Here is a 286,114-nt window from a genome sequence, read left to right as displayed (position 1 = left end):
TGATGCTAGGGATCAAACCCAAGGTCTTGTGCAAGCTAGACAAGCACTCTATTACTGAGCCACACCCCCTGCCTGAACAGTGAATTATTTAGAAGTGTGTTTAGATTCGTGGTACATAGAGGCATTCCTGTTATTATTTTCTAGGTTGTGTTGTGATTGGAGAACACAATCTATATGATTTCAAGAATACACTCTATATGATTTCAGCATTTAAAAAGCTTGTTGAAGTTTTCCTAGGATATAGTCTATATTAATATGTATTCCTTGGGCACTTGGAAAGAATGGGCATTCTGTTATTGGGTCCTATGCCTTTTTGATTCTACTTGTTGATGGTGTTGTTGAGTTATTTTTTATTTTAGCTGACTTTCTTTCTAGTTATTGTTGTAAAAAATAACAGAGGTTAGGTCTGAGGAGATGTCTCAGCTAGTAAAGTTTTTGCTTCACAAGCCTGAGGACCTGAGTTTAATTCTCAGAACCTATTTAAAAAGCTGGACATAGTGGAATGAATTTCTAATTCTAGTACTGGGGAGGCATAAGCAAGAGTATTCTGGGGGCTCACTGGCCAGCCAGCCTTGCCTACTTGTTGATTTTCAGGTTAGTGAGATACCCTGTCTCAATAAACAGGACACATACACCAAGCACTCGAGAGGTAGAGGCAGGCAGATCTCTGTGAATTAGAGGCCAGCATGGTCTACAAAGTGAGTTCCAGGTCAGTCAGGACTGTTATACAGAGAAACCCTGTCTCGAAAAACAACAAAACAACCCCCCCTAAACAAACAAAAAGAGAAATAACAACAACAACAAAAAACAAGGCACATAATTCCTGAGACACAACTTTGAAAGTTGTCCTCTGGCTTCCACTTTTGTGAGGGCATGTGCGTATGTAATGAATACATGCTCACACTTACATGGACATACATACACACACACACACACACACACACACACACACAGAATTTGTCAGAGGCTTTTTGAAATCTTCATCCACAGTTTTGGATGGATTCGTCCTTTTTAAATATTTTATTTGTGGTGGCATATGACTCCTTTTTATTTTTTGAGACAAGTTCTCATTATGAAGTCCTGGCTGTCCTGGAACTCACTATGTAGACCAAACTGGCCTTGGACTTACAGAAATCTACCTGTTTCAGCTTCCCAAGTGCTGGAATTAAACTAAAGGTGTATGCCACCAACCCTGGCTGGCACATGCCTTTAATCCCATCACTCCAGAGGCAGAGGCTGGTGGATATCTATGAGCTCATAGCCAGCCTCGTACACAGAGCAAGTTCCAGATCAGCCAGGGCTATTTAGTGCGTTCCATGTCCAAACAAAAGGAAACACCCTCCCAAATATGTCTCCTTTCTCTGTGTATAGCATATGCATTTGAGTGTAAGTTCTCTCAGAGGCCATAAAAATGCAGTTGATCTCTTGGAGTTGGAGTTACAGGTAGTTGTGAGCAGCTCAAAGTGGGTACTAGGAACTGAACTTAAGTCCTCTATAAGAGTAATAAGTGTTCTTTACTGCTGAGACATTGCTCTATCAACTGGATTTGTTTTTGCAAACTTCTATTAGTTTTTGTTTCAGACATTTTGCAGCTTTATTGTTTGGTGAATACGAATTTAAGATTACTATATCCTGTTGGTGGAATGGCCCTTTGTTGTACATTATTAGGTTTAAATGAAAAATTTGAGATGTTAATAAAGATTATTATTGTTTTACCAATTATAGTTGTCATGCTGCTTGAAGTCCAGAAACAGGGAAAGATCTCAAGGAGGTAGTGGAGGTTCAGAGGAAGAAGTTTTGTTTCTTTGGATGTTCTAGGTGCAGACTCAGAAAAAGGAAGGATACAAAGTCTCTAACTTCATGAGGATGTGGCCACTGAATTGTTTATCCTGCCTGTAAGACAGAACTACATTTAAAAACAGCAGACACTCATCATCAACGTCAGAACAAGACTTTACAACTTTCCTAAATATGTATCTAGTGTAATAATTGATTGTTTGTTGTGTTCCTTAGGGAGGAAGTACAGTACGATGCTTGGAGGATGGATGAGTGCACCCGGTTCATTAGCTTTCAGAGTCAATCTAAGTCTGGATGTAGTTCCTGGGTAGTTAGAAGGAAGAAACTGACCAATTTCAACAAGTGGCTTGCAACATCCCCCTACGAGGCAGGACTAAGGAAAGTTGCCCCAGAAAGTGGTCCACCCGGTTTCCTGCTGAAGCAGGAGTTCACTAAGTGCCTCAGGGAAGAAAGTCGTATCAGGCAGGAAGACCATGCCTGGTAAGAGTATGGAGCTATCAAAATGTTTCTACTCAGATAGCAGATATCTGGCATATGTCTATGGCTGCAGTGCACTGTGCCACAGGTCTTTTGTGTATTGTGCAAGTGTGTGGGAAGGAGTCAACAGATGGGCCCCTTTTGTTCAAGGCCTGAAGATGCTTCCCAAATACCAACTCAGCTCCTGGAGTCCCTAGGACACAATATACTTGCTCCCTGGCTTGTGCCCTTGTGTACATATGTGTATAGGCAGACAGACACACACAGATCTTGTACTTCCCTGACTTGTGGTGGCCTTTTGTGTTCTCCTGCCTTCTGCAATGCAGCCACAGTTTCTTCTGCATTCAGATTGTGTACTTAACACATGCTACCTTGCCGGGCATTGGTGGCACAGCCTCCAAAGCAATACAGAGAAACCCTGTCTCGAAAAACAAACAAACAAACAAACAAACAAAAAGAAAACAAAAAACCCACATGCTACCTTGCCTGTCTGCTGCTGCCACTCATGCATGTGTACACATGGACATACTCACCCACCCACACAACCCACACCACCCACACATACAGAGCTCTGGGTCTGGGCTGAGTGAAAGGCAGGTATGACAGCCTTTGGTGGTACTCCCTTTCTTTTGTTCTTTTCATTCTTTCTTTTTTGTTTGCTTTGTTTTTGTTTTTTTGAGACAGGGTTTCTCTCTGTAGCTCTATCTGTCCTGGAACTCGCTCTGTAGACCAGTTTGGACTCAAATTTACGGAGATCCTCCTGCCTCTGCTTCCCGAATGCTGGGATTTAATGTGTGAGCCACCATGCCCGATGGTGGTGTCTCCTTTCATTGTTTCTCCTCTTTGTTGACTGGCTTCCAAGTGGTGACATGGGGCAGGGCCTAGAAGGCCTGACTCTGGTAGAGTAAAGGAAAGAGACCTGTACTACTTACTCACAGCCAAGCCACAAGTCAGCTGGGAGCATTCCCATCCTTGAGAGGTTGGCCTTTTGTATCTGGGCCTAGCTGGGAGCCAGGCTGGGTAGGGAGTAGGCAGACAGAGGGAACAGCATCTCAGGCTCAGGGGGCAGGACTTCCTTCCTGGCAGCCCATTGCATGAACCTTTCTCCCGCCACGTGAAGCTCCTCCACCTGCAGAGCCTGACCTTCATACTGTGTTCACACATTCCGTTTTTTTCACCTACCACCTGACCTTGCTTTCTCTTGACTCTGCACTAATCCTTAATGTGAGGGCAAATGCCTGGGGCAAACACTGTCTGGGACCCTGCATGGCCATTGCAAGTACTGCCTGTCAACACTGGCTCAGAGTTGACCCTAGGATGCGGACATCAGGGCCTGATTTAGGGAGCTTGGGGCACCCTTGCTGAGTGGGCCTGCCTCCAGCTCTGGAGAAAAGAGGTAGAGACCTGGAGGTCTGAATCTGGCTTTGTAGATGGGATGGTCCTGTCTCTGGCTACATAGATGAAGGTTGCGTGTGTGAAGAATGTCTTGGCCTTGTGGCCACAGTGAGGGAAGAGACAAGGGAAGTGATCCTCAGGTTCAGGTGCTGATGGGCAGGTTCAAGGGGTGCTCCTTTTTTTCCTTCACGCAGATGTGACTCAAATTATTCCTACTGCATCACAGAAAAAAGTCTAGAACAGGACTCATCTGATATAATGGGACTTATCAGTACCTACTTGGCTTTGTTTCCAGAGGGTGTGTGCTTTGACAAATGGCAAGAGTGACTCTTACCACCAAGGGTCTCCCCAAGTGTCCTCTTGTCTAAGTTAGTGTCAAGTGGGTATCTAGGGTAGTATCAGGTGGGCAAGCTCAGTGTAACAGGTCATTTCTCTCAAAGTGTATGCAGATGCACACCCAGAAGCCCCAGCTTCTGTGAAAGTTACGTTTTAGGCTCTTTGGAGTGGCCAAGGTCAAAGAGAAGGAGCCTTGACAAAGTGGCCCCCATACCAGCTTAGTGACCTGATAATGTGGACATAAAGAGCCTCCCCTAGCAAGGTGGCTCAGCATGTTAAGGTGTTTTCTGACAAACCTGCTGACCTGAGTTCGATCCCTGGAATGTACCTGGTAAGAAAGAACCAACTCACAAATTTCAAGGGCTATAGCTTAATTCTGCCCTCTGGTTTGGGGGCTGGACTTCATGACTCACTGGTAACAGAATAGACAAGAACGGTGCCCAGGCTCCTTGGAATAGCCAGGGACAAAGGGAGGGGCATTGCCAAGGTGGTCTCCATACCAGTTTAGTGACCCCCCAGGTCTAACCATCCCTAAAACACTATTTTTTGGGGTGGGGGAATAATAAGGCAGGTTTTCTCTGTGTAGCCTTGGTTATCCTGGAACTCCCTCTGTAGACCAGGCTGACCTCGAACTCACAGAGACCCACCTGCCTCTGCCTCTGAGTGCTGGGATTAAAGGTGTATGCAACCATGCCAGTCTCTTAAAACACTTTAATTTCCCCCAGTTGCCTCAGGAATAAGTGTCCTGGGGTGGCCACAACAAATGAGCAGAGCCTGGAAGGACTTGTCTCCCACAGCTCTAGAGACCTGAGTCTAAAGTTAGTGTGCACCCCTTGAGAGGACCCTTCCTAGCTCTCTTAGCAGCTCCAGGTGTCGCTTGTCTGTGGCCAAACACCCCTACCTCTGTGTTCTTTACCTTGCCTTTTCCTTCTGTGAGTCTCTGCTCTGCATCTTACCAGGACCTCTGCCACGGTAAGGCCAGGGTGATCTCATCTCTCCTTCATTAATGGGGTAACATCCACAAAGATGTCTCTTATGTGCGGCCACACTCATGGGCCCAGGAGTCAGGAGGTGTACACATGACTCTGGGAGGCCTGCCTGTCCTGCAGCCGATGTGAGCAGGCATCTCTTAATGAAACCCACAGCTGAGGGTCCCTGGGGGCCTCCCAACCTGTTCCAGGAAAGGAGCTCCAAAGCTGTATTTGATTTTGCCCTCCCCTCCCCATACTGACCAGATGCCAGAAGCATTTTCCTGGGGTTTCCTAGCTTTCCCCTAAGCCTGGGACATATGACAGTAAGATCACAGACTTGCAGAGGGCTCCTTTGCTCTAGGCTTGACCTGGCCCCAGGGCCACCTAAAGACAAGAGATCCTGGTCAGCTTTACAAGGGAAGGTACAGCTCTGTTCCCAGCAGGCAGCGTTTGATGGCGATGCTGGGACAGGCACACTCTGAGATCTTGCAGGTGTGAATACCAGTACCGGTGAATGTCATGCCCAATGATTCTGGCCTAACACTGAAACTTCTCCTCTTAACACCTCCTTTCCAAGTAGATGCATGTGTGAGACTGCCTGTGTCCTCCAAGCACCATGACTAGCCTAGCCTGTGGAACAAGATGAGACACAGGACTGTCCTATGTGCCCCAGTCCACGTGGCTTCCATAGCTGTCCCAGGACAGCACCAGTTCCTTGCAGTGCAGTGTTTTCCAGCTTGTCTGAGGCCAGCCTTGAAAAGTGAGGAACTGATTCAGGGAGTAGCAGACAAGCTGAGCAGCAATCGGAAGCAAGAGGCAGCATAAGGCAACAAGGAGCAGACTGCTGTCCTTCTAGGCCTCCCTTCCCAGCCATCCAGAGGCAACCTCAGTCTTTGCATGCAGACTCCATTCACAGGGAGGTCTAGAGCAGGCCCTGTGCCTTATGGGGCCCATGGAGTATGACCCCAGGGCAACTCAGGCTTCAGAATACCTGGCTTTGAGTGGGTGGCCCCTTGTTCTCATAGTGCCATCAGCCATGCCCCTGGCCCTTAGGCTACCCTTCAAAGGGGGCGAGGCACAACATACTTCAATGGCAGTGCTGCATTGCTGGGGCTAACTGCCTGCTCTTACAGCTGGCTGACTGCCTGCTCTTACAGTGAGTATACACTTTCCCTCTCCTTCAGTTAGCAAATGCAGAGGGACTTGATGTGCTCCATACTACACTAGTTGCTCTAATAGAAACCCAAGCAAAATCAAGGGCCTGTTGCCATACCATTGACACCTAAGTGCAGGAGCCAGACTGTGCAGAAGACAAGCTATCTAGAATCCATGTACAGTTGGGCCCAGGTAGCATGGGGGTGGTAGGTTCCTGATTTGCCAACCTCCCATCATTTGGCATCCAACAGGCCCTAGATGGCAGTGGTGGCACACCTGGAGGCCATCCCTGGACTAGAAGTTCTGACTTCTCTGTATACTATCTTTTCAGGCACTAGAGGGGAACCTTTACTGTCTCCGTCAGCTCCTGGGGGCTCTAGACAGCCCTTGGCTTGTGAGCCCATCACCCAATCCCTGTCCCCCCTTTCCTTCGGTCTTTTTCTTCTGCCTTCTGTTTCTTAGGAGGGTGCCTATCATCACCTGGAGATCACCTCAACTCACGTTGTTTAATCATATTTGCAAAGACTCCCCTCCTTTTATTTTTGAGGCAGGGTCTCACTGTATGGTCCTGGCTGTCCTGGAACTCACTCTGTAGATGAGGCTGGCTTCGAACTCACAGAGACCTGCCTGCCTCTGCCTCCTGAGTCTTGGAATTAAAGGTGTATGACACTGTGCCCTGCTACCACCTCCCTTTCAAAGATCTCTGCATATGTGTTTTGTCTAAATTTGTCTGTATACCACATGTTTGCCCAGTGCCTGAAGATGCCAGAAAAGGGTGTTGAATTCCATACAACTAGAATTTTAGCTGGTTATGTGAGTGCTAAGAATGGAACTGGGTCCTCTACAAAAGCGACTTTATCCACACAATCTGAGAAGTCTAGTATAGTTTCTCTATGCCAGCTAGCCTCTGAGAGCAAAGGCTGAACAAGAGTCCCCATCTCAGAGTAGATGGGTTGTGTTTGTGGTTGGGCATATATGTGTGTTGGTGTCTGAGGTCTGTAATGTTCCTCGGGGTGACAGAAGGGCCAGGTGCTGGAAGAGCCAATCTAAAATGTGAGTGGGATACAGGCAGGAGTGCTGGTGCCTTTTCTGAGGGAGGAAGCTGGTAAATCTGGGGTCCGAGGGGTGGGTAGAAGTGCGTGCAGAGTGATGGGCCCAGTCATGTGATGTGGGTCTCCTCCTGGTTCCTGTTCATTTCCATCACGGTTTCCTTGTGCTTACCCCTCAGTCTGGACCCTAACTTTTGCTCACAATGGTCCCACCTTGGAGGTGGGGTGCACCCACACACACCCAAGATTCTTTTTCATGAAAAAACTTCTGCTCTCCCTTCCTTGAAAATTATTCAGCCCTATAAACGCCATTCACAGGTGAGCCATGTAGACCAGGCTCTTTTTCTTTCTGAACAGCATTCTGTTTTCCCAGGAGTTAATCATTGGCATTTGGGCTGCTGTTTGCTTAGCTTCCCACGCACTTATCGCTAATTCAACCCTATAGTCTCCTCTGGGTGTGTAAATGTTCTTAAGACGTTCAAACACACCAGGCATTCTAGCGATTTCACCCTGGAGTAAATCTCTAACAGTGCAGACTCTGACCTGCCACAAGTGGCCTGTCTGCCCCAACCCGGAGTGCAGCTCACATCCTGGGTCTCTCCCTTCTTCTCTTGGGGAGACCCACTCCTCTCCTATTTTAGAACCCTTCAGTTAATGATCAATTTCTATTTTTTCAAAAAATATACCACATGTGTAAAGTCAAAGACCTATATTTTAGAAGATCTACAGTGGCTATCTGGAACCTCGAGTATTCCATGTGACCTTAAGCAGTCCCTCCCCTCTAGATCCTTCCATTATCTATAGAAGGACAGGTTTGGACTGCGGTTATTCATTAATACTTCACTTATTCATTCAACAGACATTTGTTTAGCAGTGACTCTTAAGAAAACAGTTTATCATGGAAAAGGTCAATCATAAACAAAAGTAAAGAATAGTTAATGAAGGTCCATGGATCAATCAACTAGAGTCAGCACTTCTCAATGATTTGCTCACATTTTTCAAATATTGTATTCTCCCTGGAATATTTTCTCAAAAATATTTTTGAAGCAGAGTCTCCATAGGTAGCTCTGGCTGGCCTAAAACTCACTGTGCTAGCTTGGAATTTGCAGTAATCTTCCTGCCTCTGCCTCCTGAGTTCTAGGATTCCAGATTTGAATTCATTAGAGAAACATCCAGAACACTGGTACTCCACCCTGAAGTTTACAAGCCTGGGCATCTGGCCTGCCAGCAGCACAGTATTAGAACCGTTGGCGATCACTTCAAGAGTCTCCTGTCATTCAGGCACTCCCTTGGGAGTGCTCTACGTATTTTTATCATTTGCATAGATTCATGAAACCAACACAGCATTCAAAATGTTTAACTGTTCATCACCTCAAGGCCCTTGGACTACTTCTTCACAGCTGTCTGTTTTCTTTTATGCATATAGTGCTGGGGAAAGAACCCAGGGCTTTGTGTATACTTGCTGACTCTCTGACACTGAGCCAAATTCCAGCTAGGGATGTCATGTCTGTTTCTATAAGAAACTTTTTGCCAATCTTTCTAAGACAGGCTGCCCCATTTTCCATGTCTACTAGCAGTAAACAGAAGACCAGTGTCTCCACATTTCTTCCCACATTTACTACTGTCACTGATTTTTCTGTTAGCCATTCTGATAGGTGTGTCTTGAGCCTGCATTTTGATTTGCATTTCCCTAATGGCTAATGATATTGAGTTTTGTTTTATGCACATCGTGCATATTTCTTATTTGCAGAATCATTTGGTGAAGTGTCTTATGTCTTTTTTTCCTTTTTTTGGTTTTTCAAGACAGGGTTTCTCTGTGTATCAGCCCTGGCTGTCTTCAAACTTGCTGTGTACATCAGGCTGGCCTTGAATTAATAGAGATCTGTCTGTCTCTGCCCCCCCCCAGTGATGGGATTAAAGGCATGGCCATTGCTAGGCTCTTAAGTCTTTTTTAATTGTCCTGATTTCCCCACCCTTCTTATTTATCCTCTCCCTGATCCCTGGAGTATTTTAAAATAATGAATGTTTTAGTTTGATAGAGAAGACACAAAGATAGCACAATGAGCTCCCATAGGCCCCCACCCTCTCTCCCTCATTGTTAACCTCTGACAGCACCATGCTGCATTTGTCACAACTGTGAAATGAAGATTGAGACAATGCCAGTGTTATGGTTGGAATCTGCAGTGACCCTTTGGAGGCTCATGTGTTGAAAGTTTGGTCTCCAGGTGATGTATCAAATCATTAAAATGATCGGATGAGCCGGGTGGTAGTGGCGCACACCTTTAATCCCAGCGCTTGGGAAGCAGAGGCAGGAGAATCTCTGTGAGTTCAAGGCCAGCCTGGTCTACAGAGTGACAGACACAAAAAACCTGTCTCAAAGAAGAAGAAAGGAAGAAGAAGAAGCAGTATTAGTGGCAATCAGATTCTGAAAGCTCTGACACATAAATCCCAGTAATTGAACTCAGGTCATCATCATGGTAACAAATGGCATAAGCAATGAATGTATTTATTGATGAATTCATAATTGAATGGGAGTACTGAGAGGTGGTAGAAACTGTGGAAGGTGGAGGCTGTTTGGAGGTTGTGGATGTGACTTTCAAGGACATCAGTCTCTTGTTCTTCTTGCCTCCCTCTCTGTTCTAGATTCAAAAAGCACCTTTTGTCCAGACATCAAGTCATTTTCCATCACAAATACATAACTATAGATTTCAAACAATAGCTAAGGACTAGTAAAAAAATGACCCTAAATGCCAGGCAGTAGTGGCGCATGCCTTTAATCCCAGCACTCAGGAGGCAGAGGCAGATGACTGCTTCACATGTCAATCCCAGCTCCCTCTCTCACCCCTCCTAGTCCGTCCACCAGCCCCCCAGCCCCCCACTCAATCCCCACATCATTCCCCATGGAGGGTGAGGCCCTCCTTGGGGAGATCTCCAAAGTCTGTCATTTCATCCAGGGCAGGACCTAGGCCCTTCCCCATGTGTCCAGGCTGAGAGAGCATCCCTCTATTTGGAATGGGCTCCCAAAGATCATTCATACACCATGGTAAACACTCATCTACTACCCAAGGCCCCAGTGATTTCTGTGGCCTCTGCACTGAGACTACGTTCATGGAGTCTGGATCAGTCCCCTGTTGACCTCTTAGCCGTCAGTCCGGGATTCAAGAGCTCCCCCTTATCCAGTCAGCTGTCTTTGTGGGTTTCACCATCATGGTCTTGAGCCCTTTGCTCATCACTCCTCCATCTCTGTCACTAGGTTCCAGGAGTTTAGTTCAGTGTTTAGCTGTGGGTATCTGTCTCTGCTTCCATCAGTCCCTGGATGAAGGTTCTAAGATGGCATATAGGTAGTCATCAACCTTATCATCAGGGAGGGGCTATTAATGTAGTCTCTCCACTATTGCTTAGTTTGCCAGTTGGTGTCATCCTTGTAGATCTCTGGAGATCTCACTAGTGTCAGCTCTCTCCTCAGGCCTATAATGACTCCATCTATTATGGTATCTCTCATCATGCTCTCCTCTATTCTTACCTCGACTCAACCTTCCTGCTCCCCCATGCCTTCTTCTCCCCTTTTCTTCTCCCCCTCTCTTTTCCCTGGTTCCCTCTCCCCTCCCCTGATGTTCCATATCTGCTCAGGAGATCTTGCCTCATTCCACTTCTCTGGGGTGTCATGCATCTCTCTTGGGAACCTCCCTGTTTCCCAGACTCACTGGCACTGGGATTGTAGGCCGACACTCCCCTGATCCATGTCTAAAATCCATATATGAGAGAGTACATACCATGTTTGTCTTTTTGTGTCTGGGTTACCTCACTCAGGATGGTTTCTTCTAGTGCCTTCCATTTGCCTGTGAATTTCAGGATTCCATTGTTCTTTTCCTCTGAGTAGTACTCCATTGTGTAAATGTACCACATAAAATTTTAAATTAAATTTTATTTGTTTATTTTTGGGAGGGCACATGTCATAATGCGTAGGAATTGCTTTTCTCTGTTCACCATATGAAACCCAGGTATTGAACTCAGGTCATTAGTGTGCAAACAAGTGCCTACATACTGGGCCATCTTTCTGGTCTCCATTTTATTTATTTATTTTATTATTTTATTGTATGAGTGTTTTGCTTTAATGTATGTCTGTGAACCATGTACATACAATGCCCATGAAGCCAGAAGAGGTCACCAAATCTCTTGGAACCCAAGTTACAGACAGTTGTTAGTTGCCATGTGGGTGATGGGAATTGAACCTGAGTCATTTGGAAGAGCAGCCATTGCTCTTAACTGCTGAGCTATCTCTCTAGCTCCTGGTTCCCCATTCTAAAGTTATTTTATCCATGCCTGGCTTTTTATGTGAGTGCTGAGATTTCAAAAATGACTTCCATAAGTTGCCCTCTGACTTCCACATATACACCACGGTATGTGTCCCCTGCCACAAATGAGGGCTGTGCTCATTATTCATGCCTTGTGTTCACCAGAACTCTTTTATTCCCATTTAGTTGGTGGACACTTTTGTAGCATACGGTTACAATTAGAAACTCACTCTCTGTGTGAACAATGACAAAGGATTTTTCGTGTGTTCTTTTGAGACAAGGTTTCTCTGTGTAGCCTGAGCTGTCATGGAACTCACTCTGTAGACCAGGCTGGCTTCAAACTCTAATATCAACCTACCTCCGCCTCCCAAGAACTGGGATTAAATGCATGTGCCACCATTGCCATGCTGATAAAAGAGTATCTTAAGTTGCTTTCTTTGCCCATTTAGCAACTCAAAAGTTAATTTTTTGCTGGGCGTTGGTGGCACATTCCTTTAATCCCAGCACTTGGGAAGCAGAGGCAGGCGGATCTCTGTGAGTTCGAGGCCAGCCTGGTCTACAGAGCGAGTCCCAGGACAGGCTCCAAAACAATACAGAGAAACCCTGTCTCGAAAAACCAAAAAAAAAGTTAATTTTTTAAGACAAAGACTAATGTATTCCAGGCTGGCCTAGAACTTGCTATGTTGCCAAGGATGACCTTGATTTCCCAATCTTCCTAAAAGTCTTGGCATTGTTTGAGATGTCTTTCCTACTGAATGTGGCCATGTGACTGGTGAGATTTAACTAGAACTTAGGTTAATATCTTTTGGGAAACTCCTTCAACAAATGGAGGTAGTGTTCTTAACCCTTTACTTTTCTCCTTTCTCTATTCTTTTCCTCAGCTCTATTCTGATGCAATATCTGGAGTTCCAGTTGCCATTTTGAACCAAGAGAATGAAGGCCACAGTTCAGGGATTATGGTGCAGTGAAATTCACTGAATCCCGATCCCTCATGAATTTGTGGAGCCTCTAAACGAGTCTTAATGTTTCTTCCTCAGGACTTCATTAATGCATAACACATATAAATGTCTATCTTGGTCAAAACCAACATTTTGTCAATATATTTTTCTAAATCTAGTCCTAACTGACACAGGAGAGGACAGCCATTTAATAACACATCTAATTAGTAAATGCCTAGTTGCTTTTTTTTGAAGACAGACTTTCACTTTGTATCCCTAACTGATCTGGAACTCAGTATATAGATCATTAGGCTGGATGCCAACTCATAGAGATCCACCTACCTTTGCCTCTGGAGTGCTGGGAGTAAAGCTGTGCATCACCATATCAGGCAGAATGTCTAGTTACTTTTGCAAAAGTATCTGTGAGGGCTGGAGAGATGACTCAGTAGTTAAGAACACTTCCAGTGGTCCCAAGTTCAATTCCCAGCATCCACATAGTGGCTCACAACCATCTATAGTGAGATCAGATGCTCTCTTCTCACATAAAGTTGTACATGCAGATAGAGTACTCATATACATAAAATAAATAAATAAATGAACAAACAAATAAATAAATCTTTAAAAAGTATCTGTGCAGGAAAAATGCAAGGCCACTGTCTGAACAAAAAATTGAGATTCATCTTGGCTTAATGTAATGAGAAAGCCAAGAGTGAAGCTGGGTTTTATGTATGTAAAATGTAAAATAAAGTATTTTAAAACCAACTTTTCAAATACAAAAATGAGATGGCAAAAAGGAAGGAATTCCTAGTCTTCAAATGAAATGAAAGCAGGAACCCACAGAGACATCTAACCTTCTCCTTGTGGGCATTTGCAGACATTGGTGACCTTGGCTTTTATTTTTGTGGCCTCATGGCTATGGGGACATATGACAAACCCAAGGCTTGCAAAATCAGAGAGGCTGCATTTGTTAGTTTCCTTGTTGCTGTGACAAAATATCTGAAAGAAAAACAACTTAAGGAAGGATTTGTTTTGGCTCATGTTTTAAAAAGAGATACAGACATGGTGCTAGGTGCCGTGACAAGCTGTTCACACAATCAGGAAGCAGAGGAAAATGAATGTTGTTGCTTATCTCTCTTTCCCCATTTTATTCATCCTGGCTCCTGCCCATGAGACTGGCTACCTACATTCAGGGTGGGTCTTCCCTCCACAGTTAAACCTCTCCAAAAACATGCCCAAACACATGCTCTCAGATGTGTATAGTAGGTGACTCTCAGTCCAGTCCAGTTGATAAGACCAACCATACAAAAGTCTATCAGGAAATACCCTCTCCTATGATCTGCATAAAGATGATGTTATTGTCATGATAAACCAGAAAGAACTACTGAGCACATCTTCTTCATGTACCAGGCCTCAAGGTTTTAGTGGGGATTATTGTAGCCTACAAATGCCCCAGACTGAGAATTTAACTCTCATTGGTTCTGAAAATTATCAGGAGGCAAATTTCCTCTTAGAAGGGACTTTCTTTCCATTAGATCTCAAGCATTCCCACTATAACATTCTCAGAAAGAAAGAGATCCAATCAAAGAATCCAAACGCTCAACCAAAAAAGGAGAAAGCCACATAAGAGAGCACAAACAAAACGAGACACCCACCAATTCAAGTGGTGGGTTGATCAGACTGGAAGCAGAAACTCAGCATGTTAATTGGCTAAGGGAAATCAGAGAGAACTGAAAACATCATTCTGTAAAATCAAGCAGGTCTATTTGAAAATGCATCAAATACTTCTCAAAGTGAAAAAACCCAGATAATTGATTTTAAAAATTCAATGAACTTCCACATCTGGTATTGATATACCAGTTCATTCATGCTTGTCTCCTAATGAGGACGATTAAGAAATCTGATGAAAATTAAATCAATCATCTGCTTGAAGGTATCAGAAAAAACAGGATGAGTTTTCAGACCATGATCCTGAAAAAAGCAGGAGCCTGGGGTGGCAAAGTCATTGGTGGTGGTAGCAACAGGTAGATTCTGACAGTAGAGTCTTGCAGTACTTTAGTTAGCTTTTTATCTTCTTGATACCTGGAACTAGATTAGGAGGACCCTGGATTGCAAGTATTATCAGAAGCTGGTAATACCAAATGGAATCACCTCTGGATAATATTATAGTCTTCTTTGCCTTAAAGTGATTATTACAATTTTTTGGGTAATTACAATGTTTAGCAAACAATATAAGTAATTAGATGTCTGAAGAGAATAGGAGATATAAATAAAAGGCACTAGTAGACAAATCAGCACCAGAACAGAACCACCAGTGCATCCAAATGTCAAAATTATTGAAAAGCTTTGAAATAATAAAGCAAAAATGCAAGGATAAAATAACAGTATTGATATCATTGATGAAGAGTTGAAGTCATGAAAAAAAAGTCACTGGAAATCCTAGTACTGTAAAATGGCAGTGACCATAATTCATAAACTATTGGATAGTTATACAAGCTGAAGAGTATGCCAAGGAACCAACTGGAATATAAATCAGAAGAAACTATCCAAATTGAAGCACAGAGAGACAAAGTGTTGAAAAATTTAAAGGGAGAAAGATGGTGATATGGTTCAAAAGATGAAAGCATTTGTCACCAGCTTAAATCCTAGGAACCTTGTAAAAAGCTGGGTGTGGTTATATGATGCAATTGTAATTCCAGCACTAGAGTTTACAACCTAGCCAAGGGGGGGGGGCGGGAAGGCAAGGAAGTGAACCTGTCTGAAGGGAATAAAGCAGGGAGTGATAGAACAGGGTATTAACATAGTCCTATGGTCTCTACACATGTACCTACAGGTGTGGACATCCATATATGTTCGAACTTGCATGCATGTGCGCGCGCGCAGAAAAATGGCTGAGTCTTTCCAAAGTTGAGAGAAAACGTCAAACTGCAGAGTAAAGGTTTCAGAACTCCATTCAGAATAAACAAAGAGAAATACTCACTTAGTGACACCAGAGTGAAGTCAGCAGAAGCAAACCATTTAATGGAGGGTCATTCAATGTTTTCCTTTTGAGACCAGGTACAATTGAGTTACTGTTCAATGCCAATTCTATGTGCTATTTTGCTTGAGCTTATAAACAGTGTCATAAGGCAAAACAAATAAAGATAAATTATTTGCAGAACATAAACTGCTCTATAAGAAAACCAGAAGAATGTACATATAAATTATTCAAAGTAACAAAATTTAGCAGGATTTGTAGATATAGAATTGGTATACAAAGTCAAAAGAAGCAGAATTTGTTAAAAAAAGAAAAAGGAAAACAACATTTACAATATTCAAACTATATGATGATCTAGGGATGAATATAATAAAGATATACAAGACTATTTTATTAAAAATGTGGCTGGATGTTGGTGGCACACACCTTTAATCCTAGCACTCAGGAGGCAGAAGCAGGATAATCTCTGTGAGTTTGAGATGAGCATGATCTATGGAGAGAGTTCTAGGACAGCCCACAAAGCTACATAGAGAAACTCTGTTTCCAAAACCCAAAAATAAAAAGTAACAATTTAAAAGATTTTACAAACTTAAAAATATAATATAGGAGCTGGACAGATGGCTCAGCAGTTGACTGCTCTTTCAGAGGACGGTTCCTAGCACCCACATGATGGCTCATGACCATCTGTAACACCAGTTCCAGGGAATCTGTTGTCCTATTCTGACCTCCAAAGGCTTATATGGGCATGTGGTGCATAGATATACACTAAGGCATACATAAAGTTACTTAAAAAACAGAGGAACCCAAACTAGTATAATCTATTATGGTCAATAAGTAGAGACAATATCTTTAAAAAACTTTTTTCTAAAGCATAGTTTTATTTTATTTTTGACACAGATTTTCTCTGTGTAACAGCCCTGGATGTCCTGCAACTCACTGTGTAGACCAGGCTGGCCTCCAATTCACAGAGATCTATCTGCCTCTGCCTTCTGCCCCCTGAGTGCTGGAATTAAAGGCATGCGCCAACACTGCCTGGTTTAAAACATAATTTCAAATTCACATAAAGGGTAGGAAACAATTTTAATTTAGTAAATAGCATATATTAAAAATCTCATGGTTAATATCGTACTTAATAGTAAAAGGCTGAATGCTCTGTCCCTGAGATAAAAAGTTAATCACTTCCAATCAACATCATACTAGAGATTAAAGTAACACCACCACCACCAACAACCCCAAGTAACAAGAAAACAAAATAAAAGGCAGACATTGGAAAACAGGAAATGAAACTATCTCTATACAAAGGTGACATGATCTAATATGTAGGAAAGCCTAATGAATAAACTTTTTTTGAGACAGATTCTCACTGATCTGGAACTTGTTATATAGCCCTGAAGTCTCAAAAATTTGCCTGCCTCTGCCTCTCTAGTACTGACATTAAAGGAGCCATCACATCCAACTATACAAATTTCTAACCTTGCTTTAACTTTTTAACTTTTATTTGAAATTTCACCTCACTCCAGTCAAAATGGTTATCATCAAGAAAGCAGAGCCAGGTGGTGGTGGCACACTCCTCTAATCCCAGAGCTCAGGAGGCAGAGACAGTGTGAGTTTGAGAATTTGAGGACAGCCTGGGATACACAGAGAAATCCTGGTGGGGGGCGGGGAGTGGAAGAGGGAGGCAGGGAAGGACAGAGAGAGAGAGAGAGAGGGAGGGAGGGAGGGAGGGAGGGAGGGAGGGAGGGGAGACGGAGACAGAGACAGACAGAGAGACAGAGACAGAGAGAACAAGCAGCTAGATGTGGTGGTACACATTTTAATCCCACATAATGGCTAAACTAATCTGAAAAGAGAAAAAAGTTTGAAGACACACTCTTCCTTGTTTAAAAACTTGCTATAAAACTATAGTAATCAAAATTCTAAACCAGGTGTGGTGGCATACTACCTGGAAGGCAGAGGCAAGAAGATCTGTGTGACTTTGAGTCCATATTGGTCTATATAGTGAGTTTCATGGCAGCCAAGGCTACATAGTGAGACTCTGCCTCAAAAAAATATTTTTTTATTGCACTAACATTGGGATAGACCAGCTGGAATACAGTTGAGGTACTCGAAATAAAGAAGTACCAGACATAGCCAATTCAATGAAAGATATAATGTTTTTTGACAATGAGGATAGTAACAATGGGCTATCAACTTTTCAATGAATGAAATTGAGCCTCACATCCTACAAAAACTGACACAAAGAGAAACAAAGGCTGAAATATAAGCTTTAAAATTATAAAACTCAGAATAAAATGTAGGTGTAAATCTCTCCGGCTTTGGTTTAAACAATGGTTTCTTAGATAATGCACCAAGGTCACATGACCAAAGAAAACCCAAGTATTTGGGCTCCATCAAATTTATGTGGTTCAGTGCTACAAATGTTACTATCAAAAAATGAAAAGAAACCCAAAGAAAGAGATAAAATATTTCCAAATCGCATATCAAAAAAAGACCGTGTCTAGAATACAAAGAGTCCTCACAACCTCACAACAAAAAGACAAACAATAATATTTTTAAATTGGAAAAAAGTTTTACACAATAATATTTCTAGATAAGACATCCAAATAGTTGAGCATAAAGAGGATCAACACTATTACTTGTTAGGGGAAGGCAAATTGAAACTACAGGAGGTACCATTTCACACCAACTAAGACAGCTGTATTTAAACTGACAATAATGAGGATTGATGAGGATGAGGGAAAACTGAAGCTCTCATATGTTGATGGTATCAATGTGATGTGGTATAGCTGTTAGGGTTTCTCTTTTCTGGTGTCCAACATGGAACCTAAATTTCTATATAAGACCGGAAAATGTTGATAAAAGGAGAGAGAGAGAGAGAGAGAGAGAGAGAGAGAGAGAGAGAGAGAGAGAGAGAGAGAGAGAGAGAGAAACCAAACACACAAAAAAGAGATACAGCTCCTTTATTTTATAGTATTGAGGATTGAACCCAGGACCTTGTACATGTCATGCAAGCTCTCTACCATTAAGCTAAGTAAAAGTGCCTGCCAAAGTGCGGGTACCAACTTCCTAGAGCTGGGGTGGCTGAATGCAACTGTCTTTAAGCACAACTCTCAGTTAAACTAAGCTCTCCGCCAGGCATTCAGGCTTAAGCCTTTGCTCTTATGGACTGAGAAGGGGGCAAAGCCAACTGCTACAGCCTCACAGTAGAGGGCCACTTTAGGTCACTTGGTCAGAGAGGGCTACAGGTGCACAGTAAAACAGATCCAGACCTGAAAAAACCTTCAAATAGGTTACAATGTATATAGGTGCTTAAGAAAGAAAGAAAGGAAAATGGGTATAGACAGTCATAGGAAAAAATAGTTTTAAAATAATTAAGTAAAACCAGGCAGTGGTGGCGCACGCCTTTAATCCCAGCACTCAGGAGGCAGAGGCAGGAGGATCAATGTGTGTTCAAGGCCAGTCTGGTCTACATAGTGAGTTCCAGGACAGCCAAGGCTATACACAGAGAAACCCTTTTTTGAAAAACCAAAAAAAATAAGGTCTTTGAAGAAGGAATAAAGTAATATAAAAAGAATAAGCCACATAATGATGGGAAATATACAAGGCGTCTGGATCCTGTACAGTGCTTTGTTGACTTTGAGTTTTTAAAATGCTAGTGAGCAAAAAAGAAAACGACAGCTGCTGAGAGACATGGGATTGTAAAAGGAACTGCTGAATCAAACCTGTCTAGGTACTTTAGGGATGTCTTTAAAATGGAATTCAGGGTCTGGAGAAATGGCTCAGCAGTTAAGAGCACTGGCTGCTCTTCCAGAGGACCTGAGTTCAATCCCAGAACCCACATGGGAGCTCACCACTGTCTATAACTCAATCTCCAGGAGTTCTGACCCTGTCACACACATACACAAATGCAGGCAAAAAACCTATGCACATAAAAAATTTTAAAAATAGAATTTACAAAGTGTATTGTGTTGGGGGAGAGGTTATGCTTTTGTTTCCACAGGAAATGAAAGGCTGCAGATTCCTTCAAAATTAATATAGACCAGATTTGATTGGGGGATGCTCCCTGAAAATCTTGGCTACAGACATAAAGAAATAAACCTAGAAAAATTACAAGACAGGTAACATATATGCTGATTTCTTGACATGGGAACAGCTCTGAGACTGGATGAGACATGATAAATCTTGTTGGCTACTCATGACTTACTATTACATGTCATCCTTTCATATGGCATGGATAGAGGTTTGTTTATGCAGTTCAAATAAACTTATAAAGTTAACAGATGTCTTTACTTGCTCAAACATAAAAGAAAAAATCATCTTTAACTGACTTGTGCATACCACACATTCCATGCTTGTATTAATGCCTTTAAAAGCTTGTTTTCAGAAAAAAAGAACCAGGAACCAATGAAAATAGGTGACCTAGGTGATCCCACCTCTCAAAATGCCTGTGTTGCAGTTTCTTCAGAGTTTTGTATCCAGAACAACTTCAAGGCTGCTGGCTGAGATGGTCCAGCCTCACAGACAATTCTAGCCAAGACTTTGGATAAGCATGACACTTTCCCATTACACAGAGACTGGACAACAACTGTTATAGCTAGTTTTCTTAGGACTTTATCATTATCCCAATTTTCTCAGGGTCCTCTGGGGATGCTGTTACTCTCAGACAACAAGAAGTAGTCTTTGAAACATGATGCCCATATTCTCAAGAGGTGGGATGGGTGGGTTTTGGTCATTTGGTAGGTTAGGAATATTTGTCATTTAGTGGGGATATATGAGTATAGGATAAAAAACAGCTATTCATCTAGAATATTTTACGTTGGTATGGATTTTTACATATTGATACAAATTTAAGATTATTTTTGTTACTGACTATATGTTTGTATTCTTGTTTAACATATTATATATATGCAGCTCATTTAAAAATACAATGTATAATTAAGAAATACAGTTTAGTAGTTAGTCATCTACAGTAATGAAACTTATAGTTACATTAGGTATGTTTTCAAGGTCGAACAGAAATATATTTTAAATAAACAGTCTTGCAACACTTCTGAGATTTACAGAATATGGCATTTAAGATATTTTAATAATATAAGGCTTTTCGTGACAATGAGACACATCTGCTCCTGGCAGCAACAATTACCTTCAAAAAAAGATGATGGCATGGAAGAACCTCCATTTAGAGTTTCCATGGAGACTGTATCCTCTCAAACCTTGAACCAAAGCAAACTCTTCCCCCTTAAGTTGCCTTTTGGCAGGTCAGAAGATAACTAATTTAAACCAAGTTAAAAGAATATGGACAAAATATTTCTGGTCAAACGAAGTTAAAAACAGGTAACATACAAATATATTTTTGAGGATGAATGAAATTATAAAGATAAACAGAGGGGCAGTGGAGGGGACAAGCGGGCAGGAGAATCAAAAGTTCTATGACAGCAAGGGATCTCTCTCCCTGTCTTTCTCTCTCTCTCTCTCCCTGTCTTTCTCCCTCTCCCTGTCTTTCTCTCTCTCTCTCTCTCCCTCTCCCTGTCTTTCTCTCTCTCTCTCTCCCTCTCCCTGTCTCTCTCTCTCCCTGTTTCTCTCTCCCTGTCTCTCTCTCTCCCTGTCTTTCTCTCTCCCTCTCCCTGTCTTTCTCTCTCTCTCTCCCTCTCTCTCCCTGTCTTTCTCTCTCTCTCCCTGTCTTTCTCTCTCTCTCTCCCTGTCTTTCTCTCTCTGTCTCTCTCTCTCCCTGTCTCTCTCCCTCTCCCTGTCTTTCTCTCTCTCCCTCTCCCTGTCTTTCTCTCTCTCTCCCTGTCTTTCTCTCTCTCTCCCTCTCCCTGTCTTTCTCTCTCTCTCTCCCTCTCCTTCTCTCTCTCCCTTTCTTTCTCTCTCTCTTCCTATCCCTGTCTTTCTCTCTCTCTCTTCCTCTCCCTGTCTTTCTCTCTCCCTGTCTCTCTCTCTCCCCCTGTCTCTCTCTCTCCCTCTCTCTCTCCCTGTCTTTCTCTCTCTCCCTCTCCCTGTCTTTCTCTCTCTCTCCCTCTCTCTCTCTCTCTCCCTGTCTTTCTCTCTCCCTCTCCCTGTCTTTCTCTCTCTCTTTCTCCCTGTCTTTCTCTCTCTCTCTTCCTCTCCCTGTCTTTCTCTCTCTCTCTCCCTGTCTTTCTCTCTCTCTCTCTCTCCCTGTCTTTCTCTCCCTCTCCCTGTCTTTCTCTCTCTCTCTTTCCCTGTCTCTCTCTCTCTTCCTCTTCCTGTCTTTCTCTCTTCCTCTCCCTGTCTTTCTCTCTCTCTCTCTCCCTGTCTCTCTCTCTCTCCCTGTCTCTCTCTCTCTCCCTGTCTTTCTCTCTCTCCCTCTCCCTGTCTTTCTCTCTCTCCCTCTCCCTGTCTTTCTCTCTCCCTCTCCCTGTCTTTCTCTCTCCTTCTCTCTTCCTCTCCCTGTCTCTCTCTCTCTCTCCCTGTCTTTCTCTCTCTCCCTCTCCCTGTCTTTCTCTCTCTCTCTCTCTCTCTCTCTCTCTCTCTCTCTCTCTCTCCCTGTCTTTCTCTCTCTCTCCCTCTCCCTGTCTTTCTCTCTCTCTTTCTCCCTGTCTTTCTCTCTCTCTCTTCCTCTCCCTGTCTTTCTCTCTCTCTCCTTCTCCCTGTCTTTCTCTCTCTCTCCCTGTCTTTCTCTCTCTCTCTCTCCCTGTCTTTCTCTCCCTCTCCCTGTCTTTTTCTCTCTCTTTCCCTGTCTCTCTCTCTTCCTCTTCCTGTCTTTCTCTCTTCCTCTCCCTGTCTTTCTCTCTCTCTCTCTCTCCCTGTCTCTCTCTCTCTCCCTGTCTCTCTCTCTCTCCCTGTCTTTCTCTCTCTCCCTCTCCCTGTCTTTCTCTCTCTCCCTCTCCCTGTCTTTCTCTCTCCCTCTCCCTGTCTTTCTCTCTCCCTCTCTCTTCCTCTCCCTGTCTCTCTCTCTCTCTCTCTCTCTCTCTCTCTCTCTCTCTCTCTCTCTCTCTCTCTCTCCCTGTCTCTCTCTCCCTGTCTTTCTATCTCTCTCCCTGTCCCTGTCCCTGTCCCTGTCCCTGTCTCTCTCTCTCTCTCTCTCTCTCTCTCTCTCTCTCTCTCTCTCTCTCTATCAAACAAATAACAACTTCACAAAACATGGGTTCACTGTAGTTTTTTTATACACCCACTCACTCAGAGCAGAGAAGAGCAAGGTTACAGCTACCTACCGGGTTCATGTGCTGTCCTGGCCACCCTCAGCCAGTTTGCCTAATGACCAGTTCACCTCATTACCAGGTCACCTCTACTGAATTTGAAATTCAAATGAAGGAGTTTATTTTCACCTTTTATTCTAACAGCAGCTCTTGCTCGATCAGTTCTCTAATGATCAGTTTGCCTGATCGGAAAAACAACCTTATTTTAAAATAATTCACTAAAGGCCTTCTGTCTGTCATCTTTGCATCACAGCTGTAACAAGGATCTTTTTTTCCTGTTCCTTTTAAAAGTGGATGTGTCTAGCTGCAACCATGTTTTCTGTATCTCCACACCACAGCCCTTGCAACAGAGCTGTCTGTTTGGCCCCAGGGCTTCTCATGGCCACGCCCTGGCTAGGGCCACCTGGACAGTTACCTCCATGCTGTGTTCTGTCAAGGTGACAAGAATACCATTTCTAGCTCAAAACTAAATGACTCAACATACAATATCTTCACATAATGAATGTACTTATTCACAGGACAAAGGTTTTTTTATTTTTTATGTGAAAGGCAGAAGGAAAGCTCTTAAACATTCCAGCACAAAAGACAGAAAAGGCAAAGGTTGGATGTGTCAGAGGTGGCCTCTGGACTACTGTTGACCAGTGGATGGAGAAGGGACTGAGCTACAACTGTTTGAAAGCTGCTGAGCAGTGCTAGATTAAACAGAACAGAAGCACAGATGAGAGCCCACTGCCCTCACAGTATTGCTTTGTTGAAGTATGCCTTGTAGTCTGGAAAATGACAAAAAGTTGGGAGAAAATTAGGAGTTGTTGCAGGAACGACCACAGCCTGCTCACACCTAAGCCTCCCTGTCCAGCATCGTAGCCTTGCCACTGCCTCCCCTAAGACTCTGCCACCCACAGACAAATAAGAAGGATCCCTAGTTCTGTCCTCCACTCCAAGTGACATTGTGTTAATGGTTTTACCCCCAAACTCAATGAGTGGTTAGTTCAGAGTGCCACTAGAGGAGGACTATCCCTTCCCTCACCCCTGACCCCAGCCAGGGACCACTCACTCGGGCTAAGATTTTGAAGAGCTGGGCCTGGAGGCGAGGGTACTTGTTGGACTTGGATCGCAGCCTTTACCAGCCAGCTAGTTTGTGAAGGCAGAAGGGCTAGCTGGGAAAAATTAATGATGGGTGCTGGGAAAGAAAAGCAGGAATCCTTACCAGCCCTTTTCTGCTTTTGTAGCACAAATCATGGGCCTAGAGCCTGAGAGTGGGCCAAGAGGGGCAGGAATTCTTGTCTGGGCACTGGGCTACAGGAACTGGGGAGGCCTAGAAAAGAAGGGTCCCAAGGGAGGGGCAGATAGGTATTATCAAGCCCTGACAAAGATGAGCACCTCTCACCTCAACTTTGGCACAAAAGGAGCTTTCCTGTCTCAGCTAAGGAGGGGGTGGGGCGGAGCAGTGATGGGAGGTCAGGCCACCGCCCTCTCCATTCCAGTCCTTTCCAGTTCTAAGGATGTGGGGAGGGGGGAGGCTTCCAAGGGGATTTGAGTCTGGGCTGAATTTTAACACTGAAAAAGACCAGAAAAGTTAATCGGCAGGAGTGGGGGAGGTGCAGTGAGAGGCATAAACAAACTCCTGGTGAACTGCACCAACAGGAAAGGTCTGGAATGGCCGGCAGAAAGTCCGGAAGTGCTGGAGGGCTGCGGGCCCAGGTGTAACCAGCCCCCTCCCTCTCTCGGGCTCTGGTGACCAGCCTGGAGCCTGGCTGCTACCGTGGGCAGCCACTCTTTCTCCTTCTGCTCCAGGACAGTTCCCAAACCAGCCCCAACTCCTTGAAAGGATAGCTGGCTCTCTTTTTTCAAAATAGATGTATTGACTTCTGGCCTTCTGACTCAAGGAGACATTTCCAATGAGCAACGGGAGGTTAGGAGGTGGGGTGGGAACAGATCATAGTGCACTGAAAGCACCAGCAGAGTGAGTTCTTCACTTGGCAAGGCCCTGCTCCCATTTTCCTAGGAGGGTATCAGGGGAGGGCCTGCTGCTCTGGGTCCAAAGGGAAGCCCCAGCAGGCTGAACTCACACCTATTTGCAAATTTCTAGTTCCTCTGTGTCTATTGTACTCAGCTAGCTTGGACCTCTCTGGAAGATAGCCCTCTTTACTCCTTTTTCACCTGAAGAGAAGATGGGTCTCATAGTTCTGAAAAAATATGGCCAATGCCCAAACTAATAGCATGTTCTGTTTGTACATTTTGTTGGCTTTAGCCTATTTAATCTCTAACTGTCTCTCAAGTCGTTTGATCTATGTGCTCAAGATTATGTGATGGCTCCTATTTCCTTTATGGACCAGGGAGTTTGCCACCCTCTGCCTCTTAAGCAGCTCCCAGCTGCACACAGGGCCATCAGCAGCATCCCATCACGCAAATGGCTTCCACACAACAGGCTGCCTGGTAGCAGAGTGGAAACCATGGCAACAGGAAGCAGAGAGGATATTCCCATCACCTCTTAGAAAGGGCAGCCTATTTCTGGGACCTGAGCCCATTTATTCACTAGTTGTGTACTTTGCTGTGCATTTCAATTTTGGAGAGATGGCATTGAGAGTGCTGGCCCTGGGGGGGGGGAGGGGCAATCAAAAGTAAGTGGCATGTGTTCCCTTTTCTCCGAAGGACATTAAACTACTGTCTCCAACCTCCAAGGCCATTTTTGAGCTCATACCTATCTTTAGAGCACAACTAGATCCCTGTTTCAGATAGATTGGGAAAATGCATTAGGGGTGACTGGGGACATTTTTCACTTCTTGAACTCTTCTAAAGACCCTTGTCTCCTGTTTTTAGCTGAGGGGTCCTTTTTGAGCTTCCAGGGAGGGGCTGCTTGGGACTTTCTGGAGAGAGAGAGAGAGAGAGAGAGAGAGAGAGAGAGAGAGAGAGAGAGAGAGAGAGAGAGAGAGAGAGAGAGAGAGAGAGAGAGAGATTGAGAGAGAGAGAGAGAGAGAGAGATTGAGAGAGATCCCATGGCTCAGCACACTTCTCCAGTTTGTGCCTAATACACCCTACACGAATGCACACATGCATATGCACACGCACTCAGCTGGGTGGCTTTTGGCATAGACAACTCTGCCCCCTAGTGACAGGATATAATCAGCATGCAGGGCAGGGATTCGGGAATAGGCTGCCCCAGCAGCTAGAACCCACTGGGATTCCCTAGCGTGTCTTTGGAAATGAGCCATATGGAGGAACAGACTGGGGTTCTCATCCTCTTGCTGCTGGGTACAAGGAGAAGCCATAGGCCAAGTTAAAGGTTGAAGATTCCTGGAGGAACTTGGAGTTGTGTGCTGCCATGGCAGCTTTTCTTTTCAGTTGTGATTCTCTGCTTGGTGGAAATCATGGCTACTAAATCCCAAGGATGGGGATAACCCAGGGGAGACACTGGCTCCTCCTCAAAATAGGCGTCAACATGAAACTCACGTTCTCTTTCCTGCAGCTACTCCCTTGTATCAGACATTGCCTCTTTAGCTCACTCAGTTGCTGGAAGGTCAGGGAGGGCTGTATGCCCAGAAATTGGAAACCTTGATCTTATGGCTGTCTGCCAGCACTTACTTATCTGCATGAGCTCTTGGGGCCTCCCCAGATGCAACCTGGTCCAGGCAACATATTTCTTGTTTATTTTTTTATTTTTAAATTATATGACATGGGATGTTACTAACATAGTGTAGGCAGCTGTGTACCGTACCCTTGTCTTTGGGTTTCTATTGTTGTGAAGAGACACTCTATAAAGGAAACATTTTATTGTGGTGGCTCACTTACAGTTGATAGGTTCAGTCCATCATTACAGGGACCATGGCAGCATGCAGCCAGATGTGTGCTGGAGCTGAGAGTCCTTGTATCTTGACTCAGAGACAACAGGACCTGACATACTGGGGGGTATCCTGAACATATGAAACCTCAAAACCTGCCTGTAAGGTGCCTCCAACAAGGCTACACCCACTCCAACAAAGCCACACCTCCTAATAGTGTCAGTTCCTGTAAGATTATAGGATTATGAGGGCCAATTACATTCAAACTATCAGATCTTTTTTGTTGCTGCTTTCTTGACATGGGTGTTCTATAACTCACTAGACTGACCTCTCTACCTCCCAAGTGCTAGGATTAAAGGTCTGTGTCACCACTCCTAGTAGCAACATTTTACAGAACAATGTACAAATCAGGTTCCAGAGATCATTGTTCTAGGTCTTCATACAGTGCCACTGAAGTTTGTGCATGGTCTTCATTCAAGGTAACCTTCTGGGATAGAGCTGCCACAGGGCAGTAACAATGAGGGGTCTCCACTGAGCTCTTCATTTAAAAACTAAATTCTTGGCTGGGTGTGGTGGTGAACACCTTTAATCTCAGAATTTGGGAGGCGGAGGCAGGCAGATCTTTGTTAGTTTGAGGCCATTCAGAAAAATATTTATAAGTAAGTAAAATGAAATAAAAACAAATTTACATACTATACCTAATTCACCCAAAACATACAATTCCATCATTCTTGGAATATTCAGGGTTGTACATCCATAAATACTGTCTTATTCTAGAATATTTTCATCACCCTTAGGAGAAGCCCTGTACACATTAAGCTCTTATTCCCCTTACCTGCTCCTCCAAACCCTGGCATCAGTTCCCCATTTTCTGCCTCTGAGGATTTACTTACTATTCTCCCACTCAAGTACTAATCAGGATGGATCAGTAAATAGGATTTACTTATTTGGATTCTTCATATGAATTGGATCATGTATTATATGTCATTTTCTACCTGTTGACTGTATGAAAGATCCAAATAAGTAAATCTTATGTATAACCATAGCATCCTGACCACATTTTGCATCCCAAAACTTTTCCTGGGAACACAAAACATACATGCCCACTAACCCTAGTTAGGGAACCCAGGACAGACTAAAGTAAAGATACCACCAAAGGCAACTTTGTGAACCAATGAGTTTTCTTGGTGTTACTTAAGGAATTTGGGTGAAGGGTCACTTACAGGAGCAGAAATGACTCAAAGACAGCTGCATCACCAGAGCCCATCCCTGCATAGGCGACAACTCACAAAGGTGGCAGCCTGGAGCTCACTTCACAGCCTGATGGCAGACCAACAAGTAGGAGAGTGTCCTTTGCAGGTGCCTCAGATGGTCTAAAACTTCTCCCAGATGGGTCAGTTGATTTTTGTTTCATACAGTCTGGTCTCAGAGTCTTCTCTGAAGTTCAATTCCTCTGAGGATCTTCTGTACAGCTCAACTTCCTTCCATCTGAGGGGGACTCTTTACCTTTTATTGTTTATTCTGGAAGGGAGGGAGGAACTATTTAAGGAGCCTCCTGCTGGGATAGAATGTTTCACTCTCAAAAGAAACTCTTATACATCACATCATCTGAAGCTAAGCATGGTTCAGCCTTTTATGTTAATGCATGCTTTGCTTGCTTGTATGTCTGTGCACCATATGCATACAGTGTCCACAAAGGCCAAAAGAGGGAGGTGGATCCCCTGAGACCAAAGTTGCATACTGTTATAGCTGCTGTGTGGGTGCATGGAATTCATCTGGAAGAACATCCAGTATTAACCAATGAACTATGTCTCCAGGGTCCTTTCCACTTTAATTTTTGAAATAAAGTCGCTCCCTGAACCTGGAGCTCACTCATTGGCTAGACTGGCTGGCCAGCAAGATTTTGTGATATACTTATCTCTGTTATTCCCCATCCAACCCCAGAATTGGGATTGCAGCTGAACACTGCCTACTCAGCTTTTTATGTAGTTACTAGGGATCCAAATTCAGGTCTTCATGCTTGAGTGCAAGCACTTTACTGACTGAGCCATCACAGTATTTTTAAAGGTTCTCTTTTTACTTTATTGGATATATATATTGGCTGTGCTGGAACTCACTATGTGAGTTGACTTGAGCTCACAGAGATCCACCTGCTTCTACCTTCCAAGTACTGAGATTGAAGGTGTGCACCACCACATCTGAATGGTAATGTCTTTTTAAATTAGTATTTTCAATTAGTACCTTAAATAATAGACGACTGAATTTTTTATTATTATTATTTTGGTTTTTTCAAGACAGGGTTTCTCTGTATTGTTTTGGAGGCTGTCCTGGAACTTGCTCTGTAGATCAGGCTGGCCTCGAACTCACAGAGATTTGCCTGCCTCTGCCTCCCAAGTGCTGGGATTAAAGGCGTGCGCCACCAATGCCTGGCGACTGACTGAATTTTTTTTACCTGCCAATTACTAAATAGTCTTGATCACTATAGCTTTGTCATAAAACTTGAAATTAGGAAATGTGAGTCTTCTAAATATATTTCACCAAGATTATTTTTAATTATCTTGGGTTTTTGGCCCAGAATTAATGTCTTGCCCATAAGAACTTTAGGAATCGGCTTGTTAATTTCTGCAAAATGCCAGGCAAATTTTGATAGGGAGTGCATTGTATTTGTAGATCAGTTTAGCGCATTGGACCTCAACCTGTGGGTCATGACCTCTTGGGAGTCAAATGACGCTTTCGTAGTGGTCTCCTAAGACCATCAGAAAACACAGATATTTGCATTAAGATTCATAGCTGCAGCAAAATTCTAGTTGTGAAATAGCAACCTGAGGAACTGTATTAAGGGGTTGCAGTGTTAGGAAGATTGAGAACCACTTCGGTAGAGAGAGTATTGCCATCCCAACAGTAGTAAGTCTTAATCTATGAGTTTGGATGTTTTAACACTTAGATTTTTTAAATGCCTTTTAATAACATTTTGTACAACTTTGTACTCTTGTTTGGGGTATTGTGCTTATACAGCTCATTTAAAACTATAATGAACAATTAAAAAGTACAGGTTAGTAGTTAATCTATAATCAAACTTGTAATCATATTAGGTATGTTTACAAGGTCAAACAGATATAGTTTAGATAGACAGGTCATCTTCAAACACTTTAGAGATCTACAGAATGACATTTAAAATGTTTTATTGACATAGGTATCTTTTCTATGACAATGAGACATGTCTGCTCCTGGCAGCGCCAATCTACTTCAGAGAAAGTAATAGGCATTGAGAAAAAAGTCTTCATTGCTTTATTAATATCATAATTAAGCCCCTGGGTAAGAAAGTGCCATTACCTTGATTGCTGACAGTATGCTGTCCAAAATGGACAAACTTGATACAGAAGAAAGTAACTGCAAAACCTTGCCAAGACAAGGTGAGACAGCTCTCCAAAAACCCTGCTTTACAGAAAAGTCTGTCAGATATTCTAGTCCTATAGGTTAAAGATGGATGTCCCAAAGTTACAGAGGAACCATGGATGACTGTTCAAGCAGCCAGACGTTTTTGTCATTTCTTTTAGTTTTGGAAGTTGCTTGCTCTGTACTTCCCATTTACTCAGGTAATATATCTTTCTGGAGTCTTTGGTGGAGTTAAAGACTAGATAATCATAATTAAAGTTTTTCTTAGCTATAATGAAAGGTAAATTAGCTATAACTTTAGACTCACAAAGATAAGATTTTTTTCCTCTAAATTTGCCAAATACAAATGGACTGGAATTTGTAACTGTAATTCTTAATTGATGACTGTTTTTGTTGTATATACTTTTCCTATGTTAAAGTTAAAAGTCCTCCTTTTTAGACAAAAAGGGAAAATAGAGAATATTCATTTACAGTGTGTAAATTATGCTGTGATTGGCTTAATAAGGAAACTGACTTGCCAATAACTGAACAGGATAAGGTCAGGTAGGAAAATCAGAGGTGTCATCAGCCAGACACAAAGAGGAAACAGGAGGTGTAAGATGAAAGGGAGGTAATGCCACATGGCAGATGGTGGATTAGTAGAAATGGGTTACTTTAAGCTACAAGAGCTAGTTAGCAATAAGCCTGAGCTATTGGCTTGATATTAAGTCTCCATGTAAGTCATTTGGAAACTAGCAGGTGGGAAAGAAAAGTCTGCCTACAAGCCACTCTCTCTTAGTTAATAGCTGTCACAGTGGGAGGCCTGTGGTGGGAAGAAAGTTCTTCTGCCAGGGACTGCACAGTCTGCCTTTGATGAGCATCTTCACTCCACTGGGACTGGACAGGAGATTCAGGTCTATGCCCTCAGGGAGTTCCCCAACTAAGCAAGGAGTGAGGGGACCAAGATGATATGAGAGGGATGTAGTACTTGAGGACATTGATGATAGGTGGCATGTAAGTGAGGGATTTCTGTGGTGCTGGATATGACTTGCCAGAGGGAGAGCCCTTCTTAGAGGTTTGCTAGTTCTGATTGGTCACTTGTGAATTATTCATTTATCAACCACTGTGCTGAAGCTGCCTGTCAGTTAGAGTGCCCTGTGACCCAGGGCTTTAAAAATTAATATGTTCATTGAGTCATTCCCTTGACTCACATTCACAGGTACCTATTACTTGTTGAGCCTAGACTCATCACAGCACAAAAGACTCAAGGGACAAACAGGCATCCACATAACACTGTTTAGCTGCAGGGCTATAGGCTGACTCTGAGAGGCTAAGTAGGCTGGCTTCTGGGGGAGGGAGAAACATTACATGTTTTGAAGTATGTGAGATGTGTGTGTGTGTGTGTGTGCATTTGGGGGTGTCATATGCTTGAATGTGTGGTGGAGGTAGGGTAAGAAACAGTGGCAGCACCTTGATCCCCCAAGGTTTATGTCACCTTAGGGAGTGTGAACTTCAAGCTGCTAGTTTTCAGAGCAGGTCTAGCTCCGGCACTATGCTGTATAAGGAAGGTCATGACCAGTCAGGATGAGGGAGACTTTTGAGCTTTAGGCAGAGGAGGAAGTGGGGCTGCTCACAGCCTGAGGATAGACACCTAAGACAGGACTCAGAGCATGACCAATATCAACAACACAGAGGCCTAGGGGTCTGATCCAATTCTAATACAGCTATGATGATAGAGACCAGAACAAGCTGGATAGAAGGATGTGTGGCAGGAATCCTTACACCAGACCAAGTTGCCAAGCTGAGAGACCACCATCTTCAGGGGAGCTGCTTGAGGTCCATGCCATGAGAAGCATAGCCCTGGGGCTAGCCAGTCAATGGAGTGACTGGGCAGGGACTGGCACCCCAGGTCCTAGTTACTGGCTTTTTCTGAAGTACATGGCTCCCAGCATATGTTAGGCAGGGCAGGACCTGTTCACCTTACTGTTTTAGGAAGCTCATTTTGGTAGTTGCTGTCATGGATGAATGACAATCTTCCAAAATGTTTCCCTGTTCTAATCCCCAGACCCTTTGAAATGAACCTTATCTGTTAAAAGGGTCTTTGCAGATGAGGATAGGGATGTTGATATGAGGTGTTTTGGATTACTTGGGATGGGTCCTAAATCTACATTACAGACAGAAGGAGACATACAGGGGAGAAGGCAGTGTAGACACAGAAGCAGAGACCAAGAGAGATGTAGTCACAAATCAAAGGACAGATGAGGGCTACTAAAAGCTAGAGAGGATCCCATTTGTCTCAGGATTTTATTGCTGTGATGAAACACCATGACTGAAAGTAACTCCGAGAGGAAAGAGTTTATTTCATTGTATAGTTTATAATCTATCATGTAGGGCAGGAACTCAAGGTAGGAATCTGGAGGCAGGAATTAGTTCAGAAGCCATGGAGGAGGCTTGCTCAGTCTGAGTTGTTTTTTTTTTTTTTGTTGTTGTTGTTTTGTTTTGTTTGTTTCTGTTTTTCGAGACATGTTTTCTCCGTGTAGTCCTGGCTGTCATACTCACTTTGTAGACCAGGCTGCCCTGAAACTCAGAGATCTAACTGCCTCTGCCTCCTGAATACTGGGATTAAAGGTGTTCGCCACTGCAGGGCTCATCAGGACCACCTGTCCAGGATGTCACCACCTACAGTAAACTGGGCCCTCCCACATCAAACACTAATTAGGAAAGTGTACCACAGACTTAACTACAGGCAAATCTTAGGGAGGCATTTTTCTCTTTTAAGAGTCCTTCTTCCCAATTATACTGTTGTAGAGCTTTCTGAGACAGTCTACTCCCTCATACCTGATTCTATGTTAGGACACCAGTTGTGGGGCTTTGAGATGGCAGCTCTAGAACACCGCTGTGTCTGCCCTTCCCCTCCCTTTCATGTCCCTTCAGTTAAAACCAGCTCTGGGCCAGCTCCATCTGTCACCACAACTCCACATGGGCTTCCTGGGTGCCAGCAGGGCAGGCATGGGCACGGCTGAAGGAGGAGGATCTTGAGGATAGAGAAAGGGCCTTAGGAAATGCTAATATTGGTAATATCTTGGAACAACAGGTGTTGACAGTGAGGGAGCTAGCCTGATGACTCACATGAGAATAGACGCACACCACTGACCCCCTCCTCCCCACAGACACACATTCAGTTCTTCTGCAACCTCTCTGTGGCATCTCAGCTCCACACACAACTCTTTGGCACACAGCAGGGTGAGAAGGCCAGGTAAGGATAATAAGGGCTGGTGTGATGGTACCAAAAGGCCAGGAACAACTCAGGTTATAAGAAGCTGATATAGCAAGGAGGATCAGAGTCTCTAGAGATGAAGCCCAACCCATTGGCCGTGATTACCTTTGGCCATCAGAGTGGTGAAAGAATACATTTTTTGTTGCTTTTGCCACTTGATTTGTGGTCATTTTTATAGCAGTCCGAGCACACAACCCTAGCAGGCATGCCGGGAACACTAAGAGCTTGGTGGAGGCAGACCATGTCCAGGAAGGAAAATGAGGCTGACCAGGTTGTGGGGATTTCTACATTCTCATGACATCAGACCAGTCACACATAAGGGCTTAGGGAGAAGTAACTGTTTCCACATTCCTGGTGATCAGGAATCAGAACACTGAGATGAGCAGCTCCGCCAGCTTGGAGGGCCTTTTGCAGCACACTGTTAGGGAGGTCCCATTGATGACTAAGGGTGCACTCAGTTCTGAACTTTGCTGTGGTGACCACAGTACTGGTTTGCAGCTGTTTACTGGGTGAGACACTAGGATTCTATAGAAACATTTTAACTCTGTTTGCTTGTGGCAGTTAGCTAATCCCTTATAGTTTGCACTTTGGGGAGAATGTTAGAGGGTCCAAGGGAATGTTTCAAGATTGCTAATGTCAGTGATCTGTAAATTTAACTTAAAAGAAGAATTGCAAGGTATATCACAAATGGACAGCAGTGTCCTCTGCTCAGAGGGTCAGGCCAGCAGGACCACCTTATTTGTCATCTCCTAGATGATTTAATAAAGCTTTCCTGGAGATCAGAATGTAAATCCAGCCACAACCGCAGTGGCCAAGCAGTGGTGGTACATACCTTTAATCCCAGTAGCCATACTAGTTAGCCATACAAACTGGGCAGTGGTGGTGCATGCCTTTAGTTTCAGTGGTGGTGCATGCCTTTAGTTCCAGCACTAGAGAGGAATATAAGACAGGAGCAGGGTCTGAGAGCCGGCAATTAGTCTCCAGCCACGATGAGGACAGGATCACTCCAGCCTTGGCAGAGGTAAGAACTCTCTAGTGGCTTGGCTGCTTTGGTTTTCTGATGGTCAGCTTGAACCCCAGTATCTGTCCATGGGTTTTTATTATTCATGTTACAAATGAGGGATCCCATGTAGGAACACTCCATATAACTGATGCTTAGGCCTTGAAATGTTAAAAGTTCTTTATGATGTTTGAATGGATTCTTTATGAAGTAGTGTATATTGTAAGTGCCTTGCTTACTTACTGGGCCAAGGTCACCTGATGTGGCCAGGAGGAATGAAAGGAGGCCAGGTTGCAGGGGCTACAGCACAACTGAGGCTGTGACCATTTTATTGAGAGCAATCAGACTTTTTATACCTGTATCAGAAACAGTCTATAATGGCAATTATCAGTATCAGTACAGTTGTAGTTGCCAGAATACAATGTAGTTTGCAAGCTGTACAGGGTATACAAGGTTAATGCCTAAGCCCAATTGTCCTGTCAACCTTCCATGCTTCCTTGACTACTAAGGGAACATTTAGAGAAACACAAAGTAGCCTTCACTGCCTGGGAGGTACATCAGTCTCTCAGGACATGGAAGGCACATTGTACCCCAGGAGGCATGAACTTTAACCTGAAAAACCTATGGCACATCTCATGCCTCTCAAAACAGCTAGAACAGGTGAGCTCCATGGTTCCCTGAAGTATATATCATTGCTATTTGTAAGAGTTACATCCTTTTCCTCTGAAAATGCTATAATCCCTGGAATCTGTGAATGTCATCTTATGTAGCAAAGGAGATTTTGCAGGTATGGTACCTTGAGATAATGAGATCACCAGCCCATTTTCACTATATCTGTCTGTGAGAGAGACAAGAGTCTAGGAATCTGGCTTGATAACACCTTGACTTGGCTCCCTAAGGTTCATCTTGAATTTCTGACCCCTCCAAGGCTGTAAGAATATAAATGTGTGTTTTTTTAAGTCACTGAGTTTACTACTATTTATTATTTCTTACAATAGCCATAGAAGACCAATCCAATTTCTTAGACAAAGGATATATATTGTGGTCTGTTTAATGTCATTTTATCTTCTGCTGTTCTTCTCCCACCGCCCCCCCAGACAGGGTTTCTCTGTATTGTTTTGGAGGCTGTCCTAGAACTCACTCTGTAGACCAGGCTGCTCTCAAACTCACAGAGATCCACCTGCCTCTGCCTCCCAAGTGCTGGGATTAAGGATGTATACCACTACATTTGACAAATTAGAACCTGAGTGTAATCTTTAACTGTAACACTAGGACTTTTGGCATCTATTGTCCATTCTTTTTCCTGTGTTGTCTTGGCAGGATTTAAGTTAGGTGAGCTGTTGGGTGACCTCTAGGTAAGTGCCTGCTCTGGGGTAAACAGACACAGGGTAGTGTATTGTCCCTCCTAAGGTTCTGTCTAGCCCTTGATGTGGCAGCTGGTAACTGAACAATAGTCTGAACTCTTATTCATGAACAGGGTTTTGTACATCACATCATAGGCAGAAGCTTGGGGCTTCTTAGAAGTATAGAATCTCAAAGCTCCAGGAGGCCTCACGAAGAATTTCTGCATTCAAACTCCAACCTCAAGAGTTTTGCTAGACCATTGACATTTGAGAAGCCTGTAGATCTAGCAAGAGATCCAGTAGTTGGGAAGCCAAAAGGTCTTAGTAGGTCATGCAGCATTAGAACCTAGTCCAGTGAGTAGTGAGCATTGAACTGAAGGACTCTTTATCTGCTTTTTTCTTCTGTAGGGGTCAATCCAGACATGCAGCCCATTTTCATTGCTACTGCTTATACAATTTACCACAAGTTCTTCTGCCAGATCAACCCGGGAACCTATGACCCTTTCCTGGTTGCCATGTCTTCCACTTACTTGGCTAGCAAAATAGAGGAATAACACCTGAGTACTTGTGACATCATTAATGTGTCTAACAGGTATTGGCATCCTGGGTGAGGCATGTAGGAAAGTATCCCACTGTCCACCCTGGCAAGGAGGGCAGAAAAATTGTATGTGCTTTGCCCTCCAGGCACCAACAGACAGGTTTGGAAGGAAGCAGCTGGGTCGCGGTGGCCCAGGTCCCAAAACACTAGCTACAAAATCAAAAAGGAACTTAATCAGGGGTCTTTATAGGAGGGAAGCTTTGAAGCCCCCATTCCCCAGACACCCCAGCTTGATATAAGGCTTGAGAAGACAGAGCTTGGAGAAGTATGTCAGAGAAGAATCATGTGGAGTCTTGAATAGGAGAGAGGAACCAAGGATGGATGGAGGCAGAAGATCATGGGAGAGAAACTCTCCCAGTTACATTGTGGGATTGGGTAGACTTACAATGCCCATAGGACCTTGGCTACAAAGAGTTAGGCAATAGTCATACTTGGATCATGAGGTAAATTGAGTCTCAGTAGCTGAGAAACCTGTCTCTCCCTGATGTGGGTAGTAGACTGCGTAGCTGAAAATTACTGACTAGTTGTGTGTTAAGGGCCTTTCCCAGAATTCAAATCATTAAGAAGCCAACTATTTTATTCTGCTGCTTTTTCAATAAACAAGTAACAACAACAACAACAAAACCACTTCTCGCCCACTAAAGCCTGGCGGGTTCATAGTAGACAGGGTAAGGTGAAGATACAAACAGGAGCAGAGCTGAAAAAGGGTGCCTAGAGTCTATCTGTAATTGCCTGGTCCCCAGCAGGGAGGAGTAGCAGAAGGGAAATTGTGTAGAGCCATAATTAGATGTGGACATGGGAGGGAGATGGTGTTCTGCAGCTCAGAAGGATGAGTCATGGCACAGAGTTCTGAGCACTTGGTGTGAATCCTGTTTGTATCCTTCTTGGAGTTCTTTCTCAGGAGATTGTAGGTGTGAAGAGTGTAAGTAAGAACAAAAATTTCTGAAAGAAAGGAAAGGCGATATAAGAACTAGTAAACCAAAATACAAACATTAACCTTTCAGAATATATACATACATGGTTGTGTTTCTATATATTCTTTGGGCCCAGAGTGAGAATCTTGGGTATTGCACTCCAGATATAAAGAGCTACCCTTTTGCCCCACTTACTGTGATTGGGAACATAACTGGCTTGAGTACCTGCGCCTCTGGTTCCTCTGGAGCTACTGTAAGGGGCCAGTCTTTTTGTTCAGCATCTCACTGACAATGGACAGCCTCTTGGGTTAAAACATTAGTAGCTACTACTCTGCTAGTGCCTGTGACTTCCCTAGGAATCAAATCCAATGAGAAAACAGTTGGTTGCCCCCTAACATACTTGCCAGTAGTGCACCAGTGGACATCTGTTTCCTGCCTGGTTGGTAGTATAGCATGCAGGATCCATAACTAAGACTGTTGATGACCATTCTTCCACAGAAGCCTGCGTAGTACCTTCTGATACTATAAAAGCAAGCCGGTGGGGAAGAAGCTTCCTGGTTAATTGCAGCTTGCTTTCTCTATGTCCTTTGACCAGAGCATGTGGAATCTTCAGCTTTAGGGCCATATCATCTTATTCTTTTGGATAGCCAACAATATCACAAGACACTTTAAGTTGCAACTGTAAATCATTTGCCTTAAGGACTTGCTTTCTGGAGCCATCTCATTTCTTGGGAATAGGAAGCTACCATTGGCTATTGTAAGCATTGCAGTTTTATGAAGATACTTTAACCGGAGCAGCAACCTTTTGGAACTGGACTAAGACTTCTGGAAGCTCTGAGGTAGCATTGTGCAGTGTGAGCTCCTCAAGCTGAGAGTTTTGTGCTTTCAGGTCTCCTTCCAGCATCTATACAAGGTATCTGTGTTCTGGATGCTGGGAACTATTTCTAGTGGCTCTAACCAGGTTTTTGTTCCATAGTCTAGAAACAAATCCCCTCCAGTGTACAAGAGCACAACATGTGAGGAGGAACAGGGACACAGGAAGCTGGGAACTGGGGCTCCTGATTCCACATCTCATGATGGGTCATTTGACTTCCTGTGTCCTATCTGGAGCTGTTCTTAGTCAGTTTTCATTTGACACCCGCCTTTCTGTGAACTTCTCTATGGCCACATCTGGAGCTCCTTCTACTCTCTGAAGCCATTGCAGCGCCTGAAGCCTGTCTAGATTAGTGTTCACTGAGTCTCAGAGAAGCAGGACTGGCTTTGTGACCAGATGAAGTACCTGTCCTCATGAGTTGCTATTGTATTTGACTGTGCTGTGCTTAGAAATCTATGGGAAGAGCTAGTTATTAAGTTGTATTCTTTTAACTTCCATGGTCACAGAATTCTCAGCAGAACACCATTTGAAAAAGCATCACAGGAGAAGGCCTACTTGGGAGAACTTGGATGTGCCACTTTGGCACCTTAGGTCCATGCACAGGAGGAAGCTTGGCCTTGGGGCAGAGCTAGGACTTCTGGTATTTTTAGATGGAGCTTTTATGGAGGTAATTATACATTGTCATACAGCTGTGAGAAATGTTCAAGAATGGTTTTGTGCTCTTTGTCTAGGCGCCTCCAGCGAGAAAACTGTCAGATTACAATACAGTGTCATGACCAAGATGTTGACAGCAACACAGCCTACTGGTTTTGTGTATATTTAGTTCTGTATGATTTTACTGTGTAGCTACATTCATGTGTCCACCACCAGAGCACAGGTGTGAAACGATGCCATTCATGCAAGTGTCCTTTTGGTTCCCCTTCATAATATCACCTAAATTCCTCATAACCACAGAAACCTCTGGTCTTGGGCTACTACACAGTAGATTTTAGTGGATATACTGTCTGATCAGCATCCAAGAAGATGGGAATTGTATGCTGATGGAGGTTGTCCAGACAACAAGACTTAGAAAGGAACAGCATTCTGTTCTTGGAAGCTCTTTGATCTGGGCCCAAATCAGTGTTTCTGGCAGGTGTTGCTAGGAGCCTGTGCCTCCCTCTGTTTGTTGCAGACTTAAGTAACAGGTGTTACTCATCTTAGCATACCAGGATCACAAGCATATCAGAGACTCTTGCTGGTATCTTTCTCAGGCCAAGCTTCTGCCCTGTGAGAGCAGGAACTGACCTCTAATCTGAGAAACCATGGAGATATAGCTGAGGTTGCCATTACTTTGGGTTCTTGTTATGACCTAGAAAAACAAGACACCAGTTTCTGGTCATCCTGAAAGTAGTACCCTCGTGGCAGAAACACCACACAAGAGAGTGATGTCTTCTATTCTGCAGATAAAGGTGCAAATGATTTCCTGTCAAGCCAGGAAGGGTGTTGTATATCTGTAATCCCAACACTCAGGAGGCTTAGCAGGAGCTCACAAATTCAAGGCCTGCTTGGGCCATAGAGTGAATTTCAGGTGGTGGTGGTGCACACCTTTAATCCCATTTCATCCCAGCACTGGGAGGCAAAGGCAGGTGGATCTCTGTGAGTTTGAGGCCAGCCTAGTCTACACAGAGAGTTCCAGGATGGTCTGGACTGTTACATGGAGAAGACCCTGTCTCAAAAAATATGAGCAAGTTACTCTGAAGAAGCAACCAGGTATATATATGGACTTGGGTTAGGTTAGATCATTAGAGTGGAACATGTCTGTCATATCTAAACCCAGGAGGAGGGTGGTTTCAAGGCACCAGGAGATGAGACCAGAGAAGAAAGCCAACAGATGGCTTTGGAGGTACCATTGGAGGATTTGAGCAGGGAGGTAACATGACTGGCAGTCTGTGGTGATGTTGACTGCTGTAGAGAATGCAGTCAAGCAGTGGGGAGGCAGGACTTGTACCTGGAGGTTGATGTGTATGTATGTCTTCCAATTTTCTGTTCCAGGACCTGATTTCTGTCAAGAACTAACTGCATTGTTAGATGTGGCAGGGAACTCCCATCTCTGTCACAGCCTAGGCCTTGTTGCATGATAGCTACCACGGGGGGGGGGGCTGTGCTTCTACCTCCAGGCTTAGAGCCTAACTGTGGCAGTATAATACCTGGCTGTGCAGGTCTTTGGAGTTGAGGCTCCTGCTGAGGCTGAGGCTGAGGCCAAGAAGTAGGTGAGGTGGCTGCTCAGGACATTGTATTGTACTTTTTTTCCTTTTTGGAGTTCCTCCACCTGGATGCTCACCCATTTCTTTCTGGTAGTTACCTATGAATAAGGCTGTAAGACACTTGGGAACATTGAAGTTTGAAAATTGTGCAAGCAGTCTTCAGCTGGCTTCCCCTGTTGATACTGTTGTCATTTGGGGCCAGGTTATTCTTTTGTGGTAGAGGCTATCAGATGTCGATCAGCAGCCCTGGCTTCCATCTAGGCATTGCCAAATGTCCTGGTGATGGAGTTACTCTGGTCAAGAACAACTGATAAACCAAGAACATGAGACACATACTGACTTAAGTAGGATCTTGGCATTGATCGAGATGAATAGATCTAGTTTCACCTCAGAATCCTTGAAGTTCTTATTAGCAAAGATGAATTGGTGAACAATAGGGAGGTTATAGGTCAGATGGAGTGATGGATAGGTAGACACTAAGGAAGACAGATGATAGACTCAGGGGTAGCTAAGACTAGTAAATGGATTGTATATCTGGATAGATGCACGGATAGCTGGATGATATGCTTAAAGTGCCATCGGTAGGCAGCATGCTGATGTCTGCATTACAGAAGCTGTGTGGATGATAAGCAGAAAGACCCTGGTCTCTTATACACATTTCTCTGGCCTGTGGGACCTCTATGGGAGAGCTGATCTTCAGCTTTTACTCTCTACTTAATCCTGTATAAGTTAGGCATATTGTTGGTGCTCAGGGTCCTTGAGTAAATGTATTTATAGTCACAGTATCAAGCCAGGAGTTCTTCTTATGTCATGTGGGATGAAGAGGGGACTTGTTTAGACCTGTGTTCTATTCTATGCTTTGTCAGTCAGTCAGGGACTTTGAGAAAAGAGAACAACAGTGGCCTTGCTTCTTTGGAATCAGGTGGTAGAAGAGACTGTTACTCCCTGGCTCTGCTCTCTGAGGACATCTGGTGGGCATGATGGCCCTGTCTCCCATCTGCTTGGATCTGTAATGTTGCTTGCTCACTTGTGCTGGCTTTTCTCCATTTTGTTTCTTTACCTTTTCTTCAGTAGCATATAAACTTCAGTTGGTACACCAGTACTACCTCCATCCCAATGCTCAGACCTCTCAAGAGGAATGTTAGCTACACTTATCCAGCACTGCCAGAGGAGGTTGTTTCTGGGCAGTACGGATCTACCTAACAATTACTCAGCCTGGGAAGGAGTTGCCTTCTCTGTGGTAATAGACACATGTTCACACATCTTTTCTTCTTAAAAATATTTTAGATTTTTATTTTTATGCATATGAGTGTTTTTCCTGCATGTATGTGTACCACATGTGTGTGCCTGGTGCCCTCAGAAGTCAGTAAAAGGTATCAGATCTCCTGGAACTGGAATTACACAGAGTTGTGAGCTGCTATGCAGGAACTGGGAATATAACCTGGGTGTTATTCAAGAACAAATGTCCTTAAGCCCGGAGTCATCTCTCTGGTCCAATTCCACAACCCCAATTCTTAAAGCCTGTCAAATTTAGTTGAGTGTTTCTGGCTCATTAGAAACCACATGTGCTGGCCAGTTGTAGGTACAGAGATCTTACAGCCAGAGCCACCTGTACCTTTCCCCTGAAAGTAGGGATGACTTATTTATTTCAGGCTACTGCTGCTCTTTGTCCTACAAGTACATAGGAAGTCAATATCTTAGCCAGGCAGAATCAGGTCATGAGGGCTTTTTGGTCAATGATTCTGGCCATGTCTTCTCACTAGACTTATAATGTGTCCTCTTTGCTTTGGACATTTTTCTTAAGTTATAAAGTTAAAATTTGCAATATTCACCATTTTAACTATATAGTTAACTGGCATTGAGTACATTGATGTTGGTGTATAGCCTTCACCAATATACTTTTCCAGAACTTTCACACTAAGCTCCCATTCTCTCTCAGCCCTTGGCCCTGACCCACCTACTGTATGTTTCAGAATTTGGCTACCCTAGTAAGTACCTGATCAAAATGAAATCATACAGAATTCATTGTCTGGTGACCTGCTCATTTCCCTAAGCATGTACTTCCATGCTTGTACCATATGTTGGAATTCCCTGCCCTTTTAAGGCTAAATAATATCTGAGTGTATGGATGAGCCATACAGTCTTTATCCACTCATTCATCCGTGGACACTTGGGTAGCTGCAATTGTTTGATCCTGCATACTAACTAATGGTCCACAATCAGTATGGGTGCTCTAGGGCCTGAAGAGTAAGCCTGAATGCTTAAGGATATCCTAGAGTGTGTCAGATGTACTTCCTGAGCCAAGCCTGGATGATTTTCAGGTCATTATCTTCTACCTGAGATTATAGCAGGCAGTGAAGGCATGCATCTACCTTCCTTTGTGGAGCTTGGAGAGAGCGGGTTTAGGTTCAGTTCTTGTCTTGGTTTAGCCCAGGGCCTTGACTTCATTGGCTCCTTATTCCCCTAGGCAGCAACCTTCCTGGTGTAATATGAGTATGCTACCCACAAAGGCTTCTTTTAGAGTCCTTACAGCCCCTTCAGGCTTGATTGCTGGGAGGACTCTCAGAACCAAGAGAAGCCATCATAGCACAGCTAATTTATTAGAATGAATGGGTCCAGAGGAAAATCTGCTAAGGTACAAGATACATAGTACAGGGGTCAGGAGAGGTCAAGTGGGAACTTCCAGGTGGCCTTTTGGGGCCGGGTTCTTTTATCATCAGTTTGTGTGCATGTATGTGTTGAGGGGGTCAGTGTGTACAGAGCACTGTCATTTGGTGATGTGGAAGATTACCATACACAGGGTAGGGAGTCGTATGTTATTTTATTAGGGAGAAATCACTTACATGAGAAGCCGAGAACTGAGGCCAGCCCTCTGCTGGTCTCCGACCTTGACTGAGACTGCTTTCCTTCTCTTTTCTAGGTGTTTAGTGATGGCCTTGCCAAACCAGTCATTGATAATACTGTATCCGATCTCATTCAGATTTATATCATGGACACAGAAGTTCTCTAAGGCCCTGGTCCTGGACTCTCTATAGAAATCCAGGATGGTTGACTTCCTGGGGATGGTGCCACCACATCACTGTGGCAGTCAGTCCCCAGAGGACCAACTGAGAAGACTAGGTGTACTGATGGAGATGGGCTGGTGAAGGTGATGACATGCTGCTGCTATGACTGTCCCCAGCAGCCCTGGTCTAGATGATGTCTGGAGTTGCCTCTGGAGCTCACAAGAAGGTGACTGCCTTGGGGCTCTGGTTTAACCTGTTGGGAAGACTTAACTGCAATTGAAGTGTGATGTCATTGACAGGAATATCAAAGAGCAGATGGGACTGCATTCATAGTGATTTAAAAATTATCTATTTATTTTACATCCTAACAGGCTCCCTGGTGGTTGGTTCAGTTTCTGTGAGCTCCCGTGAGCCCAGGATAATTGATTGTGTGAGCCTTTCCAAGGTGTTCTTGACCTTTCTGAGTCCTTTCTCCACTTCTTCAGGATTCCCATACTCTGCCTAATGTTTGACTGTGGATCTCTGCATTTGCCCTTATCAGTTGGTGGATGATGCCTCTCTGATGACAATTGGGCCCATGGGGATTTTTAAAAGTCATATTTATAGAAAGTATGAATGTGCAACATAGGTGGAATTTTATTTTGGTTAATAAAAATGATGTGAATCAACAGAGGCCCCTATCTTTGCACTGCAGTTTGCACTACCCTTGGGTTTTTTTGTGTCAAGACAATGTAGAACAAGAGTCCATGGACATTCTACCCTATGGCACCCTTCTGACTCTTACTCTTTCAGAAAGTCTGGCTCTGAATATAGGGGCAATGGCAGCCTGCTGTGGGCTCCTTGGATTTCATGTTGGTCTTGATGTGCATTCAGCATATGGCAGCCCCTTCCCCTCATGTGGTAAGTTGTTACCACTGGAAAGGACTCTGGTACCTACAGCATGCAGATTGGGGGTAATGCCAGCAGTTGCTCATGGAGCTTCAAGCAAGAGGTTCCCAACACTTGGGCCTCACTTGTTCCTGGTAGGCAAAGAGACTAGTCACATACTAGGCACAGTTTGGCAAGGATTGCTTGACTTTACAAAACGACTTTACAAGAACTCATTATGGGTTTCCATTTGAGGTATTCTCACTGTAAACATTTTGAGACAAGCAGTCATGAAAATGACATTTGCTGAGCAGCTGTTGTATATCAATCCTTTGTCAGTTGGGGAGCATAGCCACACAGCAACTTGACAAAACTTGGCTCACTTCTGAGAGGAAGGCCCATGGGATGGCATTCAAAGGCACAAAAGAGAAATAAGGTGGCTGTCCTGGGATGGGATTGGCTTCAATGCCGCACAGGTCCTTTATATGCCTGGCTTGATGAACACACAGGTAGCAGCTTCAATTATCTTTTCACTGAACGCCTGGATGGGAGTGGGCCCTGGCAGGAGGAAGTTCAGGTCTCAGAAATGACAAATGACAAATGACCAGCACAGGCAGGCAAGTGGAACTGGATACTCCTAGACACTTTGTGACTCTGAGCTCCTTTTAGTAACTTCCTGAGTGTCTTGTTCATCACACAGCTGGTCATGTGACCTCTGGATTCTTCTGAACACAAAAGTGCCCTCTTGGCATTATATCTTGTGTGCCAAGAGGCATGTGGAAGAGGGTCAAGTCTCTAATATTCCTTCTAGGAGGGCTCACAGTGGTGGATCTGACAAAAATATCCTAAGTCTTCTTGCCACATACTCTGAGACACCATTGACTGGCTTTGGGAAGTACAGGCCACCCTTCCAAGCAAGCCAGGAAATGGAAGGGAGGAGTGTACAGCCATCTCTATAGGCTTCCCTGCACCTCTGTCCACTCCTTGCAGGCCTCTGCTCCTTACAGCTGTTGGAAGGATACTTGCTCTGTCACCCACTATGCATCTCATACTTCCTTATCTTTTCCTTCTTAGCCTTTAACCTGAATGAATGGTTGCAACAAACTGTACAAATGGATTTGCCTCAGAGTCCCACTGTCCCAAGAGTGCTCCCTTTCCACTGTACCCACCCAGTGTGGTTGAGATGCCTGGAGGAGACCTGTGGCCCACCCAGGGCCTAGAGAAAAGGCTCTGAGCATATAGTGAAGGCTGAAGTCCAGTCTGTCCTACTGTCTATTGTTTCCAAGGGAATTGTGTCTCTCACTTTTAGCATTGACTGCCTTGGTCTCTGTGCTAACCACACTTGAAAAGGCTTTCAAGATGGATGTTCCACTCTTGGCTTCTTTTATTTTCCTCAATAGGCTTTTGAGGCCTCCAACCCCAGGCTTCAATGTTAAATGAAGCTTCCTGGGCTCTCACATTTACTTGTTTCTTGGTGTGCTTAGGCAGGAAGCCAGGGCAATTGCTCTATCACTGAGTTGCACCTCAGCCCTATACCCATCTCAATCCTTTGAATTCATCTGACCTATAAAAAGGTGTTCTCTCAGATCTCAGAAGACAGAACCCTCCCTTTGGACTAGCATTGGTGGGTGATAGAGCTGTTCAAACCCTAAAGAGGGCTCTGTCTGTCCACATTTATTTCACTTTGCTCCACTTCCCTTCTCAGGGCCTCTGCAGACCATAGCATAGGAGACATATTTGATAAAGCTCCCTGGGGGTTAGGACAGGCAACTCTCCTCCTAACAGTGACCACACACAGTACATAGCACCTAGAAACCTAATATTTCCTTTCCCGCTGATTATCAGCAGTTCCTCACTCTTCGTGGGACTCAGTTTCCACTTTGTAAATTGAGCTGGTTGTACCAGATAACATGACTGTGACTGCTATTTTAGAATTCCCCCATGTGCTGTGTGTCTGTCACACTGCCCAGGAGACTTACTGACCTCACTTGGTGTTATTTGTGTGCTGTCCTCTGGGCCTATTAGCTCGGTGCTTGTCACTTGGCCCATGGGACAGTGAAGATAAGGCCTCATTTTTAGGCATCATAAAAGTAAAGACATTGTTATACTCTGGGTTATTTTTTACTTCCTGTGTCCAAGGCTTTTATAAACAAAGTGATGGAGGTTAAAGAATTGCAGTCTTCCATCTCCTTTATTCTAGGTCTAAAAGGCCAGAAATGACAGACTGAGATAAGATATTCTAGAGCCTGAAGCTTCCAGGATCTTGTGGTACAGAACATATCTTACAGTATAGTGATAACTGGCTGAGTCTTATTTAGCCCATGAATCCAATGGAATGAGGAGGAGAGCAATCAGGTCCTGGGAATTGCTTGGCCCCTTTCTTCCTGACTATGGTGCATTGAGTTATGTTTCTCAAAAAATCTGTCCATGTCCTCACCCTGAAATCTGTAAGGGTGGCTTTGTTTAGAAAGGTCTTTTCACATTTGTAATCAAGCTAAGTGAGACCACGATGGTGGGCTCTGATCCACAAACTACTGTCCTTGTAAGAGAAGAAACGTAGGTAGATATACACATATGACAAGGCCACATGAAAACAGGCAGAGGTAAAGAGAAGTGTCTACCAGTCAAGTAATATCTAGATGGGTAATGCCAGAAAATAAAAGAAAGGTCTGGAACACATTCTCACAGACACTCGAGGGAGTTTGGCCTTGGTAATGTCTTGATTTTAGACTTTAGGCATCTAGAACTGTGAGAGGATACATTTTTCTCTTGTTTTTTTTTTTCCTGGCCAGTGTGGGGATGACCGCAAAAATAGCTCCCAGACATACAGACCTTCCTCTAATTCCCCAGGTTCCACTGTCATGTTGTGTTCTTGCTCCCAGTCATTTGACTAAGGACAAATTCATGCTTTATGGGCAGTATCATGTCTTGTTTATTCATGCGGAACCACTTGTGTTGATAGGGAATCTGTCTTGTCTAGACTCCTCAGTTCTTACAATTCAAGCTGTGCTGCTTGCCTTTTTGCTGTAGAAACAGAGACATAAGGGATTTTTGGAACCATGCTACTTCTTTTTGGCTCTTGCCCTGGAAAACTGTCCTCTGGTGCTAACAAATCGAAAAGGATACTGTATGTACCAGATAAATAGAAATACCATGAAGAGCCGGGTGGTGATGGTGCATGCCTTTAATCCCAGCACTCGGGAGGCAGAGGCAGGCGGATCTCTGTGAGTTCGAGGCCGGGCTGGACCGATAGCCTCCAAAACAATACAGAGAAACCCTGTCTCATAAATACCAAAAAAAGAGAAAGAAATACCATGAAGAGGGCCTGAGAGGTGGTTCAGAGGTTGGGAGAACTTGCTGCTCATCCAGGGGACCAGAGTGAGATTCCCAACTGACCATAACCTCAATCCCGGGGGATCTGATACCCTCTTCTGGCTTCCACAGGCATTTCACATGCATATGCACATATACATATCCACTTCAATAGAAACAAATCTTAAAGAAAACAAAAGAAATATCAAGAAAAGTTGAGGACCATATGCAGAGTGCCGTAGAGGGGACTCAGTGCTGTGACCACAGAACTATCTATGGGGCTCTTCCTGTCCCAAAGGGGGATGCCACAGAGCATGAATGTCTATACACAGGCATTCAGAGGGATCTGGAGAGGGTAGGAAAAAGGCACTAAGAGTAAGTGAATGTGAAATGATAGGCTTTGTTTTTGTGGCTTTAGGTCAAAGAGGAATTCAATGATCAGAACAGAAACCAGGTACATTAGTGATAAGGTTGTAAAATTCATAGATGCTGTAGAAAAACAGTGTGACAGAGCCTTAAAAAGTTAAACACAGGCTGATGAAGTGGCTCAGTTGGTAAAGTTCTTGCCTTGCAATAATGGGGACCTGAGTTTGATCTTCAGAGTTCCTGTAAAAAAAAAAGCCAGGTGCTTATAATCCCAGTACTAAGAAAGCAGAGATAGGATGATCCCTGGGGTTAGTCGGCCAGCTGGACTAGCCTAATTGCTGAGCTCTAGGCCAATGAGAGACCCTGTCTCAAAAAACAGGATGAATAGTACGTGAGGAATGATACTGGAGATTCTCCTTTAGTCTCCACCTTACACACAGACACACAGAAACACACACATACACACACTTGTTCATGTGACCATTCATAACTTACATACATGCACATACATGTGCACATATATTCACACATTAAAAACAATTACCATGAGACCCAGAAATTTTGTAGCTGGGTATATATCAATTCCCAAAGGAAAACAGGATCTCAAAGAGCAATTTTTGTACCCAGGTTCATAGTAGCATTATTCTCAATGTCTAAAAGGTGGGAGTAGTCCAAGCATTTGTGATTGAGTGGATAAACACCGCATGTCTGTGCAAGCAATGGAATATTATTCTGCTTTAAAAGGTAACAGAAAGTTGACACCTGCTACAGCATGGATGACCTTTCAGGACATGATATTCAGTGAAATGAGCCAATCACAAAAGGACAAATACTTCTCTCATCCTACTTCTAAGAGAGTCTTATATGAGAATGCTGCAGTCAGATTTGCTGACAAAAAATAGAATAAAGACCTGGGGAGGCATAGTGGGAAGTTGGTGGGAAATGGCATGGAGTTTAAGTTTGGAACAGCTAAAAGGTTGTGAAGACAGAAGTGCCACAATGCTGTCATTGACCCATTCCAAGGACATTGGCTTGGATATTCACAGAAGGCTTTACCTGGTCAAATCAGACAGAGCCATTGTTCCTTCTTGCCGTAGAACCCACCAGGGCAGCAGTCCACAGGGGAGGCCATGCCTGTGGCTTTTCTCTCTTTGGCTCAGTGGCATGCAAGTATCTTTGTTTGGTTCCACATGGAAAGTTACCAAATAATAAATTACACATGTGACCCAGACCAAGATTGTAGGAGCCTTTTTTTTTTTCATTTTTTAATACACAGAAATTTTGGTTTATTCTTTAAATTAAGAAATTCAACTACAGACTTTAATTTATTATACATCTGTGGTCTTTCTCATTAAGATATTTTGTTCATCTTTATAACAGGCAGATAAAAATGTAAAACATATTTATGAACTGAACACAGTTGACCAAGCCATTCCGAATAGCAAGATGCTTTATAAAGAGAAGCTTCCGATGAGACAGGTCTCTTGGCCTGAAGACTGTACAAGAACCAGAACAGATGGTGCAGGTTCCCATGGCCTTTTCTGAACCCCACAGTTCAGTACAAAGGCAACCTGGGTATCACACAGTCGACACTGACATCAGGCAACTTTACACAGCAGCATTGAGGGTTGGCTCTTTAATATATAGTGGCCATTTGCTCTATCTGTGTGTCTACAACAGAAGATGACAAGAAGCCCATGAACTTAGCTGGACACAGCTGACCTACTTCAGCTGCAATACTCCACATTTTGATTTCTTGTTGAATAACACAAAGACCCTCAGCAAGCCAAGTTGCCCTTTTGTTGTGGTGTTTTAAACAAGGACATCAGGGAACAATTTACAAATGGGAAACATTCTCAATATGCCCTTTAGAAAAAAGGATGGCTTTAAATGATCTGTAGCTGGCATTTTAAAGTGGAGTTTCTCTTGTAACCATAATTCTTTTGCCCGAGATATGACTACTCCTGCTCAGGGGTGACATGGCATTGGTGTGACCAGTGAGGACAAAGCACATCTCCACTTGATTTTGTGCAGATGCCAGGGAGATGAGACAAGCTTTCTGTGGGAGTGGTGTGGAATGAGAGTGGGGGCAAATGCAGCTCCCTCCATCCTTAGCTCACATCTGTCTCCTGGCATAAAACCTCAGGCCCAGGTGACAGGCACTCTCGTTGGATGGAGTTAATATTCTAGACATCTTCCTGTAAAGTGTGACACCCATAAGTTCAGAAGGTGAAGGAACCTCAAGGGCAGGATGCTGTCCCTTTCACTTGTGTCATTGTGGTTGTCCAGATTCAGGACCTAGGAGCACAGGGGAGGGTCAGCTTTCCAGTAGGAAGATACTCATTAACTTGGGTTTCCCTACAGGGCAGCAGACATTAGACCTCTCTCTGCTTTCTTCCCTCAGGTTATCACTCAGGCTTGGCACAGTGGGTGCCCACACTGCTAGAATAGGCTCCTGGTGCCTAGACCTAGTTTTCCTAGCCTCACCTGTCTAGGTGGACCCAAGCCCTGCGGATCCTGTGCTCAGTCCCCACAGGCCCAGAAGAGCCACCAGCAAGAACAGAGCAATGGCAACAGTGATGAAGGCCATTTTCCCAAGAGGTTGCTTCCATAGTGTTGCCTTCTGGGTTGTATTTGCCCTGTAGGCAAGAAGATCTGGGTTGGAAGCATGCTTTGGTGGGTGTCACGCCCATGCCCTGTCAGACACAGAGGTGGTCTAGTAAGTACTCTCTGTTATTTGCCAAAACACAAAGTGCAAATCTAGAGGAATGACAGAGATGAACCTGGACTGTCCTTGCAGTTGGGGTTTTGGTTCTGATGACCCCTCTTCCTCAGGTGGTCTCTGTAGAAGTTAGGCCTGGCATCTGTCTCTGCTCTATTGCAGCTGTTCCTAGAGTTCGTCATGCTTTCAAAGCTGGAAAAAGAAAGCCACCAGGCAAAATGAAGGTGTTGGAAATGAAGTGGAAGGAAGCCAAAACCAAAACTTGCTTTGCTTCACATTAGAGGAGACCACTGTCATCAATACTTTGGTATTTTCCTTTTAAATAAAAATGCTATTGAAAAGTCTTTTTCCTCTACAGGTAGAGGTTGTAAAGGGCTTCCAGGCCTTGCACAACTCCCCAGACTGCCTCCTCTGGAATCTCAGCAGGGTCAGGCATGGAGATTCTCTGGTCAGGGGCTTGGGGAGGGAAGTACGGTACCAAGAGGATGTTCTTGCAACCTTGTTCCCTGGAAAGAACCTTGCTACATTAAAAAATGAAACTTTGAAAGGAAAAATGCCTTGTGAGAGGAATGGAAATATCATGCCGATAAATAATTCCTTATTCTTGAAATATGCATTTTGCCATATGTATGTATATGCATATAAACACACATACATATAGACACACGTACACACATGCGGTCTGCAGATGGGTTTAGTGTACTTTGCAGTAGAAGGTACCTTTGCAGGTGGCTCCCTCCAGTGGCCTCTAGGCTCAGCTAGCTCCTACCACGCTGCACACCTCAAATAGTGAACACATGGTGGAACTAGTATTTGTTAAACAAGAAGCATCACTAGGAAAAAAAAAGGTGGAAAGCACATCCTGTTTCATGCTCCCTTTTTTTTCTTCACATTGGGTGAAGAACTTCCTCTCCTTCCTTTTCCTTCTTCCTCCTTCCTCCACCTCCTGAGTGCCTGGTGAGAAGCCTAGTGGTCTGTGCCATTATTAAATGCAATTTGCTTCTTGCAAATACCACATAAGAAAAGTCTTTAATCTCTTTAGCAGATTTTTCCTCTTTGGCAGGTGCACAGTTTCCCTCTCTGTGTGTACATGCACATATCTGTGCATGTGTCATTACGTGTATGTGTGTGTATGTGTATGTGCGTGTGCACATGTATGTGTATGTGTGTGCTGAAAGAAGTTCTGGTTAGAGGGATGTCTCCATGCTGTGGAGTGGGCTCCCGGGCCTAGAAGAGAATGCTGAAGAGGTAGCTGACTTGGTGGCATGCGTGGTCAGGTAGATGCCGCTGTCTATGGCATTGTTGTTCTGGTTAGGGGGTGAGGGAGGCGGGGCCCTCAGTCGCTCTTCATTCTCATCCACATCCGTGTCATCGATGAGTGGGATGTTGTGGGTGTAGTCATTGATCAGAAACTCGGGCGTTGCCATGAAGTTATGGATGCAGCTCTTGGATTCTGGTTTCTCAAGGCCTTCATAAAGCGAGCTACGGAATGCTTTCACCACCCGGATCTGAAGTGGAGGGGGAGGGACAGACCCCACATGAGAAAAGGGAAGGGCAAGGAAGGGAAGCAAAGGGAGAAGAAAGGGGAGAGGAGAGGGGTGAGGAGAAGGGAGGGAGGGGAAAGGAGAGGAGACAGTCAGTGGGTAGCTGGTACAGAAAGTTGTGCCCACATCAGAGGCTGGCACACTGCATAATGAATGTTTACACACTGGGGAACTTGTAAGGAATGGGGTAGCTTTGCTGGACTGTGGTAAGGTTTTACAGGTATGGGCCTTGATGTTGAAAACATCCTGACCTGGGTAGATAACTTGGAACAATAGGCTGCTGCCTGTTACCTTCTTGGTTCTTTAGCTGGGAACAGGAATGGCTTAGGTGGCACCCAAGGTTTTTGCTCAATTTTAATTCCAGTTTGGTAGAAGACATACTGAGATTCTCTAAAGGGTGTACCAGTGCCCACTTCTGAACCTGCATCTTAGTCCTTCCTTCAGGGACACACCACACACTTGAACTCCCATTTATGGAAACTTCTCAAGCCTCCCTGACACTGTTGTTACTGCCTGGCCCTCTTTCACTTTACCAGCTGCTCTGAAATCACTTCCTCTACTTCTCCTTTGTCTTTGGATGTCTCAAAGCTCTGGACTGTCCGTGTTATTCTTCCTGTCTGTCCACATCTCTTTCTAGTATATGGGTATGGCCTTTTCCTAAGAGGTCTGGGCCTAAGAATCCCCTGGCCCTAACCTGGAGGCCACGACTGAAAATGGCCACACTTGAATTTTCATGTACCAAGCCTGCTCCTATCCAGCTGTCTTGGTCTACCAGTTATCTGCATGGTCTTTTTATAGCTCTGGGTCATAACTACATGTGTCTCATTGGGTCTGATTAAATACTTGGTGCTCTTAGCAGCTCTTCAAAATCTACCTTTCTGCCCTTTCCTCTCCAAATTACCTTCCTCCTCATTAAGCTTCTGTTCAGACATCTCTGTGCTTTGCCACATGCTCCTTGTCCATTCCACTCTTGTTTTCAAGTCACGACAGTATTACATTCTGCAAGGAAGAGCTTCCTACAATACTTGAACCCCCCCACCACTTTCGACACATGCTCTGAACCAAGCTTGCATCCCCTTCAGCCACCTGCATATCCTGCAGGACAATGTTTTAGAATTTGCCTGGTAATCAGCCTCTCTCTTCTCTGGCTTTTCCATGGTCACTCACAGACTGACTCCAGTCTCATTATCTTTTCAAGTCACAGAACAGCTGCCTCTCTGATGTCTCCCTGGCCCCACATGCTGGGTTCCTTCCTGCTTCGAGAACAAGAGGCCAATGGATAGTCCTCTACTAGATCTCACACAAATCAGTGCCTGCGCTGTTACCCATATCAACTGGCCCTATTACAAACACAAAGCCAGCCCTGATGACCTCCAGGTAGAGTGGAGGACAGTGGAAGGAAGGCCAATTCTCTGGGAGGATAACTGGGTTCCCCAGCTCAAGTTAGTCTCTCCCTATGTGAGTCATTCTAAGTAATCTCAAGGAGCTAGGATTTGGTTTTCATGGTTTAGGTAACATATCTATAAACTCTGGCCAAAAGATGAATGAACCCTGAACCTCTTCTTGTTTTGTAAGTAAAGTTTATTGGCAAGCTGCCATGCCCATTCACCCGCATACTGTTCATGGCTGCTTTCACACTACAAGGGCAGGGTTGTGCAGTTACAACAGAGACCTGGCCTGAAAAGCTAAATATGTTTACTTGTTGGCCCTTTATAGGAACAGTTCACAATTAATCACCTGGGCTACAATGAGTCCTTTTCAGCCCTCCAGTCAAGACCTTAGGGCTGACAACTCAGCCAGGTCAAGCACAGTGCTCCTAAATCACTTTAAATGAGGCAAACCTCACAGCCTTTGGAATGCAAAGAAGTGAGCCAAAAGGCTTTAGAAAATTGGGGTTTCCTAAATCCACATCTGAGGTCCAGTTAGGTTTTTTTTCTGTCAGATTGTTGATGGCTAGCTGTTCTTCAAGTCATTATTTATAGATTGGTTGCTTAAATAGGGTTAATATAGGAATTGAAAACCATTGCCAATTTTAATTAGAAGAAGATAATTGTATCTAATGCCAATGATTAATGGCATTAATTAAGTTTTTAGGGCAAGACTGGAATGTTAGTGCTGGGGACATCACCTAACTCCAGCTGTCAGCCATACCATTATGTCACAAAAAAAGAGAATGAGTTGTACATTGTTGCCCTTGGCTCTGGGGGAATCTGTTAAGTCTTCCAGCAATGCCCAGGTGACTGACCACAACATTCTCCTCAATTGGACCTCACATGGTGATGTCAGACACATGTTCAAATGTATCCATGGTCTCAACTGCACCTGGCTCAACTCCAAAGTCTTTCCCTGAGAAGCCTCAGTCACAAGGCAATCATCATATGCTGTCCTTGCCTCTTAGCTACTGGCCTGTTCCTTTTTCTTCCTCCTTCTGCCAGATCCAGGTACAGAGTGCCCAATCTACCAACACCTGGGGATCACATGCATGCCATGTGTGAATGAGTGCTGTGCGTCTTGTTCAGAGGACCACCCACTCCACTGTTTTGAATTGTCTTGAGGGTAGTATCTGGGAGTGAGTCAGCTTTTTCTCCAGCTTCTTTCTTCCCTGCATTGAAATCTGGGACTAGAACGAACTGGTATGTGGTTGATCTTATGATTGGGGTGTTTTCAGACACCCAAAAGGTGTGAGGGTACAGGCATCTCCTGGGAGACTGGTCTAGGCAAAGCAGCAACTGCCTGGAAGAGTGGCCTGTTTTGGAAGGCAGGGTTTGTGTCAGGTGCCTGCAATTTTCTCTAAGACCCTGGGATTCCTTCTTTCAGACCTGGAGTTCAGTGTTTTTGGCTAAGCTGCAGCCAAGGCTGAGTTGAGCCCATGCCATGTCCCAGTTCACAGCCTGCTGTGGCCTCTCTACTGCCTCCTGCCTGGGTTTTTCAGTGTGCTATGCTTCCCCAGGGCCTTTAACACCCTCAAGGCCCATCAGACCACCTAGATGCCATTAATGCTTGGAGTGCATATCCAGACAGGCACCTTTTCACATGCCACTCCTACTGCTCCTAGGTGTCTCCCTTGGAGACCCACTGGAATTTGTACTCTCCCATCCTCATCAGCACCTAGTCCATCGTCTCTACATACTTCACTGTCAGGTTGTCCAATAGAACCAACCCCCAAACATTTCACCTGAGTTCCTCTACTACTCCATTACAGCTTCCATGTGCTAACTGAAGGTTGATGGCCTTGTTAGCCTGGGGCATCCATCCTGCCTCTGTGCCTGACACACAACTTCTGACTAAGGGTCTGATGACCCTACGGTGGCCTGCAATGTCTCATGTCCAGATGATGTTTCCAGGCTTTCTGGTCACTGAGTCAGACCCTGTCACTTCCCTACCTGACAACAAATATTCTTGTAAGTGATAGAACTAGCCTGGGTGCTGACTGGGGGTGGGGAATAATTGAACTTTAATTTACAGCCCATTTACCTGTAGGATAAAGGAATTTTTGTTTGTTTGAGACAGGGTTTCACCACACAGATCAGGCTGGTTTCAAACTCCAGACCCCCTGTTTCAACACTGGCCCCTTACCCAGTACTGCAATGACAGGCATGTATCATCAGATTTGGTTCTGAAGGATAATTTTACATGAGAGTTGTCTCTCTAGGAAAGATAAATCCTAGATTATGGCTGAGACTTCTGAGAAAAACAAGGGACTTAGGCTGGTCTGGAAGGGGGTGTCTCCAATTGCTTCCTATCACCAAACTGAGGTGCTGTGACTCACCAACCCCCATTCATCACCATTTGCTTGTTCCCTACCCCAGTTCCACTTCTGCAACCCATCATGGCTAATGTCCCAAGAAGACTTCTGATACTTTATTTTTTTTCTATGCAGTTCCTAACCAAGCAAAGTATTTGATGCTCCATCAATTTCCCCTGAACTCCTTCCAAGCCAATTTCCCCTTGACCCTTCCCTAATATCCAGGGGCTGCTGCTCTCAGCCTAGGGACTCCTGCCTATCAACAGCTTCCATTGCACCTGCTTTCCATTTGCTCTCACAGCTCCAGATGTGGGTGTCTGAGTTATATCTTATTCCATTACATATCCTCAGCCTGCAACAATCCCACCACTCCTTCCCTTCAAATGACATCAGAATCTCCTACTTCATACCTACCCACCCACCACCACCATTGCCACAACACCAGGTTCAAGCTGGCTGCTGCAGGAACATTTTTTGCAGTCTCCCTGCTACCCTTACATTACCTCACAGTCTATCCTCCACATGGCAGCTGGTCAATCTTTTACAATGCAAGGTAATTACAAGTTGCATCTCCCACAGATCTGTAGCCCCAACCAAGGGTCTGCCTTGGTCTCTCACATTCCATCTTTTTTTTAATTACCTCTAGTCCATGACATGTTTCATTCACAGGGCATTGTTTGTTCTACCACAAAGATTCTTCCTCAGTAAGCCTCAGGATTCCTTCACCACCTTTTCAGTAAGCTCTGCCCTCTTCCCCCAGCACCCCATCAGTAACAATAGTTACTTTCTCTTCTGTCTCCTCTTGGTGGAAGCTAACCACTCCCCCCAAGATATTACTTTTTCTGTAAGGGTTCAATGGTGGCCCTAACATCCAGTGAGCTGCTCATACTCAGCAGGCGGTGAGTGGGTATAAAATATCTGGTCCTTCCTTGCCTTTGTCTCCCATGGTAGCATCACCCATTCAAAGCGCTCTACCCACTTGGGTGTAGCCAGCCAGCTGGAGCTGTCTGAAACACCTAAGGCTCCTAACTCCAACACCTGCTGGGCCGTGACCAACTCCCAAACCCTAGATCCAACATACTTTCTCCAAGATCCACCATACCTGTCCTTTCTCTTTCCACACAAAACTCAGAGAGTCTGTCCTGAGTAACCTGGAACCTAGAATGGTACTCCTAATGTTTTGAACAGTCCCTCCGCTTCTCCTAGGAGGCCTACGACCATCCACACCCACTCTCTTTGCTGATCACCAATTGCTACCCAGAGGACACTCATATTGTCTCCTCTTCATTTTTGCCCAGACAGTAGGGCATGCAGAGTAAAGGCCTCTAACTCAGCACAGAGCTGGTGGAGATGCTGTAGACAAAGCTGTAGTAGGAAGGAATCGAGGATACTCTAAGGGATGAGAGCCTCAAGCCCTCTTGGGTTACACATGTTCTTGCCTAAGCCTTCAGGGGTGTGTGTGTGTGTGTGTGTGTGTGTGTGTATTGTGTGTCTCTGTGTCTCTGTGTGTCTGTCTCTATGTGGGGGCTTTCCATATGGAGGTTAGGCTGTGGGTGTAGGGTGGAGCAAGGGTGTAGAGGCTGGGTACTAAGTGAGGGGCTTGAGGAAAGGTTCATCCCAGTAAAAAGAATGAAGAAGAGAGACAGAGAGAGAGAGAGACAGACAGACAGAGAGAGACAGAGAGACAGACACACACAGAGAGACAGAGAGACAGAGACAGAGAGACAGAGACAGAGAGACAGAGAGAACAAAGGCTCTTGAATCACAATGGTGAAAGCAACAGTAAAAAAATGCCCAACACCTTCTCCTCTCCTTTCTAATTTCTTGGCCAGAGAGAAATTCAACTTGGTCACTGCTGCCAGAGGCTCTAGGCCCGGCACAGGGCTTTCCCATGCTCTCTGCTCTGTCTCGGCTACTAAGGCTCATGAGCTCACGCGCTTCTGACTGACTCCTTCTTCACCTTTCTATTACTCTTCACAACCACCAGTCCAGAACCTTCTTGAGAAAAGGGACCTGTCAGGTGCCTTGGCGTTCTGGCCCAGTAAGTGTGGAAACTGAGGAGAGGCCGGCTCGTTTTGTAAGTTGCACCAAATGCCCATAACATGAGAAGTCGACTGGCCACACAGAACACAGGACGAAGCCCTACTGATATCAGTAGCCTAGTGCAGCTTTGTTGGTGGGGTGGAGTGGGGGTGAGCAGGGAAGGTGGGGGTAGGGAGAACTTGAATAAATTCTCTAACCTGTCAGCTTCTGGCCATGTGGCAGTACTCACAGCACCTACCTGCAGGGCTTCAGACCAGGGCTTCCTGGGCCAGGCCTGTACTTAGGCTGCATTTTGTTGTGTACTTTAGTAACTGGAAGCTTGGTCTCCTGAGGTTTAACCTGTAGTTCTGGAAAGTGCAGGACAGGGCCCCAACTAGAGGGCTGATTGATGCCTTTCCTAGTGTGGAGCTAGTGTGCACACTGTCAAATAGCTACAATGCCAATATACTCCCCCCAAGAAAACCAAGTTGGGTGTTTTCCAGATCCTTCCTTCTTGGGTGTGTGAGAGTATGATAAGAATGCCTTCCTGGGATCTGGAAGTTTATGTCCAAGCAAAACTGTAGGGGCTTACCTGGCTGGGTTTAGCTCCCTTTCCCAATGGGTGAAAGTTTTCCATGTTGCAAAAACCCTTTAAAATGAAGCAACTGCTGTGATCAGTTTCCAGATTTTTCATCAGAACCTGAAAGAAGCCCCTCTGGTCATATGGTGCTTAAATCTTTGCTATCCTGTGTCATAAGGTATCTTATCTCCAACTACTGAGACAGTAAACATTCGAGTATAGAGGCCCAGTACTGCTACTCGAAGGATGGGCTGGACTTCACTGTTGGTTGGAATGAGAGGGTCCTTCAGGGTGAGATGATGGGGAATACACTTTGCTGCTTGGATGGAGAGGGTCAAGGGTATGTCTGTGTGTTCCCATGGGAAAGAGACGCAAAAGAACTCTTGGGCACTGGAGACCACAGAGAGGCTTCAGTGATGCCAGGATCCAGACTTGCATTTCCAAAGATCATGCTCCTTCTTATCCCACTAGGAGGGTGATACTTAGTGCCCTGTTTTTGTTTCTTGTTAGCAAACCTGGATGACTACCTAAACCCCTCTCCAGCTACCCTTCTGAGGTTCTTGGTATTCACTAGGAAAATGAAGTCCTTCAGCCTTAGCATGTTTGTATGTCTGTGGACATCCAACAAATAGGATTTCACAGGTCCATTTTTTTCTGAGCCATCCAGGCAGGCTGGCCTCCAGGTAATGGTCCAGGTCACAAGAAACGAGGTGCTAGCTATGAGAGGGAAGACAACATACCCTGGACCCAGAGGATTATGAATGAAATGGCTGTGATTGGGACAACCTTGAGGCCAAGCAAGGGAGGAAAAATGGCTGAGTATGGTAAGGCTGCACAGACCATTCTGGAGCTGGGAGTGAGAAGGTCATGGCTAGCTCAGACTCTGCGAGGGGAATGTGGGATGTGGAGGGACTCTTGTGTCCAAAAGTGAAGCAGGAGAGAGAGAGAGAGACAGACAGACAGACAGAGATACACAGAGACAGAGATACACAGAGAGAGAGACAGAGAGACAGAGACAGAGAGAGACAGAGAGACAGAGACAGAGAGAATGCACACACAGTGTGGGACATTAGAAAGGATGAGAAGAGCATATTGAGTCCAAAGGATCCTGGTTACCTCTCCCTCTGGCCCTAGTGCAGAGGATGAGTGGCTTTTATCCCTAGAGATCCTGAGGCTCTTAGTCGGAATACCTTTCAACAGGAAGCTTATGCAGTACCCAAGAGCTACAGTCATAGTCCTCTGGACTCTGAGGGGTGAAAGGCAATCTGGCCTGAAGGAAGTGAAGAGGATGGAAAATTTCTCATATATGGGGCTATGGCTTATCCTTTGGAAACCTTGTGACCTTTAGGGCCAGTCAGTACAGCTGTGGTCAAAACACCTTGCACAATATTGCATATTGTCCAGGGGAACTCCATCATGGCCTTCACTGTGCTTTACTTTCAAGCAGCTCTAGTCCTCTGAAGAGTTTCAAGGAGATGGGTAGAGTGAACTAGTGGCCACTCTGCCAGACCTGCCTGCCTATCAGGTCCTAAGTAGGTCCTTGCCCTTGCATGCACTTGTCTTCTTCTGGGTTATGAGGGTGCTGGGTGTAGCGATTTTTGAGAGCCCTGAGTATTCAGTAGTTAGGCTCTGAGCTCTGGCTGAAACTGCTGTGTGGCAAAGCATGTCCCACTTGGATTTGCCAGGTGACCCAATCTGTTTGTTCCTCCACAGTGAGTCTTTCTTCAGCTGCCTGCCTTGGTTAGTTGGAACAACATAACAACTCCCTCCTCAGAATACCCTGCCACCAGCTTCTCAAATCTGCTTAGGTTCCCCTGGAATGACTCATAAACAGCAGGAGGGTCGTGTCTCTCCCACTGTACTTACCAGGCACTGTTGGGATCCGAAGGTGGGAAGGAGGGGGAGGGGAACAGAGGACCATGGAAGGAAGGAGGGAGAGAAACAAGGTACTATGGGCCAAGGAAGAAAATAAAGGCCATGTTTAGGGAGGAAGTAGGAGAAATGGGGACTGAAGAGTAAGTAGGCCTCCCCCTAGGTAGTGGCTGATTGACTCCCTGAGGCTAAGAGCAGAGCTGTGGAAGAGGCTTGGTGGGTGGCATATAGAGAAGAAGCTTGCCAACTTCCCTCCCCCAAGACAATAGGTAGACAGGTAGATGAATGGACAGACAGACAGGCAGGTAGACAGACAGATGGGAAGTACAGAAAGATGACAGTGAAAAATGTGTTGGAAGTCAATGGAGAGAAAAGGGCAGAGCAGATCTATGTGTGTCCTATATCCACTCTTCATACTGTTTACAGGAAGGAAGATGCTTCTGCTCACCTGGGCATGGCCAAGGTCATTCTATCCTTAACTGATTTGGTAGAGCCTCCTGCTTCCATCTATAGTAGCCCTGAGATCTTTCTTGGCTCTATTTAGGTATGCCAAGAGCACTGATTGCTTTCCATACCAACAGTGACATCAGTGACATGTGTCAGTACATATCTGTGGCTTAGGTGAGAGGTCCAGGGGGTATATAAGATGGAGGTGCATGTGGCCAGTGGTTTGGAGAAGGGCTATATGTGCACACACATCTGTGCTGTTCCTGAGGGGCCCTTATCCTTTCCCTAAAAGGCAGAAAGGACCAAAAGAAGAGCTTAAGGAAGAGGAAGGGCACCTCCCACTGGGGGCCTCTCACCAGTTCCTAAAAAATAAATAAATAAATAAATAAATAAAAGAAAGAAAGAAAAGAACAGAAAGAAATCAAGCAAAAAGAAACCCGAAGAGTCTGTGATGGGAAAAAGGTGAAGCAGTTAAGGCCTTCCGGTCTGCGTGGGAGTGGCATGTTCACGAAGGGTGCTGCAGGGGACTCACTGGAAGGAAAGGAAAGACTTAGCATTGAACAGTCTCAGTAGGGGTCTTGGACTCATACTCGAAGGTTTACTGTTGACTTTTTGAAACCTCCCAAATTTGTTGCCAAAAGTAGGCAAGCCCCATAGGAGTGACCCTGCCTCCATGTGGTTGCCTGCATTCTCTCCTGTTGGGGACACTGAAGGGTGACAGGTTCAGCAGTCTAGTGGCCTCTTCTTAGTCTTTGCAAAAAGATGTGAGCAATTATGGAAGCTTCTGTCTAGTCAGGCCAACCCCAGGGTTCTCTTCAAAATGTGAAATGTCGTGGCTTCTCTGAGGAAGGAGCAGAGAGGATCGGACAAGATTGGATTCAGATCCTCCAGTACTGAGGCCTGTTGGAAAGAGCAAGATGCTTGGGGACACACAAAACAGCACCTGCCTGGCCTCTGAGCTCCTGTTATCAGGGTGCCTCTACCAGATCCTGGTTCAGGGCAGGGCCTACAGGGCAGGCACCAGCTTCTCAGGAGAGGCATTCTTGGTCACCACTGATCCCACCTGGGGACTGGAGACAGGGGCATCCTTTGGAAGCCACCTCAAGGACAATGCTGGAAGTTGTCACTTTCTTCTCCGAGGAGATTGACTGGATTCTTCTGCTGCAAATGATACCACACTGTGGGCCTTTGCCTCCTCCAGAAGGGTAGCCCTGGGCCACATGCTTTCCTGACACTCACCCCAGAACATGGAGCAAGTCCCCAGTCTGATACCAGACACCACTGGAAGAAGTTTGAGTTCATGAAGAACCATGGGTACATGCAGACAAATTCAAGAAAAGAAAACCAATGGCAGCAGGGGTACTAAACGCAAACCAAAACCCAAAACAAAGCAAAGGATGAAAGGCCCGGCAGTGCTGTGGGGTCATTTCTTAAGAGAATATGGCTTTGGAGAGACACCGTCTGGCAGGAAGGACTGGACAGGGCAGTAAAGAAGGAACAGAAAAGCCACGGTGAGCAGAAATGCAAGACTGGAAAAGAGAAGGCAGAGTCGGGGAGGCTTTATCTTCCCCCAGGTGCCATTTATGAGAGAAAAGGGAAGTCAAGACTCACTGCCAGCAGTGCTGGTGGGCTTGGCGGCAGAGAGAGTTACGTGAGTAGGGGTAGAAAGATTGGTTACGTCATGGAGCTGGCTGAGGACCGAAGACCGCCGGCGCACAGCACCCTGAAATGACCCGCTTCTCTTGAAGGTACTCACTACCTCCATCTGTGGGAGAGAAAATGAGATAAAGGTTGGCTTTCATGGAGGTCCAGGCTACCACACAGGATGGGGCTGGGTGAGGGCAGGGGCCACACTAGGGACACATGGGGCCAGCAAAGCCTCAGTTAGGTCAGCCCCATCCCTGGAAGCTGACAATGCTTTTGACAAAGCCATGATTGAGAAAGGATTTGCTGGGCAAATGGTTAGTGGTCAGGAGTGTGGGAGGGAAAAGGTCACCCGTGGAAACACACTGCAAACATTTTGTAGGTAGTCACTTGCGTTCACGATATGCTCATCGAGAGCCACTGGTGAGTAAGTACCTGTGTCTGGCAACACTTCCTTATCCTACTTCGGTAGTTCTCAACATTTTTTTTCTGCCCCAACACACCTGAGGGATATGACATGCTCTTATTAGAAAATGGAAGCATTCTCCAGTTGTGTGTGGGCTGGAGGCTCTTGCCTGGATCCCTGGGAAATCACTGTCCTTGTTCATGGTCCTCTTAGCAGAGGGTCTCTTGCTCTGTCCTGCTCCACTGGTGGGCGGGTAGATAATCACCCAGATTTCTGCAGCTCATTGAAGTAAGTGGGGGGCCTCAGCAGAAGATAGTTTTAGGCAGAAGAGGGGTTTCCAAAGACAGACTTTGTCTTGTCAGAAACTACTCACAGCCCCCAGGCATGGAGGCTGGGAGGACTGTGGGACAACTGTGCCCTCTGCCTTGTCCCCACCCTTTGAACTTCCTAGAAGATGAAGGGGGAAGTACATATGTAGAAAATGAGACCCATGGGAGAACCTTGTGGATAAATCCTGCTAGAAGCCTCTTGACCATTGTCTTTGCATTTTCTGACCCTGCCTTTGACTAGCACTATGCAGGAAGTAGGGTTTGAATGAACTGTACCTGAGCGACTATATCCAGTGTCATAGCACAGGGAGACCACATGCCTAGACTCTGGGAGGCCAGAGGCAAGGCACACTGGCAGCCTCCTCTCAGAAAATAGCTTAAGTGGGAAGAGAATGCTTGAGGGTGACTCCAACTTCTGGAAAGTACCATGTAGGTCACTGAATAATAGAAGCAGACAAGCCAACATGCATTTCTGGAGTCCAAAGACCCTTTACTGCCAGGCCCACCCCAAGCCCTGCAGTGGGAACTCAGTGACCTTCAGTCTCCTCTGGCTTTCTGACAGGGCTTCTTCAAAAGAAGCAGCTTCATTGTTGACACCTTCCTCCAAAATAATGACTTTCAACTTCAGACCCACTGTGGAAAGACTTGTCATCCTTTTATTCAACCTGCCCAATGCTGCTTTTCATCTAGCATGACCCACTTTCTCACTCCTTTCCTCAAGAGAAGGCAGGCTCTGAGGCTGTGACTGCATCTGTGAGGAATATGTTTTACACATGGTTGGGTATTTCATGGAAGGGAGATGTTTGATGCAGTGGTGCTGCAGACTCTGTGGTGTGGGGTTGCTTCCTTAAATTTCAGTGTTGCTAGTCTATAGAAAAGACAAGGGATGGGAAACCTGCCCTTGCTGCCTCAGTTTTGCATCAGTCTCCATGATGTTTTCTGTGATGTCCCTGTGGGATAACCATATCTATCACAATATCACCATTACCACCGTACCCTCACCAGAGGTTCCAGAACTGGCCAGGAACAAGGGCTCAGTCATTGGTAAAGAGTCTCATTAATTAATAATGGAATGCAAAAAAAACAGACCACATCATGAACATTCAAAAAGGTACATGCTCTAGGTTTGAGGCACGTTCTTTTATTGTAGAACAGCACTCTAGCATCTGGTGCATTGATACATTAGCATAGAACAGTGGTGAGAGCAGGCATCAAGTTACTTTGCAACAGAAAATGTTGTGCAGGCCTCCAAAATCCGGGGAGCAATTTTATGGTTCACAAGATCCATAAATCTGGGGGCAGTTGCCTAGAAAACACATACAACCTGAAGAGCCTTCCACAGGCTTTCGTTTTGTGTTTCTATTTGAATCAAATAGAATAAGTTGAGCTAAAGTGACTGGTTCAGTAGTCTTGAGAGGCATGGGGAATCTGACATGATAAAGCCACCTTGAAAATCCATGGGAGTTGGGGAATCAGTGTGGCTTTACTAGCCCTGGATCTTACTGACTGATTTTGGGCCACTCCCTCTTTCCCTGGGATTCCATCTCCTTGCTTGCAAAGCATCTACACGGGCATGTAACAGTTAGAATGACATGGAACACCAAGACTCCAAATGGTGGGACCCACTTCTAGCTGGGCAGCAGTGACATGCCCAGGACCTTACAGACACACAAAGATGCAATATACATTGGTGTCTAGGCTACCACTGACACCTTAGGTTTGGGTAGAGTTGCTGTCTCAGAAGGTAAAAATACTAACTCTATCTTGAATTACATGACAGAAGGAAAATAGGTTGATGTGGGGTGGGGTCACTGCTGTATTCTATTCCTGTGCTTTGCATCAGAACTAGAACATGAGAGATAAAATCCGTCCTGAATCAGATCAGGATGGGGTACTGGGGATGGTCACATTCATAGTCTTCTGGAAGGCACAGTTAGGTGGCCACATGCACACTGGGAGGATATGAGGGCTGTTTTCTGACATTTGCCATGCATTTATGCTAGTGAGTAAACATTTATTGCAGGAAACAAGTCAAAGCTACTTATGCTGCAGCCATGCCTGTCCTAGACACTGTATTGAAGGTACTGACTCACACCATGGGGAGAGGAGTCTTGGGCTAGGGATCTAAGGGTGGCTCTCATCTTCCCAGGCTCCATATGAATCATAGTTAGGGTAACATGACTCAGATGTGGACCCAGTATAGCTCTCCCTGAACATACTGGAGTAAGTTCTCAGGATGCTTAGTCCTTGAGGAAATGCCTTGAACTTTGACTTCTTTGGTGCCACCTCACTCAGTCCTGAAGTATCCTGCTCTCTAAATAGTTCCCCCATGCTCGAATTCAGTGTCCTGGCCTCAGTTACATAGATGTCCCATAGTGGTAGGAGGAGGTAGTATGTGAGAAGGCATAGACTTGGCGACCTTTAACTAGGCTTTTATAGCATGGAAAAAAGCCCTGAGGGTACACAGCAGCAAGCAGTATGGGTGGTCAGGGCACACACCTGAAAAAGCAGTAAGTGTCATAGTGGGGTGATGCCAAGAAGTGGGAGCTTAAAGACCACTGTCAGAAGCTGAAACTTCAGCCTAGGGATAATGGAGATGAGCTCCACAGGCTCCAGGGTGGCAGGCATGACCAAAGACAGATGGAAGGTAAGAAATGATCCCAGTGCCCTGCCAGTGGCAGGCATACCCTCAGAGCCTAAAAGGGAGAAGAGGGGCTCTCTCAGGATGGATACCATTAGATCTCTAGGGGTTGTACTGGAGTAGCTATGTGTACCTTGGATCCCTGAGGATAGCCCGAGGATGAGTTCTGGCAAGACTGCTAGAAGAAGAATATATGGGGAGGGGTGTGGGATGAAGTCCTGTCCTAGTGAGTGAGTTGTCAAACATACTCAAGGAGAATCTATACATCTGATTCTACTTTACCTGATAAGTTCCCAGAGAGGAAAAGTGATTGTGCCTACAGCAGAGGTAGTGAGACTAGCATCAGAGAGAAGATAGCCAAGACTTTGGATGAGAATAAAGCAATGAGTACAAGTGCCAAGGTCATGTAGAGTACATCAGCTAGGCCTTGGAGGAATTGCTTAGGCTACAGGTCAGTCCAGGATGCTGCAATGTGAGGAGGTCTGGTGACCTGATGGGCTGTTTGGACCCAGGTAGTTCCCTAGCAGGATTTTCCAGGGATTTTCAGCATGAGAAATCAGGGTTGGAGTGGAAGGTGGCGATACAATGAAAATAAAGACAGAGAGAAGATGGAAACTCAGAAGCTGTCAGGATAAGCAGGGCCAACAACACTTTCAGAAGGCAATTGGGAAGCATGGAGTGGAAGAAGGCCTTGCAGATAGTGGTGAGAGCCATTAGTGGGAGTGGTGGGCAGTACAATCATGAGAGGCTATGAGGGGGAAGATGAAAATGGGCAGCAAGTATGGAACATTCTAGTAAGAAAGCTGGCCAAGAAGAAATTGAGGCAGAGAGCAGGGTAGTTTGGCACATGGTAGTTTGAAACCTTCACTACTGCCTTGTGTTGGCAGTCTGATGTTTTCGGGAACTATAGCTGATGGCTTTGGCCTTGACTAGCCTAGCCTATGGAGATTTGGACCAACTTGGTGCCAGAGTCACTTCCTAGAGAGGCACTTGCACAGTCATTACAGCAGACTCTAGTGAACAGAGAGCTAGATGAAGACTCCTTGAAATGGACATTTTTTCCCCACACACCCAAAGACATTTTGCCTATTACCGGAACAGCCTTTGTCAAGTAAAGCAGACAGTGCTGTTTTGTGCCCCTGCTTGTGCCCATAGAGAGCCACTACCTGCTGGCACATGTTCTTATCCAGTTATGAGAGAAACTACATGGGCACCGAGGGAAGTGTCAAGGAGAGGTGATCTAAGTGGCCAGCCAGTGGTGGGCACTTCTATGTTGTCGGAGGGGAACTAACCACTGCCTCTGCATACTTGGGGGCCAGATCCGGGGAGTTCCCTGCTGGCTTTGGTGTCTGTATGTCCAGTTTCTGCTTCTTGTTTGCTTTTTAAGGCAGCAAAATGGGAGTCATGTGAAGAGCAGCTTACCTGTGTCTGGATCCGGTTGAGGCCCCGGAACCAGAGGATCTGGCCCCTGCGGAGCTCTCGCTCAGCATGGTCGATTTCCTCCTCCCCTTCGGCCAGCTCCTCATCAGTCATCTCGTCTTTCCCAGGCCCATGCCCTGCTTCCTTCAGGCACTTGAGCTGGCTGGTGGGGATGGTGGCAATGACCTGGGAAAGCCACAGTCAAAGAGCAGCAAACACAGGTGGCCATCAGAGCAGGCTCTATTGTAGCCAGGAACAAACCAGAGGTCCCATCTCTCAGAGATAAAACCCACATCCAGGGCTTGGCAGACCCTAAACAGCCCCTTCCTTGTAGGAGACTCAAGTCTCATCCAGGGCCAAGGACCAGAGAAACCAATGTACATAATACCATGTGAGAAAGAATGCTGGATTTTGGACACTCCTGAAAAGTACCTTGAAGTGCCTAGGGCATCCTTCCTGAGAAGAGTGGACTCAGTTGGGGCCTTGGGCCACCTGCTAGTGTATGAATTTCTTATGGGACACAGAGGGGATGGATACTGAGACCAGTCATCTGACTACTGTATAGTATACTCACTATACCCATGTGATTGACCTAAAAGAAAAACTGCACACCAGGACTCAGCTAAGCTTCCTAGCTAATAGCATTCCACATCTACTAGCCTTCATGGTTGCTGAAAGAAAAGCTGTCTGCCATGTTCTGTGAGATTGAGCCCCATGGAAGCTTATGCCTGACATTTCTTGGAGAAAGAAGTGCTTAGAAAAGGACTTGTGATCAGAGGCTTCTGGGGAGGAAGAGGTGGCAAGAAGGGAAGGCTATGACATACCGTTCACTGTCTGAGTGGAGGATGGTAGGTCACCCTGTCCCTCTTAGGTTCCTGTCAGCATGACAGGAGTAGCTTTAAGGTTCTTTAGAAGAGATTCCTTATTTTTAGAGTTTTGCCACTTTTGCATGTGTATTATTTTTATAATTAAAAATATCCTGAGCTAGAGGCAGGCAGCATGTACCCAGGGGAGAATTTCAGCGGCTACTACATCAGGGAGTTCAAAGGTTAACTAGACGCTGACATGGTCAGGGCAGAGTGGAGTATATGGAGTCTAGGCTATAGAACATGAAGGGACTCCATTGGACTGCTGGGCCTAAGTGTGACAGGAGGGAGGCACAGTGACGGAAAGGAAGAGGTTTTTTTTTTGAAAATGCGATGGAAAACCTGTGTGAGTTGTCTCTGATGATTAATGCCAGAGGCCAACAGAGGCTAGCATCTGCCATAGTCAAAGTAGTCTCTGTGGCCAGCTTGGTAGGGAATACACACCAGTGGATAAAGAAACAAAATTCATAGTGTTATAACCTAAATGATACCTCCTTACCCCCTAGTGGTAAGGCCTAATCATCAGTTTGGAAGTATAAATGAAGTCTTTTGGTTGGAGCCTTGGTCCTACCAGATTTGTGCCCTTATGAGAGGACATACCAGAGAACTCCCTAGGAACACACAATGAGAAAGTAGTTAGCCAGAATCCAAGAAGGGACCCCTGTCAGACACTGAATTTACTGCCCTTGATCTTAGACTTCAAGCTTTTAGAGCTATGAGAAAATGCATGCCTACCATGGAAACTACCATCTCTAATAGTTTGCCGTGGAAGCCTTGGCTGATCAAGACCCAAAGAGAAGTAGATCCTGGATATGCCTTCCCATAGCAGTGTTCCTGAACTCTGGAAAAATACTTTCAGTGCAGATGGAGGGGGCTGGCTTGGTGCTTAAGATTGTACTGGCTGCTAACACCCAAGATGTTGCTTTCTGATCTTATCACTAGGTGCTGCAAATTGCTGCTTCTGGGTGACTGTAACTTTCAGGTCTGCAAGTGTTGTCCTGCTACTTCCCATTAACTCAAAACACCTCATTTTTCTCAAGTTCTCTTTGCCCCACAGATTTCATAGCAGGGTGTTGTCTAATTTCAAATATATTGGGACATTCCAAGACCCACAGGCTGGCCCTCCTTCCATCTTGTTTTTTGTACTGCTGGGGATAGAACCCAGGACTTTATGAAAGCTAAGCTAGTGCTCTACACTCAGATACACTGCAGTCCTTCAAATATTCAGGGTTAGGGGGGCAATTTTTAGCTTCTGCTATGGAGAAGGAAACTGGATGATTTCCCAGGACAGTGTGACATTTCTGCTCTATGTTCTCATTCCTGAGTTTGTCACTTGTGACCTTGCCTCTAGGTTATAGTATGTCATAGGCCTGAGCCTGACCACACATCACACACTTTCTAAGTCATAGGCTTCAAGACTGGGGGGCAGGGAGTGGAAATAATGGGAGGTATAGGTAGGACAGGATGCCTGACTTCTTACCTACTCTGAGGGCCTTGAACAGAAGCAACCAGAATAAAAGCACTGGTGAGAAAGTTGATGAGGTAGACACTCACCTGTCCCCAGACCAGCTCCCCAACACCAACAAATAGGCACCAGAGCCACTGTTCTGTGGACAACGGGGAACAGCTGAATGGCTTCCCACCAAACTGGACGATGACAATCTGGGGAAAGGAATGGAAAGTAGTGGGCATAGGAGCAGTTTATTACCAGGGTAGCTCCTGAATTCTTTGTGTCCTGCTCAGACCAACTTTGTGGAGCCAGATTAACCTGGCCATAGACAAATGTTTTCTGGCTTCATGTCTTTGGATAGACCCTGGAAAATGTGTTGGCATTCCTTCTCAGCTTATTCCCTTCTTTTGTCCTTTAACAAGTGCCTAAAGATAGCTCCATAGACTAGCTGGCCACAGGCCAAGGGTACCGGGATGGGTCAGTGTGTAGCTTCACATGCTAACACCAACACCCACCTATCTTCTGGTGCCTCCAGCCTCCAAGTGAGACTAAGCTGGAGTCATCTTTCTAGCTTCAGCAAAGCTGTTTTCATATTTGCCTGCTCTGCTTGACCCTATAGTATGAGGGTCACCATGAGTTGGCCTCTTGCCTTCCTCACTGTCTACTTTAAGAAAAGTCCTACTCCCAAGGGCAATATTTTTAAATGCTAACCAACCAATCCATAGTGTATAACCCAACGTATCTCAGAGCTAGTTTCCAGGCATCCAGGACCAGTCTATACTCCATGGTGGGCTGAAATGATTTCATGCTTAGCCAAAATGAAATCCGTTGACCCCCTTAATCATTTGATCCTGGGAACCACAGTAAAATTCCCTTCTCACTCGTTCCTTACTGGCGTTTGGGGATGGCTATCAAGGTCTAACATGTGTCTCCTCTTGGAATCTGTGAAAAGTGAACTGCAATTGTATGGCAGTCATTTTCTGATTTGTGGAACTTACTGTAAATGAAGTTTTGTTTGAAGACAGTATACTTCAGAGCATTCAGCCTCTCCTGTGGAGCTGAGCTTGCCAACCTGTCCACAGTGTTGTGGCAGCCAAAGTTTAACATGTCAACTGTGTGTACAACAAGAATCTCCTAAAGAATCTCTATAGTTATAGAAAACCAAGGGGTTAGGTGGTAGAAATGGAGATGGTTGACCCAGATAGAGCCAGGGAAGAATATTTCTAGCAACCATGTGAGCATGATGGGGGGATAAAGGCCTTCCATAACCCCCTGGAAGCTAGCAGATTAGACCAAAATTATCCTGCAATGTTTGGAAGATGAAGAACACCTGCCTTACAATGAAGAAGAGATTTGGGGACAGGGAGGCCAATATCAGTGCTCCTACAACTTCGTGTCCTACCTGAATTCCAAAGGTGCCCAGGACAATAGTGCAGAAGATGGGGTTGCTGAAGATGCCATCAAAGACATTCCTCTCACCATGGATCTTGCGAGCATTGATTTCATTGAAAAGCTGCATCATGACGAAGGTGTTGAAAATGATGGTATAGTGCTCTGAGGGTGGCGAGTGCAGGGGTGCGTTCCTTCCACTGTCAATATCAAAGAAGAGCTCTCCTGAAGGAAAGAGAGAGGCAGGGGCTGAGGAGGGCGATCTGTCAGTACTAGTGGCCACTTTCCTTTATCATATCTGCCCTTAGAGATGTGCAGTAGGGTCCATGGTGAAGCAGGGAGGTATGGATCAAAGGTATAGAGCAGGCTTGTTCTTTTCAGTCTGTAAGTTCTATATCCTGTCCTGTGCCAGACTGAGGATACAGACAGGGCCAAAACATGAGGCCACATCAACAGTGCCCTGAAAGTCTTGTATATGGGCTGAAGTGTGTGCCTCTGGTTCAACTTACCAACAAAGAGCAAGGTAAAGATGATAGTGAGCTGGTAGACAGCATGGCCAAGGATGTTCTTCATCATGGTACGTGAGATGAGGGGCTTGTCCCGGCCATACGGCTTCCGCAGCAGCAGTGACTCATTTGGGGGCTCTGTCGCCAGGGCAAGTGAGGCAAATGTGTCCATGATCAAGTTCACCCACAGCATCTGCACAGCTTTGAGAGGAGAGTCCTGCAGAGAGGGGGCAGTTACTTTTCTGTGGGCTGGCCATGAAGGACCACACAGAGTAACCTTGGAATGGTAGAATATGAAAGCATGCCACTAGTGAGGAGAAACCCAGTTTTGCCAATGCCATGGAAATCTCATTCACAGAAGCCTATCACACAAGTTTCCTCAGGTTTGCAGATGTTTTTCTCCCAGGCTTTCTAATTCCTGCCTACCATGGAGCATTTCCAAGGCTGTGGAGGCAATGGAGAGTGGATGCTAATGGGTATGAAGTATTCTCTAACCATGAGAATATTCTGAGAGTAAATTGAAGTGATGGTTGTACAACACTGAATATGGCAAGGCATACAATTCTGCACTTTCAAATGGTTGGGAGGGTTATTGAGATGTCATTCATACTTGATGTAGATATCAAGAAAAAGTCCCTGAGGGGTTGGGGAGTTATCTCAGTAAAGTGTTTGCTTTACAAGCATGAAAACCTAAGCTCAACCTCTAAAATTTGTATCAAAAATACCTTGCATGGTGGTGTGAATTTGTAATATCAGTGATTGGAAGATGAAGGTATGAGGATCTCTAAGGCTTGCAGCCTAACTAGCCCTACCTAATTAGTGAGGCTTGGGTCCTATTGAAAGTCTGTCTCTCAAAAAGCAAGGTGAAAAGCTTTCAAGGAACACTAGAGGCTGACCTCTGACCTCTACATGAATATGAGTGCATGTGTTATGTACACCTTGCACACACACACACACACATACACACACACACACACACACACGAGAGAGAGAGAGAGAGAGAGAGAGAGAGAGAGAGAGAGAGAGAGAGAGAGAGAGAGCCTTGAAAGGACCAAACTAATCACCAAAAATAGTTAGCTACTTTTTGCCAATAATGTCAACCATCCCTAACAAGGAATCAACAAACTCTGGCCTCCAAACAATGGGGATGATGAAAACATCGAGAAAGCAGAAATATGGAGTTTGTTTGTGACTCAGTCATTCTACTCCCAGATGTATACCCAAGAAAGTGGAAGATATATGCATATTGAAACTTGGACACGAGTGTTCCTAGCAGCACTACTCACAATGTAATGAAGTGGAAGTGACCTGAAGTTTGGTCAATTGACAAATGACAAACAAAATGGGACCCATTTGACTATTATGCAGATATGAAAATGAATAAAGCACTATCCCAAGGTGCAACATGAAAGAATCCTGAAAACATGCTGAATGAGATGTGGGGTGCAAAGGCCTTATGTCAAATCTTCAAATTGGCATAGTGAATAAAGGCACAAACATAATGGCCTGAGTTCAATTCCCTGGGGCCCATGTGGTGGAAAGAGAGAACTTATTCATACAAGTTGTCCTCTGGCCTCCACATGTGCACTGTAGCACATACATGTACCCCTTCCCCTTTGAAAAAATGTAAAAAACAAGCCCCCCAAAGGCCATATGTCATTTCATTCTACTGATACAATTTATGTACAACAGACAAATAGAGGCAGGAAAAAGTGACAGTTGTCAGGAGCTTGGAGGGGGATGGGGAATGACTGTTAGTTGGTGAAAGGTTTCCTTTGGAATGGATGAATGTGTTTTAGAAGTAGATAGAAGTGATGACTGACACTGAATATGCTAAAAGAAAATCTACTAAACAGCTACCATGAACAGATAAGAATTTTGGTATGTGAATTTGATTTCAATAAAAACAATTGGCAGCAAACAAAACATTTGCTCTCAATATGGTCCTCTTTAGCCCGCACTGCTGCCCTTAGAAACCAAGTGCCTCCTGTAGGTCCCTGGTGCCCACCTGAGTGATGCAGGCACCCGTGAAGGCTACAATCACAGCTACCACATTGACTGTCAACTGAAACTGCAGGAATTTGGAAATACTGTCGTAGACGTTGCGGCCCCACATGACTGCCTTGACAATGCTGGTGAAGTTGTCATCAGTCAGGATGATGTCAGAGGCCTCCTTGGCCACGTCAGTGCCTGCAATACCCTGGGGAATGATACACAAGCACAGTGCTCATTTCTCAGTCCTTCCTTGGCCACCCAGCCCAAATAAGGCCTTAATTGAACAGCACTTGTTTTAATCTAACACATTCTATGCTGCAAACTGCATGTTGTCACATGTGCCTGTGAGGGTGCCTTTGCTGCTAAACAACATGGTTGCTAACAGTGTGGCCATTTGTACAGCCTTCCATAAGGCCCAGCTACCAATGGGTGGCTACTCACCAGTCCTTTATATGGCTACCAGAAGAAGCCCTGAGAGATGGGCTGGTGAGTAGCTTGTTCTCTATTCCAGGTTGTGAGGTCCAGGAATGTTGTGCTTCACTACCCCACCACTGAACCAAATATGGACTGAGTGAAAGGTCCTTCTTTCTGATAGGGTGGGGAAAGGTGATACCAGGCTGCTACCCACTGTGAGTTGGGGGCAGGGATCACCATGTAGAAAGCCACAGTGCTCAGTAAGAAGAGATAGATCTGTATTAACAGAAAGAGAGAGACCAGAGGAAGAACCCACTGTGGTCTCTTCTCATCACTCTTGGGGCCAGGGGCTACTTGGAATGGACTGAGAATAGGTAATAGTAGGAAGATGCCGTTGTTGACAAGCCACTGTTCAATGCTTCTCCCTTTCTTCAGTGATGCAGTTGGACTCTACTGTCATCTCTGGTGTCTTCATACCAAATGTCTTTAAACAAATCACATATACATTTGTTAATAGTCAGAGCCCATACGGCCCCCCAAGAGCTCAAGATATGAGAAAAGAAAGCTTCTGGCATTCTGTCACCTGCCCTGACACTGGCTCTCCACTTACTGGTGCAAAGTTAAGTCCAGGAGAAACAGGAGTTCATCTGTGTGATGAACTGGTCTTGTATCAGGTGGCTTACCATGGCAAAGCCAACATCTGCCTTTTTGAGAGCTGGCCCATCGTTGGTGCCATCCCCAGTTACAGCCACCACCTGCCGCTGCTCACCAGTTGTGCTGTCGATAATGCCTGGAACACAAAGCAGGTTAGGGTTGGGTTGAAGTTATCTGCCAAAGGTTGCTATGGGCTGCTTCTGTGTTCCTCGTCCCTTATGGCATCTAGTCCTCAGGCTTTAATGGGATAACTTCATCCCCCTATTTTCACCAAGGTCCTTTACTCAGTAACATAGGCTGGCATGATTTGGTAGAAGGGAAGGTCCCACATTGTCTGAATTCAATGATTGTCTCCATGTCCCAGCTTTAGTTTCCCAGTAAAGTGAATAAATTAAACACCCAAAGACTGATATTGTGATTCAAGCTTCAAGTTTAAGATTAGAGAAGCAAAGCAGTTGGTCACTAGCTCTTACCTCTATCTCAGACCAGAATGACAATCCTGTCTCCATGAATCCTCAGAGGCAAAAGCTCTCAATTCCTGTTTCCTCTTCCCTTATATTCCTCTCTCCACCCAGGCATATCACTCCTGTCTCCACCTCCCTGGTGCTGGGATTAAAGGCATGTGATCCCAGGTGCTGAGATCACCTTTGTGTGACATGTTTCTCTTTAAGATTGGATCAATCTCTTGTGGCCTTGAATGAGCAGATATCTATCTGCCTGTCTCCTGAGTCCTGGGATTAAAGGTGTGTGTCACCACCGCCTAGTTGTTCGGATAACTACTATGGCTGCTTGGATTAAAGATGTGTATCACCATTGTCTGACCTCTATGGCTTGTGGCTAGCATTGCTTTCTGTATTCTCAGACAAACTTTAATAAGTCATAAATAATATATCACATTTCCCCATTTGTTTCAACAAGGGAGAAGCTTCTATGAAACATTATTAGATTGATGTTTTCTAGTCATTGGTCTTCAGAATTTTCCACTCAAGAGTCCAAGAACAGATGACAACATGCATGGATGACAGAGGGAACCACATGTTGAGGAGGGTGAACACATTTGGTTACCTTTGACCAGAGTGTGTTTGTCAGTGGGAGATGACCGGGCGAGCACCCGCAGCTTGGGCCACACCTTGTCCAGCCGCTCCTGTTCTATCTGGAGGAAATAATGGAGGCATCAGAGTCTAGGCTGCAGACAGGCACTGTGGCAATGAGGGATGGGAAGATAACAGAGGGATGGGGGAAGCAACAGCCCAGGACAGAGATGCAGGGAACTACCTCGCCTTTCTCGTTTCGAATCCTTCTGTTGAATTCCTTCCCCTCCAAGCACAGGAAATCTTCACCTGGCTGAATGATGCCACACTTAGCTGCAATTGCCCGGGCAGTGTTGATGTTGTCTCCAGTCACCATACGGACTGTTATGCCAGCACGCTGGCATTTGCGAATGGCTTCAGGGACCTGAGAGATATAAGGATGGTAGGTGGGACTGGCAAGACAAGCTCATATTTTGTATCTGGTATAGATCTGCAGGATCCTAAGTCCCAGCAAATCTGGAAGTATAGTGAAACCTATGGATCCAGTGAAGGGTCTCTGGAGTATGGTTTGAAAGAGTTCAGAGGATGGCCTGAGGTGGGCAGGTACTCTCCCTAGACCCCAACCCACTGTCCCTGGCATCTTCTTTACTGTGCCTGGCCACAGAAATGAGCAGTGACTTAGACTCAGCTATGCTGAGCTTCTCCCTCTCCTGTGTAGTTAGTTTTTGCTTTTCAGCATAGAACTCAAACATTTTCCTCATTAGTTAATGTTTGTCTCAGCTGTAGTTTTCACATAATGTACTCACTAGAGGATGTGGGGCATTACTTGGGATTGCAATGCATGCATTTCTTTTTCAAATGACATAGTAGGTTCTAGAACTAAGGAAGAAGAAAGAAAACCTCCAAGCATGAAGAACGAAACAGGACAAGAGGGTAGGAAGCCATAAGACCAGCCTGGACATTGTAGCATTATCCCAGTAGTGGGCAAATGGAAAGGACAGTTTCCAAACACGTGATATGTGTGTCCCTTCAGGTCCTGGGGCCGCAGAAGGAACGAAACAAGCAGGTTGGAGTAGCACATGCACTGGGGAGGAGGAAGGCCAGCTCAGAATCTGAAAAGTTGAATGAGGAGAGGCCTATGTCTTTGAATTCCTTTGTGGGTATCCTGTGAACAACAGTGGGCTGACTGCTGCACCTGAAGGGGAAAAATGTAGGAGGTATCTAGATTTGGCATAGTCCCTAAACATGGGAGGCTAGAGCAGGCAGGGTGGGCACAGAGGGACAGAGAAGATTGGGGATAGTCAGAAAGGAAGTAGAAGGTGGCAAGCAAGAACAGAGTGGTCCATACTTAAGATGTTAATAGTGATCTGATAATCAAAGCCAGAACTGTTAAGTGACAGGGAAAGACAAACCTTGAGCAGAGTCTAGCTGTGATAGCTCACTTACCTGACCCCTCCCGAATGTGTGTGTGTGTGTGTGTGTGTGTGTGTGTGTATGTGTGTGTGTGTCCTTATGCTCAGTGTCAAGGACACATTCTCTTAGGGTCTTAAGGTGCTGCATAAGACCTTGGGAACAGAGAACTTCCTTTCAAGCATGTGGGTGAGGCGATTCTGCAATTTCATTTCCCATACTGGCTTGAACCCTTCTCTGCTGCTTCCAAGTGGCCATAATGAATCTGAAAGCTAGGAGATTTGGACAGAGTCACCCAGGGTCCAGGTGCAGCCACTACTTCAAGGTCCACCCATATACGCAGTTTCTGAGCTCTCAGCCTCCTACCCAGGTGGCAGAAACAACCACCTCCAGAGGATACCCTCCCTTGCAGGGCACACTGTTCTCTCTTTGTCTGCTTTGACCTGTTCCCTGTTTCCTTCTCAAAGCCTCAATATCACAGCAGGGAGCAGATGTCTGTAGAAGTTCCCAGGTCCACTTGAGCAGTCATCAGCTGAACTTCTTGTGTATACAGTTCTCTGCCTCCCCCTGGTGGCCATCTTATGCTTTCTGGTGCCCTACAAGTTTGAGTAAGACACATGGAGGCTTTGCTGATCCCCAGAGCCAAGACCCGATGTCTGGTCTTCCCGATAACTTTATTGCTGAACGCCTTCTCAATCACTTTAAGCCACAAAGGAGCTATTCCTGGTCCCTGGGCCCTTTGTTATCACCCAAACTGAGATACATTCTTCCTGGCCTGAGCTTCTACCCCAGGCCCTACATGGTACCCACTGAGGATGGGTCTCTTAATACTTATATACATCTTAACACTTCTCTGTGTTTCACATTACCTGAAGTGAAAACTTTCAAAGATATTACTGTAAAGCTGGCCCTGGGGCTCACTCTGCTGCCAGCCAGGCCTAGGCCTGTTGTGCTCACTACATTTCTCACTCCATTCCCAGTTGAGTACAGGGGTAGTCAGTGGACAGTGACCCATGTCATTCGTTAGAAGTAGGGAGTATTCAATTTAGAACCAAGCAATTTTGCTTTGTGATCCTGTATGCAAAGCTTCTTCCCTGTCATACCCAAAGCTCCAGAACAGTTCCCACAGATATGTGCTTTCAGGCTAATGAGCAAGATCAAGGTAGTCTAACATGAGGTGGATTGGAACATAGAGGGCTCTTTCACACTCTTTTCTTGAGGATCCACTCACAAGAATCCCCAATCTTTAAAGATCAACAAACATAACCATCACATGAAATGTGTGCAGGCCAAAGGCTTCAGTGATCTCTCAATGTCAAGGCCATCAAAGGGTAGACTTATTCTTTTTCATTCTGTGCTTGCTTCACTCATATGACTATGGAGATCCATCCCCTCCCCAAAAATCTGGCCTCTATTGTTGGAAGCTACCCTCAGAGATATCACTATGCATAAGAAGATGATTCTGGGTTTCTTTCTAGTCAGAACCTATGCTCTAAGCTCTCCATTTCTACAGCTACATACCTACTTGACATCTCCATGGGTGTGCCCTGAATCTCATTCAGATGCAATCAAGCCCTTGACTGACAGCTGCCCACCATGTCCTCAAACCAATATCTACTTAATTCAGCTGTTTCCAGCTCCTCAGTTTTCCTCATCTCCTCCTTCAGTCCACTGCTCATGCAAACACTCAGGCTCTCCTTTTGCACCTGATAGAAGTGGAGTGTGAGCCTTGACCAGGGGCCAGGCAGGTCCACAGAACTCCTATATATCAAGGACAAGAGAGCTTGGCAAGGGGATTAAAAACTTTGAGGAAGGTCCTATTGTCCTGAGTGACTCTAAGTCTCTGTTTTCCCGGCTGCTCTATCTATAAATAGAGCGGAAGAGGTACATGTTTGTGTCAATCTATAGTGTGGAAATCCAGTGTGGAAAAAGACACCCTGCCACCTATTGGACACCCTTGAACCTGGGAATAGTTAATAGAGCAGCTTCCAGAAAGGGGGCAGCTACCTCAGGTCGCACAGGATCCTCGATGCCCACGACAGCTATGCAGGTAAGGTCACCCACCACCTCATTCTCGTTTTCCCAGTTGGGCTCCTGGATCGCAGAGAAGTCCCTGTACGCAATGCAGATAGTACGGAGGCCATCACAAGCCATAGGCTCAATGATCTTCTTCACCATGTCATCCCGGTCCCGAGGACGGAATCCTCGGAGTTCACCGTTGCTGTTTAAGATGTTGGTACACCTGTCAGGGGAGGGATGGTAGGGCGAGGTAGAGATAGGGAGTGATTAAGAGGAAACAGTGCCAGTCACACTGGATTATGATAGTACATTAACCAATCACATTATAAAGAACAGAAGATGCAGATGTGCACAGACAGTGGAGAAGGTCATGTGACCATATGCAAGAAATTGGAGTGATACAGCTGCCTGATAGCATCAGAATTTGTGAAAGGCAAGCAAAAATCCTCCCTTCCCACTCTCAGGGAGAGCACAGCTTGGCCCACACCTCAACTTTGGATTTCTGGCCACCAGAAATGTGAGATAATAAATTTATGTTGCTGTGCAGGTGTGTGTGTGTGTGTGTGTGTGTGTGTACGTCAAAAGTCATAACTAGGGTTCCCCTGTCACTGTCCACCCTGTTGTTATTTGTTTGTTTTAAAGACAGGGTCTCTGGTGCTGGTGGCACACACCTTTAATCCCAGCACTCAGGAGGCAGAGGCAGGTGGATCTCTGTGAGTTTGAGACCAGCCTGTTCTACAAGAGCTAGTTCCAGGACAGCCTCCAAAGCCACAGAAAAACCCTGTCTCAAAAAAACAAAAAACAAAACAAAACAAAGACAGGGTCTCTTAATGGCCTAGAGCTTGCCAAGAGAGCCCCAAGGATCAGCCTATCTCTGCTCTGCCTCCCCAGGTTTGGAATTACTATTACCTCATCCAGTTTTTTACATGGATTCTGGGGATCAGACTCAGGCCCTTGTGTTTTTGAGACAAGAATTTTATCAACTCAGTTATCTCATCAACCTAAGATTGCTGTTATCTTCAGTCATCAGGTTTGGGGCCATTTGTTACAGCAACCTGTGAAAACTCACATACTGATTGGCTAAGAGACCCAGGTGAGAGGTGGCAGCCTGAGGCTTATTGTATTTTTCCTACAGACACTATAGGACAAGGGTGGGTGTGGAATGTAGGTGAGATCCAAACAATGGCAGCCCTCTGGAACAATGGAGCAAAAACAACACATGGCAGCATCAGCTTCAGTCCTAGCTCTGTCAGGCTGGAAGCTTCACAAGGGATAGGCCTAGGAAAGTCAGCTACAGAAAAGTTGTGTTTGAACTGAATGGGGCCTCATCTATCAGGTCCCACAAGGAGACTGATAAAGCTGACTGTTGAGGTTGGGGGTTGATTTTTTTCCAAGGCCCTTGAGGATAGATGGCAAGAGCCATGTGGGTGAGGCAGAGGAGTTTAGGAAAAGAAAAGGCCAAGACCAAGGGGAAGTCCAGGATGAGAAGGGATAGGGGGAGCAGAGATGCTCAGGGGCAAGGCTTCATGGTCCTTCCCTCCTTTAGGTTTTGTATAGCTTAATTGAGATACAATTCACAAACCATATAATTCACCAATTTAACCTGTACAATTCGACAATTTTTAGTATATCTTTAGATACATACAACTATCTCCACAGTCAGTGTTAGAATATTTTCATCACCTCTGAAAGAAACCCCACTTCAGATATAGTGGCACACACCTGTTGTCCCTGAACTTGAGAAGCTAAGGCAGGAGGACTGCAAATTCCAAGCTAGCTTGGGATACAGAGTGGAGAGTTTGTTTCAAAAAACAAACCAAATGGGGACTGGTGAGATGGCTCAGAGGATCAAGGTGCTTGATGCCTGCCTGATGACCTGAGTTCAATCCTGGGGACCCACATAATAGAGGAAAAGAACAGTCTCCTACGGGTTGTCCCTTAACTTCCACTTGTGTGTACATATGCATGTTTGTGTGACATATACATGAATTCACACAAACAATAAAAATAAAATAGAAGCTAGAGAGATAGTTCGGCAGTTAAGAGCACTGGGTACTCTTCTAGAGGACAAAGGTTTGATTCCCAGCAACCACATAATTACCTGTAACTCAAGTTCTAGGGTAATCTAATGCCTCCCTCTGGCGGTCACTGCATGCATGTGGTACACAGCCACACATACAGGCAAAAACTCACACACATTACAAAAACTCAGGACTGGAAAGATGGCTCAGTTGTTAAGAATAGTAGCTGTTCTTCCAGAGGACCCTAGATGGATTTCCAGCTCTCACATGGTTGCTCTTAGCGGTTGTAACCCCAGTTTCAGGGGATCCAATGCCCTCTTCTGGTCTCTATGGGAACAGCACACACTTGGTACATGGACATACATTCAGGCAAACCATCCATACACATGATTCAACAATAATTTAAGAGTGTAAGAACCAATGATAACCAAGTAAACCCAAAGCAACCACACATAAACATCAACAGCAGAAGCAGACACATTGGATTTCATCATGATTCAAAAAATATCTGTGCATCCACAGATACTATCAGGAGAGTGAAAACAGCAAATTACACGTCTCATGAGGATTTAGTAGTAGTCAGTATATATTTAAAATACGTAACAAAAGAGAGCCAAACTCTCTAGTATGTTCTTCTGAATGTTTTCGATATACCAAGGAATACAACATTTGGGTCACATGTCACTGTCATGTTTAACTTCTTGAGAAACTGCAAAAAACAAAAGTATTTTCCAAAATGAAATCATGTGTGTGTGTGTGTGTGTGTGTGTGTATGAATGTGTTTGTGTCAGTATGTGCATGTGGAAGCCAAAGATCACTTTGTATTTCTTCCTCAATTACTTTCCACCTTATTTCTTTGGACAGGGTTTTTCACTGAACCTGGAGCTCATTCATTTGGCTAGAATGGCTGGAAAATGAAATCCAGTTATGTGTGTGTCTTTCTCCCCCCACTACCACTTCCCCTTCCCTTCTCTTCATGGACCAAGGTACAAATCCAACTTTTACAAGAATACTGATTTTCTTAGCTTTCGCTTTTTTCAGGACAGGGTTTCTCTGTGTAACAGCCTGGGCTGTCTTGGCACTCGCTTTGTAGACCATACTGGCTTCATAACTCAGAAATCCAACTGCCCCTACCTCCCAAGTGCTGGGATTAAAGGCGTGCTCCACCACCACCTTGATGGAATGTTGGTTTTTTTGTTTGATGAGGCAGGCACTCTAAGTCACCTTCCCAGCAATGACAGTAATACCGTTTTACATTGCCACCAGCAACATAGAAATATTCTAATACCTTCTCATTCTTACTGGTATTTAAAAAATGTAAATTGAAATTACTAGGGGATCCTATTTTCTACCCAAGAGACCCTATTTTCCAACCAGTAGAATGGCAACAGCAACAACAATAGAGAAAACCTAGAATGTTGTAAGCAGAGATTAACAGGTAATTTTGGTTCGAACTCAGAGAACTAGAATGCTGATAGGGATGCAAACAGTAGAGCCCATGCTTGTGAAGTTTCAGATGAGAACAAGGACAATATTGAGAATTGGACTAGAGACCATTTTTACTATGCTTTGGAAAAGATCTTGTCTACATTTTGACCATGCACTCACACTCATTGTGAGATTGAATGTACAGGTGATAGACTAATTAATCTGGCAGAGGAAATTTCAAGCATCCTAGCATTCAGTCTGTGACATACGTATTATTGGCTGTTTTTAACATAATTTAATGTGATCAGAGCAAGAAGGAAGAGAGGACTGGTGAGACAGTTCAGCAGGCAAAAGCATTTGCCTTCAAGTGTGATGAGCTAACTCTAGGACCCACATTATGGGAGGAGAGAACCAACTCCCACATTTGTCTCCACACATGTGTGCACGCGCGCGCGCACACACACACACACACACGCACACACAGAGTAAACAAACAAATAAATGTAAATAGATGTAAATTTAAAAGTTTCTTTTTAAAGAAGACTTGCAGTTTTGGCCAGAGAAGATGTGCTATGAAGGTCCAGCCAAGGAGGATGTTGTTGAAGTGATAGTGTCATTTTAAAAGGTCAAGCATTGCACTGATACTATAAGAATGATGTCTGGAGAGACTCTCAGAAATTAGCAAGGCCACAGCCACTACAGTTCAGGCATGTATAAATACAAGTTGATTTTAAAGATTTTTCTAGAGCAGAGTATTTTGAGAGGACAGCTCCAGGATGCCCTGCTTGTCCTAATCGGTGCGATGAACTGTGAATTGTTTCCCTGGGATTGTCCCTACTTATTCATCCAGAAGGGACTCAGAAGTCACTACAGCCATGGCTCAAGTGGGCCCAAATGTAGCTCAAGCTAGTGGGTGGCCTTGGTGTCCTCCATGTGGTGATTTGCAGATGTTCAGAATGCTTCCACCTAGATTTTAAAGGGAAACTTGGGTAGCCAGGAAATAGATGTATCATTGTATCAGGATTCCTCTAGGTAGTGCACACAGCTGTGAGGGTGAAACTGAAGCTACAGTATAGATTGTAGGAAGTTAGAGATGCTCAGCCTATGTAACTCCTGATGAGGAACACTACAGGAAGCCAGCTCAAGGGACAGAGGCAAGACCAGAAAGGTAGGACTGTCTAAGCCCTTTGTAGCTCACATCATGTCACCTCATGGCTCAGATGCCATTGAACATGGAACTACATGATTTAATGTTATGCTGGTTTTCTGACTTGCTCTGGTTCAATCAGCACTCACTGTGCTTCCATTCCTGCCTTTTGGAATGGGAATATTTACTCTCTGCCTTTATATGTTAAAAATACATAACTTGTTTTTGAATTTTATAGGGACTCAGTACTAAGTGTGACCAAGACTTTGAACTTGTACTTTTGGAACAGTTAAGACACTGAGGAATCTTGGGAGTGGACTTAGTGCATTTTGCATTGTGAGATGGGCATGAGCCTTTGGGGGACAGGGATAGAATGTTACAATGAATCTATAATGTCCTCCAAAAGGCCTATATGTTAAATGTTTGGTCTCCACTTTCATGCTGTTGTGAGGTGGTACAACCTTTAAGAGGGGGCATTTTAGGGAAATTTTAGGTTAAGGGGGACATGCTGTCATAGGTCTATAGGCAGTGGGGGCAACTGACCTGTGACTGAAACATTTAAAATTATAAGTCTAAATAAATCTTTTATGAGTTGATTTTTCTCCTTTTTTGGTGGTGGTGGTGGGTGGAAGAACCTCCCGGTGTTGCTCAGGTTGGCCTCAAACTCCTAGATTCAAGACATCCTTCTGTCTCATCATTTACTGCAGTTAGGACAAGAGGTGTGTATCATTGTGCTCATCTCAAGTATTCTAGTAACAGAAAGATGACTGACACAGTGTATACCTCAAAGGGTTGAGAATGTGTACTCAAACTCATACCTGCACTTGAATGACCATAGCATTATTGACAAGAGTCCAAATGTAGAAACAATCTGGGTTGTTCAGCCATCAAATGGGAGTGGAGTTCTGATAAAGGAACTTTGAGGACATTATGAACTATGATGGAAACTAGACACAAATACTACAAAGTACAGAATTCCATTTTTATGAAATCTCCAGAATAGTTCAAGGACAGGCCAAAAGTTGCCAGAGGTAGAAAGGGGGTAGGAAAATCCCCTTATTGGGACATGGGGTTTCTTTTGTGGGTGATGAAAATCTTTTGGAGTTCCATAGTGGTGATGGCTGCAAACATTAGGAATATACTTAATGCAACTGAACTGTATACTTTAAAGTGGCTAACATGGTCAATTTTATGTTAGGTCTACTTTATCACAAAAATAAAACAAAAATTGCTGTGTACTTTAGCTAGCCTTCAGCCACCCGGTCCCTGGCTCCTTCTTGTTATCCACTCACTTTTTGAGCAGGATCTCTGAGGCTCCCTTGCTGAAGAGGCGGAAGCCACCATCAGGCATGCGGATAACTGTGCTCATGGACTTGCGGACAGAGTTGAAGGTGTACACTTTGTAAAGTTTATCTTCTGGAATCTGCTCCCGTACAGATTGGAAGTCTTGTTTCAGGTCCAGGATAAAGCCCAACAGAGCACACTCCGTTTTGTTGCCCACTTGGCGTGGGAGAGCGCCTTCCTTCTCTGGAGGCTGTAAGCAAGGACAGTCAGCTTGGCATCAGGGCCCAGAGTACCCTCTGTTCCATCCCCAATGCCAAGGTTCCCATTTGGCTTTGGCTTTGGTCATCATGTAGCTAGGGGGAAGTGGCATGGAGCAGAGTGAGGACACCTATGTTGACTACACAGGTCACGCCATGCCTGCAAAGTGACCCTTTACAGGTAGTTTCCCATACTTGGAAAAGGTTTCTAGAACCTGCTTATCCCACCCAGCAGCAAGACTACTCTGTCATGCCAGTGACAGGGAGAAAGACAACCAGCATTCTAAGGGTTCCTCTCAAAAGTTCTTTGGTTTTCTTGTTTTATTGAGATGGTATCTGTCACTGGCCTGAAGCCCCTGATATCTGCCTGTCTCTGTTTCCCCAGTGCCGGAAGTACAAGGAGGCTGCTTCCCAGTTTTTTTTACATGGGTTCTGATGAGTGAACTCAAGACTTCATGTTTGTAAGGCAAGCCCTTTATTGACTGTGCTATCTCTTTAACCATTGTTTTTGATTTTCCGTTGTGGAATAATCTTTTTGTACACTGTGAAAATGTGTTACTCTGATTGGTTTAATAAAAAGCTGAATGGCCAATAGCTAGGCAGGATTTTTGAGACAGAGAGAATGCTGGGAAGAAGAAGGCAGAGATGCCATGAGACACAGTGCAAGCAGGATGGGCAGTATGGAGATGAGGTAATAAAGCCACAAGGCAAAAAGTAAATTAATAGAAATTGGTTAATTTAAGTTATTAGAACCAGTTAGAAACAAGCCTAAGCTATCGGCCAAACTTTCATAATTAATAAAAAGTCTCTATGTCATTATTGGGGAGCTGACAGTCCCTACAAAAAGGTCCATCTACACCTTTACCCCTGCTCTGTGTTTCTTTTTATAGTACAATGGGGAAACCATTTTTGGGCAAACCTCATGTATACTAGACAAATTCATTACCAATGTCAATCAGTTACTTTCTCATCAGTCCAAAATTTGTAAGTGAGCCTAGTGTGCTCCTCAGGGCAATCCATGCCATGCCACCAGCCGTAACCCCTTCTCTCAATTGCCCTCTTAGCCCTACTCACTAGTATTTTGGTGGTGTAGGCACTGTTGATGGAGATGGCATGGACCAGAAGGTCAAGGTTCTTGGGGGTCAGGGCACTGGGAGCTGGAATTTCTTTGTAGTGGGTGTCTCCTAGGTAGGACTGGACCACGGTCATGCGGTTGGTGGTGAGTGTGCCGGTCTTGTCAGAACAGATGGCCGTAGCATTGCCCATGGTCTCACAGGCATCCAGGTGGCGTACTAGGTTGTTGTCCTTCATCATTTTCTGTAAAGGGCAAAGATGGAGTCGGGGGTGCTTAGCTCATAAGGATAAAGGCAATGTGAGTGACACTAACCATACATTTGGTGACTTTGGTCATCTTTGGGCTGGGTGGCAATCAAACTGAGTGAGTATGTATGTAAGATGCAAGGGCTGCTATCAGATGGAGAATGGCTGAGCTTCCAAGAAGCTACTCTCTGCATGGCTGACTTGGAAACTATCTGCCAGAGCTCCCTCGTCAATTGCTTGCTAGCTCCTTTTACTGTGTCCAAGGGATGGGCGGGCTCAGTGGGATTCTCTGTTAGGATGTATTAGCAAAGCTCACCTTAGCTAGTACCCTTCTCTCTTAGCATCTACAGCCTTCCTTAGTCCCCACTACACCTAAGGTGCTTGATGACATCCCACTCTAGTTTTATGGTCTGTGTGATGGAATTAATTGCAAGTGGTAGTATTATTACCTTGACAGAGTAAGCCAAGGAGATAGTGACAGCAAGAGGCAGGCCCTCAGGGACAGCTACAACCAACACAGTGACTCCGATAATGAAGAACTTCACAAAGTACTGCACATAGACAGGTGTGCATTCTGCCAGCCACACCCGGCCATCCACGACGAAGGTCTCAATCACAAAGTAGAGGACCAGGATGATAACAGTGATGGCAGACATCACTAATCCTGTTAGGCCACGATGGAGACGGGGCCACAAGAGGTGAGAGGAGAAAAGAAAGGAAGAAAAGTTGAGGACAATGTAGCCATTGCTGGCCTGAGCCCAGCCAGGGCCTTTGCAAGGGGTTGATGGATTTGGGTCATCTTTGGGGATAAACAGCTTAAGGGATGACTCCATGGAGTGAGAGGTCCTAGGGTAGCCTTTGCTCCAGTTTCTCAGGACAATGTGGGGTAAAGACCAGAAAGTTAAGGGCAAGAAACACACTTCTATGAGAGACTAATTATCCTCATATTTTGGGGATCTGATCAGCAGGCTCTCAGTAAAGGCTGCCTCTTGACTATGGTGTGGCCACAAACCTTGCATCACAGGTCTACTAGGTAATATATGACTGTGTGGCTTAGGCCTTATTGGGGTGGAGGGTGCTAAGTCAGGACTTGACAGTCATGCTTGGCTCTGGCCTGCACCTTTGGCTCTACAGTATATGCCACATACTTCTAGAATACTATCCATCTGTCTGTACATGAATTTGCCTACGGCCAGGACAATATTTTGTCCTTTGCATTCACAGCATCTGGAACTGATACTATTTCCAGGAGCCCAGCGTATTCCAGGCTCCTGGCCTGTTGTCTCTGGCTGAACATACCTGCTTTCCCAATCTGCACAGCCAGTTTTGTGAGCTTCCCTTGCAGAACTGACTTCTCCTTCTTGGGTATGTTGGCTTTCTTCTTTTCTCGCTCCTCCATTTCCCCACCCTCAGCACTCTTCAGGGGTTGCATTTCCATAGCAACAGCCCCATCTTGCTTCTTAGCTGTACACAGAGGAAACCCTTGGATGAAGTTAGGGCCTAGCAGAGGTAAAGGGGCTACAGAAGGCTCATAAGGAAAGACATGTCTCATCATATAGGGTTCAATGGAGCACTTTCAATTTCAAGTTTAATTTTTTTGAGACAGGGTTTCTCTGTATTACTTTGGAGGCTGTCCTGGAACTCACTCTGTAGACCAGGCTGGCCTCGAACTCACAGAGATCCACCTGCCTCTGCCTCCCAAGAGTTGGGATTAAAGGCATGCGCCACCAACACCTGCCTCAAATTTAATTTCAAGGGAATCTGTAGGCTTCTGTTGCATCCTAAGCCCAGGCCCTGAGGTAGGCAGGCAGTTGCAGCATTGTCCTAGGTGGGACACAGAGATGGTTCTTTTGTGGGAAGGGTGGATACACACTAGCACAAGGAACTTGTGCACAGACAAGGTGACCAGGCCAGTAATGCCCTAAATCTCAGTACCTGAGAGAAGTCCTGTGGTTGGTCCAAGGAACGTTCTGGAACCAAGATCTGACTCATTTGCCCATAGATATCCAAGTCACCTCTACTTTCTCCTCAAGGACACTAAGGAGCCCTAGTGTATGCTCCTCTCAGCCCAGACATCCATGCTCAGCTTGCACCCTTCCACAGGCTCTGTGAACAAGCCTGTTCTGTCCCTCCTACTAATTCCCTATCTCCTTCTTGGATCAGGTGGCTCCCCTCACTCCTTCTTTTTAGGCCCCTCAGTTTTCATTCTTGCTGCCTTTGTGGTGGTGCCATGGATGCCTCATCTCCATCTTTGCTAAGCTTTGCAAAGTCCTTGGGCTTGGGGATCTCCAGCTACACTGTCAAAAGTAATCATGCCCACCTGCTTCCTCCACCCTTCCTAAGAAAGGGGCTGCCTAACATAGCAGTTGTGGGGGTGTCCCCCAGTTTGTCTTTTTCTTTTCTGCATCCCTTCATCTCACCTGGCAGTCCAAAGCCACTTACCATAGTTCCTTTCTCCTAGCAACCTTGAGGACATGCCAGACCCTATCTAGCTGGGTCATTCTAGCTTTGAGTCCCTACTTACTGTTATCCCATCAAGCAAGGGCTCTAGCCAACAGGATTCCTCCTGTCCCCAAATCCATAGAAACCTCAGTTATCTTCCAGGTTCTAGCTGACTCCACTTACCTGGGAAATTCACAGGGCTGGCACATAGGGAATTTGGTAAGTTACCCTCTCTATGCCTCAGTTTCCTTCAGGGTGTCCATGGGTAATTCTCATACATGGACAAGTTCAAGCCAGGCTGATGGCTTTGGCACTGTCCAGCTATTTTCCAGGTGGCTTGTCTGGGCTTCAGAAAACCAGTGTCTGGTGGAAACTGGAGCATCCTCCAATGGTGTCCCCCTTTACTGCTGAGCTAGGCTGGGACATTGGGGCCCACTTACCTGTCTCTAGGTGCTGCTTCTTCCCTGGCAGCAGGTGGTCCCTCCCCATTCCTCCCTCTCCCTCCTCCCCACAAGCTCCTCAGCTGCCCTGAGCCATGCACACACATTACCTCTGGTTTGGTTACTGTCCATCGCCCCATCCTGCTGCTTGCCTACAATGGAAGAGGAATGACAGACACGGAGAGACTTGAGAACACCCATGTGGTCATGACATACATAGACACACAGGAGAGTAGGAAGAGCTTGGGCACATATAGAGGTTTGTAGTTATATGGGATAGAAGAGGGAAAGGAGGGGCCTGATTGCTGGTAGCCATGGCCATACCTATGGAGGGGTCGTCTTGATGTCTTATACTTTCCAGGAGCAAGCTGCCAGTACCTCCCAGCACATGTTCACTACATACACTCTGGGCTTCCTGAGCCAAGCCCCTACTCAGTGTTTCCCACAGGGCCTTGACCTCAGCTCTACAGTGAGTCTCTAAAGCCAGTCCTGAATCAAGTGAAGTAGCTGTTGACAGTTTTTGGAAGGCCTTATGCCTTAAGGAATGCCCTTTCCTTACATGTCCCAAAAGGAGGTAACTCGTAAGCCATGAACCAAACCAACCCCTTTCTCTGAGGCCACTACTAGGAGGTGTGTGTCCTTCAAAGGGTTAAGGGCTCTGTTTCATGGACCCATTGGGCACATTGAAACTGTGGGTTCAGAGGAAGTCTAAGTGTTAGGTCCCTAGCATCACTAGGGAGAAGGTGCAAAGACTGGACTCCAGGTAGTCCTGTCTGAAACCTCAGGTTGGGTACAGCCCACAGGTGAAAGTTAGAGGAGTTTAACTGGGGGCCACATCTTTACTGGTCCTCATTTAGGGAGAATCTGCCAGCTCAGAATTAGTTTCCACCTAGTAGCTCATGTCACTGGGGCATCAAAGGATAGACAGGGTGTTAGATAGCTTCTAGGCAATAGGACCACAGTCTGGGGTTCCAAGAATGAGAGAGACACCTCCAGCCATAAGTACAGCATGTATTGGACCCTCTCTTCTCAGGGCTCCTGTGTGGGTTGGTGGTAGTTTAGAGGTGAAAGAGATTTCTCTTTCTTTTTAGTATGTATGTATGTATGTATGTATGTATGTATGTATGTATGTATGTATGCATGTATTTGTGTGTGTGTGTGTGTGTCTGTGTCTGTGTCTCTTTTATTTTTGTGCATGTTTCCAGGTCGATGGAGGCCAGGAAAGGACATTAGGGCCTCTGGAGCTGGACTTATAGGGGGCTGTGAGCTTCCCAATATGGGGATTGGGAAGCAGAGTGAGCAACACTAGAAGAGGTAGCCTGGAATAAAGCAAAGCACAGGAGGGGAGGGAGTGACTCTGGAAGAAAAGGGTATATAGGAGTCATGATAAGAGGCAGGAATAGAAGGTAAGGGTGGCAGGTGGACATGGAGCAGCTTCAGAGCATGCTCAATGGGTTGACAGAACCACAGGAGTAAGTGAGACAGTAGAAGATGACCCCCACACTGGACAGGATAGATGCTGTTCCCCGGAGCCTCTCAGGATACTTCTCCAGGAAGTAGGCACACTCTAATTCTCTAAATCTCACAACCTAGCGGTTTTGGAGAAGTTCAAGCAGTCTGTCTGGGAAGGTTTGGATGAAGAATGTCAAATTCAATGAGGAGGGAGGGTCCTAGAGCCAATATGTGAAGAATATCTAAGGGATAGAGTAGGAGGCCAGGATCTTGGAAAGGAGCTACCAGGAACACCAGGAAAGTGCAGGTGATGGCAGTTCAAGAGAGAGACCATTGGCTTCAAGGGGAGGTAGTGGGATTTCCTAGAGGTCCTTATGTGGAAAGGGCTTTCTGTGAACCAAGCAGAACCAAGAGGGCACTAGGCAAGGCCATCTAGCCTGGGAATTCAAGTTAAGCTCATCTGAGGTCCAGAGCCTACTTATCGTTTGTCTGTGTATTCCTGGAGCATACATTAAAGTTGTGGGCTAACACTGGGAGGAGTTCAGTGGAGATTGGGGACTTGGTGCAGGTGGTGACAGAAGGCCTGCCAACAGCAGGAAGGTGCCCATACAAGGAAGCACAGGACCAGACTGCCAGGGAACAACGATAATGGAAGCTTCTCAGTTTATCATAGTCTTGCCAGCTCATGTCTCTAGGTCCCCAGGGACAGGGGACCTAAAGGTCAGGGCAACTAACTTGTCCTTCCTCATGCTGGTCTGTCCCTGTATAGTATAAAACTGATTGTTTTGCTTCTAGGTCTTCTAAGATGGATAGACATGCAGGTCTTCTAAGATGGATAGACATGCATCTGGAAATGTCTTCTCCCTACTCACCTGGGGCTGTGGAAAATAACTGATTGCTCACCAGAGCTATGGTCTGTGCCTGAGTCACAGAGGAGCAGGGCCTGGTAAATAGAAGCTCTATAACTCACAGTTTTGAGTGCCATGGCTGGAGGGGGCAGTGTAGTAGCTTTCTGCTAGGGACCCAGGGCCATAAGGAAGCTGGACTCTCTAAAATCCTCTGGTTCTATGCATTACTGTCCCAAGGGACAGGGCTACACTTGCTAGAGAGCCTACCTGGCTCCACCCCATCCAGAATCCTCTGTCCCTGGCTGTCATTTTGAGTCCTATCCCTATCTGCTCAGGAGACTTCCACTTTGGACTTTGTGGATGCCCCCCCCCCGCAATTTTCCCTGTGGAAGTCCAGGATTGGTCGGTAGGCAGATGAAGAAGCAAGAACAGTAACATAGAAGGAAACTTTTCCATCATCTCTGGACACTGGAATCATGACTGCTGTACCTTTTTTGTCTTTCTTCTCCTCCTCCTCTCCACCAGCTCCAAGCAATGTAAAGATGATGCCTGTCTGGGAGTTCACACCAACAGCTGTTACCACCATTCTTCCAGAACCTTCCATGACATGAGTGCCTGGCATAGAAACAGAGTCTATATGTGGAGGGAGCACAATATTGACCCCAGAAAGCCCTTCTCTTGGGGTGTCCCATCCACGATATCAAAGGTCCTCTTGAGCAGGTTAAGGCCCATTTCTTTGTCCTGTGGCTGGAGCCACACCACCAGGTCTCCAGTGACTTGTTCTGGTGTGGCAATGGGTAGAATTCTCAGACTCCCCAAAAAGAGGGACTATTTAGGGAGACCCTCGTTAAGGTAAGTCCAGCAGGATGGCTTGGCTGGGGATTCTGAGCCAGGCTTTCAAGGTGAACTTACATTGGGCTGGTTGAGAAGATGATCCTTACCTGAGAGCAACATAGGATCTTTGTCTGCTGATTTGCGCACATGGTCCGACTCGCCAGTCAGGGAGCTTTCGTCAATCTTGAGGTCATTGCCTTGGATGAGCACACCATCAGCAGGCAGAAGGTCTCCTATATGCCATCCCAGGCGAGAACCAGAGGCTGTGGGTTCATGGGACCTCCCCACCCTGACCTCCTCCCGCCTTTCCCAGAGAAGGTTCTGTTTTTCAGCTTCTTCCTTTGAGGGGGATAATCCACATCTAACCATGTTGTCCAATTCTCCAAGAACAGGGGCATCACTTGTATCTTACAGTAGTAGAAGACCATTTCATAGGCTGAGGTCAGCCTGCTTCCTGTGGGCACTGTTGTGTCTCAAACTACTTTTCTGACCCTAATCACAACCCCTGTGCTCCAATCTCAGGCCCCTGTGGGTGAAAACACAAACAACTGGGGAAACAGTCTGAGCTGGGGAGGTTCCTCTGGCTCAACCTTCTCAAAAATGGTATTCAGAGTTTTTCTTGGTAGGGTAGATGAAGATGGGCACACTTACCGTATTTGACCTGGGCAATGTCCCCCACCACCAGTGCTGCCACTGGGACCTGGAGGAGCTGCCCATTTCGGATGACAGTAAACTTCTGCTCCTGTTCAATACGGCTCTGAAGACCTCGGAACTGCTTTTCCTTGCTCCAGTCATTGAAGGCTGTGACCAGCACGACACAGATGACAGAGAGTAGGATGGCAGCCCCCTCGATCCAGCCAGCTTCGGCCTCTCCCTCATCCTCTGCCCCACCAGACACATTCCCGCAGGCTGTGTCCAAGGATGAAGGAGAACATAAAGGAAGGAGAGGTGAAGTTATGGGAGCCAAGAGCTGGGACCCCTCCTTCTAACCCAGATCTTCGCCCCTCACCTTCACTTTCCTCTCCAGGTGGTGCATAGAAGGAGAGGCCCAGGGAGACAATGGCAGCCACCTCAAGGATGATGAGAGTCACGTCCTGCAGGGCTTCCCACACCAGCTGCAGGAAGGTCTTGGGCTGCTTGGGGGGGATGAAGTTCTGCCCATAGATCTGCCTGCGTTTCTCCAAGTCATTGGTGTTGTCTGCCAGGCCTACACAGCGTCACAGAAAAGTGGCAGAAGCACAAAAGAAGGTGGTACAGGTTAACCCTTGGTACCATAAGTATCCCTGACTAAGCTGCTGTTGCTGCTGCAAGAATGGTCCTTGTGGCTCTCTGACTAAAGCTTACCTCTCTGGAACTCTGGAGTGGCTGCTTAGAGAAGGTAGAGTGGTACATGCCTTTGTGCAGACCCAGAACTAAGCATAGGGGACCAAGCACAGCCCTTACAGGGAGTACCCGGTCTGAGGAAGGAATGGTAGCCCAGGAAAGGGGGTTATCAATTTCCTGATGCACTTATAAGACACTAGTTCTAGGGAAGGAGGCCTTGGAACTGAGGATGTCTCAATTGCTGAAACACTAGCCCACACCATGCACCTTCCATGTTTGCTGTCACTTTCATGTCCAAGCTGCCTTCGAGGGATTCTTGCAGGGAATTGATAACACCAAACACAAGAAAGTATATCAAGGACACTGTGTGGCCAAGTGTAGCTGAGGCAGGAGCAGATCAGAGCACCCAATGGCTCCCTAGGTTGTGGGTGGGTAGGGAGGTGAACCAATATCTAAGTGGCTTCAGTGGATTTGTGGGGAGGTTACCAATCAAGGGAATTCAGGTAATATTAGCCAAGTTTCACTCAAGCGACAAATAATTGGCTAGGGTCCTCATCAAAGGGATCAGACAAATGGTGTGTCTCCTAACACCTAGATTCCATGTTTCTCTCAGAGTTCTGGTCACTAGGCTCCACACAGACCTGAAAGATGTATTCAGGATACTGGCACCTTGAAAGTGAGGCAGCCTCCGGACCTTGGTCACCCCACCATATGGCCTACTGTATCCAAAGACATGCAGGATTACCCAGCGTAACCTATACAAGGGGCAAGGTACAGGAGAATCAGACTAGGGATATGAGTGTGTCCAGAAGCATAGCTGATGAGGAAGATAGAGCAATGCCTTCTGAAGATGGATGGAGGCCTACTTTCTCATGTCCAGATACCTACATAAGGAGACTGTTTTATGAAGAGAAGGCAGGGGGAGGGGCCTCAGGAAGTCCTGCAGGGAAGCAAAGGCAGAGGTCTGTGGTGTCTCACAGCTAGATGTAGCTTGGGAAGTGATCCTCTAGGTTGTGCAGGGAGGCTATTCCACAGTGAGGAAGGAGGAACTCTGTTTACCAGCTCCAGAGGAGGCTGCTGAGTCTGGAGTTTAAAAGGACCAGCACCAAGAAAGGACAACAGAGTTCCACAGAGGCTGAGCTACCATGACACAGAGTTGAAGAGAGAATGACCCAAGGTCTGGTGCCCATAGTGCCCAGGAAGTGTCCAGACAGATGGGTCCCCTATACCTAACACTTCTTAGAGCTTGGCTTTGGGGCCAAACATAAGCTGTGGGCTGGGGACTGCATGAACATGGTGGCTTCTACCCAGAGCTACTCTGCAAAACTCAGTGGTCAGCCTCGTCAGGAGCCCCATGGTCTGCTTTGGTCTCACAATGACTCCTCATTCAATTCAATTCTGTCACTTGTCATCTCTGAGGATGAGAAATAGGGATGGCTGAGGCTAAGGAGACTGTCCATGGTTCATGCACAGAACAAGGAGAGGGAAGGGAATTTCCAGCACAGGCCCCCTCAGTCCTAACACGAGACCCTTCAAGCAGTGCAGGGTCCAGGGGCAGGGAAGGCCTTAACTCATGACTGCAGAAACCTGGAGGTAACCTCCATATAGATCTCAGGCAAGTGAGAAATCGCCACACCTTTATCCTTGGCTGGCAAACTTCTCTGCAGGCTGATCCTCCTCAGGTTCACCCAGGACTCCAGCGCTATACCCCAAATGGACCAGCTCCATGCTGACACCCAGTGGATGGAGGGCAGCTAGAAGCTCCCACCAGAATCATTGGCATGTCTTCTACCACCTGCTGAAGGAGCTGAGTAGTGAGCAAAAGGGCCATCCAGTCCATGGAGCATGCACAACAGGCAGGATTTAGAAAGGCTTGTAAGACTAAGCCTCAGATTGTTCACCAATAAGGAAGTACTGACAGTGGGCCTTCTGCAGAGGAGCAGGGTGGAGCTCGAATGAAGCGGAAGGACTGACAACAGCAAAAGTTGCAAGCAGCACAGCCTTGGCACGTCCACACCACCTAGCCACATGGTGTCCTTCCCACCCAGAAGGGATGCAGCTGTCCCTGCCTTTCTCTCCCTGGCCTCATTGAGCCTGGGCTGGGCTGGCAGCTCAGATTTCTGCTGGGGCCAAAGACCTCTTTCTGAAGGCTCACAGCTTTCCCAGTAGGGTGTCTGGGAGACCTCAGCCTCTGTGGTAGCAGTGGTGGGGGTAGGGACCAAGCCGAGGAGGCCCAGGTTTTCTTCTAGATTGAGCCTTTCCTCCTTAAACTTCAGGAGCTATGAGAGATGCAACATTTCAATGGGTGAAGCAGAACTCTGAGCTCCTAGACACTTGGAGTCCACATTGCCCTTGGGGAAGTGACCCATTCTAGCTTCTAGAAAGTTTGAGTTCCATGGCACCATGTGATTCTGCTTCCTGACTATCCCACTTCACATGCCCAGATTGTTCCCAAGGTCAGTGAGGCCCTTAGTCCCTTTCCTCCAGGATCTCACTCCCTTCTCCTCCTCTGCCTCGCCCTTGGCCTTGGATCGTCCTTGCTACTGCAGCAATGCTCCCCCATATCCTTTCCCTGACACTGGAAGTTGCCTTTAGATTGACACTGAAGCTTTGGCCTTTCTGTAGGGTTGGGGGTCCCAACAGTTGCTACAATTGCTATGGTACCATTGTTTGTGTGTGTGGTAGAGAAGGCAGCTGTGGCCCCTCTAGTTCTAAGCATGTCTAACCTAGCAGGTTTAAGACATGGGGACAGAGGCTGGGTGGTTGGCATGGACACAGATGGGCTGTTTGCCCAGAGCAGAGGCCAGATGCCATCATAATTGGATTAGGACCACATTGTGTTGGCTCTCAGCTAATCTGCCTCCTTCTTTTGCCTGCCTGTGGAGAGCAGACAAGATGGGCAGGGTGCAGAGCCCCCTAACCAGTCTACCCTGATGTTCCTCACCAGCAGGTAGGCCCTTCTCCAGGATGGGTTCTGGAATCCTTCTGGATCTCTAAAGAGGCTGGGAGATTAGTGAATTGGTGCAGTAACTACATAAGTCCTACCCACCATATCACATACCTACCTGGCCCCCTTGTCCTCTGTCAATCCCTTCTGGATACCAGAGGATTAGCATGGGGCCAGAAGCACAGTTAAGTCTGCCCCTTCCACTAAGAAGGCCTGCTGAGGAGCCTGCCTGCTCAAGGCTTGCTGCACTGAGTAACTGGGGGAGTGAGAAACACCTGCTCCTGGCCCCAGACAAGTGGACCTTAAGAGTCTAGGGGAAGGGCTGGTCCCTGGGCTGCCATGGGGACCTAGGGTCTCAAGGGCCTGTCAGAGGTTGAGCCACCCACCTGGACACTTGCCCTTCTCCATGTCCACCCCATTTACAGGAACCAGATGAGCTTTGAAGCTCTGTGGCAGAATCGGGCAGGTTCCCAGGGGCCTTGACATTTTAAATATTTAACAAGGCCTGACAGGCAGAGGGAAGAGCTGCCAGCCGAAGCCCATCTGCTTCCTTTGATCTGGGAGACGCCAGAGCCCTTGTGGCTAAATGGCCCTCTACCCCAGCCTTCTCAGAGGCCCCAAGTCCTCAGGGGGCTGGGTGGACAAGGAGGAGGACGGAAAGAGATCCTTTGGCATGAAGCCCAGCCATCTGCCCTGACAGAATGCTGCTTCAGGCTGGTTACGTGTATGTTGTAGGCAGGCTGAATAGGCTATCCATGGGTTCAACAGCTCTATAGCTCAGTTCAGGAAGATCTAGATGACCCAGGGAGGACACCATACCTGGAGTTCTTAACCTGGCCCATGGACCTGCCTTCTTCTATTTCTAATGTTCCCTTGGGCCCATGCACCACTTCCAATGAACAGATGATGCTTTCTTCAACCCACTTGGGGCAAGGCTAGAGTAAGAGCATCTGGTGTGCCCTAGAGGCTCTGAATGGGGGAGAGGGCAGAACAAGGAGGCTTGAGGCGATGAACACAAGTGTTGCAACCAAAGGACTAAATTAGAAAGAAGAATGGGCAAGACCTGGTGATGAGTGGAATGGGGAGCCAGGGATCAGGAGGAACCCAGGTGGTGGCTGGGACTTGCAGGACTGGGTGGGCCAAAAATGCCACCACTGAGATGGGCAGTTGATAAAATCAATCATCACTGGCTGGGAAGGAGGCCTGGCATCAGGTTGGGATAGTTCCAGCAATCCTGCCATGCCAGTGTCAGATGAGCCAGAAAAGGTTCCAGCTCTTGAAATCTGGGGATAGATTTGGCTCGTTGGTGATCCAGTCTCACAGCAGACCCCAGCATCAGGGAGTTGAGGACCCAAGATGGTAGTCAGACCTCTAGTCTAGATCTTCTAGAGGATTCTTGCCATGTTTCTTCTCTACAGGCTGACTTGCACTTTCTCGAGCTTTATCTCCCTGAGACAGCCTGTGGCTGCTGCCACTTATTTGTGTGTGTGTGTGTGTTCATATGTTCAAGACCAAAGGTCAGTGTCATGTCTTTCTCAGTTGCTCTCCACACCTAATTGTTTGTGACAGAGTCACTGAAATTAGAGTTCACTGATTGGCTAGACTGGTTGATATACAAGCCTCACGGATTCTCCTATCTTTGCTTCCTTGGTGCTGCAATTACAGAAACACACTCCATGATCAGCTTTTTACATGGGTGCTGCAAAGTCAAATGCATGCCCTCATGTTTGCACAGCAAGCACTCAGCAATCGCCTCAGTCCCAATCATTGCCACTGGTTCAATGTGACTATTGGGCCCTACTTTTTGTCTGCTGTTCTCACAAGACTCAAATATCTCTGTGCCATCCTTATGTGACTCCTCCCTTCCCATAGAGAGGACTCCTGCACACTGCACGCCCCCCTTTTTCTGATTCCTCTTAACTGAGCCCAGGTTTATGCACATGAAGTCCAAATATATAGCCAGAGACAGTAGGAGACAGTCGACACTGCTCTGTTTCTTGAAAAGAAGTTCAGGATTTCCATTTGGACCCCCACCTTCAGTGGTTCTCATCTGCCCTTCCTTCTCTTTTCCTCTTTTACAGTGGAAAGTGACTGATCACAGGTGTGGAGGAGGGCTCAACTCACGCCCTCAGAATTTAGTTGCCCAGAGAATGACAATCTCCCCCTGCACAAAGTACCTTCTAGTCAACACCAAGTGACTGAGCAGAGGGTAACAATCAAAATCTGTTTCTGTGTCCTCCAAGGGTCAACTGGTCTTACCTCCACATTCAAGGCAGTTATAGTAGCAGCACCACAGAACCCCAAGTGTGTCCCAGGGGTAAGGCAGACCCTGAGTTCCTAGGATATCCCTTTCCCTGTCCAACCCGGTGGACTTACCCTCAGTAGGAGAGGTCTTCAGCCTCCTGCACAGCCCACTGACGTCTCCATAGGCTTCCTGAATCTTCTGCAGTGCCTCGGCACCTCGGAGCTCCATGAGGCTGCGTAGCTCTGCTAGTGTGCACCCAAAGCCACCCACATGGGGCACTTCCCGCTGTTGCTGGGGCTTGGGGTGGAACTCGATGGAACTGTTCGCCATGTCACCCATCTTGTCTGTCAGGCCTTCTCACAGGTGCAGCTTTGACTCAGTTGCAGCTAGGGACAGGTGGCCACCTACGATCCCAGTGCTGAGGTGAGGCAAGGTGGTGGTGGGAAAGAGGCTAAGTGTGAACACCTGGGGAGAAGGAGGCACGAAGAGGCCAAGGGACTGGTTCAGACAAAATGAAGGTCCATGGTTCTGGGAGTATTGTACCCATCTTCATTCAGTATACTCCATGACTAACAAATGCCAAATTGACCTCCCAGGTTTCACCTGCTAGACCAGCCCCACTAGTCATGAGCCCAGAGCTAGAGGGTTTGTTAGGTGGGGTAGCAGGGAGTGGTGAGACCCCTTCTGCCACCAGCACCAGCCAGCTCTCACTGCCTCTTCTCTAAATCACTTGAAACCCCATATCGAAGTAAGGCAATACATTTGGGGTCACCAGTAGCTGCTCTTGTTTCATATGCACAAGAGTCAGTGCCCACAACCAGCTTCTTGCTTGACCCTCACACCTTATTTCCTATTCTTGCCCGAGCAAGACTTGCCCAGTGCCACTGCCATGTTTTACATCCCCAGAAGTCCTCAGTGGCTCAGGCCTGGGCAGTGAAGGGCTCTAGGGGATAGACTGAGACATGGAAAGGGACAGCTGCACTACTTGTCAAGATTGAGTGTGCAGAGTGTTTCTACAACCATCAGGGTACTTGGGGTGGGAGGAGGCCTAGTGGCAGAAAAAAGAGGATGAGGGAGGGAAGGAGGTAAAGAGGACTGGACAGGTAAGAGAGGGTAAGGATAAGGGGAGTCAAAACAGAGGTACTGGGATAGTACACACAGGGAAAGTCCAAAGCAACCACAAGTTACTAGTGAGTCTGATGACAATTGAACTAAGATGTTCCTCTCTGAAAACATCCAGCCTGGTGTGGTGGCACATGACTTTAATCCTAGCACTCGGGAGGCAGAGGCAGGTGGATCTCTGTGAGTTGGAGGCCAGCCTGGTCTACAGAGCTAGTTCCAGGAGAGCCAGAACTATTACACAGAGAACCCTGTCTTGAAAAAAACCCCAAACCCCAAACAAACAAACAAAACCCATCCAGATCACTACCAGGTCATAGCACCTTCCCCTTTCATAGGGCGTCTTGAGTCTATCACCTTTCCATCCTTTGCACAAGTCTATTATCTTTCTATCCTCACCTAAGGAACTATTGCCTCTTGTAATTGACATCTGCAGCCTTCGTGGGGTCTGACAATGGGGTCATTCTCCTATTGGACCTGTCCTTCTCCTGCATTTGTCCTCCTAAAACTGAATTATTCTCAGAGTACAAGGCTTTGGCCTTTGTATCAGCAAACAACCCTCCTGGAAACATGCTTGTCTGGACCGGACCTTTTATTTTTGGGCAAAAATCTCCTGGCTCAGCTCCTGGCTCAGAACAGTCCTCTCAAAAATCAGAACTCAGGCATCCAACTACGTTTCTGATCTAGACCCACCCATGCAAAATCAATAACTTACAGCCTAGAAAAAGGAAAAAAAGCCCTCATGTAGCTAAAATAGTGGTCATCTCCATGGCTTTTACTCTCAGGAGGGTCCAGTGGGTTAGATTCTTTGAACCCTATGGGGTGCCATGAGGTGAGAATATCATGTCTGGAGGAAGAGCAGAGGCATTGGATGAGGGGTGGGGCAATGAAATATTCCCACACATGCTCCAAACATAGAGGCTTCAGCTGTCAAGAAAAAGTATGTGTGCCTATCTGTAAGGTCTGATGGACAGGATTGGGGGCACTTATAAAATACCCATCCCAATTGGTCACCATTTCACAATTTGGGTACCAGAGTGTTAACTGTTTCTTCACTCTCTACATGGACCAGCTTTCACTTCTGGAACTTCCCCATCTTCTCTCAATCCTGTGTACCAGTTTTCCCAGTTGGTTATCTAAAAAACATTTCTTGGGCATCTATTACATGGTAGGTACTGACTTTTTGTGCTAGAGGTTGACAAAACTAAACCACTAGCTTTTCTCTGTGTGGCTAAGCTATAGAAACAAGGTTTGGTTCAGAGACCCAAAGTCCTGGGATTTCAGGAAGGACAAAGGGAAGAAAAGACTGGGGGAGGGGCAAGGGACTGTGGCCCTTCTGCTTAATAGAGCAGCAGCATCTGGAAGCACGGGTTGGGGATGGCAGGGGCAAGCAGTAGGCCCACAGGAAACTGGTTAGAATGTACTCCTTCCACTGGTGCTCTGTGAATTCGCCATTCCAACCACCTAGAAGGGTGTGACAAATATCACTCTCTTGTCACTGCAAGAAGTCAAGGCTTGATTAAGAGAAATGACAGAGTCAGAGGAACTTGAGACTGCTACCTCAAGATACCCATGTTAGTTTTCCACTGATAACTGCCTTCCCCAATCCCTATCCCAAGTGACCTTGGCTTAGGATGTTGTCCTGACTACTTGAGGGTGTCCCTCCTCCCCTTTTCTCTCTGACCACAGCTCCATTGCTCCCAGAAGTCCCAGTGCATAAGCAGTTGGATTTGTTGTCAGGTTTGAGTTCTGTTCTCTACTTCTGCCACCCCCAGACTGCTGGCTGCTGGAGAAGATGAATAGGTCTGGTTTGTCAGGGTAGACACTGTCTTCAGTAGGCACCTCCCCCACCCATGAGTAAGCTTCTTGGGCCCTAGTCAGGCAAGGCTTTTAGGAAAGACCAGATCAACAGGGCTATACGTACCCAGGTATTGGCAAGTGACATGGGAGGGTCCTCATTGGCTCTCAGGCTCTTTTAGCCCTTGTGGAACGGTGGGCAGTACTTGTCTCAGGCTCTGGTGATCTCATAGACAAGGACTCAGTACTACATTCATTCACCCCATGCTTGAAGCCCCAGGGCTTCAGCCAAGAACCTGAATGTCCCAAACTGAGTTGCCTAAGGACTCCATAGGGACTCTCTGGGAAAGGGAAGCCAGATGAAGGATTTTATTCCTTGGAAGCCCATTAATCTTTTCAGCCATTCTGCCCACCTGGAAATAAGACGTCTCTTATGCTTGGGGTGAGCTCTGAGATGGATGCATGTTCTTTAGAATAGGTGCTTGTAGGTCACTACTACAGTCACCCAGACACAGGAGTCCTGGAGGAGATCAGGGCTTCCCTAATATTACCGAAGCATTTTTGTCACCCCCCTCCACCTCCCTGTCCATAACCTGTAGTGTAGAGCTACTCCTGGTTTTGCAATGCTGTCATCGCTGAAGATGGCTGAACCTTTGGTGCCTCATAGTTATGACCCTGAGTAGGTGGGTAAAGTGATTGGTTTGATGAGGTTATGCCGTGTTACCTCCCTGTACCCCAAGGGACTGCTGGAGCTCATAGCACCCCTGCTCCTGTGTGACTGTCTTGGAGTCAAGTTGCCCCCTCCACCTCAGTATCACCCAACACTCTGACTGCCAGTTGCGGCTAGCTCCCTTTCCCCCATTTCCCACTAAGTAAAGCTGACACCCTGTCTGTCAACAGAGAGATCTTCCCTACAGGCTAACAACTAGTGGCCATGCTGCCCTGAAATCCCCTTTCCTTGGTTTAGGCACCACCACTCCAGGAAACTCTTCCTATCATGATTGGTTCTGCCATACACTGTTTCAATCTCCAGGCCCAATTAAAGCACTTTCCAGCCCTTGGCCTGTTCCCCATGCCCCACACCAGTGGCCATCACTCACTCTACCAGAGACCATCTCTGAACTCCAACAACACATCCTTCTTTCTCATCACCACCTGCTGGCATCCAGTGGCTTCCATTAGTCACGGTTCCTGTGAAACATTCTCTAGAATGTATCTATGAGTTAGTTTTATAGTCATAATTAATTGCTGCTGAGCCCAAGATCCTGTGATCTATTCCTGCTTCCCAGAGCTGGGCACAGCCATGAACAGAAGTACCTTTACGTGTATCCCTAATTTTTGAGACACATTGTTGACCACTGACTTTCCAAAGTGCACTGAGTGATCTATCCCAGGGGGTGATGGGGCTGGAGAAATTAGTGAGTGGGGCTCTGGTCCACAGAGAAGGAACTTAGAGCTCTGGAAGGTATCAGCACTATCCTGGACAACATGAAGCCAATAGGGGTGAATACTCATACTTTCCTCGCCTTCATTCACTCCACAGGCCACAGTTGAGATAGAAGGCACCAGTTAATGGGAGATCCCCGAGTGACTCTTGCCTATTGTAGAGAGAAGAAGGGTTCATCCCCGGGTTGTCTGTAAACCTGGATGATGGCCTCCTCCAGTTTTAATCAGGACATCAGCCATCGCTGAAATGGCAAAGAACAGAAGTGACCAGCCCTATCAGTTGTGTAGGCCTGAAAGAATTTCCGGCCTGGGCTGACTGCCGAGAACAGCCTGTAGACATCAAAAGGGCAGGGAATGTACCATTTCTGTGCTCTTTCATCTTTCAGACCTTAATTGCCTTAATTGAATTGAGAACCTCCTCAGAGGGGCACTTGGACCTTCTGGTATTTGCTCCATCCTGGCACAAATTGGCCAACATTGTGAGGTAGAGAGAGCAGAAACCTGCATGAGTTCCCTGGCTTAGCTCACTCTCACTGTGTGACTATCAACAGGTTGCTACCTTAGGAGATAGTGAGGATGTTTATAGCACAAGTCCAGACCCATCACCCAGATGCCTTCTAGACTGTTCCCTCTAGTGAGGCCTGGACACTTCAATCCCATCAGATCCAAGTGGAGCACTTACTCTTCTATTGATTCAAATCTGCTTGACCAGAATACAGGCTCTTCCTTCCTGGTGTCCTCCCCCCATCTCCCTTTCCCTCTCCTTTTTCCTCCCTCTCCCCCATCTCCCCTCCTTCTCCTTCTCTCTCTCTCTCACCGCCTTGAATGGGTTCTCTGCCAACTCCTTCAATTTAATATATGCGTGCTTTCCCTGACCCTAGACAGCCCTTGCCCTTCAGAAAGCTGTGCAGTTCTTGAGGGAAGGACCCTCTGCTTCTAGGCTTCCTCTAGTGACACCACTCTTAATACTGAACTTTGAGTTTTCAATGTCCATGGGATAACAATACCTACAATATCCACCAAGCCTTGTTGCAGTTCACTGTGCACAATACCTCTTTCATAAAGGGGGAATTAGGGTTCAGATGGGACCAGAGACTTCAGGCATCAAGTACATGTTTGATGGCCAGAGGTGAGCATCCCTAGCAGGTTCAGATGGAACCCTTTTGTCTTTTTGCTCTGTGGGGCTGCCCAGCCTTATGTTCAGAAGGGTCTAGGAAAATAGAGCAAATTCCACTGCCATCTCCCATGTCAGAACTAAAAAAAGGCATTAAAATCCATTAAACTCTCAAGTTGGAAACAGTCCAGGACTCCTCTCACCCAGCACCAATCAACTCTGTGGGGACACATGTCCCATACTAGTGGTGGCGCATCTGGCCACCAAGAGCTGCCACTGTTCCAGGGTAGATACAGATGGATACCAGCACCAGCTGCAGGCCAAAAAATCCCAGTCTCAAGTTGTTTCCTTGTTTCTGGGCCCTGGGAGACAAGAATAGTCCCCCTGCACAAATCCAGTGTATGGCGCCTGGGCTTGCCAATGTCCTGGTTCTACAGCCAGGTCCAGGACCTAAAGCAACAGTTCATCTGGATGGGTAGGGAGACAGAAGCCTGGGCTGATCTAGCACACTCTTCTACCTTGAGCCCCTTCACCACCCACTAATATCTCCCTATGGACTCACCAAGTTAGGACTCTCCTTCCAGATATGACTAGGGCTCAGCAGTATGACTCACTGGGAGTTCCTTGAATTAATAGGTCCTGGCAGCTCTATCTCCAGGCACTTGAAAACACCAGCTTGCCCATGTACTGGAGAAGAGAAATCCAGGAGCAGGAGCAGAGGCCTAACCCTTGCCTTATAGTCAGACATCCCAACCACATTTGCACACTGGGTGGGGCCTGGGGCCCAGCTAGGGAACAGGTGGGGAGAAGGTCTGGGAGGAGAGTATCTTGCAGGGCAGCTGGCTGTCCACTCCTGGGTCTAACATGATGGGGCAGATATAGGCTTGGCTTGGGGCCCTGGGGGTGGTATGTTAACCCTTGATTTCTCACATTTTCCCTCTCAGCACAGGACTCTTGTCTTCTTGTCTACTTCAGCACTTCCCCTCTGCTTGATGCACCTTGGTGACCACCTAAGGACAAGACATGCATGCAGCCAGAGAGGGGGAGGGAAGGAGCCAGGCAGAGAACAGCCTCATTAATATTTCAGAGACACTGTCACTGCAGCTCTTGGGCCCTCACAGCCTCACAGCCCCACCACTTTTGCTAGTAGAGAGAGGAGGATGGGAAAAGAGAAGGAAATAAAACCGAGAAAACAGATTTAAAGGGAGACTCCCCCCCCCACTCCATTATGTCCTCCTCCTGTTCCTGGTACAATCTGTTGTTGCTGCCTTGTTGTTGTTGTTGTTTCTGCTGCTGCTGCTGCAGAATAGTTCTAAGCCCACAAAAGTTTTGGACAAAAACAATAACAACAAAAGAGGCTCAATTGTCACCATGGTACCCCCTCCCTGCTCACTTACCCACCTGCCTGAAGTCATGCCTTTGCAGGCAGGTCTACCAAGGCCACCTGGAGAATTGTTGGTGGCTGTTAGCATGGTCACGGGGACTCTGCTTATTCTGCAGAAAGACAGATGCACATAAGAAATGCAGAAGTCCTCACTGAGGCTACAGTTAAGGAGTATGGATCTCAGAAAAACCCATATCCAGAATCATGGGGTTGGTAGGGAAACAGATGTGGCTTAATTTTACCCTTGCTTGTGGGTAGGTCAACATCAAACTGATGGCCAGCCACTTTAGTCTCACCTAGGGCAGCCTAGGCCAGCCCTGTGTAGCGGCCCTCCTTACCTGGAGAACTGCCCACTCCAAAAGGAGGTTTGGGACTTCCACCCAATCTAACAACCCTCAAGAGCATCCCATGTCCAGCCAAGTTTGTAACTACATATTTTTTGCTTTCAGAGGCTCTGGGAGGGCCCCAAGCTTTCCAGTCAAAAGAGGCCTTAGGACAGAATGATAGATACCGCAACCACAATGCAACACACCATGCAGTTTCTTAAAACAATTCAGCAACATATTAGAGCATCTCCTCATCTCCTAAAAGTAGGAAGTAGGGACCCACAGAAACTTGTATAGCCATGTTCACAAAAACATTACTCACTATAGTCAAAATGTGGAAGCAGCCCAATGTCTATAGATGGACAACTGAAGAAACAGATTGGTGTCCCTGCATTTGCATATAATGGAACATCAGTCAGCCTTTAAAAGGCAGGGAATTCCCACATATGCCATAATGTGGTTGACATATATGGACAGCTTGTCTGGCTGCACCTCTGGGATGTCCTAAGAGTCACCAGCCTTATAAAGACAGGCAGTAGGATGACAGGTGCTGAGGCCTGGGGAGAGGATGAGGAGCTAGTGTTTAGTGGGGTTGAGCTGAAGTTCTGGAGATTGATGGTGCTGACCGTGGTACAACAGTGAGGATGTGGGGCATTCTTTCAAGTCTTTTGGCTCTAATTGTGGATATGCCCTGTTTTGTGGTGTATGTGTGTGTGTGTGTGTGTGTGTGCATGTGTGTGTGTGTTCTATAATGTCAAAAGGAAATTAGACCAACCAGCCACTTTTCTCATTTGTGTTCAAAGTGGTAGACAGAGAGTCTGAGTGGTCTCCTGTGGTGTCTTAAGTCATATTGTGTCACCCCCTGGGCAGGTCAAAGCAGTGGTCTATTCTGTTCATGTGGAAATGAGCTTTTAGGGAGACTGCCCTCAAGGAAATGTCAACCTGAGCATCCCTTTTCCCATGTGCCCTACTCACATCCCACAGCTTCTATGTCCTCATCCCTGCTACTTGCCACCTACTTCTACCATTATTGCCCACCTACTTGAACCACTTTGTTTCTATCTTGTGGTGCTAGGGGCAGACCCCTGGTCCAAACATTCTAAACAAGTGGTCTGTCATTGTCATACCCCACATTGCTCTCTGGCTACTGGCAGAATGGTTGTAGCTACTGGCAGAACTTCCTCAGAAGGGATGTTCTAATCCCTTGGGGGAAAGCCTGGCCTCAATATTGGTGAATTCTGTATACAAAATGTGACTTTGGAAGCAGATCCTGGTGGTCAAGGCCTGTAATTCCAGATATATAGCAGGCTGAGATGGGAGGATTTAAAGTTCAAGGCCTGATTAGGCAGTAGACTGAATTAATGGCCAGTTTTGCTAATGGGACTCTGTCTCAAAATAAAAAGAAAATAAAATAAAGGAGGGCTGGCATGGTGGTTTGAAAATGGCCCTCAACGAGAGTGGCACTATTAGGAGGTGTGGTTTTGTTGGAGTAGATATGGCCTTCTGGGGGGGAAGTGTGTCACCGTGGAGGTGAGCTTTAAGGTCTGATATATGCTCAAGATATGCCCAACATCTCAGTTCACTTCCTGTTGCCTTTGGATCAAGATATAGGACCCTCAGCTCCTTCTCCAGCATTATGTCTGCCTGCATGCTACCATGTCACACCATGCTGATAATGGACTAAACCTCTGAAAATATAAGTTACCTCAATTAAATGTTTTTCCTTTATAAGAGTTGGTCATGGTGTCTCTTCACAGCAATAGAAAACCTAACTAAGACAGCTGGGGACACAGCTTCATGGCAAAGCTCTTACTTATACATCCTGAGGCCCCAAGTTCAACCCCTAGTGCCAAAATAGCTTTGGGAAGCGCTAAGGAACCCCTAGAATGTTCTAGAAGAGACTATATAATATTTTGCTAGGTAGATGTTTTGCTGTCCAGTCAGTGACTGTATTTTTATTCCCTTGCAGCTACATATGACATGTAACTACACTTTGGCCAATTGGATATAAACAGAAGTGACAGGGACAACTTCAAGGTTTAAGATGAAGCATGAAAGAGAAGGGACATGTTTTTCTCCACTCTTCTTCCTGATGACTGAAATGCTGGTATGAGGATCAGATGGTAACAGTTATCTCATGCCATATTGTACATGAATCTATGTGTATCATATAGGAGTCCACATCCTTATATATTAAGAAGCCATCGCAGCCGCCACAGGTTATACAGCTAGACTTCCCTATGGTCCAGGAACTAACTTCTTTGTTGACAAAGCTGCCATTATTCCTGATCTTCACTAAAGAGGATAGCTCCATAACCTGAAGAAATTAGATATGCAGAGGGAATAACTAGAGCGTCCACCTTAACTATGTGCCCAATTTAGGCCTGGTTACGGGCAGTTAGGCTTTCCAAACTTTCCAGGATCTGCCAAATCTCATACTTCCATGGGTTTCCTGTAGCATGTGACTATCTGTAGCCTGTATTATTTGATGCTGTCCTAGATGTTTTAGTCAAAGCACACGGGAAAAAACAGGACCATAAGAGACAGAAGGTCTGTCCTATCACATGCAAGGCAAGCCAATGGACTGCGCTGAGTACTTTGTATTGTGGGAATGATTATGATTGCTCTGCACAGTGAGACTCTATGCCAAGGGATGAAGATGCCTATTGTGGAGTAGAGGCATCTAAGGAATAGAGATTGAGGTGCTTACTTGGGGTCATATTGCCAGCAAGGAGTAGAGGCTGATGTAAACTTGGGTAATTTGGCTTCAGAGGATTCTGTATGACTCTTCCGCTAAGTGACTGCCCAGAACATCCAAGAAAGCAATGGACACCTGATTAGAATCAATTGAAAGAGTTAATAAAGTGCCTGGATAGGCTCAAGCACTGGCTGCAGAGTCACTCAGCCTATCTGGAAACAGGACTTCATTTTTCCTTGCTGAGTTGGTATGCACCCACTGCAGCTCTTTAGGGGACTTGATCCATTTTTTTTTCTGGAGACTTCCTCCTGCCCATTAGACCAGAGAAAATAAAGCGGGACAAGCAAGGCTCTTTGTTCAGTATGTCAGTTCTGCTTCATATGTCTTTCTCAAACCTTCCACCTCTGTCTATTCTGAAGCTGACATTAGCCAGATCCCAGAGATCAAAGGTTAGGACTAGGCTCCACTGCTGAAGCCAGAACATCCTGCTTGGCCTCAGGTGGGGCCTCCCAGGATGTTTTCCATTTTAGGGGCCATCCCTATGCCTGCTTGTATCCCACATTGCTCTGGGGTCCCTAGAATATTTTTGTAGAATGAGTCAAGTGGTTCTTACAGAGCTGCATGGCCCTGGGTTACAAAGGGAAGTTAAAAACTCCCTTCTGGCTGGGGCCATGAAGTATGGTCACTGGGGTCATGATTACATGGAGAAAGGGGACACTCATTTGTTTTCTGCCAGAGAAGGCAGAAGCTGAAAAAGGAGAAAGCTAGGGATCAGGAGCTGGAGAAGCCGATGGGCAGGAAGCATAATGACACTAATTATCCAATTAAGGCGAGCTGTGCAGGCAGAGAGCTGCATTGCAGCAGGAGCCAAGCCAGGCCTGTGCCCCACCCCCGCATGCCTCTCACACAAGCAGGTTCCCACTTCCCTCCTGTCCTGAAGCAAAGACATCTGGGCTGCCCTGTGGTCTTTAGAGGTGCAAGGAGACCCAAAACCACCACGCTGGCCTCTGTGAAAGCCTCCTGACTAGGAGGCAGCAGGTTCTAATCCTCCAGCCCTTCATATCCTGAAAGCTTCTTGCTGGAAGGAGGGACACCCAAGTCTCCCAGCTCTGCTGGCTACTGTGGTGTCACTCCAATCCCAGAGTCAGTTTAACAACCGGAAATAGCCAAGGCCTAAACAGGTAATTAAGGAAATTATAGACAGCTGGAAGCCACTGGGGCCACAGGCCATGCTAAGTCCTTCCAGCCAGGACAAGCAGGGACTAGATAAGAAAACTACCAGGACATGCACGTGCCTTTTTGGGGAAACAAGCCCCATGTGTAGGGGTTTGTTTCTGGAAGTAGGTTAAAGTCTTTGGGCCAACAGGCATTGGCAGGGGTAGGAGGAATTCACTGGTGTCAAGGTCAGGAACTGGAGGTGTAGGGGTCCTAAATGCTCATAAAGTAGTCTCTTTGGACCCTTTTGTTGCTTAGCTTACTCACCCTGAGGACCAATCCCAGGTGGGAAAGGAGCTGTAAAGAAATGGGCTTGTCACTGTGTGGAATTCTGAGGCCATTTCTTCCCTTTGAAAAACCCATGTTATTCTTAGCAGAGAAGAAGGCAAAAGTTCTAGGGATAGAAAAGACTAGAGATGAGAATCAACTGTCACTGTTACCTCTCTAACCCAGAGGCAAAGACTCAGCATACTTAGGTCTCAGCACCCCCCTGCCCCCCCCGTCATAAACTGCCAAACTGCCGCCTGATGTCAAATGTAACAAAGGAAGAAAAGTCCAGTGACCCATAGTGGCCCTGAGAAAGGATGCCTCAGAAATTGCAGCACAGCTCCAACCCCAACTGGCTGTGACAGCAGGACCTGAAGGTCGCCCAGGGCCTGGCTGCCACTGCCACTAGGAGCTTTGTACCACAAAGGTCACACAGCATCCATGGGGTGACCTGGGAGGGGCTGTATCCCGAAGAAGCCCCTTTCACATCAGGGCACACAAACACTACTAGGTCAGGGGTCCAAGTGCACCCCCCATCAGTTCACAGAGCCCATCAGGTGCCCAACCCAGGCCCTCCTCTAGGTTCTCCTTGTGAGACTGAGAGCTGGGAGAGGCAGTTATAGATAGTAAAACTACAAAAGGCTTCTCCCTGGGTAGACATGTAGAGTTTCTTTCACTAGTCCCCTAATGACTCCAATGATGCTATGGTTCTGCTTCGTGTATGGAATGGTGGCAGAGAACACAGGGCCATGCCTGGACTCATATGCCTAGACAGCCCAATGGACCTCCCAAGGGCCATCAGTCCAAGGATCCTAAGCAGCCAACCCTGGGCCAGCCCCGTCTCCTCCCTGGATTCCCCCCTCCCAAATAGAACGTGGTGGCTATTCTTGCTCTGCTCCCTAGAATAAGTAGGGCCTTTTCCAAACGAAGGTCCAGTCAATGTTCATTGAGCTGGGCATGGGCTACAAGGGAGACTAGATTATGTGGGAGAAGTGCTTAGGACAGAGTTGTTCTGTTCCTGTGCCATATATACCCCCTTTCTCTTGTTTTCTGCACTAGGTTCCAGCCCTACTCCTGAAAGTCCCCAGGAATCCGGGACCCTGGACTAGCTGTTCCTGGGTCACAGTTATCCCTTCCACTGTGGCTCCAAGCCAAGATGTAGTGTGTCTGGGAGAAATGGAGTTGAAGCCAATGGGGATAGGAAAGAACCCTTGTACTGAACAGGCAGTCAGTTTGAGGTCTGAGATGTGACACAGAACCCTAGCTCTGCCATGGAAACAGAACTGTGCTCTGAAAACACCAAATGGTTTCAGCAGGGCTGGCCTAAGCGGGAGCATGAACCGTTTCCTTCTCTGTCATGTCCCATGCCACCATCATGGCCCTGGCCATCCATTCATGAAAACTTTGGTCTAGTAGTATTGAATCAATCTCAACATATAACCTGAGTCTGGCTTACGTCAAAATACCAGAGTGCGAGTAATTCTGAGTTCTGGGATAGTCCAGGAACTAACAAGGTTCAGAAAGAGAAATCGGAATGGCTCATTCTCAAGAGAATGTTTCTCATTCAGAGAAACAAACAGGCCAGTGGCCACCATTCATCAGCTGGAAAGGCATGATCTCAGAGCCTTCTCCTCTCATTTTCCTTGATTCCCTCCTTGCTTTACTATTTGTTTATTCAGGAAGCTCTGTTTGTGCTTTTGTTGTCCAGGAACTCCAATGATACTAGTGGGTATATCAAGGGGGGTTATTTTGAGGGGAAGATGATCCAATATAAATTCTCCAAGGAACAAGTGACTTGATAAAGGAAATGGGGACCTGTGGCTAGCAACCTGGCTGAGGGGACATATTGCTTTCTCACCTCATAGTCCTGAAAGTGCATTTCTTTTGGATTAAATGAGGTTCAGTAACTACAGCTCAAGGGCCAAATCCAGCAAAATGTGCTTGTGAATTAAGTTTTATTAGCACATTGTCATACCCATTCATTTTTATATTGTCTGTGTCTGTATTTGTGCCTCCATAAAGAGCACGGTAGCTGGGATAGAGACCATGTATTCTGAAAAGTGGAAAATATTTACCATCGGACACTTTACCAAAGAAGATGCTGACCCCTGGATTAGAAACTTAAATATTTTTCTAGCTGTGGGATCACATACTTGTAATTCCAGCTATTGGAAAGGCTGAGGCCAAAAGGACTGTAAGTTCAAGGCCAGCCTGGGAAAAAATTAAAACCCTAAATTAAAAAGAATAAGGAAAGATATGGGTGTAGCTCAGTGGGAGCATGCCCAAGGCCCTGGCATTAATCCCTAGTATAGAAAGAAAAAAATTAAATATCTTAAGAAATGTAACTACAAAAGAGGACAGTGAGAACAAATCTAGAATTTACAGTTCTTAAAATTTTTTAAAGAGATCATATATTGGGACTGGAGAGATGGCTCAGCAGTTAAAAGCACTGGCTGCTCTTTGCTGCTCTTACAGAGGACCTGGTTCAGTTCCCAGCACTCACATAGAGGCTAGCAACTATCTGTAACTCCATTTCCAGGGGATTTGATACCATCTCTGGCTTCCTTCAGCACCAGGTGCAGACATATATGTAAGCAAAACACATACACGTAAAATAAAAAATGCTAATTAAAAGGAAGAGATTCTGTAATCCTAGTATCCATGTAAACATCAACAAAGTGTTTATCTTATGTGCTGAAAAAAAAACAAAAGGCAAAGAATCAAGAGGTTAATATGTTTTGCAGCAAATATATCACACCATTATTTCCCTTGTATAAATTAATTCTCTTGATTCAAACACATAGGAAAAACATAGAAAACCCCAGTAAACAAAAATTCAGACCGGGTATTTTACTAAAAAACAAAATAGATCCAATTTAGAAACTTGTAGAAATGTTCACCCTCAATGGCAATTAACTGAGGACAAAACAAAATAGATGTTTTCTGACCTAGATACCTATGGCAGCTTATTTGACTGGAATACCTAAAGCTTGCAAGGCCATAGCAAGTGAGCCCTTCTGGCACATTCAGAAGCCCTTTTGGAGAGCCACTTGGCAGGCTGCACTGTTGTCTGGGTCCTCTCCTCAGGACAGGGTGAATGTTCTGCCCCAAGATGCTCATCAGAGTCTCATGCAAAAGAGTGAAACAAATCCGGCTGCCTACATTTCCCAAAATAGCCAAATAATTAAGTGAATTACAATCTCTAGAGAGAATAATATTTAATCATTAAAAATTGTAATTACTGAGGACTGCCCTGATACATCATTGTGCCTGATAAATAACTGTCAGATGGGTGAATGATCATTTGCAGTTTCTTTGTGGCACAGTTCAAGTTGACTTTTTTGTGGTAAGTACTTTAACAAAGTAAACTATGTCCATCTTGGAAAAAAGTTAATTTAGGAAGGGATTATATTAATAAAGAAAATGCTGTGTGAAGTAAAAAAAAGATCACACAATTGAGCTCACGGTTTAATTACAGTAATGTGAAAATAGTTTATGCAAACAAAAGAGAAGAAATAAGTCCAATAGAATGGAAAACTGCCTTGCATTTTGGTGATAGGATGAGGTGGAGAGGAGTTTCCTACATCTTAGATTCTTCTGTGTTTTACTTTTTAAATAAATGTTGTTTAAAAAACCCAGACAACACCTTAGCCATTTACACAGAACTTCGCGGGTCTCTGAGCTGTGGCCTCCCAGTCCTGATTCCTCCTCCCAGCTACCAAATGCAGGGAGTGCCATGGGCACATGGTAGGGACTAATCAGTACCATCAGGATCTTGTAGTGTCAGGATTTGGGGCTGACTCCAAGTTGAGTAAACATTTCTACAAGTTTCTAAATTGGATCTATTTTGTTTTTTGAGGAGTTGGGAGAGAGTGACTCAGGGTCTGTGTAGGAACTTTGAGTAGTACTTTGTTGAGCATGATGGAATGACTAGATATTCTCAAGTTCCTGTTACCAAACTAGCAAGCACCAGTCCCGTATGACTCCTGAGATGACGGAGCTCAGGCTGTCTAGCTAACTCTGAGTTTCTTAGTCAAGAAGGGCAGGGCAGGGGTTAAATTGGGGACTGAGCTCTGAGAGTTGCAGCCTAGTCTCACAGCCTCCACCCAAGCTGCTGGATCCAGCCAGCTGGGTGCTTTGGTGGATGCAGATTTTTTTGATGAGCACAGAGAAGCACATTTGCTATGCGAGGGCTGGAAGCACGTTTGCTTTCCTCACTGCTCTCACAGAAGCAGACACAGGACACAAGGGTCACTGTAAATATGGTTGAATGATTATGGGACAGAGTCCCCAACGGCCATCACACCAATAAGATGTAGCCCCTGGCATATCTGACCACATCTTGTCAATAGAATACATTCATCCTACCACCTTATGTTCTCAGTTGCTAAGCCCTCCAATCAGAGCCTAGCTAATCAAAGAACACTTCAGCAGATGTTCATGAGTGACCAGAAATAATCAAGGGCTTCATTTCTGGCAGGTTTTCTGGGAAAGCCTTGGCCGTAGTTGGGTTACTAGTAACTTGAAGGCCATAAGGAAGTGTGGTACAGGTGGTTTTAGGACCCATGTCAGGACTTAGACGTGCATGCAAACTGAGATGGCACCTTTGGACAGCAATGGGAACATGTTCACTGCAACCAAAGACAGGGACTTCTAATTTCACTTTACTTAAATTGCCACTTGTTGGTTTAGAAAGTGTCTCAAGACTGTGGCTCATGAAAGAACTCATTTAAAGGGATGCTGTCCATTTCCTGGGAGAAAAAAACAGTGGGTTTTATATCCCCTTGAAAAAGGCACAATTCAGGCTGGAGAGATGGCTCAGTGCTTAACAGCACTTATTATTCTTGCAGGGAACCTGGTTTGGTTCCCAGCATCCACATGGTGGTTTGCAACTGCCTGTAACTCTAGTTCTGGGGCATCTGATGCCCCTTTCTGATTTCCTCAGGCCCCTGCATGCACATAGTATACAATCACATGGTGTACATACAAACACTCAGGCGTGCACACACACACACACAAAATAAAAAATAAATATTTGCAAAGAAAAACAAAAAGCAAAGTTTGAGGTAAATGACAGCATCTCCAATTTACACACCTTTGATTTGGGCACAAGTCTCCGGAAATCTTTTGGGCTCCAAGAGAATCTACTTGCTAGCTCCAAGAGTCTGCCTGAACTATGTAGTTCTAGTTCAGTTTTGCCATCTACTCATCTATGTGACCTTGGACTTGTTCCCCTCCCAACTTTGGCACAATCTCAGATGCCCAAATTCCTTTACATCTCAGAAGCTCCTTCTGTCTGTTCTGGTGATTTGTAGCTCAGACCTTTCTCCCCAGGCTTCTCCCAGGTCTGCTGCCAGCACTGCCCACCCAACAGAAGGTAGCCCGGCAGGGGAGGGCTATCCAGCTGGGCACTGTTGGCCTGACTTACACTGGCCTAGTCATGGCAGAGAGGAGGGCTACAGTGAGGAGCTGGGAAATGACAGAGGACAAGGAGGAACCATTTGTGCATTACAGGTCTTCATTTCTCATGGCCAGCCTGGGGTACAGCTAGGGTTTCCTCTGAAGTCATAGATAGTACTGGAGGGGCTTCAGGGAGCTTTGGTGCCACAATGTGGATCTTCACTCATTACCTACTTTTCTTTAGGGGTGTCTCTGAAGGCCTTTCATAGATAATTTATTGAAAGTGACTCATTTTCCATGTGCTTTGGATGGCTAGAAATCACCTTTCATCCTTTTCTCTCAGTGGGGACATGGCTGGGGATACTAATATCTTAGCTCCTGAGCTGCAGAACGTTCCTAAGAATCTGTAACTCTACCCCAGAAGTGTCTCCCAGATAGTCAGCTCAAACACTCAGTGTTCCCTTCAGTAAAGTTCAACACATACTTCTAGAGACAATGGAAAAACCTTCTGAAGACATCATAACAGGTGGATAACAGGTGGTTTTGCCATTGTCTGGCTACATGACCTTGAACAAATTACCTAACTTCTCTGGACCTCAGTCTGATAACCTGTCAACTGTAGATAATAACAGCACTTCCATTATTCAGCTATTATGCCAGTGAAGGACAGGACAACGGATGTCTATGGAGCACTCAGAACAGTATCTGGCACAAGGTGACTCCCATGTTGGTGTCATCATTATTGCCATTTGATGTGCTAGTAACCTAGGATGGAGACAGCAACCATTTCTGAACCACAGGCTACAACAGTTTAAAATCAGGAGGGATATACAGTACACAAACTTGCCTGAGAGGTGGTTGGGGAGGATCAGGGCAAATGGCTGGAGGAAGTTGGACCTGGATGCACTAGTTCTAAGAGTCCAACTAAGCTCATCTTATAGCAGCCATGCTCAGATGGTGCTTTGGCAGTTCATTACAACCCCCTTTGGATGCCTCTCTTGTTGGCTGGCTAGGCCAGATTGGAATAGTGTGCAGTGATCCACAGGCTGCCCTGTCCTGCTCACTGTCTAGTTTGCCTTGTTTACTCGATGTCTAACTTTTCAGTTCTTCTCTCTCGAATGATTCAACCTAGCATCTCCAGCTAGGGATGCCGAAATGTCAATGTAGGACCTGAAAGGTGCACCCTGCTCCTCAGATTTAGATAAGGAAAGGAACTCATCCAAGACCACAGAAACCATCAGGCACAGAGCTGGCACCATACCCTGAAGCTCCTGTCATCAGAGACCAAGATAGGTGTCTGCCATAGGCTGCTGGTGCCCCTGATTGCCCCCAGAGGTTCATAGTGGCATTTCCTCTGCTGAGGCTGGTGCTCTTCCAAGCATACTCTCAGCCTTGGGGCCTCCCTTCCCCAAGGAGTGACTCTCCTTCTGGCTCAGTGTGGAACCCCCTCCCACGTCTGCCCTGCTCCCATCTGCCTGCCTCACCTCCTCTGTGCCAGAGCATGACTGCCCTCCACTCACACCACCTGCCAGGGCTGGGATTAGGGCAGGTGGAGCTGATCAAGACTGCCTTTGCCCTTGGCCCTCTCCTGCCTCGAAGCTAGTGGCAGGGAATCGATGCCCCAGGACCACAAATGCCCAGTTCCTTCCAATTGACCAGCTGGCTGTTCTGGTGCAGACTTGAGGGGTCAGTTTCACCCTTGGCTCCTCTGCTAGGCCTAATCTGGGCCCCAATGGAACTTGAAAGCTTCTCAGACCACTCCTCCAAGCTCCCCTTCCAATCCAGGAAGCCTTAGTTTCCTTGTCTATGAGGGGTGGTGGTGGTGGCGGCGGTGGGTGTAAACACATCAGTTCATGAGTATGGTTGATGGACGGCTCCACCAGGGGGGTCCAGGAACTTGCTTAGAACCATGAGCGGCTGCAGGAGGAGCACAGGAAGGGGGATGATATGGTATGATTCATACACACATACACCATAGATATACAGGAGCATCTCCAGGTATCTGCTCAAACAAAACAAATATATAAACAAACAAAACAAAGGGACCTTCATGTATGTCCTCAATGTACTGCCAAGTCTCTCTCCTCCTGGAGCCTCAATGATCCTGTCTGTGAAATGGGAACAGATATCAAGGGTTTGCATCTTGTTAGTGAGTCTGCAGATCCAGCAGAATCAAGGTCATGAATGTGCTACACAAGAACCAAGTGCCCACTCCGTCAAGCCTGTGTCAGGTACCTGGGAAGTCCATGTAGATTAAGAATAAAACCTTTGCTTTAAAATGGTCACGTACCAGGAGAGGCGAGGGCAGAGATCCCAGAACTATGGGTGGGGATGTATGTGCAGGTGGCATCTGCCAGGCTGGTGTCAAACTCATTGTACAGAGCTAGGGGAGACTGGGGTGGGGACTTGATCATGTATAAGCACACTTTAGGTAGTAGCTTCATTCAGGGTCTGGCCTTGGGGTGGCAAACATTCAGTGGTGAGGGGAAGATCCTGGTCCTGCCTAGCTTGCATCAGAACAGTGACAAAGGGGTGCTTGCATACTCCCCTACCCTCCCTGAGCCTTTGGCCAGAGCTCCCAGTCTAGGAGTTCCTGTCTATCTGTCCTGCCCAGGTGAGGCATGAGAGACCCTTCTGTCTCTCCCCTGTTGGCTGAGTCACTAAGCCCCATAATGGCTCACAGGATAGGGAGACCAGGTCATAGAGAGCAGTGGGTCTTTCTGAGCTCCAGAGATGCTGCCAGTGGCTCCACATCCCAGAATAGCAGAGCTGAAGCCTTCAACCCCAAGAACACTGAGGCTCCCCATCACAGAAACCCTCTGGCCAAGGTCACACAGGTGAGGAGAGGAAGGCAGCTGTTGGCAGAAATGAAGGACTTGTTCAAGTGTGGCTCTGCCAATTTGCCAGGGGCACTGTCCATGCCAGCGGCAGGGTCAGCTGGGCAGCTATGTGGGCGTGCAGGGGACAGTGCAGGAACATGTGAGGGGGAGGATGATACAGTGCAAAGAGGCGGGGGAGGGGGTTGCCTCGAAGCTCTGGGAAGGTGTGTGCGCAGGGCTAGATTCTTGGCTCAGGCCTGACGCCCCTGGCGCCCCTGGCTATGCCTGCTTGGAGCCCCAGCCCGCAGCCCGCAGCCCCCAGCGGCCTTGTTCTCTAGACACAGATGCGCGTGCGCGCAAGATGCAGGGTGCAGGGTGAGGGTGCGGGTGCGAGTGCGGGTGTGGATTGCTGCCCGCCAGCTCTGAGGCCCCGGGGTGACTCGCACCCTTGGTGTCACAAGGACACACAGGCCCAACCCTTAGGAGCAGGTGCCTTGGGCGGGATCCTGCGAACACCCCCACCTGCCGCCGCGCCACCTGCTGGGCCGCCCTCTCGCCCCCGCCTGCTAGCGCGCCCACCCCTTCTGCACCCGCCTGTGCGCCCTAGGCACCACTTACCCCGGCATGGGCACAGCCGCCACTGCGGCCTCTGCTCTGGCTGTCGCTGTCGCTGCTGGAGGGTGCCCGGCGGCCAACGATCCGCTCCAAGGACGGAAAGGCCTGGGCACGGAGCAGCCTGACCAGCAGTGCGGAGCAGGACCCTCCGCGGCAGGCGAGGGCTGTGGCTGAATGCTCCCCAAGCTCCGCACCAGCAGCGGCAGGCGACGCTGTGCGCTTGACTCCAGCCGCAGCTCTAAGCAAGGAGGGAGGGGGGGAAGGGGTGGGGGAGGAAGGGAGCCGGTGGTGGCGGTGGTGATGGTGGTGGTGGTGGTGGTGGAGGAGGAGGAGGACGAGGAGGAGGAGGAAGAGGAGGAGGAGGAGGAGGACGACGACGACGACGACGGAGGGGGGGGGCGAGGAGGAGGAGCGGATGGAGGGGCAGTGCACTGGCGAACAGGCTCTGGGGACAAGGTGCTCCTGAGCCTTGTGCCCGGTGTGCGCCCTTCTGCCCTCAGGATGCAAGGGAATGCCAGCACTTCCTAGCCTGGCATGGCCCTCCAAGGACGCTGGCAGAATAGCAGTGGGCGTGGTTGGAAAGTGGGGGCTGAGAAACTGCTGGTGCAGAAAGCCCCCGCATGTGACTAGGGCAGCAGGTTGCCATACCTCTCAAGACCCTCTACCCTTGGAGCTTGGAGCTGATTTGCAGCATGGGGTCTCTGGGCTCTTGGTGGGTTCCTGTGGTTGGTGGTTTTCTGAAATTGCCTGGTAAACGTTGGAGTGCAGACATTCAAACACATTTCTCCAGAGGGAAGCTGGACCTTATTAACAGATTTTTACTCCATGACCCCCTAAAGGTTATCAAGTAAACACCATTCTCTAGGACAAAGTGGGCTATGCTACACACAAGTGGACATCCAGAGACCAATACAGGGCACCCTAGAACAGACACCACCATGTACCCACCAACACACATTCATACCAATGAGGGCAGTCACCCTTGTGTGCCCTTGGACCTTCAGAGAGGAGCTGCACCTGCCACTAGTCTTTGTAGCACTGAGCTTTCCAGCTGTTGGGACAGCAGAAGCTGACCCCAAATCCTACCTCACTTTTGTCTGTGAACAGGGAGGGGCAAGGACTGAGGAGAAGGCTATGGGCCAAACCTTGGTGTCACATCTGCTGGAGCTGGTGGAGAGAGGGAGAAGTCCGACACACAGGGTACCAAGAGAGCCTATGAACCAGACTGGTTTGGGTGATAGGGATACAATGGTGTCTACTTAAAGGGAGTAGTTTCAGACAGTGACTGCTCAGATTGTTTCGATAAGGGATATGGTGGAACCATTAACTGGGGATGACATAACATGGTTCTGGAGAAATCAGTTTTTGAGGAGCTGCCACTGTGTAAGACACCTGTCTAAAGCACAGGAAGGAAGTACTGTGGTCTCACCCTGGGCCAGAGAGGGTCACACCTCTATAGCCAGCCTCTCCCCTAGGAAGCAGCTATTTCTGTGGAAAAGCCAGTGAGACCTGGTGTCCTAGAAAGCCAGGGCACTTCTCAGCACAGGCAGACTACTTGTACATTCACATACACACTCATACTGGTACCCCACACTCATACAACATGATCACTCACACACTCACACTCACTTTACACTCGCCAGCATGCACATTCACAAACCTTTCCAGACTCACCCAAGATGAGCACTCATATTCACACCTATCCCATACCCAACATTCACACTCACTTGCTCACCTACACTCATGCAATATGTTCATCCATGTGCTCACTCACCCACTCACCCAACATAGACACTCAAAGCACACTCATGTGTGCATCCCAACCAACACTCACCCAACATACTCATATTCACCAACATGCACATTCACATGCTCACCCACACCCTACACTCACCCCTCGTATATATTAAGGTGCTTGCCCCCACCCTACAGTCACCAAACATATATACTCACTCATTCACACCTACCCACATTAACTCAACATAACACACTCATTCATACCCACCCACAGTTACCAACATGTACATTCACATACTCATGCCCATCCCACATTTAGTCAACTGCACACTGTCATATTAATTCCACCCACATTCACCAACATGCACACTCATATGCTCACCCTCGGTCCACACTCACCTTACATGTACATTCACGTTCTCGCCCACACCACAATCACCCAACATGCATATTTGTAAGCTCACCCCGCTCCACATTCATCCGACACATGTCCTTACCCACACTCACACACTCTCATGCTCATGCTCATCCAACTCATGCACATGCTCACTCACACTCCATACCTTCACACTCATTAAGCACCACTCACATGTTCATCCATACCTACATTCACGTACTCATGTATCACACATGCTCACTCACAGAAGGTCACTTAAACATTTTCTCACTCATAAAATCTAGCCTACATACATTCATCCACACATGCTTATTGATTCACAAAGTCACATACTGGTTTCCCTCCCTCCCTTCCTCCCTTCCTCCCTTCATCCCTCCCTCTCTTACACACACACACACACACACACACACACACAAACACACACATATTAACACATGAGCACTTAGACAGCAACTTTTCACACTAATGCTCATTCACTTTACTTCACACTTCTGTTCCCATGTTTACTCACACCTATACTGCCCCCCATATGCCCCATCTTTCTGTTTCAACAGAGGTGGCTTTCCTTGGGCATTGGCTATCCTCCATGTGAGAGCTCCCCCATCCCCAACCCCAGCAAAGTGTCACTGGTTCTGATAGAGGACCCATGGCTATCCTGGAACTGGGACATGCTTGGAATCAGCAGCTGGTTCTTTAGGGACTGGGTACACTTCAGGGCTCCCTGGCACACTCCATGACTTCCACTGCCTAGAATAGGGGAAATAAAAGTGGAATAAGCCCCAACTTCCCTGAAGAGCAGCCAGAGCTATCCACTTTCCTGTTGCTCCTCTTTGTCACCCACGTTTTCCAAAAACAAATGGAAGCTTGGAGAGTCCTGATACACCACTTAGAGAAACTCAGGAAATGAAGTACCAAATGAGGGTAGAGGACCCAAAAGGACAGAAACATGTTCTGAGGCCTATAGCCTCCCTCCCTACAACTTACCAGACTGGGTCCCTTTTGTGGCCTTTTACAGCATAGGTAGGTCCCTGGTATCGCTGTCCTGTGCCAGTCTTGAGGGCCCTGAGTCCAGAGTGACAAGAGGTAGGAACCAGCTGCTAGTGAACTTTGCTAGAAAATTGATCTTTTTTTCACACCAATCTCTGCCCCAGTTCCCTGCATTGGAAATTCTTAGGGAGCCAGATCCAGAGATGTTCACAATGGGGACAGCCATAGGCTGACTCTCTGCTCCCTCCCTGTCCTTTTCCTCCTCCTCTTGGTCCTACCCTTAATCACACTGTTTCTGAATTTGCCACTCTAGAACCTAACCTTGGTGTTCTCCTGTGCTGTTCATGGCTACTCCTGGGCAACCTCAAAAAAGGTCACCTTAGCCTAAGAAATTTGCAGGAAGCAGCCAACTGGCCACCTTCCGGTCTGGCCTCCTTGCGTCCAGCCCCTCTCATTTTCCTGAGTCCTCAGTCCACTCTGTCAGTACTACCAGACACCTCTTCTCTATGGACCCTGTGGCTGCCCACCTTGCTTCCTTTAGCTTCCAGGCTATGTCCTTTGTTTGTTCAATTTTTCTTCTGCAAGTTGGTATGGCTGTCACAGTTTGCTCTGGGATAGCAGTTTCTTAGTCAGGTCCAGATGCCCTGGTCCCTTTGGTAGACCCTGACCTATCCCCATTTTCATGTCTACTCTTTTCAGGCTGACACCACAACTCCTCTCCAAGGCTCCAGGGTCAACGTCCACTGGCAGCCCTGGAACAGGTTGACCGAAACCCAGAGTCATCCTGGCTGATTGCCACTTCTGGAATGGGCTTTATTTGAAAATAGGGTCATTGCACATGTGACTAAGTGAATGATGGTAGGCTGAGGAGATGCTCTCTGGTGATTCGGGCAGGCACCGTGTGTAATGATAGTGTCCTTCTAAGATAGAGAAATTTCCAGTGCATGTAGAAGTAAGAGACCATGGACAATGGAGGCCTAGTGAAGGAGCCAAAAGACAAGGAGTCACCAGGAGCTGCAAGAGGCATGATGTGTCCTCCTAGACCTTATCAGGGAGTACCGCCCTGCCAACATGACACCTGAACCACAAAGGAATAACATACTGTTTTTTGGTCAGCTGCAACAATTTATCACGGAAGTTCCAGGATACTCATAAACCTCAACTTAGTCACCAAGGAAAGTCATCTTTCAAAGAAAGATGCATACACTGCATACCTGCCACTTCCCAGCTTGTTTAGCCTCAATAGTTCCCACACTTGAGACTTTTGGAAAGCTCTGTTCAGCTATGTTTTTTTGTGTGTGTGCATATGTAATATGTGTATTGTTGCACACACACACACACACACACACACAATGACTCTTTAAACACCATTCCTCTTGAGCAGGGACAGCTCACTATCTAGGGCAACTATCCCCTTCCCTAGTCACTCCTTGTACACTGGGGCCCTTCAGCACCAGGCTACCTTGCTCTGGGTTCCCAAGGTATGTGTATCCTCAGAAGCCAAGGGAAACAAAGGTTGTACTTCATGTGTCCAGAATAGAGTCTTTACCTTTTCCTATGGTATCTGTTTTCCAAGAGATCCCAGAGTGCACAGAAGAGGCTGGAACCCATTGGAAGAGCCAGGGTCCACAGTTTCAGAGCAGCCCTGCTGCCCCCACTCCACGTCCTTCACCTCATCTACTCAGGCCCTTCAAGGAGGGATTTTCTACCCAGGGGCCCTGTTTCCATCTCGGCCGTGGTCCAGGATACCTGGCCAATTGCCTGTTCTACAAGATCTGACATGTTTAAACCTAAGTAGTGGATTTGGCTTAGGCTCCAGCTGGGACCCACTGAATGCAGAAGGCACCTGACCTGTAGGTGGTGTTCAGAAAAATTCCTTATCCTAGCCCCATGCCTCTTAAAGGCTACTCCTTGGCAACTACCTTTTTCATAGAACAGCTGTTCCCAATGACATATGTTATTATGTAATTGTGTGTTTACTTCTACATGTGTCTATTCGTGTGTTTCTCTCTATGCAGTGCATGAAAGGCATGCCTGTGTAGATATATGTATGTTTTATGTATGTTCATGTGCACGTGTGTATATGTTGTGTATCATTAGAGTGTGCTTGCCTGAATTTCTATGCGCGTTATGCACATGTGCTTCTTGTCTTCATACATAGGCTGGTATGTGCATATGTGCTTGTTTATATATGTGTGTACTTGTGTATGTGTTCATTTGTGACTGTATGCATGCATGTTTATCTCTGTGTATGTGTCTTCATATATGTTTGCACATATGAGTCTTCACCAGTTTGATGGCTGCTCAGCTGGCCTCTGCTTTGAGTCACATATGAACATGCCCAGCACCTTTGGAGGCTGTGGTGCTCACAGCCCTTTTCCCTTCTCACATCGTTCCCCACTGAGCACATCAGGCTGCTTTGGTGCCATGGCCCTGCAGTGTAGTCTTCCTTTCACTCCTCAGTCAGTCTGTCCCAAAGTCCAGGAACTCATACTCAAACAAATGTTGGGCTGGAACTTGTCTTCTATGTTCTGCATAATTGCCGCCATGAGGCTTCCTATGAACAAAGCCACTTCCCAGAACGCAACCCTACTTTCCAACCCAATGAAAATGAAGGTAGGGGGCTGCTCGGGCCCAGGTAGTATTTTAATGTAATTGTGGTTTTTTTTAAGACTGAGTCTCATGTACCTAAGGTCAGCCATGAACTCCTGATTCTCTTGCTAGGATTAGAGAACACACCCCAACACCTGGCTTCATTGTGATTTTTTCTGTTCATTATTATCTAATAATTTGTGGAATCCTTTCTCTGAACTTAACACCTATGTAACACTTGTCTCCTGAGCTGCTAGTGGTGGCACTGCCCTACTGGGTCCCTGATCTGAGACCTGCAGAGGATAGTCTTGTAAACTTTCCAGAAATGAGAAAAAGTCTAATGAAAAGAAAGGTGAATAACCAGGGAGAGAGGCAGAAAGGGACAACAGATGCAGTAGGGCTCTGGAGGACTTGTCAAGGTAAATCCTGCCCCCAGAACACACCCCAGAGAAACACCCTGAAGGCTTCATCTTTGTGTCTCTACCAGGGTTCATTGCTGCCTGCCCCTCCTTCACACCAGCACGGGGACCAGACTGAGGCCCTGACTCCTGGCCCTGGGCCAGTGCCCTTGCCCTGTGTCTGCCCAGCTCAGCAGAGATTGCCAGGCTGTGGAGCACATGCCCCAGAATAGTGCTATGATGCTACTGGGTGACATTCTATCGCTGGGCTACCACACTGAGTGGCGCCTCCCATCCCCAAAAGGAGAAATCTGGAGACACTGGGTGCCTGGGATTCCAGGACAGGCATAAGATTATGACTGTGTGTGAGAAGCCACAAGCAATGCCTCTGAGTGAACCCCTTCTGGCCTGTCACTCACACTGGCCTTGGCTGCTCTATTTTTGCTGACTGGCTGTCACTGCATAGGGAAGCCCTAGTTTCCATGACCTGAGCAGGAGGCCTCGTGCTTAGCCTGGGTCCACTTCAGCCATAAGGGGATCTGTTTCTTTCCAGAGAAGCTTGTGTCCCCATTGGACATACTTCCTTGAACCCAAACTAGACCCTCCCTTAGGATACAGCTGCAGCCTGCTCTGGCCTCTCAGGGACCTGTGGGGTGCTGGGTGGGAAGGCAAACTATGCTGGCCGAATTAGTTGCACCAATATATTGCCTGATGCCAAGGGCTCCTCCACTCTGCTCTTTCCTAGTGTTAACATGGGTACTAGTCACTGCAAGACTGCAATGGGATTCTGGAATTACTCGGTTCCCCTAATTCCATCTAGACAGGCAGACAGGGCTCTGCTGGGGTATTGAAGTTCCCCTCTTGAAGGGAGTAGGACTTACCTTGGTATCCCATAGCCAGAAAGTGCATGTCAAATGCTCCACTCTGGGAGGACAGATGTCACCTTAGGTGTGGCCTGCTTTTTGGGTTCAGATTAAGAACATCTGGGGAAATGGAAGGATCAAGAAAGGAGGGGGAAAGCAGACACGGCCTAGGCCTTATGTCTGGTCACTTGATATGTGCTTTTATAGCTCTGGATCTGAAGATGAGAAGGGCCTTCTTTTGAGGGCAAGGAATGGAAGGAGTCATGGAAAGGCAGAACCTTGGAGGTGACCTGAGGATGTCCCTTGTTTTACCTCTGCTCTTCTCTTAATGCCCATTGATGTCCCAGAGAAGTAGCACACAGAGTCGTATTGCATAGTGTTTCTTTAATTGAAAGACAACTGATCTCAGAAGCTGCACTCCCTCCAGCTGGGTGCAACTGCTCACCAACCCCTACCACAGCAGGGACCCAGAGGTGAGGGAGAGGGACCTACCCATCTTGGGGACAGGGCATGGACCAATGCAAACTGGTTCTGGGGGCTCTGGTGGCCTGCTGAGCTTCTCCAGGGGCTAGGAAGCTTCCTGCTCCTCATTTTGATAACAGAGTATGGCCCCCTTCCTGGACAATATGGACAGGATTCTGGGTGTCCACCTTCCAGCATCCTCCAGGGCTGGGCAGGGCAATCAGGGAGATAGTTTACCCCAGATTTGTTTGTGCAGGGACTGGTCAGAGACCTATGAAGCAGAAAGCAGCCTAGGGGATGACCAGTGTGTGTGTGTGTGTGTGTGTGTGTGTGTGTGAGAGAGAGAGAGAGAGAGAGAGAGAGAGAGAGAGAGAGAGAGAGAGAGAGAGAGAGAGAGAGAGAGAGAGAGAGAGGGGAAGGGAGAGGGAGAGGGAGAGGAGATGGAGAGTCAGATAGACAAACACAGACAGAAACAGAAATAGGCAGACAGAGAGACAGACAAAGGCACAGGCAGAGAGATACAGAGAGATATGAACTGGGTCCAGAGAGATGACAGGGGGGATATCAAGCACCTTAGAAGGAAGCATAGCAGGGTTGGAAAGAAGGAATGATCCAGGAGTTAGTAATGTCTGTGATGGACAGGTGGTGAACTTGGGATCACCAGAGGCCAAGGGCAGCAGGTACAGCCCAAGAGAGCTATAGGACAGACATGGGCGAGGAAGAGAGGAATACACGCCTGGATGGGACAGTAGCTGCGCCAGTGTGCTGGGTCCTCACTTGCCAGCTCCTCCTGCCACAGACACCTGGGTGTCAGAATGGACAACAAGAAAGATTTATAGGGAGTCTTTGAGGGGATATAAGTGAGTGTTTAAATCTCAAAAGCTGAGGGGAATGGATGAAAGGGCCAGGCCATGTGCATTTGTGCATGCTTGGGAGCCAGGGGGAGGCTGTGGTGGGGCAGTGAGTTAGTGTTGGGGAACAAATGTGGGGGGGCCTTTGCTTTTTTGCTTCCCCTTCCCCTGTGGAACGTCTGGCTATGTTCCTCAGAGACTCTCACCAAGGCCACCATGGTGGCTACTACTGTCTTTACTTCTTATAATTTCCAAACTGGATGGCCAGGCGGTCAGTGACGCAGCGGAAGGTGGCTGGCTGCACTTCCCAGTAGGGCACAGGGTTGTTGAAGAGGCTGATGCCGTTATAGTAGGCCCTCTTGATTCCAAAGCCCATGGGGCAGAAGTCGTTGATGCCCACCTTGGTGATGTTGTTGGAGTGCAGATAGACCACCTGGGGGAAGAGAGAATGTGGCTGGAGAGTTTCATCAGGGCTCAGTGCCACACACCACCCTTCCCAGTCTGTCCCAGCCGGGTAGGTGTTGTAGGTTGTAGGAAAGATGGAGATCAGATGTAAGAGGGGTCAGGTGTACCTCCACATTGGACTCCATCAGTTACTTCCTAGTGTCATTTCATGGTCACTCTTTAATGGCTAGTTGGTGAATTTTCCCACAACCGAGGACTGGAGTATGTTCGTGACTGTTGGCTGTGATTAGGGTACCGGTGTATGCCTGACCCCAGGCCAGGATGAGGTGTATAGTGAGTGGTGAGTAAGGATGGGTGGAGTGGGCCTGTGTTTGGTAGAATGAGGCTGCAGTAGGAAGCAAACATTGATCCTGACAGGATATCTATATAGGAAAGATGGTGCCTTAGGTTAGGAGCTCACTGGTGGTAATAAGGACACAGACCACTAGAGGGTGCTCTCAGCCTGGCATGAACTGTGCTTCCCCATTATAAAGGGAACTGATATAAAATTGAAGTCCACAACAGGATTGTGAAAGACCTACTTTGCCTATGGGGCTGGAAGCTAAGTCAGGGAGAGAGACTTCCCTTCCCAAGATAGCCCACAGATGGGAGTTAGCACTGCCTCAGTACAGAGAGTGGGCCCTGTTGCAGTGAGGTATGGATGACATTGGGCTCAGAGAGTAATCTAGGTGCTGTTATGCTGTCTACCCTGGGCCTCTGAAAACAAAAGGGGGAGGGAGGGTCAGGGGAATCAGGAACTTTAGAGGCTGGTGTTGTGTATGCACTCATTCTCAGAGAGGCAGCTCTCACCTGGAGGAGCTTGAGGTCTGGGAGGCCAGCAGGCACCCGGGACAGCTTGTTGTTGTCTAAGTGGAGTTCCCGCAGGGTAGGCAGAAAACTCAGGCTCCCATTCTCAATCATCCGGATCTGGTTGTGGCCTAAGCCCAGCCTGAAGATAAGTAAATTAAAAGTCTTCAGAGGCTGGAGCGGAGTAGGATATGAGTGCCACCTTCTGACCTGCCTCATTTGCTGATGGAGCCCCGCAGCCCCCAAGGACTGCCACAGCCTCACCTGTACAGCTTGGAGTAGCGAAGTAGGTCTTCCAACTCAATTGCCTGGATTTTGTTGTGGTCCAAGTGAAGTTCATTCAGGGTCTCAGGGAGATCTACTCAGAAGAGTATACTGGCAGGTAAGTACAGGGTCTGGGGCAGGTGGAAGGCCCACTCTCTGCTCCAGGAAGAGGGCCCTGATCAAGTACACTGGGCAAACCCCTTTCAATGCTCCTGGAAGCCAGGTATTGACACTTTCCTACCTTTGGGGATGCCTGTGAGCTTGGCTTCTGAGATGCGCAGGTAGTTGAGCTTCAGGCCATCAAAGGCTCCTGGTTCAAAGCCGCTGTTCTCCAGGGGATTACCACCCATCTCTAGGAGAGAAGTTCTGTTACTCTGGAGCCAACCAGTGGCATCCCACACATCATCGGTGCCTGTTCTTTTCTGGACTGGGAATCTGCTGATTTCTGGCTGTTCCCACCTCCTCTAGAAAGCAGTTTAAGAATAAGTCCAGCTAACTAACTGAAAACTCCAGCTGTTCAAGATGACTTAAGTTCAAGGGCTGTGGCACTGTTCTTGGCCTCTGGGAACTGGGGAGCAAGAGGAAAGTGTGGAGGTTAAGAGATAAAGTCAGGGCTCTCAGAAAGTCATCCAACTCCTGCTGCCCTTCTCCATTCTCTCTTCCAGCCCAGTCTTCCTGTGTCCTATACCCTCTCTTTACCCACAATGTTTACTGAAATTGGGGTTCTCAAGAAACATAGTGATCTTCTTTTAGACTATTTTTGAGACTATTTCTTGAACTTAGTAGTTAAAGTCACCCAAGTCTCCTTCATCGTGTCCTGAACAAGCTTCTGGAACATTCTGAGGCACACAGGGCTTCTCCATGACTGCACAGGACAGTCCAGTAACCAGCTGCCCTGTCTGGAGGAGATCTCCTCAACTTGGCGCTTTTATGCCTGACACCAAGGTACAGAATACTCTCACCAATGCAATTCATGTTCCGGAGTCCGCTGAATACACCCTTGGGCACTTTTCGAATACGGTTGTCATGGATTCGTAGCTCAACCAGGGAGCTGGGCAGGTTGGGAGGGATCTCCACCAGGTGGTTCTTGGAGATGTACAGTTTTTGCAGCTTCCGCAGAGGACTAAAGGCCTTCTCATGGATCTTGGAGATCTTATTGTTTACCAGGACAAGGGCCTGAGGCAGGGCAGGGGACCAAGGTGAGCATTCCAGCTCCTGACTCCACCTCCCCTCTTCCTCCACCTACTGAAGGTACTACTGATGGTACTTGAGAAACATCTGAACCTGTTCAGTCTCATGGAGGTTTGTGAGCAGAGTGCATGGCAAGCTGCCCTGGGAATGCCAATTACTGTCTGGCACAGCTTGCTACTCACTTTCTACAAGAGCTACAATGGAATCTATTCTTTCTGTGTTGCTCAGAGGAGCCAATAAAATACAAAGATTTCGGTCAAAAAGGGAACAGACACCCCTACACACAATTCACTCTAGGCAGTTCCAGACTTAGCTCCATTGGTTCCAGCCCCTCTTCCCAGCTCCATTTGTGAAGAACCCTCCTCCCAGCCAGAGGAACATCAAACTCTTCCCAGCTCCTCATAAAGGGCAGGGGGCAGCTGGAGGCTTACATAGAGGTGTTGAAGGCCTTTGAAGTCATCCTTGCGGAGCTCAGAGATATCATTGTTCTGCAGGTCTAGCAGTGTGGTGTCAGGTGAGATCTCCTTGGGCACAGTCTTTAGACCTGAGAACCAGCACCATCATCAGCATAGGTACTCATCCAGTCTGTTGTCACAGTAGGTGTAAAGGGTGGGCACACACATGCATATGGACACACTCAGAGACACTGGTACAAATGTAGGGACTCTGAGATAATGGGTGCCAGCTTTAGAGATTGCACATTCTGTTTGCTTTTCACATGGACACCCTCAAACATGCATGCCATAATACTTCAGCCTGTGGTGACTCATAACATTCCCACCCCTACCATTCTACACCCGTCTCATAGGATGACAACCCATTTAAAGGGCCTATACCTCTTTAGACACCCTCACTTTAAACTTCCTAGCAACTCACCCAAGTCAGAGCACTGAACAACCCGCAGGTGACAGTGGCAGCCAAAAGGACACATGGCACTGAAGGTAGGTGTGAGAGAGTCCAGGTCGGGAACACCTGAGGTGGTGTCTGATCCTGAAGCCTCCTCATCATTCATCATGAGCAGCCCATCATCCAAGGTGAAGTCCCAGAAGCCCTTCTGCTCAAAGGGCAGGGCCTGGCTCGGGGCCAGCAGCAAGGTGAGTAGCCACAGGGGACTCATGGCGAATGTTCCTGGGAGCAAAAAGTGAGAAGCGTCTCTGTATTGGCAGTGTGTTTCCCTATCCCTCACAAGGGATGACTAGGAGGCAGCAGAGGGAGGAGGTATGGGTAAGAGGCACCAGTCAGGGTAGGAGCACTGGCTGGTCAAGAGGGAGACTCTTTCCACTTCACTCCCCTTCCTAGAAGGAGGTAGTTTCATTGGGCAATGAAATGTCTTTCCAATTAGTTCAAGGCAGCGCCCACCACCATTGAGTCAGCCAGAGCCTGCCTCACTGCCTGAGGGTTGGAGGTCAGTGAGGCCAATTGGAGGCTGAGAGGAAGCCCAGCTATTGGAATCCCAGTCACCTGGATAATCCCTTCTGAGAGTGAGCTTGGAAGATTTGGATGCTATTAGTTTAACTGTGTGATGAGTGAGTCATTCCCTTCACAGTCTGAGCCCCTCCACAGAGCCCATGTTGCTCGGAGAGGAGAGGAGAGAGAGAGAGAGAGAGAGAGAGAGAGAGAGAGAGAGAGAGAGAGAGAGAGAGAGAGAGAGAGAGAGAGAGAGAGAGCACCCTGTGAATTAGGGATCAGCACTTGTCCTTTCCTCTCATTTCCCAGGACTCAGCCTGCAAACTTGGTTCTCCCACATGTATCTCTGCTCTTTCTTTGTGCCCACGGCCCTGGAATCATGGAGAGGATCCCAAGTAGAGCAGGCTGCTGCCATAGTAACAGGGCAGGGTTAGGCTTGTCTAGAGGCCCCCCAGCTGAGGCAGTGGGGTGGGAGTGGAGACCCTGTGCTGCCTGAGCCTGTCCCCAGCACCCACATCTCCTGTTTCTTATTCCTTCATTCAACCATCCAAGCAGAACCTAGTTTGCAGGACAAGGTCAGAGACCCTGCCTCTCTTACCACTCCTTGCCCAACTCTATGGCAAAGGTTCAAGCTATTTTGGTCTGCTCACCCCATCTTCTAAATAGGGAATCCATGTTGGCCTTGCTAGACTCCCAGGCTTGGATTTCTGGGGTTGTCCTGGTGCATGTGTGAACAGGAAGCTCAGCCTCTTGAAGACTTGAAACAGCCCCAGCTCAATGTGCCTTATATGGGGTACATTTTGGTGGGGAAGCTGGGACATTTGGGGCTCCATTTGTGCTAAATAAGGCCCTCCGATCGCAACTGCTGGAGGCAAAAGTGGAAGGAGTCCAGTTGATGAGTGGCCTGGGATCACTGCTCGTTTGAAATTCTCATCATCAATCATGGGGGGGCTTGAACACCCCAGTTTGGTGTTCAAGTACTGCTCATCTAATGGATGTCAACCCCAGAAGAAATCTCACCCTGTGCCGTTGCTTGAAAAGTCCCAGGTTTGTGTGTGTGTGTGTGTGTGTGTGTGTGTGTGTGTGTGTGTGTGTGTGTGTAGGATCCACACAAAGAGACCCAACCCCAGTAGTTCTCATGGCCTGCCCTGGCTCCCTTCTTATACCAGTGGACGGAAGGGCCTGTCCAGAGGTTCGTGCCAAGCTGCTTCCTGGGGAGAATAGAGCACCCTTTCTGATCCCCAAAGGTCATGCAGCAAAGTAGGGTACACAGCCAAAGGCTTGGCTCAATTTCTTTTTGATATGCAGAAGTGGGTATGGTGATAACTCCTTAGGTCACAGGAAGTCCTCAGCTGGGTGAGTGACAGGAAGTCCTCAGGTGGGTGAGTGTCCAGCCTTACTCATTCATTCCAAGTAGCCTCAAGACACAGGACATCCCCCAGAAGGTCTTGACTCCAGAGTAGCTACAAAGACCAATTGTCTCTCAGCCTCCAGGACAGAGTTTGGATCTTGCCTAGAGCAGATGTTCCAGAATGGCTGGGAGGAGCAAGAGCAGTCCAGAGAAGGCAGAAGAGGCAGAAGGGAGGCCAAGAGAGAAAGATGGAATGGCAAGTACAAAGTGAGGCACTGCTCCCCCCTCCCCCGCACTGCCCACCCACCTGCCTGTCCTCTCTGCCAAAGCTACCTTGCAGGAGGATGAATAAATCAAGGTTAGAATTTATGCCCAGGTGATCTACAGGACCCTCAGTCCACCTGGACAACTCAGGAACCAGGGAAGATGACATGGATAAGGGACATAGTTGGACAGAGGACTATCTTAGTGGAACCAACCCAGATAGTTTGGAACTAGACTGGCTGGGAGATTTCCACAGGGCAGCCTTTTCCCAGTCAGGAATCCTCCTGAGAGGCATTGTGTGGCCCACAGACACTCAGGGCATGATGCTCCTCTGTAGGTTCTACAGCCTGTTCAGATTACAAGCTCCTCCATCCAGAGAAAGGAGCTACAGAACCCTAGTGGGGTTTATATGACTAGATTTGAGGGGAAATTGGTGTGGGGATCCACAAGGGGCTAGGAGAAAGATACAGGGAGATCACAGCCTGTTGTCAGTTCCAGTCCAGGCTCAACCTGGAATAGGAGGCTCAAGGCCCACACAGAGGGAAGATGGAATTTGACTGATTTTTCAGGGCTCAAGGCTTAAGGGGTGGGGACCAGGCAGGCTTCCCAGTGCAGCCCTCATTTTCATTGAGAAAACTGGCACAAGATTCAATATTCATATTCTGCAGGGAAGGGGGTGGGCATGCCAGACACAGGGCTCAAAGAAGGGATTCCATTAAATTAGGAGAGTGCAGAGGGTAGGTAGGCCTTCTTCATGTCTACACCACCAGTAGTGCCACTTTATGGATAGAGAACTGAGGCCTAGAAAGAGGAGCTGATTTTTCCCAAGTCCTCCGTTTACTCAGCCTGAACAGAGTCGATCTGTAGTCATTCTAGGGTCTGAGCTTTCTGGTCCACGAATGAGGGTAACTTCTGGGAAATTTTGAGCCTGTAAGTAGGTAATTCAGAGACCTGGAATGGGTGGAAAATCACTAACTGGGGTTACGGTGACTGGGGGTGCTGCAGATAGTCTAATATGCCTCCCTTCCTCAACTCCGTCAAACTAAGTCCTTATCTCCATACACTGAGGAGGCAAGTAAAGTCAGGAAGGGATCTTCTGTGGACAGACCCTGTTAAGACCTATAGAAAGTTCCTCCAATCCCACTTCCCCAGCTACTGGGGCTTCAGGGCCTCAGGTTCCCTTCATTGGCCTCTTTGGCTATCCATATGCTCCATCACAGTGAGCTCTGAGCAAAGGAAAGAAGTGGTCATCATGGTGAGCTGAGCTCGGCGACCACAGGTGTGAACAAGGGAAGGGAATGGGCTTCCTGGAGCCTGTGCCCCCACTCCAATAGGGCCCTCCTTGTCTGCTCCTCTGAAAGCCAGTGTAGTTCTCCATGCAGGATTGCTCCAGGCCACAGCCAAGCAAGACGTGCTGGCAGTCTCTGAGAACATGGAAGGGCTGTGCCAGGCATTCAGGCCAGGCCAAGGGCGGCAGGGGCCAGGCTTGAGGTCTGGCAGGCTATGGGAGCTTGTCTACAGATGTGGGGCCAACAGCTGCCAAGGAGCAGACACCAAGTGTAGTCTCAGCAGCCTCCTCCTGGTGCACTGGGCCCTGCTGAACAACCCTACCCCAACTGTGATAAATGGAAGATGCTGCCTTCTACCAAGTTCTGCTGGGTTCCTGGGACTGTGCAGGTGAGGAAATGTGTGAGACAGGAGACACTTGACAGTATTTTCCTTCCTGATCATCAAAGTTAAGCTGACAACTGACCTGCTTCCTTTTGCCCTCCAAGGTCACCTACTTCCAGCCTAACATTTAGGTGTCAACTGGAGGGATGGAATGTGTGTTTTCCTGTATGCTGCAAGATGAGCAGAGTCAGGACCACATTTTACTACCTGTGGTCCTGCCGTTGACAGAGTAATTATGAAGTCAGATACACCTCACCAACAGACTTAGGGGTGGGCTATACCTAAATGCTGGTATCAGAGGTGTCTGGGGTAAACAGAGGTGGTGGGTGCATCGAGACAGAGTCTTCTTTTGCTTGTCCCCACCCTACTGAGAAACTTCTGGAAAGGAGCCTGACAGCAGATGACCCTGATCAGTTGGAGGCTTTCTAGCACTTAGCCCATGTGTCTGCCCACCTCCTCCCACTTACCAACAAAGTCTGGGCTCCTACTCACCATGTGCTAGAATTTTTAAAGGAGAGGAGGATGCTGTCACTTCTCAATGGTGGAAAAGGCGACTCAAGTAGTTTCTTTACCTACCCAAACCCAAGTGACCATAACATATTTAACATTTGGTAAGCATCTAGTAAACTGAGGCTAAGAGAATTTGTCCCAAACTTTTTCACGGCCTCAAGGTGAGGTAAAAGTCAGGATGAGATGTCACTGCGTCTGTCTTTCTCTGCTCAGGAGAGAGTAGCAAGGCAATAGGTTTCCAGATCCCAGAAGGCCCCCTTCCTTCCCGGGTCTTGGGGTTCCTTAACTCTCTCCCCAATGCCAGGTCCTGCACTGCTTGCCAGGAGCTCTGGCTGTGGCGGGAAAGGCCATGAGCCTTTTCATTTTCAGTTTTCCCAGGATGACTAGGTTCCTGAATGCTTGCAGCCAGGTAGCCACTAAAGCCCACAGAAGGCCACACCTGGGACTTTCTGGACTTAGAGCAATGAGGAATCAGGGAAGAAGGTAATCAGAATGAAGAGACATACCTGAAGTCCCAGCTATATCCAAGGAGCCTTTGACTGTGGGCTATAAAAATGGGATAAGGAACTTACTGGCCTGGAAGAGGATAAGAGACAAAGCCCCACTCTTAAGCCCCAGAATAGTTGGCCCAGCAAACCCTAGACTTCTTCTGAGAACACCTGAATCTGTTATTTTCTGGAAAGACGGAGGATGGTCTGAGGTCTGAATGTGGAACAAGTGTGAATCACACTCTCTCTTCCCCAGTGGTGACATTTGCAGAAAGGACTTTGTGGGTGGCCAAGGTGTGATATGTGATGATATTGGCCTTCCCCAGCCCAGTGTGTCCGAGCACAAAGGAATAGGAGTCTCCTGGAGGTGAGGAAGGAGTGAGGAATAATGTCAATTGTTCCAGAATTCAGCAGACAGGGCCAGAGCAGAAGTCCCTGGTTAGCTTGTCTTTAGAAGGGGACTGTACCTGCCCTGCAATCTTTGGTCCGTCCACACCTGAGTATCCAGGAGCATTCATTCACACTGCCCCTACTTCTTGGTGTGAGGGAGGTCTTGTGCTGGGGTGTCTCCCTACAACGCATTGGCCTTCCTACAATGGGGAAGGCCTGCTTCTAGGATTATTGGGATGTGGGGGGCAGGCTAGAAGATGGGTGGGGCATTTGAGAGCAGGACAAAGAGCAGGAGGGAGTCATGGTGGATATAAAGGTAGTCAGGGGGTGTTGTGGGTGGCTCAGAGCCTCCTCCTGCTTCCCTGCCCTAGTGGCTTAAAGGTAGACCGACACCCTCCTGTCAGTATAGCCACACTGACTGCCTTCAAATGTTCACCCCCTTTGGCCTTCAGCAGCCACACACAGTCATGTTCAACACAGAGTACCCAGCCCACCCACAAGTCTCCTAGAGTGTAGGTGGCAGAGGCAACTGATGGCATGTCCAGATGCCAGTCCCTGGGAATCCTGCTGGCATCTAGGAAACATCTTCAGCTTGTCTCAATCCCAGTCATTACAAGGCAGAAAGGAGCATGGGCAGAAGCTCCTAAAGATGAAATTGGAGCCGTCCTTGGCCTAATGAAGATTTCCTCTGCCGGCCCCACCTATAGCTAGCTCCTCCCTGCAGGGTCCTGTGGGTCCTGTGGCCATGGGAACCTGGTTCCACCACTGGGGCAGTGACAGGGTACTCCGGTCCCCCAACCTTCCACTCCTGCTAGCCTTTAATGCTCAAATGACTGTCTCTCTTGATTCCCCTCCTAAATCCCTTGACAGGCCCCTCTGGGCCCCAAGCCATATATATCCCTGGGAACATGACACAATTGCTCAATTTTCTACATCCATCCTATCCTCTGCCCATTCTGCATCTCAGCTGAAGAGGGTTCTGGAAACAGATAGGACTGAGGCAACCAGGCAGGCAACCCAGGTCCCCTATAGATGGGGCTTTGTGGACCCACACCTTGCCCAGGAGAGGGTAGAGGCAGGGCATTCATCTGTGGTAAGTGTGGAATACCAGGGTGAGGGATCTCTGGTATACCTGGGAGCACAAGTCTCTCAGACTACTCCAAGGGTAGACTATGCCAGTGCTAAGTTTTGCATTGGCCCCATCCTCCCTGACCTGGCCAGGTGCCAAGTCCCCAAGAAAGGCTGAGCTAGGAAAGCAAGGCTAGGAGTGGAGGGTGTGCCTAGGCCTTGCCATGAAGCGGTAGGGCTGTGGGTAGAGCCAGCATGCCAGTCACCCAGCTTTGCCTCAGTGACGGTCTAGGCAGCAACCCAGGGGAAGCTCCTGCCCACCCCCACAGAGGCAGAGAGGCAAAGCGTGGGCAAGTTTAGCAACTAAGCATGGTTAGACGGGAAAGGGAAAGGAAGGGTGGGGAAAAGGTTCAGAAGAAGGTGTGGAGAAGAGGCAGAAATGGGATAAGGACCAAGGGGGCCACAGAGTGATGATGAAAGGACACAAACCAGGAGCCCTTGGTGGGTGCCCTGGAGGATAGAGAGAGCAGTCATGAAGCAGTTGAGATACAGATAGTGGGACAGTAAGACTACAGATTGAGGAAGCAGATGCAGCAGGCTGCTGTGGGGGCAGCAGGATTGCCAGCATCTCTGAGTTAGTGAGGTGACAGCATAGCCAGCAATGAAGACAGTGAGGACAGATTGAGATCTTTGTGGAGAGCAGGCCCTACCTCAGGAGGGAGAAGCAGCCAGGTGCAGGCTGCTTAGTTGGTGGACTAGGATGTCAAGCTGTCCTGTGTCTGTCGTCAGGCAGAGCCAACCGGGAGCAGCTGCTCACTCCTGGGCAGTTCGTGGAGAGAGGGAGACAGAGGTGGGAGGGAGGCTAACGGCTGGGCGGGGCGGGCCGACAGGGAGGGGACGAACAGGGAGGGGGCGGAGAGGGAGAGGAAGGGGGCTGGTGGAGCAGAGGAGAGAAGGAGGGAGGAAGGGCAGCTGGGAGGGAGAGGGCAGGTTTCCCGGCCCCCCCTGGCAGCTTCAAAGGAAGCAATTTTCTTGTAGACAGCTAGGCTGTGTGGCACCCCTCCCCCCATGCCCACCACCCTGGCCCCTGCTTCAAGCACAGTTTGAAAGGACACACACTCACTTACTTAGGGACAGACCTCTCCAGGCAGACAGCCTCACAGAGTCAAACTTTCCACTGCCCAAATGGGGACACTGAGGTGCTTGCTGGAATGCTGTCAGGCAGAAGAAAGTGAGTGGAGATGAGGGGAGGTAGCCTTATGGCTAGGATAGTGAATGGCCCAGAAATTCTGTCGTAATTCCACCCAGAACCTCTGCCTGGTTTGAAACAAGGGGGTGGTTTGGGGATCAGAGAAGTAGAGGATTGTAGGCTTCTGGAAGGGCTTGATCTAGGCTCCTAGAGGCTCTGTAGGCTCCCCATCCCCTCCTTCTTTAAAAAGAGGGATTTACCCCCAGATCCTGGAGGCCTTTTTGGCTTAATTCCCTGAAGCCTTTGAGAAGCTGCCAAAGCTGATTTGGAGAAGAGGAACCAAGCCCCTCATCTTCTTGCTCAACCCCTACAGAGTGGCCTGTGGATGCCTTTGGGGTTTATGGTCCAGACCAGGAGACTGGGGAGCATACAGAACCCTCCAGACTGAGGCTGTTGGTTTTATCTACTATTTCATGCACGTGTGTGCGCGCGCACACACACACACACACACACACACACACACACACACACACACACACACACACACGAGATCTCATGTAGCCCTAGCTATTATTCAACTGACTATGTAAGTGAACCTGGTCTTGAACTCTTGATCCTCCTGTCTTTGCCTTCTGAGTGCTGGAATTACACAGTACTTTACCATGTACCATTTGGTTCGTGTCTTTCAGGTTTTTTTCTCTTTCCTTTGTGTCTTTTTAGTACTAGTGATGGGAGCAGGGTCTTGTGTATACCAAGCAAATGTTTTTTCCATGTAACTACTCCCAGCCCGTGGCTTTTGCTTTTGTTCCAGCCATACTCAAACATATCTGGCAATTGGCACAGTAACATCCTGGAAGCTACAGAGCAGCATGGAGCCTCAGATTCTCAATTCACAGCCACTTTGTATTAACTCTGGCCCTACTCTCCAGTGGATCTGCCCTCTGATACCTACTCATCTGGGCTAAACATGTCAGCAGAGACCAGGAGCAGAGAGGCAGTAAGGTTGAAGCAGGCCTGAGGCACATATGGAACATTTTGTTTGGTGAATGCAGCCAATGGCAAAAGACCACAATATATCTGGCCTGTTCGTGTTAGATGTCCAGAATAGGGTCTCCAATAGAGACAGAAATAGCAGATGGGTGGGAATGAGGGAGAATAGAAGAGTGACAGTCAAATACATGGGTCTTATTTATTTTGTGTGTGGGGAATCAGTAGGTATGCATGTCATGACATGTGAGGAGAGGTCAGGGGTCAACCATTGGGAGTTATCTCCTTCAACCATGTGGATCCCAGATAACTCAGATCATCAGGCCTACTTAGCCATCTCATCAGCTTTGAGTCTTCAGTTTGAAACAATAAAAGTTCTCTGAACATATTGAGTGAATCTTTTACCTCTTCTTTTTTCTATTTTTGAGATGAACTCTCATTAAGTAACCTGCATCTGCTTCCTGAATGCTGAAATTTCAAAAGTGGGCTATTACTACACCCAGTGAGTATATTTCAGCAAATCTTTCTTTTTTGTTATGCTTTGATTTGATTTTTGACATAGAATTTCCTATAGCCCGTGCTGAACTAATATTTGCTATGTAGTCTAGAACGACCTTGAACTCTTGATCCTTCTGCCACCACCTCCTGAGTGTTGGAATTAGAGGTATTCATCACCATGCCTAGTCAATATTTTTATTTTAAGGGTGAAACCTCACAGAATATATATTCACTGCCCCAGGCATCTGTCTACAAATTTCTTATTGAATATGGTACCACTTGGTCTGAGCCTACACTGTTCTAGGAATTGTTATTCAGGCCTCTAAGAACTCCAGTGTCGAGAAGTACCCTGGAGATAGTGATCACAAGATAGAGCTGCCATGGTCCACTAGAGCATTCACCCTTCCTAACACTGTGACCCTTAAATACATGTTGTAGTGACCCCAACCATAAAACTATTTTCATTGCTGCATCATAACTGTAGTTTTTCTACTGTTATGAATTGTAATGTGAATATCTGTGTTTTCTGATGGTCTTAAGTGACTCCTATGAAAGGGTCATTCAACTTTCCAAAGGGGTCATGACCCACAGGTTGAGAACCAGTACACTAGGGGCACCTAGGACATAGTTGAATTCCACATGTAAGCAGGTATGTGTTCTTGTTTCTGGCCTCAACAGGGCTACTACACCTAGTATCAGAAAAAGGCTCAGGAAGACTTTCTGCAGGAACCACAAACAGTGAGCCGACTAGGACAGGCAGAAGAGAGCCTTTGCCTTGCAGAGGGTATAGGGAACAGCCTAGAAAATGCGCCATAGGGGTAGGGGGGAGGGTGAGCAACAACCTTCCAGGATGGAGCTTGAGATAGTAAGGAGATAACCCTTTGCATGGAGGCCAGGAGATACTTACACTGTGCACTTTGAGGTTCTTCCTCAAAGTTGGGGGATAGGTTGGGGTAGCACTTCCGTAAATACAGTTTTTGTGCCTGGAAGGCCCTTTTGTCTGTGGTTTGCAGTCTGCAATAAGCTATAACTGCATGCCCAGCCCAAGGCCCATTGAGTCACTTAGCTTGGCCCTCTAATTTGGGGGCAACTCCCAGGGCAACCAAGCAGTGTCTCTCAGTCTTTGAGCCTGTCCATCTCCCTCTTCTAGTTCTCTGTCCTCAGCTCTCTCTGAGGAAACAACCTGGACCCCAGATGTAAAAAGGCTGGGAACAGAATGTCCTTGCTGGTCAGCAGAACAGAGCAACAGCAGCAGCAATCTCTTGCCCTCCGGCCTCCCATGCCTGGGGGAGGCAGAGAAGAAAGTGGGGGCAATGATGGGGACAGGAAGGAAGAACAGGCATTTCCTGAGACCCCCAGGACTCCTGAGGAGGAGGCAACCACACAGCTGTCTTAATTCCTCAGGAACCAGTGGCAGCCTTGTGCAGGGATTGGAAGACAGAGATCATCATTGTCAATACACCTCTGTGTGTGACTTCAGGCTACCCTAGACAGGGACTAGCTTCTGTGTTTGTATACCTCTTCAACTCTAGCTTGTACACTTCTCCAGAGGCCTAGGGAAGGTAAGGCTATCTTGGGGAGCTACCCTGTCTCCCTGGCCTGCCTCACAGCCTAGGAAGCCCTTTCTCTTGCTGTCCTTACAAGAATGTAAGGAGGAGCCTAGCTAGCTCTTTAGATGGATGGAACGCACATCCTTGAGCAACCAGCACTGCTTCTGGGAGAAGCTGTACTGCTATGAGAGCACCTGCCATGGGCACCTGCACTGCTTGGGCACCTGGCTAGGAGACATTGCTGGCTTCTTGTTCTGAGTAGCCAGCCCTCCATCTATCATTAAACAGTTACTCCCCAGCCTTCCCAGGGAAGACCCCATGGCAAGAGCTGGTAAGTTAGCAGTATGGGACATACATAAAGGACCATGTCTTGTCGAAGGGGCAGGGAGAAAGGGAGCTAAGAAAAGGAGAGGCCCCTTTTCCTAGACAAGGGAATCTCAGCCTGGAATATGTGGAAAAGTACCTGGCATTGGCTGCAGCCTGTTCCTCTACAGCTGGTTTGCAGCTGTTCTTGCCCTAGCTTCAAAGGGGGGCTTTGCTGAGAGAGAGACAGGGCACCCAGAGGGCAACTGTGAACACATTGGTTCTCTGAGTATAAAATAATGACTTTTGGTAAGAATCCCTGGGGGACACAGGGCCTAGAATCCTGGCAGGTGCCCCTTGCAGAGGTGGCAGCTGCTGAGAAAACTGCCCATGGACTCCTACCCACCAGAGCTCCTGCCAACCCAGTTGTTTGCCTCATGAATCTTTGGGTTTCAGGGCTCTTCTTTTGGTTCCTTTCCTGTCCTGTTTCCCTAGTGTGTCTAGCCCACCTGGTGGATGACTGAAAAATGCTTCTGTTTGTTCTGGCAGTCTGTGTTAAGTGACAGTTCAATGTCTGGCTTCTCAATAAACTGAAAAGACATAGAGAACACCTGGGAACTCAAGGGAATCCACAGTGCATAAGCTGAACATGTAGTGGTCCTGTCCACATGGAATTTGCATACTGCTGGACTGTGAGCAAGGTCATGCCTGGAGAATCAAAGAAATGGTGGAATAAGGGCATACCAGCCTAAGGGGACAGGAAGACTTGCAGAGGAGAAGGCACTATCCTAGGCTGCCTTTCAGCACTCTCTGCAGGGCTCCTGTAAAAGCCAGTCCTGAGCAAGAGGCCTCAGCCTCCAGGACAAACCCCAGCCAGAGACATGTCACATGCACATCAGGGCCACTTTTTTTGAGACAGGGTTTCTCTGTATTGTTTTGCAAGTCGTCCTGGAACTCACTCTGTAGATCAAGCTGGCCTAGAACTCACAGAGATCCACCTGCCTCTGCCTCCCAAGTGCTGGGATTAAAGGCATGCACCCCAAACGCCCAGCCCAGGGCCACTTCTTTAGCAAGTATCTTGCCCGGAATGCTTTGATAAGAGCTCACTCTCAGCCTTCTGGCTATGTTCATGGCTGATGCCCTCAATGGCTGAACAGAGTCAGGGTATGAGACCCCCAGACTGTAGAAGGCAGCCCCTGCTACCACTAGAGTGAGAACTGAGTGATGACCTGGATCCTCAAGATGGTATGAAATGAATGCTTGGTAAGGGGGGGGGCTTCTGTCAACACACCCAAGAGATAGATGAGATAGTGCTAGTGAATCGAGCCTCCACTATCTTGAAGCTTCCCAGTGCTGATGGCCAAGGCGTGGCTGGTAAAAGCTGGCACTCTCTATGCTATGAGCTTTTTTTGACCTTCCCCTGAGGACATAATCACACAGCATCTCTCCCTTCTGGGCCACCAGGGCTGTAATTTCAGGGATTGAAGGGAGCTCCTTGAAGGCCCAGTCTGCGTGTGTCTAGCTATCTTTAGAGGCACAGTCTGGGGCATGGCCAGAAGAAAGAAAGTGGACCAGGACTGTACTATGGCCTGTGTGGATGGTCTTCAAAGCTGAGGAGCCAGAAGGAGGCACCAGGGACCCTGTGCTCTTCCTTTAAATAAGGCTAGACCTTAGGAGCACAGTCTGACTCTGCCTATGGCTGTGAACACAGATGGCTTTAGTTACTCTACTACAATCTAGTAGGTTTGGTGAAGGAAAGGCCAGGCCCTATCTTTTAGTACCTCAAGACAGATACCTGGCAGAGGACAGTACATAGCCTGAGGACTACAGAATCCAGCATCTCCCAGGTGGTGGCAGTTGCTATGGGAGTAGGAGCTTGGACAGGGGTGGCCTAGGTACCAAGTCATGTTGAGCAAAGCTTATCCAGACCATGTGTCTAAAGTAAGAGGGAGGTTTGGTGTAATAGAACGTGGGGAGGCAAGGCAGGGAGGCTGGTCGGCTATAGAATCTGGAAAGCAGATTGCATGGGAACAGGAGAAAGGGAGTAGAGGTGCACGGTCCTGTTGAGGTCTCCTGCAGCAGTCACATGTCAGCCCCAACAAATGAATTACTCCCCATTCTCTTTTTCCACTTGAACTTGACAGCCATAGGTGTACCCTTCTCGTCCCCACTGCCGTTGCCTTCAGTCCTGCTCTGTTACTTCAGTATCCCATCTTAAGCTGGAGATTGATGAGTTTCTCCTTTTTGCCCCCATGACCCCAGGGACCCCTTCTTTGACATCACCACCAGCTGGGTTGCTACTGTTGTATTCTTTCAGAGACTCAGTACCCTGAGATTCCAGTTGGACTGCCTATACTGCCGGTACCTGTCAAGTGAGTACCCAAGGGAAAAGTAGGCGAAGTAAGCATGGCACCAGGGAATAGAGAATTCTGGGGAACTCATCCCTGATTGGGGATTCTGGTTGCTGGTCAGCCCCTCCCAGGTTAACACAGAACTGAAGGCCCTGGCCTCCAGCTGCTGAGATCTCCTAGCTCTAAGATCCCATAACTCTTGGAAAATGGGATCATCCTTGCCTCAGCTGTGCCTTGTTTGCTGGGCGTCCTTAATTAGTGATAACCTGGGGACATGAAGTCATGTTCCCTTTGTCTCAACTCAGTGCCAGGCCAATTCAGATTGCTTTTAGGGCTAGTAAAGGTTATGTTGATCACAGTATAATTTCAACCTTGATCAGAAGGTGAGTCAAATAATCATCTCATAGAATTTCTAAATTTAAATTCCCTGCATCTGCGTTGGGAACATCATAGCAGTTATGCTCTCTGCCCCAGGCTTTGCCAGTCCATAGCAGCCTCGTAGACAAACTGGAGGGGTGCCTGTCCCTTGCTCTTTTCCACCTGTGCAGGGGATTCCCACCCTGTCTCCAAAGGTCTAGAACAAGGCCTAGAAGTTGCTGCCGTGACGCATAGTGGGGCTCCTTGACTCATTAGCTCAGCAGGGCTAAGAATTGAAAGGATGAGATGTCGGGGCTACTTATCCCATACACCCTGTGCCTTTTAGATCTGAACTCAACTGTGTAGAGGGTGGGGCTGGATAGACTAGGAGGAGGCTAGAGCAGGATGGGCAGGGATTGGGGTGGTTAGGCTGGGGAGGAGGAGTTGAGAAAGCTGGGAAAGCAGATCTGCTGCCTCCAGGGCTGCTGACCTCTGACCCAGCCCAAACAGGAAGTGCCATATCTGTAGGCCCAGACCCCAGAGGAGAAGGAATGCACAGATGAGTCCAAAGCAAACATTCCACCAGTTTCCTAGTCACCCCCACCCCCAGTCTGCTTGTCCTTTTTCTGCTGAGAATGTAGTGGTGGGGGTAGAAGGGAATTGCTGTAGAATGAGACCAAAGCAAGACTGAATTCTCAGGCCCAGAGCCCAGCTGGAACTGGTGGCAGCGCTAAGGCTCTATAGTAGGTATTTTTTGTGTTCTTCTTTTGTTCATATCCCCGAAGTCAGGGATCATCTTTCTCCTGCTGCATTCTACCTGTTGGTTACTTAATGCTCTGGTCTTGTAAGCTGTAAAAGCTGATGCAGGGATCTCAGCCACTTTCCCTGTGGCTCCCTTAACACAGGGAAAACAAGGGCTCTATGACCCCATGGGACTCCTTAGAGTGATAATCTCAACCCAGTACAACTGGCCAGCTCTGTCTTTAGGACTTAGAAGGCCTGAGCCATCACAACCCTGGCACTGTAGCCTCATCTTGGTTAGATAGTCAGTCAATGACTTGAATCAGGGGACAGTCACTGCTAGATCCTCAGGACTGGACCTCTGATGCAGGGCTGGCTTTTCACAGACCAAGGCTTAGTCTCCAGTACCTGATGAGTGAATGCCACCATCCCCTTCTCTGGCATCAGGCCACATGAGTAATAACTTGGTCCTGCAGGAAGTGAGATGTGTAGATTTGGGCAAATTGTTTTACCTGCTTGCATCTTAGTCTCCAATCTTCAAATTGTGTGTAGGACCCCGGAGATTGGGCAGGCTGACTTTGGGATGGGTATGCATGGACAAGGATAAGGGTCATGAGGTATGGAATGGATAAGGGTCTTCAAAGCAGCAGTCACCAGTTCCTGGTTGCTTTAGGACAAAAAGACAAGTCTTTTTGGCTTCTCTATCAACCTGCACCAGCAACCAAATGCCACTGTAGGCATCCTAGCCTTGGATAGGAAACTTAATAAAGGTCTCAGCTACAGATGGTTCCTGGAACAAGTAGGGCCAGCTGCAAGGATTCAGAACTCTGATGAGGACAGGAATGTGGGGAGGCTCTCAGATGAGCCGTGAGAACTAGGTCTCTGAGTCCCTTACTGATGAAGCAGCATCTAGGATTTGGCCAGGGACTCCATGAAAAAGAGAGCCAGTACTCTCAATGCATGTAGCTTAAATCTGAGATGGAGGTGGGGGCTGCTAGAGGCTTGAATGAGGTGCATTTATTACATTTAATGCAAACCCATGTTCCCCCAGTCCCTTGAACTCCACTGTGTCATTTGCTGAATGAAAAGGCCTTCATCAATCATGTGAAGAACTGGGGGCATTTAAAACTGTCCTGGTGATGCAAAGATCAAATGGAGCTTAGCTTCCACCATGCAGAAATCAGATGGCAGAGCAAGAGTGAGCATCAGAGTGAGTGTGGAGCATGAGCACTGGGTATCAACTGGGGCAGAGGGATTTAGGGAGGCTAGACTGAGGGTGCAGTTCAGATCACCACTTTCCTCTGGGCCACTATGAGCCCCTGTTACTCCATGGTGGACTCTGCTGGCAAGCAAGAACTGGTCCTTGCAAGTCTGAAAGAATAGAGGGTGGTGATGGCCAGGATAGGTGAAGGCAGGAAAGGTGGCTTCTTTCAGTGACCTCCAAGTGGGGCAAGCCATTGGGGCAGCTCCTCCGTCTCCTATCCCTGCAGCCTGCAGTGCTCATGCCTTCCATCAGCAGGGAAACACCACAGTGCTGCAGTCAAGGAGAAGCAGGGGCTGAGCCTGTGTTTGACTAGCCGCCAGCCCCCTGTCCAGGCCCCACGTCAGGCGGACTGGGGAGTGGAAAGCAGCTGGGTGGCCCCTCCCAAGCTGCCGTCTGCTTTCTTTTGCCCCCTTGGCAAGAAGGGGAGAGGAAAAAAAGGATAATTAAACCCAAACGTCCTGGTAACTTTTTCCTGGAACAAGAAGACACAGGGCGGGAGGTTCTGCTCCTGAGAATGGTGGGTGGGACTGTCTGTGGACCCTTGCCTTCTGTCTCCACTCCAGCCTGTACTGTCTTGGTGATCAGCAGGCCTTCATTAGCCTTTTGACAGCCCTTTCCCATTCTCCCTTAGCTTGTCCCACTCTTTCCAAACTGTCCTGTTAACCCTGCCTGGAGCCTCTCTGGTCATTATCATGGTGAAAGGTCTGTTCATGCCAACACCACAACCAACTGTCCAAATCAGAGGAGAGGATCTTGTTCTAGTGCCTTCTGAGACAGTCCACTCCCTCATACCTGATTCTATGTTAGGACACCAGTTGTGGGGCTTTGAGATGGCAGCTCTAGAACACCGCTGTGTCTGCCCTTCCCCTCCCTTTCATGTCCCTTCAGTTAAAACCAGCTCTGGGCCAGCTCCATCTGTCACCACAACTCCACATGGGCTTCCTGGGTGCCAGCAGGGCAGGCATGGGCACGGCTGAAGGAGGAGGATCTTGAGGTTGGCGAGTATTGTGGGGAGGACTTGGAAGTTGGCAACAGCTTAAAGGAGCAGGTGGTGACAGGGCCCAGTCTTCTCAGGGCTGTGAACATGGAGGGAGATGACCTGAAGATCCATCTGAGACAGGCCTATGCTCTAGGTCCTCTGGGGTTTCCTGATTCCACACTGCCGTCTATACTTCTCTTCCCAACTCCCTGTCTTTCTTTATTTTCTGGTTTCCATATGCCTGTCAGAGGAATATCTCCCTAAAGTAGACACTCACAGGGGGAGAGGGAACATTGATTCATGCCTGGGGTACCAGGCAGTCCTCTTGCAGCTAGTTGCTGTTGGGTCCCAGTACACTAAGATATAGCTGCAATTCAACATACTCTTTATCATCTTTTTGAGGAAGTTGATACTCAGCTCCTAGAACCAAGGGTTATGAGGACAGCAAACTGCTCCATCTGTGCCAAGGATCCTGGGAGCACCAGCTGATTAGGCCATGGATCCCCTGAGTTCCACAACTCACATCTCCAGAAAGCACCACCAAATGGTGGTAGACATTTCAGGAGATGGTGTGGTCCAAGAAAGAATGGGCTTTACTCAAGGTGATGGTTAATTTTGATTGCCAGCTTAGTTTTGATTAATATGCACCTATGATATTAGTGAGGTACACTTGTGTGTGTGTGTGTGTGTATGTGTGTGTGTGTGTGTGTGTCTGTGTAATTCCAGAGAAGACCTGGGGACCTGACCTGCTCTGAATGTGTCACCACCATATGGGCTGGAATCCTAAACTAAATAAAAAAGTGAGAGAAAGCCAAGTGTTTTAGTTTGCTTTCTATTGCTATGATAAAAACACCATAACCAAAAGCAACTTGGAGAGGAAAGGGTTTATTTTAGTTTACAGTTTATAGTCAATCATGAAAGGAAGGCAAGGTAGGAACTGAGGCAGAAATCATGGGAGAATGTTCCTTATGGTTTGCTCAGTCTGCTTTATTAAACAATCTGAGGTGGGTTGGGTCCTCTCACATCAATCTTTAATCAAGAAAATGCCCCACAGACATCTCCACAGACCAGTGGAGTTGTGCTAAGTTGACAAAAGTCTGTGGGGGAGATGTCCATGTCATGCAACTCATTCCCTTGCACCCCCAGAATCAGCATCTTGCTGAGCCCTTTGGGGAAGGCAGAGAGACTGGGTGAACTAACTCTAATGCTCACTTGCTTGTGTCTCTTTGCTGCTTCCTCCAGCTGCCCTGGTCCATTTCCTTGCCTGCACTCCAGAAGCTTCTGTACTGTAGTCCCTGTAGGAAGTGGTCATTGCATTTGAACTCCAGCAGGAAGAGGAGGGCAAACCTGGCAATGTGGACAGGGAATTTCCATTCAGATTAAGTTGCTTCAGCTGCTTCTGATTCTGGGAGTGGGGAGAGGAGACAGGATAGGGGGTCTATCTGCTGCTGATCAGGGCACAAGCCTTCCTGGGCACAACTCTAGGCCCATCACACCTATCTGGTTTCACTGTGGCTTCCTTCCTGGCTGTTGTTGAACCTAGGCCCATTGATGATATTTACTGCAAAGGACTCAGGAGAGTTCCCCAGTAGGTTCATGTACCCCAAATCATGTGATTCACCCATGCACCATCTCCCATCCTCTGCTACTCTTAACCTTCCATTTGAAGTAGCCAATTTTTCTGATTGTCCCAAAGTAGGGCACTGCATCACTGCTAACCAAGACCCACAGCAAGAGTTACAGGGAGGCAGATATAGTGAGAGCTGGTTTGAAGAAGAGATAGGATAAGAGTGCAGTTCTGTACCTTTCTCACCCCAGCTGTGGGGGTAGGTGCTATCAGAGAGGGCTTAACCATCTGCCAGGAAGGGTGTGGTCAGGCTAGGGACCCCAGGGTTAGGGCATGTTTCATTTTCACATTGTGACAGGCAATAGCCATTTGGGCCAGTATGCATGAGACTGGCAAGGAGGGCATGGCCTGCTTTGAGGTGCCCAGGTCTGTCACTCCATGTCCAGGTCCAGGCCCAACCCTTGCCAGCTTCCTGGCCTCTTCTGTACATAGCCTGTGTCTCCTGAGGTGTTCCTTCCACTATCTTGGTCTTCTCTGTTCTTTCTGCTGGTACCAGGCTCCTGGCCCAGATTGGCAGGAGGTCCCTATAAAGAGGCAGCCCTGGCTTAGTCACAATCAACAAGGGCCCAACTGAGGGGCAAGTGTTTTTCAGTGACTGAGTCCAGTAGGGGGTCAATCTTTGGAGAGTTCCTTCTTGACTTGACAAAACCATGGTCACTTTGAGCACTCATGAGCAGCCTTATCATACCCAGCAGACAGTATAGGGGCCATTAACCCTGGCTAGTCCTTACCATTGGTCCTCTTGGGCTTCAGATTCTTTCTGGTTTTCTGACTTCCTTTCTTTCTGCCTTGGCACTCCTCTATGATCACTGCCCCCTTCTCTGACTCCTGGAACCCTGCTAACCTTTAAGGGCTTCAGCTCCCCCATCCTCAGCTCCTCTGTCCTAGACTCTAGGACAGTGGGCTGAGCCTGTTGGGTTCCATTCCATTGTTCAGACACTGTGTTTGCTCAGAGACTACTGGGGGTGATTTCTTTCTCAGAGCCAGGCCTGGCCTGGCCTGGAAGGTGACTTCCAGATGGGGGCTTGATGAACTTGATCCTTGAGAGTGGGTCAAGCCTAGCTCTGTCATCAGTCTAGCTGCTCATTTTCATGCCTGTGTGGGTTGCCCAGCTTTGCAAAAGGTGCCAACATAGGCTTGACTTACAGGTCTAGCCCTCACCTGCCATGGGATATTCATGGTAGAATAGTCGCAGCTACCTTTCTCTCCAAGCCTTCCACTGCCATTCTTTCTTTTGGACAGGAGAATGAAGGAGCAAGCAGAGTGCCATCCTATGCCATTGGCTGCCTACCCTGCCTCTTAGAAATGAAGTAGTGCTTCCACTAGAGGCTTTTCAAATCCAATGGGACAAGATGCAAGTTGGCTCCCAGCTCACAAGGGGAGCTTTTCTTGTTCTTCATTGAAGATCTCAGCCTAGTCAGATCTTGGGTCAGATGTCTTCTCAGTCCCTCTTCTTCAGTGCCTCCCAAGGGTAGAGGATGAGAGCATTGCCTCTGTGCCCCTACCCAGTGCTGAAGCAGGAGCCTTATGTGTGGAGACACTCATTATTGTCATCTGGCACAGTTCACTTTTGGAGGTGGCAGCCCCAGTACCTGCTGGGAGGCAGGACTTGTTGTGGGATAGTTAAGCTTGAAGCCTGTCTTAAGGGGCTGTCAGCCACCTTAAAGAAAGAGTGATAATTTCTGGAGACTCACATGTCCTAGAAGTAGTCCAGAGGGCTCTCATTTCCTTGTGTTTAGGGAATAGGATGAGGGCCTAGACCACCCATCTTGTTCCTCCTGCCTCCCTAGGCCTAGGACAGGGCCACCAAACACAGAACTAAGTAGCTCTCACCCATTGTCCTTGTCTAAGGACCCATTAAGCCCAGATCTGCCTGCAAAACCCCTCACCTCCCACAGTTCCAACCTCCCAAGATTTTCCTGTTCTGGTAGGTGTTGAAGCAGCCAGATGAACTCCTTACCAGCAAACCCTGATCCATTCCTGTAGTCCTTTCCCCTTTTGCCATATCCTATGCAGTGACACAAAGCCTCCCAAAGTCTTCAACACTCATTACCCTCCAGTAAGGGTACTCTGAGGACCATGGACTGCCTTAGGCTTTGTCTGCCTAAGTTCCCGGCCCTGGCTTTGTTTCTAGGAGCCATCACTGCCTACTCTGTCTCTCCTTCCTTTCTCAAGACCTCCCTTCTACCAAACCAATGAATACCTTGTTCCTAACTCCCCACAATGTCCACTGCTTCCACCTGAGAAGAAAGACAGGGATTCTTTCCTGGATTCAAGAGCTTGTGCTTTCTCTGTAAGGCCCTCATTGACTCTGCACTGGCCAAGGCCCAGTGCCTCCATGAATAGGGCATCTGTTTCCATACACTGTGGGCCTATGAGGCCCATTACATGGCAGGATATCCACCATAGGCTGCCAGGTCCCACCTTCATGGCAGGGAAAAGAGAAGGGCAGGGACTCCCTGGGTCCTCAGAAGATGGGGCAGGTGCCAGGGATGTCTGGGGCAGTGGAGACTCTGGTATTCACAGAACCATGCATGGATTTGTGCTATAGATAGAAGCAGACAGGCTGCCCCCACCCCTGCTTCCACAGACAACAGAGACTTTGGGCTTCCTGGATACTGGCCTCCCTGTGGATAGGGCTGGCTCTTGGTGCTTCTGTCACTTCCTTTTCTTCCAGGCCTCTGCTTTCTCCTCTGTGAAATGGGGGGCAATATGTACCCTGTGTCCCCCATTAGAATGTATTGAAGCAGGCACTGCCTGGGTGTATCGATCTTACAAGACTCCCAGAGTTCTTGGTCCAGAGTCACAGTTCACATACACTCCTGTACCTCCCTAACACCAGGTAGATCTGAGGGGCTCCTTGGGCTAGGATGATACCAGGCAGAAAGGAGGTTGGGCCTGAATGAAGGTGCTGCTGGGCATAGGCAAAGGAACCCTTAAACATGCCTTGGGGGATATCACCAATCTCTGCTCCAACATTTGGCCTGGACACTGGTCACTGGGTGTCTCCATAGCCCCAGCTCTAAACCTAGCTGGGAGCTGAGGGGGCAGGCACCTGGGGCTGGCAGGCAGCACAGTTTGCCACAGGGCTCAGATGTTTAGGGCCAGCATTGAGGAAACTTTTCCTACAGCTCTGTCCAGTGTTGAATTATGTTTGGAAGTGATCTGAAAAAATGAGTTAATTGTGGGCAAGGCTTGGATGGAAAGGAGACAGGCAAATAGTGGGGGAAGGGCAGAGACCAAGAAGGACTACAGCCTTAGCTCTGTCTGCATATTTTAGTCACTGTCCTTGGCCATGGGACAATGTGAGAGGTCCTGGGAGAGTGGCAGGCACAGGAGTTGAGGTTTGAAGGAGTTCTGGCAAGTAGATTTTCACTGGGCTATTCAATATTTCTCTACTTGAGTGTAGTGAAGCAGCTGTACTGTGGTTGGTGAAAGAGGGACCTGGGAGTCACTCTTCTGGAGGGGCCCACACTCTACACCACACAAAGTCCATTCACAGCCCTTCCCCCACTCCTTCCATGCAGGGTTCTTGTTTATGACCTGAAAATTGTGACAATGCCACATGCAAATCAGAAAGCGGGACTGTCTGAGGAGGCAGGGAAGAGACCAATGTCTGACTATGCACCCTGTGGGTGACAGAGAATGGCCAGGCCTAGTCTTTTGTCTGGGAGGCCATTGCTGAAGTTGAAGAAGGGGACCTCTCATGTCTGAGAGGGCTGAAGTGTGAAGTCCTCCCTTATTCTGGAAAGTCAGAGAGTGGGAACACCCCTCCACCATCACCATTTTACAGAGAAAGGATGGAAGGCCCACTCTAGTCTGAGAACCTTTTGATCTAGTCATCACAGAGGTGGGCCTAGAATCTGGGTCCCTACTGATGCTCCTGGTGCTGCCCCTCCCCCAAAATGAGATGGATTCTGGAATCCTGACCCCCTACCCATTTCCCCTGTTCTTGAAGCTCCCCAGGCTCTGACTAAACATCCTGCCATCTGGTTCCCATTAGCTGGGATGGGGGTGGGGAGAAGTCTGCTCCCAGGTTTCTCTGACACAGACAGCCTGGAAGACAGGAGGGATACTCACTCTTCCCCACCTAGGCAGGAAGCCCAAGGTCTGAGGTGCTCCCAGTTCCTCAGCTCCTAAGGAGCCTTGGTTTGGCTGCCCTTCTCTTGGTTTGGAAGTGCAGTGACCAATCCAGGTGAGCATTTGGGGAATGGTATTTCTGCAACCTACTCTGTCCAGCCAAAGTGCCCACACATCTCTGGAACCATGAAGCAACCCTGCAGGGCAGAACCAGATTGTGGGGCAAGGCTCAACAGAACCAGCAGTTCCCATTAAGTTTTGGTTTTGTCCTCCCCTCTCCCCAAGAGCTCATTTGCAGACTCAGACTCTACTCAGGCTGAGCCAGCCAGGGCCCCAGGCCAGCACTGATTCTAAGCCTGTCTGGAAAGGAGGGCGGGAGGGACACTGGGATTTTTTCAGGAAACAGGATGAGGCCTGGGGCTTGCTGTAAAGGGCTTCAGACTCAATGCTCTGCTATGGACTGAGTGGTCCTGAAATGTCAGGAGCAATTCCTGCTCAGTGCTTCAGTCTCTCAACCTCAATATGGCAGACAAGCACTTCTTAGAAAGCTGTAGAAACAGATTGTAGGCCGGGGGAAGAATCTGCTCTATATAAACACCATAGTTTCTAGCTGCACAATTCCCGAATTCCAAGGGTCTCCTGCTAACTTCATTTTCCCTTCCCACACGGCCCTCTTCCCATATGCAGAGCTTTTGTACCCCAAGTCTCCACAAGGATGTACAACCGTAAGACTCTTCTTTCATCACAGAAGGGTTGGACAACAGAGTCTTCTCACCAAACATTCTTGAGCCTCTGCAAGTGGAGGTTAGAGGAAGCAGTGTTTTTGACAGAAATCTGTTGAAGGCCTTGAAAAAGCAACTTGCTCTGCGATACGAATGAAAAGGAGAAATCCATGCAAATAGGACACTGGTAAAGAGCCCTTCAAAAAAGAAGACAGGTCAGTGCAAAGGCCTTGAGTTGGGGGAGTTCGACTCAAATTTAGAAACAGCAGAATAGTGAAATAGGTTGAGTGAGGGCCTAAAACTGGGAAAGGACAGGAAGGTCTGCTTGAGAAAGGTGTCAAAGGTGACCAGGAAATATTACCTTTGTCCTCAAAGAAAACAGAGACACCAGGAACTTCTTAGCAAAAGAATTGCACAACTCAACTCGTAGATTTAGCCCTTGGCAGCCAGGTGCAACACAGACCCACTGGGGTCACAAAGACAGAGGTGGAAATAGGTGTGAGGGACTGAGTTGTCTAAGGGGAGAAGCTGATCACAGCTTGCCCTGGGTGAAAAAGAGTATCAATTGCACACCTGCCTAGGCTTAGGGGCTGGATTGCAAGGACGATTAGCAAACTTCCAAGCTTCTGTCAGGAAAGTATCTGGAGCTTGGGAACATTATATTAGTAGCTGTTGCTACACTGTCACTCTATACAGGGAGTTCTGGAATTTTCTAAGTGCATGGAGTCTCTCCCATGTACCCTCACTCCTGCGAGGGTGTGGGGAAGAACAATGGTTTGGTAGCTCATGCACCCCAGTCAGAGAGCAGAAACATTCTTTGGTGTTTTACATTTTATCTGGGTACAACAGAGCGTGCGTGTGCATGCGCACGTGTGTGTGTGTGTGTGTGTGTGTGTGTGTGTGTGTTTGTTCTCATATGCACACTCATGCATGCACAAACACACAAGAATACCAGGTCTACATATATACACGTGGGCAGGTCTCAGGGCACATGCAGGCAACTGTTTTATGCCAGTAAAGATACAGGGGCCTTTCCCCCTTAAAGCTTCCAGAAGAGAAAAGTAAAACTTTCTGTGCCTTGCTCTTGCTGGCAGTGACCCTTCCCTAGAGGAAACTTAGCTTATTTTAATACCATTGAAACCTCAGAGGATCTGCTCCCAATTAAAGAAGCACTCTTGCAGATGCTTTTGTGAGCAATGTAGACAGAAGACCATTCACATTCACACTCATGCCATCGTCTGGGCTGCCTTGCCTGAGATTAGAATGGGAGATGTGGAGGGAGGGAACAGAACCTTTGTTGGGAAGATAGCTGGAGAGATAATGGAGGGAACACGGCACTGACAGGCAGGGAAGAGGGCCCAAGGCCTATGGCTGGAGTCTGGGTGTCCCTGGGGATGGGGTCTGGGTGTCTCTGGGGATGTGGTCTGGGTGTCCCTGGGGATGGGGTCTGGGTGTCCCTGGTGATGGGGTCTGGGTATCCCTGGGGAGGGTGCCAGTGGAAGGGGGTTTGGAGAGGGCACCATACAGCAAGGGGGGGCTTTGGGACCACTTTCTCATCTTCCTTCCTAGACTGAAATTCCAGTTGATCCCTGCCCAAAACATGGGCTCCATTTGACTCTTTATGAAAGCTGTTTCACCCCATCAGGTGGGCCTCAGGCACAGGCCAGAAGCTAGACAGAAACTGGGGCTTGGCTGGGAGAAAATACAGACTTGTGAGATTTTGAAGTCGAGCACCCCCTCCCTGGCGGCCCCTGAGTGGGCACGTTTGTGTTCCAGTCCTGGCGCCCGCATTTCTCTCTCCAGACACATGTGACTCAACCCTGCTGGCCTTGCCAAGAAGTCTAGACCCAAGAGTCTCCCTGTGGAGGGGGTAATCCTGCTGCTGCCGCTGTTTCCTCATCAGCCTTGGCGGAGCCCGGTGCGTGTGCAGCTGTGCACCCCATCCCCTGTTTTGTGCATTCACAGGCATAGTAAAGAGGGTTATTTGGAGGCGTGTGCTTGAGTGCAACAGTCCACAGGGGTCCAGTTCTTGCCTAAATTGTTAGGCCTACGGAAGGAGGACATACAACTCTGTTTCCCCCTTCTCATGGCTACTCCTACTACCAGTTTGTGGGGCTAGGTGCACTCTCTTGGGTATACATACTGCCCCACAGGCTCTGTTCACACCTGAGAAAATGCTGGGCCCACCCTAGAGACTCTTATTGGCCCAAGGACTGGTCTGGAAACCCACTGGAGTCCCGACTTGGGTTATTCTCAGCCTGACTTGATTACTGGGCCTCATTTCTTTCCCTGAAGCAAGCATATCTGTGGGCATACCCACGCACTCAGTACTCTACTTGCTCTTTCTTAACTTCTTTCTTTCTTTCTTTCTTTCTTTCTTTCTTTCTTTCTTTCTTTCTTTCTTTCTTTCGAGACACAGTCTCTCTGCAGCCCCAGCTGTCCTGGAACTCACTATATAGAGCAGACTGGTCTCAGACTCACAGAGATCTGTTTGCTCCTGCCTCCTGAGTGTTGAGATTAAGGGCATGTGTCTCTACACCATGCTTGCCATTTCTCTGAGTCTGAATTTGGTGTCCATGGTCCTTCTTGGGGAGCTTCAGGGATGGATGATCTGGATGAGGAGGTTGCCTTGGTCCCTTGAAGGCTTCCTGTGACTACTCCTGGCCCCGAGTTAGCCTAACGTGTCAGTACCTTTGTAGAGCATCTCTGTCTCAGGAGGGCCTATTTCTACTATTCCATGACAGAGGCAGCAGAAGGCAGTCTGTCTTTTTCCTCACTCTTCAGTCTCCTCTAATAGTAATATTCCACTGGTGGTCCCAGCTAAGGTTTCCATAGGAGCCCAGCATGAGTGCTCCAAGACATTTTCTTGTCCTGATATCCTCCAGGGTCAGCCCAATGCCCTGTGGCAAGGATGCCTACTTCAGGAGCCCAACTGCACAAGTAGAAGGAAGGGTCTCATATGCCTTCACAGTCTGCCAAACTATCCTTGGCAATGTGGGGCTGGTGCCTGTCAACGGTTCTCCTTTTCCAACCTATGTGCCAAGCACTGACACATGGCTTAGGCCCTGCTGCAACCCATGACCAAGTTTTTCTCATGATCATGGGCTGGCTCTTGCTTCCTATAAATCCTCATTCTGTCCAAAGCCCTCCACCCTATCCATAACCCCTCCCCCAATTCAGGCATTAGGGTCTTTTAGCCCCATGACTATGGGCTCTTGATGCCTAATCTCCATCCCATCTCCCTTATAAAACTAACATTCTCTGGGCAGGATTGCTCTTAGAGGTCTGTCCACTCCCCAGTCCTCCATTGTAGGAACCCATCCCCATGTATCTACACACTTGCTTGGCACAAACACCTTCCAAGATGTAACTAGCTAATGTTTAGACAAGGTTCTTTTGGAGATATGCTTCCTTATGTTGAGTTTGAGTCTATATTTCCAGAAGTTTCTATGACTGGGCCTTTCCTTTCCTGTTGGTGAGCAGTCCCATGGCTCTTTACATTTCCACCCCAATCTCCAGTGGAGGATGGTTGAGAAGTACCATGACTGAATTGGAAGGCAGGTTGCCCCCTGCTGCTGTGGCCTTGGTGCAGGAGGCTAGCCTCCAGGGCTGTGGATGAACTTTGCTTTTCCAGGCCCTACCAATTCCTCAGGCCCCACCTGGAGCTGTATAGAAAAAGCTGCTGAGCTGGGGAAAGACCTTTTCAGTTCCCTGGCTCCCTGGGACTGGGTGGAGAAGAAGGATTTTCTTCCAGAATACACAGGGGCTGGTTTCTTTTCCGTTCCTCAGGAACAGAGGATATGGGGAGGGTGGAGGGAGGCAGTCACACTGCAGTGGTTTCTCCCGCCAAATTCCCCAGTCCTAGGAAAGATCCACAGTAAAAACCCACAAGAATTTGAATGTCTGAGCTGGGCTCATAATTGAAATGAAATTTTCTAAAAAGAATGGAAGAAATAACAGAAACAGAAAAAGGCAGGAAAAAGTAAAAAATAAAAACAAGCAAAAAAAAAAAATAAAAAAGGAAGAATAAGCCACCAAAATCCCCTTCCACCCTTGTATTACATAAAGATCTGAGGCAGCAACCTTGTGGAGGATACAAAGGGGCCTTAAAGTACTTTGCTATGAAATGGACCCCTGAGCCAAGTCATTGGGCCTTATTCTTCCCAGATTTCTTCAGCTCAGGTTGGGAGGCTCCATGTTGTATCTTCTGAAGAACTTGACATTTCAAGTTATTATTAAGGAATTAGGCCCTGGCTTCTCAGCAGGGCAAGTTTAGGGACTCTCTGCTAGCCCTAAGCTCTTGCCTGTTCCCTTCTTCCAGGACTCTACCGAGAGACCTCTCTAGTCAGAGGATTTCAGTTGCTTGCGAGCAACAACTTCTCCCTCAACAACTGCCCCCCAGCACTCTGGTATGTATATATATGGGGGTATGTGGGTATATTGAAGCCAAAGATTGATGTTGGGTGTCTTTTTCAATTGTTCTCTACCTTATTTTTAAAATATTTATTCATTTTTATTGAGCTATATATTTCCCCCCTCCCCTTCCCTCCTCCTCTCCCCTCTTCCATCTTGCCCCTGCCCCCATGCTCCCAATTTACTCAGGAGAGCTTGTCTATTTCCCCTTCCTAGGTGCATCTATGTGTGTCTCTTTAGGGGTCATCTAGGTTCTCTGGGGTTGTGGACTGTAGGCTGGTTGTCCTTTGCTTTATATCTAGTATCCACTTATGAGTAAGTACATATATTTGTCTTTCTGGGTCTGGGTTATCTCAGGATATTTGCAGGCAAATGGATGGAACTAAAATATTTATTTTTATGTCCATGAGTGTTTAATTACATTTATGTCTATGAAACATATGTATGCAGTGCCAAAGTTGTTCAGAAGAGGGCATTAGGTATTCTGGAACAGGAGTTACAGACAGCTGGGCGCTGCCATGTGGGTTGTGGGAACTGAACCTAGGTCCTCTGTAAGAGCAGCAGTGTTCCTTTTTTTTTTTTGGTTTTTCGAGACAGGGTTTCTCTGTATTGTTTTGGAGGTTGTCTTGGAACTCGCTCTGTAGACCAGGCTGGCCTTGAACTCACAGAGATCTGCCTGCCTCTGCCTCCTGAGTGCTGGGTTTAAAGGCATGCGCCACCACCGCCCGGCGAGCAGCAGTGTTCTTAATAACCAAGACATCTCTCCATCCCTCTGCCTTATTTTTGAAACAGGGTCTCTCACTGAACCCAAAGCTTATCTGGGTACAATCATTTTCTCAGTGAGGAGTTTATAGGCATGCTCATAATCCTGACTTGAAAACAAAACAAAACAAAATAACCCATAAACAAACAAATAAAAACAAAAGCAAAACACTGATTGAGTCACCTTCCCAGACTCTATGCCTCTTTTTGTTTGTTTCTTTGTTTTTTGAGTATTGTCTCAAGCAGTTCAAGATGTCCTGGAATTCCACTATGTAGTTGAGATTGGCATTGACTTTGTAATCTTTTTGTGTCCACATTTAAGTTCTGGGATTACAAGCATGTGCCTCACACCTGGTTTTTCCTTGCTTCTTGATTTGCCTCCATGATCCCTCTTTGAGGAGATGGCATTACAATGCACAGAAGATTACACACTGAGTGCAATATATGGTTAGTGGATCTTGACTCCTGAGCAACATCCTCACTTCAATTCCTTCTTATCCAGTCACCTAATCCAGGCTTGGAATGACAGCAAACTGGGATTTTGGAGTTCTAGTAATAAGGGGGGCTGACTAATATTTGTCCAAATGTGTTGAGCTTGAAAGACCTGAGATACAGAGAGATTTTAAGTGGGCAGAAATGAGGCACAAGAGCATCCATGAAAGCCAAAGGTAAAAAGAGGTGTGGGACCCAGCATAATGACAGCAGTGAACACTTGCAGGCACTTTTAACCTGTCAGGCTCTGCCTTAGGAATTTCATAGAAATTATTGCCTTTTGCTATCCTCATTAGTAAACTACAAAGCCAAATCCTGATTCAAAAGTCCCTAAACAAAACACACAACACAAACAAAAACAAGTTACACAGCTACTGTGTAGCAGAGCCAGATTTGAATTTAAGAACCTTCTCTTTGACTTCGTGTGCAAAGGAAAAAACACAGAACTCTGGGCCAGGAGATGGATTGCTTGTCTTAGTTCTTCTACCAAAGCTTGCCTTCCTCGTTCAAGTCCCATTTGCTATTCCCAAAGAGAACCCGAACAAGGCAGGAGCGCCCCCTCCTGGAAAAGCCTATCCTCTAGGAGTCCCGCGCTTTTGCCTTCTAAAAAAGCTTTGATAAGTCCTACTCCGTCCCACTTAGACGCACCGACGCCCCTCCCCCGCCCCTTCCTGCCCTGCCTTCAGCCCGCCTCTGTCCTGTCCTTGCCCTATCCACTTCGCTGCACTCTGCTCCCTGAGGCGCGCGCAGACAGTGGCCGAGCTGCAGTCCAATAGGAAGGCTCAATGAGAAAGAGGGTGGGCCTCTGAGCCCTCTAGTCTGACGGGTGGCTTAGTTCCTGCCACGCGCGGGCTGGTGGGCGGAAGACCCAAGACACTGCTGTGCCTTCAGCTTTGCGGCTGCGGCTGCGGCCTGTAAGCTTGGGGGCGTGAACCGATTGTGGTTCAGAACGCAAAACATGGCGGAGGAGGGTGCAGCCACCGTTGCTGGTGGCGGCTCTGGTGACAGCTACTACGAAGATGTGGGTGATGACCGCGTGGTCAAGGCGGCTGTGGAGGTGTTCGAGAAGCTGAAGGTACTGTGAGCCACGGACTCCAGGGTGGGAGACTAGGCAGGACCCTGCCTCGGGGCCTTTGGGAGCTTCCTGTGAAAATTGGCCACAACACAGGGATCCACATTGGTGTGTTCTGGCAGAGCCCTGGGGGTGACTTGTGCATCGTCCAACTTACCATTTTGGGGTTCCCGAACCTGTGCTCGTGCAGTTCCCACAGAACTTTGCAAGATCAAGACTGGGAGCTTGGAGCATGTGAAGAAATGGAGGACGCAGGTCCAAATCTCAAAGAGCTAGAAGTGGGTGGAGTTGGTTTTGGGGGACAGCAAACACATTGCCATTTTGTTGTGCTAGAGACAGGTATCCAGGTGGGCTTAAGGTACATGCAGCAGTCTGGAAGATGACAGTAAAGTCGGGGAGCTGTCCCAGGTCCATTACCCGCCTTCCTAACCTCCCTTCAATTTCTCCCCTTTGCCCCTGACTCAGCAATCACTTTCAGTCTCCCTCTACTGCTCCTCAGATTTAGCCTTAGTTTTTCTAACACACTCTTAGGCATTTTCATAGTTTTGTGGCCATGGAACCTAGAGGGAACACACTTAAAAGTGATGGGGCAGCAAGTCCCAGGGGACTTGGGGGTGAAAATGAGAGGGATTTGAACTTTTGGCAAGACCAGGAGGTGCTTTTGGCTGACTCTTGGTGGGGGGAAGTGTGTGGAAGGTTCAGGAAGGGGTCCTGAGCACAAACTGACAGAAATGCATTGCTACCCTATGGTAAGAGGCTTCCTTCTGACTTTCCTTTTCCTTGCTTAGGGTGTAAACTGCCCCTTCCTTGATGGTCTGTATATTACAGAGCCAAAGACAATTCTGGAACTGCTGTGTAGGCCCTCAAAGTACCGGTTGGACATACTGGAATGGATGTGTATATGGTAATGTCTTGTGTTCTTTCCCTTTCCATTGGGGTGTCTTCTGGGGGAGATGGGAATGTGTCCTCTCATAGGGTTCCATAACCCAGCCAGCTCCAAGAGAGCAGCTGGTTCGTTAACAGTGCTGGCTACAGACTCTTGACCAAGATGGTGGGGAGGTGGCTCTGGTAGTACAAGATGACCTTTACTGAAAGCCCTTCCTGCATCAGGCCACCTGGACTTTCAGTTGTGTTGAGGGATTTGATGTGGTTCATGTTTACTGAGTTGTGATTACTGTTGGCTTGCTGGGGCCACCTGATGATCAGGGAGGGACATTGTCCAAAAACCCAGTGACAGAAAACAGCATCATAGATTGTTCTTCCTTACCCCAACTTGCAAAGAACCAGGGTTTTTCTTAGTGTGTCCTGGGGGCAGTGCTTCTAAGGTAGCCTGTGCCCAGCACTGTCTCTGCTGCAACCCCTGGACATGTATAGCCCTAAGGGAGGAAAAAACTCAGTCCTGTTCAGTCACTGTGTCCTTTTGCACCATATTGGGTCAGCAGGGTTCAGATAGTGTGGCCCAGGTCACACACATAATTAAGGTGATGACAATAGTAGGTAGTCAAGGCTCCCAAAGTCCTATAAAAGAACATTTTCCTCTCTGTGGGGTGCCTGCTTTACCTTACATCCAGAGCTCTTAGTAAAGGTGACTAAGTATTTGGGCTGGTGAGGGGGCAAAAGCATATTTCAGGGCTTCAGAGCCAAACCAGGGATGGAGCTCTGGGCTGAATAGGTCTTTCCAACAGAATGGGAGTTGTTGGAGGATTTCTTCCTTGAAGTTGTCTGTGAAACCAGTTCTACCCAGATGCTTACTGAGGGCCTCATTGTTATGCTTATCTAGGTGCCTTTGTCAAGGCCAGGGCTGCACAGCCTAATGACCAGAGAGCCCTTTTCAAGATAGGAGCTTTGAAGTGTCTCAAAGTAGATCTCAGCTTTTTCTATGAAGGGTTAGAAGCTGCTCCAACTCAGTCTTGCCAGAGTAGCACAAAAGCAGCATAGACAGCATGAGCAGGAATGGAGGGAGTGATGTAGCAATAAACTTTTTTAAAAACTAAAATTGGGATCCTATGTGTAGGTTCATTCCTCCTTTAAACTGTATATTGAATTGGGGTTTTTGAAAAGTGTAAAATGAAGCAGAACTCAGTGGCACCCACCTTCCCCAATCTGGGAAGCAGTCAGGTGGATCTGGGAGTTTGAGGCCAGACTGGTGTACACAGTGAGTTTTAGGACAGCCATGTTTACATACATAGTGTGAACTTGTCTTGTCTTGAAAAACAAAAACCAAAATATAACAAAAAGGAAAGTGTAAAATTGCCTTCTCAGAAAAGAGTGTAGCATGGTGTTTACTAATGGTAGAGGTGACCATTGTTCCTTCATTTTATACTCATTGGCATCTTTTTTTGTTGGTCATTGCTTAGAGATGTGCTAGACTCCAGAAATACCTAAGGGAAAGCCAGTTTCTGGCCTTAGCCAGCTTTCTCCCCAAGAGGATAGAATCCTGTGGAAGCATAGGTTACATTGGCCAAGGAAGCTGCATGGTTCTTCGGAAGGCCTTATTTTCAGGGCTGGCAAACTGAGAAGGAGTGAACTGGACTGGTGACTGGTATGCCCAGGACTGGAATAAGAAATGAATTCCCCACGCACCTCAGTGACTCAGGCCAAACTGTCAGGTTCCAGAGTCTCCTGCAAATGGCTACCTCTTCCCTTGTGTACCCATCACTTAAAAAAAAAGATTTATTTATTATAAATACAACATCCTGCCTCCATATATGCCTGCAGGCCAGAAGAGGGCACCAGATCTCATTACGGATGGTTGTGAGCCACCATGTGGTTGCTGGGAATTGAACTCAAGACCTCTGGAGGAGCAGCCAAGTGCTCTTACCCTCTGAGCCATCTCTCTAGCCCTGCACCCACCACTTTTTTGTGTGGGAGAACCTTGAGTATTCACATTTCTGAGGGAAATTTGTCTCAAGTATTTTCCTATAATAATTGATGTTAAGAATCAAATGATATCAAATGAATCATTTAAAAGTGGTTTTTCATTGGCATTTAGCATGTATAGGTAATTCTCTGTTTAGAGAGTATGTTTGGAGGAGTGGCAAGTCAAGCCACCTGACTGACTTTGCTGTTTTTCCACAGGGTCTGTCCCTCTTTGCAGGACAAGTTCAGTTCACTGAAAGGAACTGCAGTGGATGTGAAGATACAGGGTAGGTCTCTTTATGGGAGTGTAGCATTTGATGGTGAATTTTGGACAATTTTGAACTTAGTCATATTGTCTCACTGGGTTGTGATTTCCATGAGCTAATCTTTTATTTTGTATGGTGTATGAGCTGTGGATATTATTACAGCCCTGCTAGAATCAGGGCCTTCCCTCATATGGCATATGGGAGGGTTCTCAGAAGATCAAATAGTACATTGGACTACCACAGCACTGGCAGGTTAGAGGTTTGTTTTCACTGGTTTGTGTGTGTGCATATTCTGTCCACATGGTATTTCCATGAGTCCATGAGTGCTCTTTGATGTGATTTGCCTTATAACTTTGTTAGTTTGATTTTTTTGGTAGAAACTCTTTAACCTGGTATGAAAGATAAAGGTGAGTAAAATGCTAGTTTTTTTCCCTTCTGTGTATTGTGACCAAACATTGGCGACATTTAAAAAGTCTAAGCTTTTCATCAGTCTGTGTGTATTCTGGGTGGTTGAGCTGAACTTGAGCCCCAAACTGTGTACCAACTGGCATTGCCAAATCAGTTATCTGGAGAGAGTTATCCTCTTCGATGCAGTAGGGTGTTGGATCTCAGAACAGCCAGGCCTTCATGCCATCCCTGTGTTTCTTGCTGTCAGGATTCCCCTCATAGGCTTAGAAGCAGTGCTTGAGTTCTCTGGTGCATACAGGAAAGCCCTGGCCTGCAGGCTGTCCTCATCAATCACAGTTTGGACTTCACTAAATCCAGCCTCACTTCCCTCTTTGGAAGTGAAAGCCTTAGCCTTGTTCACCTCCTGGGAATGGGTTGAGTACTTGTCTGAGTGGAAGTAGAAGAAACGAGGACAGGTAGTGGTTAGTTCTTGCGTTTTGCTGACATGTGAGGCAGTGTTTGAGGTGCTAGAGTATAGTAGTGAACTATGTTCCCCTTGTGAACTTAAATGTTAGATTATGACTGAGACAGATGATAAACAAAGAAGGCTATAAACTTCTCAATGGTAGGGTGATGAGAAGGGCTGTAAACTGCCAGTTAAAGGAAAGGTGACTTAGGGAGAGTTGGAAGAAGGGTAGTTTTATTGTCAGAAGATGGCAGAAGGGAGGAACTTAGCAGAAGGAGGCTGAGAGTAGTGTCCAAGGCAAGGGAGTGGCAACTGCAAAGGAGGGTATAGGGAGAGGTCCTGCTAGGCCTTTTAGTTTTATTCCGAGGAAGGCTTTGTCTTCAATTGGGTTCATCGGGTTCCCTGGGGATACTGTAGTAAAAATAGGAACACCCAGGCAATAGCACAGATTTTGCAGTGACTGAGGCAAGATATTGGGAAATGGGTGGAAAGCTGTGCTTGACAGGATTTGTTGAGAGGAGAAAGACAAGGTCAGAAGGGTTTAAGGAGAAAGACAGGGTCAGAAGGGTTTAAGGGCTGTGGTTGAAGCAGGCTGGCTTGGGGGCACAGTGGCATCTACAGAATATTCCCCAGCCACATACATGCTCTGCCACTTCTTCCAATGAGTCTTTCATAGCATGTCTTATACAGGTGTGTCCCTGCTCTGCTGCTGCTGAGGCATAGCCTGGCCTGTTGGGGGTGGTGGTGGTGAAGGTACTGCCTGAACACTGGTGCTGGCCTGAAGCTTTTTGGTCTTTGTTTATATGCTAGATGACCATGCAAAGATGTACTGGGTACCCTGGAAGATGTAGCTAGGTATTCCCTGTTCCTTGAGGGGTCTCAGACTCCTTACCTGTAAACTATAGCCTACATTTGCCTTCAAGATGGTATGTCAGGAGAATGGGCCATGGACGAGATACTTGGGACATGGACAAATGTGGGCCATGGGTCTTTTTGCTTTAACCTCATGAAGTCTCTAAAAGGGTGGCATATGGTGCATGTTGGGTGTCCTCTGATTTCTGATGGCTTCTCAGGCAACTGGCCATCTATGTCTTGTGTACACAGTATGGTGAGTAACCCCTCATTCACTTCCAGGTCTGGAAATACATCTAGAAAGAGAAGCTTTAGTACCCTATATGCTTTAAGTTCAGGGATGTCATGTATCCTCGTCTTTTTGGGTGGGTATCTGTAGTGACAAAGTATTTGTATTCTAACAGAGATGGTGAAGCTGGGCCATGAGCTGATGTTGTGTGCACCAGATGACCAGGATCTTCTGATGGTAAGAAAGTACACTTTTCTGTCCCTTCAGAGGATGCACATGCTTTTGTCTTAGGCTGGTGAGTGGATAGGAGAGGCTTCTGGCTCCAGAGCCTGCATGATTGGCAAGATTGCTTCTCTAGGCATCCCCAGGTTAAGCACTGCCAGAAATCTCTGAGGGAGATAGACAGAATGGGGAGACTCGTAGTGGAGATGGAAATACGGGCAGATATCTGGCTAATGATGACCAAAAGGACAGAGTGCATCATGTCCTCACTTGATGATGTCATATTTGGTTGGTATCATGGTAGGTGACATATAGTGTTAAGATAAATAGTATATTCCAGTAACTGTCATACCCATCCTAGCAGACAACGTTTTTGTTTTTTTTTAGCTCCATTTCCCTGCCAGGTGATAGAAACTCACTTGAGATCACATGGTGGCAGAGCTAGGCCTCCAATTCAGGACTATGGCTCCCAAGCCTATGTACTTTACCCCACCTGAGGCTCCCTGATACATCTCATAGTTAGTCAGAGAAACCCTACCTTTTATCCTTAAAATGTCTAAATTTCAAGTAATTGTTTCCAGTTTTTTGACTATTGTGGATGATGAGGTTGTGGACGGTCTGAGTGTTTTTGCTTGATCCCCACTGTCAGATCTCTTGGTTATGTGCTACGTATGTAGTATGCTGTGTTTTCCGTTTTGAGGAACTAATGAACCATTTTTGGAGGGGTTGTGCTTCATTGTGCTGTTGAATCTCTCCAGTGAGGGTTTGTTTTTAAGTAGAGCAGGTTCACAGGGAATGTGAGCAGCAAGAACAGAGAATTCCCATCTCTTTCCTGCCACTAGCCCTATGTCAGCCTCCTTCACTGTGGGAACATTCGTTACCTTAGTAAGATAGCACTGATAAGTATAAGTTTATCTCTCAAGTGTGTATCCAATGGGATGTGCTTCTCTTGTTCTGTTTTCTGGTTGAAATTGTTACATGGTTCTTTGCTGATACTTTTTTTGTTTCTTGTTCACAATTGCTTATTCAAGCATTTTTCCGATGGCTGCTTAAGACTGTCAGTTCATCTGCCTCTCTGTATTCCCTTTATTGGCATCTAATGAGCAGCTTTTCTCATATGATTTTGGATTTTTTTCCTTGACATGCTATCTTTTGTTTGGATCTTGTTAAATTTTGTGCAGAGTGGAGATCCACGTGTTCCAGCAGGCTCTTGGCTTGCTTTATTTTATGCACCCAGGTCCACCCCTCCTTTGTGGCCTGTCAGCTCACCTTCTTCCCATCCTTTCTGCATGCGCCACCCAGTGGTCAACCTGAGACCTGGCTTAGTCAGCTGTGCCCAGATGGGGTGTTCAGACTTTCTGCCACATCTCTAAGGCTTTCAGTTCCCCAGGACTGGCCTTTTATATCCTCTACATACAACCTATTTCAATGCCTTATTAAATAGCAAGTTGGCAGAGAGGAAAATCTAGCAAGAGGTTTTTATCTCTGATCACAAGAGCAATGGAAATTGGAACTGCAATGGCACGCTCTACTCATACAGTGATGTCTACAGTTAGAAGGAACATAGGCTGACAAGGATGGGGAGATAGGAACCCTTATACATTGCTAGAAGAGACACAAAATTGTGCAGTTACTGTAGAAAACAGTTAAAACACATGTGTACCAGAATTTACTGTGAATATTCATAGATGTATCATAGTGTCTCCGAAGTGGAAATACCCCCAGTGCTCATCAACTTGTGAGATAATTTTCAAGAAAGAAGGCATTGCAGCTGCATGTAACAATGTAGATGATCTTTAAGAATGTTTATGCTAAGTGAAAAGCAGTCAGATAATAGAAGGTAATATAAGGTCATAATAAAAGGTCACATATTGCAAGATTCCTTGTGTGTAGACTGTTCAGAAGAGGTGAATCCACAAAGACAGGTAGAAGCATAGTGATTGCTAAGGGCTCAGAGAGGGGCCAGTAAGAAATTACTATTAGTGGGTCTAGAGTTTGTTTTGGGAGTTCTGGGGATGTTTCTAAAATGTGACCATGGGAATGGAAAGCGGTTTCAGTGACTTGCTGGTCTTCCAGAGGATTGGGTAGAGTCCCAACTTTCACATGGTGGCTCACAACCACTTTTAACTCTAGTTCCAAGGGATATAATGGTCCCTTCTGGCCTCCTTGGGTGTTTCACACATGTGGTCCACAGATACACATGCAGGCAAAACACTTAGACACATAGCATAAATAAATAAATTTTAAAAATTGACTGTGGTAATGACTACTTGGCTCTTTGACTGTCCTAACAATTACTGCACTATACACTTTAAAATTCATGGACTGATTTAGATTTTAACAAACAAACAAAAAACAGTGTAGCCAAATGAAAAAAGAACATCTAGAAAAGCAGCAAGTGCAAAGGACCTGGGGTGGTCTGAGTTTGATGTTTTCAGACAACTGTTAGAAGGCTTGTTAGGCTAGAGTAGAATGAAAACAAGGGAAAGGAATAGAACAGATTGGGCAGATGTGATAGGCCTTTGTAGGTGAGAGAAGGCTTTAGTGTATGTAGTGTGGTAGCCTACGGAACTTGGAGCTGAGGAACAGGGATTTTGTTTAGTCTGATGTTGCCTTAAATGTTTTTTACTTTTTTTGCTTTTTGACTCTTTTGGGGGGCCTGCCACCCAGGTCCCAAATAAGTACATGGAGTCTTATTCTTAGTTATGAGTGCCCAGCTTTAGCTTGGCTTGTTGCTTGCCAGCTTTTCTTATCTTCAGTTAACCCATCTACCTTTTCCCTCTGGGCTGTTATCTTTCTTACTTCTGTATATCTTATTTTCCTAATTACGCCATGGCTGGTTGGGTAGCTGGTTGGCTGGCTCCTGAAGTCCTTCTCTCCTTGTTCTCTTGTTGTTCCTCTTTTCTTCTTTTCTCCTTCTGCTTATACTGTCTGCCTCCCAACCTCAAGCATCCTTGCTCCTGCCTCTCTATTGGCTGTTCAGCTCTTTATTAGGACCACCAGGTGTTTTAGACAGACACAGTAACGCAGCTTCACAGAGTTAAACAAATGCAGCATAAACAAAGTCACACACCCTAAAATAATATTCTGCCATAGTCTGACAGTAACAGCTATAGTTAATGTGTGAAGATGGGGTGGGTGGAGTGGACCTTGATGACCTGTTGGCAGGTTATAGCAGTGACCAGGCATGCGAAATGATAGCTTAAATGACAGTGCTATTGGGGAAAGTGGAGGAGTGACTAGATTCATTCAGACCCACTGTGTTTGTGATACAGTAAGGTAGAGGCAGGAGCAAGACTTAACAATCATACTGTGGGAAGGTCTGAATAATGAATTCACAAAGACTCCCACTTTGGCATTTCTGCAGCCTTTGCAAGAGTGTGATTGTTGGGTCTTGCTCTTTTCCAGGGAGCAGAGAGGAGACAGGGTATAGAGTAGTGATGGCTTCAGTAAGATGGCCAGGGAACAGCCTGCTGGAGGCTAACCCTAGGGTCTTATAAGGGCTGGATCCTGGTCATCCAGAAGGGTTTTAAGTGGCTTTTGGGAGCTCATAGGGATACATAGACCAGGACTACATGGGGGAAGTCTGTGATGATGAAACTCTAAGCAGGCTACACAACAATTCCAGAGCATTTGACAGGGGGAGGTAATGGAGCCAACTTTCTACTACATGGGAATGATAGGCTTGGGTGTCCCAGGCCACTGGGCAAAGCCTTGTGAGGTCTTGAATGACAGCCACTCTTGTGTTTTTGTCTGTGCTGTTTCCAGTTTAAGCAGGGTACTACCTTTTACCCCAGGCTGCCCTGTAGGTGTGTTTCTTAGGTAAATAGGAAGATTAAGTTAACAAGAAAGAGTAAAAATGTACTTGGAGGTGTCCCTGAGGAATAGGTCACCATCAAATCCCTGTGAGGTCTATTCTGTTTTAATAGGCCCTGCTGCATGCCACCCATTAAATAAGCCTTCCCCTCTGGCTATGTGACAAATTCACACTATATTTTGACAACATTTTGCATTTTGCATTTGTACTGTGCTTCCAGGTGCCATTGCAGCCTGAAATGTGGCCTCAGAAGGAATACTTTGTGGCAGAAGTCTGAGGATATTATTGCTGAGCCAGTTCAAGAGGCTGCCAGCAAGGGTCAGGGACAGGGAAGAGGAACTGTTTGGCCAGGCTCCTTGCCATTGGCCACAGCAAGGGCAGCATAGAATGGGGCACCTGGAATAGCTGTCTAGGCCTGGCGTGAGTCTAGTGGCAAATGTGTATGGCTTTCCCTGCCAGGGCCGTGAGTGTCCCCAGAAGCAGTTGCAGTTCATGGACCAGTTGCTGGATATGATGCGGAGCCTGGCCATTGGATGCTCCAGTAATTCTAGGTAAAGGTGTCAGTGGCACAGGCAGGTGCCCTTGACAGCTAGTCTTGGAGATGGTAGGGTGGTGAGGGAATGTATCTTTATGTGGGGTCTCTTTGTCCCCCTCTAATGACAGTAGTCACATATTGGTCCAGGAATTACAGGACTGATAAATTGAGACAGCTCCCCATAGTCACTGTCTTGGGGGTTGCGGGCTGGTCAGAAGTCAATCAGTGACCCAGCAAGGGATAGCTGTGTTTCTAGGATATTGGATCATGGCCTGAGATCCCTGCACTGTAGACCTTGGGGGAACTAATCTATATGTGTAGGAGGGGAATTAACACCTGGATGTCTGCAAGTAAGAGGACATCAAAGAGGCCAAAGCAAGCAGAGGCTATGAGGGATATAGGCAGTGGAGCTTCCCATCTTGGGACTAGTGGGCTAGTGTTCCAGCTGATAACAGTGTACTCAGTGCCTACCCTGTTTTTGCAGCCTGAAGGAACACCTTGAGGACACTACAGAGAAGAATGAGGCATTGCTGGAGGAGCTCTTCTCTAGCCCCAACCTGTGGGCGATCTTGAAGCCTGAGAATGATCCATGGCCCCTGGACATGCAGTCTTCTCTGAACAAGCAATGTGATGACCTGCCAAAGTAGGTCTCCAGGAGGGCTCTACCTTGTGCCACCCCAACTTCTATCTACTAAGGCAGACCTTACAGTGGCCTACTATTTACAGCAGCAATAACAGAGAGCTGAAATGTCTCTCCTTTTTTTCCCCTGCAGAGCTGACCCCTCTGCCCAGTCAGAGGGAGAGAAGGTGGCAGATCTGGCCAGGCAGCTGCAGGAGGGTGCTACTAAGCTTCAGACACTTCGAGATCAGGTGAAGGGCACCAGCTCTGGGGACTGTGGGACTTGGGGAACAAGCCCTGCTGAGTTCTAGGGCACGTGGTGTTCCCCCTCAGCATGATGTGCTGTGAGGCTTCAGTGAGATGCCACGAGAGTATGGAGGTAGGTGCCAAGGGTCTGAGCATGAAAAGAAAGAATGTATTTCACATGGCAGCTGTGCACCAGGCCTGAATGTGCACCTTCACATGTTTTCTCAAATTCAGCCCTACTGGCATCTGTTGACCAGGCTAGATATTTGGCTATGGAGACTGAGGCCTGTGTAAACATTAGCCTCAGGGCTAAGGTTCCATTCATACCCCCCCATCTCCTCCTTTATGGAGACTTTCTTCCTTGTCAACCTGTGCTATGCTATGTCAACCTGTATTATGTTATGTAGGCTCGTGGCAGCCCAGGCTGGGCAGGCAGCCTCAAGTGACTATTAACCTTTGGTTTTGTAGTGCTTTGCACAGCATAAAGCAGCAACTGACACCAGTACCATAGACCAGAAGCTTCGTCTGGTCATCTCTGACTTCTACCAGCTCATCTTGGCCTTCCTGCAAGTCTATGATGATGAGCTGGGCAAGTGCTGCCAGCGTCCTCTACCCAGCCTGCACCCAAGTGGCCCCATCGTCCAAGCTGTCTATCAGACCCTGTCTTCCTGTGGCCAAGTAAGACACCTCCCTACCTCTGTGCTGCCCAGCATGTCAAGAATACATGACCGCCAGGCTTGGGCTCAGGACCTTGGCAGTCCTTGATATCAGGCATAGGGGCTAGGAAAGTGCTTGTTAAGTCTTGGTCTAGGCTCCTCAACCAATCTCATGGCTGTTCTTTGGGTCTGGGACCTTGGTCAGGTGAGGACAGACATTTCTGGTGCCTTGGGGAAGTGATGAGAGCTGATGTAGACATTGTGTCCAAGAGACTCACCCCCCCACACCGATTTGGGAGGTTTCCATTCTTATCTCTCTTACCCCTCGGGAGGCTCACGCATTGCCTGCATTGTGTTCTATTTGACTCAGTATGGTGTACTGGTCCTAGTTTCTATGCTGGTGTTGTTTTCACATGTCCAAACATGACATGCTATCATTGACCTTGTGTCTGACTGAGTACTAGGCCAAACAGACAAGATAGGAGGCAGTTGGTTATTAGAGGCCAGGTCCATTACTATAGCCTCAATGTATACAGCTCTGACTTTGGCTCACAGGGCCATGATGTTTCTTTTCCCACCCTGCCATTTAGCTTTGCTCAGCCTGGCACACCATGCCGTGGTAGCATGTCACTAAGAATCAAGGGCTACTGCAACATCTGTCACCCCATTGATTTCCAGGGTTGATTCAGCTGATCTGGCTGTCTAGGCGGGTGTCCCCTTTCGCCCTCACCACTCCATGTGCGTCCCTCCCAAAGCTGTGTGCTCGGTCGAAGAGGAGGACTTTCCCCAAATAGAGGAGGACCGGTCTTCCAGTCAAGGGTATACGAGTAGCTGCACTCCCCTGCTAGAACCTCAATACAAGCTCTCAAGAACCGAGGGCTGCCAGAGTAACATAATAGTGTGGAGTCACCACTGAGCCAGGAGGGAGACTTAGGTTTGAAGGACAACTCTTTAGCTGAGATTTCTCTCTTTCTCTTGCCTGTCTTTTGGGGCTTCATTGTAAGCTTGGGTGAGAAGCAACAGATGCCATCTGTAGGTCAGACTACTGATGCCTGCATGTCCTCTCTGTCTTGGCAGTTGTTGAGAGCAGTCATGGAGATTGCAGACACATCTGCTGAAGCTATGGAAGCAGCGAGGAAGCAGCACGGAGAGCCAAACTGTTGGGGCAGCAACAACTCTGGGATAAGCCTAGGTAAGTGCGTGGGGCTGAGGGGCCTGCCTACTTAGCCCAAATATGCTCCTTGGCAAGAGCTTCTTTTTTTCGGTGCTGCATCAGTCCTTAGGAGACTGGCTACTTAGTTTTTTTATTGTAATACTTGTTTTCTTTCCCTTGAAAAAAATGCTTCTAGCACTCCTGACAGGAAATTAGGATAACTCAAAGACATATCAAGATAAAACTAAAAGAAATTAACCATATTCTGGCAACCACAGGTGTTGGGTGTGAGTGAGAATTTTCATCAGTTTCTTGCTATTCTTTAATATATTTCCTTTGTTATTATAACTGAATTTAATTTTAATCTTATCCCTCCTCCCTAAGTTTGTTTTTGTGCTATTTTTGATGCAAGGTCTTTCTATATAGCCCAGGTTTGCTTTGAATTCATAGTGATTCTCTTGCTTCAGCCTCCTGAGTACTGGGATGAAAGACCTACAACACCATTAATGAGTGTGGCTGTGTTTCAATAAAATTTCATGTATGAAAATAGGCAGTTAGCCTTGGTTAGTTGATCTTGCCATATAGTGCTACATCTTACCCCATGTCTTTGAGTTTCTATTGCTGTGATAGAACACCATGATCATAGGTAACTTGGGGAGGAAAGGGTTTATTTTATCTTGTAATTCCACTCCACAGTCCATCACTGAGGGAAGTCAGGGCAGTAACTCAGACAGGAACCTGGAGGCAGGAAGTAATGAAGAAGCTGTGGAGGTGTGATGCTTACTGGTTTAGTCATCCTGCTTTCTTATAGCATCTAGGACCACCAGCCCAGGGGTGGTACCACCTGTAATGAACTGGGCCCTCACACATCAATAATCAGTCCATTTGGGGACATTTTCTCAATTTAGTTTCCAACCTCTTCCCAAATGACTCTAGTTGTGTCAAGTTTACATAAAACTAGCCACCATATCCTGTGTCACACTGTGCTGTCGGTGCTATAAATTTTCATCTCACTCTTCCTGGACTTTAAGGCTTGTTCAATTGAAGTTCTTTTGTTTGTTTGTTTTTGAGACAAGGTCTGACATTGTAGCTAATATTCACCTAGAATTCACTATATAGCCTAGACTGGCCTTAGACTCACAAGCAGTCTGCCTGTCTCAGCCTCCTGAGTGTTGGGATGGCAAACATCAGTCTTCATACCCAGTCAATTTGAGATTCTTACAGATAACACTGTTCTGAGCATTTTTAACATCTCCCTGTGTCGACAAGACATGTGCCAGTTTCTCCAGGTTGTCTTCCTGGGAGTAGAGTTACTCCATCCTGTCAAATTGCCTGGCCCCCATGTGATGCACATCCCCATAGCTGCACATCCCCATCAGCATTAGCTGTGGCCTGACATGGTAGTTCATGATAGGTTGTACATGTGTAACAACATTTTGCTGAATGTTTATTCTGTAAGTACTCACTAAGATACAGAATAAACATGTACATTTGCATATATTTATTGGTTATTTAAGCTTTCCTTTTTGTGAAGTACCTGTTGAAGTCTTACTTGAAAAATCTTGATATTTTCTCATTGATTTGTAGTTTGTTTTATATATGTTACATAGAGGTCCTTGGATGCTTAATGTAGCATGCATATCTTCCGCCACATTGGGATTTACCTTTCATAACTTGTGTGGTCATTTGTTATACAATTTAAATGTAGTCAAATGTAGTCATAATCCCTTTATGGAAACCATCTTTTGTATTTACTGTAGATAGCATTCCTACTCTGATAAGGAGTAGGCTTTATATCATTCCCTTCTGTGGTTAGATTAGTAATCTTCCCAGATTATACCATGAGATGGGAGTCTAGTTTCATACTATCCTATATAAATACACTTAAGTCCCAGTTGCACTTAATGGAAATGCATTCCTTTCCACATTGGTCTATAAACCCACCACTTCTGGTTGTTGTTAAATATTAGTGCTACATGTGTGAGTCTCTGAGTTCTCTATTCTAGTCTGTTTCTCCTTTTTTTTCTGTCTTTGCACCATAGAGATAAGAAAACAAATGATAAAATAAACCCATAAGGTACAAATAGTTAAATAGTTTTTTTCTTTTCCCCTCTCTCTTCACTGGAGATTAAATCTGGGTTTTATGTAAGTTGTACAAGTGAATTACACCCAAGCCCTATTTAATAACAGCTTTACTAAGCTACAGTCCACATAACATAAAACTCACTCTTTCAACAGTGAACAATCTAGTCTTTTTTTAAAAAAAGAATACTCATACAGTTGCATAACCATCATGACTAAATCTGGAATATTTTTTAAAATATTTATTTTTATTTTATGTATATGGGTATTTTTTGTTTTGTTTTGTTTTTGTTTTTGTTTTTTGAGGCAGAGTTTCTCTGTGGCTTTGGAGGCTGTCCTGGAACTAGCTCTTGTAGACCAGGCTGGTCTTGAACTCACAGCGATCCTCCTGCCTCTGCCTTCCGAGTGCTGGGATTAAAGGCATGCGCCACAACCACCCAGCATATATGGGCAGTTTGTCTGTAGGTATATCTGTGCACAATGTGGATACAGTGCCCACTGAAGCCATCAGACCCCTCTGTGACTAGAGTTACAGACAGTTGTGAGCTGTCATGTGGTTGCTGGGAATCAAACCCAGGTCCTCTGGAAGAGCAATAACTTAAACTCTGAGCCATCTCTCCAGTCCTTAGAATGTTATCCCCAAAAGAACTTCTGTACCAGAATCTTGGTGTAGTGATATACAGTTTTAAATCCTAGCACTTGTGAGGCAGAGGCAGATGAATTTCTGTGAGTTTAAGGTTAACTTGGTCTACATAGTGAGTTTCAGGACAGCCAGAGCTATATAATAAGACCATGTCACAAAGGAGAAAAAAAGAAAGAAAAAAATAGCAATCTCTCTCTCATTTTTTCCCAAACCCTAGTCCTTGACGAACACTGATCTACTGCCTTTCTCTATAGCCTTGCCTCTTCTGGACATTTTCTTTTATAATGGAATTGAACAGTGTGTGACCTTTTGCCCTTTTTTGCAGAACACAGTAGTTTTAAGGTTCATCCATGTGCTGCATTCGTTTGTATGGTTGATATGGATGTGATGAATAAATAAAATATTTTTGCTTATTCATCTGCTAGGAGACAGACAGGCTATTCCTTCATTTTAGCTCTTATGAATAATGATGATAGGTTTTTTTTTGTGTGAACGTGTTTTTGATTCTCTTGGGTCTAAAGCAGAATTGCTGAGTGGGTCATAGAAACTTTTTCTAAAATATTCATTTTTTCACCACTTGTCTTTAGAAGTACAGCTAACAACCTAAAGCACCCTGGTGCCAAGTTAATTTCAATATTATACAAAAGTTGTGTTTTATTATGATTTCTTTGTCTGTTCACTTAAGTTATATTTTAGATTTAGATCGAAATTTCCTGTGTTATATGCCCATCAACATGGATTTATAATAACTAATTCATGCAATTGGATTCAAAATTGGAAAAAATACACACAAAATTATATTTATGCTAGTTGTCATATTGCCTGTCTTCTTACTTTTATTAGTGTTTATTTTGTTTAAGAAAAGATCTTACTCTGTAGCCTTGACTGGTCTGAAACTCACTATGCTGATGAGGTTGGCCTCAAATATTCAGGGATTCTCCTGCCTCTGTGTCCCAAATGCTAGAATTACAGATGTAAATCACATACTGTGGCTTTCAAGTTCTTTATTGATGTATGCTGATAATCACTATCTAGTGTTCATTCATGCTTTATAGGGAAATTCCACCAGTGACAAATTCCCTCAGTTTTTGTTGATCTTAGAATACCTTCCTTACTTTCTCGTTCATTAAAAAATCAATGAAATATTTTTACTAATTCTCTGAGAATATTATACATGTATTTTGATCATATTCAATCCTCACTCTTACTCTTAATATCTTCCAGATTCATCCCTACTCATCTCCTAACTTAGTGCCCTCTTTAAAAACATGTCTATCCACTGGGCGTTAGTGACGCACGCCTTTAATCCCAGCACCCGGGAGGCAGAGACAGGCGGATCTCTGTGAGTTCGAGACCAGATTGGACTACAGGGAGAGTTCCAGGACAGCCTCCAAAGCCACAGAGAAACCCTGTCTCAAAACAACAACAACAAAAAAAACATGACTATACTTACCCTAGCATCCATCAACTATCAGTAGCTCCATCATTAGGGGTGGGGGCTTGTGAGCTGCTCCAGCTTCATTCTAGAATGTTGACAGGCTTGGTCTTGTGTAAGCAGTCACTGGCACTGTGAGTCATGAGTGCAACATCCCTGTCACGTTCAGAAGATACTGTTTTGCTTGAGTGCTCCCTAACCTCTGGCTCTTACAGTCTTTCCACCTCTTCTTCCTTGATGTTTCCTGAGCCTTGGGGGTTGGAAGTGTGATACAGATTTCCCATTTGTGAGTTAACACTCCACAGTACTTTGACTAGTGAGTTTCTGTTTTAACCACCATCCAGTGCACAAAAATCTTTTCAGAGGCATCTAATTTTCTCCTTCATTCTTGAAGGACGGTTTGGCTCTTTGCTTTTGGACGGCAGCTCTTCCAAATACTTTGACTATATCATTCCACCATCATTTTTTTTCTGGCTTTTGTTAGGTAAGTTACATGTCTTGATGTCAACTCCTAAGTTTAACACCCATTTTAGAGTTCTCTGTACTTTATAGATTCCTGTTGTTCACGAACAGCTAAGCAATTGACAGCTCTTTCTTCTCTTCCACTTGTTGGCTCAGAGTCTCAAGGTCAGCCAGGAGGAGGACTTAGAGCCTTCTTGGGATTCTCCTAGGCATTTTCACAGTGATGGGCTAGGTCCTTTTAGGTCCTCTGTGGACTGCTCACTCCCTGGCCTTTATTTGCTAGCTCTTTGATTAGTGCACTAATCAAACCCCCAAGTGTTTCAGTGAGCAAAAAGTAATGGCCTTAGATTATAGCCTTTGTGCCATCTCCTTTGGGGGCTTTTTCCCCCTGTACTAGAAAAGGGTCTCACTAAGTTGCTCAGGTCGGCATTGAACTTGTGATACTCCTCCCTCATTGTCTCCAGTAGCTCGGACTATAGGTCTCTACAACCAGGCCCTGCTTGGGATTCTTTCTGACTGCTGGCCTTCTTTCTATGTTCTGACCTTGCACACACCTGCCACATGTGTATTAGATACTTGGGAGTTACTTCTTTCTTATTGAGCTGTAAGAGGAGCATCCATCTTAAAATTTGTTATAGTATTTACCCTAATCACCAGTGTCACTATAGCTCTCACTCCAGTCCATATAATTAGTATTAGTAAGTTGTTCATAATCCCTGCTATCATTACTGCAGTAATGATCATTAATAGCCTTAACAGTGTGCCCGCTCACTGGTGAATAGGGCATACTAGTACTAGTACCAAGCTTGGTGGCATGAGCTAGGCATCCCCAACCCATGCTTTGGTTCTCAGTGGCCTCAGTGATGTAGAGATGGTGAGTAGAGCAGGGCTGGGCTCTTGACTCAGCTTCTGTTAGTACAGATTCCTGATGTGCTCTGAGACAGATTCTTAGGCATTAGACATGCCCAGAGAAAAGGACCAGTGTCAAATCCACTTCAGAGCCACTTGAACCTTTGGCTGCCCATTTTCTACCTGACCCATTATGGGTTTTGGCCTCTATGAGAAACTACCTTCTATTTACCTCTGAGAGATCTGTTTCTGTGTCATTTTTCCCTCTCACTGATCTGGATGCTGTAGCTGAGCCCTGTTAGTGACGTTTCCCGGAGTATCAAGTAAGAGGCTCATGTGAAAGATTGTGTGCCTCCTGGTTTATGGTTTTATGTGAATGGGTGCTACTGTAACAATGCCAACATATTTAAAGGTCAAAGTGACTCTACCAGAGCCAAGAATTGGAAAGGACACAAACTACGAGAGTTAACAAGTATGGAAACACAGTTACAGTCATTAATGGAAGACCAAGCATGGTGTTGTAGGTCTTTCATCTCAGTACTCAGGAGGCTGAGCAAGAGAATCACCATGAATTCAAAGGAAACATGGGCTATATATTAAGATCTTGCCTCAAAAAAAAGCACAAAAACAAACTTAGGGAGGAGGGGTAAAATTAAAATTAAATTCAGTTATAATGACAGAACATCCCAAGGGAATAGTGGGAGCAGAGGCTCTGATGGTTGAACTAACCAACTATCTGTCGTCTCAAGACCTAGCAGCTGCCCCCAAAAAGAAACAGTTTATGGAGAACACATAGGTGTCCTGGTCTCCTGTGGAAAAAACAATGGCAGTAAATAAGCAAATCAACTTCTGATGAGAAGCCTGCCTCTTGCTTCTGAAGGTTCATATGATGAGGGTTGGCCCTACTGCTTTTTCCTGAAGCCAGATCATCTTATCAACCATTTCTGTTCTCCATAGAACTCTTCTTCAAGACCCCGTCACAGGAAAATCTCTGAAAAGCGTCGGGGGGGGGGAGTAACTTTTACCCAGGCTTCCACAGCCCAACACTAGAGGCTGCCCAGGGTAGAGTGGGGTAGCGTACAGAGAACTAGTATGATGAAGAGAGAAGACCTGGATGCACAGGAAATTGTTCTTGGAGAACTTTCAAACAATAGGACAGGCTATAGGACATAGAGCTGGATTCACAGAAACAGAAATGAAGTAGACAGGGCTCCTCATTTCAAGTCCAGAGCAGGGGGTACCCAAAGCACTCAGTCCAGAACCCACCCTGCTATAGCAGGGTCAGAGTACAAGGCCAAAACTTCAAGAGAGTAAGCCAGTATGTTGCCTCAGTAGCAGACCTGGGGGCCTAGAACTGCTGAAGTCCACATGGGAGGGCAAAACAGGCTGTCCACCAGGTGAGAAAGTGTGAGCTACTGGGCTTTAGCACAGGAGAGGGTGAGGCCCAGGGTCTAGATTCTGGCAACATTCCAGGGATTGATACAGGTAGATGCCACAAATGGAAGGACAACACAGAACCTAGCAAAGTGCCATCTGCAGAGGGACACAGTTTACCACAGGGAAGCTCTCCAACTAGGATACCACTGGAAATACAGCAAATGGGGCAGGATCCTTATAGGCATACCCCCATGAGTCCCAAGCTCCAGAGCCATTCTTGCAATGGGAGATACATGACAAAATGGGACTATCACTGTACCTAATGTCACTGTTGATAAGCTTGACATGTAAAAGGCAAAGTGTAGCTAACAGTGGGACTGTGGAAGAGAGGGGATAGGCAGCATAGGTTATGAGCCGCCTTTTTCTTCTCATGAGAGATGGTAGTCAAACTGATAGGAAAAACAATAGGTCTGTGTTTGCATTGGGAATACCCAGCCTGGCATGCCTGTGATCTCATTATTCTGGAGGCTGAGGTCAGAAAGTCAAGCTCTTGGCTAGCCAAAACACAGAATAAGAAAAAAGTCGTGGAGTGAGATAGCTCATTTGGGTAAAGGCATTTGCTGCAAATCCTGGCAACCTGAGGTTGATACTGAAAATCCACAAGATAGACAATCAAGTCTTGAAAGTTTTCCTTTGACTTCCACACATATGTTAAGGGCATGCATGTGTATTGTATGCATATACACACGCAGAAGAAATATGTGGGGCCAGAGAGATGGCTCAGCAGTTAAGAGCACTGGATGCTTTCCCAGAGGACCTGGCTTCAATTCCCAGCACCCACATGACAGCTCACAACCATCTTTAACTCCAGTTCTAGGGAAGCTAACACCGTTATCTGATCTCTACAGGCACTAGGTATGCACATGGTGCACATAAACTCATGCAGGCAAAACATTCATACACATAAAATAAAAATAATTACATGTAACATGATTTTTCCCTTCAGCCTGGTCCCAGTGCTGTGTCAACCCCAAATAACACACAGAGGCTCCATTAGTTACAATGCTGTTGGCCAGTGTCCAGAGTATATTTCTATAAGGACTTATCTTTCCAAGGACGGCATCCTGACACATCCTCTCTTGCCCGGGATCACATGGTGACTCTCCACTGTTGACTACATTTCCCAGAATCCTCCTCGACTCCTAGTCCCACATATCTTGCTTCCCTATTGGCCAACAGTGCTTTATTCATTAACCAATAAGAGAGACATATGCACAGAAGGACTTCCCCCATTAAATAAATCTTTAAAACAGAAATACATGTTAAAAACAAGCAAGCAAAGAACTTAAAATTGGGCAGAAATACTTCATCGGTACTCAATAATTGATCAGGGCTGTGGAGGTGGATGCTATTACATGATGTTTCCCTCAAACCTGGGCAGCTTGGGCTGTAGCAGCTGCTTCTGGGGATATTCTTCCTGTAAAGCAGTGGTTCTCAACATGTGTGTGGTGACCCCTTTGGGGGTCACATATCAGATATCCTGCATATCAGATATTCACAATTCATAACAGTAGCAAAATTTTAGTTATGAAGTAGCAATGAGATAATTTTATGGTTGGAGGTCACCACAACATGAGGAACTGTATTAAAGGGTCAAAGCATTAGGAAGGGTGAGAACCACTGTTGTAAAAGCCTTAGAGCAGTTCTGTGTTGCTAGCTTTGTTACTGTGTGCACATATTGGTATCTGATTAAACCAGAGCAACTCCTGGGCTTTGAGGTGGCAGGCACTCAGCCTGGCCTGAGCCTTGACACTGTGCTGGTCATTGTGACTAAGCTAGAGACATCTAAGCTGCTGACCTACCACCAGTCAAGGGACTCCCCCCCACCCCCTTAGCGGCTCCCTGATCAATGTTTGTGGGTCATGATAGAAGTTGTACACCAAGCTCCAACCTCTTGAGGACCAAGTGGGAGTGGTCCCCTTACCACCTGGTTATGCCCAGTGAGAGCCTGAACAGAATAGGGAGGCCAGGGGCTCTGGTAGGAAGAAAGTGGGGAGTCTTATGTAGACTGCCAGCTTTTGCCTCTTTGAAGATTTGAACTCACTTTGCTATTTGTGTTTCTTTTTTTGTATAGCCACCAGGATTGATGAAGTAACACAGAAGTACAAGATCCTCACTGACACATTGCACAGAGACACAAGATAATGTGGGGTAGAAGGCCCTCCCTGGAGCTGTCAAGAGGGGTAGTTCCAGTTGTGCTCATGGCCTGCATGGATTCCACTTGATTGGTATCTACAATTTGGAGGAAAGGAGGAAGAGGGAGACAGATCAGGCAGGCAGAGATGGGTTGGAAAGGGGAGCTAGAAATAAAAGAAACTTCACACTCTGAGAAGTTGCCTCTGAACTACCATTTGTTTCTACTTATCACACTCTTCCCTTCTGGTCTGAGGTGCTCAGCCTCTCTTCTTGTACTCATCCCTGCTATTCTATGTTAGCCTGATGGTAGCCCTTCTACTACTCCAGTGGGCCTTGGCCTCTCCACTCTTTGCTGCCTCCATTCCATTCTGATATTGCCTGGCTAGTTTGACCATGCCTAGTCCTGGTGGTCTCCACTGCACCCTGACATGACACTTCTCCCTACCCCTGTGCTGTTCACCTCCTGTCCTGCCCCAGGGTCCCACTGAGGCCCTCTTTGCCATGAACCATCTCTTCTTTCTTTCCTACGGTGCTAGGGAATTCTCACTATGGCCTGACTGGTTGTCCAGGAAACTGTTCCCTGGGCTTTCCACAGTGACCCAGAATCTTTTAAAGTAGTGTACCTGTCACAGCCACCTCCTTCCCTTCGAGCATTGGAACAGGCACGACCTGGTGAGGCCCATTATCACACCTGTGACTGCCTGCCCCACCTTGCTCCTGTAACTGCACCTTTGCTCCCCCAGGCTTCCTGAGTATTTTGGACAGCTGGGTGCCAGGCCCTCCCTGCTCAGGCACTGCTGGGAGAGGTTGATGGGCAAGCAGGTCCTTGTTCTCTGAACCAACTCTATGGACAGGCTCAGGAATGCTTGCAGTAGACAGGTACAACATTGACCACAACCTTAGAAAGCCAGGCCTATAGCATTGGATACCTAGCTCTGGAATGAAATCTTCAGGAGAGGCCACGAATGGTCTTCTAGTCTTCTAGCTATTCTCACATCTTGATGGTGCCCCTCACCTGTAGTCAGGTGAGTCAGGAAAGGTTTTAGAGCAGTGTTTCCCCAACTGTGGGTTGAGACCCCATTGGGGGTTGAACAACCATTTTACGGGGGTCACATTTGCGATATCCTACGTATCAGATCTTTAAATTACGATTTATAACTAGCAAAATTACAGTTATGAAGTAGCAACAAAATAATTTTATGGTAGGGGGTCACCACAATATGAGCAGCTGTATTAAAGGGTCACAGCACCAGGAAGGTTGAGAATCACTGCCTTAGAGTCTTAGAAGTCTCCAGATCAATTCTTTTCACTTCTGAATTGAAAGAATTGGCTCAGCCATACCTATAGGGCAGTTTGGGTCAGGCCTTACTGCCTCATGGCCTTCATTTGCCTGCCTTTCCTCCCTGCTCTACTAAATAAATGCTTGTAACATATTAGTTGTCAAACCCCTGAGTGTCTAACCTTTGGGTGTCATGCCCTAGAGCAGAGATCACCATCCTGCTTTTTGCTGGAAGATAGGGCCACAAGGTAGGTGAACTGAGGCCACCCCTTGTTTACTGAAGCAAGACCAAGGACCTGTCTTCAGCATGACTTCCTATTCACAGGCTAAACATGACACAAGTAGATGCCTCTGTCACTCCTAAGATCATGACAGTGTAATAAAGGACAGCCATATGCTGCTAGAGTGTTCTTGTCCCGCCATGTCCCGTTGCCACTTTAGTCCCAAATAAGCACACAGACTCTATATTAATTATAAAACTGTTGACTGATGGCTAGGGCTTCTTATTGGCTAGCTCTGTCGTAAGTATTGATCCATTTCTGTAAATCTGTGTATTTCCACTTGGTCCTGGCTTCCACAACCTGTTACTCCTTTGGCCACGACATGGTGTCTCTTCCACTCCTCTTTGCCTTCCTTTCCCAGAATTCCTTTTGTCTCCTAGTCCCACCTATCTTCCTGCCTCTATTGGCTAAATAGTGTTTTATTCATCAACCAATAAGAGAAACATATGTACAGAAGAGCATCCCCCATCAACCATATCTCCACTGATGAAGAAAATCCAAGCCTGGAGAAGAGGACCTGTTGTCTGTGTGTAATGTGTCCCAGCGTAGGACAAAGCCCACACCTGGTTTGTTTAGGTCTAGCAACCACAACCCAGGTCCTATGATACTTAGAGGTAGGATTTGGCAGAAGACACAGCCTTCCACCACACTCTGACTTCCTCCTGCCTGTGAGGACACGTTCCTGTTCCTCTGGTCCATGATAGTGCTCATCATTCATCAGAACCTGTGTGCGGCCAGAACCTACTTCCCAGTCTGTAAACATGGGGTGTGTGTCTTGGTAGCTGAAAGCTCACGGGAGGTGGGGGGTGGCAAGCAAGCCGGCTGCACAGGTCCTGCGGCCTAAGGACTCCTGGTTGCCCAACTGGTAGCTGGGGGCGGGCTGTGGCCTCTGATTAAAGGCTGCCTGGAGCAGCCTGTGCAGAGACAGGTGCCCAGCAGCCGAGGAAGCCAGCTGAAGCCTGCCCCAGGTAAGTCAGTGTGGTGGGGTTGGGTGGACAATACCATGAGCCTGAAGGCAGGTAGAAGCCAACCTGAGGCAGCACTTGTTTGGTAGAGGACCATGGTCCTCATGCTGAATTCCTCTGGTGCCTGCTACCCAAAGGTAGAAAGCAGGGCCTAATGCCTGAGGCTTCCAGCCAAGGTGTTTTCAGCAAGAAGCTGGGCCAAGGCTCCATTTGGGCACTATACCTGCCTCCCTCCTCGATGGAGAGTAGTGGCTAGCTCTGGGCCTGGCAGCAAAGGGGAGAGATGCCTGGGCTAAAGTCTAGGCACAGCAGGCCTCTATTTTATGCCTGGTTAGATGGCAGGACTAAAATTAGCTGCAGAGAGACCTGGGGAAAGGAGGAGGGATAGACAGCAGTAACAGGTCTTGGTCATTTGATTGCAGCCCCATGGAGGCCCCTTAAAAGTGTCCCTAGAAACTATACCTAGCACTAAAGGCCTAATGAGGTGGGGTGGAGCAGCAGGAAGTGAGTCCCTGGGTGACAGAACTTTGACCTGAGGGGTTGTGGGCAACAGGACCTTGCTTCGTTTCTTTAGCCCTCTGGCTTATGCCACTTGTTCTGGCAGCTTTAGGCCCCACTGTTCCTGTGAGAACATCAGCATGTCTGAGCCACCTCGGGCTGAGACCTTTGTATTCCTGGACCTGGAAGCCACTGGGCTCCCAAACATGGATCCTGAGATTGTGGAGATATCCCTTTTTGCTGTCCACCGTTCTTCCCTGGAGAACCCAGAGCGGGACAATTCTGGTGCTCTGGTGTTGCCCCGAGTGCTGGACAAGCTCACGCTGTGCATGTGCCCTGAGCGCCCCTTTACTGCCAAGGCCAGTGAGATCACTGGTTTGAGCAGTGAAGGCCTGATGCACTGCGGGAAGGCTGGTTTTAATGGTGCTGTGGTGCTGACACTGCAGGGCTTCCTGAGCCGCCAGGAGGGCCCCATCTGTCTTGTGGCCCACAATGGCTTCGATTACGACTTCCCACTGCTTTGCACAGAGCTACAACGCCTGGGTGCCCAACTGCCCCGAGACACTGTCTGCCTGGACACGCTGCCTGCATTGCGGGGCCTGGACCGTGCTCACAGCCATGGCACCAGGGCTCAAGGCCGCAAGAGCTACAGCCTGACTAGTCTCTTCCACCGCTACTTCCATGCTGAGCCCAGTGCTGCCCATTCAGCAGAGGGTGATGTACACACGCTGCTTCTGATCTTCCTGCACCGTGCTGCTGAACTGCTTGCCTGGGCAGATGAGCAGGCCCGCAGCTGGGCTCACATTGAGCCCATGTATGTGCCAGCTGATGGGTCAAGCCTTGAGGCCTGAATGCCAGTATCATCCATTCATCCAGGCTCTGAGACATGTTCTTGCTCTCTGCAGCATCTGTCTGACCTTCCTCAGCCCTGGCCTACCTGGCCATAGAATCCCAGAGCCTTCTCTGTGCCCCACCTCCAGTTGGACACCCTCTGGCCAGCCTGGATTCCTGAAGTTTGCTTCTTCAGGGCTTCCAACTTTCATTACATTAATCAATAAAGACCACCGACTATTTACCAGCTGACTTACTGGCCAGACTTCTCTCTGCCCATACCCAAAACTACCCTACCAAGGCACAGTTGGGGGCTATGCTGCCCTGACTGTGAATGTGTAGAGGGGATGATGTCAGTATGCAGGATTCTCCAAGGGGCTTATGTTAGGTTGGGGCGCTGGACCCTGAGCCTCTGGCTATCTCTCTGGTATGTCTCGTGGCCCCTTTGAATGTTGCCCTTTTCTGTTAGGCCCTGGGATAAGCAGGCTGAATCCTCCAGGGACTGAACTGGAAGGGCTAACTGAGCCTGCAGAGTTAGTCCATGCCTTCTCCAAAGCCCAGATCCTGCTCTTACCCTTGTTCTTCTCTGTCCCACTCTGCAAAGTAGCACCAGTGAATTGATGTAAGGCACTGGGGAAAACATTGTCTGTTCATTTGTGGACATGGCACATGGACACCACAGGAGGAGGGGCTACCCAGGCAGACTAGGGTGCTAAACTGACCTGAGACACAGAGGAGAGATGAATTGGCACCTAGGGTGCCCACCAGAATGGAACTCATTCAGGTCTCAGATCCTTCATGGAGTGATTTGGGCAGGCAACTTCTCATCAACTGCCTCAGCTGGACTTCCTGTTTCTGGTGAGATGCCTGTGGGGCCCCACCCTGAGGCACTCCTGTCTTGTGGGAAGTCAGACCAGGTGAGAGCTGTGTCACCAAGTGCTGGGGCAAGTAAGAAGGGGTGGGTTGGCCACACCCCAGAGTGATTCAAGTGAGCAAAACTCAATCGAGCCAGCCTGGCTCGTTTGGGAACCCCTAAGTAGGTCAAAGTGACTAGAGAGACTTCAGTGTGTGTGGTGGCCAGAGCACTGATGATGGCTGCATCAGAATAGTCTCTTGGCCTGGCTGAGACTGGGAGCAGTGGAGGTCACAGAGTGTTGTGTCTAGAAGAGAGGCAAAACCTGACTTGTGTGTTTGTTGTATTTCTCAGGCTGGATCCATTTACTTTCTGGCCAGTCTCAGGTAGCCAGCCTATACCAGAAAGTGGTACCCTTAGAATTCTGTCCCTGCTACTAAATAATGGCAAGTTAGAAAGGCTCAACTCCAGGATCAGTTGCCTGCCCTGTCTGTGCCTTCTGACACCTCCACAGTGGTCTTACTTTGTGCTTTTCCCTCCCTGAGGCTGAGTTTCTGCCTCAGCCATCCAAATGCCCTTGGCCTGGTAGTCTGGTCTTAGATGTTGTCACCAATTCTTTCATGCGTACTCAGATTGGTCAGGCTAAGCACTGTCTTTCCATTTAGCACAGACTAGCTGAGACCTGCCTCCAAAGCAGTAATGTGCTGATGAATTCATGGCAACTGGCTTTCCAGGAAAGAAGTATTTAATACAGTGTGTGTGTTTGTGTGCGCATGCGCACGTGCATGTGTTTCCCACACATGATGAGCAATGATTGGCTCACAGTTTCCTCTCCTTTAGTGAGTAAGTTGAAGGTAAAGCAGAAGAGATATACCTTAGAAATTTACATGTTTGCACTACCCACAATGCTATGGCCACATTCTGATTTAATCTGCAGTATTAGCATGTTCCCCATTATTTTCTCAAGTTTTGACAGTCACAAAGCAGGAATAAATTGAGCACTGCCATGCCCTGGCCCATCAACCTCTATGGGATAGTTCTTCCACTGTGGCCAATAGGAGGATTTCCACGTGGTATGCTAGATGTCCATCAATACACAGTAACAGTAAAATGTGGCCAGTTAAAATGTGACAGATTTTGGGCATCTCCTTTAAGTTTTCATATAACTTGCTTAATTTTTCATTTATATTATTTATTTAATTTACTTAATTTTAATTTTGAAGACAAGGTCTCATGTATTCCAGAATGGTCTTATACTCCCTATGTAGTAAATGCTGACCTTGAACTCCTGATCCTCAGCCTGAACCCCCTAAGACTTTGGAGGATAAGCAGCTGTTGCTGTGTCCATCTTATTTACATAACTTCATTTCTAATAGACATTTAACAATTGCCTCTCAAAATTTCCAGACATTTAACATCCATCTGAATGACAAGAACAACAACAACAAAAGACTGACCATCACGCTGGGTGGTGGTGGCTCTTTGCTGAAAATTTCATTTCTCATAGATGGGACCTTCTTGCTGTGTTCTCATGTGGCCGAGGGGTCCAACCCCCAGCACGTCAGAGAAACTGGAGTAGAGATGTAGAGTAGGCAAACTAACGTACAGATACACAGACACATATGGGAACTTAGTCTGAGGGCCAGAACTTAATTCTTCATTATATTTTTCTCTCTACTGCTTGTTCTTCCTCTGTTCTGTTCTTTGACCCTGTTGTTTTTCTTTTACATTTTTCCCAGTTGTTCCCTTTCTATATCTTTCCTGATGTTATCCTTTTACTTCTTCCCTGATGTTTCCCTTCTACCTTTTCTCTGATGTTTTTCCTTCTGTATCTTTCTTTCTTATCTCTTATTTTTCTCTTAATCCTTTTATACCTCCTAATACAAAGTTTTCTACACAAGAAAAGATTACATCACTACCCCAAGTTGCATATTTTCCAAAACCAAATTAAAATCTTTACATAAGCAGAGGTCACACGAAGATCACAAGTTACATGTTTTTCTTCTAAGTCCACAAGTAGTTAAACATTTTTCTTTGTATTAATTTTACCACCATAACATTTTCACTCCAAAGCAATGATTCTTTTATTGCTGATTAGCAAAGTTTTAAGGAAGCCAAGTATATTTCAACCAGTTCCTTTTTTACTGGCAGGAAGCTGTTTACCATTTCAGTGTAGCACATTCCTATCCCAGTTCTACTCTACGAAACTTTACTCAAGTGGACTAGCTAACCATCTATTTTTCTTTACACACAACAGAGTCATTTAGTTTCCTTTCACAACTTTGTTATTTCAAGGAGCATAGTGAGGCCTGTGATTAATTCTGTAAGCTACATGACCAAGGAACGAAGGCCTAACCTTGGGTGTAGGGACATAATTGTTTTCTTTAATCATCAGGCTGTTTTTCCACAGTCAGAATTCATGGTTCCATAATGCATGAAACTCCTTGCTTCTTGTTTTCCATCCTCTGCAAATCTCACCTCTAACAAAGGGGAAGGTGACTTTTAGCCTATTTTTCCTACTTGTGTCTCTTTTTGGAGCAATTGGAAGAATAACCAAAATCATTTCTTTAATCACCTTTACTATCTTAACCACCTTTATCTTTTAGGCTAACTCAGAAAGTAAAAAAAATCATAGATTTAAATATCGTCATTGCTCTTTTGAAAATCATCTTCACTATGATCTGCAAGTAAATTGCCCAGTGAGGAGTGGCACTTTCCCAAGAAACAATTGCACTATTCTAGATACAGTGGGATTCCCTTCATATAGTAATCATCATGCCAAATATAGCAGATACACAGCAGCATCAAGTAGGAGAAAGCAAAGCAGAAGCAAGGGGCATTGTGGAGACAGTCTCCTCAGGGCTTTGCCTCTCTTTCCAGGGTTTAGCTTTGCTATTTGCTGAATTGATTCAATAAGCTTCATTGTTTACTGCAGCTCCTCTGACATGGCTACTGACATTCCCACATGCTGGAAGGGATTGGCTCATCCTTTGGAATTTCTTTTAAGGGTGCTAATGCTATCTATGGGAACTCTGCCTTCATGAAAATTAACCTTCCAAAGGCCACACCTCATAGTACTACAACCTTGGTTTTAGCACATGAACTTCAGTGGAGGCACACAAACAAGCACAGAGGACCCTGCATACATATTCCCCGCTTACACACACACACACAGACTAACTCCCCTCAATTCTTCCCTGCATCTTCCTCCCACACATTCACAAATTTGCATAAATGACATTTGACTAGATGCTACTTCTTAAAAGTCATAAATGCCTTTCTTTGAAACACTTTATAGTCCATTTCCTGCAGGATTTTAAGGGTTGTTTTGTTTTTTTGAGACAAGACTTCACTGTGTAGCTGTCCTGGAACTCATTCTGTAGATCAGGCTGACCTCGAACTCACAGAGACACCTCCCTCTGTGATGGAAGATGTCCTTCTGTACATATGTTTCTCTTATTAGTTGATGAATTAAACACTGATTATCCAGTAGCCAGGCAGGAAGATAGGTGGGGCTACGAGACCAGGAGAAGGCTGGGGGGAGGAAAGTAGGGAAAAGTCGCCAAGAGATGCCATGCTGCTGAAGGAGTAACATGCCGGATTACGGATAAGCCATAGCCTCGTGGCAATACATAGATTAAAAGAATTGGGTTAATAATTAAGACAGAGATAGCCAGTAAGATGGCCCTAGCCATTGGCCAACAATTTATAAATTAATATAAGTCTTTGCCTGTTTATTTGGGGCTAAATGGCTGCAGGACCAGGTGGGATAGCAACCTGCCTTCCAACTGCTGGGATTAAAGCTATGCACCACCACTGCCTGGCTTAAGTTTTTATTAACAATCTTTTTCTATTTTTCTAGTATCTATACTGGTATCTTCTTTTTATTCTGAGTCATGTCTTAACATGGATTGTGAGATATTACTGTTTCACTGGCTCTTTCTCTTGAGTTTGTGTATATGTGTGTGGGTCCACATGTGCCAGAGGTCCACATTAGGTGTCTCCTGAACCACTCTGCAATTTAATTTTTTTGAGTCAGAATCTGTCACTACAATTTTAGCTCACCAATTGGCAAGATGGGCTCTCCAAAGAAGCTTGGGGATTTCTATTTCCCCCAGTCACTGATAGGTTTACAGATAGGTCTTTCCTTCCAGTATGTGTTCCAGGAATCAAACTCAGATTGTCAGGTTTGTATGGCAAGTGCTTTTACACGCTGAACCATCTCACTCACCTAAATCGTCTGTAAATGATTTTTATTTTATTTTATTTTTTATTTTTATTTAAATGATTTTTATTTTCTAGGGCTGCCATAACAAAGCATGCCACAGTACTAGAAGGCCAAGGTCAAGGTCTCTTCAGGGTGGGTCCCTTCTGAGTTTTTCAAGAGTCTGGTCCATTTTCCTTCCCTGGATTCTGGTTGTTTATGCAACCTTCTGCATTGTGTGGCTTGTTTGTGTGTGTAGGACTCTCATTTCTGCTTTCATCATCACATGAAATTCTCCCTATTACTTCTTAGCCACACAAGGTCCAAACCCACCTTCATGACCTCTTAATTTGAGCTGTAGCACAGACCCCATCTTCAAACTTGCAGCCCTCCCATCTCAGCCTTCCCAGTGCAAAAATTACAGGTGTGTATCACATGCCTGCTCATAAATATTTTTAAAAAGTGTTTTAGATGCTAGAAAATTGTATTTCTTTAAAAAATGTCAGTTTTTCTCTATAGTTCTAACAACTGTATTGCTCTGCAATTCTGCTCGTGCTTATCTATTACATCTGTCCAATTGTGACAAAGTATGATAGTACTCCATCATAGTTATGCTTTACTGAAGTATTCCTACATGTCAAGTAGTTTTTCCATTATACATTTAATCACTTGTACTTATGACTTTTGACTTTATTAGCCAGGATTCTCACAATAATTGGGAGTCTCTCTTTTCACATATCAGAAGACTTCAAAGCATTGGCTCACATGAGACAGAGGCTGAGTGGCAACTGAGGGTGGAGCAGCACCCCTTCCTCTGGGTAATTTCAGCCTTTTGAAAGCCTACAACTGATTGCATAAGTCTTACCTGCACCAGGGAGAAGGATGGCTTTATTCAAAGTCCATCAATTTAAATGTCAATTTCATCTAAAATTATTTTCACAGCCTTATCTAGACTGCTGTTTAACCAAAACCTGAGTTTTATAGCCTGGCCAAGTTGGTATATAAAATTTTGCTGACTTTAACTTAGTGCCGATCATCCAAAAAGTCAGAGTGAAGCCTCACACAGCACTCAGCAGACTGCTGTGTCCTCAGACATGCAGATGGGACATTTAGCTTCCTCCCTAAAGTTTCTGTTTTTCAGCTTTGCTTCCAAGTTTCCACTTTCCTCTCCTGTGAGTGACCTTGGCTAGCATTAGGACCCAACAGCTGCTATTTTACCCAAGCTTTCACAACCAGAGGTCTTCTTGTGTTCACAGTAAGCATACAAGCAGAGGGCTGTGGTGATATCTTTCTTGCACCCCCAGACAGGTTTTATTTGTGCACGAAAGATATCACAGAGGGCAAAGAGATGCTTTCTTTTTTATTTTATTTTATTTTCCAGTTTAAATTTAGATAAGAAACAAGGTTGCTTCACAAGTCAGTTCCAGGTAAAGAGATGCTTTCATAGCAACTCTCTGGGGCATCAGGACTTATGGGATGCTTAAACTGTTTGGACTGAGGAGGGCTCCCTGAATGGCAGCTTGGGCCCCTCCCTGATTGCCCTTGGGAACAAGAGGATAAGCAGCTGAAACAGCAGCAGTGTTGCAGCCTCGTTCTGTATTTTGAGTGTACTTTTTATTTTGCACCTGTTTAATAAACCTGACTCAATCACAGAGATCCCACCCACTTTAAGCTAGGAGTGCTCATTGGCTAATATTGCTAGCATCATCTCTCCCCAAAGTGGTTTATAGATCGAATGCAATCCCAATTAAATATTAGCAAAGTAGTGTTCTAACATCTGTGGCAATACAACAAACTTAGATTATGTAAAACAATTTTGAAAAAGAACAACAGCAATTTACAGTACCTGATTTCAAGACGTACATAGCTACCGTAGTGAAGACATTATGATGTAAAATAAACTAATTGTCTTAGGCAGATTGGATACAATAGCAAAGTACCATTGACTTGATGGCATAAACCACAGACATTTATGGCTCTAGCGTCTGGGAAGTCTAAGATTAAGGTGTTAAAAGATTCCACTCTTGATCCTCCTGGCTTGAGCATGATTATCTTCTCATGGCAGTCTCACAATGTAGAGAAAGGAGACACTGAAGTTTTTTCTTACAAGGGCACTGATCCCATTACCAAGGCCCCAAACTTATGACCACTTTGAAACATAACTATCCTTGAAGGCTCCGTTTCCTAACACTGTCCCTTTTTGGGACAGGGCTTCCATATATGACAAGAAGTATAGAGACAAGCATTCAGTCCTTTGCGATAACTGACATGGTGCTACCAAAAATGCAGATGTAGGCTCATAAACATATTGCCACCTGATTTTCTACAATAGCACCAAGGTATTTCAATGGGGGAAAAGACTGTCTTGACAACTGTGGTGCTGGACAAATGGGATATCCATCCAGAATGTTTTTTAATTGGCTTCACACAAGGCACAAAATGGGTGATAGAGGTAAACCTAAGAGATAAAACTACAGACCTTTATAAAGACTGAAAGGGGGTTTTCATCTGTGTGGTATGGCCCTATTGCAGAAGATGGATAGAATGAAGGTGGAAGTTTCTTCTCTAGCCATGCCCAGGTGTCAGTGGGGTGAGTCAGTGGGTGAACATTGGTCTAGGTCTTCTGACTAAGCAAAAATGCATTTTGAAGCTCTCATGTGACTCTGCACAATAGAGATAAATGTACAACCTGTAATTTCTTACCCTTTTCTTTCCTTTTCTCCAACTTTGTTAGGTTGCTGGGAGCACCTTGAAATTTAGAAGGAAAATCCAGAAACTCAGTGTGATATAGGTTTCATTTTAATTTTGCAGTGTGGGCTGTTTGATGTTAAAGGGGAGCCATCTTTTAATTCTCCCCCAATTGATTATTAGCACTCCTCCCTGATAGGAAACAGGAGCAGGTTGGTAAACTTGCTATGGCCACACAGTTCCCAGAGTAATTAGACCTCATACATATATATATATATATATATATATATATATATATATATAGCCTGTTTTCAGTTCTAGCACCATTTGACTTAAAAACAGTTGTTTAAAAGTCTGTGTGAAGAAAAAGGGGAGAATGTTTTACATTAACAGAAGTTCAAAGCTGACTGTGGTGGCACAGGCTAGTCCTGTACTCCAGAGGTGGAGGCAGTGTAATCACTTGATTCCAGGGCTTCAAAACAAGCTCAGTGAGACCCCACCTGAAAAATAAAATAAAGTAAAACCCAACCCAAACAAACAAACAAAACAAAACCCCAAAACTATCAACAACAAAATCCAAGTCATGAAAAGTTCTATAGGCAAACATAATATAATGTTTTAGTAACTTTTTGTTGTTGCTAAGAGTTCTTAACTGGCTGGGTGGTGGTGGCGCACACCTTTAATCCCAGCACTCAGGAGGCAGAGGCAGGCGGATCTCTATGAGTTTGAGACCAGCCTGGTCTACAGAGTGAGTTCCAGGACAGCCTCCAAAGCCACAGAGAAATCCTGTCTTGAAAACCAAAAAAAAAAAAAAAAAAAGAAAGAAAAAGAAAAAAGAGTTCTTAACTGTGATCTCCTCCCCCAAAATACAAACTAAAATTTTTAAGTGCATAGTTTGGAATAAAATTATTTGTTAAAAATATATTTGATGATGAATTGATATTTCTAATTCCTTTGTAAGAAGACAACTCAATTAAAATGGGCAAGAGATCAGCACACTTTTCAAAGGAAATATGAATGGTCAACAATTACATGCAAAAATGTTCACTGTTTTAGTCATGAAGGAAATGCAAATCAAATCCACAATGAGTTACAACTTCCCACACACTAGAATGGTAACACTAAGACAGACAACAATAAGTGTTGATGAAGGTTGGGGAAACTGAAACTCTCATACAACAGCTATTGGTGATATGAAATAATGCATGTGCTTTGGAATAGTTTGGCAGTTCTTCCCCCAAGTTAAACAACATGTCACCATATGAGCCAGCTCTTTCACTCCTAGCTATATGCTCAAGGGAAATAAAAACACATTCACACTGGAATGTGGATATAAATACTCATAGCAGCTTTATTTGTCTCAAACTGGAAAGAATGTAAATATTAATTAATTGGCATCAACATATATTGGAGGCATGTATACAATGGAATAAATATGAAGTGTGAATATACACACAAACACCTGGAAACATCTTACAAAATAGCACTGAGAGTCCAGACAAACACTGTGGAAGTTCATTTATATAGAAGTTAATCGCTAGTGATGGAAAGCAGTGGTTGTAAGGACAGGGGACAGGGAGGGGCAGAAAGCAGGAGTTATTGGCTAAGATGCTGAATGTTCACTGACTTGAGAGTAAGGATTGTTCTAAGAGTACAGACACCCATCACAATCCACCCACAATTGCACACTTTAAGCTGTATATACACCTATCAATTTACTAAAGACCGTTAATGAGTCAGGAGCCTCCCAAGTGCACAGTAAGCCTTCATTTTTGCTCTCAACATTCCCAAGTGATGGAGAGGGACCAGACTTAACGTTACTGAGCACAAAAGGAGGCATTGTTCTAAAAAATGTGCAAGGCTTTGAACTTGATGGTGCTTTTAATATAAGACTGTAAGAATCTGCAGAAGTCAGGCATGGTGCCCAAACCTGTAATTCCAGCACTTAGGAAGTAGAGGCAGAAAGGTTAAGAGTGCAAGGCCAGCCTGGGCTCCATAGAGTTACACAAGCTTAAAGCAACAGTCCCCCAAAGAAACCCCCTTTACAAAGAAAATGTCCAGAAATCTCAGAGGGCCATTGTTTTGTGAAATCAGAGATGAATTAGGACTCACAAGAACATGAAGCTAGCTATAAATGCCAGGGCAAGTGGGGACTCAGAGGAAGATGTGTGGGACCCCTTCCTCTTTTTTCACACTACCTCTTCATGGTGGCCATCTCTATGTGGATATTTCACAGACCTAAAATGTATCTAGATGACCATAGCGGCTGGTAAGGTGTGCACTCATGCCCATAGTAGATGTCATTAACACTAACTGCGATTTTTGTTTACGAAAATTGTTCCTCATCTGGGATCAGCTAGAGTCTGACTTTCTACACGTCATCCTAGGCGCTCCATACTGCAGACTAATGGAGCTCCTGACTCAGAACTGTCCTAGAGAAGCCTGTGTGCATTCTGAGCTTCCCTAATACACTTCATCCTCCCCACTCCCAACCAAGGCACTCTTCAGCAAGATTCCCTGCCCCCACACACACCTGAAGTCCCTACTGTCTGGAAAAATCTGCTCCATATCTGGAAAGCTGAAAGGGTGAATGCTTCCATGTTGCCTGAAACTTGGTAGCAAATAAAAAAAAACAAACAAAAACCAGAAGGCAGGTATAGTGGTGCATCTTAGGATACTGATGGAGTTTTCTCTTAAGGAAACTTACACAAATCTGGTCTCAGAGTTGCAGCATGGGGTCCTGTGAGAACCTGCACCCTGGGCAGATAAGGCAGGGCCTCCCACATGGGAAGCAAACCCTTCCCCAAAAGTCTAGCATCACACGAGGGTCTTTTTAGGTCAGATGTGACTGTTGCCTGTGACCTTGAATCCACTACCTTTATTTACTTTAATCCTGGGAACAGCTCCTCTCCACATGGGAAAGCCCCTTTCCAAGTAGCTGTCTTTTTTTTTCAACCAACAAAAATGTTGAAAATTATACCTAATGATAAATTCAGAGAAGATCATCTTGCAGTTTCCTGGAGACACTGCTAGGCCATTCACACAGCAACTGAAAAGCAGTCAAAGTCTTACAAGGAAAATAGTCCAAAGGTAAGGTATGGGGGAACAGGAAGAGGGTAACTGGAAAACAACAGGAGTTTTGACAGTTTAAACTTTTATAATCTAGTTGCCCCTCAAAACACACAAATGATCAATCAGCCCCATTCCCCATCCAGCTTGAGGGATGAAGCAATTTTCAGGCACAAAACAAGGAAAAGCACAAGTATCCCTCTGGTTACTCTGGCTTTATTCCAGGAGAAACCCATTCTGTTAATTTTACATACCTGCTTACTATACCTGAGAAAACTCACTGCTCTACCTGCCAGCACGGGGTTTGGAGTGCAGACACAAGACTGAGCATGATACCTAGGAGCAGGAACTAAAGTAGAGAACTGACAAAGAGATGTGTTGCTATGTACTAGGCAACAATTGGGGACCCTGGAACATTTCAGGGTATTCCCCTCTGAAGTGCTCTACACATCTCTCCCTGCAGACCCCACTTTCTGATGAAAACGCCTGCACATGACCCTTCCCCTAGGGACTTATTCTTGGTTATAGGAGCTGGTGACTGGCTTGGAGGATAGGTTTCATTCATTCACTTCCTAGAGTCATGGAAATCAACACCCAAGAGCATGTAACAGAGTTTGCACAGAGCCTCCCACTGTAGGCACCTTCTCTGGATGAGACCTAGTTTCCTCTATCTGTGCCAGGCCTAGCAGAGATCGTCTGAGCAATTAATCCACCAGGGACTTAAAAGGCACTGTTCTTAGCATCTCTTTTTCTATAGGGAGACCTAAGTGACAGATACTCTGGACTACCTCCATGAGCCACTGAAGCTAACCACTACATAGCTCAAATACAGCAGACCAAGAGACCAAGGCTTTTTCACTAGTACTCAGCATGGGGTTTGAAGTGCAGACACAAGGCTGAGCATGATACACAGCTGCAGGCTCACAGGCAAGAGAACAATCACAGGACTAGAAGATGGGGATCTACTAGAAGACAGAGATAAGAGCACGTTACAAACGGGAATTTCACACAAAACATTTTATATACATAAAACCTGTGTGTGTGTATGTGTGTGTGTGTGTGTGTGTGTGTGTGTGTTCTCGCATGCACGTGCACGCCCGTATTCTTATGATCAGGGCTCCAACCAGCATCCTGGGTTTCTAGACCTTCCCATATTTATCAGGATGCAGCTGTCTTTGAGCCTCACTCAAATAGCACAGAAGGTGCTATCACTCTTCTTTGGAGTGCTCAAGAGCTGCCTGCACTTCACCTGTACCACCAACCTGTCTATAGGCAGCCTTTGTGACAAAGTCTTTCTGTCCTCCGGGATAGGAGAGGGTTAGAGAGTAGCTTGCTACCCAGGATGCTGAGGTGACTATACCAAGGGAAAGATCTCCTGGGGACAGCAAAGGAGGACTAGGACTGCCTCTGGCTTCCTTTTCAGTAAAGTTCCAGTTAAAGAGCCAGTCAGGTTTAAAGGAAGGGAGGTGGGAGTTGTCACATCACTCAAAGGGCCAGATTTGCCACCATACCATCAGTCATGGCTTGGGAAGGCAACTTTAATATTCTAAGAAATGTCATCTGATAACTGTCTGACCAGACTCATTTTAGGGGCTACCTAAGTGCAAATTCCTAACCTGTCACCACCACACAATGGGTTGCCTTAAAATAGATTAGCAGACAAATTTAAAGCTTTAGGCACTGGGGTAGAGGAGAAGGAGTGGCCAGTATGGCCTTCACTAAGTGGGAGGGGAGGAGGGGTACAAATACTGCTGTGTTTTACCTAGACCTTTTTCCTGTGAGAGACCAGAGGAAAGGGGCTCCTTTCCCAAAAAGGAGACCCTCAGGGTCCCTTGACCTTAGCCTCTCTGCAAGATTTGGTACAGACCCTCCAAGCAGCAGCAGGGGCACATACATAGTGTCCAAGTTTTCACCGATAGTGTAGCCCTCTTCAATTTATATACTTTTAATGGAATAAAGTGCTTTTAGTATGCTCAAAATAGAAATACAAACAACTCTTAAGGGGAGGCAACCACCCCACTAACACTTTAACAAGAGAAAGGACATGGGTCATCCCTATGTAAACTTCAAAGTAACTGTGCTTAGTGTTGACTGGACACTGCTGCTTTTCTCCCAACCATATCAGGCAATTCTCATAGGGATGGGAGAGATCAACTCTGTATTATGCAAATCTAATCACCTGGAGACCTCACTGACACACCCAAGCACACACAGGAGGACCCTGACTAGGCTTCTTGAGGAGCCTTCCTGTGCAATCTCTAGGCATCAACTGTATAATCAAAGACTAGGGAGGGAGCCTTCCTTTTTTACCCATCAGGGAAGGAAGGAGTAGGGCAGATTATACTGGGTGGGTGGGGCCACCCTGTCATTCTGAGTTGCTTCGAGTAGGAGCCACCCTGTCATTCTGAGTTTGCTGTTTCCAGTCTCAAGGTGAGGATGGGCCCTGGGCCTTCTCAGCACACAGGAAACTTTCATTGCTTTTCGCTGTCGCTTTCCTCTGCTGGCTGGGATTCCAGATCCTGGCTGAGCTGCGACTTCTCCTCCAAACCTGAGGTGCTGGCAGTAATCAGCTTCTGTTTCTTGTCATCTTCGTCATGGATGCGCAAATGGCGACACAGCAGCAACTTGTTATCGAAGACCTGGCAGCAGAGCTCACACACTTGAGGCTTCTCATTGGTGTCAATGGGCTGGGGCTCTGACGAGCTGCCTTCCCCAGTTTCCTGGGGCCATGACCTGCGGAGCCAGCGCCTATGCTCCAGGAGCATGCAGCCATGCCGGAGCCCCTTCCCAAGGCCATGACGCTGTAGCCTCACACCACCATGCACCACCTGGTGCTTGAAGAGGTTGGCCCGGCGACCAAAGGCCCGGCCACATTCGGTGCACTCATAGGGCTTCTCCCCACTGTGCACTCGCTGGTGTTGGCTAAGGCCCGAGTGGCCACGGAAGGCCTTACCGCACTCGCGGCATGAGAACGGCCTGCCACCACGGTGGCTGCGCTGGTGGTGGATGAGCTGCGAAATGCCCTTGAAGGCCTTGCCGCATTCCTGACAGATGTAGGGCTTCTGGCCGCTGTGGGTACGCTGGTGCTCAATGAGGTTGGAGCTGCGACTGAATGCCTTGCCACACTCACTGCACTCGTAAGGCCGCTCGCCACTGTGGATGCGCGCATGCTCAAGTAGTGCGAAGCTCCTCCGGAACACCTTGCCGCACACTCGGCACATAAATGGCATCTCGCTGCTGTGGATGATCTGGTGCTTAACAAGGTTGGAGCTGCGCGTGAAGGTCTTGCCACACTCCTCGCACTCAAAGGGCTTGTCGCCACTGTGGATGCGCTGATGCTCCAGCAACGCCAAGCTTCGCCGGAACAACTTCCCGCACTCGCTGCACTTGTAGGGTTTCTCGCCACTGTGGATGATCCTGTGCTTGATGAGATTGGAGCTGCGGCTGAAGGATTTTCCGCATTGCTGACACAGATAGCGCTTATCTGCGATTCTGGAGTGCTGGTACCTTACAGTGGTATTTGGCCTGAAGTCATGAGGACGTCTCTGCACTGACGATCCTGAGGTGTCTCCAAGGAGACCTCTTCCAAAAAGTTTTGGTTTTGAAGTCAGTGTCTTGTTCTTTATCCCATTCCCTGTAATGACAGAGCCACAAACAGTGTCACTTCCTTGGGTTTTTGTGGAGCGTTTCCCCGATTTTCATCTTCCCACCAAGGAATTGGGAAATAAACAACAACAACAACAAAATCATCAGGCAGGCAGGAGGGAGAGTTTCTGTTCTTTCTAGAGGGTATGCTGGAAAGTGGAGTGGAGCACCAGTGGTAGACACCAGGGTTGACAAAGTCTCTTTTCATCCATCCCCAGTAAGGGAGGGGAACATTGGGAGACCAACACCCCTCACTAAAGAGGATGTCTCTCCCAAAGTTTTAGCATCCACCATCTTCCTTAGTCAAGCCCTTGTTTTTTTATCCTCAACACTTGCAAGGTGGCTGAGGGTGCCTTGCTCACCAGCACAGGATCCTGTTGCAGTCCCCATTCCACCATCTGCAATCCAGGGCTTCTCCCCTCGCTCCAGCTGAGACACCAGGTTAGGCTTTGAGAAAGCAAATCCTGTTCATAGAAATGAAGAAAATCAGCACCTTTCTAGCTAAGGACAGAAAAAATTTTAAACAGAGTTCAGTCTGTGTCTTCAGAGAGCAAAAAACACCTCGGAAACTATAGCCAAGAAAGATCACCCTAGTCATATGCTTGGGGGCAGCATGTTTCTCCACTAAACTCAAGTGAGAATTCTAGAAGTCTTATGGGAAGATGTGTCCCCAACCTTTTGTTGATGGTCAGAGAGAACCCAGGGAAGGAAACAGTCTCCTTCCAAGGGGTCAGATGACAGGGGTGGTGTGTAGAGTCGGAGAAAATGGAAGAGGTTCATTTTCACAACTCCCTACCTACTCCAAATGAACCACCTCAGCTAGGAAGATGCCAGCAAAGAGGAAGGCCCAAGCTTAGACACTGTTCATTAGAGGAAGAAGTTGATACACATCACTGTTGTCACTCATTTATCAGTGCCTTTGAATCTTGATTTTCCCTGGAACTGGCAAGATGAACAGCCTCTTGTTGATGTCCAAACACAGGAGGATGGAGCATGCTAAAGACAGCAGCTAGCTGGAAGTTGCCCCAACTTCTGCCTAGATTTCTCCAGTCTTGGAAACAAAGTGCACTGCCTGGCCCTAGCCTGGGGCCTCATGGCCATTGTAAGTGGAAGCCTCTATAAAGCAAGTTGAATGCCAAATGCATTTGTTGTAAAAATGGAATAAGTCTAAAATGCTGCGAGTAAATATTCCAGTATAATAGGCATCTGTTTCTGTATAGAAAGATATTTTGGCAATCTCTGATTTTGTGTGCAAAGTGAGTATGACAGGTCATTACTGAATTTATCCCAAGTATTTACAAGTCCAAATTATTTAGCAGAACTCCTTTTTTTATACCACAACTGATCTACAAGGTATGGGTCAGATAAAGAAATATACTTATTCTTTGGTTCATAGCAATCAACAGACAAAAAGAAATCAGAACTGGAGTCCAGAGACAGTAGTTAGAACTGGGTGTGTATACTTGGTAGGTTCACTTACCCACTGACACCAAATGACTGTAGTTCTCCAGCATGACCTGCTTGTAGAGATTCCTCTGTTTGAGATCAAGAAGCTTCCATTCTGTCTTTGTAAAGTACACAGACACATCCTCAAAAGATACTGGTACCTAAAATAAGCAATTTGTGTGGTAGGGAATTAAATTCCAGGTTAAGCCTAGATGCAAACAATAAAACATGGGTTCCTCCTGCTTCAAGAGAGTTCAGCAGTCAGGAGAAACTCAGCAGTGAGTAGTACTGTCACAGGAAAGAGGAGTAGACATATGTGAAAAACCTAGCAAAGGGAACTCAGGAAAGCAACATGCCACAGGACTTGGAGCAGCAAAGCTCTCTCCTAGCCTGAGAAGTCCAAGATCCGAGCAGAGTATCAGAGGGAGACAGCTCAGGGCAACTTCTGAAACAGTGAGAAAGAGGTTGACTACTTACCTTGGGCTTTGCTCTCAGAAGAATGGCTGCCATAGTCAGGGCTCCAACCACAGAACAGCTGGAAGGCTGAGAGAAGTGCAAAGAGGGTTAGTGAGGTCAGGCTGGTCTGGTGCAGCTTGTTTCAAAGCCTGGTTTATTATTATTTTTTGCCGAATAGCAAGGCAAGGCAAGACTGTGGTGTATGTGAGTCATATGTCCCAAAAAGGGCAGATTTTTTTCTCCAGAGGCCAGTTCCTATGCCCTCCTACAAGGAAGAGGCAATGGATTTTCTTACTCTGGAAGCTTAACCTAGGCCAGTGATCACTTTTGTTACAGCTTGATGGGGCTACTGTAACAAAGTACCATCTGCTGGAGGGGGGGTTAAAACCACACATGCACATGTACACTTTCTTCCAGTTTTGCAGGCTGGAAGCCTGATATCTGCGTGTTGGTGGGTTCTCTCTTCATCCTGAAGGCTGATCTTCTTGCTTCTATCAGCCATTGGGTAGTACCCAGTGGTCCTTGACTTATAGTTGCATCTTTCCAATCTTTTCCTGAATCTTCACATGGCTGTCTTCTCTATGTGCACTTGGTTCCAAATTTCCCTAGTCTTATATGACACTATTCATTGGATTAGGGCCTACCTTACTCCAATATGGTGTCTCTTTAACCTTATTTACATTCACAAAGCTCTACTTCTAAGTAAAGGAATCTCCCCAGGCAGTTAGGGATGGGACATCAAGCTATCATATTTTAGAGACACGATGCAATTCAGCCAAACTTAGCCTCCAGGCTTTTCTATCACCTATTGACTGGGCCAAGATCTAGGGATCACATACTCTGACTTTGCACACATTTCAGGAACCTCTGACCAGTCTTCCAAATGAGCCTGGTCTTTCTCTTTACCGTTTCCTTTTTAAAAAATTATTATTTATTTATTTTATTTTGTTTAAGTGCCACGTGTGTGCAAGGTACATGAGGAAGCCAGAAGAGGAAGTCAGATTATCTGGGACTGAAATTACAGATGATTGTGAGCCACCATGTGGGTTCTAGGAATCAAACCCTGATCCTCTGGAAGAACAGCTGAACTGTTTCCCTAACCCCCTTCACTTCCTTCTTTTTAAAAACATCTTTCTTCTGCCCATCATCCTATTCCTCCAACTTTCCAGACATTCCTGGAAGCTCCATTTATGGGTTCCTCTTCCTTTAGTGTGTGGGTCCATGTTTAAAAAAATTAACCAACTCCACACACATACATGAAACCTCCAGGTGCAGAGTGGGAGTGGCTAGCGAGCAAAAAGAGAAGAGTGGTCGATTGTGAGGCACAGTGTAGTGGGATCTACAGGAGATGGGTGGGGGCACTCTGATGAGATGTCATCAGGCTGCGAGTGGCAGTGGTGAGGTGGTTGCAAGGGGACATAAGCAATAAAATGCCCAACAAATGCCTATCATCAGTGGTGTTTGTGTTGCAAAGAATTGAGACGATGGACACAAGCAATGGGACTGTATGAGGACAGCAGGAATTTGGTTCTCATGACAAGGGCTTGAAGGTTGACAGAGTAGACAAAGTTTACTTAGCCTTAAACTTCTGTACATCAATTAGTGTAGAAGCTACTCATGCAAATGACAATTTGCTTCAAGAATGCTGTTCTATTAGACTTGAAAACAACATGAAAGTCCTGATTGGAGTAGCAGAGACACCAGGAGGAAGTCTGGAAGGGCAATTGGTCAAAACGTTTTATATGTCCTCGTGAGTGACTGCATCTTGTTTGTTTGCCAGTGATAAGGCCACAGGAGAGAAGAAGAGGGGCTGGAGTCTAGAAAACACAAAGACAGCCACATATTTACCAACCATTTAAACGGCTCTCAGGTCTCTTATCATCCTTGATGAACTGTCAATTAACATTGACCAATTATAAATTCATGTTTCTGATGAAGTTTCTTTTTTGGAAGAGGGTTTTGGGACAGGGTTTCTCTGTGTAAAAATTCTGGCTGTCCTGGAACTTGATTTGTAGACCTGGCTGCCCTTGAACTCACAGAAATCTGTCTGCCTCTGCTGGAATTAAAGGTGTGTGCCACCATCACCTGGCTTCTGATGAAGTTTCTATGAATCAGACACACACAAAAAAAGATCATTTAAGGGGTTGGTGAGATGGTTCAATGGTTCAGAACATTTGCTGCTCTTCCAGAGGATACAATTTCAATTCCTAGCACCCACAGCAGACATCTCACATCCATCTCTAACTCTAGCTCCAGGAATCAGATGTTCCTGGCCTTTAGAGACACCTGTACTCTTAAGCACATACCCATATTACACACTTACACATACACACACCCTATACATAATTGAACAGTACTAAGATAAATTTTTGAAATATTTTTAAAAGGTGGATCTTTTAGGTGGGACAGATACTATAGCTACTAGGTGAAAGACTCGGGGAGACTGGGACATCACACATCAAAATATTAATCTTAAGTTAACTGTGGAGCAGAGGGTGGGACAGATCTGTCACCAGGATGAGCAGAAAAGTACTCTAACCACAATCTAACTGCAAGCTAATGCAACCTTTGAACTGAGTTGAGCTTTTGAACTCAATGTTCAGTGTTAAGAGGATTCTGACACCAGAGGTGTAATTAGGCTGATACAGAAGGTGTACTTTTTCACAAGTCAACCAGCACAGTTTCTGCAAACTAGTATCATGTATGGAAGAAAGCTGGAAGGAGTAATTTCCCATAAATGATAAGAGTTTTGGTCCTAAGACGTTGGTATGCAGGACATAGTCATGAGACTCACTGAAGATGATGAAGACTATTAGGTGGCTACCAGAGGATTCATCAGTGTTCATGGGGTGGATAATGGCACTGAGGCAAAGAAGAAAATATTCTTTTAAAGAAATTTGCATATTGAAACAGTTGAGAAAATGGTATGCTGCTCGGTTTAAACTATTCGATGAACAAACAACAACAAGAGAATGAAACAAATAATGTAAGATGGTGACCACTGCTTAAGCTGATTAGCTGATGAACACAACTTCACACACAATTTGAGTGTATACTATCCATCACAGGGAGGAAGTTGTGGTGCATAAGGCAGCTGGTCACAGCCACAAAACAGAGACAGAGAAATTCTAGTGCTGAGTTTGGTTCCTCCCTTTTCCTTTTAAAATAGTTTTTAAGTGTGTGTGTGTGTGTGTGTGTGTGTGTGTGTGTGTTTATGTGGGGGAATGTGTACCTGAGTGTAGTTGCCTACAGATACCAGCAAAGGACTTTGGATTGCCACAGAGCTGGTGTTATAGTTGTGAACCACCTGATATGGGTTCTGAGAACTGAACTTGGGCCCCTTTGGACAAAGAAGAAGCACTCTTACTGCTGAGCCATCTTTCTAGTCCCTCTTTTGCCCTTTTTATTCAGTTAAGGACCTCAGCCCATGGGACAGTGCCACCTATATTTAGGGTGCTCTTTTCCCCCTTAGTTAAGTCTCTCTGGAAACATCCTCACAGACATGCCCATAAATCTGTTAGGTGATTCCAAATACAGTTCAGTTGACAATGAAGATGAGTACATGACAATGGAACCTTTGGAAAATGCAGCTTACTGGGAGGCCTCGTCATTGTCATTGTCAGTGTGCCCTGAAAGTGGATAGTAGGATGCGGCCTCTTTTTTCTACTTTGTGATACAGAGAGTGGTTTTGCTATACCATATTGATGTGCTATGACACAGACCCAAAGCCATGGACAGTCAATTAATGCCTATTCTCCCCCAACACAAGGAAAACAAATCCATTTGGATGGTTACTCCATGAATTAAAAACAGTTACAACATGACCAGGCAATTCCACTCTGAATGCATACTCAAAATAATTAAAAACAGGTGTCTACACTAAAAACCTATATACCCACATTCATTGCAATCACATTAACCAACAGGTAGAAAACAGTTCAAGCAAAGGGAGACTGAAGAGATGGTTTCATTGATAGTGTTTACTTGGCAAGCAGGGGGACCTGAGGTAGAGAACAACTGGGTAAGATGTCCCTACATCAACTTCTGGCCTCCCTGCATAGATATGCACTGAGATTACACACAAAAACATACATGCAAATAAGAAAGGAAAGGGGTTCTTTCAATCACTTGAAAGCCCACAGACTACATGTGCATTTCATTATTGACACTCTACAACACTAAAGAAGTGTGGAAGAAGATGGTCCAAGTGTTTTGGGTTAAAATTATTATTTTAAAAAGCAACATGATCGTGGGGTGGTGGTTGAGCATGCCTTTAATACCAGCACTCAGGAGGCAGAGGCAGGCAAATATGTGAATTTGAGGTCAGCCTGGTCTACTGAGTGAGTTAGTTCCAGAACAGCCAGGGATACACAAAGAAACCCTGTACTGAAAAATCAAATTAACCAACCAAACAAACAAAAAACCAAAAAACCACCACCAACAAAACAACAAAAAACTGTAACACGAATAAATAAAAGATACAGAGTTTGATATTGGTTTCAAACTTCAGGCTGAATATCAGAAAAGCAAAGCAGCCGGCCACTAGCTCTCACCTCTAGCTCAGGCTGAAAGGGATGGTCCATTCATGAGCTCTTCACCAAGTTTTAAACTACTGCCTCTCCTCAGTGTGGCTGGAGAATGAATGCCTCTCTGAGACCTAGATTCTGGCTTACATACTTTCCTAATGTTGGGATTAAAGGTGTGAGCTATAATTCTCTTTTAGACTGATTCACTTTTGTGTAGATCTGGGCGGCCTTGGACTCACAGAGATCTGTCTACCTCTTAATCCTGAGTCCTAGGATTAAAGCTGTGTACTACCACCTCCTAGTTTCTGGCTGCTGGGATTAAAGGTGTGTGCCACCACTGCCTGATTTCTATAGCTTATGGCTGACTTTTCTTTTCGGAATCCTCAAGCAAGCTTTAATAAACCCTAAATAATATATCACTACAACAACCAAACAAACAAACAAAGAAAAACTAAACATGATCCGGGGAGATGGCTCAGTAGGTAAATTCATATAAGCTTGATAACTTGGATTTGATTCCTGGAACCCACACTTTAATCAAACAAAACATATGATAGTGCAAATATGTAATTTCAGCACACCTAAGGTAAGATGGGAGGTAGAGACAGGGGAATTGTTTGATAGCAAGTGGGCCAGCCTAGCCTGGAGTATGCAGATCAGCAGAAACACTTTCAACAAGATGGTAGGTGACAGACTTCCCAAAATTATCCCTCCCTGTTGGGTCCCAGCCCCACCAGGTCTCTGTGAGTTGCTGGTCAGCCTACAAGTGCAACTTGTTTTCCAGTCCAAGTGCTTCCTGCTTTCTAGTCCTGGCTTACTGCCCCGGCCTTGACCCTCTGACATCAACATTCAGCAGGAGGAAAACATGCTCTCTTCTACCTGGGGTTTTTCCACTGTGCTGTAAACCTGTATAAAAAGCTCCTCCCTCCTACAAGAGAGAGACCTCTTAGCACTTGCAATGAACACACTCTCTCCCTCTCTCCCTCCCTCCCTCCCTCCCTCCCTCTCTCTCTCTCCTGGCAATAAAGGCAACACATGCATTCTCTTAGTACATACAAGTGAACGTCTGGTCTTTCTTTTTCTGATACCTCGGGTGCAGGCGCCGCACCTCCCCACATCTGAGGTACACTGCTGTTAAGTTGTCCTACAGTTAGGCCCATGGACGTGTGGAAGGATAGACTCTTGGAAGTGATAATCACACAAGGAGGCTACATACCAGTGTCTGTCCTTGAGACCTACTCCCTGAAAGTCAGGCATGGTTTCGGCTCTTGCAAAGACACAGCAAACCTCATGGGGATCCCAGGTAACTACTAGGTAACTCTAGTCTGCTGGGTGGTATGCTATAGTGTGTGTAAGCATCTGGAAGAAGCTTGGTGGAACTGGAGAAAACCTTCCAATTGTCTACCCTTGTGGGCCTCTAGAACACAGGACAAGCAAGGGTGATTTTAAGCCTGGAAGGTCCGGTTTGTCCCCATATACGGTTGGGCTTGGCCTGAGGAATGTCAAGTAGGCTTGGGTCTCAGGGCAAGCATCTGGGAAACAGATCAACCTTAAACCTAACAATCCCTTCCCCTAGGCTTTGGTCTTGCCAGGAGTCTTGCTCATAGACCAGCAGTGGCTTCCCCCTACTCCTGCTTGTATTGGAGTAGGAAGGGAAGAGGGTAAGAAGGAGAGGGCTGTCTACTGCTGGGAAGCCTGGCAGAGAAAGAGACCTGTGGTGCTACAGGCTACCACAAGGTGGGGCACTTTCCCCAGGCAAAGAAACCAGAACCCCACCAAATAAACATCAAGAAAAACATTCAGAATCCTCTTTAGTCACATCACAAGGGGATTATGGGCCTTTTCATCTACAAGAAAGGATACAGATACATAGGTTACTTAGGGTGGAACTTTCTTTGGGATTTAGCAGCTCAAGGCCCCCAACTGCCTCTCCTCAGATCCACTTGCTGCTCCTGAGGTGAGGATGCTCTAGTTTCCTGCCCTCACTCTCCACCTGGTAGAAGGTCCAGAGAGGGACAGACACCTGAGGAGCTTGGCTGGCCAAAGCCCTCAGGGATCTCCCCTGTGAGTACTGACCCCAGGCTTAGTTCCAGGAGGAGGGGACCAAGGCTGGCCTAGACAGAGGGCCACCAACCATGGATGCTTGCTGAGGGATCCTCTGGACAGGTCAGATCCTGACCTTTTCTTCCCACAGCCTTACCAAGACTGTCACTCAGAATAAACTCACAGGGCACTTTTTGACCTCTCCTTTCTCAATTCCCCCCTCAGATGCAGTCAAACTGGCTTCAAAGCTCTAGCTCTTATGAGTCTGAGCACTCTTGCCTCAGGGCCTCTGTACCAGCTATTCCTTCTGCCTAGAATGTTCTTCCAAAACAGAAGCACGTGGCTTATTATTCCATCACCTTCAAGTCTGGGCAGAAATCTTGACTTTGAAAACAAACCTTTTCTAGTCACAGCACCTAAACTTGCAACTGGACCTCCTTTTCCAGCTCTTACTAGCTTTCATTCAACCTACATAGTTATTATTTTAAAATGTTTATGATTTATGGTCTCTGCTCTGTCACTAGAACTCCAACCACAGAGTAGAGATTTTTGCCATCTCCTTCTCTGATAGACCTCAGAGAAGTCTGTAACAACCTGCCTCTTTGAAAGGTGGAACTAGTCATAACAAGCACTGCAGGGAAGCACTGGGCATAGTTCCTTCTCACCTCTCATCTGTTCTTACCTTCCTAGGCATTGGCTTGGCTGAGATTATTGCTTTTCTCTTAGATGAGGGAAGCAGGCGAGGCACTGCTCAATACACACAAATGAAAGGCACAACACTCCTGTGAGCCACAGGTTCATGGTTTTGATGTCCTGTCCCAGTCTGGGGGCCCTTGGGGCTTGTGCCTCTGGACTGTTGGCCAGGTGTCCTAACAGTGCCATGATCTCACAATTCAAGCTTGCCCGGAGTTCCCACACCCAGAGGTGCAAACCTCAAATTAACTGTACAGATCAGCAGTGCAATGCTTCTGTGTCAGACCTAGTATCTGCGTCTGAAAATTAGGAGAGAAATGCGAAAACAAGACTTCAGTTCCTTAGCGCCTAGTCCAGACCAGCTTCTCTTCGCCGAGGCCCTAGAAGGGAGCATTACTGAGCTACCCTGCCCAGCTCTTCCACTATTGGCCCAGCACCCAGGGCTTCCCCAAACATCGACACCACCACCCCTCCTTCCACCCCCTGGCCACCTGTGCCCTTCTGCACTGCTGCTGAGATGGGCCTGAGACTCGCGGTGCCTCCCTTCTCCCTGCTGCCTGCATACCCGTGTGCCAGGCAGCTTTGGCCTCCCCTCTGCACCCCTATATTGTGTACAACCGAGGCTAAGGATGCTGCCTCCCAGAAGCTCTCCCAGGAGGCGCCTCTGAGAAGCTAAGAGCTCTCAGACGGTTGTCAGCCTCACCTCTCTTCAGGCAGCCTCGTACTGCGTACTGTGTACTGCGTGGCTCCGTTGGCCAGTCTGCCGCTGCTGCGGAGGAGCGGGGTGCTGGAGCAGTCAGGGCCAGGGCGGGGGCGACGGCGGCGTGGGAACCAGGCGCAAGTGGGGACACAGAGCATGCGCGGCACTGCGGGAGGGCGGCTAGGCTGGCTCCTGGCTCTCTCTGGTCCAGCTCCCGCCCCACTCAGGTGTCTGGTCTCACTCTCCACTCACGCGGGACACTTCCGTTTTCCGTCTGGTTTGTTCTGAAGCAGTTCGGTTGCAATGGTCACCTGAAGCAGCCATGGGAGTCCCCATTGATCCCACATCATTGTTGAAGCACCTCCAATGAATCAGACTCCCTAGCATTCAATCTATCCATCCATTCATCCGGCCAGCCAGCCATTTCTCTAGCATCAAGTGGCCAGACCATGGTCTCCTATGAACAGGAATGACAAGGATAAAAAAGGAAGTATACGACATGTAGGGGAACTTTGGAGATGGTAAGGTAGAGATGGACAGAAAAGAGGAAGTGCAAGAAGTGGGTGTGACCCACTCTCTCATGTTACCCCATGTGGTCAGCAAGGCAGCCCCAGGGTGAGCCATTAGGGTTGATATTTCCCAGCAGATCACTTCTATGTAGTGGAACGAATATGGAAACCCAAGGGTTGGACTTGGACACTTCTCTCTGGACAGTTTTGAGATCTTCTAAGAAAAGTTAGTTTGACAAAGAGCAAAGGATAAAGGATAAGGGAAAGCAACCATGTTGTTGGTTCTACTGATCTGCTGATGCCTCCAAACCCTGCCTGCTGGGAACTGAGCTGTACCTTCCCTTGTAAAGCTGACCAGGATTCTTGTCTTTAAGTGGCCCTGGGGCCAGGTCAAGCCTAGAGCAAAGGAGCCCTTTGCAAGCCTGTGATCCTACTGTTATATGTCCCAGGCTTAGGATGGTCCAGGGTGGGTTTATTACTCCTTGGCCACTGTGTAGGCCATGAGATCCACCACCCTGTTGCTGTAGCCAAATTCATTGTCATACCAGGAAATGAGCTTTAGGAAGTTGTCATGAGAGCAATGTCAGTCCCAGCATCAAAGGTGGAAGAATGGGAGTCACTGTTGAAGTCGCAGGAGACAACCTGGTCCTAAGTGTAGCCCTGGATGCCCTTCAGTGGGCCCTCAGATGCCTGCTTCTCCACCTTCTTTACGTCTTCATACTTGCCAGCTTTCTCAGGCGACATGTCAGATCCACAATGGGCACATTGGGTAGGAACACGGAAGGCCATGCCTATGAGAAAAATTCATCAAGGAAGTTGAAATATTTAAAAAGGTCCAAACAGAAATACTGGAAGTTAAAAAAATAGCTAATCAAATAAAACTACATTGGAAAACATTGTGGAAACACAAGACCACGGAGAAGAACAAATTTCAGGGTGGAGGACATAGTGAAGACACAATACAAACAGACAGTAAGAATAAAAGTTAAACATGAACAATATTTCTAAGAAGTCTGGGATACATTCAAGAGGCTAAACCTGTTAATTCATGATGTAGAAGATGCTTAGAGATAAAGTATAAAGGAATAGACAGATCATCTAGTGGGATTGCAGCAGTAAACTTTCCAAATCTAGAGAATTAAGTAGAAATACAAACACAAGAGACATTCATAATCCCAATAGACATGATCAAAGAAGAAACTCTATGACAAATTATAGCCAAATGTCAAAAATACAAAGTAAATAAATAGTACTAAAAACATGAGAAAAATTAAATTTGAAAGTTTCTTCACAGCAAAGTTCAGCAGCCATATTTCAGACAGGAGCTCATATCCAGAATCTGAAAAGAATGGCAAAACCTAAATATACAAACAAATCCCCTGGCAATTAACAAATTGGCTAGTGAAAGGAATAAACTGTTCTAAAAATGGCCAATAAGCACTTTAAAAAGTGTTCAACATCTCTAGTAATTAGTGATATACAAATTAAAACCACTTTGAAATTTCACCTCACTCCAGTCAGAATGGTTATTATAAAGAAATCTGAGAACAAATGTTTGTGAGGATTGGGGTGGTGGTGAGGAAACTTTATTCAGTGCTGATAGGTGTGAAAACTAGTACAGCAATTATGGAAAGAAGTATGGTGGTTTATCCCAAACAGTGGAAAATATAACTACCATATGACACAGCTATGCCACTCATGGACATGTGTGCAGAGGACTCCATATCAGATATAGATACTTTCATATCCATGTTTATTGGTGCTCTATCTATCATAGCAAGGAAAAGGAAACAATCTAGATGTCCATCAACAAATGAATGGATACACAATGGAATTTTCTACCACTGTAAAGAAAAATGAACATTTCAGGAAATATAGTTGGATTTGGAAAATATAATAAGTGATGTGACTCAAACTTAAAAAGTAAAAATTGTATTTTCTCTAATATTTGGTACCTAGCCTGTACCATATACATGTAGCATATGAATGTAAAGTGTAAATTTAGGTAGAACCTAAAAAAACCCCAACAACTAGAAAGTAGACCATGTGAGTCTAAAAACAGTTGATAAGAAGGATGAGACAGGGGACATAAAAGAGGAAAAGAGACAAGAGGAGGTTACAATTGTGAATTTGAGTGGGTAGAGGGATAATTTACTGTATTAAAAAATCCACAATGGTGTGTAATAATTTATATGCTAGTTTACAAAGCAAAAAATATTTAAAACATATCTTTAAGGACATAAATCATGCTTATAATGATGTGAAAAAGTTTCAGCAGAGAAAAAGTATTGAAAAGGACCAGCTATGAGTTAGGTATAGTAATATATGCTCGTAAACTCAGTACTCCAGTGGCCAAGATAGAAGGATAGCAGAAATTGTGTGAACAGGCTGGGTTACTTAGTGAGTTATGGGACATCTTAGGGCTATATACTGAGAGTCTTTCTAAAACAATCCATGCAGTCAAAGATAAAATATTATTAATTCACAAATTAATAGTGTAACTTTAATCTGATCATTCTAACAGATTGCAGAACACAGAAAAAGGAATAAAAAATCCTGAACATAGATGAAGAGAAATTATTCATTGTGGAAAGCTGAGAAGATAAGAGATGTAAACAAAAGAAAATGAAAATAAGAAAGAAATTAAAATAATAGACCTGTGATGCTCTGCGGAGAAATATAAAGTCTAATAAATGTGTATAAAGAATCCCAAGAGAGAGAAAAATCATTAGAAGATAAAATTCTTGAAGAAAAATCAGCCAAGTCTGATAGTACAAGCCTGCAAATCCAGTTATTCTGGGCTTGAGGCAGAAGTATCCAAAGTTTGGTATAGATGGAATAAAAAACACTAAAGCCTTTGGTCTCTATAGAGTCAAAAGATTCCAATGCGGTGACAGTAACAGATGTACAATAACAGAACACACAAACAGTAAGTGTAAGAAAATGGAAATAGCGTTTCCTCCCCTTTCCTGAGACTGTGAGAATTGAACCTAACACCTGTGCATGGAGTTAAGGACCATGCTTGTGACCTTTACCGTCATTCATTTTCTTTTTCCTCTTTATTTCATTAGAATGTTTCTAAATTGTGTAATGTGAGTAATTTAATCCAGACCTGCCAATATCTATAATTGTTGGTTTGCGCTATCACGCCTGAGAATGAATAACTTTTTATTCCTTTCAGACAGAATCACGTAGCCAAAGCTGGCCTCGTAACTCTTTATGTAGCTGAGGATGACCGTAAACTTCCGATCTTTCTGCCTCTATTTCCTAAGTGCTGGGATGACCAGTGTCCACCACCACTCCTGGGACTTCATGAAATTTCAAACACGGTGTTAATAATAGAAAATAAAGGATTAAAAATTATCAGCTCAGGTGATGCATGCCTTTAATCCCAGCATTCGGGAGGCAGCGACAGGTGGATCTCTGTGAGTCCGAGGTCAGCCTGGTGTACAGAGTGAGTTCCAGGACAGCTTCCAAAACAATACAGAGAAACCCTGATTCAGAAAAACAAACGAAAGAACAAAGAAAAATCCCTGTCAGCTAACATTAAACGTCATCATGATATGTGGGCAAATTTATTTGGAACCCATAAAATTTATGCTTTTCCACTGGATAAGGAACCTTCCAGAAAGATTATAGATCGATTATAGTCTGCTTTGGTATCGAGCAGCTTCTTTACACCTATGGCTAAATGACTGGAAGAAGGACCAATGAGCGTGTCTATAACTTCTAGACATCTTGCGCTTTTCCATGTTAAGGCTTCCCATTGGTTAACAAGTTCCCTGTTACATTGGCCCCGCCCCTGAGAGCTCATGACCCAATCATTTGCCATAGAGTGGTCCAGAATTTTCTTCAAGATGTAGAGGAGGTTTCTGGGAGAAATAGGGGATTCTGGGAGTTTGTCGGCAGATTGAGAGCTTCACACGTCTCTTCGCCCGCTCCACTGAGGTCACTTTGGACATTCGTGCTTGGGAGTCCTGAGGAGAGCCGAGTCAGGGAACTTGAACAGTCAGGTAGGAACGTTTATTAGCGTAGACCGTAGTTGCCCGTGGGGCGCAGGCTGGGTGCTCCGGAGCTGCCAAGGTAGGGTACGGCGAGGTTGTGTCGAGGGCCCTGTTGGATCCACCTGAGCGAGGCCTGCTGTGTTAAGAGTAGTCTGGTCACTTGTGGTCACGGGATCCACAGAAGATAAGGGGTTGCTTGGTTATGGGACACTGGAGGCTGACGGGATTTTAGTCACTGTCTGCAGGCTCTATGAGGAGGAGGTGAGACGGGAGCAGTTGAATGCAGGCAGTCCACCGGGGAGAGCGGTCACGTGCCATAGGCTAGGCCTCAGGGTCCTCGGTAGGTCGGGCTGTATGGCACTGGGCCCTGGTGTTTACGGACGTGCCCGCATGTTCGTGTGCCGGCATATAGTGTACGTATGGCACAAACCCGCTCGTCTGTGCCCCTGCTTGTAAATGCCTAGCTATAGAAGGAGGGATGTGGTTTGGCGGCAAGACGTTGAGCCACCGAACAAATGGTGGCCACACAGCACGGACTCCTCACTCTGGAGAAACAATGTGTGCGCATGCGTGTTTGGTCCTTGGTGTGCTAACATGTTGGGTCTCTTTGAGACAGACACGGCTGCCTTTGGCGCACACCATGGCGGCCAGCCTCGGCATGGAATAAAGGGAGAGGAGCGGGGGAGGGGTACAGTTCTTCAGCGAGATGGGGCAATATTTTCCATCTGGTGTGTCAACCCTCAATAGTGAGGGATGTGTTAAGGTTCTGGAACAGGAGCACACCAAATTCTGGCAATGATAGGAGAGTCAGGTGAACAATACCTGCCAGCTTCGGGTGGGGCAAAACCCTACAGCTTTTTGGTATAGGGAGGCCAAAGGAGACCAAGAATATTTAAGCACTTGGGGCCATCCTGCCTTGTGGTCTAAAGAAGCTTGCTGCTGACTGAGTGTGCTTGTGTGCTGCCATGTGCCAGGATCTTGTGGTTTGCAGGCAGACAGAATTGAGTGGCAGGGGCGGGAGGTAGATTTTAAAAACAAGTCACTGCCTGAGGGTGGACTGAAAAAGAATATAGTGTATCAACCTATGCAGACATTGAAAAAGAGAAAGGAATATTAACTGCATATTTTCACCAAAACTTGAAAACTTACAAATTGCAACTTTCTTGGGAGACAGAACACAATGGAACTGTCACCAGATTAAATATTATAAAATATAACTGTCCCTGTATATTATAGATTTAATTTGTCAATGATTTTCTTAAAATCAACCAAAATAGACAAGTATTAGTATTGGCTCCACACTTTATGGGGCAGCTTGGTGGGACCTGGATTGCCTGGCATCAATATGCCTTTCTGTTTTTTCCACCCACAGGCTGAGGAGGAGGCTGCTACAGTCAGCACACACCCCTGTCTGGTCATGTTCCCTTCCAAGTCCACTGCTATCGCACTGGCAATTCTTCAAGACTGGTGCGGGTGGATGGGTGTCAATGCTCAGCGCTCACTACTCATCCTGGGCATCCCCGATGACTGTGAGGAAGAAGAATTCCAGGAGGCTGTTCAGGCTGCCCTCAGACCCCTGGGGAGGTACCGAGTGCTTGGCAAGGTCTTCAGAAAGGAGATTGGGGCAAAGGTCGCTTTGGTTGAATTTGCTGATAATTTAAACCAAAGCTTGATTCCCCAACATATACCAAATGAGAGGGAGCCCTGGACTGTGATCTTCCAGCCTCGGGTGCCTGATATAGAGTTGCAGGGTACATTCAATTTCCCTGCACAGGCTCATGGGCAAGCTTTTGAAGGGGCTTCAGGTGGGGCAGGGGTTTCAGGTGGGGCAGGGGCTTCAGGTGGGGCAGGGGCTTCAGGTGGGGCAGGGACTGCAGTTCAGGAAGGAGATGGAGATGAGCCAGGGGTTGTGGGTGAAGCAGAAGGAGCATCTGAGGATCAGGCAAGAGTGTCAGACGAGGAAGGAACAGACAGTGTGGAAGGGGGAGCGGATGCGGCTCCTCCTGTCTCCTTCGTACAGGAGGAAGGAGCTGCAGCTGAGGCAAGAGTGTCAGGCGAGGAAGAAACAGAGGATGAGGAAGGAGACCATGAGGCAGGAAGAGCAGCTGAGGAAGAAGCTGCTGCTGAGGCAAGACTGTTGGATGAGGAAGTGTCAGAGGATGAGGAAGGAGTTATAGATGAGGAAGGAGTTATAGGTGAGGAAGTGTCAGAGGATGAGGAAGGAGTTATAGATGAGGAAGGAGTTATAGGTGAGGGAGGAGTTATATATGAGGAAGGAGTTATAGATGAGGGAGGAGTTATAGATGAGGAAGGAGTTATAGATGAAGGAGGAGTTATATATGAGGAAGGAGTTATAGATGAAGGAGGAGTAGTAGATGAGGAAGGAGTTATAGATGAGGAAGTGTCAGAGGATGAGGAAGGAGTTATAGATGAGGGAGGAGTTATATATGAGGAAGGAGTTATAGATGAGGGAGGAGTTATATATGAGGGAGGAGTTATATATGAGGGAGGAGTTATATATGAGGCAGGAGTAATAGATGAAGCAAGACTGTCAGATGAGGGGGCTATGGATGAGGAAGAAGATATAGTTGAGCCAGGAGCTGAAAGAATGCCTGAGGAGGAAGGGGCCGGAGGTGATATGGGAATTGCAGGTATTATAGGAGCTATAGGTTGGGCAGGAGCTGCAGGTGAGGTAGGAGCTGCAGGAGAAGGAGGCATTTTAGAGGTAGGAGCAGGTGATAATGGGTCTGCAGGTGATGAGGAATTTGTGGGTGATGAAGAGTCTGAAAGTGACGAAGGATCTGCAGGGGATGAAGGATCTGTGGATGATGGTGGGCCTGTGGGCGAAGCAGGAGACATAGATGAGGATGAGGAAGGAGCTGTAGGTGAGGCAAGATTGTCGGATGAAGAGGGAGCAGCAGGTGACATGGGAGTTGCAGGCATTGTAGGAGCTGTGGGGTTGGCAGGAGCTGCAGGTGAGGCAGGAGGTTCGGGTGAAGAAGGGGCCTTTGATGTGGCAGGAGGGGCACACGGAGCTGGAGCCTGGACCCAGCAGTGGAGTCAAGCCCTGCAGCCCATCCTGGAAAACATGGCCTACCAGGAACTGAGACACTTCTCTGGGATGGAAGAGCCTGGCTGTGGGGGTCAGTCTTTTGAAAGCTGGCTGGACCATGCCAATGACATGCTATACCTGTGGCGCCACGTATCTGAGAGCGAAAGGAGGCGGCGGCTGGTGGAGAGCCTGGGGGGCCCTGCCCTGGATCTCCTGTGTGAGCTTCTGGAAGAGCACCCAGACACGCCTGCACAGGACTGCCTGGCTGCACTGGTGCAAGTGTTTGGCAACAAGGATACTGTAATGACGGCGAGGCTGAAGTTCCTGACTTGCTCCCAGCAGCCTCAGGAAACCCTCTTTGCCTATGTGATGCGCCTGGAAGGTCTGCTGCAGATGGCCATGGAGAAGGGGGCCATCCAGCCTGCAATGGTAGATCAGGCGAGGGCACGACAGGTGCTGATGCGGGCCCGGCCTAACCAGATGCTGCAGAACAACCTGAGGAGGATGCGGTTAGAGAGGAGGCCACCAGGCTTTCTGGGGCTGCTCAGGCTTGTCCGGGAGACTGAAGCATGGGAGGCAGCTCTGGCTGAAAATGCAGTGGTCCGAGTGGGGGATCGGGTGGAAATGCATGGTGGAGAGCCGGATGTGGCCCAGGCTGCCCTTGTGGGTGTTGAGGGTGCTGAGCCTGCCCCTGATGTTAGAGGGACCTTCCCAGCCAGTGAAGATCCTGGCCAGGCTGCTGCTGCTGTTCTTGAGGAAGCTGCTGAGGATACTCCTTATAGTGATGGTGACACAAAGGAAGGCCCTGACTCTGATGAGGCCAGTGTCTTCCCTGTTACCCAGAGAGATGAAAATGTGTCCATCCCTGCTGGCTCAGGCCAGGCAGCGCCCACCGATGGCTCTGATGTGCCTACTGAAGGCCCTGATGTGCCTACCGAGGGCTCTGATGTGCCTGACAGCATGGTCCATGCAGGAGCGGAAGAAGCAGAGCAGCCTGTACCAGAGGGACTGAAGGAAGAGTCAGAAAATGAGTATGGGGCATGGGAAGCTAGTCACCCCAAATCCTTCTTTGGCAAATAGGCTCAGAAGGTACAGGGGCTTCCTCCTACCTCAGGCAGCTAAGTCTTAGAGGCAGGCAGTGTGAGCCCAAGGCCTGTGCTTTACTCCAAAGGTACAGCAGGGCCCAGAAAAGGTTTTGGTCTGCCTTAAACCAGCTCCCTCCTTCAAATCCCCAAGGGGTCCTGGCAGCCACAACCACTTCCCATTCGAGTTATCCAGGTACCACATTTGCCACCAAGTGGAGTAGGGAGAGGTACCCTTCCTTTCCCATGACAATGTCACCTCCAGATATAACCCTAAACTGTTCTGACTTGACTTGCCTGAAACACATTGCTGAGGTCCAAAGCTCCAAAATTAAGGATGTTTCCTGAGAATCCACCTGTTCTAGTCTGGAAGATGTGGGAAAGAGGCCATCCCAACACTTTCAGCTACTTTGTTCTCCCAGCACAGGCAGCCTATCTCCTCACATTTGCAGTGCCTATGCAGGCTGCTTTCTGCCATGGGGGATTCACCCTTATCTCTGCCTCATAGTGAACCTAGGTAGGCTGTCACTGTCTGTTGTTTTCCAAATATGTGCATTGTTACCTGAGCAGGTCTTTCCCAGATACCACCAAGTCCAGCAACAGGAGCCAGCAGGAAGAACAGAAGGTGACAAGACACTGGCTGATGCTTACCTTGTGACTGTCACTTGGTCGAACTGCACAGGCAAAAATCATGGACCTGGGAGTGGCTTGAACACCACATTTTTGTTCCATTTAAGTTGTTATTCATGACTCTTATTTCCTCTACTTGGTAGGGTATTATGTGTTGTGATTTCTGATGTTCTATAACTGACCTGTGTCAATAATAGGGCAGGGCCACCCCACAGTGTGTGACCCCTTGAGGTCATCCTCCAAAGTAAATGAGTATTGCCAGAAGCCATTGTGTTAATAAGATGCACAGGTTGGATTTTTGAAAAGGGAGAAAATGGTGAGGGGCCCCAACGTGTTTTCAGAACCCAGGAGGAGTGCAGTCTGGGAACTATAGTTCCTGGTGGCTATAATGTGTTTTTGACTAGTGTTTTACCTTTTTCAATGGTTTCATCAAGTGTTTTTCATTAATAAATTTTTTGGATGTTTCAGATGTCTCACCATTTCCTTGGGTGGTTGGGTATGGAATAGGCTTAAAGGAGTATCAAATTTCAGCTTGGTTTCCATAGGCTATATCATTACTGAGGGTAAACAGTAAGCACTTCAAAAGCCAGGTTAGGCATTCATGAGAGCTTTTATTTCAGTGATTATTTGTAGTTCAGTTTCACTGGTCTAATTTGGACTTTTCAAAATGTTTTGCCAACCTGACATGTTGGCCCATGACTAATTTGTTAGACTTATAGGTGTAGTTTAACCATGCAGGGACTTTCAGGCCAGCCTAGACTACAGCTACATACAAGACTCTATTAAATTTATTTATGTATATGTATTCATGTGCCATTTGTGCAGGTGCCTTCAGAGGTCAGAAGATGATATTGGATACCCTAAAGCTGGAGTTGGAAGTGGCTGTGAACTGCCCAGTGTGGGTACTGGGAACTGAACTATGGTCCTTTGCAAGTGATTATAACTGCTAGGCTGTCTCTAAGACATGAAAAATGATTTTGTTGATGCTGGTTTTCTCAGTTTAGGGACAACACCATATGGAGTTTAAGACAACACTAACCATCATACCAGTTTTCACCTTTTGTTATTCTGCCCACTGTGAGCCACATTGTGACCTGAGGCCTGTGGTAAACTGAATGCCTCTAGCCTCTGGCCTTCAATCTTATTTACTAACAGCGCCAGATGCCTAGGCTACCATAGACTGTGGGGTTGCATGTAGCTGAGGGTTTAAAGCAGAGTACTTTTCAACAACTGGTCCTTCCTTAAGCCATTGTAGCTCCCAACAATGAACTGTGAGCATTATATTCAGCATTAAGTCCATACAACTGGCTATATAAGGGCCCTGAGCAATTAAAGAGATGCTGTGTGGTGACCTGTAAATGCTTGGCATAGCATTTACTCTGGGGGGGCATGAGTGGGTTTCCAAAGGTTAAGGAGGAATTGGGGCTTTACAGTGGCCCACAGAGGGGTGGCAACTGCTTCTATCCAGTGGATATCTTACAGGCTTCGGGGCCTTTCTTTCTGAAAGTTTAGGGCCCCTGTCTGAGGTCAGACAAGTCATATTATCATTTTTTAAGTTGTTGACAGTTATGCTGCTGTCACATTTCAGATACACTGAGTTTGGCTGGGACATAGGCAGTTTTACAAAGAGGCCACTCCAAACCAAGTGTGAACTATGTACAATATCTGTTGCAGAGGTAGTGGCCTTGCTCTTCAGCTACCTGGAACTGTGTTACCCCTCAGTAACTGCCTAGGAATCCCGAGTCTCTTTAATTGGGGCAGTAGTCCAAGCCTGTCTGGTGCCATAAACTGAAGTGCATGTGGCACTGGGAAGTTATTAGGAGAGCTTGGGAAGTTAAGGGCAATGCGTGCCTCTGAAGCACAAGGTGCATGTTTGTAGGTACATATTGCTGGTGCAGACAGAGGGAGCAAGGAGATGTTTCCAGACCACAGACAGCGAGTATTAAGCATACTGTGCCCATAGCACTAATCCAGAGCTAATTTTCTCAATTACCTTCATGGTTTAGGTTATCGTTGACCACAGGAAAAATAAACCAGAAGTTGTTTATTTGTTTTATTCCCAGCTTGGTTCAGTGTAGTCCAAAGTCATTTCAGACCACATTACCTGGTCTGTCATTCGCTTATCACCTCCTGGCAAATATCTGTGTGCAAGGCCAATTGCAGCTCTGTGAGAAGGCTCTTCCATAGTGGGGGTTTGAGGTAGCAAGAGGTCAAGTGACTTCTGCATCCTCATCCTCTTCCTCTCCCTGCTTCTAGTTCAACTAACTTCAGTTTCAGCTGCAGGAACAAAGGTGGCAACTCTAGTATAGACCTCTGCCCCTACCAGCAGCTACAATCCCAGGACAAATCAACTGTCATGCAGATATGGAATTCTGATTAACTAATAAAAGTGGCATTCCACTCTTCTGGGGTACCTTCCTGGCACAAGGATTGCATGTACTTGACTTCCATAGAATTTCCTGCCAATTCCTGCCTCATCTCTGTCTTGACAAGAAGCTCCTGGTTCCTCTCCTATGTTCTGTTCTGCCCTGGGGGGCCCTGGAGAGCTGCCTCCTTCCCTTAACCTTTCAGAGATGATGCAGGCCACATTCCTTTAACCTACCAATTAGGTGAGAAAGGCCTCAGTCTAAAGTTGAGGTTGTGGTTAAAGGAACAGCCAGAGTTGCTGAAGAAGCCTTACCTTTCTCAGTAAAACGGCCTGAGCAAGGTGTTTGATAGCCATGCATGTCCACTAGCTGCTTCTAGTCACAGTTAGGAACACTGAGACAGCTTCTTGTTTGCACTGTCTCCAACAACCTTGTGGGGCATCTGGGAGCCTATCAGCTGAGGACTGGCCCCCAGAATGACCCAGATGTCAGACATACCCTGAATCCATATTGTAACATTTCAATGACACAATGACTATGACCCTCATAGTAGATATGGGCACTTAGATAGGGTAAGGCTTCCCAACTTAGGGCAGCCTTCAAGATGGGTGCCACAAATACCCTGTTGCCAGGACCAGCTCCTTTTGCATGACTGACTTGGTTTGGGGACCGATGGAGCCAGAATATGCCATGCTCATGGCCTATAATGTTATCTGCTTGCAAAAGATACCAAATTTAGAAAGGAAATTCCTTCAAGGTCTTGGGTTGTTTTCCTTTTCAGTTAAGCAGAAATGATGGGCTGGCCTTGCTTCAAAGGCAACTTCAAAGAGGAAAAAATTCTATTGGAAACTTACAAAGTGCTAAGTATGGACAGAGCAGGAGTGAGCTGGGCCAACAATACCTTCTCAGAACCAGAGCAGAAATCAGATCACTTCAGAATTAAGGGTCATAGTCCCCAAAGTCACACAAAATGGAAAAAACTTTAATTTGAAGGTCACAGGCCATGGGAGTAGCAGAACATCCCAAGGCAGATGATATGAAAATAAAAGATGATTTGAAGACACTGGTGAAAATGAGCCACAACAAACGTGTATAGGATTTATACATGAAACAGTAACCACAACTAAAAAAATAATGAGGATTAGTAATGTTCAGTTTTTTTTTCTTAAGCTTGTTGGCCAATTGCTAGTTTTCTTTTGGGGATGGAGATTCAGATCATTTGCCAGTTTTTAAAATTGGACTACTTGTTTTACGGTGTTGAGTTTTTTTTTATATTTTACATGTGAACTTTTGAATCAATGTTTGTAGAGGGTGAGGGGTAGGGATACGATTTCATTCTTCTGCACATGGATACCAAGTTTTTCAATATCATTGATTAGACACTGTCCTCTCTTCAAAGTGTGTTCTTGTTGCTTTTGTAAAAAATCACTTAGCTAAAAATAATACATTTATTTAGGGGTTCTCTTTTTTTGTTCCATTAGTTTATGAGATACCATTAGATCATAGTTAGAATGACTGTTATAAAAATAAAAATATCTGATGAGGATGGGGAGAAAGTGACTCTCAAACTCTGTTGGGAGAAATGTAAATTATATAGGTATTAGAGAAAACAGCAGGGAGGTGCCTCAAAAATCTACAAATAGAACTATCATGTGATGCACTCATTCCAATACTGGGTATATATTCAAAGAAAAGGAGTGAGTATTTCAAAGAGGCACCTGCACTCTCATGTTTAATGCAACATTATTCATAATTGCAAAGATACAAAATAAACTTAAATACCCATGGATAGATTAATGATGTGATAGCCAGCTTTCTATTTCTGTAACAAAATAATCTGATATAATCAACTTAAAAGGAAGAAAGGCTTATTTCTTCTTACAGTTTTGGAGACTTTTTAGTCATGGTTGATTGGCCTTGTTGCTTTGGGGCCTAAGGTGAAGCATTACCACATTCTGGAGAAAAATGCATGGTGGAGTGCCACGCCCGCTGTGCAGCTTGTATCCGAGAATGTGGCGAGGGTGTCGGGATTGATGACACAGAGACCAGTCGGTTATGTTAAGAAAACTTTATGCTCCCCAAGAAGGCTCAAGAGAACTTCCCAAGAAAGGCTTCCCTCCAGAAAAGCTTCTGCCACACACATACATTTCCTCCTCCTGGCTGGTGGTTATATGCCCCTGACACCAGAGTCGGCAGCAGCAGGGGGCAGGAAGAGGCAGCTAGCCATTGGAAAGATCAAAGTCAGGGTGTTTCAGTGAGCGAGCTGTTACCGGGAACTTATAGCTCTGGTAAACATTTCTTAGGGTACTGGATTGTTTTCAGTAAACATGTTTTCAGTAAACATCGTCTCATAGCTGCCTGCTCCCAGGCTGATGGGGAAGTGGGTCTCCGGCCAAGGTCTGTTGTTCCCACAGTGGAGCAAGCAGCTCACAGTATCCAGGAAGCAGACAAAGAAGAGTTCAGTATCCCACAGTACGATATCTTTTTCTTCATCTGTAATTCAAGGCATTTTTACACATTGTTCCAGAATATTCGAGTAAGCATGGTAGTTCCTTACATGTTAGGAACTAATACTTCTTGTAGGTCAATAATTACTTCAGTTGTATTTAAGTTTCTTTCTGTTTACACATGAATGAGTATAAAATTTTCAGTTAAACAGTATATACCCCCATTTCTATATACTCACATACATTGGGCTGTAATTCAAAGACCCCTAAGCAGCACCAATTTAATTTGTACCATTTCATGGTCATTAGTATATTTGCAAAATTTTAACATCACCATCATTAATGTACATATATTTTTACTACCCCAAAATAAATCCTCTTCCTTTAGTAGTCTTTGCCCGTGTCTCTGTCAGCAAGTCACTTTCCAATTCTTCTGGTCTCAGCCACTCCACTGGCAGCTGATGGGGGACATCCATCTGTATGCTGCGAATATATGTTTCTCTTATTGGCTGATGAATAAAGCTGCTTCAGCCAATGGACAGGTAGGATGTAGCCAGGCAGGAAGTACAGGCAGGGCTACAAGACTAGGAGAATGCTGGGAGGAGGAACACAGACAGTGAGTTGCAAGGGAGATGCCATGTAGCTGCCAAGGAAGAAAGAGACCTAGGCTTTACCAGTAAGCCAAGACTATGTGGAGACACACAGATTAATAGAAATGGGTTAATAATTAAGACAGAGTCAGTAAGAAGCCTTAGCCATCTGCTGAACAATTTATAATTAATATAAGCCTCTTTGTGTTTATTTGGGACTAAACAGCTTCGGGACCAGGTGGGACAGAAGCGTCTATCCACAGGCAGTTACCCACATGCCCTGAGTTTAGGATTCATCTATTCTAAAGTTCTTAGAAATGGAATCCTGTACTATTGTGTTTGATGGCACTCATTTGGTACATTGTATAACTATACCAGGAGTATTTTCATCTGCCCACTCCTGTATCTTTCTACTCCTGCCTTGGGCACTCTGGGCTTTGGGCTTATGTTAGTGGCAGGCACTGCTGGGTGCTAGGCCTTTGAGTGAATTCAATACCACCTTGGACATTTCTGTAATACATAACTGCTTCCAGTGAGCACCAGCTCTCTTTTCTCTCCTTGCTACTTGTCTCATTGTGATTTCTTTCTCTATCTCAGCTATTGACTCAAGAAGTATTTGCTGTGCTGTTGTGTGCAGGAGCACACACTGGGGGTGGTAGGCCTAGGCCAGAGGGTCAAAGGAGTATGGAGGGGAATGGTGGTGGTTAAGAATTGCTGAGGGGTAAAGATAATGGGGGTTCCTAACAGACTTGCCAGGGTCCTGGTTGGAACTTGAGCTTGAGGAAAAAGTGGGTATTATGGATGAGGCTAAAGTATCCAATTTGAGCAATGGGAATTCCATGAGAGGAAAGGACTTGGGGTTGGGGTAGGAGAGGAAGTCATTGGCTAGAAGCCAAATGCATAAAAGCCTGGGCTGTTTCTCCTGTGGGCTGCCTTTTCTAGGGCCCCTTTGGATCTACTTTATGTCTGTTGGGATGGATTAGGACTCTCTGCCATTCTAGCTTCTTCTGTGCTTGCTTCAGGTGACTTGTACAGATGCCTGGGAAGAAACCTGAGAATATGTGTGGTGTGTGTATAAGGAAAGCAACAGACTCATGTGATGTACGTGTGTGTGTGTGTGTGTGTGTGTGTGTGAGCTATGCTCATACATGTGTGTTTGTGTCTCACTGTTTTTTACATATGCATGCGCATGGGTACCTTCCATATAGATAAAACCAGGATGACAGGAAACATCAAGGAGGGCAGAAGTATTGCCCAATCCTACCCTAGTAGCTCCCAGTAAGCAATGGGAGGGTGCAGTAATTCCTGACCACTTTCAACAGCAGCAAGAGCTTGTCCTGTCTCAGAATTTTCCAACATGGAGAGAGGGGCTGAGCATTCCCCCAATTCTTGCCCTTATTTGAAGTCCAGAGGTGCCCCTGAGGAAAACTGAGACACTGCTGTGTATGAGGTAAATCTGTGTGGTTTCCAGTTATAGCTAAGAATTATCTGGCCCTTCCTGTTCCCAGAACTCTGCTGTTTCCTAGACAACGAATTTTGTGTAATCATGGTCAAGGCAACGTACATTTCTGTTCTGAATCAAGGTCACAGTATAATACCAATTCACCATGGCAACAGCAGACTATTCATCTGACATGGGAGATGAAATTGCAATGAAAACCACATGCAGACTGCTAGCTGCCCAGACATCTGCATCATGAAATAGGTTTGATACAAAATTGGAAATCTGTGTCCACAAAACCAGAGTCCCTTGTAGTTCAGTATATGTTATTTACCAGACAAGAGCCAGACAGGCAGATAGTGCCATTGGTAAGCAAACATGTCACATAAAGAGCCATCTTCAGGACTTTAATTAATTCCATAAATCCATACCAGAACAATTCTTGGTGTAAACAAGTCATGCACAATCTCTGAATCAATTTAAGTGCTCATCAACTGCTATGCTCACTGTGTGATCAAGTCAGCTACCTTCCTTTCCTGGAGCTCAAATCAATAATTCTGATAAACAGGGAATCTAGAACAAGACTTTGTTGTTTAATGTGTGATCTTCTTCCTAATTTCATGGCCTCAAGCAAGTTGTGGGTTATCTTACCTCATGGCTTTTTGGTTCTCTGAGGTGAGGTGTGTGGGCAAATAGCAGTACCTCTTCTATGCTGAAATGATTGGGTCTGGAATTTTATGATTGGCAAGGGGTCTCCAAACAGCTTTTGCCAACCAAAGGCAGGCTTCTTGGGAGGGAGATAAGGAGAAGCCTTTAGGGTAAGGGTTTTATGAAGGTGAACATCACCTTGTACTACCTCCTCTGTGTATCTTCAGTCCTCCCACCAGAGTGAGAGGGTCTTGATGTTGACCCATAGGAGAAAAAGATTTGAAGGTCAGTTTCACATCTACCTTTCAGGTAATAGTAGGTGATAGGACCCTGGGGGGGCATTACCAGAAGAATAATCTTTTTATTTTTTTAGACAGGGTTTCTCTGTGTAGCTTGTAGACCAGGTTGACCATGAACTCACAGAGATCCACCTGCCTCTGCCTCTCAAGTGGTGGGATCAAAGGTGTGCACCACCACCACCACCAGTCTCAGAAGAATAATCTTAAGAAGAATGGCTCCATTATGTTTGTCACTAAGTATATAGTCACAAAGAAAGAAGAGATCATTTACTTGTTCCTCACATTCCTTTGAGGCCCAAGAGGCTGGCCAACATAGTTTGTCAAAAGAAAAAAACAGCCTAACAAGCTTCCCACCAGCTACAGTGTTGAGACCCAATCAAAGAGTCCCTCCTGACACAGAACTTCCCCTTTTTTAAGTCTCTACAAAGACTCTCCTGCCTTAACTTAGTGACTTCTGGTGAACCTGGTAGCCATCTTGTTCTTATCTTCTGGACCAAGAATCTCTGTGCGTGCGTGCGTGCGTGCGTGCGTGCGTGTGTGTGTGTGTGTGTGTGTGTGTGTGTGTGTGTGTGTGTGTACTCTGGTAGTCAAGCCAACTCTTTTCTACCAGAGGGAACCATTTCCAGAGCCCTGCTTGATGGATTTTACTTATTCCCTGAGGCCTCAAGGTTGAGAACTACCTCTATCTCTAGCTGAGCTGAAATGCTGAGAGTGGGGGAATGGCCAGTGGTGATGAGTAGAGTTGTCTTCCATTGTAGCTCACCTGAGAAAAAACATGGAACTCAGACCAGGGTTACCAATCTGTGCATTTCAGCAGCCTAGGGAGGCTGGGGGCAAGCTCTGTCACATAGGAAAAGAATTAAACTTGACCTGTGTGGTGGTTTGAATAGGTCCCCATAGGCTCATGTATTTGAATGCTTAGTCATCAGGGAGTGTGGGATCCTCTGCTGTGAGCATAAGCTCTGCGTACAGCTCCACAGACAACCAGGTCAAACCAGGGATTGCAGAAAAGAATTTGGCCCTGGGCCTTTGCATTTGTGACACCATCAGTTACTGTCCCAAGGTGGAGGGTCAATGCTCTTGTGAAAGTGGCATTGCCTGGCATTAGGAGGTGTGGCCTTGCTGGAAGAAATGTGTAAAACTCTCAGTTACCTCTCCAATACTATGTTTACAGGCATGCAGTCACGCTTCACACCATGATGATAATGGATCTAAGTCAGTCCCAATTAACTGCTTTCTTTTGTAAGAGTTTCCATGGTCATGGTGTCTCTTCACAGCAATAGTACTTTAAGATAACCTGCCAGGAAACTCTCAGCTTTACTGTACTGTTTTGATTACTAATTTTCCTAAACTTAAATTCTGTTTGGATCTCATGGTTCAAGGAAATTCCAGAAGCATTTTGTTTCAGTATCTGTGTGAGACACATTTTCTTACCTCACCTAAATTTTCTCTTTACAAAGTCACCTCATTCACCGATGCATTTTGTTTCCTAGGTTGGTCTAGGAAACCCAGTTTAACTGGGCAGATACAGCTCTAGAGACTTCAGAAGATGGGCAAAGTGGTCATTAGAAAAGAACTGAAAATCAGGGCTGGGGGAATAGTGCAGTTAGTAAAGTGCTTGGCTTGCAAGCATGAGGACTTCAGTTCAGTCCCTGAATTCAATGTAAAATCCCTGTGTGTGGTTTGAATAAAAATTATCCCCATAGGCTTATATATTTGAACGTTGGTCACTAGGGAGTGTCACTATTAGAAGGTGTGGCCTTGTTGGAAGAAGTGTGCCACTGGGGGTGGGCTTTGCAGTTTCAGAAGACCAAACCAGGCCTAGTGGCTGTCTCTTCCTGCTGCCTATGGATCCAGATGTAGAACTCTCAGCTACTTCTCCAACACCATGTGTGCCTGCATACTGCCATGCTGACAATGAACTAAATCTCAGAACTGTAATCCATCCCAAATTAAATGTTTTCTTTTGAAAGAGTTCCTCTGAGCCAGGGTGGTGGTGGTACATATCATTAATCCCAACACCCAGGAGGCAGAGATGCTTTGATTTCTGTGAGTTTGAGGCCAGCCTGGTCTATAGAACTAGTTCCAGGACAGTCAAGGCTACACAAAGAAACCCTGTCTCAAAACCAAAAAAACCCCAAACCAACAAAAAAGTTTCTCTGATCACAGTGTCTCTTCACACACTAGAATATTGACTAAGATACTCAGCAATGGGAGGTAGAGGCATATGGGGCCCTGGGGATCCTAGCTAGCCAGGACTACATGGTTAATTCCAGGCCAGTAAGTCATTCTGTCTCTTTTTTTAAGGTAGCTAGTGCCTGAGGCTTCTACCTGCTTACACACACACACACACACACACACACACACACACACACACACACACACACCATCATGGGGGACACCTAAGATTTCCATGGGACTGGAGGGATGGCTCAGTAGTTAAGAGCAATTATTAAGGCCCCTAATACCTGGACTTGGAAGGAAAAATCTTTCCTAAGTCTCTCTTACTTTGCTCTGTTCCTGGGAATTCTTTACTGCCATCTTATCTTCAAGGGGGCATCTCCTCTCCTCCTGATAACTAACCATGGGCCCTTCCCACTCAAAATTAGACTCTTCAACTCCTCTTGTTTGCCTTCTCAAATCTCATCCCCTCCTCAGACTCGGGGATGCCACTAAGCATTACTGTCTTATTTTCAACTCCCATATAGCTTGGCGTCAATACAAGCTTGACAATCAGTCTCAATGGCCAAAACATGGCACATTCTTCTTCCAGATTTTCACTGATCTTGACAAATTCTGCCATCACAATGGCAAGTGGTTTGAAATTCCTTATGTTCAAGCCTTTACTCTCTGATATAATCTCTCTCTGTTTCTCCTGTCCTACTCATCAGATTCTCTTGGCAGAAGTCAAACCTCCTCCCAAAGATGACCAGGACCCAGAACCCTTGGCTTTTGACTTAGATATACAGGACATAGCTGCCCCACTGGCACCTTCTCTGTCTGACCCTACCGCACCATCCCAGTCTTGCCCATATGAGCCCTTTTATCCAGCTCAACATCCTTACCCAAAGTCAACCTTACCCTCTCTTTTTTCATCATCCACCCCAAGGCTCATACTTGCTTCTGTGTAGATGGTCTTTATGCCCCTAGGGAAACGGAAGGCTCTAATAGCATATTCTATATACATGTCCCCCTTTTTATGGCTCTCTCAGATAGAAAACTGCTTCAGTTCCTTCTCCAATGAGCCTTCTAACTTCATCAAAGCATTAAGGTAGCTCACTCAGACCTATACCCTCACCTGTTATGGTCTCTATGTGTCATTCTCTCTATTACTTTCTTTATATATATATGTATATATATATTATTTAACTTTTTACACATATTACTCTGTTCCCTTTCCCTTTTCTCCTCTCAATCCCACTCCATCCCCCCTTCGCTACCCATGGAGGGCAAGGGCTTCCATGAAGGATTTTCTGTCCTATCATCCTGGGCAGGGCCTAGACCCTCCCCCATGTGTCCAGGCTGAGAGAGCATCCCTCCATGTGGAATGCGCTCCAAGAGTCTATTTGTATGCCAGGGATAAATACTTATCAACTCTACAAGGTCCCGTAAATTGCCAAGGCTGCTTCTCTGACACCCAGGTTGGGGGGGGGAGGGTGTCTGGATCAGTCCCATGCTGGCCTCTCAGTCATCAGTCTGGGGTCCATGTGTTCCCCCTTGTTTAGGTCAGCTGCCTCTGTGGGTTTTGCCAGCCGGGTCTTGATTCCTTTGTTCATCACTCCTCTTTGCAACTGGGTTCCAGGAGTTCACTTTGGTTTTTAGCTGTGGGTGTCAGCCTCTGCTTCTGTCAGCCACTGAATGAGGGTTCTAGGATGGCATATAAAGTAGTAATCAATCTCATTATCATGGGAGGGCATTTAAGGTAGCCTTAATGCCAGTTGGTGTCATTTTTGTAGATCTGTGAAGATCTCACTAGTGCCAGATCTCTCCTCCAACTTATAATGGTTCCCTCTGTTATGGTATCTCTCATCCCTCTCTCCTCTATTCTTGCCCTGGCTCAACCTTCCTGCTCCCCCATGTCCTCCTCTCCCCTCCTCTTCTCCCCCTCTCTTTCTTCCATCTCCCTCTCCCCTCCCCTTCCCCATGCTCCGAATCCAAATAGGAGATCTCCTCCCATAACCCTTCTCCAGGTTACCATGCATAACTCTCTTAGGGTCCTCCCTGCTTCCCAGACTCTCTGGTGGTGGGATTGTAGCTGGCACTCCCCTGATCCATGTCTAAAATCCATATGTGAGTGAGGACATACCATATTTGTCTTTTTATGACTGGGTTACCTCACTCAGGATAGTTTCTTCTAGTGCCATCCATTTTCCTGCAAATTTCAAGATTACCAAATTATTGGTATCCCCAAGGCTATGTAAGAACTGACTGGATTCCTGTGGAAATGCTAGTTTAAAGGAATCAATAGTCTCATATGATATGCATTCACAGTTTCTGAAGATGTTGAATTCATTGTCAACTAGTATCAGAATTTTCCCACAAGACTGGAAAGACTTGACTACAGCAGTGATGGAGCTTGGTTCTCAATTGCAGTGGAGGACCTGAAAGAAAGATGAGGCTAGAACCATTGAACAATGAAGTAGAGCTAGAGGTGTGGAAATTTCCCAAGATCAACTTCTTGGAGAGGGTGATTATTCTGATGTACAAAGACAATCTCTATATGATGACCATAGCTGGCTCTATGCTGCACAGCAGTTTTGAATGCTTGAGACAGATTTGAAGAACTCAGAAAGAAAACTGTGTCATTTACTAAAGTTATACAGGGCCCAAAAGAAAACTTCACTGATTTTTTTAAAATAAAGATTGACTTCAGCTATAAATAGAACTATTACAAATTCAGAAGTTAGACAAACAACAATTAAATCTCTGGCTTTTGAAAATGCTAATTCACAATAAAAAAGATAATTAGACCTTTAAAGGCAGGATCAGCACCCATAGAGGAATGAATTCAACATATAGTCAATATTGAATGTCATAACCATTATGATAATTGGATAGGGCAAGTGATTATCAGAGGCTTGAAGAAAAATCAAAATATCAGGTGTTTTAATTGTGAAAAACAGGGTCATCTAAAAAGGAATTGTAGACAGGCCATTCCTAGAAACAATATTTCTTCTAATCCAAACAGAAGGCCCTTGCCTTTTGGAGTATGCAGAATGTGCAGCAAAGGCTGACAATGGATCAATGAATGCAGATCAACAAGGGACAGACAAGGTAGCCCTTTGTCATCAGGAAACTCCTTGGGAGGCTTCTCATAGGCCCCCATGTCAAATTGGGTTCAGCCATTCCCTGTCACAGTGGGTGAAAGTCCTCCCCAGAACAATTAAAGGACTTAATGCCTATTGTAAAAAACCATACTGCTCTGGATGATAGAACAGGCTTAGAAGATAAAACAAAAATTTCCAGAGAAACCCTGTCTCATAAAAACCAAAAAAAAATTCAGGAGAAAGCATAAAGAAAATATATGAAGATTAGATAAAAACAAAAGAGACCTCTTCATTAGAAAAGGCAATAGTTCATAAAATGGCACGACCATTCAATGTAAACTAACTTATAAGACTAACAAATGCTTTTCATTTGATCAGATATAACTTGCCAAAAGGGAAACTCTCCAAGTTAGGGTTGGTGCAGGGTTGAAGGCATCCAGCTAAGGAATCTGAAGACCACTGAACAAATAAGACATGTGAAGAAAAAGGACAAATCATCCAGAAAAATGTTCCAAGAAAAAGAGTAATTCGGCCTATTAGTATATTACATCTCAAAGAGGATAAAGTTTCATAAATTCCCCAAAATGTTTGTTTCTGCTTTCTCTACAGACAAATGCAAATGTTCTTCTTGTGGTCACAGTCCAGTTAAAAATTAAAGCTGCCTTTGGAGTTGGAGTGTAGCTCTCTCCTTCCCAAAACCCAAGCATGCTTGTTAAAGGAAAATAAAAATCTGTCTCATGTCAGAAGAGCCACCTGGTATGGGACAGAAGAAAAACAAAAATTAAGGGAGTATTTTATTGCCATCTCATGATTCTTTGGTTTTATTTTGATTCTTTAATACTTTTCTTAAGGTATAAATATCCTTAAGATTAATATATATAGATATATTAACTTTTTGTCATGATATTAATGGTCATATAGAGTACTAACTAATACATGAAGTCCAGGAAGTATAGTAGATTGGGTCAGTGTTGGTCCTTCTGAGTAAATATTCACACATTCTGCTTTTAATACATAGTTTTCTGCAACTTCAAATCTTTTTACTTCCAAAAAGTTTCCTTAGATCATAACTTTTAGTTCTTGTTCTTTAAAAAAGCTTGATACTTTATTTTTCATCTCAATTACTAGCATTCATTTACTGTACAAAATAATGGGGTTTCATCATGGTACTTTTGTTTGGATACCATGTACTTTAACACCCTGCTTTCTTCTTTAAAAGCTCGAGTCACCATGCATCCAGTCTTCTCAGCTTATCTTATGCATTTGTTGTCCTAAAATATTTTCACATAATTTTGTGTTTAAGATTTTCCTCATTTTCACCTTTTAACATTTATATACATTGTGTTTTCTTGTGTTCCTTCTAGCTTAATTTTCCATTCAAAAATTATTTCTAGAATAACACTGAATCAAAATTGATAAAAATCTATTAATATGTTAGAAATGAAAAGTAAACACTTTAAAAATCCCAGAGATAATAAAATGTGATTAATGGAAAATAAATGTAAAGGTTTAATTTCTAATTCTCAAGTTCTAATATCTAATTTCTGAGTTTTTCAAATTCTGATTTATGGTTTTGTTCTAGTTTGTTTCCTATTGATGTGATAAATACCATGCCCATGAGCAATTTTAAAGTTATCTATTTATCTCTTTATTTCCCTGTGTTTGAGTGGGTGTGTGCAGGCATATGCCTGTGGAGCTTAAAAGAGGGCATTGGATCCCCTGAAACTGTGGTTACAGGCAGTTGTGAATTGCCTGATGTAGGTGCTGGAAACTAAACTCAGGTCCTCTGGAAGAGTAGGAAGCACCCAAACACTGAGTCCTCTCTATAGCCCCCTTTTACTTTTTCTTATAATATAGCTACAATCACATCAAAACATTAAGAATTTACAATTATTTAAGAATTTTCCTTTTATTGAAATATTTTTGTCATATAATATATCCTGATTATAGTTTCCCCTTCCTCTCAGTTCCTACTCATCTCACCTCCTATCCAGATCTACTCCCTTTCTGTCTCTCATTAGAAAAGAATTAGGCTTCTTAGGGATAGTGATAAAATATAATCTAATAAAATAAAAAACTAACAAATTGGGAGTTGGACAAAACAAACAGGAGGAATAGAGCCCAATAGCAGGCACAAGAAACAGAGACCCACTCATTCCCACACTCAGGAATCCCATGAAAACACTAGAGGACAATAAATGTTTTTCTATTTCTCTCTCTCCCTCTCTCTCTCTCCCTCTCTCTCTCTCCCTCCCTCCCTCCCTCCCTCCCTCCCTCCCCCCTCCCCCGCTCTCTCTCATGTGTGTGTAACAGCAAATGCAAACTCAGAGAGTAATTTTCTTGAATTGGTTTTCTTTCGCTCTGTTGGTTCTGGGTATTGATCTCAGGTAGTCAGGTTTGGTAGCAAGTGCCTAAACCTACTGAGTTATTTTACTGGCTTAACAATAATTATTTAACATTGTCAAATTGCCAGTCTGTATTTAAATTATCTGTTGTTTACATTTTTCTTTACAGTTTGTTAGGATCAGAAGTCATTCATGTTTACAAGTACCCTAATTTATGGGCTTCCCACTACATCTATTTTCCTCCCTTGTAATTTATTTGTCAAAAATGTGATTTCTACTGTGAATGTTAGGAAGCTGATGGTCACAGCCCAATTAAATAATTCAACAGTTTTCTCTGAACTCCCTATTTCCTGTAAATTGTTTGATGGATCCAGAGAGTTTGTCAGGCATGGGGTCAACATTTTTAGTAAGGCTTTTTCATTCATATTAATCAGAGATTTTAAAACATCTTCATCAGTCATTTGTAAAAAAAATGAATTGGCACAATTAACAAACAAAATGTCAGTAAAGATATGATCTGAATCACAATTGGTATTATGTGCCAATGGACACACATGGAAATCACATCGAACTGCACAATGCCATCTCTCAAGGCATAAAATATTATTGGTGAAGAACATAAATACCTTACCTCAACTAATGTGTGGAAAGCATCTGATACAGTTCAACATCTATTCAGTTGGTATTGCCAATCATTGATTGAAGTTCTTCAGATCATTTGGATCAACGTGAAACAAGAAAGAATAACAGAGAAGAACTACTGAGACACAAGAACTTTAATTACTGGATATACTAGTTTATAAAAATCTAGAGAAGGTATCTTTAAAATTACTGAGACGTGTTTACAGCCTTTTCTTCCAAACAACAGTGGAGTAACAAATTTTATATTTTAAAGAGATGTTCTGCTCTTAAGAGCAACACAAACTGGGCTGGAGAGATGGCTCGGAGGGTAAGAGCACTAGCTGCTCCTCCAGAGGTCCTGAGTTCAATTCCCAGCATCCACATGGTTTACAAACATCTATAATGAGGTCTGGTGCCCTCTTCTGTTGTACAGGAATACATGCAGGCAAAAGACTGTATACATAACAAGTAAATACATATTTAAAAAAAAGAGCAACACAAACTATAAAAAGCTTTCATTTATGTATTAGTTAACTGAAAGAAGTAACTTAAGGCAGAAAAGATTTGTTTTGGCTCATAGTGTCAAGAGTTTCAGGTCACGGATAACTTGCCAGGTGTGTGTGGCTGATGCTGTTTGCATTGCTATGGACCAAGAAGCAGAGAAACTGTGACTAGGGTCAGGCCACATTTTTCAAAGACCCATTTCTAGTGACCAGCTTCCCACAGTTAGTCCTCACCTCCTAAAACTCCAGTCTCTCAATGTAATGTATTCAAAAGAAAAATGTTCCATACAAGTACATTTAAGATTCAAACCATAATGCACTGTGATATATTAAACACATTAAAATAATGATGTTTGAGAGATAGTTCACAGGTCAAGAGCATGGCTTCTCTTCCAGAGGACTCATGTTTAATTCCCCAGACCTACATGGTAGCTTACAATTGTTGCAGGGGATCCAGAACCCTCCTCTAGACTCTGTAGACACCAGACACACAGGCACTGCACTTATATCCATTCAAGCAAACACTCATACACATAAAAAATAAAAATAAATCCTTAAATACATTAAAATTCTGATATTAAGAAAGTATAAGAGGGCGAGGGTAGAGAACACATGGAATAAGCAGGAAGAGTAAATATTGGGAGTAGAAAGGTTTAAGTCAGTGGTTCTCAGCCTTTCTGATGCTGTGACCCTTTAATACATTTCCTCATGTTGTGGGGATCCCCAACCATAAAATTATCTTTTGTTTTTCATCATAAATATAATTTTGCTACTGTTATGAATCATAATTTAAATATCTGATATGCAAGATATCTGTTATGTTACACCCAAAGTGGGAAGTGGACAACAGTGCAACTCAGAGCCCCCAGGGGCCAACCATAGTTGACAGTGCTGAGGCAATTCTGAAACTCAGGTTATAAAAATGAATACTAGAATTAAAAGAATTATTAAGTTTTAGGTATTTGTTTCCTGATGGTTAAATTTGAACTTTTGTGATGGCCATTTGGTTTTGGACAAATTGTTATCTTTAAGCCCTTCCACGGTGGGTTTGGTGCCATGAGACTTCTTGAGATTCAAGTCAATAGATCATAGCCTCTATCATTCAGCCCCTTCTACTCATCCACCAAACCTGTATGCTGCTCTTGGCCTTTGAGTTCTAAGTCCATTTTCTATTGCTATTACAGAATTATAGGGGCTGAGAAGTCCAAGACTGGGCAGCCAACTCCTGGTCTTGCTTCACCCAATAGCAGGAACTAGAAAGTCCGTGGTCAGGGAGAGAAAACAGAACATGAGGAGAGAGAGTGAGACTTTGCTTTAAAACTATTGGCTCCTTTGGGAACTGAAGGATTCTAAAGAAAATAAGAACTCAATCATGAGAGGAAGATATTAATTCATTCATGAGGGCCCTGACACTATAACCCAAACATTTCACACCAGCTTTACCTCCCAACACTGCTACAGTAAATATATTCAATATGTAACCATGGCAGGGGCTAGTGAGCTGGCTCAGTGGATAAAGGTGCTTGCTGCCAAGCTGCTGACTGAAGTTCTATCTCTGGATTCACATGGTTGAAGGAGAGAATCATCTCTGACCTCCAAATGTGTGTGGTACTATTCATATGCACTTCCATACCAATGTGAACACACACTAAAAAAGTAAATAAACAAATGTACAAAGTCTTTTCAAAGCATATCCAGAATTTTCTTGGTCAATGGAGGGCTCACTGGACCCTCTCCTTCACGAACCTGACACCATTTGCTAATTCCAAACAGGTTGACAGCCCTCTACTTTAGCAGCCAGCTAGGAAGGGACAAGGATCAGGGATTGGATTCCTAGTCTCAGAACTTTTCCAGGTCCCTGGCCCCTCACCCCAGCCCTTGATCCTACTCATCTTTATTCAGCTCTACCATTGACATACTTGGTGTAATGATTAATATTTTCAACTTAACAGGATATAGAATTGTCTAGGAGACAAGACTCTGGGCATACCTATAAGGGATTATCTATTTTAAGTTAGTCTTTGGGCACGTTTGTGAGGGAGTTTCTAGTTTGGGTTAATTGAGGTGTAAAAACCCACCCTAACTATGGCTTGCACCATTCCCTAGACTGGGATGCAAGACTGCATTAAAAGAAGTAAGCTAACTGAACACCAGTATTTATTACTCTGATTTACAATGGTGGATACAATGTGACCAGGTACCTCTTATTCCTATCTCTGTACTGTCTCTGCCATGATGGATTGTACCCTTGAACTGTGAGACAAAAATAAACCCTTTCTCCCTTAAATTGATTCTATTGGGTATTTTATCACAACAATGAGGCAAATAACCAAAACACTTGGACTCCCCCTTTCTGGGCTGTATTTCAAATGAATGTGCTTCCTTAGACCCACCTGTGTAGAAAGCTGAAGAACACATTTCACGTAGAGGGGCCCTTGCAGAGTGGGAGAATGGGGTTCACTCTGTCCCTCTCTCTGTGCCTACCTGGACATGCTGCAGAATCCTGTGGGCACACAAGTCCCTTAGTTCTGTGTACTTGCCAGTCAGCGCCTGTCTTTCTCCCCAAGCTGCTCTACCAGGCTGAGCAGCATCATGGTCACTGCCACGGGCTCTGTGGCCAGGGTCCCCCTGCACCCAGCGGATGATCTGGTCCTTCATCTCTACAACTTCATTCTGTGGGGAGACCAGGCAGAGACTGCAAGTCTTGTCTCATCTGTTTTCCCCAGGAAGGACCCAGGACTTAATCCTTCAGTGGAGGGAGGATTGTATTCCTTTGTGCTATCCAAGGACCCTTGTTTCTCTGCTGCTAAACAAGCACAGACTTACAGCCAAGCTAAGGGTCAGGCAGCTCCATCTCACCCTGCCTGGCAGTGGCTCTTGGGTGCAGGCCACTCACATTCTGGTCATGATTTGGTAACACAAAGGGCCCTGGAAGGAGGAGGTACCTCTCCCAGTTAGGTACAGGACAGTGATGGTGGTATGGGAGGAAGGGCTCAGGTGAAAGAGACTTTTTGGTGGGGGATAGCCCACAGTCAGGATGACAATATAGTTTAGTAGAAGGAGGCATTGCGAGATGCCCCTAGACAGTGGACCCAGAAGCAGGACAGTTATCACAGAAAGAATTTAGACTTCTGAGTGAAACTGGCATGTCAGGGTCAGAGGACAGGGTTGGACAGAGAAGTAGGAGCAGAGCTCCCTCCTATACACGAAGTAGCTGAGCCTGGTACCTGCCTTTAGAAATGCTGGAGTGATGACCTTTTAGCACCAGATCCTTCGAGCACTGGATGGCCTGCTGGTCAGCAAGCAACTGTGACAATGAGGACCAGCTTGATATAATTTCCACATCTGACAACTGATTTCACCTTGTTTAGTAAGAGTGGTCCTGCCTGTGACAGACAGAGGCAGCTGACAGAGGTGGGGGGGCAGAGTATAGGGTGGGTTTGAAGCTACTTTAGGTGAAGTGTAAATTGTGCCCACTAAAGTATATAAATGCCAAAAGCTTAACTGAGCACTCATCTTGTGGCATTTTGTCTACATCCCTCCCCCAACCCTGCCGTCTGGTCTCTCTTGCAAGGACCTTGTAATGTGCTTTTGTGTTTCTATGGTCAAACACACAGTGAGTGTTCAATAAATACATACTGAATGCAGGTCAGAAAAAAGATGAGAATTGAGGAAGTAGAGGGATATTTCTGGTACACATTGCCTGAAAAGTCTAGAATCACTGTGTGGTTAGCACTTCACTTTTTAGACAGGGTCTTGTTCTGGAACTCAGACTGGTCATCCTTCTGTCTTCACCTCTTGAGTGTACCACTACTGGCTCTATGTGATTACCCTTTAAGGAAATGCATTTCCAGTGTATGCCTAACTATTGGCAGGCCTGGAGGTGGGGTAGATACAGATCTAGTCTTCAGGAGACACTGTGGGGAGGGAAACTAGAACCTAGTAAGAATCAAAACAGAAGCCATTCTATGAGCCAGTTGTCTCTGCTTGGCAGGCCTCCAGCTCCAAGTGGGCCAAGGCAGATGATATGATGGGAACTTTGGATAGAAGGAAGAGGTCAGTGTCTTATACCAGCCCGTGAATTGGCAAGTGGAAACTGCTTAGGAGGCTTCACATAAGACATTTGGATATTTGAATGTTACACTAAACAAAGAGCCAAAAAAGCACTTCTTTCCTCAGATGCCCTTTGTTTTGCTGTCCAAAAGCTGGTGATGAAGAAGCTACCAGGCTCTGCAAGGCAGGAGCACTAGGAGAGAGGAATTCTAGGCTGTGCCCTCCCTCCCTCTACCCAGCTTTGAGCAAAGGTTTAGTTTATCCAAATTATCTGTGGTTTTTGTCTTATGCTAACTCAAGCTTGATAGAACCATGCTTGTATACACTTAAGGAAACAATAGATGGAATCATTAATAACATATAAAAACGGGACAACAAATGACAGGTTCATTCCTCACAACTGGTTTTAAAGCAGTTGCTAAGCGGGTTTGGGGCAGGTACACTGGGAAATAGCAGCTTGTCAGATAGGTATTATGCCATTCCTGCCTGAATCTGTAAGAATGGGTGTGCTGATGGGATACTAGAGTAAAGATGATTAGTTATGCCTGTGTCCTTGCCAGAATCCAGGGAAAACAACTGGTTAGGGAGTCATACCTTATTATAAAACGTTGCTTTCCACTGGGTCTCTCTTGCTGGAGCTGGTCTTTGCCAAACCGGGCAGCTGCCTTCACATCTGAGTCCTCTGTATCTGAAGGAGTCAGGAAACTTAGGATCCTGATCTCTTTTCTGAGGCAATGTTTACCAGACAGAGGACCAGCCACTGTGGTGATATCTTGCTTGTACAAATAAAGTCTGTCTGAAGATCAGAGGATGGAGGTCAGGAGGTCTGTACAGAAAACAGGAAGTGAGATTTGCTTGACAGAAACAGGAAGTGAGGTGATTGGGTAGAGACAGGAAGTGAGATGACTGGGCAGAGAGACATAAGTGGGAAGAAACAGGAACTTCTGCTCTTTTCTGCTGGTAATCTAATGAGGTAAATGTGTCTTTGGCTTGCTCCTTCTCTCTGATCTCTCAGCATTTTCCTCTATATCTGACTCTGGGCTTTTTATTATTTAGACCTATTAAGAATTCCATTTACAAGTCACTGCCTACCATAAGGACTGACTTTCACTACTGCCCTTTCTCAGCTTTGAGAGGTGGGTATACTCTCAAGTACCAGAACCCATTTGCCACCTCATTCCTAGTCTGTAATTAAGCAAGTCAAAGTCTGGACTTATCTGGCACTTTCATCTCAGATTCAGAGCTGGAGACCCTGCACTGAGATGAGGAAAATGATGTTTCTGTCAAGAGCAAACTCACAACTACAGGCAAATCTCCCTTCCCTTATCATAGTACTGCCTGCCCCCTCCATGTGTCTAGTAAGTGCCAAGATCACCAGTCCCAGCAGAGAGCAAGCTGGCAGCTGAGCTGGATACTAGAACGGTGATTCTCTATGTGTACTACTTCATGGTGAAGACAATGTTAAGAGCTGATAAATGAAGCCTGGACAAAATGAGTCAAGAAATATCTATGCCATTTAACATATATTTATTGAAAACTACGAGATGCAAGGCACTGTGCTAGATTTGGTAGGGGATTAGACATGAAGAGCCACCCCTGTCTTCTAAGAGCTCACAATCTAATAGTTTGGAGAAGGCCGAGAAAAGGGGAGAAGAAGTCAAGTCCGCAAACAGCTCTAGTACAAGGCTGATTATAGTGAGTACCATAAAACATACAAGATGATCAGACTGGAGAAGAACAAGAATGTGAAAAACTGAATACAAACTGGGCAGGACACAACTACTATTCATAGAGATATGAAAGTAGCATTGAGGATCAAGTTTAAAGATACCATTTCTATTTTTGAAAGTAAGTACCCAAACCAACATAATGCAAACTATAGAATGTATGTACACTAAGAATGGAGGTGTCATCAATCCCCCAATCTAGTCGGTTTGCTGGAAATAGCAGAACACTTCCAAAATAGAGTAGAACAAGCTACAATAAGCTTATCTTATGAGCCAAATGCTGTTCAGAAAAGGAACTACACTCATACAGAAGATCATGAATTAAGCTCAGAGACTAAAAGGCATAGAATTACACCCATCTTAGTGATCAGAGTTCAGTATCACATTTAAATAGGTGTTCATGTCAATCAACTGGGATTTAGGCCAGTAATGCTGGGTGGATAGAATGTAAGGAAAGCCAGCAACGCAAGTCTTCTCAAGAAGCAGCTCAATTATCAAATGCAATTGATTCTTGGAAAATTTCAAAAAGCACAGACCCACTCAATCTGGCTGGATGGAAGGGGGAGGAAGTCTATGTTAGGAACACACATACACTGATGTAGGCAGCTGCCAGTAATCCAGGAACATATAGGCAGGCCTCCCTTAGGGTAGGACCCAAGTAGTTCTGGGCAGAACAGCAGGAACATGCATGGTTCAACTCATAGGGGCATCTCCTTGAAATACCTTCTGCCTCCCTCCATGGTCCAATACCAACCAGAGGCTTCATTTTCCTCTTTTGCATTTCACAGTCCTAAAAGGCCAACTCCATCTTCTCAAATCAGGTCTTAGTGCTGGTTGCTGCCTTTGGGTTAGGTGACTGGGTTCGGTTAAATTAATGTAGTCCATAAATGGGGTGGCAAGTCATGTGGCACACTACAGGGACACAGACCAGGAGTACAGGCAGGTGAGATGTCATGCCACTTCAAGCACAAAAATCAAGCACACAGAATGCAACATCACAGGAGAAAGATGCCCACACTGTGATGTGGTAGGGATTATTCTGTAAATTCAAGAGTGGGTATGATACAAATAATTGACATAGTTAATCATAATAAGCAGCAAATGGTAAACATTTGCTTTAAAAATTCAGCAAGTATTAAAAATTCTAATAAAAGCTACAGAGGGTTCCTTTTTCAATTTAGTGAAAGGATGGATCTCTACAGAGAGCCAGAATTCTATGTAATCTAGCTGTTCTCTATTCCCTTTCAAGAAGCATACATGTGGTTAGAAAGAAAAGTGCAATGAGGTAGATACATAGATGCATAGACAAGCACACACTGCAAGAAGCTTGCTCACGTTTGCATGGAACATAGGAGTATACCTAGAGGATCCAAGGAAATTCACCCCCACATTACCCAAGGCAAAGGATGCAACTATGGGCCACATGTTAAAGCCACACACTGATTGCTTTTGGAGAGAGTGGGGATTTCACCACCGATACCTTTTATAAGCTGATCAGATAATAGTCATGGGAAAGACGATGGTTTTTAGTGTTAACTCTAAAAAAATGATCCGTTTCAGAAAAAAATTTATAGAATTCAATCTAGAAAAGAATAAAGAGGGCAGGAAGGAATTTGAAGAGATGCCATGCCCCAGCTGGGCAGTGAGCACTCTACTACGTTCCAAGTTAGTGCTACTCTCAACTTTAATAATATCTTTTGTCAGCCTTGACAAATGATGAGCAAATGAGCAAGAAATGGCATTCCTTCAAGGCAAAGGTGCCAGATTTGTCCCAACAACTCACAATGAGAAAAGTAATTAGAAAAAGAAATGGGTTCAGACCAATTAACAAGAAACCACCAGAACTGAGTCCACAGAGCAATAGGAGTTGCTGTGTAGCAACTGCTGTTAGCTTCTCTCCAGCCTGGAAAAGCCCCACAGGGCCACTATGGTGGTTTGGAGAGCATCCGAGGCCCTTCTGGCTAAGATCATGGAGATCATGTCAGACCTAGCTTTCCAGGTTAGGGTTGGGAGCCCTTCCAGGCTATGCCCCCTGGAGAGCCCGACCTCCCTCAAGAGGCTGCCATAAGGGCACATTTTCTGGTCCTCCAACATCCCTCAGGGCACAACTGGAAACTCAGGCCATAGCCTTGGTGTGGGTATCTTCCTCACCTGCTGTTTTTCCTGAAGGGGGCTGCCTAAAGCAATGGACCAACTGCAGGGTGATCAGTTTTGATTTCTGTGCTACATGGACTATCAGAATGGATTCTTGCCCTCTGATCTTGTTTTATTGCCCATCTTGGACATGACTATTCCAAGTCTTGGACCAGACCTGGTGCAACCAGCTTTTGTGGCATGCAGCCTACTGGAGGAACACAGCTCCATTTCTCTCCAGGCCTATACTGGCATCCCTCTTAGATATGGCTGTAGAAAGTGATGCCAGAACAGACGGGCAAATTTCTCATTCTAGTTCCCCAAAGCAGAAGTCACAAAACTGATCTCCCATTCTAGAATCACTTGATGGGAGGAGGATGGAGGTCACATAATATCACCAGTCAGACGAGTCTTCTGTGTCTGAGATGTGAAACTGCTCCTCACTCATTGAATCCAAAATAGTCAAGGCTCCTGACAGCTTGAAAGATAGATGGTCAGACCATGTTTGGACCATTCTGTTGGTCTAGGTGAAGCTGAACCCTGTTGTTGGTGGCTGGGGCTATCCTGATGAGCAGTCACAGAGTGCTATGAGCAGTGTGTGATAGACACATCTTTAGTGTGCCTTAGTGGCCAGGTTGTATGCTCACTTTCTTGGTGGGCAGGAGATTTAGCTTTTCTTTTGTAAGTAAATTTTTGAAGAAAATGTCATCATATCTAAGTACAGAAGCAATAAAAATCGCAAGTTAACAGACAAAAAAGAATTCAAGGATATGTAAAAAAAATCCAAAGCCTACACAACAAAAATTTAAAAGAACTAAAAAAGGGAAGGCAATAAAAATAGGAAAATAACATGACAATTGATATAGAAGAACTACTTTATAAAGTCAATATATCCAAAGGTAACTTGATAACTAGTCAAAGGAGATGAACAGATAATTTGCATGTAAGAAAAACAGTAATAGTATTGAAGTAATTGTATGAAAGATGAGACCAGTAGTCAGGAGGCCTGAGGAGTCCATCTTTGTTTCTGGTACTAATGAGCTATGGGATGTCATCGTGTGACCTTCACTGAGTTCTTACAGGCAAGGCACACTCCTTGAGAACCTTAAGAGGTAGGGACTGTGACTACTCCTCACTTCATAGCTGCAAATGGAAGGTTGGAGAAGTAATATTTATGAAGTCTGATATTGGGTGAAGGAGGTGTCATTTTACCTTCAAGTCCTGAAGATGTCCCTCTCATTTGGGGGTACTCTTTCACTTTATTTTGAACAAGATGATAGCATGTGAGCACAAACTCCAACTGATGTTTGTTTTTGGTGTTCATAGGGGGCACTGAATTAAACTAGCTTAACAAAATGGTAGAAAAAAAGGGTTTATCTCCATCTCAGTAAGTTTTACTAGAACTGAGATCCAAGAGTGATGCTTGAAATGCAAAAAAAAAAAAGGCCTTTTAAAAGACCATTTGAAGTGGTCATGTTGTAGGTACAGCACTAATTTAAAGACACAAAGTAATGATTGTAATATATGAATATGTTCTTATGGATTGGAGGAAACTTCTGGTGAGAGCCTCATGAAGGGATTGTCACAGTGCTACTATAGATCAAACAGAGGTAAGTGATGAGTCAAACAGGTTCCCATGTTGGTGAGATCAAAAATGCACAAATGGAATATGGTGAAAGGAGTATTCTCTAAATTAATATATTATTCCATATAATGTGATTTACAATATGTATCTATAACTAAATTAATAAATTAAATATTATGGCATTTGATCTATTTGCATCTCTAAAATTTTATGAATTCAAGTAGGCCAAAACCTTGGGGCAATTTTCCTTTCAAGAAAGGTACATTACCATATTGATGCTACTGAATAGTGGTGTATTTCCCTCAGGGGTGGAACTTGGAAAGGACCTCCCAGCTCCCTACTAGACCCCTATATGCAGATTTTTCTTCTCATTCTAGATGTGAAGATTAAAATACCTCGACAGTACTTTCTGCTGGGAAAAGCAGCCAAGGTATGTTAAAATGGTAAAAGCTACCCTCAATAGGTGTAGTGGGAAACATGAACATCTATAAATTGCTGGTGGAAGTACAAATCATTTCAACTGCTCACAAAATAAAATAGATAGGTGCCACAAAACTGTTCATCTCCTTTGACTGGGACAAAGCCTCTGCAGACCCCTGCTATAGGTCCCAGGGCAGTGTCTACTTGCAGTGGGTGGGCTGGTGCTTCTGTAGTGCTGAGTGTCTCTTGAACACACGATCACATTCACTGCACTCACAGCGCCTGGACCCACTGTGGATCCGCCTATGGCGACTCAGGCCTGAGCTCCTCCGGAAGGCCTTGCCACACTTGTCGCACTCATAGGGTTTCAGTCCACTGTGGATGCGCCGGTGCTTGATGAGGTCAGAAGGCCCCCGGAAGGCCTTGCTGCACTCGCTACATGCATAAGGCCTCTCACCACTGTGGATTCGTGCATGCTCCAGCAGGCTGGAGCTCTGGCGGAAGGCTTTGCCACACTGGCTACACTCATAGGGCTTCTCACCCGTGTGGATCCTCCTGTGCTTGGTGAGCTCCGAGCTTCTCCGGAACAGCTTGCCGCAGTGAGGACAGCCATAGGGTTTGGCGCCGCTGTGGATGCGCTGGTGCTCTGCCAAGCCGTTGACACCACGAAAGGACTTGCCGCAGTGGTCGCAGTCGAAGGGCAGGTGGCCTGTGTGCATCCTCTGGTGCTTGAGAAGTTCCTGGCGGTCCAGGAAATCCCTGCTGCACGCCTTGCACGCAAAGGGCTTTTCCGAAGTGTGAAGCTTCTGATGTCGAAAGAGGTGGGTGTTGGCTTTGAAGGACTGCCCACACTCCTCACAATCATAGGGCTTCTCTCTGCTGTGCACCCTTAGGTGCTGACTAAGGCCTGCGTTCTTCTTAAACCTTTTCCCGCACTCCTCACACTCAAAGGGCTTCGCTTCCCTCTCCATTTGCTCCCTCTTTTCCAAGGCATCTTCCACAGCCCAACTGGGGCCAGGCCGGGGCTGAGCAGCCACAGCTGGGTGACTCTTCCTGTGCTCATTAAATTCTGACACCCCCCTGAAGACCTTCCTGCAATCGTCACATTCCCAGCCCTTCTCACTGTGAACCCTCTGGTGCTGAACAAGGAGCACTTTAAGGCGGAAGGTATCCCCACACTCTTTACATGCAAAATGGTGTTCTATGGGCAGATTTTGTGGGCTACTCCCCCTTCCCCCAGAGTTCCCATTTTGTTTGACCTCAGCGCTGGGGTCATGGGCCCTCGGGGAGCTCGTCGACGCCATATCTTGCAGCTGGACTTCTTCATCCATCTTGTGGTGGGAGGTCACAGAGGGATTTTCTACAATGATTAGTGATGAAAGATAAATGTGACACAACAGTCTACAGAAGGCCCAGGGAAAAGGTTACTTTCCTTTGTCAACAACTCCTCTCTCCAGAAACTGTCGAGTACCACGAAAGGCCTAGAAGATATCAGATGAAAGCACCAGAGAGAAGGTAGGAGAGTCCCAACTATGGACATTGCTTATCAAAGGGAATGTGAAGATGCCTTTGCTTTTAGCAAGGGGACAGTCACACCTCATTACCAGAGCTTCAGCTGGGCTCTCAACCCTAATCCTAGACTCCACAGGCTTAGCTGCTCTTCCCAAGTCTAACTTCAACCTAAAGAGCTCAGTATCCTCCAACCTAAAACTCAACCTCTCCCAAATTTCCTCATGCTTCTTCATATTTCCTTTATGCTCACCTGTGTGATCTGTGCTGAGGAATGGGTCTGATACCAACAGAACCTGTCCTTGTGATAGATGAGATACCAAAGGAGGACTCACAACAGGAACTCCTGTTAATGGAAGAAGGCAGCTGATGATATCAGTATGGAGGAGCAGGGAAAGAGTTGTCAAAGGAGATCCCTTTCAAATCTCCTGGGCTGTCTATGGCTTACTCTCAGGAGTTCCTTCTAAAAATCCCTCACCCCATGCAAATACCTGATGGATAAGCAAGAGCTCAAAATTAGCCCCAATCAACTGGCCATATGATTAGTATAATTTATGTATGCACATGTATATGTACAATGTATTACATTACATATAACATATGTACATATGTAGTATATATACAATATAGTATTTATTTGTATATATTGGTATAATTGTTATAATTTGTCTTTCTAGCCTTATGGTTAAGATCAAGTATAGTATCTTTTCTGATCAATTTAATGTCTGATATGTTCTTTACCTGAAGACAATATATTGAATTTTAAAAGCACTGTAAATGATGACAGGTTAGCTCTAATTTCTATTTTTACATTTATTTCTTTACTGTGTCTGTGACTATGTGGGCATGTTCATACTATGGTGTGCTAGTGGAAGTCAGTGTCTCTTCCTACCTTATGGATTCTGGGGATTGAACATAGGTCAGCAGACTCAGCCATTTCATTGACTAATGATCTAATGTCTTTCAAGTGAAAGACGGGAAGAGATCTTTTCATGCCATTAGGAGTTGGGGGAGCTGCTGTTGAGTGTTCTCAATAAGAAAGAACAAAATGAAGTTGTATACGGTTGGCCATGTATCCCCAACTCCACTTCCAGTAGATGGTGAGTCTGAGAAGTTCTGGAGGCATTCTTACCAATGGAGGTTACAGCCCTGGAATATGTCAGTGCCTGCTGCTCTGTGCTCAGACTCAGACTCAGCCACTCCTGTTCGGTGAGGTGCCACGGCACAATATCAAATGACACCAAATCCTGCAATAAATCACATCAACAGTCAGTCTTTTAACCGAATTTGTAATGAGGCAGGGTGGCACCAGTAATGCCAGGGGCAAGAGGTTAGGGCCTGAAATATTCACATCTGTATATGTTGCTAATGTGGAGATCCTAGAAAGAAAACAAGATCAAGTACAAGGAGACCTGGGCTGTTTGGTCCTGGAACTCTCACTGTCTTCCAAAAGGACACAAGACACAGACTTAGGTCTCTCACATACATGGTGGGTATCATAAGCACACTGGGAATTCATTCCTTGGCAGCCTGTGGGAGAGAAGCAGAGGACAGGAAGGAAGGCAGTAGCTATGGGTCATACTCTGATGCGTATCATGCTGGGCAAAGGCTGGGGCCACAATCAGGGAGCAGTGACAAAATCTCAAGCAAGGCAAGAGGGAAGCACAGCTCACCTTGGTCTCCGGCATCTCAAGAGGGACTGCCAGGACCTGGTTTCCTGGGGCTTCATCTTGGGGAAGGGCAAGACCTTGGGGAGCATGTGGAGCTAAGGAAAGTGAAAAAAATCTGTGAATGTGAGTGACAAGAGCCCTGTTTCTTCTTGTTCCTCTGGGATGGCATCAGTGACTTCCTATTCCCTAGTTTTAAATGTTACAGAGTCTTTTTTCCCAGGTAGGATGAATGACAAGGCAGAGCATGAGTATGCCTGAGAAAACACATATGAAACAGGAGGAAAGTAGGCTAGCAAATAATTAATATAGGTAGGCCAGAGAGGGGCAGGATAAGACAAACAAATGCTAGCTTAGGCAGAGTTGCTGGCACGAAGACTAGCTGCAAGAGACTGGCTGACTACAGGGTTTCCTTAAAGTAAGCCTGGATGAGGTCAATACTCATACAGGGAGGAAGCACACTAAAGAGAGTACCAGAAGAAATTACTCAGAATAAGGAGTCCTTTCATGAACCCCTGAAACTGATGAGGTCAGTGAAAGGAAGAGAGGTGACAAAGCACAAGAACCTGAACTTCTTCACTTAGAAGCGGAGCCTTTAAAAGCCTTGGGACAAAAACCATGAAGAGCCTCCTCATGTTATTCAACAAAATGGGAGTTGGAAAAATAGCTGGAGAAAAATACTTCTAAGAGAAGATCTTCAAACATTACATTGATAAAGAAAAGATCTGAAGTGTGTATGTGTGTGACCTTTTTTCTCCATGTTGCAAAGTAAGTGAGCTATTGTAAGATCTTATGATAGATGCCTTTGCATTACAAGTCTCTCACTTCAGTGAGTTCAAAGAAACAGCCAAATAGTTCAGGTTCTGATGTCACCTCAATTCAACTCATAATTAAGTGAAAAAGAAGCATTTTAACATTAACTGAAGGATAACAAAAACTCAGGTTCTTCAAAAGACTTAAACATGGCATCTTAGAAAGGGTGAAAGGAAATTTCCACATGTGGCCATAATCGAGTAACAAGGAACAATTTAGCATCCACAAACAAGTTGCAAGCCTGTGTTCAACAATGGTTTTTAATACTAGGGTAGTAGGAAGTATAGGAGTAAGATCCCCAGAAAAACAAATGGGGTGAGTCCTGTCATCAATTCAGTGCTCTGCCTGGAGGCAATGTCCAGATTGAGAGTGTAGGAGAGGTGAAACCACACAAAAAGTGTTTAGCAACCTCATCAGAATCTTTGAAGGCTATTATTCAGGGGAAAATGGAGGTGCTATGTAGGTAAAAGAAGTGAAAAGGCATGTATAAGACTTCCCTTGAATCTTTTCTGACTACAAGTATTGAATGAAACTCCTAAGGACCATAAGCTGAACAGTTCCCAAGACACACAAAGGTAGGGACATGTTCAAGGTCTGATCAACTCACACAGAGTCTTTATGATCCCCAGGAATATTCAGAAGTCATGCCTCAACAGTAAGGTTTGTCAAACTACAAAGATCTGCCCTATAAAACCTTAAATATAGGCCCCAATATAGAACATCAAATTGACTTACAAATAACTGCTCATAACCATCAAAGTCTAGAAACTCAATGAAATAATCATTACAATGTGCAATTTCCAATAAAAAATTGAACTGCCAAGAAACACCAAAATGTGAACAAAAGCAAAGAGAATAATCAGTCAATAGAGACACCCAGAAATGAACAGAACTAACAGAGAAGGAAAAACAATAATTTAACTATGCCTCAGCACTGAAAAAAAAAAACAAGGACACAGGGAGAAACAGAAGATATAAAAAGAACCAAATGAAATTTTTGTAGATAAATACATATAAAAATAAAAATTCACTGAGTATGATTAGTAGATTAGATACTACAAGGAAGAGTGGAAAACATGAAGACATGACAATAGCTGCTATCCAAATGAAGTCAGAGAGAGAACTACCATCCTAATTAAATTTCTGAAAATGTTAATTCTAAAAGTCACTGGAGGAAAGAAATGATGGAAAAGAAAACAATTAAGTATTATAATAAAAGACTGTCAACCAAGAATTTTATATGAAATATATTCATCTAGAAAAATATCCATCAAAAATGAAGGATAAATAAATATTTTAGACAATTTACCATTAGTAGCTCTGTACCATAAAATATACCAGAGGAAAATGTTCAAGTGGAAGAAAACGGAATTAAACTTAAGACTACACAAAGGCATAAAGAATATCAGGAATGTAAAGGGAAACATAAGACTTTTATCTTCTGCATTTCAAAATGTTTAAAATGTAACTGACCATTTCAAGAAAAAGCAGTAACTAAACATATAAGCATGAGTTTTTATCAGGCTCCAAAAAGGAAAAGTAAGGGGGAAAAAAGAGATGGAACAAATGAAAATAAATAGCAGGATGGAAAACTTAAACTATATTACATAGATAATTAAGTTAAATACAAAGAGATTAAAAACTTCAATCAGAAGGCGCAGATTGTTAGATTGTATTAAGAAAGAAGATTCGAGGCTGGGTTGGACCGACAGCCTCCAAAACAATACAGAGAAACCCTGTCTCGTAAAAAAACCAAAAAAAAAAAAAAAAGAAGAAGAAGAAGAAGAAGAAGAGTACCATGTCTCGTAAACCCCCCCCCAAAAAGAAGAAGAAGAAGAAGAAGAAGAGTGGGTGCAACCTAAGAAAGTGTTAAGGACACAGACATGTTAAAGTAAAAGAAAAAAATAGTATACTATAACCAATAGTTAGAGTCTAAATCTCACTATCCAAAAAAAAAGCATATCCGAAGAAGGTGAATGACAAGGGTGGCTCAGAGTTCTGAAGATTCTAGGAAATAGGGAGTTCTGAAGAAAACTTGGAAGGTTTCAGTATAAAAAGCATTAAGTGTCCAAACTAGGATAACAGGCAGCAAGTTAAAAAATGCAAATTCTTCACAGAAAATACAGGTAGAGATAACATTTGACTGAAAACCCAAAGAGGAGGAGAAAAAAAAATACACACATAGTCACATTTTCATAGAAAGAAGGAAAACATTCAGACTGACCTGTAGCTAGAATGTTTGTGCAGTTAAAAAAGAAAACAGAGGCAAGTCCTGGGAAGATATCTTTTCAGTTTCTTTCATGTGTTTAATGTGTGACTTTTTAGACATTAAGCTGAATATCATTGGTATCAGAAAAGACCAATCTTAAATAGCCTTTTGTACGTAAACCTGGGGTAAGACAGATGGTCAGCATACTAGAGAATAGAGCTGAGACCAAGGAGACAGCAGGGGAATGGCCCCTTAGGTCAGATAAAAAGATCAACATCTTTTAGAATACCTGTAAGTCAAAGAGAAGGACTAGTGGAAATCTGTAAGCAGTCTGTGAAGAAGTGACCAGAAAGTCTAAGCACAAACTTCTTGGAATCATCTCCTTAAGCTATCAGCTTTAAGGAAAGGTATGGACAGAAGGTCTAATGTGACCCCTAAGTCTTTGCCAGCTGTCCTACCATTTTTATCTGACTGCCTAGCAAAAGTATATCTCCAAATATGTGAATTCATCTCGAGATATTAAGTGGACAAACCCTCTCTTTGTTCTATTGTCATCAACGCAGGGTTCCTCTGGCTTAATGGAGTCTTCTTGGTATGCATTCAATGTCTACTTTGATTTTGGCTTCTTATACAAACACAATGAACTTGTAATAAATTTATTACATGATTTTTTAACACAATTCACTTCCAATTGACATTGTTGTAACCAAATGAAACAGAGAGAGGCACATCACATCATATATGTAGTTCTGGACAAAGATGGCCTATTATAAACCTTTTCTTGCCTTCAAGCCCCTAACAAGCTTTAGTCTAGTACACAATTGAATATCCTGCCCCACCCCCTTCAAAATCACCCCATCCAGACACATTGACCTTCATGCAGATATAGAGATGCCAAGGCCATGGCCCTCAAAGCCTGTGTACTTGCCAAGAATACCATCTCTTATCGCAAGAGGTTCCTTCTAATAACCAGTCCTTAACTCAAATGCCACTTCCTTAAAACCTCTTTATTCACCAGGCCTGGCAGTTTCCTCTAAACATTTTCACTAATGAAAAATTATCTTTTGAAGTTGCTTGGTTTTCTTAGAAAAAAGTTGATCCAATGGGACAGGTCCTTCTCTCCATTGGTTGCCCCTAAATCTCCAGTGTCTGTTGCAGCTTCTAGCACCATGGAGCACATGACATGATTTATTGCGGAACAATGGAATCAATGGGAGCCACAGTGCTGTGTTAAATGGAGCAAGCTTCCTTTTACGAAGCACATAGGTAGAATATTTTGAGCTGTGTGTCTCCTGTCACATAACTTCACTATCACAACTTAGAACTGGTTGTTATCACCATCATGTTCCAGAAAATAAAGAATGTACAACTCTACGTACCCAGGCTAGAACCAGAAGATCAGCTGATAGTAATCACTGTGCAGGCTTCAAGGTATAGATGTATGTTTTGTAGCTACGTTTATATCATGCTATCTGCATGGCATAGCAGAGCCTCACTGCATAAATACATCATTCTTTTCCTGTTACACAGACACACACACACACATGCGCGCACAGACACACACACACAGACACAGAGACACAGACACAGACACACACACACACACATGCGCATACACACACACACACACACACCATATATGCTCAGAGGTCTTCCAAACCATCCACCTTTAATGGAGCAAATCCCACTGAAGTGTTTTTTTCTTAATTGCCACGATTAACTGTTAAAGTCCTGGAGCTACAACTCTAAAGAACTGTTAATTATCCTTCTTATATAGCAATAGGAGCAGACCTTCCTGTACTAGTTCTCCCTGGGCATTTGGTTTAAGAGCACTTTAGCTCCTGGTGGGTATGTGATGGCCACCCACAGTAACAGAGCACTTGGACACACAGAGGTAATTTAAAAGGTACTCATGAAAACAGGAGGGAAAATGTGTGCCCTGATTTCACTAAAGGGAGTTAAACTCTGCCCAGTTAGCAGGTAAGACAGCTTATCCTCAGTATAAGAAGATCATTTAAAAATGATAATACACATGAATCTCTACTGTGGTTAAAAATAAAATGACCACCAATCCTGAAGATAATTGGATCACTTAGTCTCTGTGTTGCAGAACTATTCCACTTTAAAATGATGGAATATAATCTAGAAAATAGAGATCAAGGTCAAAGCAATTCCACACAGAATATGGACATAGAGGATAATGCTGACCTTGAACATAAATCACTTTTATTCAGGATAGAAAAGCATACCCTGAATCCTAAATAATTTTCCATGGCTTACTAGTACCTACAACTGGGAAAGAAAACGGAAAGAACCACCACAGGAAAACAAACCAACTTTTAAGGCAAACAACACTGTCTTTCTTTACATGGGACACAAAGGCCAGTGCTATCCATGCCCAGAGCACAAAGGCTTTGTCAAGGTTAACTGCAAATTTCATATTGGGCTTAGCCAAGTCCCTGTATGCTGCAGCTGTTTAATAAACATCTGCTATGAAAAATCATGTATAACAAGAGTGTCAGTGCCAATTGCAGGGCTACACAACTGTGAATTCTAGAACACCAGAGCTCATGTGGTGAGCAAATCTTTCTTTAGAGCAATATGTAAATTTTTAAAAAATGTATTAATGTATAGTCATAGATACTTCCACATGTGTTTACTGCAGTATTATTCATAACATGTAAATTTTACCTAAGCTACTTGTTTTAATTGATTGCATGAAATTACAAACACTAAGGGACCCAAAATAATCATTTTATTTTTACTGAAAGAACAGAAATTGAAATTTGAATTCAACAGAGACATAAAACAACTTATAAAAACTAGTGAATAATTTGGTCTCTTTTATACTTTCCTGGACAAGTATTATCTTTCTGTGTCAGCAGGGCAGGAAGAGGCAGCAATGCCACTCAAAAGACCCATCTGGTAGTTTCTAAAAGCTTCCAAGGGTGCCTCAAACACCTAGAGTGCCTCAAATACCAAAATGAGAATGTGCAGTAGGAATATCTTCTGGGCATGCTGATTTAGGTTATATTATCAAGTTGACACAAACCTACTGTTACCTAAGAAGAGTGACTCTTAATTGAGGAATTGCCTCAATCAAAATGTCCTGTGGCCATGTTTAGGAGAGATTTTCTTGGTTGATGGTTGATGTTGGAGGGAACGACCATCCTTAGTGTAGCTAAGCAGTGAATCAGATAGCAGGTCAATAAGTAGTGCTCCTCCATGATTCCCACCCTTGCTTCCCTCAATGATGGATTATGACCTAGAAGTATAAGCTTAATAAACCCTTTCCTCTCTTACCTGATTTTGGTCAGGGTGTTTTATCACACCGCTAGAAAAACCAAATAGAAAAGACCCTAAAATTAACTGTTCAATTTCCTTTAGGGCCAGAGCAAATGTGTTTCAAGGTTGTGAACACTCAAAAGACATCTGGTCCCAATGGGTGCTTTCAGCTCCCTCTCCCACACAGTGATCTCCTGGTCTCCCTATTTTCCTTGTCAGGCACCTTCTCTCCTTAGCACTGTGTGTCTAAGATTGGCAGAATCATTTCTGGGCAAGTAGTTCAATGACACTAGCATGTATGAGCTTCCAGAACTTAAACACTTCTTCACTATCTTGTACCCCTACCCATGGGCCTTCCAGCAGCACAGCAGCACATTCTGTAAACACCGAGACTTACCCAAAAGAGACACACAGGGATGACTCATCTCGTGTTAGAACAGTTCCAAGAGATTAGTCCGGTAGGGAAGGTGTCACCTGTTGGATTGAAATAATTGAATAGAAGCTGGATCATATGCTTATCTTCCAGGAACCTGTCCTTTTGGTAATAAGTGCTCAAAGGTGGGACAAGCTGTGTAACTAAACTGGCACTGCCAAGGTCTGGACATGCCTCAGTGAGTCCAGGGTACAAGTATTACTGAGTGAGCCCTGGGGCTACAGGTGCTCCTGACCTTTATGTTCCCAAATGAACCTGGTAGGGCCCAGAGGTAGGCAAGAGGCTGACAGACCAATCTTATACTGTGAAATCTGGCTGTTACTTCAAAAGCACAGAATCCTAAAAGTCCAAAAGCAATGACTGTCTTACCAGGAATTCTGTTTCTCTTGGGATATTTGTGCCCGTGTTATCTTTTTCTGTATGTGTGGGTGGGAAGGCATCTGTTTTATGTCTCATTTTGCCTGGGTACCTGTCTATCTGTTTAAGTTTCCCACTTTATTCCATTCTATAAAAAGCCAGAAGGTAGACCAGAAGGGGATTTTGTAATGTTTGTTGTGTTTAACTAAGGAAAGGTTTATGTTCCCATTTCTCTAAGAATATGGACTGACATCTTTCTACAAAACAAAATAAATTATAAGTATAGAATTACTGAGGTTACAGTGTCTAGCTATAAAATATTCCAAAGCGCCCCAGGTCCTCCAAAGAACCCAGACAGTTTTGGAAGGGCTAGATCACTGTGCTAGAAACCCGACTTATATTTCCCTGAAAATTCTACTGATAGAGCAGTAGGTCTGGGTGGGTGTTACGGAATTGGCATCTTTCAATATGTAGACATTAGGCCTGTCTAGAATTTGGACAGGTTTCCCATCCAGGAGTTTCCTTCTGAGGCTGTGCTGGTGATCAGACTTTGAGCAAGAGAACTCACACATTTTAGCAGATTTTCTAAGGGGTCTATCATTGACAGAAGGCTAGAAATCACTGACCCATGATATTCTGAATACAGATCCAGAGCCACTTTGGGGCAATGGACCAGACTGTGTCAGGCACTGTGAATGTTGTTTCTATAACAAGATCCAATGGGAGAATGGATAAGCAAGTGGTCCTACCTAGGAGAAGTGCTATTCAACTGGTCCCACCCGAAAATTTCTCCTAAAGGAAAATGTAGGGTAGGGGCTGAGGTTTAAGAGGAAATGTTCCACTGGCAAAGGAGACTGGAGGGGACTGCCTGCCTCTGAGTCCAAGGCTGGCTAGAGGGTGTGAGCTGGCACAGGATGTGAGCCCTCTGGGACTTGGGCCAGAAATGGGGGGGGGGCTGAAAAGGACCATGGGCTTTGGGCAGCAGACAAGAGGGAGTATGCATGTGTGTAAAAAGACATGTAATTAATCACCCAAATATAGACTGGAGGAACCAGCAAAGGAGTTTAGGAGAAGGGGGTAATGGAGTGGTGCCAGAAAATGTGGCTCTCAGCAAGGACTCCCTTCTACACTCCCCAGCTCTCTGTCTTAGGCAACATATCTGCTCCCATTATCTTCATGCAACCCCCATTCAAACACAAAGGTAGATCTCCCTAAGCCAGAACCTTCTTCAGGACCCCAGAGGTGCAACCCCTCCCCCACACTGGAAAAAAAGTCTTTTCAGCCATCCCCCACTAAGCCAATCCCTGCAGCCTCCAGGTCGCTGGTTCTCTGTGTGTGGGTCCACCCCCAGCTCCTGACTGCTTCCCAATCCTGAGAATTCTCAAAAGAGTAGCACAGGCCTCAATACATCCACAATTCCCGCCTTTGACTGCCGCCAAAACCCTGCACGAGAAGGCCTCAGGGCCTCTCCATGCCCACCCACCACTAGAGACCTGTTCCCTTCGGTCCCTGGCTTGTCCCAAGGCCGAGCAGTTACCCACTCCCCGCATATCCTCCTCCGGTCCAAGTACTCACTCGGGCCCCAAGAACATCCTCCCGCTGCCCCGCAAGCTCTCTTGGGCCGCACATTGTTTGCTTCACACTTCTCTCAAGATCTCTCCACATGCACGCCCCTCCCGCAGTCTGCAAGCTCACCCGGTCCGCAGTGCAGGACTCTGGGCCCTCGCAGAAGGAGAGCTGGCGAGGTTCAAGCAGGCCTGGCGTGGCAGGAAGCGCCACGGGGCCGCCATCACCTGGCAGAGCCCTGCAGTCAGGCAGAGGGCTTCCGGAGCTGGGGGCACCGCCAGGGGTACTGAGAGTGAAATCCTGCCCCGGTCTCGGTCTCGGTCTTGCCCGGCCTGTAGGCTACGATTGGCCTGAAAGAGGGGTGGGATGGATGGAGGCGTGTCTGGGGCGGGGTGAGGAGAGGAGGTGGGGTAGGTGAGACTAGGGGGAAAATGCATGGATCCTGGATGATGAGAGAATAAGCATGGAAAGAACGTAAAAACGAACGACAAATGAATAAACCAGCAAAATACATTGATTAATGGTGGAGACTTTCAGAATGATGGTAGACCTGGGGGAAGACACTCAAGAAAAGAGTGCAGGGGTTGGAATCCCTCATAAAGTCTTGTGAATGCCTTCATTGTTCCAGACACCGAGAATACAACCATAAACAAAACTAGACCCTTATGCCTACTCTATGAGTCACACACCAGAGCTCCTTTTAGAGTACCGTATGTGTATTAGGAAGTATAGACCAAAAAATAAATAGCAACCGGAATTTAAGAATAATGGGTTATGCCATGAATCCCAAAACAAGTGTCTTGGTTTAGAGGTTCTGCAAGCAGTTGCCAGTTCAAGGTAAATTTTTTGGTCAACTTCATTGCTCTGCTTTGTGCATCCTTGCCGATACAAGTAACTGCTTTCTTAAAGTGTTTTCCCAAGTAAGCCACTAACAAAGATCAATATAAAGCCCCTCAGAAGAATGATGAGAATTTCATCCAACACCCATCCAGGTGATGTTTGGGATGATCAGAAGGAAAGTGTGTGCGTGCTTCTGTGAAACTGCAGCATTTGCTGACAAACACAACATCAAAGCTAAATATCTTGCCTTCCAGACCTGTGCAGGAGCTAAAGCAGAAGCCGTGGAAAAGTGGTGCTTTATGACTCACTCAACTTGCTTTTTAAATACAATCCAGGACCACCTGCCGAGTGTGGCACCTCTCACAGTGGGCCTTCACATCAAACACTGATTAATAAAATTCCCCCACAGAATTGCCTAAGGGTCATTTTAATGATGGCATTTTGGAATTTAGGTTCCTTCTTCCAAGATTACTCTAGCTTGTTTCAAGTTGATATAAAATTAACCAGCATAGGTGGCGATGAGCATGAGACCAGTCTGAGAGCAACATTAATGGCACAAAACTCAGTTCAGAGGACTGAAAGGGTCATTGAGAAGACTGTTTTGAGATTGGTCAAAACAGAGATTCAGCCAGCCTGAAAGTGAGGAAACAAACATGTCTCCAGTGCCAGAATCAGCATGCAGGCAAAGAGACCTGGGGTGCAAAGAGCAAAGAGAGAGCATGTCAGTGAGGCAGAAGGCTGGAAATACACAGGCAGGCAAGAGTGAAGGGTTTTGTACAGCAGGTGGAGGGTCTGTCTTTAAATAAGCTGATATTCAGTGGAAAAATACACTATAGTGGTCTGCATCTGAAAAAAGGTTGCCAGCTCCAGCTGTTGCTAAGGGAACCACTGCAATCATAAGCTGAGAGCAGCTAGGAAGCAATTTAGAAGGGGTAAGTTTTTGAGAACAAAGCAGAGAATAACCCTCTGCTGGATGGAATACATAGTCTCCAGACACAGACTTTCCAGAGACACAGCATGGCCTGATGTTACAGCCATGCCTGTGAAACTGTGTGGCAAAGGGGATCTGGCAGATGTAATGAAGGTTACCAGCTATCCTTCAACTATGGAGATTATCTTGGGTTGCCTGTCAGTAAGTAGGTGGGGGAAAAAGAGGACATCATAGTAGGTGAAGATTCAGCTTCACAATTGCTGACTGACAATGGGAAGAGGCCCATGGAAGGGCTGAATGGCCACTACCAAGCAACCTGGATGAACTGAGTATTCAGACACTGACTGAATCTGTAAGCAGATTCTCTGCAAATCCTTCATATCAGCAACACCCTAAGGGTAGCTTTGTGAGCCCAGAACTCAAGGAACCTATTTAAGCCAGCTGGTATGTTAAGCTTCAAATTCTATAGTGATTAGCTATTCCAGGATGGATTAGGAAGGTGACATGATGTTCTCTTTTAAGTGAGGCCTTTTCCATTGCATGTGGTTTTTCTCATTACTGCCAAGGCCATGAGGTGTAGGATCCAGATGGGTTCCTTGCAGAACTCTCTAGCATAGCTGTAACAATGCAATTCCAGCAGGGTTTACTGCCTTGCTTTGCCTTTCATTACATATTTTTGCTCTCTAAATTTACAAACCAAACTCATTTTTCCCTAGCAACATTTCTTGTCAGTGCAATATAGTTATAGAAGTTAAAGTGTTGGTAACCCCCCTTTCTTTCTCTTCCCAAACCTCTGACACAAACATGTTTGATTGCTTCTAAAATTTTCAGGCCTAGATTATTCTCCTTACCCATGTCCTGTGAACAGAGATATGTTCAAAGAACATGAAGTTCTTGCTCAGCACAGCACACTTTATTCAGCCATCCTCAAGCTGACCAAAATGCTTCAGGGCATGACCTGGGTCTCTGAACACTCTCATGCATCTACTGGAAAAATACAGCAAGCATGTGTAAAGTTTCCTTTGGAAATCTCTCTTGGTTCTTCATTACCATGGATGGAAGTGTGAAATTAGTTTCCTCAATTGAAGCCCATAATCCTCTCCCTCTTCTTTTTCCTTTATAAGTTCTTTAACTTTATTATTAATTGAGTTGGATTTTACCTAAAAGTATTTTAGAATATCAACCCTGAGCACCTCAGAGTATAAAGTTTACAGATCCTGGCTTAACATGGTTATTGAGTTGCTTTGAAGTCATTAAAGTGGTTCTGAATTCAATATGACTGGTGTCCTAGTAAGGAGAGGAAAACTTGGAAGTGTTTGAGAGAGAGAGGGGAAGGGGGAGAACCAAGTAAAGAAGTAAAGATCATAGTTACATTGCCATAAGCAATATGCCACCAGAATGGGGTTAAGGCCCGGGATATATCCTTTCAGAAGAGCCCCCAGAGGAAAAATTTCTCTATCAACACCAATTTGGAGCATCAAATTAAGCAGCATTAACTTACCAGTTCTCAAAACCAATACATCTAAAGACTTTTGGTCTTACAATCCCTTTGCATTCTTGTTTTGTTGATGCTAAATTGAGACAGGATTTCACTATGTAGCCCTAGCTGTCCTGGAACTCTCTATGTAAACCAGGTTGGCCTTGAACACACAGAGATATGCCTGTCTCTACCTCCCGAGTGCTGGAATTAAAGCCATGCACCACTATGTCAAATCTAAAAGTGTAGCCCAGGATAGCCTCAAACTCCTGAACTCCCTGCCTCTATCCCTTCAGAATATCCTACTGGTGTGTGCCACCACTACCAGCCCCTTTAGAAATCTTAGAGATTATTGAGAGCCATGAAAAATTCTTCTTTATATTGTATATGTATGCATGTGTGTGTTATAACACAGTACAAAATTTACTGCATTGAAGTAAAAAACAAGAAATTTAAAAATATTATTTAAAGATGGCAATAAAATATGTTAACAATAATATGAAGAAACTATATAAAATGAACTTTAATAAGAATCCTTTTCAATTTTTGCATGGATATACATGTTTGGTGTGTGTGTGTGTGTGTGCATGTTCACAATTGTATGAACATGTGTGTAGAAGGTACCTGTGGAAACCTAAGTTTGGCATTTGTAGTCTTCATTGATCTCTCTTCATTCACTAAAGAAATTCTCTCAACTGAACCCAGAGCAACCCTTTTACATTATTGTTATTCCTTTCAATGTCTGAGAAGATAGTTGGATTTTCATTGCCATTTCTGACTTCAGACTACCATGATACCACACTTGGATAACCTCCAAGAATTAAAAGAGAAAGCAAAAGGCAAACTATCTTAGCCTCACTGTGAAGAGATAATTGGTTTTCTGAACCCTCCCTCAACAGGACACAAGAACTGCTCAGAGGTCTTCAGAATCCCTTGAGAACTGCAGTGTTATTCCATTCTTCTTAGGTTTTGTGTATATTGAACTGTTCCCAGTGTTGAGATTAAGTGAGTGGTGAACCTTGGCAGATTCCATGGTAGATGAGGGTGACTGAGGGGGTGCGGATAAAACATGTCAGGCAGACAGAGCTTAAGTGAGAAGTTTTATAAGAAAGGGGAAGGAGGGGGAAGGAAAGAGAACAGAGGCAAAGAGGCGCAGAGACAGAGAGAGAGGACAGGAGAAGAGGGAGACAGGAAAAGTCCTGTCTGCCCCAGGGGACCAGCAGGAAAGAGATCATATGAGTGGGCAGGGGTCTGTCTTTTCAAGGGGCCCTTTGCCCCTGTGTGTAGACTAGTGGCCATGGAACCCTGGGATGACCAGGGTACTGCCTGAGTGTGTTCTGCCAGGTGACAGGGGCAGGCCAGCATAATGCCTGAATCCTTACACCCAGTAACTGTTACTAGTAGCTGTGCATTTTGCAATTGTGGATACTCATTGCCCTATATGTCCTATATAATGCTGCTGATTTGTGAACAGTAGGCAGGAGCATGGGTGAGACAACATAATACCGAAGGCTCAGAGTTAAACAGTAATCAGTCCAAGGGTATGGGGGAGTACAGCATTTATTAAACATTTCTACAAGCTTCTATTTGTTTCTGGGGATAAAACAATAAATAGGACAAGGTTACTTCCCATGGAAAAGTAAGAATTCAGTACAGAGAGTAGATAAACACAAGACTAAGTATTTACAAAAAATGGAGATCATTGTCACTATAGTAGCAACAGAATGTCAAGGTTGCCAGAGAGGATAGACCTTGGGGAGGATATCTTGTGTGAGAATGTGTGGAGGGTGTCCCTAGGGTGGCTAGGGAAAAGGGCATTCCAGATAGGGAAAAATGGATATCCTAAAATACACAGGCCGTGCTGGGTCAGTGTTGATGGTATAACTGAAGAGGAGTTATAGAGGTGGGAACAGCAGCCTCAAGATTGCCCTTAAACTCAAATGTAGAGTCTCTCCTAGTTGTTCTGGTATGCAGGAAGGTTTTAGAGCTACTGCAGCCCAACAAGAGTGCCCAACCTCCATACCCCATAGCACAAATAATAAACACCCAAAGACAGATATTGGGGTTAAAGCTGAAGATCAGAGAAGCAAAGCAGCCATCCAGTCAGTAGATCTTACTTCTACCTCAGACTAAAAGGGCTGATCCTGTTTCTATGAATCCTCAGATTGAGTTCCACTGCATCTGTCTCCACCAAACCTCAGACTGCCCTCAGACTTCACTAAGCTCCTGCCTTGTAATACTCTCTAGTGCTGGGCTTAAAGGATTAAAGGCATATCATCCCAAGTGCTGGTATCAAAAGTGTGAGCTCTGTTTCTCTTTTAGACTGATTCACTCTCATGTAGCCCTAGGTGGCCTAGAATTCACAGAGATCCATCTGCCTCTGTTTCCCGAGTGCTGGGATTAAATGAATGGCTACCACTGCCTGTCCTCTATGGCTAACTATGGCTTTGTGTGTGTGTGTGTGTGTGTGTGTGTGTGTGTGTGTGTGTGTATGTGTGTGTATGTGTGTGGCTAACTAGTGGCTTAGTGTCACGTCTGCTGCGCGGCCTGTGTCCGAGAACGTGCGGAGGGTGTCGGGTATTGAAAACACAGAGACTCGTTCAATGATATAAAGAAAACTTTAAACAGGCTCCAAAAAGGTTCACGAAAAACTTCCTAAGAAAAGCTCCCACCAGAGAAGCTTCTGCTCTCTCCTCTACCCTGGCTGGTTCTGCTCTGACCCCAGAGGTGGATGTGTGTGGGTTTTTGAAGGTGCGGTTAGTCTTTGGACAAGGTCGAGGTCAGGGCGGTTTCCATGGGAAGGCCTTTCCCAGGAACTTATTGTATCATTTTTAGTAAACATGTTTTTACTAAACATTGTCTTACAGCTGCCTACTCCCAGGCAGAAGGGGAAGTGGGTCTCTGCTCAAGGTCTGGTGTTCCCACAGCTTAGCTCTTAACTAGGTATGTGGTTAACTAGTGGCTTAGCTCTGCACTCTGATCTTCAGACAAGCCTTATTTGTTAGATTGCAAACAAAATATCCCCACACTACTCCAACTTATTAGACTAGTGACCCTGACCAATGCTCTTTAGTTAACCTTCTGAATATAAGCTCACTTTTACCATCTATGGAATAAGGAAGACATGTGGTGGGCAAAGTACTCAGGCTGGTCTTCCATACCCCTTCTCCCAGTTACTTTGGGAAGCATTGCCTTTTATCCCCACAAGACAGATCTTGATATGGAATTGAGAGCCTCAGTTATTCTTTATCACTCTGTATACTTATTTTTAAGTCATTGTGTGTTTTGTTTCAGTGAACACTATTCCTTCATTTTCTTGGTGCCTCATTTTCACATCTGTAGGATGGAGATTATAGAATGTACTTCTAGGGGCTAGAGGAATGGCTCAGAATTTAGGGCACTTGCTTTATAAGCAAGAAAAACTTGAAGTTCAGAACCCTAGAACATACATAAAGCCAGCCTTGTTAGCATACATCTGTAACACTAGTGATCTCACAGAAAGATGGGAGGTAGAGGACAGAAGAATGTCTGGAAGCAAAATGGTAGATAAGAGACCCTGTCTCGGAGCCTGGAGAGATGGCTCAGAGGTTAAGAGCACTGACTGCTCTTCCAGGGGCCCTGAGTTCAATTCCCAGCAACCACATGGTGGCTCACAACCATCTGTAATGAGATCTGGTGCCCTCTTCTGGCATGTAGGCAGAAGACTGTGTATGTAGTAAATAAATAAATCTTTAAAAAAAAAGAGAGACCCTGGCTCAAACAAGGTGGAAGGCAAGCATTGACACACTGAGATAGTGTTCTTATTTCCACACATATGCCCATGAGTTCTGTACTTCACACACACACACACACACACACACACACACACACACACACACACACAGAGAGAGAGAGAGAGGGGGGTAGTCAATCCAATAGGCAACAAAAATGAATTAAGAAAATGTCTAAAGGCTGTCCTTCCCTGCATCCTTTTTGTAGTCGCTAGAATGGTTGTTCTATGTGGTCCAGTGTTTTATGTGCAAGAACTTCTTCTGGGACTGAGCATCATTCTAACTCCTTCTCTGAACTACCAATCATCCACAGTGAGTAATGACACTATGGGAAACAACAGTGGGAAGATCTCCTGTCATCCAGTCTATATGGTCCACCTCTGACTGAGTGGCCCTGTGAAATCCCCCATAAGCTCTGTAAAGCATGGAATTGTGACCAGGAATGGTCAGTGGCACTCCCAGGGTGCTGATTGGTGCATGGCTATGTAACCAAGACTTTCTTTCCCAGACTTTTTTTGAAAGTTGTTTGTATTGGAGTCAAGTTGAAATATATACAAGTTAACAAGTTCAACTCCACCACTCTTTACTTACTGAATGCTCTGCACAGTGGAACAAGTAAGACTAATGGGTGATGTAGCCTGTTCAACTTTTACTTATCCACAAGCATTTCTGAATGAGCTCCTGTCATGTGCCAGGTAGTGTCAGGTTCTGAAAAAAACATAGCAAGCACAGAATCACAGTTCTTTGTCTCATGAAAGTGGCAAGTTACTCTGAAAACTATATAAGGCTCTTGCAATAAACAGTGAGAATTTCAGGGCAGTGAGGGTGAATGTACAGAGACCTGGCCTGTGTTTACTGTCCTAAAAGCTTTGCCAAGTTATAAGGGGCATGTAACCAGGTAGGCAGAAGCCTGGCTGGAGGGAGATTAGGAAAGTGAATATAGGTCCATTACCTGACTATTAGAGATAAGAATGAAGGAGAGTGTGCACGTGTGGCAGAGTGTGATATTTTGGGACCAGCTCTGGACTGAGAAGTAGAGTGCACCACGCATCATTGAACTCTCTTCGGCCTGACAAATCAGTCCTCTAAGCTGAGAGCTGCCTGATCTGAAATCTGACACAGAAGACCAGAAACCTTTGGAGACTCTTAAGACATGACCCTGTGCTGGTCAGGTAGCCCAGTTGTGAGGCTAGTGGCTGTGGCTCCTAGGACTTTGCTTCTGCTTGTGTGTATTGCTATGATATAAGTGTGAAGTAAAATGTATAGTCAAAACCAATTCACTGAGTCTGTCATCATTCCTCTCAGGTTAAAGCCCTGTAAGTGTTCGTGACACAGGTCATACCTGTACACAGATGTACAGAGTGTGTTATACACAGCAAGGGTTCTACTTTCTACTTATTCATTCTCTGAATTCTCCCCCGCTCCTAAACTCTCTACTTTTGGCAAACATCATGGCTTACTCCAAAGAGGCATTACTACTATCTTGGTTAGGGTTTCTATTGCTGTGAAGAGACAATGTTACCTTGGCAACTCTTATAAAGGAAAACATTTAATTGGGGTGACTTATAGTTCTGAGGTTTAGTCCATTATCAGCATGGTGTGACATGGTGGCATACAGGTAGACATGGTGCTGGAGAAGGAACTGAGAGTCCTACATCTTGATCCTCAGGCAGTAGGGAGAGACTGTTGAACTGGGCATAGCTTGAGCATATGTGAGCCTCAAAGCCCACCTCCACATTGACACACTTCCTCCAATAAGGCCACACCTACTTCAGCAATGGCACATCACCAAATAGTGCCACTCTCTATGGGACAAGAATTCAAATACGTGAGTCTATGGGGCTCATACCTATTCAAGATACCATAACTAACTAGAAGGGATTGAGGATATATAAAAATGAAGCATGCAGCATAACTGGCTTGTACAAACTAAAAGGAAAAATATCTTAGCTTAAGCATTTTTCAAGGGTGACTTCTCATGGCAGTTACTATGGGGGAAATATTGAAGTGGTACTACCTAGCACTCTCTGCTTTACTCTACTCCTTCTCATCTACTGGTTCTGTGCTGAAGGTGCACTGGTGACATTGCTACACAAGGAAGACCCTCTTATTCTGTGGTGACTTGGATCCATGACCTTTTGTTTTCAGCTAAAATGATGACTATTGCTGAGTAGGTACTCAGCAGGGCTCTGTAAAGTAAATGAGTAACACAACGAACAGGTTTGGGGATGAGACAGAATGGTGATATCAGGAAGCAACAGGGCTTCTGAGGAAAGTTTCAGAGAACCCAGATCATGGTGACCTTAGTCATCTTCTTTGAGACTTCAGGGTTGTGCCCTGCAGGCAAAGGAAGTAATTGAAAGGCTTTGGAGTAGTCATGTGTCACCACTATTGTTTTTTTCCTTTTGGGACAAAGAGTCACTTAAGGGAAGAAGGGTTAATTTTGGCTCAAATTTCAGAGGAATTCAGCTTATGATGGTGGAGAAGTCATGGAGGTGAGGGCATGAGGCAGCTGGCCACATTATAACCTCAGTCAGGAAATGAACATTGTGGGTCAGGTGCTTTCCTACTTGTTTACCTTTTGATCCCAACTAATGGGATGATATGTCCCACATTCAGGGTGAGTCTTCTGTTCTCAATTAAACCTCTCTGGAAACACCCTCACAGACATGCCTCCTAGATTATTCAAAAACCAGTATGGTTAGCAATGAAGAGTAACTGTCATCCTCAGTTTGGTGATCAGATGGAAGATAGGAATAGGTTGGGAGAAAGTATATTCTGAGAAAAGTCTTCGGGGTTTTCAAGAGTTTACTTTGACATGCCTGTGACTGTTCTAAACTGGTGGGTCTGGGATCAGGTGACTGTATTCTATAACTATTTCAGAGGCGAGGTTTGCAGAAATTGGTCTGCATTGGATGGGTAGAGTAAGGGAAAAGTCAAGAATACTGACACCTCTCATTCATCAACTGTTGCTGATGGGAATAGGCACACAGACACAAACGATTTTATAATTCTTCCAACCACACTTGAGGTTCTAAGCTACTGTTTTCAGGATGAGAAAACTAAGAGCTAGAGTCACAAAGCTAGAAAGCCAAAGGTTCTAATTTCAGCAGCTCTGACCGGGAAAGCTTCAGACACGAGATCACCATCCTCTGCTGCTAGGAAGTAAGGCAACAGGGAAGGCTTGCGGATAAGTAATGAAGAGAATTTAAACAAAGTTTGTTTCTAACGCACATTCTGAAGGAGAAGCCTTCTAAATGGTTTGAAATGAAGAGATAGAACAGAGTCTGTGTTTAGGCACTAAGCCTTCAAAGTCATTTAAAAGGAAGCACAGAAGAATGGTCAAGTGAGGGTGAAGGCAGAAATTAGAATTACATAAATGGATGATGGGTGAAGCTTAAGTACATGAATAGTTCTCAATAGTTGTGTCAATGAATAAAACCCTGGAGCCATACCCTCTAGTTGAACATTCCACAAGAAACATTGGAGCAACTCAATTTCAAGCTTTCAAGCTATCAGATGTAGGAGATCCAATAATGCTACAAAAGGTAAAGATGCTCATTTGTTTCCCAGAGATAACAACACACAGGCACAGACAAATAGGCATTAAGAAGTAAATCTGAACTAAACATTTTGGCAAAAAGAAGTACTTTGAATTAATAGAAAAGCAGAACCAAGGGCTAGGAAACACAAAGGCTGCTATACTTTATAAAGGGTGACCAGCAAAGTTTCCTGACAACACAGCCCTTAGTCTGAGATCTAGAGGAGAAGTAGACATCTGTGCATATATAGAAGAATAGTCTAGCCAAAGAACTTAACAGGCAAAGGTCCCAATCCGGGAGCTTACTGAAGTGACAATCAGTGGATGCTTTAACAAATATGCAGCATTCTCTTGTATTTTAGTAGCAGTCAGAATGGCTAAGATCAAAAGCACCAATGACAACTTATGCTGGAGAGGATGTGGAGAAAGGGGAACATTCCTGTATTGCTGGTGGGAGTGAAAACTTGTGCAGTCACTGTGGAAATCAGTATGGCTATTTCTCAGAAAACTAGGGATCAACCTTCCTCAACACCCTGCGGTAACACTGTTGGGCATATACCCAAAGGAGGCAAATTCACACCACAAGGACATTTGCTCAACTGTGTTCATAGAAACATTATTTATAATAGCCAGATCTTGGAAACAACCTAGATGCCCCTCAACTGAAAAATGGATAAAGAAAATGTGGTACATTTACACACTGGAGAACTACTCAGAGGTAAGAAACAATGGCATCCTGAAATTTTTGGCAAATGGACAGAACTAGAAAAAAAACATCCTGAGTGAGGTATCCCAAAACCAGAAAGACAAATATAGTATGTACTTATTCATAAGTGGATACCAGACATAAAGCAAAAGATACCCAGCCTTATAATCCATAACCCCAGAGAAAGTAGAACCCTCTTCCAGAAACAGATGAAAACAGATGCAGAAATCCACAACTAGCCAATGGGCCAAGCTCCTGGAGTACAATGGACATGAGGGAGGTGTGATAATATGAACAAAGCAGTCAAGACCATGATGGGGAAACCCACAGAATCAGCTGACCTGAGTTAGTGAGAGATCACTGACTCAGGTCTGACAAATGGGGAACCTGCATAAAACCGAACTAGACTCCCTTAATATAGGTGACAATGGTGTGACTGAGACAATACATGAGGCCACTGGCAGTGGGTCCAAGATCTAACTCTAATGTACAAACTGACTTAGTGGAGCCCATTCTATATGGAGAAATACCTTGTTCAGCCTAGACACAGGGGTGTGGGGGTGGAGAGGTGCCTTGGTCCTGCCTCAATGAGATGATGGCACAGAGTTAGCAGACTTCCTAGGGGAGGCCTTACCCTCTCTGAGGAGCAGAGGGGAGGTGGGGTGTAGGGAAGTAGGGAGAGCAGGAAGAGAGGAGGGAGGGGGAACTGGGATTGGAGTATAAAAATTAAATTAATAAAAAATAATTAGAGCCAGAAGCCTGAATGCGAGCCCAGAAGCAGCTTCAGACCTGTAGCAGCAACAAGGGAGCTACGAGTCTCAGACCTGAGAGCCTTGTCAGAGAGAGGCCCCAGCCTCAGGCACAGAAGCAAGGAATGATTGCCAGGTGAAACGACAGCAGCGCTTTCCAGCAGTAGTTTCCAGAAACTACAGCATAAATTTCCTCTGGGAAAGAGCACCTGTGTGCCAGCCAGCATCCTCTGCTATTTCTCAGTGGGAGATAACCCACTCAGCCTCATCTACACCTCCAATGGGAGGAGCGTCCACCAGAGCTGTAGCCCCACCTGCACATCAAAGATGACCACCTGAGCATTGGACCCACTGCCACCAGGAGGAGCGTTCACCAGAAACTCTGCTCTACTTGTGCCTGAAGGAGCGATCAAGGGAGCCACAGACCCCAACTATACTGATTGTAGAAAGAGAGACCCCCTGAAGGACAAGCTCTACCTATAGTGATTAGAGGAAGAGATGCGTAGACAACAAGGTAGGAACACACTCAACAATATAAAGAGCAAGACCTGAACATCCCAACACACATAAAGTAGAAGAAAATGAGCTAAAAATAACTTCATGAGGCTGATTGAGGCCCTTAAAGAGGAAATGAAAAGTTCCCTTAATGAAATGGAGGAAAAGACAAAATATTGGAAGGTATCTACAAATCCCTTTAAGAAAACCAAGAAAAGGCAAATAAGTGAAGGAAATCTGAAATAGAGACAATAAAGAAAACACAAACTGAGGGAATTCTGGAAATGGAAAAACTGGGTAAACAATCAGGAACTACAAATGCAAACATAAACAACAGAGTACAAGAGATGGAAGAGAGAATTTCAGGTATTGAAGATACAGTAGAGGAAACAGATTCATCGGACAAAGAAAAAAATTTAAATCCAACAAATCCTCAACACAAAACATACAGGAAATCTGGGTCACCATGAAAAGACTGACCCTAAGAATAATAGGGATAGAAGGAGAAGTCCAACTCAAAGGCACAGAAAATATATTCAACAAATCATAGAAGAAAACTTTCCCAACCTAAAGAAGGGCATGCCTATGAAAATACAAGATGCTTACAGAACACCAAATAGAAAGGACCAAAAAATGTTCTCTCACCACATAATAATCAAAACAATAAACATAAAGAATAAAGAAAGAATATTAAGAGTTAAAAAGGAGAAAGGCCAGGTAACATATAAAGGCAGACTTACGAGAATTAAACCTGACTTCTCAGCTGAAACTATGAAAGCCAGAAGGTCCTGGTCAGATATTATGCAGACACTAAAGGACCATGAATGCCAACCTGGACTTACTTTACCCAGAAAAACTTTAGATAACAATAGATGGAGAAAACAAGATATTCCATGATAAAAACAAGTTTAGACAAGACTTATTCACAAACCCAGCCCTACAGAAATCACAGAAGGAAAATGCCAACCCAAGGAAGTCACCTATGTCCACAGGAACACAGGAACTAGATGAGCTTACAGCAACAAATCCCAAAGAAGGGAATTGAACACACAATGACATCACATACAACAACAACAAAATAAAATAACAGAAACTAGCAATCACTGGTCAGTACTATCCATTAATATAAATAGTGTCAGTTCACCTATAGAAAGACACAGGCTAACAGAATGGATATGGAAGCAGGATCCATCCTTCTGCTGCATACAAGAAACACACCTCAAACTCACAAACAGATATTACCTCAGAGTAAAGGGTTAGTAAAAAATATTCCAATCAAATGGACCTAAGAAACAAGCTGGTGTAGCTATCCTAATATCTAACAAAATAGACTTCAAACTAAAATCAATCCAAAAAGATAAGGAAGGTTATTTCATATTCATCACAGGAAAAATCCATCAAGAGGAAATCTCAGTTTTGAACATCTCTTCCCCAAACACAAGGACTCCTGCATTTGTCAAAGAAACATTACTAAAGCTTAAATCACAAATCAGTCCCCACACACTAATAGTGGGCAATTGAACACCCCACTCACACCACTGGACAGATCTGTCAGACAGAAGCTTAACAGAGAACAAGGGAACTAACAGAGGTTATGACTCAAACGGACTTAACAGATATTGATAGAACATTCCACCCAAACACAAAAGAATATACTTTCTTTTCAGCACCTAATGGTACCTTCTCAAAAAACAATGACATAGTCAGCATCAAAGCAAACTTCAACAGATACAAAAGAATTGGAATAAACCGCTGTACCCTATCAGATCACCACAGCTTAAAGTTAGAATTCAACAGCATCATTGATTACAGAAAGTGTCGCACCTGCTGTGTAGCCTGCATCCGAGAATGTAGCGAGGTGGTCGGGATAGATGACACAGAGACTGGTCAGTTGCTTTTAAGAAAACTTTATGCTCCCCAAGTCGGCTTAGGAGAGAAGTCTCTCCAAGAAAAAATGCTTCCCTTTTTAAGGACTTCTGCCATCCATCTACATACAATTCTCCAACAACTCTCCCAGACTTCTCACCCTCCTGTCTGGTGGTTTAATCTCCGGCCCCAGAATCGGGGAGACACCACAGGGGGAACAGGAAGAAGCATCTAGCCGTAGGGGGTGTCAAAGTCATGGTGTTTCAGTGAGGGAGCCCTTATCTGAGCCCTATCAAGAGCTTTATAGCACTGAATTGTTTTCAGTAAACATTATCTCATAGCTGCCTGCTCCCAGGCCGAAGGGGAAGTGGGTCTCTGTTCAAGGTCTGGTGTCCCCACAATTCACCCTTTTATTTTTAAATGAGGCACTCCTGGCTTAGGTCAAGTAGGGTCACCCTCCCTTGCCCGTCGTCCTCGGGGACTTTGAACCCCTGTCTTAGGTGGGAGGGGTCTTCCCCACAGGTTGCCCGTCAACAGAGCACCCGAAACTTAGAATCATTTGTAATAAGGCTTTATGGCTATCGGGATTGCCATGGGCTAAGGCACTTTGAACTCAGCATGAAGCCAGAATGCCTACTGCCACTGTAGCATTCCTAGGACCCCCACTGACATAGCGCCTCTCTGTCATCTGCCCTTCCCTCGATCTGGGCCATAGCATTTTACCACCAGCCTTTCTTTGCTACAAGGGTGATTTATAGTTACAATTTGATGGTCAAAACAGTGATAAAGTTTACAATCATTTTAAGATCTACTTAGGAAAGCATTAGAGAGTGCACTTTCACAGATACATTAGGTACAATCATTGATGTTACACATGTAGCATTATAAAAAATATGAACAAGAGGCTTGTTGCACTATTTACAGAGTACCAATTTGTTCCTGTGGTGATGTAGTCTGTCGATTTAATGTCAGTAGTGTCAGCTAAATATGTAACTTGAGTCAAAGTCTTTTTGTCGCATTAGGACAAATTACATTTCTCCAGAAAAATACACTGGCATAGGTGCGATTCCAGAAACAGGAACTACCAAGTCTGATATTTCAAGTGACCATGTCCTGTTCAAATACTGAAAAGAGGCTTTTGCCACTCATCACAGTCCATACCAATGTCCAAATGTTTTAAATGGGTCCTTTTTCCCCCCAAAGGGAAAATGAATTCTGTTGTTTTAAGGTGTGTCAAAGGCAAACTGTTAATCTTCCAGTTTTGTTGGCTTTGGGATGAAAACTCACAAGTCCAGGAGGTTGATGTAGCAGGCCTGATGAGAAACTGGAAATCTTGAACTGACTGTTTTATTTCTTTCTTGGGCTGTAGATTTGATGACATCAAGGGTCAGGAACACTGATTTAGGAGATCTCAAACTGGCTTGGGCAGGCTCCCATGGTCTCAGGTCCAGTTTTCTCTGCTCCATGCATCTCACCAAATGTTGTGACAGTTACTGAAGCTTTATTCTTTTCCTGTAAGAAAACACAAACATGCCCTCGACCCCAAATTAGGGTCTTCTCTACTGTCTAGTGTATGGATGTCTCTATTTGACCTGAGTAATAGTTGTTTAAGTTTTATTATGCCAGAATCTGTCTGAAGTAGATTGCTCACTGGCATTTACATTTAAAAAAAAATTTTAAATGAGGAGTGGATTATTCAATGAATCATGTGGGGACTGGGAACATTACTCCCCCTTTTTTATTTTATTTTATTTTTTTGTATGAACTGTTGAAGTTGGACCATAACTGTAGAAGGATTTGTCTACCCTCCTTAGTTAACTATCTAGTTGAATTGGGATCACTATTTAAATTATTAGTAGATGTCCTTTAAAAGGGACATAACCATTAAGTACCTTTGAGAATCATTTAAGGATTGTAAACTATACTATGTCCCAAATAGTCCCTTTTTTTTTACTTTAAGAAAACTTTATGCTTCTCCAGTCAGCTTAGGAGCACACCCCATATAAATGTAACCAAACTTTTTAATTTTATATACCTTTGTGTTGGGGAAGTCCTGTGCATTTGTCAATAAAGAATAAAGCACTGTCTGGCCAATAGGGAATCTAGATAGGAGGGACTAGGAGTCCAGAAGGACTCTGGGTAGGAGAAACACTGAGAGTTCGAGATGTAACGCCATGGGGTAGGATCCCGGAACTATTCTCCGGTAAGAAATATACTTAGATTAACAATTATGGGGTAATTACTTAAGTCAGAGCTAGCCAGTAAGAAACAGGCAAGGCCAACAGCTTCATAATTCATATAGCCTCCTGTGTGTTTATTTGGGACTGATACGGCTCTGGAACCAGGCTGGCAGAACGGCTCCTTCTCAAGGAAAAATCTTCTCTTAACACCTTTGTCTTTTTCTTTACTGAATACTAATACCTCATTTATTAACTTTACCAATTTTTTAAATTTACCCATCTTTAATCTATCCTCCCATTGAGAATGATCCTCCAATCCACCCTCCAACTGAAGGCAACTTCTTATCTTAGGTTCCCTTTCTTTCCTGACCTTTGCCAGTCAAGGGCCTAGACATTTAATCCAATCCACCCTTCAACTGAGGGTGACCTCTTAGGTTCCCTTTCTTTCTTGACCTTGTATTAGGCGAAGGCCTAGATGTTTAATCCAATCCACCCTTCAACTGAGGGTGATCTCTTAGGTTCCCTTTCTTTTCTGACCTTTGTCAGGCAAGGGCCTAGACATTTAATCTGGTATCCCTAGCTTGGTACCCCCTTTTTAATACATACTTATAGCCTTACTTGTTGGCTATCCTTTTAGATCTCTGAGTTTTCCTTTACTTTTTTGACCTTAGTGGATCAGGTGAAAGACTGGCCTCATTTATTAACTTTACCAATTTTTAAAATTTATCTATCTTTAATCCATCCTCCCATTGAGGATGATTTTCCAATCTACCCTCCAACTGAGGGCAACTTCTTAGGTTTCACTTTTCTTTTTTGACCTTTGTCAGGCAAAGGCCTAGACATTTAATCTGGTACCCCTAGCTTGGTACCCCCTTTTTAATACATCCTTATAGCCTTACTTATTGGCCAGTCTTTTAAATCTCTCCGTTTTCCTTTACTTACCTGACCTCAGTGGATCAGGTGAAAGACTGGAGATGTTTTATTTTATTTCTTATTTTACCCTCCTTTTTTTTTTTTGATTGGGTTTCTCTCTATCCGTTTGGAGGCTATCCTGGAACTTGCTTTATAGATAAGGATGGCCTCCATCCTACCTACCTCTGTCTCTCGAGTGTTGGGATTAAAGGCATATGCCACCAACACCCGACTCTAAAGATCATAGCGAACATCCTTCCAATCTGGGACATTTAAGCCTCCCCCCAGTAATGAACCATGGACTCGCACGTTCAATCCATATTAAAAAGCCTTCCAAGGTTTTAGACTTTACTGTAGTTCCATGTCCTTCAAGTAACTTTTTAACTTGATACTGTAATTTAAGCTTCCCAGAACTATTCCCCATGGTTTCTTTTCTTTTTTCCCCAATCTGTCCCTGGCCAGAAAAAGAGACGAACCCGCTCACTTACCTCGCTTTCACGATTTCAGTGGGATCCTCCAATTGTCGAACCTGCTGTGTAGCCTGCATCCGAGAATGTAGCGAGGTGGTCGGGATAGATGATACAGAGACTGGTCAGTTGCTTTTAAGAAAACTTTATGCTCCCCAAGTCGGCTTAGGAGAGAAGTCTCTCCAAGAAAAAATGCTTCCCTTTTTTAAGGACTTCTGCCATCCATCTACATACAATTCTCCAACAACTCTCCCAGACTTCTCACCCTCCTGTCTGGTGGTTTAATCTCCGGCCCCAGAATCGGGGAGACACCACAGGGGGAACAGGAAGAAGCATCTAGCCATAGGGGGTGTCAAAGTCATGGTGTTTCAGTGAGCAAGCCCTTATCTGAGCCCTATCAAGAGCTTTATAGCACTGAATTGTTTTCAGTAAACATTATCTCACAGCTGCCTGCTCCCAGGCTGAAGAGGAAGTGGGTCTCTGTTCAAGGTCTGGTGTCCCCACAAGAAAGTCCACAAACATATGGGAATTGAACAATGATCAAATGAACCACCACTAGGTCCAGGAAGAAATAAAGAAATAAAAGACTTCCTAAAATTTAATGAAAATGACCACACAACATATGCAAACTTATGGGACACAATGAAAGCAGTGCTAAGAGAAAAGTTTACAGCACTAAATGCCTACATAAAGAAGCTGGAAAAATCCCACACTAGAGAATTAACAGAACAACTGAGAAAGTACTAGAACAAAAAGAAGCAAACTCACCCAGAAGGAATGGATGGCAAGAAATAGTCAAGTTGAGGAATGAAATCAATAAAATAGAAACACAGAAGACAATGAAAAGAATCACTGAGACAAAGACTTGGTTCTTTGAGAAATTCAACAAATAGACAAACCTTTATCCAACTAACCAAAACACAAGAGAGAGAATATCCAAATTAAAAAAATCAGAAATGAAAAGGTGAGTCATAACAACAGACACTGAGGAAATCAGAGAATCATCAGGTCATACTTCAAAAACTTTAAGGAGATGACAATTTTCTAGATAAGTACCACATACCAAAGTTAAATCAAGAACAGATAAACAACTAAAATGTACCTATAACCCCTAAGGACATAGAAACAGTTATCAATAGTCTCCCAACATAAAAAAGCCCAGGGCCAGATGGATTCAGTACAGTATTCTACCAGATGTTCAAAGAAATCTAATACCAATACTTCTCAAAGTATTCCACACAATAAAAACAGAAGGAACATTGCCAAACTCTTTTTTCTTTTTTTTAATTTAAATTAGAAACATCATGCTTCAAATGTCAATCCCAGCTACCCCCGCTTCTCCCTCCCAGCCTCACCCCCAACCCCCAACCCCAGCCCAATCCCCACATCTTTCCCCAGGGAGGGTGAGGGCCTCCTTGGGGGGATCTCCAGAGTCTGTCATTTCATCCAGGGCAGGACCTAGGTCCTTCCCTCTGTGTCCAGGCTTAGAGAGCATCCCTCCATGTGGAATGGGCTCCCAAAGTTCATTTGTACGCCATGGTGAATACTAATCTAATACCCAAAGCCCCAGAGATTTCTGAGGCCTCCTCCCTGACACTACATTCATGGATCAGTCTCCTGTTGGCCCCTCAGCCATCAGTCTGGGGTTCAAGAGCTCCCCCTTGTCCAGTCTGCTGTCTTTGTGGGTTTCACCAGCACAGACTTGACCCCTTTGCTCATCATTCCTCCATCTCTGTCACTGGGTTCCTGTGGGTCAGTTCAGTATTTAGCTGTGAGTATCTGTCTCTCCTTCCATCAGTCTGCCAAACTCTTTTTATGACACTACAATTACACTGATACCCAAACCACACAAAGACACAATTAAGAAAGAATTACTGATCAATTTACCTCATGAACATTGATGCAAAAATACCCATGACCAAGTCGGATTCACCCCAGAGATGCAGGGATGGTTCAACATACAAAAGTCCATCAATGTAATCCACCATATAAACAAACTGAAAAAGAAAAACCACATGATCATCTCACTTGATGTGGAAAAAGCCTTTGACAAAATCCAGCACCCCTTCATGATAAAGGACCTGGAGAGATCAGGGTTAACAGGAACATACCTAAACATAATAAAAGCAATATACAGTAAACCAGCAGCTAACATCAAACTAAATGGAGAGAAACTCAATGCAATTCAGGAACAGGACAAGGCTGTCCACTCTCTCCATATCTCTTCAATCTTGTACTTTAATTCTAGCTAGAGCAATAAGACAATAAAAGAGTATCTGAGATTATGTGTTTGATAACCAAAAAAAACTCCTTGGGGTATTTTCTTAATGACTTTACCCTAGGTGAAAATGAGAAGTCTAGGAGCATGTTATTCTGCTCTTATTCCTTTTACATGTTAGTACTTTGCATGAGATTTGCTTTTGATCATCTTCTGTTAGTTCAATTTCATATGAAATGAAATTATTTTCCTGCTCTTGCGAAAGAGCAGCACAGCACAGACTGATTGTCTCTGTTCACATATGCGGAGCGCCCTCTTCTGTTTACTTTGAGAAACTGCCATACTGATAGCTTGCTTTGTGTTCCCCCAAGGGGTTGTCCTTTCTCTTTTGTAGTGATGTTCTTATTTCTCTGTCACTATTTTCATCTCTCTGTATCTTTAGTCTAATCTTTGAGTTTTTCTTCAGTGAAATATTCCTCATTCCTTCTGAAGAAAATTTTGAGAATCCATTGAGCTAAGTTCTTCCCAGCCTCCACCTACTGGGTGTTGACAAGCCCCAGGGTTATTTGGAATGTGGAATGGTGCTACTTTTCTGTGTCTGAGGCTCTGATGTCTCCAAGGCTATCTTCTATTCCTCATGATTCCTGAGTTCTCCTCCTTGCCTGTTCCCAAGCTTGCTACAGAAGATTAGCACATAGAAATCACATTTTCTAATCTGATTTCAATAGAAAGCAGATTCATGGAATCTATGGACTGATTCTTTAGGCTTCCAAATTTGCTTTGTTTTAGTCCCTGCATAAGTTCTGCTGTCCCTAGTCATCCCTGTAAAAGGATGAACATATTTTCCCCTTTCAAGTCAGGCCCTGATTCTCAGTAGTGTGGGCTTAGTTTTGGTACTACCACTTGACTGGAAACTGCTGGTCATCAGAATATACTGTGTACTCACTAGCTTATCTTCTGCATCATTTGCATTATTATGTCAGAGTACCATTCTTGTCTCCAGTTGAGTGAAGGATAACAGGCTGCCCTACTCAGGCTATACCCTCACTGTCTCCAGCCTGCAGGCCATCAACCTGTTGTAATCCACACTAAACTGAATTTATCTTCCTAAGGAATCTCAGGTTCAATTTTTAAATACACAAGCCTTACTGGGTTTTCCAAGTTCTATCACATTGCATTATCTCTTCTTTGTGTTACACTTCTACCCTCTGCCTAGTGGGAAGCGTCTAGGAGAAATATGCTGAAGCTAGGAGCCATTTGTTCATTCCCTTTACGCTCCCCCAGCTACAGGGTTTTTTCTGTGCTCTTGTGGATTATTTACATACAGTATCTTTTTTAACTTACATTGACTCTTTGACTTTATTCCAAATATGTGAAATGTATAACCAGTACTTCTTGATTCAGAAGTGGAGATACAAAGAGGCAAACAGCAGATCAAAGTAGCTAGTTAGATGCATCTACAATAGAATATAGTCCTCCCAACTTGTGGGATAGCTGTTGGCATTTATAAAGAATAAGAATCATAGGCATCATTTGTCATGAATACAACACATGACTCTGACAGCACGACTGAGTAAGGGTCCCAGATGTCATAACTTGAAGTTATCGTGATTCTGCTTCTCCCCTAGCTTACTGGCTGAGTGCTGCTAAGATGTGAAGGTTGGTCATTTTGAGGCAGATGTGGAACAACTTCCTTGATGTTTAGATCTAGTGTGAAGATTCCCTTGAGCCTGGTCAAACTCACCTGAAAATTGTACATGATTCCATATAGTTCCTGGTAAGTGGAGCCTCCTGGGAGCAACATTTAGGATTGTGATTTAGGGAAATAGTGAGAGCAGGGCGAAGAGAGGCAGGGTAGCGGTATCATGCAGGAGATAAGTGAAAACCATTTGATGATTGATACAGCAATGTGCCTGGTATGTAGAGATACTGAATGGGATGAATGCTAAAACAGTTGAAATTGCCATAGGGAAGAGACAGCACCCCCTTGATTCATCTGCCCTTGCCCAAGAGAGGGTTAGGACTTTTCAAAGACAATGGAGATGTAAGTATTGTGCACACAATTAACTCAGACATTCCACCAGATAGCACTAACTGACTATGTTCCTTCTAGGTCTCCACCATGGAGATGAAGGTGTAAATGCCTCTGCTCTGATGCAGAGTGGACCATAAATAAACAAGAAAATTTGTATCAACTCCAACTTCAGTGGTATTAAGTGCCCTGACTATAACGGAATTGAATGTTATGATGCAGCATAGAAGAGTTGGGGGGATCTTTATGTGGAATAGACAAAGAAGTTTTATTCTCAAGTTTGCTGTTGCTGGCAACCAAGTGCAATTCCAAAAGATTGTATCTAAAGCCAAGAGACTGACTCACATGGTCTAGCACAGCAGTTCTCAAATTTGAGAGTCCATCAGAAAGACAAAGGGGATTGTGAAACTTTAGACTGTCGGGCTCTACCACCAGAGATTGTTTTTCAACAAGTCAAGATTTTGCATTCCTGTAAAGTTCCCGAGATATGTTTAGGCTCCAGGTTCTGCACCACTGGGTCTGAATGTAGCTGGAAACAGAAGGCAGATTAGTTCAGGTTTCAAGGTTAGGAACATTAAAAGGGAGCAGTTTGAAGTAGACAAAAAATCAAGAGGGGTGATTGTTACTGAATGAAGGTGAAGACAGTTTGAGAAAAGCGAGAATGATTGGTTTCATTGACTATTAGGTGAAGATTTTGAGGGCTGAGGCCTGTGAAATAATATTGAATTTAATGAGAGAAGGGTCATTGATGATTAGGGGAAGGGCCAACAAAGTACATATGGGAATTTTAATACAACGGGGTTAAAAATTATCTTCCAAGAAACCTTTGTATTCAAGGGAGGCACAGTGAGTGTTGAGTGGGAAATGGGAGTCAAAAGAGACTCCTACTTTTTGGAGGTATATGATAGTAGCATGCGTTCGAATTATCAACTGATATGAGGAGAAGGAAAGAGTGTGGAAAGTTTGCAGAGAGGCAAATGAACCAGAAGAATGCAGTAAGACCTGATGATTAATTCCAAGGAGTGAGTGACTTGACATGTGTAGTAATATATCTAAAGGAGCGATAGTCACATAGTTTTGTGGAATCTGACCACACATGATGTAAGGAGTGATCATAGTGGTCCCAGGACAGAGAACAAGGGACTGGTGGCAGATTTGGTGGGACCAAGAAAGTATTGGGAAATCCAGTGTGTATAAAAAGAGAGAAAGGAGATGGAAACAGATGCAGAAATCCACAGCTCACCAATTGGCCAAGCTGCTGGAGTACAGTCAAAGTGAGGAAGGAGCAAAAATATGAACAAAGGAGTCAAGACCATGATGGGGAATCCCACAGAATCAGCTGACCTGAGCTAGTGAGAGACCACTGACTCTTGTCTGACAAATGGGGAATCTGCATAAGACCAAACTAGACTTCCTTAATATAGGTGACAATGGTGTGACTGGGACAATAGCAACTGACAGTGGGTCCAAGACCTAACACTAATGAACAAACTGACTTAGTGGAGCCCATTCTATATGGAGAGATACCGTGCTCAGTCTAGACACAGGGGAGTGGAGGTGGAGAGGTGCCTTGGTCCTGCCTCAATGAGATGATGGGACAGACTTAGTAGACTTTCTAGGGTAGACCTTACCCTCTTCGTGGAGCAGATGTGTGAAGGAGGGAGTGGTGGGAGTGGGAGGAGAGGAGGGAGAGGGAACTGGGATGGATTGGAATGTGAAAAATAAATTAATAATGAAAAAAGAAGAAGAGAAGGGTTGGCCCAAGAGCAAGATCCTTAGCATCAGTTGTTGGTAATAAGAAGTGGAAAAGTGACCAAGATGATAAGCTACGGAGGATGCAGATCTAGAAATTTTAGAGGTAAATTTATGCTTTTCATGTAAGCTAATCTGCCTCAGGTAGCTTGTTACAGCAGCACAAATGGACATGACAGCCTGATTACCCAGCCTGGAATCATGGACACAAAACCGAAGGGACCTTGTTCCTTCTAGATCAGCTCGCCAGCCTACATGGTCCGCTTGTCTTGCTCTTTTGGCTTGTGGAGTTGGGTGATGCTTCAGGAGCCAGTCAACATTCATGAATAAGGCAAAACATTGCAAGAAAACGGTCTTACCCAAACTCACAGGCTTCTGCGCCTGTCATCTGATGGGGAATCCATGGTCCTGGATTCCTAGGTGCTGCGGATTCAATTTCCCACAAATTCACACTCATAAGTGAACGTCTGTGGCTCCCATTACCTCATGATGTGACCTTATGGGGGGACAGCGTTGTGAACACATATTTAGTTTAAATGAGGTCATACTGGAAGAAGGTTGGTACCAGAACCAATATGAATGCTATTTCTTCACATCACCCAGCAGCAGAGGAAACAGTTGACACCGAATAAGGATTGGACCCCCCAGGTTGCAGATCTGGAAAAATCTTCAGGAATCGAGAAAAAGACAGCGTGGAGAGTCTGGTCATTGGATGGGCATTCTGAAGGCTTCAGAGTCTCAAGAAACCTTGGCAGAAGTAGTTGTACAAGATATAAGGGAAAAGAGAAAGCAGGATGGAAAGAAGAACAATGGGAAAGTGTATTCAGGTGCATACAAGGTTGTACTTGAAAGTCGGCTGAGGCACCAAGTCAGTGCCCTGTCACGAAAATATGTCATGGACTGTGATTCAAGACAGGGAAATCAGAGGCTTCTGGGAGGTATGGCAGGGCTGCCTCTCACCAGCACACCCCAAGTGTCAGTGACTCTAAGGAATGATAGGCCCCTGTCACTTTCCTGCAAACATCAGAAATCCCTGATCTCTGAAATGTGAGAAAAGCCGGGATACTGATGTCTGCTGCAGAGAGAAAGCCCAGGAGGTTGGCAAATCTTTCCATTAAAAGAATGAAGTCTCTGGGGAGTGGAGAATGTGAAGTGCTTCCTGCCCCTGGTGAAAACCTGAGTGCATTACCCAGTACACACTTAAAAAATAGGGTATACGGGCAGGTATGTTGAATCTCAGCACCTCAGTGAGAGGCAAGGAAGAATAAAAAGTCCTGCCTAGCCCGTCATTCTAGCACAATCAGTGAGCCGCAGGTCCAGAGGTCCTGTTTCAAAAAATAGAGAAGGAATAACTGAAGTAGATAACAGATTCTGACTTATGACATCTCTGCACACCTGTGCATGTGCATGCGTGTGCACACACACACACACACACCACACACCACATACACGGTTCCCTCTCTCTCTCTCTCTCTCTCACACACACACACATACAGAGAGAGAGAGAGAGAGAGGGGGAGGGAGGGAGGGAGAGAGAGAGGGAGAGAGCGAGAGAGGAAGAGAGAGTTCTTTGAAATCAGGCTATCTCCAGGGTCACAACATTTCCAACCCCTTCTTTGGCTGCAAAGCACACATCAGCATTGTGAGTGAGCAAAGAACAAGGTAGAGGAGAAAACACTGGAACCCGGCCCCACCCACAGTATCCTAGAGAGGTCAGGGAGTATGGGGGGGGGGCAATCAGAGACACAGAGACAGAGTGTCATCAGGGGTCTGTTGTGCTGTCCGGGTGTGTGGGGTCCCCGCATTGATTGCAAGGCTGGGCGTGGCTAGCTAATACTCCACCCATCGCTGGGGACGTTCCAGAGAGGCACCCCCACGGGACTCCTCTGCACTTGGGCACAGGCCAGAGAAGGCTAGGCCTGGCCTGAAACTAACAGGAATTGTCGAGCCGATCGAGACATCTGCACCGTCAAGCACGGACGTGATCATTTATTTATTTCGGGGCGGTGGGGATAAACATGCATGCTGTGAGGACCTTTCAAGCCCCACAGTGTCTCCCAGATGGTCATCTTTTGGAGGCGGAGCTGCAGGGGTGATGGCTGAAAGGAGGAAGCTCCCTTCTAAGGAGTGGGCGCAGAGGGGTCCCTGGCAGGCCAAATCCTGGCTGCTGACCTCTTCCTGGCCACCTTTAGGATGGTCTTATCAAAGAGCTCTTTCTCACGATGGTGCACGGGTGGGCCACGCAGGTACTTCTCTTCTGCCTCCTTGTAGCTGAGCTCATCCAGGGCAGCGATGGAGCAGATGATAGCTTCTGGAAGAAGAACCTCCATGGTAAGTCGGACTTTGTCCCCTCTTGCCAGGGACAGCAGGGCCTCATCTGCTTCCTTGGATATCTCTTGCAAATGTCTGGCCACAAGATGCAACTGGTCCTCATCTTCCAGGTAGGTCTCAATGCAGAAGACTTCCCTGTTTGACTTCCAAAGGTTATCCAGCCACCTGGACGGTTTCCTGCCCTTTACGATGTCCAGCAGGTGCTGGTCTGCCCCCTTTCTCTTCAGGATGAAGTCTACGAGCTTCCGGTTGGCTCTGTCCCAAGCGGCCCTCATGCGGTCAGGCAGGAGTTTCTTGCGGGGCCCCTTCCCACCCAGGGAGGTCTCCTCCTCCCAGTCTTCCAGGTCAGCATAGCTCACCTTGGGGAAATCAATGTGCAGCTCGCCCTCTTGGATGGCTCTCCTTAGCGGGTAACTGGCTTGGGCGGTGTAGTAGTCCATAAAGGAGCCCAGGAAGGAGCCGCAGGCGAGGTCCTCTCTGTAGTGGTCGATCACTGACAGGCACCAGTTGATGCCCTGGCCATACACTCTGCTGGCTCTCCTCAAGAGCACTGATTTCTCCCCACAGTCCAGGGGCTTCAGCTTGCGGAGAGGGACTCGGATGCCCCTGTGCTCAAGCTGCATGTTGCCCTCGACCAACAGCACCCTCGCCATCTTGTCGTTTTTGCTGACACTCTTGACCACCGCTGGCCAGAAAGGAAGGTCCTGGAATTTGAACCAGACCAGCATGCCTCGTTCGATGGCATTTGGCCCCTGGGCACAAGTCACGTTGGTGGCTTGGCAGACTTCTTGAACTCCAGTCACTCTCCTCTTGACCCTGGTGCCAGTCACCTTTGAGTGCACTGGAATGTTCAGTTCCGGGAGCATGCACTGTGCACACCGTACATGCACCTTCCTTTTCCGGCAAGCAATGCGGAGTGATCTTCGCAGCCTCGGGACCGGGGGCGTGCAGGCTGCCGATGCCCCCTTTGAGTCTGGCTTTGGAGTCCCAGGGCCGGGGTCCTGCTCGTTCCCTGGGAGGGTGGTCTTCTTTTGGGCTCCCATAGCCCTGGTCTCCAGGCCGCCATGCCGTACTTGGTGCCGGAGAGCTTTGGGTGAGGTAGAGGCCTGCCTGGGTGGCCCAGAGGCAGCCTGCTGCTCATTTTTAGCTCGGGCCCTCCCCCCTGGAGGCTGGGGCGCTGAAAGACCTGAGCTTGGATGCCCTCAGCTTCCTCCTGCCCGGATGGTCACCAGCATTTCCTGCTGGTGGCTTGGAGGAACTTGGCCACACTCTAGTGCCTCTTAACAAGTTCCCTTGCGTTTCAAAGTGAGGGAGCCCAACAGCAGTGTGTGCCTGGGCTTTCCCCCCCTTGCACTGCAGGCTCATTCTGTGAGCCCACCCACACAGGTCCCAGGCGGCCCCGCTTCCCAGGACTCCTGTGGGAGAGCCCCTGGCCTTTCTGGTTGTGCTCTTGGAGGTGCAGGCGCTGGCGTGAGCTGGAGCTGGCCTGCTCTCTTGGAACCTTCAGAGTCACTGTGCTGTTTCTTCTTCGGCCACGCGCCCTTCCTCCTTGATACAAGCAGGTTCCCTTGCCCAGAACGTCTAGCGCCACCTTGAGGGCTCTTCTGTATGCCCTGGTCTGCCGTGGCGAGCCATTGCCCTGTGACTCCTTTCCTGCCACGGAGGCGATGGTCACAATTTCCGACTCGGTTAGGGGCCTCACCTCTGTGCTCCTCACTCTCGTCTTCTCCCCCACAGGCAGAATCTGGACCTCCAGGAAAGATGCCCCTCTCCTCTTACTGTGGGCTGAGGTCCTGGGTCTGGATAACACCCTCGCAGGCCACAGGTGGCCCTTCCAGCCACAGAGCACATACTCTGCAGAGTCCATGGTGACGGGACTCTGGAGCTGTGCTGCTCAGGACAGGGTCGCTCCCTTGCTTGTGGTGGGCGCCTTGACTGCTGGTCGTCTGTGGCCTGGTCACCCTGCCCGTAGGTCTATCCTCCCTCCAGAATATGTTAGACAAGCTTGAATTGACGTCCTAGCTCAGGGTGATGTGGGCGTGTCCTGTAGCTGGGAAGAGGGAAGCAGAGCTGCATCAGGAGGGAATTAGCCTTCTGAGGACACAGAAGCAACAGCTCAGTGAGGTGAGGAGAGAGAAAGCAAGGGAGTACACAAAGTCTCATCTACAGAAGCGAGGATATGTGTGGGAGAAGATATGGAAGGATCCAGAGCAGGTTCCCCACCCTGAGGCTGAGTTGGTAATCTTCCTCCTGGAGAGGTGAGTGTCCTAACTTACATGGCCTGTGTGTTTTCTTGCCCATCCCGTACCTTGGGGCACCCTGGGATTATCTCGGGGAGTGGGGGAGCCTCACCGTTCTCTTTCCTAGGGAGCTAATCCCGCTCTGCCCCATCCCAGGAAGCACGAGGACACCTAGAGCACCGGTGCCTTCCACACCAGT

The 286,114-nt window shown here is 45.7% G+C and overlaps 8 protein-coding genes, 3 long non-coding RNA genes and 1 pseudogene across 18 annotated transcripts in view; 6 read left to right on the top strand and 6 right to left on the bottom strand.

Annotated features, from left to right (window-relative positions):
- Window positions 1-48,730: 48,730 nt before the first annotated feature.
- Window positions 48,731-119,103, bottom strand: Atp2b3 (ATPase plasma membrane Ca2+ transporting 3). 7 transcript variants are annotated; one of them, XM_040744760.1, is made up of 22 exons: window positions 118,794-119,103; window positions 98,722-99,055; window positions 93,085-93,282; window positions 92,727-92,984; window positions 92,183-92,308; window positions 91,731-91,856; window positions 89,052-89,093; window positions 87,359-87,523; window positions 86,509-86,723; window positions 85,814-86,056; window positions 84,491-84,732; window positions 78,591-78,825; window positions 75,418-75,597; window positions 75,208-75,295; window positions 74,172-74,278; window positions 73,088-73,279; window positions 71,083-71,296; window positions 70,587-70,798; window positions 69,289-69,396; window positions 66,872-67,054; window positions 62,108-62,194; window positions 48,731-51,727 (listed from the first exon to the last, which is right to left on the bottom strand). In XM_040744760.1, exons 2-22 carry the CDS (start codon window positions 98,927-98,929, stop codon window positions 51,407-51,409), a joined length of 3,750 nt encoding a protein of 1,249 aa, XP_040600694.1. In that variant the 5' UTR covers window positions 98,930-99,055; window positions 118,794-119,103; the 3' UTR covers window positions 48,731-51,406. The 7 variants fall into 7 exon arrangements, with proteins under 7 accessions (XP_040600694.1, XP_040600688.1, XP_040600690.1 ...); XM_040744758.1 differs by having other exon boundaries at window positions 51,558-51,727; window positions 62,041-62,194; window positions 118,794-119,102; XM_040744754.1 differs by lacking the exon at window positions 62,108-62,194 and having other exon boundaries at window positions 118,794-119,102.
- Window positions 119,104-127,042: 7,939 nt separating this feature from the next.
- Window positions 127,043-137,799, bottom strand: Bgn (biglycan). 2 transcript variants are annotated; one of them, XM_040744753.1, is made up of 9 exons: window positions 137,643-137,786; window positions 135,493-135,532; window positions 130,660-130,911; window positions 130,215-130,327; window positions 129,555-129,768; window positions 128,834-128,944; window positions 128,593-128,686; window positions 128,332-128,470; window positions 127,043-127,510 (listed from the first exon to the last, which is right to left on the bottom strand). In XM_040744753.1, exons 3-9 carry the CDS (start codon window positions 130,898-130,900, stop codon window positions 127,313-127,315), a joined length of 1,110 nt encoding a protein of 369 aa, XP_040600687.1. In that variant the 5' UTR covers window positions 130,901-130,911; window positions 135,493-135,532; window positions 137,643-137,786; the 3' UTR covers window positions 127,043-127,312. The 2 variants fall into 2 exon arrangements, with proteins under 2 accessions (XP_040600687.1, XP_012981310.1); XM_013125856.3 differs by lacking the exon at window positions 135,493-135,532 and having other exon boundaries at window positions 137,643-137,799.
- A 7,031-nt stretch (window positions 137,800-144,830) lies between these two features.
- Window positions 144,831-158,548, top strand: LOC110339472. Its single transcript, XR_002381544.2, has 4 exons — window positions 144,831-144,910; window positions 153,546-153,795; window positions 155,384-155,498; window positions 157,902-158,548. It is a non-coding gene; the product is annotated as an uncharacterized LOC110339472 (long non-coding RNA).
- Window positions 158,549-159,992: 1,444 nt separating this feature from the next.
- On the top strand, window positions 159,993-181,863 carry Haus7 (HAUS augmin like complex subunit 7). Its single transcript, XM_005086957.4, has 10 exons — window positions 159,993-160,322; window positions 161,108-161,223; window positions 163,398-163,465; window positions 165,554-165,615; window positions 169,877-169,968; window positions 170,437-170,595; window positions 170,726-170,822; window positions 171,286-171,495; window positions 172,551-172,665; window positions 181,609-181,863. Exons 1-10 carry the CDS (start codon window positions 160,206-160,208, stop codon window positions 181,677-181,679), a joined length of 1,107 nt encoding a protein of 368 aa, XP_005087014.1. The 5' UTR covers window positions 159,993-160,205; the 3' UTR covers window positions 181,680-181,863.
- Window positions 181,864-184,070: 2,207 nt separating this feature from the next.
- Trex2 (three prime repair exonuclease 2) lies at window positions 184,071-185,776 on the top strand. The gene is made up of 2 exons (XM_013125869.3): window positions 184,071-184,198; window positions 184,800-185,776. The coding sequence occupies exon 2, from the start codon at window positions 184,834-184,836 to the stop codon at window positions 185,542-185,544; it is 711 nt and encodes a 236-aa protein (XP_012981323.1). The 5' UTR covers window positions 184,071-184,198; window positions 184,800-184,833; the 3' UTR covers window positions 185,545-185,776.
- An 8,820-nt stretch (window positions 185,777-194,596) lies between these two features.
- Zfp92 (ZFP92 zinc finger protein) lies at window positions 194,597-209,957 on the bottom strand. The gene is given in 6 exon segments (XM_013125857.3): window positions 194,597-198,817; window positions 198,819-199,972; window positions 200,346-200,447; window positions 201,464-201,590; window positions 201,907-201,972; window positions 209,851-209,957. Coding segments are annotated over 5 exon segments (1,470 nt in total). The 5' UTR covers window positions 201,940-201,972; window positions 209,851-209,957; the 3' UTR covers window positions 194,597-198,763.
- Window positions 207,570-219,537, top strand: Pnma6e (PNMA family member 6E). The gene is made up of 3 exons (XM_040743790.1): window positions 207,570-207,714; window positions 209,861-209,988; window positions 215,733-219,537. The coding sequence occupies exons 1-3, from the start codon at window positions 207,570-207,572 to the stop codon at window positions 218,490-218,492; spliced, it is 3,033 nt and encodes a 1,010-aa protein (XP_040599724.1). The 3' UTR covers window positions 218,493-219,537.
- Window positions 219,538-234,474: 14,937 nt separating this feature from the next.
- On the bottom strand, window positions 234,475-240,522 carry LOC121140051. The gene is made up of 3 exons (XR_005876884.1): window positions 240,299-240,522; window positions 238,136-238,324; window positions 234,475-235,234 (listed from the first exon to the last, which is right to left on the bottom strand). It is a non-coding gene; the product is annotated as an uncharacterized LOC121140051 (long non-coding RNA).
- Window positions 240,523-244,393: 3,871 nt separating this feature from the next.
- Znf275 (zinc finger protein 275) lies at window positions 244,394-257,845 on the bottom strand. Its single transcript, XM_021223519.2, has 5 exons — window positions 257,538-257,845; window positions 248,752-248,863; window positions 248,211-248,325; window positions 247,332-247,424; window positions 244,394-246,929 (listed from the first exon to the last, which is right to left on the bottom strand). The coding sequence occupies exons 1-5, from the start codon at window positions 257,843-257,845 to the stop codon at window positions 245,770-245,772; spliced, it is 1,788 nt and encodes a 595-aa protein (XP_021079178.2). The 3' UTR covers window positions 244,394-245,769.
- LOC121140131 lies at window positions 247,744-247,855 on the top strand (annotated as a pseudogene).
- A 25,477-nt stretch (window positions 257,846-283,322) lies between the features above and the next one.
- The window catches only part of LOC121140049 (PWWP domain-containing DNA repair factor 3A-like), a 5,780-nt gene continuing 2,988 nt past the window's right edge, over window positions 283,323-286,114 (bottom strand). The window contains 3 exon segments of the mRNA XM_040744751.1: window positions 283,323-284,827; window positions 284,829-285,013; window positions 285,015-285,725. Of these exon segments, the coding sequence (XP_040600685.1) occupies window positions 283,465-284,827; window positions 284,829-285,013; window positions 285,015-285,542 (2,076 nt within the window). The 5' untranslated portion in view covers window positions 285,543-285,725 and the 3' untranslated portion in view covers window positions 283,323-283,464.
- LOC121140050 overlaps window positions 285,721-286,114 on the top strand; it is a 1,616-nt gene continuing 1,222 nt past the window's right edge. The window contains exons 1-2 of the long non-coding RNA XR_005876883.1: window positions 285,721-285,933; window positions 286,072-286,114. The exon at window positions 286,072-286,114 is cut by the window's right edge and continues 303 nt beyond it. This is a non-coding gene — a long non-coding RNA (uncharacterized LOC121140050). The remainder of the gene's footprint in view (window positions 285,934-286,071) is intronic.

Source organism: Mesocricetus auratus, unplaced genomic scaffold (assembly GCF_017639785.1).
Source record: "Mesocricetus auratus isolate SY011 unplaced genomic scaffold, BCM_Maur_2.0 Super-Scaffold_100003, whole genome shotgun sequence".
Classification (NCBI taxonomy): Eukaryota; Metazoa; Chordata; class Mammalia; order Rodentia; family Cricetidae; genus Mesocricetus; species Mesocricetus auratus.
This window is presented reverse-complemented; position numbering and strand designations above follow the sequence as displayed.

What these genes read in the sequence shown, in the direction of transcription:
- Pnma6e (XM_040743790.1), top strand. Translation starts at nt 207,570, where the DNA reads ATGGACGTGTGGAAGGATAGACTCTTGGAAGTGATAATCACACAAGGA. An exon ending in AAACCTCATGGGGATCCCAG is followed by an intron (nt 207,715 to 209,860) that starts GTAACTACTAGG and finishes ACCTCTCTTCAG; the next exon opens with GCAGCCTCGTACTGCGTACT. An exon ending in GGCGTGGGAACCAGGCGCAA is followed by an intron (nt 209,989 to 215,732) that starts GTGGGGACACAG and finishes TTCCACCCACAG; the next exon opens with GCTGAGGAGGAGGCTGCTAC.
- Znf275 (XM_021223519.2), bottom strand. Translation starts at nt 257,845, where the DNA reads ATGCATTTTCCCCCTAGTCTCACCTACCCCACCTCCTCTCCTCACCCC. An exon ending in CAGGGCTGTAACCTCCATTG is followed by an intron (nt 247,425 to 248,210) that starts GTAAGAATGCCT and finishes TTCCATTAACAG; the next exon opens with GAGTTCCTGTTGTGAGTCCT. An exon ending in CCTCAGCACAGATCACACAG is followed by an intron (nt 246,930 to 247,331) that starts GTGAGCATAAAG and finishes TAATCATTGTAG; the next exon opens with AAAATCCCTCTGTGACCTCC.
- Haus7 (XM_005086957.4), top strand. Translation starts at nt 160,206, where the DNA reads ATGGCGGAGGAGGGTGCAGCCACCGTTGCTGGTGGCGGCTCTGGTGAC. An exon ending in ATGACCAGGATCTTCTGATG is followed by an intron (nt 165,616 to 169,876) that starts GTAAGAAAGTAC and finishes TTTCCCTGCCAG; the next exon opens with GGCCGTGAGTGTCCCCAGAA. An exon ending in CAACTCTGGGATAAGCCTAG is followed by an intron (nt 172,666 to 181,608) that starts GTAAGTGCGTGG and finishes TTTTTTGTATAG; the next exon opens with CCACCAGGATTGATGAAGTA.
- Trex2 (XM_013125869.3), top strand. Translation starts at nt 184,834, where the DNA reads ATGTCTGAGCCACCTCGGGCTGAGACCTTTGTATTCCTGGACCTGGAA.
- Atp2b3 (XM_040744760.1), bottom strand. Translation starts at nt 98,929, where the DNA reads ATGGGTGACATGGCGAACAGTTCCATCGAGTTCCACCCCAAGCCCCAG. An exon ending in CAAACACACTCTGGTCAAAG is followed by an intron (nt 74,279 to 75,207) that starts GTAACCAAATGT and finishes TTTGTGTTCCAG; the next exon opens with GCATTATCGACAGCACAACT. An exon ending in CAGATGTTGGCTTTGCCATG is followed by an intron (nt 73,280 to 74,171) that starts GTAAGCCACCTG and finishes ATCATTCCCCAG; the next exon opens with GGTATTGCAGGCACTGACGT.
- Bgn (XM_013125856.3), bottom strand. Translation starts at nt 130,900, where the DNA reads ATGAGTCCCCTGTGGCTACTCACCTTGCTGCTGGCCCCGAGCCAGGCC. An exon ending in TGTTCAGTGCTCTGACTTGG is followed by an intron (nt 130,328 to 130,659) that starts GTGAGTTGCTAG and finishes GCTGGTTCTCAG; the next exon opens with GTCTAAAGACTGTGCCCAAG. An exon ending in GCTCACAGGCATCCCCAAAG is followed by an intron (nt 128,687 to 128,833) that starts GTAGGAAAGTGT and finishes TCTTCTGAGTAG; the next exon opens with ATCTCCCTGAGACCCTGAAT.